Raw genomic sequence first — 259,840 nt, forward strand, 5'->3', positions numbered from 1 at the left:
GTCCTCACAGGTCACAACAGAACCCTTGCAAATGTTCAGGATTTGCAGGAAGGCACAGCAAGACTGGGTCTGAATCAGCCTGGGTGCTTAGTCCCAGCTGTGTGACCGTGGACAAGTCTGTTCATCTCTGAGCCGGGGCTTTGTAGCGTGCACCTCAGAGGCTCATGGGGATTGCGCAGGATGAGGCCAGGGCAGTGGCCAGTGGCCATCACCCTGAGCATTCAGTTTGGACCTGAGCTGCTCAGCAAGGTCTCCATCGAAACTCAGGGGTCTGATCCTTTCTCCCTTCCCTGGAGACCGGTGCTAAGTCCCCCGAAGAAAGAAAGTTGGCCTCACCAGGGAGGGAACTTTCAGTCGGTGGCCAAGGGGTTGAACTCAGCCTCGGTTGCCAGCAGCTTGTGTCCAGGTTTGCGATCAGGCTGAAAAGACTAAATACTCCCACCTGTAGCCTTTGGGCTACAACTCCATCCAATCCAAGCTCAGTCCTCCTGAGCCGGAGACTTGCTGTAAACCTCAGGTCTTGCAGGAGGATGGTGAGTTCTGGGGGCATCACCCAGGGAGGTGGCCTTTTATTCCTGATCCGCAGAATAAGTCAAGGCCAAAGTGCTTCCTTTAAAAAATAATTTATTCCACACATCTCCCGGCAGGTTCCTCCACCCACCATTCCTGGATAGCAGCTAGTCATCGACTGGACTTTCCCTCCAGAACCAAGGGGGCCTCCTACACCGGGGAAACATATTCGGTTCTCAAAGCAGCATGGACTCCCCCCGTCCCCCACTGGCCTTGGGATGGGACAAGGAATAATTCTTCTTTCTCCCGCACCCCGCCCTGCCCCCACACCACCACATTCACAAGCCAGGGCTGTCATTGGCTGATGGACAGACTGTTTTTTTCCGACTTCCTCAAGCAACTGGCTTGCGGGGGCTTCCCCGGGCAGCCTTGATGGCCCCTTCAGTGTCCTCCACATTGGCCAGGCGTAACGCTGGGCGTCCTCAGACAAACTGCCCATCACCACAGTGGGGGTGGCCAACTCCCCCCGTCGCTGGCACCCAGGTCCTGCCGCCGTGCAGCCTTCAGAGCTGGGTGCTGGTGTGCGTGTCAAAGGCCTCCCTGAGCAAATCAGTGTGGTCCTTGTGGTCAGTCCTTGGAAACCGACAGCTCTGCCCCTCGGGGCCAGATCCCACCACGGACATCAAGGCAACAGGTGAGAAACCGGTGGTGACTGGTAACCCCTCCAAGGGGCCACGGCAGTCACAGTGGTAACGCTCGGCAGCAGGTTGTGCTGTGAGTTTGGGGAGGGCTTTTTCTCCTGCTCTGTTTCTCAACAGAGCAGGAGGGTGCGTGCCAGGGAGGGTGGCCAGTCCTGCAGTCGGGGAGGGGCTAGTCTTTATTGTCCTCAGAGGGACAAGGCAGGCAGAGGGCTTGTGACACGCAGAAGAGATCTCCCAATGCCCTGGAACTGATGGCCAGGTAATTCTGCTCATTTTGCTTTCCCTCTCTCAAAAAGAGAATCTTTGCTGATGAGTGCTGAGCATGGCCTGCCAGGGGACATTCCTAGTGACTCACTAGGGGTCATCTGGGGAACAAAATACCATTTTATTCCCCTTATAAAAAAATCACTTGTGCTCCTTCCTGGATGACTTGATAGTCTCCAGATAGCATCATTACAAAAATGGGTTTCTTTTCCTTGTCTTGTCTCTATATTTCTTTTCCTGGCCTCTTTCTTCTGCTGACATATAGAAGATACTTACAATAAGAGCTGGTCTCCGAGTAAAAAAATAAAAGGTTGCATGATCTGATATAAAATGAGCCTAAAATGACACCTGGATCCCGTATGGTAGGGCCCGGAAAGGAAAAAGAAAGTGGGGCGTTTGGGTTCAATTCAATTCAGTGAGGCAGCAAAAACGTCTGAAGAGATAAAACAAAACAAACTTCCCGACAATGGAGAGGTTGCTGTCTGCCTGGAAGGGGCACGCCTGAGCCGTTCATTGAGACAGGAGTGAGGTGGGAGCCAGCAGTTCTGCAGAAATGCCCAGGAATTTTTTTTTTTTTTTTTGGAAAGCAAACCCCTAAGGTCCTGGTGAGGGCCTGTGGTCAGCAGGTCAGCGTGGTCTCTCTCGCCGGTGGTCCTGCAAGTGGCCGGGCGGGCGGGGTTCAGGTGGAGGCCTGGCTGTCCATGGTGGACAGGAGCTGAGTGACTTGGGCCCGCTCGGCCGGGCTGATATGCTGGCTCATGTACATTATGCAGTCCAGGGCCACCTCCGGGTTTTCCTGGACCAGGCTGCAGGGAACAGGATACAAGGGCTGTGGTCACTGCTGCCACTGAGTTCAGTGGGCCTGAGGGTGGCTCCAAGAGTCCCTGTGTGCAGGGCCATGTCACATTCCTGGGTGGGCAACAACCTGGAACGCCTGAATCTCTTCCTGCCACGGTCACCAAGGGGATGACGGTGCCATGGGGCAGGGGAGAACACGGCCGGGAGATGAGAGCACCTCAAGGAGCAACAGTGGACCCTACTGGTCACTAGCTTGTGACCTGAGACACGACACTTCCCCTAAACTTCAGCTTCATGCCTCAAAGGGGGTCCCATGTGATCTACCTTCCCCCAGGGGACCCCATAGGAACGGAGGGAGCAAATCCTCCAGGAAGACTGTTACCAAATGGGAGCCAGCAGCCTAAGGTCTGTTAGTTCAGAATACGGATTCTCTAAGCAAACAGGCCCTAACTGTGACCTTGAACAAGTCACCCTATATATTCCAACAAGGATCATGAATTGAAACCATTGCACACCCACCATATAGCACCCTCAGGGCTTTGTACCGGGAGAATGGGTATGGGGGAGTTTGGGTCTCTTTTCTGGGGGACAAGGCCCAGCACTGGGCTGTGGACCTCAGCCCGGGACCCTGCCACCGGGTGTGGTGGATTCCAGTGGCCGCTCTGGGGTCAGGTGGCCGGAGGCGAATCCTGTCTCCAGCACTTGCGGACGAGTCCAAGGGATGAGGAGGCAGGCGGGGCGGCCACTCACCCTCGGATGGTCTTGAGGACAGAGTCCCGTTTCAGGTACTTGATGTTCTCGTGGATGGGAGAACGTAGGCCGTCCCCCACCTGCCAGTGCTGCTCCAGCCACTGCACCACCGTCTGGTTGTTGTCCCACAGGTAGGCCTGGGGAGGAGACACAGGCTGCCTCAGAGAGGGACCCGCTGCCGGGTAAGTCCCACTCAGCTCCTCAAGGCACCCCCCCACCAGCCCTGTCTCTGGCCCAGGCCCACCTTGACGGCCCCCTCCGACTCCACGAACCAGCGGCGCAGCATGGACTGGATGTGCACGTAGCTCAGCTCACTGCTGACCTGCAGGATCTCCTGTTTGACCTGGGCCTCCAGCAGGAGGCGGCGCAGGCGCCAGTACAGGAAGGTGCGTGACGTCTTCCACTCCAGGATGTCCTGTGGACAGGGCCCGGGCCTGAGTCTCCAGAAAGAGCGGGAGGAGAGGCAGGACACTGCCTGCGGCTAAGCCCTGCGATCATTCCCATTTTACAGGCCAGGAAGTTAAGGCCTGAAGAGGTGCAGGCACCTGCTGGGGCAGTGGCAGAGCCAGGACCTCACCAGGACTCTAGACTGGCTTCCCAGAGGCATGGAGGGCTCAGGCCCCCTGGAAAGGAGCATGGGACACAGGAGTAGTAGGTGATTGTGGGATGGCCTCTTGGGGGCGGGGCGATAGGGCGGGGGTTGGGATGGTCAGTAGTGGGTGAACGCAGGTCAGGAACAGCGGTTCCCAAATCTAGCCCAGCGGTTGGAGACACATACAGAGGTCAGATGGGTGGTTCCCCAAACCTTGCTGCCTCTGGGAATTTCTTGGGGATTTGAAAAACAATACTGATGCCTTGCTCCCACCCCAGATATTTCTGATTCTGAATCACCTCTGGTGATTCTAACATGCAACATTCGAACCCAAATCTCTTCCATTTGTTGGAAACCAGGTAACTTTAGGATGGGCCGTTCGCACCCAGCCACGAGGCCGCAGGCTCTTACAGAAATGACGCCCTTCTCCAGCATCCTGCCGGGTGTATCATGGAGGTCGGCGAACTGCACCGCCACCTGGTGGTAGATGGGCAGCAGCAGGTCCTCCCGGGCCTTCAGCCGACCCTCCAGGTCCTTGCGGTCCTTGTCCGAGAGCTCGGACGTTCCTGTGGCAAAGGCACAAACCAGGGTTTGCAGGACGGGCCTGGCCCCAGGACAGCTCTGGGTTTGAACTCTGATAGCACCCCCAACTCAAGCTGTGCACCAGGCCTCAGAAATACACGCACAACGCCAGACGGCATTCCACATGCCTCTTTACATCTGCCCTTTATCAGACCCACTGTGATTGTCGGATACCATCCGTTACTATTTTTAGTACATATTGTGAAAGGTAAGAAGGGAATATTAAAAACAACTGTCTGACAATTAGGCCACTTTGATGAAACAGACAAATTCCTTAAAATACACAAACTACCAAAGCTCCCCCAAGAGGAAACAGATTACCTGACTAGTAGTCCTCTATATAGTAAGGAAAATGAATTTGTAGGAAGAAACCTCCTATTAGAGATTTAAAGGTATAATGATAATTCCAAATCAGCAAATAGAAGGAAACACTTCCTAACTAATTCTATGAGGTCAGCATCACTGTGACCAAAGAAATTAAACACACACACACACACACACAGAGTAATAAATCTTACGAACAGCACAGTTATAAAGACTGCCACCTAATATGCACTTTTAAAGAGAATTATTTCTAAGGCTACAAGTGAAACAAAGCTATCACTCAAACAAAATGATAAAATACTTCATGTCTGATTGGAAATTCTAAAGGGACACTATCAAAATTCTGACGTTCCTCATTGGCTCAAAATACTTGTTATATTTTGTGCGTGATGAAAAAAAAATTCACTAAGGCACTGTGTGCGTTTTGGAATGTTAAAAGGATTGATTTGTTATATGTGAACATTTAAAATATCTCAGTTTTTATAGCTGTGTTTTGGTATGTCCTCACTTTATTTTTAACATACTAGAAACCTCCAATAATGGAGTGGGCTGGGCCTCTCCTGACCTTTAAGGGGTGATGCATTTTGGACCCTCTCACCTAGCTGTTCCACAAGCTTCTTGTAAGTTGGATCGATCCTTTTCATGGCCTTTACCAGATCTTTCTTTCGGAACTTAATTTCCACTGTTCCCTCCGGCTCCAAAACACCCCCCCTGAAAAACAGAAACAGCAGGAGTGGGAGTGTATGAGGGGTTCCCCAGCAAGTGACAGCCAGCCAGGAGACACAGGAGTGGAGGCAAGAGAACCAGGAAATCTGGGTGTCAGTTCTCAGCTCATTCACTGACTCACTGTGTGACATTGGGCAAATCACTTCCCCTCTCTGGTCATCTGCTTTTCTACCCAGACAATGAGGGACTGAGCCAATTTTTAAAAATAAATTCTACCCTCCCATTTCCAACCCTCTCACTCACCCCTCAGCCTCCCTCTGCCCCCTTTCCTCTGATAGCTTGGGACAACTGAGGAATATTTTATGTAGCTCTGAGCTTCCTGGTGGCCAGAGTAAAAAGTTAACGGTGACCCTATTCGAGGCTGCTCATGTCCTGAGGCTTCCTGGAGGGCTGAACTCACCAGCCCCATGAGGGTCTAGGTACGCTGAAGGCAGGACAGGATTGGCTCATCTGCACCACTGCCTGGCACAATGCCTGGCACAATGTACCCTGCCTGGCACAATGCCTGGTCTACAGTAGGTGCTCAGTAAATATCCACTGAATTAATAAATGAATAAGGGAGTGGACAGAGGAATAGGGTGCCTATATTTTGGGGAGAATTATTCCTAAGGCCTTTATATCCTGCATAGCATGTAGCATAGTCTTCACTTGGAAGGTACTCAAACACCATTTTGCAAGTATTACTGTCATCATACTTTCTGTAAAAGTTCTTGGGATGAATTCCACCTCAAAGAAAAGTACCAAGGGTTCTCTCCGCAAAGAACGGGTATCCTCTCAGGAGCATTCATTTGGTTATCTGTTTGGCCAGTATTTCCCAACCACCCACTAGGAGTCAGGCCCTGGGTTATAAAAATGGATAAATGCAGCTTCTTCAGAAACTCACAGCTTTGGGAGCGACTCAGAGTCTAGTGTGAACTAGATGACTGGTCCTATATCCCTTTTCATCATGGCTGCCAGAAAGCTCAGGTGCTTTTAGTATCTCTTAATTTGATTGCAAACTTCCTTGGGAAGCGGGTATTAATTATGAAAGCAGACAATTCTTCCACCACCTCCATGCGTCAGCTGCTAGCTCCACTGAGAAAATCCAATTGGATACTGGACGCTAGTTTCAGATTGGTAAAACTTGAGGCTCTCCATCTTTCACAAACTCTGAACACCCCCATGACCCCCAGCCAGGGGCTCAAAAGTGAGGGGGCCTCAGGACTGGCAGTGAGAACAGGAAAAGGCTAAGCCAGGTTAAGGGCGACACACCCACCTGCTCTCTTTGTCCGCGTACAATTCTATGCACAGGGGGTTGATGGTGGAATCCACGACCACCCAGGAGCCGCCCCGGAGCTCAGCGTAGGGTGGGATATAGATGAGGACAGGCTGTTTGTACTGCTTGAGGCCATCCACGATGTAGGCTCCAAACTTCAGCACCTGGTCATACATGTCTGAAAAGCAAAGCAACGGCCCGGTGAGGTGACGTCAGGCCGCAGCACTCACCCACATGCAAAGCCCACAGCCTCCGTCGTTCTGGGGGTCCTGGGAGAGCGTGTTCAGCTGGGAGGCTTCATGGCGCCCTAGAAAGAGCACTGGGGTGAGAGTCAGGAGCCGGCCTGGCACAGATGGCTCTACCATCTGTTTTACCAAGAGGCAGCGAAATGTCCGTGTGACCTTGGACAAGTCACTAACCCTGCCTGGGCCTCAGTCTGAAAAAGGGACGCATAGAGAGCAACCGATCTCCGATTCCTTCCGGCTCTGACTCTGCCCCCTGCCCTGCCTGTTTCTAGCACACAGAATCACACAGTCCCTTCCCTCTTGCCCAGAGAGAGTAGGCCCTTATTTTCCACCAGGACAGTGCAGGTCTAGACACCCTACATGGTAACAATAATGTAATAATAGAATCAACCATAATCACACCGAAAGCTAGCGCCCCACGCCAGAGATTGGCTCATCGAATCCTTTCACTGGCCCTCTGAAACTGGCCTTATTCTTACCCCCTTCACAGGAGGGACACTGAGGCTCGGAGGGGTCACCGAGCTAGCAAGGATTCACAGCAGGTCTGCCCACCTCCCAGGCCGGCTCTTTCCTCAACACTCCACTGAGAGCCACTGTATCTCAAAACATTCTTAGGGATTTAAAAAGCACTCCCATGACAGTCAGGTCACTGAAGCTCATGGCAGCCCTCTGAGGAAGGAAGGACAGACACACATTCTCATCTTACCCAAGCAGGGGGCTGACTACCCAGGATACTTGGCAGGCTGTGGAGCCAGCCCTCCCTGCCCTGCCACTCATGATGTGACCTCCAACAAGTCACAATGGGAACCCTCAGTACTCATCTGTAAAATGGGCTGACGTTACCTGAACTGCTCCCATCCTCAGAGTTGTGTGGGGGTAATGGCTAAGATGACAATGGGTCTGCACACAGAAACACGGCATCACCACCCCAATGGGGCTGGCCTGGGTGCTGACCCTGTGGCTTCAGGGCACCCACCAGGGAGGCCACCTTACCCTTCATGCCACCGGAGAAACCCCTCCAGTTGGCAAAGATCATCAGGGGCAACTTCTCTCGGTTGAAATCCTTGATGACCTGGGCCGTCTTGTAGGCTGAGTCTGGGAACCACACCTGGCCCGCCTGCTGGGTGATCTGGAACACAGAGCCGGCTGGATGAGAATCCTCCGTGCAAGGGCGACCTTGGGACATGGGGCAACCTAACTGGTGTTGGCACCAACACCAGGGCCAGGGCTCACAGGGAGGGCCCAACACTGGTCTCTAAGGGCCCCGCTGGACTGTCCCACTGCAGCCCAGAAAGTCTATAAATGTTGCCCCATTTATAGCCTGAGGGGCGCCCAGGTAGTCGAGGCTACACTGAGTCAGGTCTTAGGAGCGCTCTCTGGCTTCTGAGCGCCTCCCAGTACATGGCGTGGCTCAACCTAGAAACAGCAACAGGGATGGGGGCAGGAGGTGGGATGATTCCTAGGGACCTTGGGTCATCCTCTGAGGAAGGAAGAAGATGGTGTGGAACACTGCATCCTGCAGAGAGTGCCGGAGAAACAGGCACCGAGTCCCCCACGGCCAGGACTCCCCTGAGTCTGAGCGACCCCAGGACCCACTGCTGTCGCTGAGCCGGCTGAAACAGCAGCCCTAGCCCCCTGGCCCCGTCACCTTGGCCTCGGAATCCAGGTTGGCGGGGTCCGCAGGCACCACCACCTCCACCGTCCGCGTCTCCACGGCAATCACTCCGACAGGGATTCCCCCCAGCCTGCAAGGCGGAGCACAGGTGAGCCGGGTGTGGGAGGCACCCCCTGGCAGATTCAGTGGCAGATGAGTCCACCCAGCCCCCGATGACATTCCACAGGTGTCTGGAGTGGGCACTAACGGTCAGGATGAGGGCACGCAGAGGACATGCTGTTGTCCCTCTGGCAGGGTGTTTTACTGGAGGGCAGAGCAGCAGCCCCAAGCAATGTGTGCCTTACAAGTTGGCAGGCTGGGAAGATCCTATTGGTGCCCGTATTGGGCCACAGCCATGATCGAGGGGGAGGGTCTGAAGCATCAGAGCCCACTAGAATTTTCCGTGATGACCACGTTCTCCACCTGCGCTGTCCAGCACAGTAGCCCCGAAATGCATGTGGCTACGGAGCACGTGACACGTGGCAAGTGCAACCGCGGAACTAATATGTGGTCCTCTTTCATTTTAATTCATTTAAATTTGAATCGTCACATGTGGCCAGCATCTACAACATTAGATAGCGCAGGTCTACACACCAAGTTGCCTCTAGGAAGGACTGAGTGACGCTGAGCCTGAAGGAGCTTCAGCGCAGGTGACGCCAAGACATCAGTAACTGTCACGACGGCTCCCGGCCACCCCGTGCCATGTGCGTTACTGGATTCCGCTCATTTAGTCACCTAACGACCCTACGTGGCAGGCGGGGACAGAGCAGTCTTCAAATAAAGGAGGGGCTTCCACATGGAAGGAGGAGACATCATCTCAGATTTTTTTTGTTTTGTTTTAATTGTTTTTAAAATAAAACGCTGTGGATTAGCAACTAAGCGCCAATACAAGGCTTAGTATTTTAATACATTTTGCTCAGGAGGTAAATAGTAACAACGACGATGACAGCCATAGCACTGCGACCACTGACAGAGCATTTATATTTTACGTGCTTAACGTATCACTTCTAATCATTGCAACCACCTTCTGGGGGTAGAATTATTTTACAGATTCCCCATTTTACAGATGAGGATATGGAGGCCCAGGGAGAGTAAGTGACAAGAGCGCGGGCATGACCTCAGGTCTGACTCCAGAACCTAGACTTGTAGCAAGTACACTGTGCCAGGAATCTGAGTGGTAAATTATGAGGGTGCTGCTTTGGGATCCAGAGGAGGAGGGACTTTGGGGCCACTAGCGCTGCCCAAAAAGATGACGTCTACATCGCGGAGGAGTGAACTGCTCGGCTCTGAAAGCATTCAAACAGTTAAGCCTTCCACCAGCTATGGTATACCCCAGGGGTCCAGCCTGTGACCCTCCTGAAGTGGAATTCAGGTTTAAGTGTCTGTAGTTTTCTGGTGAGAGCACCAGGGCTGGCTTCTGATTCCCAAAGGGGCCCAAGGCTCCCATGGCTAAACCGCCCTGTCCCAGGGGTAGATATGAGGGGCAAGGGTCCCAGCCCCCAGACAAATGTAGACTTTATGATGGTTCATCATCCAGAAAACCATCCCCCCAAATTCCTTTTTCCGAAAATCCTGGGGCCAAGAAGAAAGTGTCCCAGTGTCCAGTGAGGCCAGGTGGGTGGAGCCTGCCCTGCCCTCATGGTTACCTTGCTCGTCCCGTCACCACCGTCTGGGCCCAGGGCTCCAGGATTTCCCTGAAACTGCCCTGGTCGAAGAATCCACTCTGCCAGGATCCCTTCAGAGCTGTGGGAAGAAGGCAGAAGCCCAGGCTGAGGGGCCAGGTTGATGAGGGCCCCTGAGGTCCACCTGCTGAGGCAGACTGCCTCACAGTCTTAAGGACAGCCCGACCTTCACCCGACAGCCCGACCTTCACCAGACAGCCTGACCTTCACCTGACAGCCCGACCTTCACCTGACAGCCTAATTTTTTCCTGAAAAAACCACACAGATCTCAACCCTCTGCCAAACAAACAAAAAATCCAGGGATGAAAAAATACACCAAGTAAGCAATTCAGTTCACATAGAATATCTGACCATATCAATTTCCGTCAATGTCAAACACAAGGAGATCCCAATGACAAAGAGCTGATGGACACCTTCGGAGGGTGGGGTTTCAGGAAGGGACCCCCTGCTCCCCAAACTCATCCCTGACCCCTGACCTGCTGGCTGCAGCTTAATAACCATTTAACTTCCCACTTAACAGGAAAGAAAATCTTCAATTTCCCAGAGAGAGACAAACTATGTGACAATGTCAGCTGTAGCCATCCCTGGAGAGGAAACGGTGCCTTAAATCCACACCACGGTGTACATGACTGCGGTTTGGACAAGAGCAGCCAGGCAGGGGTCTCAGGTTGCAGGTGTGGGAGGCTGGGCACCTAGGAACCAAGCTGCTCCCTCACCTTCAGTGTCGGCCCGAGGACTGGCCTGATGAGGTGGCGAAAACTGCCAGTAAGAAGTTGGACATTGTTTTAATCAAGATAAAGCCAACCCCATGTTCCCAGGTGAGAAAGGCCAAGAGAAACGGAAGGAGGGGTAGGGAAGCAAGCCACGGGGCTTCTTTTGCTGGCAGAGAAAGCACACTCCCGACAGGCACCTCTCCTGCAACAAGATGAGCAGGCCGATTTCTAAAGGTGGCAGCATGTGAAATTCTAGACTCGGGATGATGGTAGCGCAGTAGCTCATCTTTCCTGTTCTGTTCTGGGTGCTCAGAATGTAATCATATACCTCCAGGGGACAAACTTGCTCCTTTGGGGGCAGGGGTGGGGGGGTGTGGGGCGGGGCGGGGGAGAGCGAGAGAGAGACTGTGCAAGGGCATGTGTTAACATGTGAGTGTGTGCACGCATGCGTGTGTGTGTATGCGTAAACGGCTAAGTTGCCTGTCCTAGGTACATGCACGCACAGTGAGCTCAGTTCCCCTGTGAAGGTTTAACCAAATAAAGAAAGAAAAAGGAGTGAGGGAGGGAGAGAAGAACAGTTTTTGCGACTCTTATGTGTCAGCCCTGGATTTTCCATCTATGTAACCACAACCTCCACTGCACTGTACCTCCATCCATCAGCTCCAGAGACTGGAGGCTGTTTCCGTCCCTTCTTGGTCAATTAGCTCAGGAAGAGCATAGGGTAAAATCTCAGTCCCTCCGCTCCCTCTGCATTTGACCTCACGTTCCCCCCTGGGGTGATCTGGCCAAACAGCAATGCTTCTACCTCAGTGCTCCTTCACCCCAGGCCCAGAAAAAGATGCGCGAGACCTAGGTCTCAGGCAAACACCTGAGGACTTACTTGGGTGAGGCCTTCCCGCAAGCATCCACCGGGGGTCATAGGGAGCTCTCGATGGCAGGAATTCAATTTCTCTGTCAATGGGGTCGGTGGGTGTGATGATAGGGACCATGCTGTGATTATCCTAGAAGAGAAAGCCAGATGTCCAACACAGTCTCCTGGGCTTGTCAACAACGCCCCTGATCTACTTATCCGACTTCTCGCCTCTGACTATGATTCTCCCTGGTTGTGCTGTGGAAGTCCACCGCCGACTAGCTAATGACTACGATTCTAAGTAGCATTTGGCGAGGGCCTACCAAGTGCTGGGCTGCAAACATCATTTCACTTAATCATCAGGATAACACCCTGGGGGAGGGGCTAATGTTATTCCCATTTCGCAGATGAGGCAACTAAGGCCGTTATTGCAAGGTCTCATTGATGCTGAGGAAGAAGCCAGGAATCAAATCCAGCCTGACTGCAAAGCTGGAGGATTCTCTGTAGTCCAATGTCACCTCATTTTTCCCTCCCATCTCCCACCCCCCCCCCCTTGGCAAACATCAGCTTGCGCTCTATGAGTCTGTTTCTATTTTGTTCTGTTTTTCTAGATTCCATATATAAGTGAAATCATCCGGTACTTGTGTTTCTCTGTGTGACGTATTTCACTTAGCATAATACCCTCAGGGTCTATCCATATTGTCACAAATGGTAAGATTTCATTTTTTTTAATGGCTGAGTAGTATTCCATTGTATGTATGGACCACGTCTTCTTTATCCATTCATCTATTGATGGACACCTAGGCTGCTTCCATATCTTGGCTATTACTAGTAAGTCTGCAATGAACATAAGGGTGTATGTATCTTTTCAAATGAATGTTTTTGTTTTCTTCAGATAAATACCCAGGAGTGGAATTGCTGGCTCATATGGCAGTCTTATTTGTAATTCTTTGAGAAGTCACTGTTTTCCATAGTGGCTGCACCAATTTGCAATCCCACCAACAGTGCACAAGGGTTCCCTTTTCTCTGCATCCTCACCAACACCTGTTGTTTGTTGATTTATTGATGATAGCCATTCTGACTGGTGTGAGGTGGTATCTCATTGTGGTTTTAATTTGCATTTCTCTGATGATTAGTGATGTTGAGCATCTTTTCATGTCTGTTGGCCATCTGTATGTCTGCTTCGGAGAAATATGTGTTCAGGTTCTCTGCCCATTTTTTAATTGGATTGTTGTTTTTTTTGGTGTTAAGTTGTGTAAGTTCCTTACATATTTTCGACATTAAGCCTTTATCCGATGTATCATTTGCTACAATGTTGCCTCTTCTCAGAAGAGGTAACACCACCCCTTCCTAAAGGATCAACAGACAGGATCCTATGATAGCATTAAAGAAAAAAATCCAAGGAGAGCTAGTACAGGACTGGGTGTCAGAGAGGGAAGGAGGGAGAGGTAAAAATGAATTGACCCAGTCACATCTGCAGCACTCCCTGCCCCCCACAGCCCACACCACCCAGCAAATGAACTTGGTGACAGTCTTCCAGGCTCTAAGCTGAGCAGGAGGGGGGAATACTGCACCTTTGGCATATAGGACAGCCACTCCAGGATGGTATAAACGCCCTCGAAGTCGTCCGGCACGGTGATGTGGGAGACACCATTGCAATGCATGATCTGCACGCCGCCCAGCTGGTTGTTGGATGTGTAAACCTCCCTGCCCAGGACCTGCGTGGACAAGGCATAGTTAGCAAGCTCTGTCCGGCTAGGGGCCCTTCTACCTGTTTGGAAGTCACCTCCCTCGGTGGTCCTCAACCTTGGCTGTGCCTTAGAATCACCTGGGAGCTTTCAAACATCTGGATGCCCAGGCTACACCCAGACCAATTATATCTGAATCTTTGGCAGTTTTTTTTCGTTTTTTTTTTTTTAATTTCCAGATAATTCCAACATGCAACCCAATTTGAGAATCAGTGACCCAGCTGATTACTTTGGTCATCTCAAAAGCAAAACTCGACCTGGTGTTTCTGATTCTGCACGTCTGCGGGGGGCCCGAGAATCTGCATTTCTAACAAGTTCCCAGGGGATGCTGATGCTGCCGGCCCAGAGCCCGGACTTTGAGGCCTCAGGGGGATTTTGGCAGACATTAAATTATGGAGACCTTACAGCAATGTGGAAAATGTTTTCATCGAATGAAAAAAGCAGACTCCCAAACTGCCCATTCACTAGGAGCCATGTAAAGACAGAAGATGAGCGGGAAATACACCCAAATGATAGCAGGAGCACTCTTTTCGGTCTTTTTCCAATATTCTGCAATGCGCCATGCCATTTTAATAATATTTTTTCATTTAATAACTTTTTAAAATTTAGTAATTAAAAAAGTTATAAATGTCAGTAATAGAGAATTCCACCAGAAGAGCCAAATGCTTTTTTTGCAGGGAGGGGAGTTCCTCAGAGGCCCAGATAATTGCAAATTGGAAAAAGTTTTTGTATCAGTAGGAATGAAACTGGTTTCATGTGGAGAAAAATCCCCCACCAGGGGACAACAGGAATGGTAAAATGACCCCGAGGTCTTCTCACGGTTACCTTGTTGAGAGCACCGGCTCCTGTCAAGATTATATGGGAGTTTTCCACCTGGATCACTCGCTGGCCCAGCCTCACCAAGTAGGCTCCGATCCCAAGAGCTCGGCAGGTCACCTGTGGACACAGGATCCCTCGTGAATTCCCAAGGGCGGTGTGCCCCGCCCCCCGCAGCGGGGTCGGAGGGGACCGCCCAGGAACCCGCTGGACATAAATGGAAGCTACACAAATGGACAGTGTGGCCACTGGCCACCTGATTCGGGGCCAAACAGCAGAGGCAAAGCCTGTCCTTCAGGCTCGCCTGACGTTGGCTTCCTATCTAGGAAGAACATGGTTAAACAAGAAGAGTGTTCTAGACAGAAAGCAGACACGAAATGTTCTGGTTCTTCTTGAGCTGGGTCATTCACGAGCCACTGCAGCCTCTCACACACACCAAAGGACGGCTAGGAGCGCACATGAAACTGGTGAAATCCACGTAAGGCCCGCACCGAGTTAAGAGTATTGTGTCAACATCACTGTCATGGTTTTGATAAAGTACTTGGTTGTGAAAGCCACTGTCACGGGGGAAGCTGGGTGAGCGGTACATGGGACCTCGCTACACTCGCTTGTAACTTCCAACGAGTCTGAAACTGTTTCAAAACACACACACACACACACACACACACACACACACAGATGGCACTTGAAAAACACAGCAGTTATGGGTGCTGACCACCCTCCCCACACAGTCAAAAATCCACATGTAACTTTTGACTCCCCCAAAACTTAACTGCTAATAGACTACTGTTCACCTGAAATCTATGTAACTTGACTAACAGTTGTCACCCCAATAAACTTTAACTTATAAAAAATTAAAAAGAAAATCCCACCCAGTTTCTAAAGTTGAGCTGCACCTGTGACCAGGTAGCCAAAACAAAAAGGGAAACCTAATCAATTACATCATTTGCATTGTCCATGAAGAGAGAATATACGAATCCTCAGGAAAAAAAAAAAAAAGACTACTGTTGACCTGAAGCCTTAATGATAACATAAACAATTAACACATATTTTACACGTTATATGTATCACATACTGTGTTCTTACAATAAAGGAAGTAGAGAAAAGAAAAATAATGCTATTAAGAAGATCATAAGGGAAACACATTTATGGTAGTTATTGAAAAAATCCACATATAAATGGACCCATGCAGTTCAAAACTGTGTTGTTCAAGGGTTGATTATATATAAAGATATATTTGTTATGTACATATATATAATACATATCTTTTGGAATATATAAAAATATGTACCTTTTTATACATTGCAAAATAAAGATATTTTTGAAATATATAAAAATACATATGTTTTTACGTACATATTTTTTTTATTTTGAAATATATACAAAATAAATATATATGTGACATGAGGAAAACAAACCTGAGGAAGACACTCAGCATTTTTCACCTCGGAAACTAGAGATCCAACACTGAATGCAAAAATAAGGCCTTGAATAATAGTTTACCATTATTACTACTACTACTAGTAGATTACTGTCACTACTACTACTAAAAAGAATATGTTTGGAAAGGTCAAGCGGGGACACACTCAACCAATACCACTACAAATCAGACAAAAGTTCATCTAAGTCCTCAATACCTTCTCAATAAGAGGAGAATGGACTCTGATTCGAGCAAACCAACTATCAGAAGATACTTGGGAGGTAACTGTTAAAACTGAATCCAAGCTGGGTTCGGAGGATATTAAAGAATCGCCCTTGCTGCTGCTGGGTGCACAGTAAGAGTACTGTGATTCTGTAAATTGGGGGAGGGAAAGTCGTTATCTAGTCAAGATCCACACTGTAGTATTTACACACAGAGAGACATGACAAGGGGTTTGCTTTCAAACATTACAAATCAGGGGCAGAGGGATTGACACAGGAATGGCTGCATGTTGATAACTATTGAAGCTGCACGGTGAACACGTGGGGCTCCTTATCAAGTCTCTTTACTTTTGTGACTATTTTAAAGTTTCTATAATAAAAGTTGAGACACTCAAAAAAAATAAATAAATAAAGCAAGAGGCGACTCACCAAGCTAATGGTGACGATCTCATCATAAGCCAGAGAGGACTCCCCAGCAATCATGCCTGAACCCCGCAGGTTCTCCACGCCCAGGCCATCCTCCTTCCCAATTATATCCGTGATGACATACCTTCAAGAACCAAACACAAGTTAAAGACAGATCTGGTGCGGAAATCTGAGGCTGATGCATTTCCCAAGGACCTGAGGCAGGAGGGGCAGGCAAGGCCGTAAAGCAGCCAGAGGTGAAATGAAAGCAGAGGTCTAGAACCCTCACTATTGGCCCTCATGTTTCTAGAGGAGCAAGTTCAGCATCAATAACTGTCATCCCTCCAACCAAAGACGTCTGCCTCCTTGGAGGCTGTCTTAATGGAATGCCACGCCCACCGTGCATTCCTCCGAAAGCAATCTAGAATAGCATCTGGTCTACAGAGAGAGGGGAGTATTCTTGGGAAGCCACTTAGTTCACAATCCATCAATCAAGATTCCATGGCCACATAAGTGTAAGAGACACTGTACAGCCTAACCTGTTGGAGAGTCCCAAGGTACTTCAATACATTAAAGGTTCTGAGAAGGCCTGCAGTAAAGATGCTTGTTAGGGATGTATCCTTTAACCGAGGGTTTCCTAAACCTGCTTGACTATGGAAATTTTTCCTCCCTCCTACATATCCCCAAGTAACATTCTGGAAAACTCAGCCTGGGAAATTCTGATTTAGTCAACCTTGCTAAAAGAAAACAACAACAACATTCCCTGGAAAAGGCAGCCGGTAGCCTTGACGTTCTCACAGAGGAGCCCCCTGCCCTGCCCATGCCTCGCCAAATCACAGCTGCATCAGTTTGGCTAGTTTGGTCATAAAAGGTGAGCCTGCAGCTCTGGGAATACCATGGGAATGCGATCTAATTCTCCCTGTGCCACGTGCTGTTTTTGTGAGCGGCATGGCTCACGTTGGGATGACAAAGATGGCTTCATCCTAGAGAAAGCCCCAGGTATGTAAGTCAGCAGTGCCCGGAAGCTCAGGGGGCCCATTGTACAGACACCACCGCCCACTTGAAAACACCACCAAAAGCCAGGACGCAAAGAGACAGATGCCTCAGTAGTAGCTGGAATTAATCACAGACAACATGAGGGGTGCCGCCGGCTAAGTCATTTACCTGGATTCTCCTTCTTCTTCGATGTGTTTACAATGGACAGAGTTCAGAGAGCTGATTCTGGTGTAGTCTTGCGGAGTCAGGTACAGGTATTTAAACCCCTTAAAAAAATACTCCAGTGAGGCTATGACTCCAGTTCCCTGTACTCAGACAGCTACTGTTTTTTTTTTTTTAAATGTCAATATTGTAAACAGGCGGATGTTAGTAACATGTTAACAATCTTTAATAACATGTTAACATGTCTGATGTTAATACCATGTCAGTAACAGCTATAAACTGAAGATCCGCTCTGTGCTAAGGACTTTCCACTCATCCTTACGACACAGCCTCACTTTTTTCCTGGGCTCTCAGATTCTGTTCCTCAATTACCTCTGCACCAGTGCTCCCCTAAAGAGCCTTTTCACGCTTTTTTCCTTATTGCAAGCACCCCCTCCCCCATTTTATTATATATCGTTTACGTACTGTGTGTGTGTGTGTGTGTCACATGAAAAGAGTAATTCTGTCCCCTTTGGGGAAGGCGGTATCGTCCCCTGGGAAATGCATGCTCCGGTTTTAAATAACGACTCTCCCCTGCATCTTCACATCACAAAATGTGTGCTTCTCTCTCATTCATTTTGCCTTTTATTGTAGCTGGTGTCTTTACATCTCCTGGACGTCTTTTAAGACCTCTCCGAGACCAGGGACGATATATTTTCCACTTTAGCATTCTTCAGTGTTTACTGCATTCAGAAGATGCTCAGTGTATAATACGTCACTGTTTATAAACGTTTTTCATTACTGTCGCCCTACGGAGCCTTTTTACACACTTGTTCCTAATCGCCATCCCCTCCCATGAAATTTTAACACCAACATACTGTATGCCTGTTTATGTACGGTATGGCTATCTGTGCTTTATATACAAAGAGAGTAATAAGATGCTTTCCGCCCCTCTCACGGGCGCTATCACCCCCACTGAAAATACGTCAGCTGAGCAGAATCACGCCGCCGCACTCGCTTCATGACGTACTTTGTGGGGATCTTCTGGGTCCACCCAAGCCACCTGGAACATGTGTTTGATTTCCTCTGCAAGGCCGATCCGGGCCCCGCTGTTGGCTGCGAGGTAGATTTTGGGGATGCCCTCTGCCCGGGCCATCTCGGATGCCCGCAGGTACAGAAGGTCTTCTCCCAGGCCAAAGGATCCGATGCTAAAGGTGATGTCGTTGCTGATGACGATCACATCTCGACCTTCCGGATACTCTCGGGTCTTAAGCCTCATTTTGAAGGCCACCATGCCCACCTGGTGACAAGACAAATGCACCAGGAAAACGGGTTTGTGTTTTCAGGGGGTAATATTTTGAAAGGGTGATTCCCGCCAGGGACGGGGCTCTGCTGAGTTCTTACCTCATTTCCTCCAGGAAGTCGGTTCATCTCTACCAGCTGGCCCTGAGGGTCCAGCACCAGTTCAGTGTATGTCAGGATGTCTTTGGGGTACTTCTCTGGGGAGCCCCACAGTTTAAAGAGAGCCTGGGGGAAAAGGGGAAGAAAGAGAAAAACCTGAAGTCATCAGTAAGGAGGCATGTTTTCTAGTTCTTTCTCTTTTAATTATGAACTATTTAAAGCACACAAAGAAACATGCAGAATAATAAATATCTGAGCATTCATCTCAGGGTTTTGTCATAATTTTTCCTTACTAAAGATTTTTTTTTAAAGAAGTAAGAAAAATGATTGGATGCATTTTTATACACTAATAATGAATTATCAGATGATAAATTAAGAAAACAATCCCATTGGGGTGGCCCGTTAGTTCAGTTGGTTCAAGCGTGGTGCTCATAACACCAAGGTAGCTGGTTCGATCCCTGCGTGGGCCACTGTGAGCTGAACCCTCCTTACAAAAGAAAAAAAGAAAAAAAGAAAACAATCCCATTCACAACTGCATCAAAAAAAATACCTACAAATAAATTTAACCAAGGAGGTAAAAGACTTGTACTCAGAAAATTATAAGACATTGGAGAAAGAAATTAAAGAAGATACAAATAAATGGACGCATATACAATGCTCATGAAGAATTACCATCATTAAAATGTTCATACTACCCAAAGCAATCTATAGATTCAATGCAGACCCTATCAAAATACCAATGGCATTTTTCATAGAACTAGAACAAATAATCTTAAAATTTATATGGAACCACAAAAAACCCTGAATAACTACAGCAATCTTGAGAAAAAAAGAACAAAATTGGAGCTACTGTATCATGCTACCTGATATCAAACTATACTACAAGGCCACAGTAATCAAAACAGCATGGTACTGGCATAAAAAGAGACACAAAGATCAACGGAACAGAATAGAGAGCCCAGAATTAAACCCACTCCTATATGGTCATTTAATCTATACCAAAGGAGGCAAGAACCATTTATTGAATAAATGGTGCTGGGAAAACTGGCATGTAGAAAAAATAAAGCTGGACCACCTTCTTATGCCATATGCAAGAATAAACTCAAAACGGATTAAAGACTTAAATGTAAGACCTGAAACCATAAAACTCCTAAAAGAAATATAGACAGTAAACTCTGACATTGCTCGTAGAGATATTTTTTCTGTTTTCTCCCCTCAAGCAAGGGAAACAAAAAATAAATATATAAACAAACGGGACCACATCAAACTAAAAAGATTTTGCACAGCAAAGGAAACCATCAACAAAATGAAAAGACAACATACTGAATGGGAAAAGATATTTTCTAGTGATACATTTGATAAGGGGTTAATACCCTAAATTTATTTTAAAAACTTATACAAAAAACCAAACAATTCAATTAAAAAATGGGCAGAGGGCCTGAATAGACATTTCCCCAAAGAGGACATACAGATGGGCCCATAGACATATAAAAAGATGCTCCATTGTCACTAATCATCAGAGAAATGCAAATTAAAGCCACAAGGAGGTATCACCTCATACCTGTCAGAATGACCATCATCAATAAATCAACAAACAATTGTTGGTGAGGATGTGGAGAAAAGGGAACCTTTGCACACTGTTGGTGGGACTGCAAACTGGTGTAGCCACTATGGAAAACAGTATGGGGGTTCCTCAAAAAATTAAAACAGAACTGTCTTATGATCCAGCAATTCCACTTCTGGGTATATATCTGAATAAAAACAAAAACACTAATTCAAAATGATATATGTATCCCTATGTTCATTGCAGCATTACTCACAAGAGCTAAGATATGGAAGCAACCCAAGTGCCCATCAATAATAGATGATTGGATAAAGAAGAGGTGGTACATATATACAATGGAATATTACTCAGCCATAAAAAGGAATGAAACTTTACCATTTGCAACAACATGGATGGACCTGGAGGATATTACGCTAAGTGAAATAAGTCAGACTGAGAAAGACAAATACCATATGATCTCACTTATATGTGGAATCTAAAGAACAACAAAAAGACCAAAAAAGAAACAGACTCATAGAGAAAGAGAACTGATGGTTGCCAGAAGAGAGTGGGGTTGGGGAGCTGTGTGAAAAAGGTGAAGGGATTAAGAAGTACAAAGTGGTAGCACACAATAGTCACAGGATGTAAAGTACAGCATAGGGAATATAGTCAGTAATGTTGCAGGTGGGTAGTAGACTCATTGGGGGATCACCGCATAAATTATATAAATGTCTAACTATTGTGCTGTGAATGAATGAATGAACGAACTTCTAGACAGGCTAAATGTTCTATAAAAAAATAAATAAAAATAATATAAAACAATAAAAACAATAAGAAAAACGTGGTTGAAGCCTGCAGTGTACCCCTCCGCATCCCGTCCCTGTCCCTCATCCCCCCTTTCCCCAAGATAATCATTATCCTGAATTTAGTTATCTACTAGTCACTTGATGCATGTATGTTTTCATTTCATCAGGTATGCATACATTTAAAACATGTAGTATTATTTTGAATGACTTAAGTTTTAAATAAGTACATCGCACTGGACACGTTCTTCTGTAACTTGCTTTTTCAACTCCCTGATGTGTTTGGGAGATGTACCCCTATTAATTTAGCTCTGGTTTCTTCACTTTCCATGCTATTCAGTCTTCCATAGTATGACTATATCACAATTTATGTATTCGTAACTCTTTTTAGGAACATTTAGGTTGCTTCCAATTCTACAGTATTACCATTAATGGAGAAATGAACATTCTTTTTTTTTAAACTTTTATTTATTTGTAATTTTCCAGGACCCATCCGCTCCAAGTCAAGTAGTTGTTTCAATCTAGTTGTGGAGGGCGCAGCTCACAGTGGCCCATGTGGGGATCGAACCGGCAACCTTATTGTTAAGAGCACCACGCTCTAACCAACTGAGCTAACCCGCTGCCCCGAAATGAGCATTCTTATGGTCTCTTCTTATAAACACAAATGAGAGTTTCACCAGCTATATACCTAGGAGTGCAACCGACGGGCCATAGGGTTTGTGAAACTTCAACTTTACTTGGTATTATCAAATTGCTCTTGAATATTTTGAAACCCTTTAGTCACAGTAAGACTGTATGTCACAGTACTGTAAAGTCACAGTAAGACTGTATAAGTCACAGTTACTGTATAGTCACAGTAAGACTGTATAAGAACTCCTTTGTTCCACATACTTGCCAATATTTAGTTTTGTCAAATATTTTAACATTACACTTACCATCTGCTGTGTGTGAAATTATATTTTCGTATTGATTTGTACTTCACTGATTATTAGTGAGGTGAGCACCTTTAAATGTTTATTGAGTTTCTTTTTTGCCAATTTCCTGTTTATAATTTCTGCTCATGTTTTTTATAATTTTGCTTGTTTTCTTCTAATTGATTTATAAGCGTTCCGTAGATAATATAGTTCTAATCCCTTGCTGGTAATACGCATTGAAATATATTCTCCCAGTCTGGGGCTTGTCTTTTCTCTAAGCTTTTAACCAACTGCAAGTGGCTTTACACCCTCTTGAAATTTTTTGTTTTTGTATACTAAATGATGTAGAAATCAAAATTTACTTTTTTCAGTTAGATAAGACGTTTCCTTGTACCTTTTAGTTAAGTTTATTCTCTTGACCCACAATCCCACCTCTGTATTCTGTCAAGGTTCTATTCATGAGTGGGTCTGATTCTAGGCTCTAGCCTGTTCCATTGGTCTATTTGTCTAGTTCCATTACAATCATAGAACATTGTAATATGTACTACTGCTTTAAAGTAAGTAGTAACATCTGCTAAGATGAGTCCCCTTGACTTTTTCAAAATTATTTTTGCTATTCATGGGCTTTTGGTTTTCCATATGAAATTTTAGTTTTCACCAAAGAACTCTGGAATTTTATTGAATATATTCATTTGGGCTGAACTAATAGTTTTACAATATTGAATCTTCCCATCATTCCTTCATGACATATCTATCTCCCCATTTATTTAGGTTGAAAGTATTTCAACAAAGTTTTAAAATTTCTTCCATAAAGGTCGTGTATGTTTTTTATTTGATTTATTCCTAGGTAATCTCATAGTTGAACTTAATATTGTTTCAGTGTCCTTTTTTTTTTTTCCTAATTTCATTTTACAATTACTGCTGGTCTATGAGAATGCAATGAAGTTTTGTATATTGATCTTGTATCTAGCAATCTTCCTGTATCGTCTAACTGTATAGATTCTCCTGGATTTCTTATATAGATATTTGTATCATCTACAAAAAACACCATTCTGCTTTTTTCTTTCTAGTCTTTATACCTTTTATTTCTTTTCCTAATCTTATTGCATGGGCCAGGAACTCCGGTAAAAAATGTTGAATACAATTGGGGATAAAAGCTAATTCTGTCTTGTACCTGTCTTTAAAGAGAATACTTCCAACATTTTACCATTAGGTTTTATTAATTTTAGGTTGCTATCTTTTATCAAGATAAATTCCCTTCTATTCCTCGTTTATTAAAAGTTTTTATTATGAACAGATGCTGTCTTGTCAAATACTTTTTTTTTTTTTAAGATTTTATTGGGGAAGGGGAACAGAACTTTTATTAGAGAACAGTGTGTACTTCCAGGACTTTTCCCAGTCAAGTTGTTGTCCTTTCAGTCTTAGTTGTGGAGGGCGCAGCTCAGCTCCAGGTCCAGTTGCTGTTGTTAGTTGCAGGGGGCACAGCCCACCATCCCTTGCGGGAGTCGAACTGGCAACCTTGTGGTTGAGAGCCTCCGCTCCAACCAACTGAGCCATCTGGCCAACCGGAAGCTGAGCGGCAGCTCATTGACTTCATTCTAGTTGCGAGGACGCAGCTCGCTGGCCCATGTGGGAATCGAACTGGCAGCCCCGTTGCCCAGAGCTCGCGCTCTAACCAACAGAGCCACCCGTCCACCCCGACTTTTTTTATACCTATTGAAAAATTTAAGTTTTTTCTTAATCTATTACTATGGTAAATTATATGAACAGTCTTCCTAATATCAAATCACATAAGCAGTCATAAGATAAACTTTTTTAAAAACCCATTACTGGATTTTATTTCTAATATTTTATTTATAATTTTTGTGTCATTCATAACTGAGATAACAAATTTCCCTTCTCCTAATGTTCTTATCTGGGATTAATATTAAGCTAATAATAACCTCATATAATGAATTAAGAAGCATTCTTTTTTCTTTTCCTACTCTCTAAACAACTTGTATACAAAGGGGTTATCTATTTTTTGAAGGTTTGATAGAAATTGTAAAACCATCTGGGCCCAATTTTAGTGAATAGATTTTTTAAACGATTAATTCAATTTCTTTAATGTTTGTAACCTAGTTAGATTTTCTATTTCTTCTTCAGTCAGTTTTGATAAACATACATTTTTCTTGGAAATTTTCCATTTCTTCTAAGTTTTCAAATTTATGAGTTGTCTGAAGTCTTGTTTCCTTATCTAAAAGAAAGGGGATGGATTTGCTTCTGATTTGTCCGTTTCTTATCCTATGGCCCTTGAGCTCAGAGGTAACAGGAATATAGACAATGATATTTTTAATCTTTAAAGTTTCCATTGAAGCATCTACTGAATACTTCATATATCTTCCTCAAAACAATCCTGTGAGGAAGGGACTACCATTATCCTCATTTTACAAAGGAGGAACCTGAAGCCCAGAGAGGTAAAGGAACTTGCCCAGAGACACACAGGAGGCAAAGGACAGATGCAGGGTTCAAGATCAGACCTGAGTGAATTTCAGTATCATCTGTTCTGACTATCCTGTGGCCCCTCTGCCTGACATGAACTGATGCTTTCCTGCCTACAGTGTATGGTCCATGACTTCAGTGTCATGAACGTCACTCACAAAGCAATAGAGAGGATGTAACAGACACCTACGTCCCTAATGCCAGTGTGTTCAGTCTCCTTGAAAGGCTCTAGTATGTAAGAAAAATAGCCAGAGGCATAGAAAAAAAAATAGTTGAAGGAAACTAAAATGTTATTACAGTCGTCAATGGTGGACGGATTACATATGGGTGAAATTTTACTGATTCCTATTTTTCTGTATTTCCCAATGTCTACTTTTTAATTGGAAAAACACGACAAAATGTTATTTTTTTTTTAAAGTAGACTAACAATTCCTCAAAGGCAGTGATTCCATCCTCTTCCTCATGGTCTATTTATCCTTTGAATGGTGCCTGGCAAGTAGCGGGTACTTAATAAATAAGCAGTGACAAGATCAGAAGGAAACACATCAAACTGTTAAGCAATCTGTCTTTAGGACGTGAAACTATGAGTTACTCTTGTATTCTTTCCACTCTCCTTTATTTTCTGAAGTTTCTACGTTATATTCCTTTTATCATTGGGATGAAACTGGATTTATTTTAGAAAAAAATGAGAAGCCATTGCCAATATTACAGTTGACCCTTGAATAACACAGGTTTGAACTATGTGGGCCCACTTACACATGGAGTTTTTTCAGTCAATACTGTAAAGGTATTTTCTCTTCCATATGATTTCAGTAACATTCTCTTTTCTCTAGTTGACTTGATTGTAAGAACACAGTATAGAATGCATATAACATACAACATAGGCGTTCAGCGACTCCGTTATCAGTAAGGCTTCCGGTCAATGGTAGGCTATGCGTAATTAAGTTTTGGGGGAGTCAAAAGGTATATGCAGAGTTTCCACCGCATAGGGGGTAGGTCCCCACACAAGGCTCAACTGTAACTGCTTTTTCTTCATGAAGACCTTTTTCTTTAGAGTGGGGTCTTCAGAGGAGTAACTGAGGATGGGGGAGGGGAGGGGAGGGTGGGAGTGGTTTGGCGGAGGCCCTAAGGTGATGCGGGGCGTTGCTGCATCTCAGCTGCAGGACTTACCTGCCTGAACATTTCTGGGAAGTCGTACACGTAGGTGGTTCCCAAGGACTGAGCCTGGAATCGCTTGGCCTGAAGCAGATCCTTGGTGACGTAGGGAGTGTTGATCAGCATCCCATGCTGGGGCCCTTGCTTGTGGCCAAAGGAGTGAAACATGATCTGGACCAAAAAGAAAGAAAAAACAAGAGCATGAGGGAGGCAAGTCTCAGGGAACCACGCTCCTGCCAAACTTATGTAGACCCGGTTCTCAGTGAAAACACAGTGGACGGAAAGCGAAGCATGTCACATCACAGAACAAAGTGAGTGCAGGGAGAGCTCATCTTCTCTTGTCTGCCACTGTGGGCAACCAGAACAAAGAGGGGCAGTAAGTGAGGAAACAGCCCCCAAATGTAACTATCATAGTACGAGACACACACACAGTGCATAAAACCTGGTGGATCCCAAATAAAGTCTGCATTTGAGTTCATAATACTGTACAGTGTAAATGTCCTATTTTGACAAGATCCCACGTTACATAAGATGTTATCACTGGGAGCTGGGTGAAGGGTACACGGGAACTCACCGTACTGTTTTTCCCTCTGTACTAATTTTGCGACTTCTTGAGAGTAATTAGTTCAAAATAAAGTTTTATATATACATATATATTTATGTGTATATACATATGTATATATAAACGGCAGCCAGTAGGATATTTGATTCACTTTACAAAGTCTGTTCTAAAAAAAATGGTTGGGAAAAATACCCATTTCACTAAGAGAACCACCAGGGAGCAGCATTATAATCAACCATGGTACCCACATCTTATCCCGAATATGGTCCTAGAATGGAGTCAACTTTGAAATCATTCTCCTTCCAGGGGCACGAACAACTGGGATTCGGACGCTAACACGTCTCTCAGACAGCTCGGAGGGGCTGCCCCACTCCGGCGCGCAAGGCAGGACGCCCACCGAATGTCACTCGAATGTGTTTTGCTCGCCCGAGCGGCCTGCCTCTGCTTTGACCTGGACCTCCGTGACCGGGCCCAGCCTTACGTTTCCGGATCTGAGATCGGTGACTTCTTTGTAGAGGCTGATGTCCAGGTAGTAGCCCGACTCGTTGGTGATGAACAGGCGGATGGGAAGCACACTGCTGGCGGTGGCCTGCCGGATGTTGATCTTGACCTCCGCCTGCAGCACGCGCAGTTTCCACAGCCGGCTGCCGTAGCGCATCACCATGGAACGCACCGACTCCTCAATCTGCCCCCAAACCACAGAAGTTCCAATGTCAGAGCCCACTCTGCACACCTTGCTAGTGACAGTTCTAGCACTGGCAGTAACGGAAGGATGAGACAGACTGAACGCAAAAAGCCTGGGACGTAGTATGTGTCCGACAACTGTGAGCTAATGATAACCACCAAAGGCAGCTTGCTAAGCATTTAAAAGCTCATCATCTCATTCCGTCCTCATCATCACTCAGAGAGGCCGGCATTTTCCTCCCCCGTTTAGATGAGGAAACTGAGGCTGGAACTGACAGCTCGTTCTCCTACGTTACACTGCCTTTATCTCCATGCATCTCAAGCCTATGCATCTTCTCTTCTGGGAATGACGTGGACTGGTGGAGCTGGGGCACCAGCATGGGTCCTTTGCACCCCACAGATGCCAACCTGATGTACCAGGACTCATTCCATCCCAGAATCACCACCGTAAACCCTGCCTGCTCATGAAGAACCAGCCGACGGAGCCCCCAACAGAGCCTAGAACCAGGAAGAGGACAAACTTTTGTTTTGCAAGACATTTGGGACATCCGTGCTGTCCTACAAGTGAAGTACGGCCATGAAGGGTGAACCTCGGAACAGGGATAGGCCTCAGGGTGGTGGCTAAAATATGGCTCTAGAATTAAACAATGGAATGTTTGTTTTCCACCTGCAGCCACCAAGGTTCAAATGCGCACATACGCATCCTAGCACTCAGGTCTCGAGTGCCAGGAGACAATGCCCAAAGTGGCATAGCACAAAGAGCCATGGGTCCCAGGGAAGTTGAGCCCAGAGCTCAGGGAGGGCCTCCCCAAAGGTGAGACCTTGTAGGGGTCCATGATGACCGTGGGCACGAAGTTGAGGAAGATGTGGTTGCAGTCGGTGCGCACGCTGGTGTTGTTGAACGCCACCTCCAGCTCGTCCATGGCCTCCAACAGCAGCCGCTCACCCTCATTCTGTAGGTACTCAAAGGAGGCTTCCTGCCAAAGGTGAGAGGGGCAGCCGCTAAGTCAAGGGGTGCAGGACCCGCTCCCAGCTGGCCTCAGAGAGGCGGGGGAGAGGAAAACATTCTTCTCCTTTAAAAGTGTGCCAGGTGGGAAGGGCAGAGCCCTGCCTCCGAAGGTGAAGAGATGACAAAGGCCATTGAGTGCATCCACCATCTTTTATTTTCTGTATTCTGATGCTTTGACAACCTTGCTGACCCCAGAGGGACTGCCCCTTCGAGAGCTGGCTAAGTCCTAGAGATAGTAACACAACTCACCCACGAGCATGCTTTTCAACTTCAAACCAACCAATCCAGAGCCCACACCCCAACCACTTCCTTTACTGGGCTTTCACACTCCAGGCCACCATTCCCCTGCCCTAATCACCCCAGGCTCAGGTACCAGGCACCTAGAGACAGCCCCTATGCTCAGAACCGGCTGAAATTCCTCAAACTAGCCAATCCCAAGCCTGCTTACCCTGCCTCACCTGTTCCTTCCTGCGGAAACCACAATAAGGGCTCTTGCCCCAAGTTCCCCCTGCCCCCCGTCTCCTGGCTGACCCCGGTGCTTCCCAATGTGGCCCTCCATGGAATGGAGAGCTCCCTCCTTCTGGGCCCTCTGAGGAACAAACAATCTTTTCAATGGCAACTGTCTCCTGATCCGTTGGCCTTACTGCACATGAATAATAGTAAAACCCATTAAAATATCTAGTTGACTGAGGCAGCAAAACACTGAGATCAGCTTAACATCCATCAACAAGGGATTAGTAGGGGGAAAAAAAATACACACACAGTACATCCACGCAAGGAAATAACATGGAGTGGATTATCTTCATTAAATGGAAAGAGGTCTATAAGTGACTGACCAGTAACAAAAACAAGTCCTCAAATGATTTGTCCACTTGAGCTTCATCTGTAACTATACCTACAATACTACTGTGTTTCCCCGAAAATAAGACCTAGCCGGACAATCAGCCCTAATGCGTCTTTTGGAGCAAAAATTAATATAAGACCTGATCTTATAGTAGAATTAAGATCGGGTCTTATGTAATACAATATAGTAAAATTATAGTAAAATAAGATCAGGTCTTATATTGATTTTTGCTCCAAAAGACGCATTAGAGCTGATTGTCCGGCTAGGTCTTATTTTCGGGGAAACATGGTATGTATTGAATTATTCCTACAAAGGGTAATAATTCAAGACACAACAGGGCTGACTCCTGAGTGGCAGGATTCTGGGTCCTTTTCCTTGATTTTTAAAAGTACAGCTGACCCTTGAACACAGGGATTAGGGGCGCTGACCTCCCACAGTCAAAAATCTGAACCTGCACAGTTCAGACCCATGGTGTTCAAGAGTCAGCTGTAGTTTTCAGAATTGTTTGAAATTTTCACAAAATAACCCCGGTGACTTTTCTAAATGCATGAAACAATGAGAAATGATCATATAATCAGCAAATATAAGAAACTCACTTAACAAACCAGCATCTTTCTATCCTCTCAATTCTCCTCATGCAGAGAGATCCATATTGACACAAGAAATGAATCCACGTGCCACCAGCTGGGACCTGAAAATAGGCCATTTCAAGTTCGGCCTCCTCCCCCCAGACTCGAGTGTCACAAGGGCAGGGCCGTGTGTGCCCCATGCATCCTGCAATTCCCAGTGCACAACGCAGGGCCTGGCACAAAAGCAGGAACTCAACAAAGCATAGGAGTGACAAGCTCAGAGGGAGAAAGAAACATCCTGTGACATTTTACCTTTGTAATCAGGTCCGAGTGCCTGATGATGGCGCGGATGAAGAACCTGTGGTCCGTCACTTCCGCACCTTCCTTCACCTTGGCAGAGCCCAGGTAAAGGTGCATCTTGTGGTTGGCGCAGGGCACGGCAGTCAGATCGAAATTGCGCATCCGGCTGAGCTCCAGCTGGAAGGCCAGGGCGGGCTCCAGGTGACGGTAAATGCGATCTTCTGCAAACTGCAGGCCGACGAGACAGAGAAGACAGACACACACACACACAGACACACACCGAGTCCGACAGAGGCCAAGAGCCTGCTTGGTCCACACTGCCCTGCAGCCCCTGGTGTGTGTGGTTTAGCACTACGAATGCAGCAGTCATCGTGTCCCCCTACTTGTGAGCAACCCCCAGGGCGCAAGAGATTTGGGATTTGGGGACGGCCCAGAGGACAGCCACGGGCGTGTAAGTCTGGCGTGCTGGCATAAAACTCTCAGCTTTCAGAGGAACCCAGCCAGGTCCTAGCACCTGCCAGCACAAACAAGCAGGTCTCGGTCTGTCACAGAGTATTTCTCAAGAAGTCACTAACGCCTGGTGTATTTGTGGAAACTGGCCCCCAAGAGGATGCAACTGACAGTGCTAGAGAATGAACTTTAGAGAAAACAAAGAAGCCTGAGAAAGGATGGGTCTTAACTAGAGAAGGCTTTGGATCAATTAAAACGCGAAATTCTGAATTTGGTAGTCTTGAATCGACATTGGGAACAAGTCCGTCTGTCTTAGAACAGGGATCAGCAAACTTCCTTCACGGGCCGGAGGACTGGTGGACCATACGGTCTGTCACGACTACTCGATTCAGCTGCTGGAGTGAGAAAGCCACAGGTATGTGTGACCACATGGGTGTGGCCATGTTCCAATCAGACTTTATTTATAAAAACAGGCTAGCTTACAAGCCAGTTTGCCAACCACTGTTCTAGAAGAACATAGGAAAAGAAGTTGGGAGGACCATCTCACTGAGTCCACCAGCAAGTACAAAAATTGTCCACGTGAGACAGGCTCGTGGAGCGAAGGCTGAGAGGACAGGAGGAGTGAGGCTGACATAGAAACACGGGGCTCTCATTGGAAATACAACCCCAGAGGAAGGCCAGAGTCTGCACAAAAGTTGCCATGTTGTAGAATACAGGGAGACCTCCAGACTGGGACATTCTTCTTGAATATCAAAGAGGCCAGGGAAGAGAGAACAATATTGCTTGTGGTCATACCTGGTCTCTTGCTCTGAATGTGAAAAACTTGGGAAATTCTTTCTGCAAACAGAAAATCCATACAAAAGACAATTAAATTAAGCAAGCCTCATTTAAATATTTGTATACTGGTTTTTAACGATAACCCCATCTGCTTCTAGAATGAATCATTTGGAAAGCCATTCCTTCTCTAGCAATTGATCACTTCTGCCCTAAAGTACAGAGTAAACGTCAAATAAATGGCACTGGGTCTTGGAGAATGGAAAAAAGACTCATACGATGCACTGAGAATTGGACTGACCTCTTGGGCAATCAGGAATGTGATTCTTCGGAGTCCGTAATCCACAAGGATGTTTTTCTGCATTAAAAACCAAACACACAATGGAATTGTATTCAGCCACAAAAAGGAATAAAGTCCTGATGCAAGTTACCACGTGGATGAACCTTGAAAACAGTATTGCTGAGTGAAAAATGCCAGTCACAAGAGACCTCATTACTGCACGACTCCATTTATGTGAAATGTCCAGAAAAGGCAAATCCATAGAGACAGAAAGTAGATGAGTGGTTGCCTAGGGCAACAGGAGAGGGTGGTGGGACAAACAAAAATGGGGGATGACTACTGATGGGTACAGATTTTTAGGGGGTGGTGGTGAAAATGTTCTAAAATATAATTATCATAATGACGGTTACACAACTCTATGAATACATGAAAAATCATTGCATTGTATATTTTAAACGGAAGAATAGTGTGGTATGTGAACTATATTCAATAAAGCTGTTACATTAAAATACATATGTATTTTTTTTAATATTTCATGAAATCTTTCATGAAACGGGCAGGGATGAGCACTGTTATATTAACCAAAAAAAAAAAAAGAAAAAGACAAGTAAATTATTTCATGTAGCCAAAATTAAAGGACAGACAAAACTAATCAGTATTGTTAGAAGTCAGGAGAGTGGTTGGTTATCTCTGTGGGGGAGGGGTAGAGACCAGAAGGAGACTTGAGATGGGGCCAGAAACGTTCATTTCTTGATCTGAATGCTGGTTATACTTGGGAATTCACTGTGAAAATTCATCAGGCTACACACTTATGATTTGCACACTTTTCTGTATGTTAGACTTCAAAATACAACAAGCCAAGAAAAGCACAAAACTTTTTAGCTGCTCCCTAAACAAAATAAATATTATTACATACAGTTTTCTGGGGAAAGAAAAAAACCCAGAAGACAAAAAAAAAATAAAGTTATTAATTTGTCCATATGGTAAGAAAAATTATTAGGGGAAAAGAACAGTCATAGCCCACTCAGAAAGAGGTAACCAGACATACACAAAAGGAGGAAATGAACGGGATGCAGGTTGGAAAGTGAACAGGAGAAACTGGAAAATGAAGAGGATTCTAATGTGGGAAAACCAGCCTGGTTACAGGGAGCCTGATTTTCGGTTCTCAACTAAAGGTACGCGTGAATGTATGTATGTGCGTGTGTGAGTGTGTGTGTGTGCGACAGTGTATGTGTGCGACAATGTACACACATTTCTGCTTAACGTAAAAAAATTTAAATCATAAAATATATAACATAAAATATATAACAAAAATTCTTTCCTTTCTCCCAGTAGGTGTATATTGTTTTAGCTTTCCTCTCTTCAGTATGTTATATATACATGTATATTACATACTTTACAGAGATACCTACATTTAATTTTTTCTAGCTCACAAATATCCTCCTAGGTCGCTATTTAGAGAAGTTTCCTTCCTTTCTACAGCCACGTGACACCCAGGGCACAGTCGTCCACACAGCAGGATGTGCCATTGCCCACACTTTCCACAGGTGATTCTGACACCCCTCCCATTGCCCTCGCTGGGTAAGAACCACCAAGTATCCTGAGTGTCATCTGATTGGTTAGAGGGGCAGGCGAGCTATCAATCAGCTCAGATGTCACCTTATCTGCACTGTGGGCCACCAAGCTGAAAATCCAATAAGGACATCAGCTATGCCAAAAAGAAAAAGGCTTGGTGGAAATATGCCAATACTTTCACAGTGGCTGCCCCTGGATGGTGCGGTTGTGGGTTTTGTTTCTAAACCTACTTTTCCGACTTGTCTGCACCTTAAATGTTTTCTACAATGGAAATCATTAGCTGCTCATCAACCAAGGAAAGGCTAAGTAAATCACTAACGATGATGTCCCTGAGCTTTCATGGCCTTATCCACGACATCAATGGTCCATCTCCTACTCAGAAAGCACCAGGCCATGTTCTCTGAGGGACACCAAGTCAGAGGAAGTAAGAAGTGTCCCTAGCACCAGGATAATACAGGAAATTCAACACAAATACAAATAAACAGACTAAAAAGCAATGAAAATTTCCAAGTGTTCTTAAAGTTAAGACCAAGTCAGCAGGGTCAAGAACTAACAGCCAGTGTGCCTGGTAGATTTAATTAATTTATGAGCTAAGAATCTTAGCATCCCATTTTACAGATGGGGAAACTACAGATCAGAGAGGTACAGTGACCTGCCTGAGGTCACACAGTGCCTTCCTGCTATTTCTACCACCTTCACTTGCCAAGCTGCTCCACATGTCTGCAGCTGAGATCCTTGAGCATACATAACAGCTGTCTCACTGTCAGGGTGAGAACATATCCTGGAAATGGCAACCACATATGTATAAAAGCAACCTGCAGTTACTTGCAGAAACGGATGTCAATGTTAAGTGACCATTTTACAATTGTGAGTTTTCTGGGTTATCCAACAAAAATATTCCCCCCAAACCTAAAACTATTTATTGACTGTGTCCTCAATGCTACAGGGTGTATAGATACTGGGTCATTTCATCATTGCCAACACCCTGCGAGGGAAAGAAATGCCTCCCTCGTGTGATAGAGAAGGATTCACATTCGGCCACCTCTGCCCAAGGTCATGGGCAACGAGAAGCAGAGCTAGGACAGGAAGCCAAGTCTGTGGCTCTGAGACACTGAGCATGTCTCAGGTGCATCAGACACCTCGCCAAGACAGGCCCCACCCCTCCTCCAGGGCCACGAGGCAGAGGCATAGCCCAGTGCACCTTGGACTGTACAAATGTCCGCAAAATCGGCACCAGCTCCTCGTCCTGCAGGTGGTCCGCGCACTGGATGGCCACATTCAAGATGTGGATCGGCTCTTCTCTGAAGTTCTAGGAGGAAAAACACAAAGGTGGGCAATGGAAGGAGCTGGAGCCCCAGCCTGCCCCCTCCTCGGCTTGCTCCCTGCTTAGACATTCACCTTGCCGTCTTCGTCACAGTACAAGGAAGTGCGGGCCTTGCCGAAAAGGGGGGTGTCCCTGGGCACGTTGGCGAAGCAGGAGATGACTTCATCAAAGTTCCTGGGGGTGTGGGGCAGAGAGCGGGGCTGAGGGGCTGCTCCCCCACAAGGTCGTAGGTTAGACCTGGGCCCTCCCTCTTTCCCAGCCACCACTCGGTGAGCTCCTACAACTCCGCAGAGTTCATTCGGTTCCTGACCATTTCCAAGGCATCACTGATGGGGTCTTTCCCAAAAGGGAAGAATGAGCCCCCGTTATCTGAGACTGAACATGAAAGAAAGGCTGTCCAAACTCTGGGACATCAGCTGGGCCCCCCCTCCTTTACCAGCTGGGAGATCCTCACCACCTCACCTCACCTCACCGAATCAACTGAGGATAACAGAAGTGATCGAGCCTCCTATGGCTGTGTGAGGATACAAAACAATCCAAGCACGATGCATAACACACAGCAACAGTTTGAAAAAGGGCAATAATTGTAATAAGACTGATAGGTGACATTTACTGGGCATGTTATTTACATATCAATTATACTTTAAATATAATTCTCAATATGCACTATCTTGTTTAATTTTCCTAGTGATCTCTGAAGTTGATCCTTCTCTTATTCCCATTGTACAGATGAGAATACTAAGGCACAGAGAGAGATTCAGTAATTTGCTCAGTCTCAGGAGGCACAGAGCCAGAATTCAAACACAGGCCAGCTGACACGAAAGCCCACACTCTTGGCGACGATGTTCTTTTGTTATTATTAACTCACTGTGCCATGTGGCTGGGCCACCCCAACCTAGTGTGTCACATGAACAAGTGGGAGTCAGGAGAAGCTCACTTGGCCCTTCTGCTCGGGGTATCTGGGAGACCGGGCCACACTGGGTACCTGGTGAACTCCTCGAATCTCCGGAAGGCGACCATGGCCCCCATCCGCTGGCACAGGGGGGAGAAGCCACTGTCCATGAACAGCTCAGTGCTGTGCCTCAGCAGGTCGGGGTTGGTGACACTGATGGGCATAGCCATCCTGCAGGGGGACAGGAAGTAGGGGATGAGGCCGCTGCTCCAAGATCTGGCCCCAAGAACTGCTCCTGCCATGGAAACTTCGGTGAGCCAGACTAGCATTAGAGCCCACCCAAAAGGGGGGCTAAACATTGGGGGTAGAGGGGATTGAGGACGGGGCCAGTGGCTGAGGACTAAGAGCTGAGTTTCTAACCAGCTGCTGGACAGCATTTCCCACACGCGGTCACAACTTGTTGCTGGGGGAATGAAACGTGTCCTGTACCGGGAAAGGACTCTTGGAAGCTTGTGCCTGGTTTCCTCTGGAAACCTCAAACCCCTTTTGCCTTTGCGGACTGTACTTTGTGTCCCTTTGCTGTATTAAGAAATAGTGGTGAGCATGGCGACCTACTGAGTCCTGTAAAATCTGCCTTGTGAATCGTCAAACCTGGGTGTGCTCTTGGGAAGCGCTGACCCAGGTGAGGCAGGGCCTGTGTGTGCCTTCCTTTTATACCCCTGAAATCACCATCCAGGCCCACTGCTCCGGACAGCTAAATGCAGAGGCAACAAACTGGCATGGCAGCCTGGGCTGAATTCAGCCCAAAGACTGACTTTGGTCTCTGCGGCATTTTTAATATAGTCCTATACATTAATCCCTGCCCATAAATCCCTTGCAAAGTTGAGGGACTTCAGATTTTTTTTTTTAAGTCTAGCTGTGCTGCTTCTCTAGGAAAAAAAAAAAAAAAACATGGAAAGGTTTGGCCTCGCAGGCTTGCTTTCCTGCAGGGCAACAACCAGTGGGCTAGAACGACAGCCCGAGCCAGGGCCGAGCTCAGCTTCCGCCTCGCCGATGTGCTCACAGCCCCCCTTGGGCCTGGACCTAAGTCCTGGCTGCAGCCCACAAGAATCCCTGCTGTTCTCTCATCTGTCCTTCCCATAGTCCCCTGACCCAATGCATAACGGGCCTGGCTCTACAGACACAGGTGTGGAGGGCCCGGTCAGGTCCTGCTGGGAAGGGAGACTTCACTGCTCTGGTCTTTCCCAGAGGCCATGAGGAGTGGGGTCCTGGGTCAGCTGCAAGCGGGGTCTCCTCTGAGGCCACAGGCCCCGAATAAGCATCAGGCACTCCCAGCTGATAGCGGCAGTGAGGACCTGAGACAAATCAGGGAATCCCTTCAGGTCGTCAGTGTCTCTCTGGGTGAAAACAGGATGCTGTGCCCGTGCTGAGGGTCCCAACCAATAACCCTGCCACAAGCAAGCGTAGGTGCTTCCTAAGAGAAAAGACACGACTGACCCACAGGCTTCAGGACAGCCGCCCTTCCTTTCCTAACCCATTTGAACTGCTGAGACAATGAAATCGAAAAAGAAACGAATTCCTCCTCGGGGGCAGATAATTTCAAAAGTTGTCACACCACACCTCCCACAGTCCCCAAAATGATTCCAGGTCACATGCAGTCCGTCTCCCTTTCTCTCCACTGGACAAAATGTCACAATTTTTTTTCTTTTGAAATAAAGGTAAAAATAAATGATAAATATGAAAGATGATGGAATGTTCTAGAACTGCACTATCCAATATGACAGCCACAAGCCCTATCTGGCTACTGAGTACTTTAAAGGTGGCTGGTATGACTAAGGAATTGAATTTCTAATTTTCATTCATTTTAATTTAAATAGCCTACATGTGGGTGGTGGCTACCCAGTACAGGTGTATGAGGTAGGTTTGGATTATTTCTATTTTGAGCATGAGAGAACAGATGTGGCGAGTTTCCACAGTGGGGAAATGGTGTCCCTGACGTCTCCCAAGCATTGTCCCCAGACATACTTGCTGGATTCCTCCAAAAATAGGACTACAGTGGTCAGGGAGAAAAGAAACACAAGCCACCCCCGGGTATGAACCACTCCATACCGGTTTGGGTGAGAGGAGGGCAGCATGAACCGGAATTCCACCACGCAGGTGCCGTCCGGAAGCTGCCGGTGCTGCAGGCTGTTTAACTCATAGGCGATGTAGCCCCTCCGCACATAAACCTAATGGAACAGAAACACAGGGGCCATTCTCTCAAGAGGGCACTGCAGAATACCCCTGAAACCTGAGAAAACTCAGGCTGGAGAAATGATCTCTCAATTACCTCTAAGCAGTAGTCAAGAGCAAATTAGTTCACATTTCAGAATCTTTCTCTACAAAGGGCTACATAACAAATATTTTACACTTTGCGGGATATATCATCTCTATTGCAACTACTCAGTTCTGCTGTGGTAGCCCAGATGCAGCCACAGACGATATGTAAATGAATGAGCATTGCTGTTCCAATAAAACTTTATTTACAAAAACAGGCAGGGGGCCAGATGTGGCCGATGGGCTGTAGTTTGCCAACTCCTGCTCTAGAGTAGCACTCGCTGTCCGATGGACACAAATCGAATAGGAGCCACCTATGTAACTTTAATTTAAAATTTTCTAGTGGCTACTTAAAAAAGACAAGGGAAAAATAATTTTAATAATAATTTTGTTTCATTTCCAATACCTAAAATATTATCATTTCAACATGTAATCAAATGTAAAAAATTACTGAGGTATTTTAAGTTTTCCGTAATACTTAGACTTTGGAATCCAGTGTGTATTTTACACTGAGAGCACAGCTCAATTCCAACTAGTCGTATTTCAAGTGCTCACGAGCTGTGTGTGGCCAGTGGATGCCGTTATCGGACAACACGGTTCTAGAGTTTAAGCGCTGGGAGGTTTGTAACTGGATAGGGAATACGAGGATTGTGCAGAGTTAGCATAGCAGGCCTAACTGCCATTCTTTGAAAGACGGGCTTGCAAGGGTGGTCTTTGGCTAGCATCTGGGAAGTTGGATTTTGGAAAAGTTTGCACAATGTCCTGATAAGAACAGTTCATGGAGCCTAAACCGTGCAAACGATATGATGTATGTTCATCACGTACTTTCCTTCCGGGAGTTTACAATCTTGGTACATGCTAGACAGAGGATGCCTATATGACGAGCCCCCAAGTAAAAACCCTGGGTGCTGAGTCTCTAACGAGCTTCATTTCACACTTGTTGTCACAACTTGTTGCTCAAAGAATTGTGTCTAGAGGCATCTCGCGCCTTGTTTCCTCTGGACTTCACCCCATGTGCCTTTTTCCTCTGCTGATTGTGCTTTGTGTCCTTTCACTGTAATAAGTCACAGCCACGAGCAAAGCTATATGCTGTGCCCTGTGGATCTTTCTAGAGAATCATCGAATGGGGTGATAGTCTTGGAGATGCCAGACACATTCAGAGCAGGGACAAAACTCTGCACATCTCAAGAGGCCAAGTGCAAATGTTATTATGTTCACAATGCTCACCTTGAGTCTTGGAGAAAAGCTTGGATTACATTCCATAAATCCGCTGAACAAAGTGATGGGATGTGTAAAGCACTCTAGAAAATTCTCTCACGGAAATAAATGGGATGTAGCATTTCAAAGAGTGAAGAAGGTAAATTGCTGCTTTCCACCTGACATAGGGCCCATCCAAATAAGACAGGCGTTCGGATGACGGGCGGCAACCAATATCCACTTCAGGTGCTTACTCGTTTACCTTCAAAGCATCCTGTGAGGTGGATATTACTACCCCCACCTAAAGCTTGAGAATCTGAAAGTCCAGAGAAGGAAAGCAACTTGCCAGAGGTCACGCAGCTCCAACCTCTCCATACGCCGTTCCCACTGATTAGAATCTCTCTGCTTCTCCCTCCCACCAATTCCTATTCGCTCTTCAGATACCTGCTTTCATGTGACTTCCTCATCAAGCCTGAGTTAAACCCCCTAGGTAAGATTAAATCCTGCTGTCCAATTCTCACCATGACTCTATTTTCCCATTGCAGCCCCGTCCCATGCGTAATTAAAGGACTATTTAATGTGTATCTCTCCCCAACTAGAGAGAGGCTCCACCAGGGCAAAAACTATGGTTGTCCCCTGCTGTATCCCCAGCACCTGGCACATAGTAGGTTTCAATAAATATGTTAAAATTGGCGAGAGAAAAAAATAAGTACTCAAGATCTGTATTGGATCTCACTCCTGGAAACAAAGTGGGATATGAGAAGCATTTTTTGAGTTGAAAGCAGGGAGGTGGCAAAAATTGCAGTCCCAGGAGACTCTGTAGCTGTCATATGCTCACAAGCCCAAAATGGTCTCCATGGAGACCTAATTAGCCTGCCAGAATCTGGATGGGGGACAAACAGGTATAAAAGATGGCAGAAGAAGGAGTGGGGGTGCCCAGGAGACCAAGACTCCAAGATCACAGAGTGAAGAAATGAGGAAAAACTACCAAGGGGAAAAGAATCAGGTTGAAAACATAAGTCATCATCTCCTATTTCTTTGAAAGGATTATGAAAAAGCAGATTAAACACTGTGATGCCCTGAAACTAACAAAACCTCTGAGGCCCTGAATTAAGGAAGACCGGAGCTGGAGCAAGACGACCTGGCTCTCATCTGGGTTTTGCTGCTGGTCACACCCTCCTCTGCCCCGTCACACTGGGAGCACCTAGGCTCCTTCTTGCTCTTTTAGTTCCAAGTGGAAAAGTCTTTCAAAGGTCACTGATGTAGGTGAGTTGGAAAGTTTGGACGAGCTAGCAGGGGTGACCAGCAAGACCTAGTGTGAATCCTGGTTCTGCCACTTCCTAGCTGTGCGACCTTGAGCAAGTTGCATTACCTCTCTGAGCCTCAGTTCCCTTCTCTGTACAATAGGGATAGTAACGGTACCTGCCTTATAGGGAGAATGATAAGATCATGTTTGCAAGGCATATGGCCTCAGGTCAGGTGCATGGCTGCTAGAACTGGTATGCCCGGTGCTGTGCTGTTACATGGGCCGCTCCCACTTACCTCCAAGGACGCCATGCAAACGACTTTGTTAGCATGATAGAAGAAAGTGGGCAGGACATCAAATATGGTCGTTTCTGAGAGTATTAATTTCTACAGGAAACGGGGGAACAAAGGAAAAGTAAATGTTAACAAGTTTTAACCAACAGTCGGGTAAGTGGGAGGGGTGGGAGCAGGGGAAGCTGGTGGTGTTATTACAAAACGCTACCAGTGTCCCAGGCCTGTAAGGTCTGAAAGTGGAAGCAGCTCTAGGCTGACTGCACCCGGGGCTCCCAGTTTCAGACGCAGAGGGGTTACCTGGAAGCTTGTAAATGAGCCAGAGTCAGGGGACAGGAGACCCTGGGAAGATGAAGCCATGACTCAGTTACGAGTATGTGAGGTTCTCAGCTTCCAGAAATGCTCCATCATACTTGACTTTTTAAAATCATACCCCCTGGGTGAGCCCTGCTACCTGAGCCTCCCCTGACAGCCCCCTTGGGCAACCCTGGCCACACTGGACTAAACCACTGGTATTTGCGACTTTGCCCTCCACCCCAGTGCCAGTGGGGCCCACTTCCCCCGAGGCCCCACTTGGCCACAGTATGTGCTCTGTGACAGGGGGATGGAGACAGTCTCACCTTGAGGTTTTCCGGGCAAAATTGGTGGCCGTATGAGTCGATGGCAGACAGGAAAATGGACTCCACCTGGTTGTGCCTCAGCTCGTAGGAAGGGAGGTGGGAGGCAATCAAGACCTACGGGGGAGGGGGCAGAGGGATTGGAGTAAGCCTGCCTTACAGGGGAGAAGCCCATCTGGGTTGGACATGGGACGGCAGGAGAGGGGCTGTGCATAGCGGGGGACAAACATGGGGGGGAGGGTAGTACCGCACGACCCTCACCCCTGACCCTACCTGTCTGGCTCTGAGGGCCACTTTGCAGTGCTCGCTTTTGCTCAGCTGAGTGAGGTCGTTGAGGATGGAGGTGAGCTCCTCCGACAGGGAAGGGTCTGGGCCACAGAGCTCATCCTTTGGGGACAAAACAGAATCCAAGTGGCTTTTGTCCACTAGAAAGAAATATGCCAGCATTCACCCTCGACTGGGGATGCAGCTGCCCTGGCAAACCAGACAGCTGCCTGGTCCTCTGAAGATGCCCGGTATAGTCTGATGTACATACCCTTACCCCTTTCCACCATGTATGTATGTATGTTATGTATGTATCATTCATTCATTCATTCATTCATTCGATCACCCATTCATCCACCCTAAAACAAGCCCTACACATCTGGTAAGAAGAAAAATACATCTAAGTCTCTGGCTGCATCGCTATTAATGGTCAGCAATTATGAGGTACTTAGTATGTGCCAGGCAAGCAGCTAGACCCTTGACATTCATATCTCTAAATTCTCCCAACCTTCTAAGGAATTGCTGTTACGATCCCCATTTTTCAGATAAATATACTGAAGCTCAGAAAGGCAATATGCCTTATCCCAAGTATGTCAGGAGTGCCTGGCACATAGTAGGTGCTTTGTGAGTGTCAGTTATGCTCTCCCCCAGGGTCTGACAAATCCCACCCACTGCCTGGTTTTGCAAATAAAGTTGATCAGAACACAGCCAAGCCCACTTGCTTTCATTGTACAAAGGCAGTTTTGAGAGGTGCGGACAGAGACCATATGATCAGCAAAACCTAAAATATTTACTCTCTCTGGTGCTTTCCAGAAGAAGTCTGCAGACCCTTGTGCTACCCCCACTCTGAGTACAGGGCGCCCTTTCCTGCTTACGATCAACATGATCACCAGCTGGTTCTTCTTAGCCACCTGCGCATGGGAGAAGATGCAGTCCAGCACCTGGGACATATCGGGCTTCAGCTGTTCCCTGAGGTTTATCACACACTTGTCGTAGTGGGCTACAGGGAGACAAAAGGCCGCAAGGGGGTAAGGCTCAGGGCCCCTCCCGCCTGCGGGCTGATCACCAGTGCCAGCGGCGACTCTTGCCTTGTTGGAAATGGTGCTCGACATGTAAATATTTTCGCAGGAGATCCAACACCACTGCCTTCATGTAGCCACGGGTCCCGCTGCGGTATCTGGGGAGGAAAGAAAGTCTGTTTTAATGATCGACTCCGCTTCCTGGTGCAAATGAACATCCACAGCCAGGGCTTGTAGGGTTTCCAAAACAAGACAACTAATAAAGCATCTGGTGGCTGCACCCCCTCATGTTTAGGCCTGGGCGGGATGTGTGAGTCAGTTCATTGGTGCTAACTCTGCAGGCCAAAGAGAACAGTGACTTGCCCAAGCATACACGGAATCAGAGGTCAAGCCTGAACCTTTGGATGGCACCTGCCCCATTCCCAGAGAGAAGGAAAAACACTTACAGAGTTGGGATGCTGAACGGGGTCAGCCTTGCATGCATGATTGAAAACAAAAATTCTCAATTAACCATCCACTGTATAAAGACAGTTTGGAAAAAACCAAAACAGAACTGAAAGACCCAAAAAAAGGCCTCCCTTTGTTTCCCTTTTAAAACCAAATTTTACCCTGGACATTCCCCAAAACATTTCCTCTTCTAAATCATTTCTGAACACAGGGAATTGAGTTTCTTAGGACTTGTGTCACTGAGTTTTAGAGACGCTGCGATGAGCTTACCCCTAGCATCACCAAACAGCTACAAAAGAGGGGACCTAAAACGCTCCTTTATTCAAAGCGAGGTTTTTTTAAAAAAACCACACACACACACACACACACACACACACACACACACACACCCCCTTAGAACAGAGCTCTGATATTTATGTTCAACACAGAAAAATCAGATAGGGAATTCGATTTATCATTTGTTCGCTTCTTCTAGGTATTTCTCTGAAGCTAAAGGATGGGTTTAAGGTTAGCGTAGCTGTTGAAGTGTTCTGGGGAGAGAGACCCACTTGGCCCTTGGCTGTGAAACTCTTTGTGGGGAAGCCACACAAAGATCTCCTTCCTCAGCGTCAATCCTGTATTGCCAGTGGGAATCCACATGAGCCAGGAAGTGCCCTGAAAAGCAGGGACACCTCCTACAGCCCTACCTTCTCTGCACCTCTGATAGCTTCGGGAACATGGGATACATGAATTAACTCATTCCAGTTTGACAATGCTTTGATTCTGTCTTTAGAAGCCATGCTTGCTTCCTGGGTTAACTTTTCATGCAAAATGGCAGTTCATCATCAGAATAGTTCTCTCTGCTCAATAGCTACTTAAGATAAAACACAAATTCTTCATCCTCTCCTTTGCAATGCCCACCACCAAAAACTGCAATCACCTGTCCAGTCCTTTGCGGCACATGAAGCCATTTCGTCTCACTATCTCATAATCAAAGCTGCCACAAGGACTCAGGATTCATTAATACTCAGAACTCAGAATGACATTTCATGTGTCAGGTGTTTTCATTCCCATTTTGCACACCGGCAAACTGAGACGCACAGAAGAAAGTGCCTTGCCCGGGCTTCTGCTGTTAGGAATGGCTATGCCAGAACCGTGATCAGGGTCTCTGGACCCCATGCACCGTCTCCCAGTTTGAGCCTGCCCTTAAGAGACCCACCCCGCCACCCCGACCAGCAGCTGGGGCAACACACAGGACGATAAAGTGTGACAACCGCACCCCCAAGGAGGGCCCAGGATTCACCTCTGGACCAACTGCACGATGCTCTGCGTGTTCATGAAGAAGACCTCCCGGTCGGCTTTCCGCTGCAGGGTGGCCGCGTGGCAGTCCAGGATGGTAGCTATCTGGATGGGAAAAGAAGACAGGTCTGGCCACTCACAACCACACAATCCAGTCACCACATGTAAGTCACCAGAAGGACACACCACAGGCTCCCACTCTAGGTGCTGTCCGAGGCTCATTCGAAAGAAGAAAATCCCAGCCCCATAGCCCTCTGGCCACCCAGAAACAGCTCTGTTCATCCCACTCAACATATAATTTGAGGAATTCAAGAGCCCAGGGTGACAATAATTGCATAAAGACATTCATACATTTGTATTACACCTCTCCACAAATATGAATGCTGTAGGAAAAGAGAAGGGAATTTCCAAACTCAGGGAACATGAGGGTGCTAGGTGGGGAGGGGTCCTATTTTTATAATTAGATGGAATGTCGTTGGCGTATTGTTTTTGGCAACAAAAATATCTTTAATGAATAAATCTGCATCAATGACAAATTCCTGAAAGGTTCAAACGTGTACTTTTCTCAACTGGGGTCCTTTAGAGTTTTGCTTTATTATTTTTCAGCTGGGGTATAATTCACATACCACAATATTCCTCCCTTTTTAAAGTATACAATAAATTCAGTGGTTTTTAGTATATTTAGAGTTGTGCCACTGTTGCCGCTATCTAATTTGAGAGCATTTTATTGCTCCAAAAAGGAACCCGACAGTCATTCACAGCCACTCCCCACTGCCCCTTCTCCGAGCTCCTGGCAATTACCAATCTACTCTCTTCCTCTACGGATTTGCCTATTCTGGATATTTCATGTGAATCGAATCATGCAACATGTGGCTTTTTGCGACTGGCTGCTTTCACCTAGCAGGTTTTCTAGGTTCATCCATGTGGTAGCAGCAATCAGTATTTCATCGCTTTTTATGGTGGAACAATACTCCAACCTCTAGAGTGGCTGACCTCTGGGAATGACCTGACCTGTACTGTAGCTTCCCCAGTCACTAAGGTGTGTGGGGGGGAATGACGATGGTAGGTAGACCTTCCAACCAGACAGAGGGCACGAAGACAGACTGGCAGAGGGGGCTCTTCCAAGTGCAAATTACCTTTAAAATACTTGATAAAAGCAACAACAAAAAGGAACAAAATGAGGCCAATGTAGAACTATTAGAGATGTTTTATATTACCCTGGAATGGTTTCCATTCTTAAAAAAATATTATCTATCCTTACAGCCCCAAGGCTCTACCTTCATAAACACCAGAGGAAGAGAATCTAAGCTACAAAACAAGCCAAAAAAACCCCCACACCCTACAATTTCCTCTATTATATCAGGAAATTACACCAGTGTATGGACAATGCTCGCTTTATTTGCACCAACTGCTTACTCCTATTCTGAATCCGAAGTTTATGGAATGAGGCTTAATAACTGTCCCCGTTCATCTCAACAATTGGTGCTTTGGTAGAAATGCTAGGATTCTGCAGAGAAGGCTTGAAAGACAACACTCAGCCCCGAACATCTCGGGCTGTCACTGGGTCTCAGAAAGCCCAACTCAACGAGAGACCAGATATCCAGACTTCCTGGGAGCAGAGTTAGTTTTCAAGGAACCCCCTGGCCTAACGCGGGTACTGTGATGGGGCTGAGTGGGGCACTTACCTGCTGGCTGGGGAACTGGCACAGCACCGACGTGATGTTGCTGGCATACTGGGCCATCACCCTGCGGACCGACTTCTCCACGGGGGCGGGAATGCGGCCCGACACGCTGGTCATGATCTCTTGCAGCTCCAGCAGCGGCAGCGACGGGTGTCGGAGGGTCATCATGAGCTTCTGCACCCACTCCTTCAGCTGCAGCGGGAACCACAGCATTGGCCTGAGGCCCTGCAAGGGCGTGGGTACAGCCACCCACCACGGGGTGCCCGACACACTCAACCCATCCAGTCCCGTGCACTCAAGCGGCTGAAGATCTGGACCCAGCAGACACTGGAACAGTCCTGAGTGGAATGGCCCACTGACCACAAGGGGAACCCAGTTTCCCCACCCAGGAAGGCCCCCACTCCCCGCTACCTGCATCCAGAGAGCCAGTATGGTGTGAGGATAAAACATAAGGCCATGGGAAGAGCTAATGTTTGTGGGATGCTTAGTACCCAGACACTGTTCTAAGACCTTTATTTGCACGTTCTTATTTGACCCTCAGAAACAACCCAATGAAGTACGTATAATCATTATTCCCATTTTACAGATGAGGAAACTGAAACACAGAGAGGTTAATTAAGTTACTCAAAGTCACCCAGCAAAGCCAGGATGCAAACTCAAGCCATCTAACTCCAGAGACTATTAACAGCTGCTCTGCACTATTTCTGGGTATGCCAGTAGATGATACGTTGATGGCTTTTAAAGGAGTAGAATAATGGCACCAACCCCATAACGTGGGTATGAGGTTTAAAAATGAAATGATGCATGCACTGGCAAGTGCAAAGACTAAATCAAGGTTGCAATGACAGCAATCACAATTAGGAAGCATAGCACAAGGGTTAAGAGCATGGACTCAGAAGCCAGATAGCTAGGGTTCAAATCCCGTCTTTGGCTCTTTATGGGTAAAACATGGCAAGTGTCTTAGCCTCCCTGTGCCTCAGTTTCCTCGTCTGTACAACTGAACTAAATGAGAGTTTCTACCACCTAGGTTGGGAGGATTAAATGACAATACATTTTAAGTGCTTAGAATAGCAGCTGGCACATAGTCTGTACTAGACAAGGGTTGACCATTTTTATTGTCACCAGCATCACCACCATCCCTATGTTTGCTATTCTGAGACGGAATGTAACGCAACACAGTTTTATCCCTATTGATGTTAGGTTTAGTGTCAGGGGTCTTTAACAGAGGTCTGCAAATTTGAGGACTTCTTATTTCGCTATCGAGTGAGTAGACAACAGGACCCTGGGATGGTAAACAATGAACAGAGTTGCGTGTCTGAACCAAGTGCTTTCCTCATTCTCTCTTTCACAGGGTAAACCACACTGACTCCACTCTTAACTTACTACTGGAACATTCTCTGTGTCGAGCTGAACTGAACCCCAAAAACCCAACTGTCACTTTTACAACAATTTATAATCACAGAGAAATGCGTATCCATGTTTACAAATTGAGGCATTCTCTGAGAACGGGTCCTTCATAAAAACAACGGAGGACTAACCATTTTCTCACGCCTTAAGTCAATCACGTCAGTCAAGACCTCTGATTCCATGGAGTAACTCCTTCTGGCCCTTCACACAGACCTACACAGGTATGCAGCATACACACCTACCCTTCACACGTGACCTACTTTTATGCTAAAAATAGGCTCCGGCAGACAGTAGCCATTCATGATGTTAGTCAGGTTTTCCAGGACGTTGTGGAAGACCTGGTGTAGTTTCTCTCCCATGATAGGCAGAGTTTGCTGGGGAGGGAGCTCTCCTGTGAACGGCTCGGCCTGACAAGACACAACAAGAAGCAGAAGTCAAGGACACCATGGCCTCCCCAATGAGACAAGTCAAGGGTGGAGTCAGATCTACCAACAGGCAATATGCGCAATACACTTAGGATGAAGCCGGGGGTGGGGGGAACAGAAGAAAACATTGCATCTGAAAGTTAAAATTGCTCAACTCACAACCCATGCAGGTTTTCCAACTCTTCCCCTTTACAAATGTCACAGTAAATTAATTTCCCATCCGCCAAATAATTTTGGAGGGGGTTCGACTTTCTTTGTTTGTTTTGCTTTGCTTTTTAACCAAGATTATCTCCTTATTTTCTCTATTTATTTTCAGTCTCTCTTCAGTCCCAAAGATAAACACCCAGCTGGATGAAAATTTATGAAACCCTCATATGAATGTATTTGATTTTTTTAAATCATAAACATTTAGCCTTAGAGGACCAAACCATAAAAAAACTCAGAGGGGCAAACATGGACTTAACGTGCCCATTCATCTATGAATTCATTCTATACACCCATTGAACACCTACTGTGTGTGAGCACTGGCACCCAGGAGGTTTGGGACATCTGTTCTGTTGGCCTGGCACCCTCAGATCCCTGCCCTCACCCCCACCCCCACCCCCGCCGGCTCCTCTAGTCCTTGAACAGCTAACTGGAGGGTTTCCTTCTCCACAGTCTGATGCCAGCTTCTCCATGGGGCTTCCACAGCCAGGGGCCAAGGGCAGTCTCCCTTACTGGACTTACCCAGCTGAATTACAAGGGCTTATCCTGCAGGCAAACAGGAGCCTGTAGGGACTGGTGGCCACGCCCTGTCTCACAGACCTAGCCTGGGAAATGTTTGCCCAATCACACTGCAGGCACAATGACCTTCCCAGTGATCTAAAAAGGCTCAGTCTATTACTAGCTTTGGGAACCAGCTAAAGAGAGTAATAAAAAGAATGAGAAGGGAAAAAAAACATAATGAAACTAATAGAACAGTCTGGAGAAAAGAAACAATTCGATTTTTTTTTAAATGTGTTTCTAGCGTTTTTCCTGGGCATATGTACTAATAAAATTGTAGAGAAAAGAACAACACATGCATAAACGGTGAGCGACCTCCCTAGGCGTGGCTTACTTAAGCAGTCATCAACAAGACCTGTTTTTTTCTCAGTACTCACTATACCCCAAGAAAATCTGAGTAAAACCTCATGGGAGGTGAGAGAGTGAGCCCTGCAAACATCTGGGGGAAGGTCTTTCCAGACAGAGGGAGCGGGGCCCCAGGTGGAGGGGTCTGGCGTGTCCAATTAAGTGAGGGAGAGAGGAAAAAGCTGGAGAAGAAAGTGGGGACAGCTCATCTGGTCATCAGAAGAACTTGGGTTTCATTCGAAGCAGGATGGAGAGCCGCTGGGAGGGATCCGAGCAAAGGAGGGCATGTTTCTGCATCCATCACACTGGCTGCTGGGGGCACGTGGGGGCAGGAGAACCGGAGACTCCAGTCGGGCGGGGTCACTGAACAGGTAGAGGGAGGCCATGAGCACACCTGAGCCAGCCTGGGTGGCCGTTCTGGGTGCTACATACCGGGTGCACTTTAGAAGGGTCATCAAGCTCCAGCCTGGCCACCACACAGCCTACTTCCAGCACGGCCCCCGGCCTCTTGATGTACTTCACCCGGCCACTTTCCTGCACGTTCAAGGCCATGATCATCTTCATTACCTGTTTTGCAGAAAGAAGAAATAAAGACAGCGCCCACCTGCACCGGTCTGTGTATGTGACACCTGGAGTTACCCACAACTAGTAACTCTGGAGCAGGGCCTGCATCATTTAAATAGAATGACTCCCTGGGCAGAGTTTAAGTGGAAAGGACAGAGGGAACTAGCAGTTACCAGAAGCCTGCTGTGTGCCAGGTTATGAATCACCTCCACTGGCAAAACCAGCTCAGAAGTGTTTATGTGCCCATTTTACAGACATGGAAACTGATCTTTGACAGTAAAGCCTCTCTCTTAGAAATACAGTTAAATCATATTATGTAGGGTGATTAATACCGTGTTTCCCCGAAAATAAGACCTAGCCAGACCATCAGCTCTAATGCGTCTTTTGGGGCAAAAATTAACATAAGACCCAGTATTACATTATATTATATCTGGTCTTATATTAAAAATAAGACTGGGTCTTATATTAATTTTTGCTTCAAAAGACGCATTAGAGCTGATGGTCCGGCTCGGTCTTATTTTCAGGGAAACACGGTATATACACTTTCCTAAAATGTGATGCATTTTGTGATCTGCTCCTTTTCTAAAGGCAGCAAGAAAACGCTTTGGGGAATCCTGTGTGAAATGAAGAACGTGCTCGCAGTCGTCAGTCACCAGGCCCTTTACACGGGCCTCTCTGCAGGGCCCAGAGGTTCAGACATGATGAGTGCTGCCACTGTGGTGTGGGCTACAGACATTCAGCTCTGGGCTCCTTGTGCTCAGCAGTTCACAGCTCGGGTACCCAAGCTTGGGCTGTAGCCCCAGCACCTCACTCATCACTGTGTGACCTCCATCAAGTGTCTTCCCTCTCTGAGCCAGTCTCTCCTCTTACATTAATAAAATGGGGAATAACGACATGGGGAATAATAATTGGGCTCTGAGAAGGACTCAGCAGGACGAAGCACCTGGCACAAGGCAGGAGACCACGAAGCCTTAGCGCTTCCTGTTACTATAGCTTCAGGCATTATCATTATTATTTTCCTTGGAGCAAGGAATGGCGGCCAGGTTTGAATCCTGGCTACACGTGACGGCAAGTGAGAGCCTTAGCCTGCCTGTGCTCCGTTTCCTCATGTGCGAAAACAGGGTTTAAATGTGTGCCCATCTCCTATGATGGCTGGTAAGATTAAAGAAGGTAATTAAAGTAAAATGCCTAGAACAGTGGTTGTCAAGCGGTAAGTGCTTTGCAAGTGTTGGCTTAAGACTTTTTTATCGTCACCGTCCTAATTATTAATCAGCTCTTACCCATTTCTGCAGAGGTGTGCATTCTTGAGGTTTTCCCTTTCGATACTGTAGAAAATCTGAGCTGCACCCCAGACACTGACTCTCTCAGGCCCAGGGGAGAAGGAAGGCCCGTTTGCAGAAGCCACGCCGGACGGGCCTCCCTTGGGGAGCAGGGGTATAAGGGAGGCCGGGCTGACCCCCAGGGTCTGCTGTGCTTACCTCCATCTCAGCGTAGCTGCCTCCAGCCTCCACGTGGCCGCCGTCCTCCACCGTGTACTGAGTCAGCTTCCCAGCCGACGGGGACCTCAGGACTGTGGGGTCATTCTCCTTCTCAAATACACACGTCTTGTTGCCGATGGTAATCCGGTAACTGGGAGAGAGGAGGAAAGGGCATGGGGGGGTTAGGGAAGACCATCGACCCAGCGTGCCCGAGTCAGGAGTTCTACAGTATTTTCCCTTCCTGAAGGCAGCCACGAGTGTCACCCCGTGTGTGGTTTGCGGACTCCACTTTCCCAAATGGTGGCATTTGACAGTCACTGCAGATATACTGGAGTTAGGGGAGCAAAGGGTGGGAACCTTTGCAGACCGAATTTTTACTGACATTAATTCCAACCTGCACGGAGAAAGCAATCACTAAATAGTCTTCAGTAAATACTGACCGACTTCAAATCTTCACCTTATAAGTGAACTGGGCAAAGAGCACGCTCCATGGGTGGAGCCTACAATAAATCTTCACTCTTATTGGCAGTACATGGTTAAAAAGAAGGAATAAAACATTGCTCTGGAATGAATCTAGTTCACCTTCTTCCACTGAGAAATGGGAAGGGACACTCCACTCGAACTGGAGCTTTTTCAGGCCTGGGGCTTCTGGTACCCCACGCCCACGGCCGCCTTACTCTCCTGGGCCGGGGTGTGTGCTGCCGGCTCACAGGGTGGTCAGCATTTCATCGTGTGAGCTCAGTGTGGTCAGCCATGCTAGAGCAGGAGGGTCTCTGGGTCTACCTAATATGATGCCCCAGTGCTAGGTGTTTCCAGGCATCCTGTATGTCACCCATCTGGATGCACAGTGACATTTCCTGCCAATGTCCGCTCGATCGATGTGTCGTCTTCCCCAACAGGCTCTATGAGTCTTGACCATGATTCTATCCTAGCAGCTAGCCCGGTGCCTGGTACAAGTAGAGGTTCAATATCCAGCCACGGCCCTACTGGCTGGCCACATCTCCTCCAAGCCTGTGCCGAGGTGGCTGTGGACGCTGGCGCTCAGACACGGAGCAGCTGGCCCCTCGTCACACGCCCTGCAGGCCTGGAGATCAGAATCACATTCTCACTCCACCCTGAATCCTCCCTCGTTACTAGAAGAGGGCCTCCTGGGCACCACCCATATGTGTCTGCCGCTAGCATGGAATTCCAACCAACAGATTAACCTCTCTCAATGGGCCCCAGAATTTACTGGAGAACGTACTTTAGCGAAGATCCCTGGGCTGCACATGGGCTAGCTTCGTATTTTCAACCCCACTGGAGAGAGTGGGCTCCGGCCCAGCCCACGGCAGGACCCCACATACCTGTCGACCTCTTCTTTCATGTAGGTCGTGTAGCTGTTGCCATCATACGACAGTAGAAGCCCACCATCGTTCAGCCGGTGGGCATCAATCTCGATGTGACAGCCATTCATGATAAGGACGAACATGGTCAAAGACTGCCGAGCCACCTATGGGGACAGGTCCAATGTTACCACCTGAATGCAGGATGCCTGCTTGTCCCTGTGCCCCGGGAGCACCGTGACCCCCCGACTGCGCTGGTGTCCACGGTGGGAGTGCCAGGGTGGAAACCTTGCCTATCTAGTCCCAGCCCTCAGTCACCGCAAGGGAGTAGCTGAGGGGGAGAGAGCCCGGAGTCCGCACGCCACATCGACCCCGTGGGCAGGCTAATGGTTGCTGGCCACAGGCGCAGTCCTGTTGGGCCATCTCTCACCAACTATGTGCCTTCAGGGGTTGGGGGCTTCCTTCTGACTCCTGATTCCTGCCTCCAAGCGTCAGCCCTTAGCAGGGCCACCCTGGGGAGCAGGGAGAGGGGAACTTACTCTGGACGAGGCAGCCCTGGAGGTTCCACCAGTGACCTGGATGTGGACTAGGGCTCTGCGCGCCCAGATGTGGCTCTGCCCAGGGCCACACAAGACATTTGGGACACTCAAGAGAGGCACAGGTGGCCAGGGCCTGGCTTCAGCTCTGCCTTTCAATCTGACATACTGGCCCCATCTGGCCCTCAGCTCAGTGTGCGTGTTCTCTTTCAGAAAACAAAGACCCTAAAGAGCCCTTGACTTCTAAAATGCACATTTTGAGATAAAAGAGAGCAAGAAAGATAGGAATGTTTATTGCAATATTATTAACGATAACCGCAAAACTTAACAGCAATATGGTAACAGCAATATGATTTATGGCAATACCAAAACTTAGGACGAAACTATGACAACCTTGCAATGAAAGACTCTAGACCTGTACGGTCGAATACACTAGCCCCTACCCACTCACGGTATTTAAATGTAAATTAATTAAAATGAAATGAAATACAAAATTCAATTCCTCGGTTACACTTGCCACCCTTCAAGCGGTCAAGAGCCACAGGTGGCGCATACTGGACTTCAGAGATCTAGAATATTTCCATCCCTATGGACATTTCAATTGGACAGTGCTGCAGATACCATACTGATGTTGAAGAAACCCTGTTAAAACTGCGGGGAAACTTTATGTCATGAGAATATCAAAGCACAGTAAAAATGTATGTGCACCATGGCGTCAACTTTGTAAACTCAATGCATAAGGGGGAAAAAACAAATCACTGAAATGAGATCTGCTAAAATGTTCACAGGGATTGCCTCCAGGGGTTGGCGCATGCTGGATCTGTTTTTCTGATGGTTTTTACGCATGTTTGAAATTTTGAAGTTTTCTACAATGAGCACGTGCCACATTTAAAATTGAGTTGGGGGGGGACCCAGGCCCCCAAAGGTAGCCAGGAAACATCGGAGGCAAACGGGAAGAAGTGGTTTTGTAGCACGCTCCCATGGATAATACACTCGTTCTGTCTGAATGAAACCTAAAAAAAAAAATCTTCAAAGTTGGAAGTTCAACATGTGCTCGGCAATATTAAAAATAAAGTAAAAGAAAATAAAAATTCTGCCTCCATAGCCAACGTGAACTCCGTTTTCTTTTCCCTCCCCAGAATGTGAGGCTAGGAAGGGCCAGGAAGGCTTCGGCTTCCTGGGGACATTTTGTCCCCCCCGTCACTCCAAGTTGGACCTGGCACCACACTCTGTGCCCACCTCTCAGAGACTCTCTGACACTCTCTGCTGAATTGACGTTGGATAGCCCAGGAAGGGTAAGTGAATATTTCCACCAGAGGAGAACAGCCCTGAGTAGGCACCAAGTACAGCAGAGGTGGCACAGGAAGAGGCCAGAATCCCACACACTGTTCTTGGTGTGGAGACACAGGACAGAGCCAGCTTCACGGTCCTCAGCAATGGACTCAGACACGATGCCAGCTCAGCAATGGTCCTGCTCACACACTGTCGGGTTGGACAGTGTCCCCCCAAATTCACATTCTTCCCGCCACCTCAGAATGCAACCTTATTTGGAAATCAGGTCTTCGCAGATGTAGTTAGTTATGATGAGGTCATACTGGATTAGAGTGAGCCCCAAATCCAATATGACTGGTGCTCTTCTAGAGAAGGGACCCAGAGACACAGGCACAAAGGAAGACAGTGTGAAGACAGATACACACAGCGAGAAGGTGGTCCTACGAAGCTGAAGGCAGAGATGGGAATGACAGCCTACAAACCACCAAGGATGCCCACAACCCCCAGAAACTAGGAAAGCAGAGGACCACCTCTGCCCTGGAGCCTTTGAAGAGACCAGGGCCCAGCCTACCCCTTGATTTTGGACTTCTGGCCACCACACCTGAGAGAGAATAAATTTCCTTTGTTTGAAGCCACCAGTTTGTGGTACTTGGTTACGGAGCCGCTGGAAACTAATACACGCTCCATCGTGCCTTGTGTGCTCTACTCAAACCTACAAATTCTCAAATCCAAAGTGTTTGGGTTTCAAAATCATGGGCTGTATGGGGCGTCCTGGGGCCCAAACATGAGAAAATCCACTCCAGGGATGGCTCATCACAGAAATAAAAACTCCCTCAAGCCTCCAGAGTTCTGGAGACACCTAAGAAACGCAGGTCTTTACCTTGAGAATGTACTTGATGCCTCCGTAAATTAATTCCACGTCCACAGTATTCCGCAGAGAATCCGCGGGGAGGACCTGGCCCCTGAAAGAGAAGACAGACCTGAGGTCAGCCTTGGGAGTGACGGAGAACTCCGTGGCCATCAGCTGGATTTAACAACATCCCCTGGCTTTTGGCCTGTCCTAAACACCAACACCACTGGCTGTACTAAAAACGCTAAATCTGAACAAAAGGCAAGAAACGTGGATCATCCTGAGAAAACTCACATTCCTCAGGACTTAAGGAAGCTGCACTTGCTGAAAGATGTAAAACTGCAAAAGGGCTTTCCAGGAAGCCCCATCCATCATGGCCCCTTCTCGAAAACTTCCACGTGTGGGAATCCTGCTTCCTGCTTATGAAAGAATCCAGTTCACAGACTGTGATTCCAGTACCATTCCAAAGCACGATAGCCTAGCACTATAACCTTTCCTCTTTTTTTTTCCTTTTTGGTAGTTTCGTTTGCCTCTCATAGTGATTCTCAACCGGGGGCGATGTTTGCCTCTACCCCTGGGACATTTGGCAACGTCTAAAAGCATATCTGATTGTCATGAGGTCCCATGGTGCAATGGTCAGCACTCCAGACTTGATCACCGTGACTTCTGGGGGAAAGAAGGGATCCTATGAACAGGGCCAGGCACGCGCCTAACATCCTACACTGCACAGGACACCCCATGACAAGGAAGGACCCAGCCCAAAATGTCAGTGGTGCTGAGGCTGAGAAAGCCTGGCCCATCCTAGCAGTGAGCACCTGGCCACTTCCATGCTGGTCCATTGCACTAGGCACCTTCGGCTTCAGGTGAGGGTCTGGGAAAGACCCATTTGTAAAGGTAACCTACGAACCGCTTTGCTTCCCAAATCCATATCCTATGACTGAACTCCTGACTATGCTGACGTACCTGACACAGGGCAGCATGAAGAAAACACGACTGTGTGTTTGATAGGGTAGGTAGAAAGGTAGAAATGAGTAGGAGACGGAGGGAATCAGCCTCGTCAGGAGGCCCCTTGCAGCTGCTCCTACTTAGGGCACAGATACCACAAACCAAGGTGGGCACAAAACACCTAGCTCAGTAGGACAGCGGGCTCACACATGCCCCTAAAGAAGAAGGAAAAGCGCCGAGAGGGATGGGAATACATCCGCTTCCCAGATTATAGACCCTGCTTCTCAGGGTCATGAGCTCAGACTGTAATGAGCTCAGACAAGCTTGGGAGCGAGAAGAGAGGACGAGGCATGCCAGCTGGGAGAATGAGAGATACTGGAGGAAAAGAGGGGGAAACGATTCTACCCAGAGATAAAAACCCTCCCACAACGTAAGGAGAGGCTGCTTCCCTCTCTTGGGTCAGCCCGCTCCGTCTCAGTGTACTCGCTTTTACTAATAAACGTCTTGCTGTCCTGTGCTGTACAAACTCCGTCTCCTGACTGCATTCTTTCCTTCAAGAAGACAAAGAGCCCAGGTACAACGTCCGATCCCTGGTAACATGCTGCCTACTGCCTTGGCCTTGAGAATCCTGTCCCCTGGCCTCTTCCCGGGCAGCCCAGGTTTCTCCGAGGAATTTCAGAGGCAAGCACGTAGGAGGGGCTCACGAATCGCTTGGTGAGTGATCTGCTCCCAAATAAAACATGTTCGGCCTTACTTGCCACTAAAAGGGGAAAAGAATTACCCTCGCGCCCTACCTTTCCAGCGAGTGTAAGAAATCCGTCATGCAGGTTCTGAACATTGCATCAGCCACGTTCAAGGCTCCGCACACCACCCCGAGCATGATATCTGGCTTCTCGGCCTAGGAAAGACTATGCACTTCAGTATTCCTGGGAAGCCAGCCCGCAGGGAGCCGGGGGTCTCTGCGATGCAGAGGGGAGATGCACCCCACCTGCACTTTCTGAGCAATGAGGTGATCCAACCACCCAGTGTCGATGTCGTTGTTCTGGAAGCTCTCTGTCTCCAGGAGTTTAATGAGATATTCCACGGTGGTCCTGAAGTCGCCTCGGATGGACAGTTCCTTCAAAGCCACCACCATGTTGCTTGAGGGGAAAGGCACACAGATTGTTTTTCAATTAATATATGAGTCCCAGAGTTCCCTGTAGTTCCCAGAGAGGCAGAACAGCACAGAAGTTAAGAAAGCCCTGAGACAGACAGCCTGGGTCAATCTGAGCTCCTGTACTTATTAGTCAAGTAATCCTGGGCCAGTGATTTAACGGCCTGGGCCTCAGTTTCCTCATCTGGAAAAATGGGGCAATGACGCTGACTTCACACAGGTGCTTGAGGATTCCAATGAGCACATCCATCACAGAAAGCATCCAGACACTGATCAATAAACATCAGCTGCTATGAACGTGATTAATTTACTGTGACTATGATTCTAATGAACCACTTCCAGTCACTCTACCTCTCTCTCTTGCTGCATCTATTCAAATCGCCGCGTCCCAGAGCTGGCGCCACCCTCTGGCTGTCCCCACAGCAGCTCTGCCCGGTGTGTATGGGACACACCAGCAGACAGCTAACACTGTTACCCCACCCAGGGCTCAGTGGTCAGCAGCCCACATGGACTTGGCTGGTAACCACCTCCCATTTCTCAGAGGGGCCTCCCCCGCCACCAAACAGGGACTCCCAGACCAAAGGGCTGAAACCTCCACTCCCTCTGAAGTCACAGGGAGAGTGTTTTGGGGGAAATGCACCAGAGAAAGGAGAGGCATGAGAAGAAGGCTTCTCTTCCTGGGAGAGAAGAGCTTCCATACCTGCATACTGTCAGCAGGTGTGGCCATAACCACTCCATTTGGGGGATGAGAAAAGGAAGATGCAGTGAGGTCAAGTAAGAGTGTCACTAGGCTATGGTTGTGGGACTCACTGGTGACCCACTTGTCCCAGTCTGCTCAGGACTTTGCCAGTTTTAGCACTGAGAAATCCCACCGTGCCAGGAAAACCTGGACCCTTGGTCCCCCTACTGGATTCTGACAACAGTAAAAAATAAAAAATAAAAAAACAAGAGACGGAATTTTTTACCTTTGAATCCTGTTGAAGTTGCAACTGGTCATTCGTTCACAGCATGGGACAAGCCACAGGCCATTTCATTTGGAATGGGCTGGACCGGCTGACCTCCCTCCCTCCCCTTATTAATTCTTATTTGCTGAAATCCTCCCTAAGCTCCAAGAGTCTCCATATTTTACTGAGCATGATTAAAATTAATTATTCAAAGTTGGCAAAGAAAGCCAGCTCATCAAATCACCAAACTCAATTTAATTCATGGCTAAGTGCCCAGGGCCAGATAGATTTTAATGCTTTTTAAATGAAATGTCCACAATACCTTTGGGATTTTTCACATTAAAGGACAATTATTTACCCACACAAGAATGCTGAATTACAAAGTGAACTGGTTTTGAGCTTTCTGCGCCCAGGTCAAGGCCGGAGAAAGCTTCAGATGTGCTTCAGAATTCAGGGCCCCTTTGTCAATGTGGGTTTCTCCAGAAACTCCTTATAAGATTTTGATTTAAAGGAGTTCCCCCCACACATCCACCTTTCTTTAAAAAGTTTTAGTTCTCAGCACCTTTTAAACTTTTGGAATCATCTTGAACATTCTTTGTCTCTCTTTCAAGTTCAACCTAGAATAAGCTCAAGAGCAAGGACCTTGGTGAGGTCATTTTACTTCATGGATCTCAAATACCGGGAGAGTAGATTTTGTTCTTGAACTTCAGTACTGAGCATTTAAAACATAGTTTGCTCTGTGATTCACCTCCTTTGATCTCCTAACATGCTACCACATCTGCAGCCACAGGCTAGCTTTTAGTTTATTATAGGAAGAAAGGGATGGAAAAAGGAGGAGAGGAGTGGAGGAAAGAAGGAGGGAAAGAGAAAGGGAGAAAGAAGGGAGGGAAGGAAGGAGATACTTACGAAATGGCCTCTTCCCGGTTCTCTCCCCAAGAGAAGCAGTGCCCGAACTGAGAATCAGCAAACTCATGTAAGCCACCACTAGCAGCCACGCTAAAATAACCCCACACATTCTTGCTGCTGCGGAAATTCAGTTCCTGGACTGTTCCGGAGCTCGGCTTAAACCCCTGGAGCCCAGAAAGAAAAAAGCAAAATGGAAGAAATCGTTACTCCAGATCTAGTTTCATCAGAATTAAATCCTAGGAAAACCCAAGAATGCCTGCCACAACCGAAAGCTTAGTATGATCAATAAAACATGGATACCTCATTAGGGGTGCAGGTGAATCTGCGGGGGCAGCCTTGTAAACACGCCAATGCATGTCACTTTTACTTAAAAAACAAAAACTATTCATAATTATTCGCTCTACCTGATTCAAAAAGTTATTAAAATAACAACCAAGTTGGGCTGGGGCAAGGAGGTAAAGGCATAATATGGGAAAACAGTTATCACTGGGGGAGCCGAACGTACTTTCTGATTTTATACTCTTGACATTGTCGATAATGAAAAATTTAAATAAAATAGGACTGGATTCCCAATTCTGCATCATGAAAATCCCAGCAGATAAAGAAATGCAGTGTCAGCCGTGCTGATGCTAACACATCTAATTCCCTTTGGGGTGAGGGGTGGCCTGCCCCGTTTTGAGTGTAATTTTGGTAAGGAGTAGGGGGCAAACGTGGACACTATCTCTGGGATTAGGGCTCTTGATGTGAGTGACAGAGGCATTCGTTTGGCAGAAGTGCCTGGAGGCAAAAGGTAGAGAGCTCCAGGTGCCTGAGAACTCCATCACCGGGTCCTCCATCCTCCCAGACACCTGTAAACAAACCAACATCCTTCTGAAAAATTCCTGTTTCGCTTGTCCATTACCAGAGTTGGTTCTTTGCAGCCAAAGATCCCAAACGAATACAGCTGCCACAGCTTAAAATTCTTTAGTTAAAAGGGAGAGGGGGGAAGAAACAAACTTCTCTTACCCCAAGTTTCCTGAATGCAATCATAAAACAACTAGGTTGTGGTAAATGATGGTGATGATGTGACCACCAATCATTAGTAAGCGTGTGAACTGTGACAGATGCTAGTTGGTTGGTTGGTTGTTTTTTTAAGGCACAAATAAGTACAAGTCACAGAGGGACACCTTACAAAGGGCCAAACTGCATTTATGGTGCAGCAAAAACCCAAGGACCCAGATTCCAAGGCTGACTGCTTGTCCCAAAGATAGATGTAGCCTTTCGAGTCCCCTGGCGGTGCTCAGCCACCACCTCAGCAGGTCCCAGGTTTGAGGGGTTAAGCAAGTTACCCCAACCTCTTGAGCTGTAACGCAGGGTAACAAGGCCCAGCGGCAGTGTTGTCGTGTAAGTGAGCATTGAGACACAGGAAGGGATCTGCTCTGTGCCTGGCACACACAATGTGTCAATAAACTGTGATGTGTCCCTTCCTGCACCTCCGTTTCCTTGTCTGTAAACCGAGAAGCCTGGGGGAATCTCATCCAAGGCTAACATTGGGGATCTGCCCCACACCCGGAGATTGGAGATGGCAGAAATGCAGGGCTCCCCCATGACTTGCCTCATCTGGGTTTTCACTGGTGATTCTGGCTGCAATAACGTGGCCTCGGACGAGGGGAGGGTTGGAAGGGAAATCAAAAGAAATGGGTGTCACCCCCCACGGTGACTCTCCATACAGAAGCCGGATATCTTTCAGCCGGTGCAGTGGCACGCCCATGGCGACCTGAAATCAAGAAATCCATTTATATAATTTAAGAAATGATAGCATGGTACGGTGTCAGATGGCTGCTGGCCTTATCATGGTGATTCAACATTTAGATGTATAAATGTTGAATAACTATTGTGTGCCCCTGAAACTAACATGATATTGTATGTTGGCTAGATTTTAATAAAAATCTTTTTTTTAAAAAAATCCTTCCCATGACTGCCAGTCCCACGAGACCCCTGGCCACTAAACACCAAGCACAGTGCTAGATGCGATGGAGGTAGAGGTACAGTGAACAATTTCAGATATACTGAAAGCCTAACGCGCATACAATACTCATATACAGTGGCAGAAGAGGCAAAGAAAGGAAAAGACAAAAGGCTTGACTCTGTCCCCACGCAGCAATCGTGTCACTAGGAAAAGCAGCAACATTTGTAAAACAGTATCACATAACAAGACAATAAAAGTTAAATAAAAGTTACAGATTTTAATGCTATAAAAGGTGAGCAGAATGAAAGGTTTTGTGAAGGACACAGGGAAAGCTGAGCTAAAATAATGACTAAAAACCAGGCAGTGACAGACACTTAGCCAAATGACCAAATGTAACACATTGTGTCTTGTTATGTGATTCTGGAAGGACACAACCAACAACACTTGTGGGATCCTCGACCCAAAATGTTTAAAGAGACTCTAACCAGCAAGAAATGATCAGACAAATCCAAATTGAGAAACATTCTGCCTGAACTCTTCACAAATGTCAACATCAAAAATTAAAAAAATAAGACTGAGGAACGGTCCCAAATTAGAGGCTAAAGAGAAATGACAATGAAATGGAATACGTGGTCCTGAATTGGATCCTGGATTTAAAAAAACAACAAAAAAAAGCCTACAAATTTGGGACCTTATGGGGACAACTGGGAAAATTTTAATGTGGGCGATAATATTAGATATGGGGTGGTATCAATGCTGTATTTCTCGAGTGCAGTAATTTTATTGTGGTACTGTAACAAAATGCCCTTGTTCTCAGGAGGTCCTCATACTGAAGTATTTAGAGGCAAAGTGGCATGACAGTTCAAGTCAAAATGTCTCAAAACGTTGGACCAAAAAAAAAAAAATTAGACAAATACATTAGTTGAAAGCAAATGTGGCGAGATGCTAACAACTGGTAGATCTAGGCACAGGGTATGGTGTTAACTTGTTTTATCCTTGCATCTTTTCTGAAATTTTTAAAACTAAAAAAAAATTAAAAAAAAATAGAACAACAACAACAAAAAACAATAAAAATTCTGGTGGATGAAGGAAGGGAGGAGAAAGAAGACATTAATTAAAAAAAAAAAATTGAGCTCCAATTAATGCAAGAGTTCCTACCATTAGGTCACAAGTTCTCAATGGGGGTGAAACTACCCCCAAGGGGAACAAATATTTAACTCTTTGGGGAAAAAAATATTATTCTTTGTATGTATAAAGCACAGCTATATGTACTGTATCCAAAGAGATATACAGTATATCTATGATAGTAAAATGTTATGGGGGAGAAATTAGGGGGGGAAATGTCTAAAAAGGCTTCTTAGGGGAGCGATAATGAAAAAACGGTTGATAAATACTTCTCTGGGTCTATGAATGGATATAAGGGATCCATGAATGCCCTGAAATTGAATAAAATGTATTTCACCAGGGAGAAGGCCCATGGCTTTGTCTAGTTTCTCAAAGGTGAAAAACCACGTCACGGAAGGTTCTTTGCCTGCATGGTTCTCAGTGCTACTCATATATCACAGCAGTCATTCTCCCAGAGACAGCCAGCCAAGAAGGGCAGAAAGGTATAATCTGAGTAGGACGGGGGACCCCACCCTGGGCAGAAGAACACCGAGGGCTTGGAGCCCGTTTCTTCACCTGAAGCTGAGCGGCCGGCAGGTTGACATCAGCAATCATTTCTGTGCAGGGGTGTTCCACCTGCAGACGGGGATTCAGCTCCAAGAAGTGGAAGCTGCCATCCTGGCTGTAGAGATATTCAACTGTCCCTGCACTCACGTAGCCCACGGTCTTGGCCAGGAGGACAGCACACTGCAAAGAAACAGAGAACAAGGGGTTCCCAGTGGTTTTCTTGGGTAGTTTTAATAGTGGCTTATTAGTTCCCCCATCAAATGCAGACTAAGGACTTGCTTTGTGTCACTTACTTTGCGACCACATAAATCATGTTCAATAAACCCATGCCAGCCTGAAGTCATCTCCATGATGGAACCCCACCTCTCCTTGGGCACCCACCCCACTTTGGCAACATGGACCATAGCAAGTTCTTGTTGGCTCTGAGCTGACACAGCTACCCCTGCAGTTGCCCCCAACCTGGCTCTGCAGAGCCCACCTGCTCCATGAACTCGAACACAGCTGGTGTGGCGATGGTGGCAGGTGCCTCCTCGATGATTTTCTGGTGCCGCCGCTGGATGGAGCAGTCTCGCCCAAACAGGGACACGGCGTTCCCATACTGGTCGGCAAGGATCTGGACCTCTAGGTGACGGGCGTGCTGGGCCAGCTTCATGAGAAAAATGGGGGAGCCCGGGATCTCGCTCTGCACCTGGGGTGAGGGGAGAGGCAGAGTGACTGTCTCTTCCCTGCCTGGGGACCAGGGCTGGCACAGGAAGTTCTCCGAAGGGAGAAACAATGGCAGTGATGTCCATGATCTTTTAGTTTTGTTTTACCTCTCTCCAAGACATTACATTCTTTTTGTTTTAAATCCAACAGTGAGAATACGTAACATAGAAAGTGAAATTTCCCCATAATCTCATCTCCTAAAGATAATGAATGTGCTGTGAAGAGTTGAGTACAAACTGGTTACAAGTTTAAGAGTTAACATAGATGAAAAAGGTGAAGGGATTAAGAAGTACAAACTGGTAGTTACAAAATAGTCACGGGGATATAAAGTAAAGCATAGGCAATATACTCAATAATGTTGCAATAACTAATATGTATAGTGCCAGGCGGGTACCAGACTAATCGAGGGAGGGAGGGGATCTCTTCATAAATTATATAAATGGCTAACCACTATGCATACACCTGAAACTAATCTAAAATTATACTGAACGTCAACTGTAACTGAAAACAATACATAAATAATTTTTAAAAAGAGTTAACGTAGTTGAGAGTTAACTGGTTAAGAGTTAATATGCTGTTAAGAGCTCGGTGTACAAACTGGTTTTCTGCTATACATTCCGTAACACGCACAAAGAATGTTTCTTTAAACAAAAATAGAACCAAAGCGCATTTCTCTGTAGCTTTCTTTTCCTCCTGCTCAATCTACTTACTCAGCCAGTTCTCTACGGTGGAACCTACAGACAGACTCCATCCTTTTAATGGCTGAAAGGCACTGTCGTACAGAGATGTCATCTAGAGATTCTTAAAGAAAGATGATGTAAAAGGACGTGTTCACACAGAATGATTTCTAGGGAAATTTTTTTTTAAAATCAGGTTGCAATAATATGTGGGATGATCCCACTAATGTGGAAAATATTAAAACCGAATTGTATGAATGTCTACGTAAAAGACTATACAGGAAAAATGCTGGAGAGAAAGCCAACTGCTAACAGTGCTTACGTCTAAGAAGGGGGTAAGGGTTGGGAGGTGAGAGTGAAAAGAAAATGTTCCTTTTTTGTTCTTATCACTGAAGTATTTGAATTTTCACATTGAGAACATTTTTATATTACACTCATGGAATTAAAAGAAGAAAAGCTTCTGGAAGGTCATGCATGTGTCAGGCAGGGTCTATGGGAACTCTGCATGTAAGTTGTCTCGCAACGTCATCAACAGGTTCTGTGACTTGAAGCAAAATGACACAAAATCAGTTTTACCATAGGCTAGTTTGTAAGGACAAGAATTAAGTTCCTACAGCATCTCGTTGTCATAACTTAACGAAACAATGTTGAAGGAAAAACCATGTTATTTAAGGACCTACTATGCCTCCCCTCAATTTTACTGTGAATTAGAAACTGCTCTAAAAAGTAAAGTCTATTTTTAAAAAAAGAAAGAAAAAAGCTTTAAAACCCATACAACCCCTAAGCGCAAAGTGGGATCCAGGACAAACTGGTAAGATCTGAATCGTGCCTGGAGTCTACTTAATATAAACATACTGTTACCCTTTCAATTGTGACAAACATGGCAGAGTTACAGAAGATGTTAACAATGAGAAAACTAGGCGATGGGAAGATGGGAGTCGGTACTACTCTTGTAACTTTCGTGAAAATATAAATTCTTCCCAAATAATACTCCCCAAACCTATACCCCCCAATGGAGACACATGGTAGGGAAACCACTACTTTCTATAACACTCACATATTGCTCACAGCTGTAAAATTGGTAAATCTTTTTAGAAAGCAATTTTCTGATGTGTATTTATAAGTACATGCTTCTCCCACCATGGTCTTTACCCAAGAAAATCATTCAAAACAAGGAAAAAGAAGCTAAGTATTAAATACCATATTATACTATAGCAGAGTTATTTGTAATACTGAAAATGGAAACAAGCTTAACATTTACCAAAAAAAGGAAACTTTGATCAATAAGATTACAGCTGCATAGCGAATATTGTACAATCATCAAAATAATTGTCAGGACTGGAATAACATGGTAAAAATCTTCATGATCTACAACTTAGAATTTTTAAAATGTAGAACAAAATATTGCATAAACCAAATACAACTCTTTAAAATATACACATGAACAAGGTCTAGAAGAAAACCTAGAACTATTAAAATAGTTGGGTTAAGAATGGGCCTGTGGTGGTCGCACAGTAGCCTAACCGTTTGTCCCCTCCTGCCTTTCCCTAAGAAAGGAAGGATTGTGGAACTGTGCCTCTTTGGGATTAGAGTTTTAGGACTCGTGTCCCTCCGCCTGGTCTCCAAAGAGAAGGGTTCGCAGTCAAAGACAAGTAAGATTCCTTATGGAAGGAACAGCTCAAGCCATACGGGACCCTGTTGAGACCCCTGATGAGCTGTTGTAAAATAAATGGAAAGGAGCCTTGTCTCTCTTCCCCCTTGCTTGAGAAAAGCAGCTGCTGACTCTTGCTGCTCCCTCTCACATAATTGTGAGAGAGATCCATTAAAGTGATAAAATCTCGCTCTTTACTGCTCACACTCATGGAATGGCTCATCACGAGAGACCTTCTCCCCTCCGGGATGTGCATACCACACCTTAGATATCATGGGATTATATGCTTCGGTTGCTGTGGGACCTACAATTGGACTCAAAAAGTATTTTTTAAATTTTGCAAGAGTTTCACAGGTTGTGCCTAAAATAATGTGATTCCTTTGCTTGTAATCAATAAATACTCCAGTCGACCCTATTCGGTGCTCCAGTCTCTTAAGGCTGCAAGTTCCTTGGTCCTCTGTGATTTAACTGTATTTGAGTCTCTGTCTCTTTGTTATAGTTTAACCCTTGACGCCTCCCTCATCTTCCCACGGCTTGTGTCGTGCAGTTCGCAACATGGGCCGGCCAGGTGGCTCAGGTGGTTGGAGCTCCGTGCTCCTAACACCAAAGGCTGCCGGTTTGATTCCCACATGGACCAGTGGGCTCTCAACCACAAGGTTGCCGGTTCAACTCCTTGACTCCTGCAAGGGATGGTGGGCTATATGCCCCCTGCAACTAACAAGGGCAACTCAACCTGGAGCTGAGCTGTGCCCTTCACACTAAGATTGAAAGGACAACAACTTGACTTGGAAAAAGTCCCAGAAGTACACACTGTTCCCCAATAAAGTGCTGTTCCCCTTCCCCAATAAAATCTTTAAAAAAAAAAAAGACTGAGAAATTGTCAGCATCAATTTTTTTTAAAACACTGCCAGTAATTGGCATAATGTTTTAAAAGTGGAAAACCAGCTACAAATAAGTAAGTATATGGGGCAGCCAGATGGCTCAGTTGGTTAGAGTGTGCGCTCTTAACAACAAGGTTGCTGGTTCAATTCCTACATGGGATGGTGGGCTGTGCCCCCTGCAATTAAAGATTGAAAACGGCGACTGGACTTGGAGCTGAGCTGTGCCCTCCACAACTAGATTGAAGGACAACGACTTGGAGCTGATGGGCCCTGGAGAAACACGGTTCCCCAGTATTCCCCAATAAAAAAAAATTTTTTTTTGAAGTAAATATACAATTACAGTTGACCCTGGAACAACTCGGGGATTATGGGTACCAACGGCCTATGCACTTGAGAATCTTCCTATAACTTGTGACTCCCCAAAAACTTAACTACTAATAGCTTCCTGTTGACCAGGAGCCTTACTGATAACATAAACGGTCGATTAACACATATATGTGTATATTTTATGGTAGTAAAAGATAAAGTGGACTAGTATCTACAAATATTTTACGCATCCGTGACATACTTTTTCTTAATTTTTTTTGATAGTTCTAGGTTATAGAGTTCGTCCGTGAGTTTTTTCAAATTGTTGCAAATCTCCAAAATTTTTCAAAACCTATTTATGGAAGAGAAAAATATCCACGTATAAGTGAACCCACGCAGTTCAAACCCTTGTTGTTCAAAGAGTCAACTGTTTAGTTCCTACAATGAAAAGGGATCATCCAGAAATGTTAAAAATACCAAGACCACCAACATTTACAAAATATCCCGTCTCTCAATAGACAAATGTAGTCACAAACAGATATTCTGACCCTGTATCTCTGAAACCATTTATAGACACGCTGATTCATAGACTTGAACATCTAAGGCAATGGTACACCGATGAACACAAACCATGGACTTCTGCGAGTGAAATGTACACATTTGCTTCAAAACACAGCACAGCAATATTCCAGCTCCCACAAATGTCCTCTCAATCGTGACAGAATCATGCTAATGGAAAGAATCTGGTGGCCAACAACTGCATAAAGACAATGCCCAGAGACATACAGAAAAAAACGCAGCAAGAACAGCTCACTTGTCTGAAAAGGATTGGGAAATCCTCAGCACTCTCTGCTTTCCGGATTCCTTTCCCTCCACCGCCTTCAGAAGCTTTGATCATCAACGGAAAACCAATTTTTTCTGCCGCCTGGAAGGCAAAGGACAAACAGACCTCTTTAGAGGTTAGACAGTTTCCACCACTACCAAGACAGTGAGAAGTTTCCGGGCCCTTGGCACCCCTCCTCCCCCTCCGCTCTGCATTTACCTCTAAGCCCTCATCTATATCCTTCACACAACCCTGGTTGTAAACATCTTCCGGGACACTGATTCTTTTTCCATGCTGCAGGCTATCTTCTGCCCACTCCACCGTCAGACCTGTAGAGTCACAAAGAAAAATAAATTCTCCAAGGAGGACAGAGACACACATAACACAGATACCACAGGGCTTGTCCTCACCAAAGCCACTCTAGACCTGGCCTCTGGACCAACAGAAGAATACAGACATGGTCCTTTATCTTAATTAATTAATGGTTTTTAATTTTCTTAAGGACTGACTCCAACCTGAATGAGAAATCAAGTTTAAGAAATTTAGACTGAGTCTATAAGAACCATAGAAACCTGAATCCAAAAATATCCCAGTTCTACCCCATGGAGTCATTTATATACGAATCATTCCTTTCTAATACCTTGGGAAGATATATTAAAAAAAAAAAAACAACCTTTTCATTCCAAATTTAAAACTCAATCTCTAGAGAAAAAAAATCAAATTGAATAGGAAACTCCCGAGACTTTTTCTTGTTTATTTTTTAATATTACCTAGAAATTCTACTTTGAGGAATTTATCATAAGGAAATGATTAAAATGGACATAGAGATTTAGCTATAAGATGATTAAGACTCCATTCTTTCTAATATTTTTTTAAATTAGAACCAAATAAACTAGAAACAACCTAAATGTAAAACTAGAGAGGACTGTTACTCGTGGTACATCTGTATGATTACAATCCTATTCAGGCATTTCAAACGTTATAAAGTGTATTTATTGACATTGAAAGATTCATGAGAAAAAATTAGTCCCAAACTAGTAAATATGAAGATCTCTGGTTTTTTAAAGGATGTGCTTAGAAGAAAGGCTGGAAAGGTAGATAGATACTTAAAATGCAACAAATGCTCAATACCAGGTTATAGGATTATGGATGAGTTCTATTTCTTTTTTGTACTTCCCATATTTTCTAAGTTGTCTACAATGAAATTATACCACTTGTTTAATAATTTAAAATTTGTAAGTGAAGGAATAAAAAAAAAGCACATTCCTGTCACCCCCTTGGCTCATATTAGCAAGACTGGGCCAAGGAGTCCCCCAAAGTGAAGCTTGGGTCCCTTACCGCTTCCACTCCAGGGCAGCGTGGGAATCTGCAGCGTCTGGGCCACGATGGTGGAGGCGATCTTATCTCCCAGGGCCCACATGGCCTCGCTGGGAGGGCCTGAGGGATCAGGGACAAGGGGGAAGGCAGAATGAGTCAGACACAAGACCCTCACAGCCGAGTGCCGACCAAGTGCACAGTGAATGTATTCAAGTCCTAGCTCTCAAGGATTTTAACATCAAGTCAGGGAAGGAAAAAATCTGTTAGTCTGTTACTTCATCAGTTAACTCTTAACACATGTGGATTGCAAACCTGGGCTGAGTTACAACCTAAGCTATGCAGCATACAGAAAATTCACTTTCGGGAGAAAGCAAAAAACTAAACTGAGGGGGCAAGCTAGCACCTCACAAAACTAGACCATGGGTGAACCGAGCTTTCCTATAATGAGCCAGATAGGAAATATTTTCAGCTTTGTGGGCCTGCTGGTCTCTGTCACAAATACTAAACTTTGCTAGCGTTGGGCAAACACAGACTTTGGCAATACATAAGTGAGCAGGGGGGCCATGTGTCAACAAAACTTTATTTACAAAAGTAGGCAGCAGGCCAGATTGGGCCTATGGACTACAGTTTGCCAGCTTGTGGGCTGGATCACCAACCTCCAGAGGAGCTAAAACTAAAGGATAAGGAAGAGTCCCGTGTGACAGCCAATCAATGACCGTGGACAGAAAAAACAGGTCAGAAAAATCAGCAGGCATGTGTCACCAGGTCGATCCTTGGAATATCAGGTGTTGTCTGCACTGAGCTATTTCATACACAAGTCTGTGCCGTGGGCCCAGAGGTAAGGATTTATTATGGATGGTAAACGATTCCCCTAAAGTTTAGGGCCTAAACCATGCAACGATGTCAGATGATGTAACTGCACAAAGTATACAAATGTAAGTTCAAATCCCGAAACAAACCGATATCATAAATAATAAGTATCATTTTACCTAATAAGTAGTAGAAATGAAGGGCTCTGGTCTCAAGTGGTTAATGCATTCCAAAGGCCTAAGAACAGCCCAAGGAAAACTGTGGCCTTATCAGAAATGTGAGCTGCAAACCTAGCAATAAATCTGAACATGGCTGGTACCTCAGTACCAACAGGAACACAAGCAGAGGTCTGCTTGCCCCAGCATCATTCCGTTGTGGTAACCATGGTGATAGCTCCCATTTCCCCAGGCTGGACAACCTACCCAGGTGCCCTCCCACCCCTTGTCTCGCTTGCTCCTAACAATGAAATTGTGAGGTGGGAATATCAAACTGACTCCCACCTTACAGGGATGCACCAGAAAGAGAATAATCTGACCCAGCGGTCAGATGAGTGTCCTATCAACGCCCCAATTCCCACGAATCTGACGGAGACAGACTCTACCTAAGAAAGCAATGTCGTGCTTGCACAGGAGCTCCGGAAGTTTGGGGTTTTCGGAAGCATGGCCCCAGCCAGCCCACACCGCCTGCAAACACAGAGAGGCATGAACAAAGATTTTCCTTTAAGAACCTGCCTCCCATTATACACTGAAAACTCTTTCTTTGCTGGGTCATATCAGCCCTGGATTTTGGGGTCTCGTAGGACCCAGCTCCTCTGCCCCTTCTGAACTGTGGAATCAAGCTGCTCCACAGCTCAAGGCATCACCCGCCGTGGGCAGACTGGGGCGCCCCAACCAACTTACCTGCACAGGGATTCTCTTGGCAATGTCCACGATCAGCTCCACGTTGGCATAATTGTTATTGTTGGGCCCTCCTGGCACAGGGACATACTGATCTGCCATCTTGATGTACTCTGGAGTTAAACGGGAGAGGAAAGAACAGCAGAGAAACTAAAGTCAACTGCAGGAAATCTGCAAGAGATAATTGTATATGGCCATTGAAAGGATAACCGTGACAATTCTTGGGCAACAATGGACAAAGATGTGTGATAATTAGAAGAAAACTCTGACTATGACTTTAATTATGTAAAAATATATGTGTGTCTGGATCAGGCCTGGAAGGGAACAAACAAAAAAGAAGGAAGCAAGCGATCAGGATAGTGGGATTAGAGGTGGGTATTTTTATTCCTGTTTAAAGTTTATCTTAATATTGTTTTGCCATTGAACAATTCAATGTTTGTTTTTCATCAGGATAAAAAAAGCATAACATAAAGTTGACCATCTTACTCATTTATTGAGTATACAGTTCAGCAGTGATAAGCATATTCACACTGTTGTGAAACCGATCTCCAGAACTTTTTCATCTCACAAAACTGAAACTCTGTACCATCAAACAACTCCCGGTTTCCCCCTCCCCTGCCCCTGGCAGCCACCATGCTACTTTCTGTCTCTGTGCTTTTGACCACTCTCTGGACCTCACTCTCTGATTTCATCTAGATGGAATCAGACAGTATCTGTCTTTTTGTGACGGGTTTATTTTCACTTAACATAATGTCCTAGAGCATGTGACAGCAATTCCTTCCTTTTTAAAGCTGAATAGGATACAATGTTTTGATTTTAAAATATTCATGCTCTTTAAGTCAGAAATTCCACTTGGAGAAATATGTCGTAAAACACAAAAAACTCACTGGGGACAGGGTCCTCTCTTCCACCTCCGCCCAGCACCGCGAGCCCACCCCCGCAGCCCACACATCCCCACTGTCACTCCCTTAGCTGCTCAGCCTGCACTTCTGTAAGGGCCAAGAACACGCAGTGCAGCCACGTGGCTGAGGGGATATCCTTCTACTCCCCCAAGCCTAACTGTCCACATCTGTGAAAACAGCCCTGATCTGCCAATAAACACGCCCACCTGGGCCTCCCCCGTGACCCACCCAGGGGCTGGCTCATCCCCTGCATTCCTTCAAGCCTGGGCACCGCGGTCGCCCGCCAGTGCCAGTATGTGGCCTGGCGCTGGCAAAGAGCCCAATAAATGCATGTTGATGAATAATAATAACAATTAAAAACAACAACAACAACACACACACACACACACACACAAAAACACTGGGGAGGTCCCAGGGATTATAAAGTGAGAAGTCAGATAAGTACCCTCTCCTCCCAGAGTTTTACTCTCATGTTGGAGAAGATAAACAAGAAAACGAACATGATAACTACAGACTGTGGTCAGTGTCGGAGCTCCCTGAGACAGACACACAGGAGGACGCTAAGAACTGAATGTTGGGGCATGGACGGGTGCAGGCCTGCTATGCGAAGAGCTTCAGGGAAAAGCACTGTCAGCAGAAGGTCCAGCACATCCCAAGACTCTGAAACAGGAAATAGGACAGCCAGCCAGGGAACCAACGAGGCCAGCGTGGCTGGGACCCAGGGATGGAGGGCAAAAGCCATGAATCGGGCCAGGAGGCCAGCAGCGCCTACCCGTGTGGGGCCTTAACTGGCCTGAGTGAGGATCTGAAATTTTGGTCTGAGCATGATGGGAAACTCCATAGGATAAAGTGGTGGACTCTCAGACAGCCCTGGGTTCCAATCCTGCCTGTGTCATGTCAAAAAAACAATAATAAATGGAGCCACTTTAAAAGGGAGCCAGAGCTGCCATGCCAGAAGAACTGCCTTGCACATCTTATAGAATGTTAACACAGGGCAAAATAACTTTTGGACCCTGCCTAAGACAACATTTTGTCCCAAAAAAACTGTTTGCGAAGATAACAAGAAAGCTGTTATTTTGACTACTGGACTGAAAATTAATAACAGCTGTTTAGAATTAACATCACTATGTTGTTATCTGCACCAATAGAAATGCCTTCCCAGTTGGAGCTCCGTGCTCCTAATGCTGAAGGCTGCCGGTTCGATTCCTATATGGGCCAGTGGGCTCTCAACCACAAGGTTGCCAGTTCAATTCCTCGAGTCCCGCAAGGGATGGTGGGCAGCACCCCCTGCAACTAAGATTGAACACGGCACCTTGAGCTGAGCTACCGCTGAGCTCCCGGATGGCTCAGTTGGTTGGAGCACGTGCTCTCAACCTCAAGGTTGCCGGTTCGACTCCCGCAAGGGATGGTGGGCTGCGCCCCCTGCAACTAGCAGCGGCAATTGGACCTGGAGCTGAGCTGTGCCCTCCACAACTAAGACTGAAAGGACAACAACTTGACTTGGAAAAAAGTCCTGGAAGTACACGCTGTTCCCCAATAAAGTCCTGTTCCCCTTTCCCAATAAAATCTTTGGGAAAAAAAAAAGAAATGCTTTACTTCTATTGATGTAATTGTTCCCTTTCCCTTCCCATTGCGTTTGTCTCCTAATCAGAACATTATTTGGGCTTCTGCCTGAATCAGTGCGTCTGGAATAGCTATTCTCATTGATCTCAAACAAATGCTTTTTGACTCTCGCCTTGAAAGGCCTTTTTATTTTTAAGATAATAGTCACATGCCATTTGTATGACCCTGGGCAAGTGATTTATGTCCTTGTGCCTCAACTATCTCACCTGTAAAATGGGGTTAACAATGAAACCTGTCCTCACTGTTTGTTGTGAGTTAAAAGGAGGTTGCATCCATGCAGGGCAGAGCCCAAGGCCTGTGTCCAAGGAGGTCAGGTTCAGGGGATGGGGCCAAAGCTGCTGGGGCTGGGAACAGCACTGAAGCCACTGAATCATTTAAGGAGGAGATGACGGGACCTGAGCGGTGTTTTTAAAAGATCAGTTTGGCTGCTATGTGTAGAAGGGTCTATAAAGGGATGAGACTGTTCAGGAGAAAAAGCAAATCGTCCAATACTTTATGTATAGAATGGAGGCTAATAGAGAGATAAGTGAATAGATAATTCATGATTGAAGATAATGAATGATTGAAATACAGTACATACATATGCAACAAAAAACATCCATCTGCAGAAACATGGACATTTCTCAAACATGCGCTTTCCGCTTTGCATGTTAACCATTTGCATTTTTATAAGGCATATGGGTCACTCCTGCTACTAGCAGATATTTTAATTAAATAAAGAATAAATGCAGGCTCATGAGAGGTACCCTGGGACTCTGCTTGGGGTTCCGAATGGACTTGCCCAAGTGGGGTGGAGGCGGTGAGAGCAAGTAAGGATGGGGCATGTTGGGGGCACAGGGGTAGTGAAGGCCCACATACCTGCATTGGCCTTGAGGTCCTCCGGGGTCACCATGACTACAAACCGGATGGCCCGCTCATTTCGGAACATCTCGTAGGCCCACCTGCGGATGGAGCGCATGCACTTCACAGCGGCAATGCCATTGTTGGCAATGAGCACCTGGACGGGAAAAAGGAGGAAGGGACCAGAGCTGATCATCTACCTGTGCTGGAGGCTGCATACCACCCAGAGTCCATCTCACGGCTGGGGAGCCTCCTGCGGTACCTGGACTATGTCCTTCTTCTTTGTACTTCTATAGCACACAGCCCAGCACAGAGCAGGTGCTCAAAGTCTTCCAGCTGCATGGATGCATGGATGGACAGATGGACGAATGGATGGACAGACGGATGGATGGATAAGTGAATGAGCGGGTGGTTGGGTGGATGGATAGATGGATAGACGGATGGATGGACGGATGATGGACAGACGGATGGACGGATGAATGGACAAATGAATGAGTGGTTAGGTGGGTGGATGTACGGATGGATGGACGAACGGACGGACAGATGCATGGATGGACAGATGGACGGACGGATGGATGGACAGACGGACAGACGGATGGATAGATGGATAAGTGGATGAGCGGGGTGGGTGGGTGCATGGATGGATAGATGGACGGATGGATGGACAGATGGACAGATGGATGGATAAGTGGATGAGCGGGGTGGGTGGGTGCATGGATGGATAGATGGACAGACGGATGGACGGACAGACAGATGGACGGATGGATAGATGGATGATGGACACATGGATGAATGGATGGATGGATAAATGAATGATTTTCAATTCCTTTATCATGGAATAGATAAAGGAATGGCACCATCATGATCACTTAACATTTTTTGAGTGTTTAGTATATACCAAGCTACGATACAATGTATTTCACCAGCATATTTCATGTCATCCTCATAACAGCCCTTTGTTTCAAAAGAAGTTTTAGTATTATCCCTACTTGGGTTTAAAGACATTAAAACTCAAGGAGTTAAGGCACTTGCCCAAGGTGGCACAGCTGGTAAGACTTGAGTCTGCCCTGTGCTCTGAATGGCCCACCATGGCTGCCTCTGCATCCTGAAGGTTAAAGGTCCCGGATTTAGTCAAGAGGAAAGGCAGTGATGCTGACTGTCCTCAGCAATAGAGAGCAACAGAAGGGGTCCTCGTTTCATTCCTTGTTTGTATCATGGACTTGCTGTGTGGCATTAGGCAATTCCCTTCCCTCTCTGGGCTTCAGCTCTACATAAGGAGCTCAGATTGGCCAACCACAGGCTTGGTTAGGCAGCTGGCTTCAAAGCTTTGGCTCACACAGCAAGTCCATGATTTTAAGGCACTTACACAGCTGACGAACCTTCACAACAGCCCTGAAGACCAAATCTCATTAGAGATTTGGGATGTCACTGTCTCTCCTTTACAGAAGGGGAAACTGAGCCTAGATGTGATATTCCACAAGGGGCCACAGCTGACAGACCCCAGAACTCCTGGCTTAGGTTCAACATTCTTTCTCCCCTTTCAAAAATGGAAAGTTTTAGTTGTCTCATTACTGTCATTCTCGTACATGGATCTTCTCTCCTCTAAGGAGTTGCAAACCTTGACAGGGCAGGGCTGGGTTTTATGCTTCCCACCCAATAACCAAGGAAGTAACCCCTTGCACTAAAGTACTTCAGGGTCCTTCGGGGAGCTTCCTGATCTTGCTCAGAGGCCTCAGTCTCCTCCTCTGTGAAATGGGGTCATACACCTGCTGCTTCAGGCTGTCATCAAGGTGAAAAGCTCATGAAGTCCAGCGCCCAGCACTTAGCAAGAGAGGAGGGATGGCCCTCACCCCCTCTCTGCAGCGTGAGGACCCAGCCTGCAGCTGATTCTCCCACCCCATCTGGCCCCACCCAGAGTACCAGGACCCCAACTGTACCTTCTCAATGACCCGATCCCCCCCAAAGCGTGTGACAAACTCGGCTGGGGAAGCCACAGTGAAGTCTCTGTGCAGATCCATCTTCTTCTGTTCTCGGCCTCTCTTCACCAGGTGGAGTCCTGACATACTGGGCCTGCAGGGGGAACAGCACAAACATGCATGAGCCAGGAAGCCTGCGACGCTCAGGGAGGGAGTGGGGCACCTGGCACCTATAAAAGCCACAGAGAAGTGGAAGCCCATCAGACCCCTGTTGTTTCGCAGTCCCTGCCCAGGGACCTTGAATCATTTCTTTCACAAGGAGACTCAAGAGGCTAGCGCACAAATAAAGCAGGATAAATCCCGACCCTCTCCCCACAAGCTGTATATTTAGATTTGTAATCTTAAAGTTTTACTTTATGTGCCCATAATGTAGAAACTCAAATAATACCAAAAAGCTTATAATAGGTGGAAGTGTATGACCACAGAGGAAGTCACACATTCCAATACTTTGGACACGTTAAACAGTAGAGATCACTTTCATGCACTTTTCTGTATGCATATATCAAAACATTTTTTAAAAACAAAAACAAACCAAAACAAAATATATGTTAATACCAAGAGGATTTTGCCCCACCCCCTCCAGAACCCGACACCAGAGGAAATCACTTCTGGGGCATTTACACATCTCCATGGTTCTGAACAATGTGTGTGTACTATCTTGTGAGTCATCCATTTGAGACACCATCTGTGGAACGTCCTACCTTGAGGGATGAGGAAGGAATGCTCGTTCTCGGCCATCCCATCCACTTCCCTTCTCCCAACCTCTCGATAGGGGTACATTGTAATTTGCTGGACTCACTCTTCAGTATTTTGAGTCTAGGATCATTATTCACAGGTGAGCGCTGGGTGAGACCAGATTTTCCTTTCTTTCTTTCTGTTTTTCTTTCCTGGAGTTAACGATGTTTCGTTGACTTGGTTTTCCTTTGCATGTGTTGCTAATTCGTCTCATTCCTTCTCATAGCCTCCTGGGACACATAAGATAAGCCATCATCTCCATTATTTTTTTCCATTGGTGACATCCCTCCCGGAAGCCTCTCCTCTCCTTTCATTTGGACTAGCTGTTCTCCAGACCCCTTACACAACTGTGATTCTGGGACATCCCTTCGCCTGACATCCTTAAGTTCCCTTTGCCTTTCCTTGGGGCTTGATCCCTAATTTGGGGGATCAAACGGCTCCCTCTTTTTGGGAGGACTCCATTGTTTTGCTAGGGCATATCCGCCAGTAGTTGTAACCAGTTCAAAGGATGGTACAAAGGCAGGGCACATGACGATGATGTCTTCGACTTGCCTGTCCTGCTCCTAGCTGCACGGGGCTCCCTTATCACTGTCACCCTCGAGTTTCCCTTTGAGTCTGTGTTGGAACTCTGTTTCCTGTCTCCCATGTGTTGCTCTTCTTTGATTGACTCTTTTGTTTCAGTAGAACACATCCTTCAGTGGCTTTCTAAGAAAAGGTATTCGGGAGGGGGTGGGTAAATGTTTTACGGCCATGCATCTTCTAGAACTGTCCTTCTGCCCTCACATTTAACCCTATCATTTGGCTGTGTATGGTATTCTAGGAGGGAAAACCTTCTCCTTCCGGGTTTTGGAAACCTGGTGCCATTGTGTTGTGGATTCCAACGATGCTAGAACCACAGCCATTCTGACCCTTGATCCTTTGTGTGTGATCGGTTTTTTCACATCCAGAAACTTACAAAATCTTCTCTGTGTGCTGTATTCACAATTTAACATGGATATGCTCAGATCTGTGTCTGTTTCCATCAGTGACGCTGGGGATCTGCTGGGGTCCTTCAATGTGAAAACTCACATCGGGGAATTTGTCTTCAAGTGTTTCCTTGGTGATTTCCCTGCTTCCTTCTTTTTCCTATTCTTCCCAGAAGTCCTATTATTTGGATGTTGAAATTCATGGGCTGGCCCACCAGTTTATGTATTTTTCCCCTCTCTCATTTTCTATCCCTTTTACCTTCTGGGTGATTCCTTTAGCCTTCTCTTCTAACTTCATTAAGTGGGGTTTTTCTCCTCTGTTATCATGCTTTTAACATCTACGTGCCTGTTTTTGGTCTGCAAATGTTCCTTTTGATGCAACCTGTTCCTATGTGTGTAAATCCTTGCCAACCTAGAGGAGAGTATTGATAGCTTTTTTTTTTTTTTAAAGATTTTATTGGGGAAGGGGAACAGGACTTTATTGGGGAACAGTGTGTACTTCCAGTACTTTTTTCCAAGTCAAGTTGTTGTCCTTTCAATCTTAGTTGTGGAGGGTGCCGTTCAGCTTCAAGTTGTTGTCCTTTCAGTCTTAGTTGTGGAGGGCGCAGCTCAGCTCCAGGTCCAGTTGCCGTTACTAGTAGCAGGGGGCACAGCCCACCATCCCTTGCGGGAGTCGAAAAGGCAACCTTGTGGTTGAGAGGACGCGCTCCAACCAACTGAGCCATCTGGGAGCTCAGTGGCAGCTCAGCTCAAGGCGCCGTGTTCAATCTTAGTTGCAGGGGGCGCTGCCCACCATCCCTTGCGGGACTCAAGGAGTTGAACGGACAACCTTGTGGTTGAGAGCCCACTGGCCCATGTGGGAATCGAACCGGCAGCCTTCAGAGTTAGGAGCATGGAGCTCTAACCGCCTGAGCCACCGGGCCGGCCCAATTATAGCTTTTTCAAGTGCTCGTCTCCTAAATGATTTCTGTTTCTTCCAAGTCTCCTTCATTTGGGGCCTGCCTTCCATATTAGAAACTGTACCCACACGTTTGGTAAGCCTCGGTTACTTCCTCATGACCAAAAGCAGGAACTAAGGGGCTCATGAGAAGTACTGAGAATGTGATAAAGCCAGTGGACCCTGAGCTCAACACAGGGTGACCTGGGAGGGCTGTGCTTTGGAGAACCCCAAGTGTCACTAGAGTCTTCCTCCCTCACTGGTCCAATTCCTCCGGGAGAAGCCTCCGGGTCTTCTGCCTGGAGGAAAGGTTGGCCAGGAGGCTGGGTGGGGAAGAAGGGGCAACTATTGGGACAGGTCTGGGGGAGCAGGGCAGGTTTCAAGATTCAGCACCTACAAAGATCCCTGCCCTTCTGTTAGGAACAGAAGCCCCACACTCCCCACTGTACCCATCAGTCCTCAGTCCCAAGACCCTCCGCCTTTCCTTCTCCAGAGGACAATCCTCCTGGCTTCTGTTGGGGTGGAAATGGGTAGCCCCCAACCACACAGAGCAAGCGAGGGGCTCTGGGAGTCTTTCACCTAATCCTCCCCATTTTTTTGCTCCCTTCCCCCCCAGTTGCAGACACACTAATACTGCCAGTTCCTGCGCCTATCTGCATCCAGTAGGTTTTCAGCTTTTCTCTCTGCCCCTTTACCACTCAGCCCTCTTGGTTCTACTAAACCAGGTACCACTTGTTCACCTGCTTTCCAGTTTCCAAAATGTTGCTAATCTCCCCTTCTGTTCCTTCATGGGCTCTGCCATGGGCTCTCTTTCTCTTTTTAAATCTCTTTGCTGTCATTTGGTGCGATTTTGACAGGAGCAGAACCAGGCAGGTACATTCAATTCACTCTCTTAAATCTGCGACGCAGTATTCAAGCTGGAAGCCGCCTGCCAGGAATTATTTTAGACGTTAACCACCCAAAGGTGTATCCGGGGACTGTATCATCAGGCATCTTGGGAGGCCAGGGTTGAGTGGGTTCAGGGGGCCAAAACGTTGGGTTAAAAACTGATCATAAGGAACACCGCCAGCATGACGCCGTCTAGTATCTGAGCAGGGAACAGCAAGGATGGAAGCAAATAAGCAGTCAGGGAAGAGAAATTCCATTTTACAGATGCACACACTGAGGCTCAGTCAGGCAAATGGGGTCACCCAGCTAGTCAGCAGGCCTGGGGCTCTTTCCATCACACCAGGAAATGTTGGGTGTGGGCGTCTTCTGCTACATAAAGTCTCTGCGTTCAGTGTACTTTCCCGTGGGAAAATGTCTTTGACAAACCTGCAGTCTGCCCGACCCCCACTGTGAACCATCAAAGGAAAGGCTCTGCCTGTCAGAGATGAAGAAACAGACTCCTAGGCTAGGGGAACAGAAAGAGAAATGAATGACAGAAACCCATCACGTTTATATGCCACAACAAGATATGTATTTTCAATTAAGACCTTCTCCTTTCTACTGGGCTTATTATGCATGGTGCCTCAATGAATGAACAAATAAATAAACAAATGATTTCCGGCCCTCGAGACACCCTGACTGCCTCCCAAAAATTGCAAGCAGCTTTTCTTCTAAAACCTCCTAGGATTAAACTCCTGCCATGAAATAAGACTTAGAAAAAGTACTTTGGAAGGTCAGTATTATCTCGCAAATGTGAAGAGCGCTTTTAGCCTAATTATATTTCATTAACCAGGAAGTAGCTCAGTTCATTTTTAAGAACTTTACTTCTTTACAAAAACAGGCCGATTTGGCCTAAGGGCCATAATTTGCAGACCCCTGATCAAGGGAAATAAACACCAAAATGTTAATGGTAGTTATCACAGGGTGTCTGAATTACGGGTCGTTTTTCTTTTCTTTTCTTTTTTTTTTTTTTGCCTATATTTGTTCAATGTTCTGCAAGGATGTATTATTTACAACAAGAAAAAAGCTATTAATTTTGTAATAGGGATGCTGACAGCCATGGCAGTCCCAGTATCCATTGAGTACGGCATTCGGTTTCCTTGTCTTTAAAATGAGGGTAATAACACACACCTCATTGAGTTGTGAGATTTCAATACATTAATACATAAAAAGTAAAACATGGCACCTGACACACAGTACACCCTAGATTATTATATCAGTGCAATGAGGTCAAGAGGATCAAAGGCAGCTCTCCCAACCTCACCAGGAAAGGCATCAGGCCACCCCTCTCCCCAGGCCAGCTCCCCAGCCATTCACTCTCCCTACTCTGTCCACGGCCTTCCCTGGCTGGCTGGCTTGATCCCTTGGCTTCAGAAAGTCTGAGACATCCCATTTCCATACACACAAACATCACAATGAGCAATGTGATCTAAAGTGCAACAAAGAAAACCTCAACCATTAGAAAGACACCATTGTGTGGCCTGGGGAAAACCATTCACGGCCGCCATTTTGATTTCCAACCTGGTGACAGAGCCCATGAGGTGGGTCACAAACCCATCACAGCACAGTAGGCAGGTGAACACACACAATGCTGCCGGAGCGGCTTGTTTAAGGCCCCGTCTCCAAGCTGGTGGCTATTTTTATTTGTTTTTGACAAAATTGGAGGCCGACCAACATTGGCTCTGAAGGGCTGACCTTCAGCCGGCATTTGTTCCAAAGTAAGTGTGAAGTGTGGAGACTGAAATATTCCCTGGTGACTTTGGAAATGGCTTCAGGTACAATCAACTACACAACAGAGCTGTCAGCCAAACACCAAACACAGTCAGCTGCTGAAGCACGAGACCAGGCAGAACTACATTAGGAGGGAGGAAATAACATTCTCCAGGGTCACTATGGATGGAGCACTGGGGGCGTCTCGCTGAATCTCCACAGCCCTGTGCAGGGGAGGCCATCATCTCCTGCTCACAATGAGGAAACTGAGACTCAGAGAAGCCCACTGACCTCAAATCACACAACTGGCAGGCAACAGAGCTGGGCTTCCAATGTGACTCTATCTGACCCCCAGAATCTAATTTTGAGGCAGAAAGCTTACGGAGATAAATGGAAGTACCTATTGTCTGGACTTTAGAAACTAAGCACTTGCATTTGAGAGGCAATGTGTGTAATGCAGGGTTCTCAACTGGGGGGGGGGGGGGGGTGTGTCACTGTGCTCCCTGGGGACACATAGCCATGTGTGCACAGTTGGTTGTCACAACTTGGGGGGATGCTACTGGCATCTAGTGGGTAGAGGCCAGGGATGTCACTCAACATCCTGCAAAGCTTCCAAGGCAGGCTCCACCACAAAGAATTACAGGGCCCCAAATGTCAACAGTCCTCAGCTGAGAAAAACCCTGGCCGACCAGAGCCATCGCTCAGGCTTTGAGTCTGGACTCTACTACTTAGGACCTCTGTCATCTTGGGAAAGTTGCTTCAGTACTTGGTATCTCGGTTCCCTCACAGGATGAAAATATGTCATAGTATCAGTAGGATCTGCTTCATGGAGCGCGCATCCAGGGTTCAGCACTGGGCCTGGCCTACATACTCGTATAGCGGAGGTGTGTCTCTGCAGGGGAACCATTGTAAGGGCCCCAGGATGGTGTCATCAGGCCAGGGTCCTGGCATTAACCAGCACGTAAGTCCCCTCCTTCCCTTTTTTTTTTGTACAATGTGGGGGTAACTGCAGAGGTGATCAGCTAACAGAAGTGAAGGCCTATCACCACACAACTAAGCAACCAAGGACACTGTACAGCCCTATACAGGCTCGTAACTTTAAACTCATCTTTGGGCTCCCAGATAAATGGACCTATGGAAATATCTCGGGCCACCTGTCCTCTCAGCACCTCCTAGGGTGGCCACTTTGGCTAGGCCAGGGGTCTGGTATCCATAAACTGTGACTGGAATACAGTCAGGCCCATTCGATTACATATTATCTATGACTGCCGGTATAGTAAACAGCAGAACTGAGTAATTGTAACAGAAACCATATGGCCACAAAGCTGAAAATATTTACTGTCTGGCCCTTTAGGAAAACAGGTTTGCCAATTTCGAGTTAGACAGCGGTTTTCAACCCTGACTGTACACTCCATCACATGAGCAGCTTTAAAAACATACTGATGCCTGGGCGCCACGTAGATTAATCAATCATCATGCTTGGGAGTGAGGGTTTGGGGGGCACCCAGGCATCTACATTTTTCAAAAGCCCCCCCAGCAGTAGCAGCTGGATGGCTCAGTTGGTTAGAGCGTGAACTCTTAACAAGGTGGCTGGTTCAATTCCCGCATGGGAATTCCCACTGTGAGCTGTGCCCCCTGCAACTAAGATTGAAAACGGCGACTGGACTTGGAGCTGAGCTGTGCCCTCCACAACTAGACGGAAGGACAGCGACTTGGAGCTGATGGGCCCTGGAGAAACACACTGTACCCCAATATTCCCCAATTAAAAAAAAAAAAGTCCCCTCAGGAAATTCTAACACTAGGCAGAGATGAAAACCAGAGATAGATCCACAACCAGCATTTCAACATAGATAAATGGCCTTGGGTGGGTGACTGACCAGGCCTGCTGACCAGGCCTGCTGACTAGCTGGATGGCCCCCTTTGCCTGGCTGAGCCTGAGAATTCCCATGGCAGTGACATCACTCATAATGGAGCATCATGGGACTCACTGAAGACTAGATTCTTCCGCCTTCCCTTCCCCAACTTTATTTCATCCCATTCAACGCAAGTCTCTTTCAAGAAGTCCATCTCCAATCACTCTGACCCACATGCACTGCTCCATTCCCTGAACTCTGGCCCTGTGGACACACCGAGGGACGCCGGTCAGCATTTAGTTCTGGCTCCTTCATACATGATCCAGCCTTCAGGACAGGATCTCAATGCCTCTGGACTCCACAGACCTCTTTCACAACAGAATTCTGCCGTTACTGCTACCAGTTGTGCCAACGTTTGTGCCAACCTGGGCTAGCGCTCAAGGCCAGCACCTCCCGAGGGCCGGGCATCAGGCACAGTGCTGGGCTCCAGCTCTGGACAGTCTCAATAACCCTGTAAAGCTCTGTTAGGGTTAGCCCCATTGACAGATGAGGAAACAGGTTCAAAGAGTTGATGGCATATGCTCAAGGTCACACAACTCAGTGGCAGAGGAGGGCTGTCTAACTTTTTAGCAACTCTAAGCTAAGGGAGGAGCCATGCAGTGACCCACTAAAGCATCTTCACATTATAAATACGGTAACCACATGGCCTGACTTGCAGGGACAATTCCAATTTCTCTCAAGTTTATTCTTTTGGATTAAAGTGGTTTGCGAAAGATATTCTTTTGGATTAAAGTGTACGATTAAAGGTGATTCATGATTTATATGTTAAATAGACTTAATAGCTTTATAGATCAGAAAAGAAAAAACTGTATCCTTCGTGAGCTACGTGGCCTGCTTAGGGTATACTCCAGGATTTGAGTATTTAGATCAGGGCTCCAAACGTGGAAGAAATGTGACCTCTGTGCTCCATAAATGACTGAGTGCATAAGAAAGACCCTGACCCTGCCCCTCTGCAGGCTCTTTGCTCGGACACATCCCAAGAGACTCTAGGAGTGTCCCCCGAAGACTCTGTTAGTCTCCTCTGTGAAAGGACTGAACAACTGCAAGGTCAGCCTCCCTCCTGGCAGGCTGGCCGTATGTCTGGAACATGTCTCTTGCCCTTTCTGAATTCCCCATCAGAGGAATTAAACAACCAAGGCCCTTCCAGCTCCAAGAGTCCTCACTCCCTAGAATGCTCACGAGCTGCAGCAACTAGTTTTCAGCAAAACTTTAGTCCAACATTAGGAAAGTCTTCTTCTTTTTGAGTTGTGCTCTTAAAGCGGTAGAAACTGGCTGCCAACAGAGAGCCCTTTGGGCGACAGCCTGAAAGTGAATCCCAGTATATTCTCACCAGCAGTGAGAGCCTGTTTCCTCATCGGTAAAATGGGAATAATGGCACTTAGCGCTCCTGATGGTGTTACTGAGAAAACATCCAGCTCCCTCACTGGATCAAGAGCTCCTAGAAGGCAGAGGTAATGTTTCCCAAACATTTTTGTGTCCCTTCCTGCTCCCAGATGTAGGCCTTATACATGAGGGGTGTACAGGGACTGCTTATGTACCGGGTAAAGATACCCTGAGAAAAGAGCAAAGAATGGAGGCAGAGACTTAGCAGCCAAGCTGTCCTTCATGGTGCTGGTTATTAGCAAAAAAGGAGAAAAAGCCCAAATAGCCACTATTTATCGTGGATTGCTTACACATTTTAAGATATATCCACTTAAAGGAACACTACTGACCCAGTATAAAGCATGTTGTAGAACAAAGATTGGCAGTTGTTTTCTGTAAAGGACCAGATAGTAAACACTTTAGGTTTTATGGCCCAAGCAGTCTCTGTCCCACTACTTACCTCTGCCCTTGAAGACTGAAAGCAGCCATAGACAATTCATCAATGATGAGCATGGCTATGTTCCAATAAAACTTTATTTGTGGACACTGAGAGTTAAATTTCATGAAATTTTCATGTTACCAAATAGTATTCTTCTCTTAATTTTTTAACCATCTAAAAGTTAAAAACCATTCTTTTCTTGCAAGCCAAACACAACCAGGCTGCAGGCAACAGTATGCTGAGCCCAGTGGTAGAATATTTAATGTCGACTGAAAGAGCAAGTTACAATACAGTATGTTCTGTATGCTTCCTATTCATAAATTAAAACATAACTGCACAGTAAGAATGGATATACAGCAATTTTAATAAAGATTATGGTGGAGCAGTTATGGGTGATTTTGGTTCCTCCTTTCCGCTTGTCTATAATATTCTGAATTTTCAAAACCAAACATAGCATCATTTCAGTCACTTAAAAAAAGAAAAGCCATAAAATGAAGACAAAAAAGAAATCTAGCAGGTGGGGCTAAGAAGCACTCAAGCACAGAAATGCCAACACTGACCTGCTCAGAAAACAACCTTAAATGTGATACCTGCTCAGAAACACGTTGACTCGCCCAGGGCTTAACAATCACTAGGTTTCGGGGACCTGCCTTCCAGGACCATCACCTTCATCAAGGGTAAGGGGAGGAAGAGGAGGAAAGCGTAAAGGGGGAAAGCGTGGCCCCCGCCGACCGGTCAACCTTGACGCACCTACAAGTGTGCTCCAGAGCGCCCTCCTCCTATCAACATCACGGCCAAATCCGACCTCCTCTTCAACTGCCAAGGCCAGCTAGTGTTTTTGCAAGGCGGGCTCCGTCGCCGCAACCGACAAACTGAAGCCTGCACTTCTTTGGGAGGAGGCGGGGAAGAAGGGGTGGTGCTAAGAGTACACGCAGCTTGACTTCGCGAGGGGGCCAGGAAGTAGGGAGAACGCTGCATAAGTTTGTAAAAGATAACGGTCATTAAAAGTGCCACCTTACTTACTTTACTTTGCCATCAGGGAAACAGACCTTGCACTTGGCAGGGCTCATGTTGACCGTCCCGCGGACCAATCCCACCAGGCTCCAGCTGGGATGCGGGGCATGCACACCCCCTAACCTCCCGAAGCAAACTCTGGTCCCGGGGCCCAGCGGGGCAGCCAGATCACGACCGGGAGGCGGAGGCGCTGTCCTAGAGCACCTCTCGGGCCGCGCTGTACAGCAGCCTTCAGGAACCCAGCTTCGCGCTGTGCTTCCTCCATCCCGAAATGCCTCCTGCGCGCAAGTGTCGGAGGCGGACGCGCCCGCGCCCGCCCAAGCCCCGCCCCCAAATGGAGCCCTCCTCCGCAGAGGGTCCCGCCCCCTGACCGGGCCCCGCCTCTCGTCCCCAGATAGGATCCGGACCCAGCCATCTCCCGGGCTGGGTCCCGCCCCCCGAGCCGGCCAATCGCCGAGCCGCAGCTGACCTTGAGCGCCCCGCGTGGGTTGCCGGAGACTTAAAAAGACCTCTCTTGCCTCCTTTCCTCCCTGACTCCCAACTGCAGTACAAGAGTTCTACGATGGCCTCCCCCTACAGATTGGCAGCTGCAAAAAACTCGCAAGCAATTGAATACACACACAATAGGGAAGTGGTGGAAAATAAGTTACTTAAAATGTGAGTCAGCTGTCACCACGGCGCCTGGTAAAAGCCCCCGTAGTAAAGTCAACTTTTTGCTTCCAAGTTTCTGTTTTTGCTTATTCTTTCACCTCTATTTCCAGGGACATGTATGCTCTATCCCCTTGCTTCTCCGCAGTGGGCTTCTAGCACACACTTTGAAGGACCTGGGTCCCCTACTAAAGTGAGGCCTCTTAGACAGAAAAGGACCACAGACAACCTGTGAAGCTTCTTTTTGGGAAGACTAACATTTACGGAGTGCTCTTTTATGCCTTTGTCTCGTTTAATTCTCGCAGCAATACTATGGGGTTCCCCCCGCCCATAATGCAGATAAGGAACTGCAATCCAGAAATGTACGTATATTGCCCAAGGTGACAGAGCTGGTGACTTGAATCCAAGGAAACTGATTCTAGTTATTATAGAATGAATGAATGCTTCTCCAAGTAGTTATAATAAATAAAAAGGATCCAAAACACTGTAATAATAAATGTAGCCTATATTTATAGCAAACAAAAAATAATGTAAACGTTTGCAAATGATTCCCTTCCAAAGGCATAGTCAGCGCTACACCTCCAGGGGGCGCCGTCTACACGACCAGAACGAGAACAGCGACATCCCCCTGGAGTTGTATAAGCAGCCGTGGTGAAGGCACTGGTTAGCTGTGCTCTAACCATAATGTTAAATAACCTTTCAACAATAGGTTTAAAAATAAATAAAACAGGTGAACAAAATTCTCAGTTCTTCAGAGTTTCTAGAAGATTCTTTGTGGCTTTGTCTTCAGTCCCTCCAAAAAAAGGAAACCCACTACTTAGGCTGATTTTTTTAAAGTTTCAAACAAAAACCAAAAAGTATTCATCCCCCAAATGAGCCAAATTTAAATGTAACCACCTCAAAATAAGGAAACAATTAAAATCAGGAAATGGTGATATTTCAAAATGTCCTACCCTACCCAAAGTCAGTTAGGATCATGCAGAAGAGAATTCTCACTAGTTTACTTGCATTGCTTTAGGTTTTTATTCTCTATTGACAAAACCCTGACATTCATTGAACGCTGTGTGGGTACTGTAACTTCTCTCCTAATGCAGTCTTAGAGACATCCTAACACATCTAGCTTAACCCAGGGCTTTGAAAAAAGGGATTTCACTTAGATGGTTGGTCTTTGCGTGTCATCACAGTGATAATGATTTGGATTTTTCTCCGCCTGCATTTTTAGGGAATAAAAGATGAGGAGGAAAGAATAATATACACCCCTATGCACAATACCACCTTTATACAAAATCAATATTTGTGATTTTCAATGAAACGATTCAAAATTCACTGCACTTACAGTCTCGTGCTGTAAGCCCTTCTCCTCAGATTTATCAGAGGCTAAATTTAATTTGTTGGTATTGCAGAGGGAAAATCCAGGTCAATGACGACAATACACACACATCCCACAAGAAAATGTACGTGTCTAGCAGCATGGTGGAAAGACCTGAGCAATGATTGACCTTGGGCCTGTCCCTACATGCTGTGTGACCTTGAGCAAACACGTTCCCTCCACTTCCTCTTCTGTAAAATCATCCACATATAATGTACTTTCATTAAAAGAAAAATAAAATAATCCCTTTCAATATGTGATGAGGGAAATGTTACATTAAGTATGGAGAAATGAATGATTTTTCTAAAACAGGATGCTGATGCTTAAGGGGAAGGGGAAAACTAAGAATCTTTCTTCACTCTGAACCCTGTATTAATAGCCAACCTCCCCCGAACCTCAATTTCTATTCCACAAATAGAACAATGAAAAGACAGACATCCCTTTTATCCCAGGTTCCCAGAAAACATCTTAGGAACTAAAGAGATTTGAAAATGGGGTTTCTGCCAGCCCCTTCCTAAATGAATTGATGAATAAAGACATTATAGAAAAGATCTGTGGCATTCCGTTTAGGAACAAATAAAAATATTTATATATGGTTTAAAATGTTATGACCTGCTCACTACTCAGAGCTGAGGAGAAGAAGTACATACAGATGGGGACCATGAACAGGAAGAGGCTTTGGGACAGGGAGGGTGATGCAAGGGCCCAGCTTGCTTTCTGGTGTGCCTTCACTGCCAGGCAGGGCCCCCTCCTTCATGTCCAGACCCCACAGACCCTCCCTCGCCTTCCCTAAACCTCTCAAACTCAACACTCCCAGCGTGGAAGTGAGCAGTCTGGGAAACGGGAGGGGAAATAGCCAGCAACTGTGTGCTGGTGTGTGTTTTATCCTTGTACCAGGGCCACTTCACCTGCCTTTCCAATCCCTCTTCCTCCTCTGAGGACACAAGTTGCCATACCTTAAGAGTGCATGCCTGATGGCTTTTGAGAATAGCCATGGCCACGGGCAAGAACTTTGGGAGAGGCCCATTCAACAACTGACAACCATGGCAGCCTGGGACCATCCACTCCCTGCACTTCCTCCCGTGTGATCTCAACACACTTCCGAGGTAGACACTAGTATTATCCTGCTTCAACAGAGAAAGAAATTGCAGCTCAGAGAGGTCACGCCCAGACATGTCTGATTGTGGGTCTTGGGTCCTTACTATGACATTGTGCTTTGCACATAATGAGAATGACTGCCGGGTGGACACTGCTTTAAGTGCTGTGCTCATAGCATCTCAACTAAGCCTGACACTGGCCTTGTGAGCTGGGTACCACTGTGGCCTCATTTTAGAGGACGGTGAGGCACAGCAAGGTGACAGCGTGGCCCCAGGCCATGCGATGGCTGAGTAGAGGAGTCAGCGGGCCAGTTGTCAGTCAGCCAGCCTCCAGCATGACCACTCTTACCCACCGCACCACTCTCTCCACTTAGGACATGCTCTGGGCTCTTGGCCGCTCAGGCCCGTACCCTGGCCTCCCTGAGGGCAGGGGCCGGTCTCACCATCTATGCGTCCACACTGCCAGCCGCAATGCTTAGCACCCACCCGGCAGACTGCAATACATGTTCCCAGCCAATGAATGGAGGGGACAAACCTGAGCTTCTCCGCTTGACCACTTCATCTCTTAGCTTGTCCTTAAACTTGCCTGGAACCCAGAGCATCTGCGGTAATTGGCCAAGAGGAAAATGGTTATAAATTAATAAGTTTTTTCCAGCTGCTCTCTTGTCCCTGTCTCCTAGCTCCCCCCCACCTCTCCACACACACACACACACACACACACACACACACACACAAAGCAAAGACTGTTCAAGCCACAGAGGGCCTTGGAGCATCCAGTCCAGCCCAGAGAGGGTAGGTGATGTCCCCAGGAGCACACAGCGGAATGGGTGCCCAATAAATTGTCCTGTCTCTTGACTCTTCCCACTGATGGAAAGAAGGAGTTAGAAGGAAGGTGGAGATGCCATTGCTGGAGCGCTGGTTAGGTGGCAACATCAACACTCGGAGTTCACAGACCACTTATTTTTTTTTTTACGGACCACTTTCCAATCTGCATCTGCCTTAGGTCTGAGTTCAAATGGCGTTCTGGGTCTACGGTGATCTTCCTGGGAGACCTTGGACAGACCCCTGAACCTCTCTGGGCCTCAGCTTCTCATCTAGGAAGTGAGATGACTGGTGCACTTGTATTAGAAAAAACTTGTTTTTTTCTAATAAAAAATAATAATAATGTTTTATTATTAAATATTGTTAAAACCTATTATAACAATATTTACAGCAGAAAGTGAGAACACACAGAAGAAAATTTACTTATAATTATACCACATAAAGACATTGATTATTAACTATTTGAAGACATTCCTTCCGGTCTCTCCAACCATACATACACATGTATTAAGCACAAGCATTTTTTTGTGCTTACTATGTGCCAGGAATGTTCTAAGCACGTTGCATACACATGTCCACAATCCCTTATCCGAAACTCCTAGGGCCTCATGTGCTTTGGAACTGGGGAAGTTTTTGAAGTAGGCAAAGCTTTACGTTACACATTTTCATGTTAATATTTCGGCAGCGGATAGCATGAATATTCACACACAAAAATGAGACAAATAAAGACTATGAATAACTTCACAATTATTCCAGGCAGGTTTGCGGTGAAATGAGCTCACCAGCAACTTATGAACTTGAGTTTCATAACTTTAAATTTCAGGACTGAGCTGAGCAATCCTGAACCTGTCCCATCCCACTCAGTCCACACATGCACCCTATAGGGCAGAGCTGTTAGGGTAACAAACTAGTAAGGGGGCAGCTCTGAACCTCTCTTACCCCAGACCCACTGTGCACTAACCACACCCCTGCTTGTTAAGCAAAATGGGACAACCCTGTAACCTTCATTTCATGGAATGTGAACATTGCCACATTATGTCACATTTTCATCAGCTCTATTTCTAAGCGTTGCATGGGAATTCCAACCTTTGGGGACTGTTTCCAAGTCTAAGGAAAGGACAAGCCCCACCCCCTGGACTGAGATGAACCCAAAAGGGAAGAGACTGGCAGGGAGGTGGGGGCTGAACAGAAAACACAAAGCCATTGGATCTATAATCTTAGCCAGCCCTTGTCAGATGGGAACATGGAAGGGAAGGGGGAGATTACACAAACATATTAAAGGCAGAAGAAAAACTCAAAGGAAGAGTTCAACCCCAGAACTCGTCTCCAAAGTCACGAGATTTATGCAAAGAGAATTTTCGGAAAACAAAAAGTCTACTGTCGATAAAGAGCGACAACAAAATGCCTATTCACTCGTTCATTGATGCATCATCCATCGCCTCACTCAGCCACGCATCCATTCATCCACCCATTCCCAGACTTTTTCATCAAGTGTTTTACATGCCCCCCAAAATACAGAATTCTGTTTTTGACAAGTTGGAGTTGCTTGTTTCATTCATGAGTCTGACAATTTTTTTTTATTTTTTTTTGCGGGGGCGGGGGGGAGGAGTGTCTGGCAAATATTTATCCCAAGTCTACCGTGAGCCCACACTAGGCTAGGTGGTCAGGAAAAGTGGAGACCCCATAAACACGGCCCTGTTTCCATGGAGCCTGCAGTCAAGTGCAGAAGACAGGATGCAGTCAAATAAACAAATAAGGCAATTAAAGACATAATCTCAAGGAGCGGTTAAGTGTTGTGAAAACCACACAGAGGGATGGGTCAGGAAACTGGGGGTACGAGGGGAATCCTTTAAAGGTGGGAGGGGGCAGGGAAGGCCCTCAGAGGGGGTGATTTTGGTGAGCAAAGAGCTGGAGGTGGAGGCAAGCCTGGCTGCAGAATTATGGGGAGCCCCTTTTGGGGGGCTCAAAAGTTATTATTAAGAATCTCAAGAGGGTGACAGCAGAACATGCACCTGCACAGGTCATACACCACCGTGGAGCAGGTCCCGGTGGGGAAGTGGGAGCATTTCAATTCAGAGGACACAGCAAGTGTAAAGGCCCCAAATGAAGCTGCCAGTGTGAGTATTCTGGGATGGGGAGGGCCTCGTGGGAAGAAAAAGGCCCCTTTGCAGACTGCTTCAAAAAAGTACTTCCTCCCAACCCACAACATCAAACGTGCACATTTTCCATCCCAGTCCTAGCCGATCTCCCAGTGGGCAGCCTGGCAGGGAGGGGTGGAGGAGGCCACAAGGTGACATTCAGGGCAGCAGAGAGGCCAAGTGGCTCCAGAGGAACCTGCAGGAAGCAGGGAAGGTCACAGACATATGTTTCTTCTTTGCCATAGTTTCCACGTGAGGAGCTCAGAGCCAAGGAATAAACTCCTCAGGCCTTAGTTTTCTATCTGAAAAATTGGAGGAGTTAAAGCAGCGCGGGAAGGATTCGCCCTAACCCCTACTCTCTCCCATTTTGCAGAAACTGAGCCCAAACGTTGAGATTTGCCACAGAGTGCTGACGACCGAGCAGCTTATCCAGGAAAAACACAACAATAATGAAGGGAACTTCCTGGAACTAACAGGGACTCTTTGTCATCACTTTACCTTCTATGTCACTCTTCATTTCCTCAGTGCTCCAGGTGGTTGCAAGCAGCACGCCAGCCTGCCCACTCGGCACTCGATGACCCACATCTGAAAATGGCCTGAGCATTTGACCTGCCCCCCCCCCACCACCCCGCCGGGAAAAGGCGTCACCACTTGTAAAAGAGAAGCAACCCAGCAGTGACCCTCCACAAAGCAACACTCTGGAGGGTTTTTTTCCTTTTTTTGCGGGGGTAGGGGGGTTCCCCTGAACATCCCTTCAGAGAGTTGGCCCAAGGCCCTACCAGTAATGTGAGCAGAAGTGTCCATGGGGGACCCCCAAACACCAGGGTACTGAGGTCCCCGAAGATGCCAAAACACCAAAGCGAAAATTCGACAACAGGATAGCAGAACACTCAGCCTTGTTTAGAAGCATTGTTTGAAACTGGCTGGAACACACAGGTTTTGACGTCATTTTTTTCATGCAGCCGACTCCCAGAGGCAGCGGCAGGCACTAGGACAAATTCTGAAGCTTTGGCTCTCTGAAGATAGGTCTGCATGGGATTCTCACTCACTAGAAACAGGGAACACCTGCGGGTCCCCTCCATTGGAAGCTCCCCTCCCCCCATTCCCAGAACTCTGTGGGGGCTGGAAATGGTCCCCACAGACATGTCAGTATCTTGGGAAGCACCAGCAGAACTACCCGAGTTGCCCCAGATACTAAAGTTCTAAATTCCCAACTCTGAAAAGCGCATTGATTGAGGATAAAAGAACTGTGTCCGCAGTGAGCTTTGTGGCCAGAGGTCACACCTCATGGGGCTGGTCCAGCCTCCTCATGCTACAAATGAGGCATTGGAGGCTCAGAGAGGGTCAGAGACCTACCTAAGCTCACACAGCACAGCAGTCCTGCCTGGGCCCATCGCAGCCCTTTGCATCTCCCACCACCCCACAATGCACCTTCTTCTCAATGTTTGGTGCCTCTGGTTTATAAAAACCAAGATCCCTTTGCCCCCCCCCCCCCTTTGCCCTTTACTGGGACAAGACAAGGATAAATGATTTTACCCACAATGCTGAGTTTCTATGCAATGAAGACACAAGGATAGAAAATTCACTTAATATTACATTTCTGGCTCACGGGGCCATGCAAAGCTAAGCCCTCAGTTAAGTATCTTTTGCCTTCATAAATTCACCAGCTCACAACAGCTGTGGTTGAAGCACAAACTAGAAAACCTCTCAAAATGGTAGTGGAAGACAGTGAGTAGGAAGTTGGGAGACTTGCCACCTCCCCTCCATATCTTAACCTACCATTTATTGACTGCTTTATTCTCTTGCAAAGTACCTTAGAAATAGTTCATTTAATCCTTGCAACTTTCTGAGAATCCAAGCCTCGGGAGAGAAGAATAATAGTAATAATGTTATGATATTGGCAAGCCTATTGGCTTGGTTAAGTTCTTAATTGGCACCAGCAGAAATAATTCACACAGTTGGTTCATCCTTACCCATTAAGGCTGGATCTGCACTAATACAAGAGCCAGCAGCCACATGAGACTATTTAAATTAATTAAAAATAAAATTTTAAATTTAGTTCTTCAGTCACACTAGCCACATTTCAATCTCAGTAGTCACATGTGACTAGTGGGTGCCATATTGGACAGGACAGTTCTAGAACATTCCATTCTAGAACATTCCATCGTGACAGAAAAAGTTCTGTTGGTCTGCTCAGGTTGAGTTGGAAAGTTGCCTCTTCCAAGAGCTCTTCCCTGACCTGACCACATCTCTCTAAAATAGATCCCCTCAGATATTCCTTCTCCTGTACTGTTTCCTCCTTGGCATTGGGACGCACTTGGAAACGGTTATTGGCTTATTTGTGATAAAGATGAACTGGAACTTTAAAGAAATATGATCGGGCGGGCTGGAGGGGAGAGTGTCTATGGGAGGAGCTAAGGCTAACAGAAGTTCACATGAGAACCCTACAGGAAGAACTCTATGGTTCTAACTTCCTTTTTCCCTTCCTTGAATACCCTTCCATCTTGGCACACTGGCCAGAATGTGCATGTAGCTTGCAATGTCTGCAGGCATTGGGTTGCAACCTTTTTCTTTTTCCCCATTTTGGTGATGAAATACCTAGTAGATATTATTTTTAAGTCGACATCTGTTAATTTGTACATTTCCCATCTCCAGGCTAGGTCTATCTGTCTTGTTTCCTGCTGAAGCTATTGTGATAACAGTATCTTGCCATCCCTCCTACTTAGGTACCACTTAGCAACCCCCCATTGGACATTCACTGGTGGTCATCTCTGGTGATCACCAGTTTCAGCGAATTCATTCAATACACTGATTTTTCTCTGATCCCGGCTGAAATTGCCACATTGAGGGAAAGGACAGGGTTTGGAGGGGAGAGAATGTTGCGGATTACTGGAAAGGGCACACTACGGCACAGTGGAACCTGGTTTCAGCAGTGCAACAGACCTGGCCTTGAAACTTGGCTCTGCCACTCCCTAGCTGTGTGATCTTGCTACTTTACCTCCCTGAGCCTCGGTATTCTCATCTATAAAATGGGGATTGACCAGCAGCCTCGTACCACTGTTACAAGGGACAACTAGGTCATTTATATGAACCGTAGGTAGAAGAGGGGTGGGGAAGCTCTGGGTAAATTTGATTGGTGGGTGAAGTGGGTGCTGGTGGCCGAAGGACAGGCCCAGGAAAGGAGCTGGGGAGGAATCCATTGCTGATTAAGCACCTACTCTGTACCAAACTCTGTGCATACTTTACATTCTCTCATTTAATCCCTTCACCATTTTGCAGATGAGGCATGGAGGCCGGGAGAGGTGAAGTGCCATGCCCAAGATCACACAGTACGGGGTGGCAGAGCCAAGGGCTGAACCCAGCTCTGGGTTCTGACTCCAAAGATGGTGCTCTTTGTACCAGATACTGAAGCCTGCTCTTCCTTTTACCCTTCCAGAAGCTCCAGTCTTTCCCTGAAGATCTCCGCATGGGGAACAGTTACATTTTCTGTTTGTTCTATCTCCTACTTCCAGGAACCAGGGTTAAAATTAAGCTCACTGGGAACACGATATCTATGGAAAAGCCCATCTCCTTGCCCAGGTTTTTCTAATTTTGGTTCAGTGAGTACAAGAGCTGCTTAAAAGAACAATCAGGAAGCTTCCACCCCCAGGCAAGACAAACGGGAAGAAGGAAGGAACCCTGGGAAGGAGCAGAGTTCTCCCCGGCTAGCCAAGGTAAGGTTCTGCCTCTTTTCTTGTCTCCTACGTTTCCCAAGTTTTCTACCTGGATCTACTGTACTCCATTTGTAATCTGGGAGTGGAGGTGGCAAAGCTTGATAACAACAACAACAACAAAAAAGCCACCACCTGCACCGCTGGGATAGTCCCACCTGGAATGGATCTATAGGTATTTGTTTCCAACAATCAAATTGGAAGATATGATTACAGTATTTGAGTTTCTGTTTTTTAGGCATCACTGGGGGGAGGCGTGCTTTTCAGTTGTTTGCTACCTGTTGAATGAATGTCTCTTTAGGAGGTAGGGACTCTGACCCACCCTCCAAGCTCCCATCATCCCTTGTGGCTCTGGCCAGCCTCAGCTCATTCAGCTTAAATTATAACTAGTTACATACAAGGTCATCTTCCCCAAATAGGCTGATATCGTCTAGAAAACCAGTTTTCTAGCAAGGGACCCTGTACACACAGGAAATGCTCCATAAATGATTTTGAATGGAGGGAAGGAAGGCAGGAGGGAAGGGTAATGTCCCCTGCTTTTCACATACCATATTTCCCCGAAAATAAGACCGGGTCTTATATTAATTTTTGCTCCAAAAGACGCAGTAGGACTTATTTTCAGGGGATGTCTTATTTTTTCATGTACAACAATCTACATTTATTTAAATACAGTCATGTCATCTTCTGGAACATCGTGGTAACATACTAAATGTGTCTGTCTGGCTGATGATCTTAACTGGGGCTTATTTTCGGGGTAGGTCTTATTTTCGGGGAAACACGGTAGCTACCCTGGAAGTGTTGGCGTCAGCAGATGGCTTGCCTCAGCAGGAAAGCATGAGACCCCACCCTCATGCTGTGCCTCCCTCCTGGTTATGAGGACAAAGGTCACGTTACCTTATAGTAGAAACGGGGGTCTCGGAGTCCCCTGTAGTCAGAGCAGCTTCCAGGGACAGAGCCCCCAGGCTGGCCCGGCTGCCCTTGCGGGAAGATTCTCGGAACAAGCCCGTGCCAGGGTCCTCATCAGAGGAGTTGTCATCAAAGGAGCCCAGGATGAACTTGGTCATCAGCTGCCTCCTGATGTGTGCCTGCTTCTCATCTTCTTTGGAGAGGGGTCTGGCTCGCTGGCCCTGGAGCCTGGCCGGCGAGGACTGGCCATTGGTGTCTGCGGCTTCCAGGCCTTGGGTCCCTGTCCCACTGGCTGGGGAGGAATCGCCCGAGGAAAGGGGTTTTTTTAGGGGATTCCGATGTGGGGGTGGCCGGGAGGTTCTTTGCCAACAGGCATCTTTGGGATCTTTGTGGGAAGCCAGCTCAGCTTGGTTAGGAGTCTTTGGCAGAGAACTGTTGTCGCCATTTTTCTGTGGTGGCTCTTCTGAGCTGTTGGAAGCTGGACAGGGCTCGTGGCTTGGGATGGAGCTGGCCTCTGGGTTATTCTTGGCGACTGGCTTGGAGTCCGTCATTTTTCCCCAGATTTTTAACCAGGAAAAGGTCAGGCAGGAGAAAATCAGACAAGATAGAAAAAGAAGCAGGGTCATTCATAAAACCTGTAGGGAGAAAAGGAGAGATGTTGTAGGGTCTACATAATTATTTCTCTTAAAAGAGCTAGAGAAGGGCAATGGAGTTCCGTGCATTCAGCTGAGAGAGCTGGAGGGGAGAAGCACGGGACAGAGTGGGGGGCGGGGTTTCTCCTCCCGGCTCTGCTCATACCGTGTTCCTTAACCCCCCCCGAATCTCAGCTTCTAACCTCTGATTTAGGTTTACTAACACATGCTCACTGTACATCATAAACATGCATGTGAGAAAGAACTAAATGTGATCATGTCTGTTAAAAGACTCTGCCATAGCATCATCATATCCAAAAAGTGGAAACAATCCAAATGTCCATTAATTGATACATGGATAAACAAAATACAGTACATCCATACAATGGACTCAGCCATCAAAAAGAAGGAAACACTAACACATGCTACAACATGCATGAATCTTGACAACACTACACTGAGTGAAAGAAGCCATTCACAAAGACAGCATATTGTGTGATTCCATGTATATGATATAGCCAGAATAGGCAAATTCATAGAGATAGAAGATTAGGTGGTTGCCTAGGGCTAGTGGGACAGAGGTAATAGCTAAAGGGCACAACATATCTGTTTGAAGTGATGAAAATGTTCTAAAATTGATTGTGGAGATGGTTGCACAACTCTGTGAATATACTAAACACCACTGAAATGGACATTTTACATGAGTGAGTTGTATGGTATATGAGTATCTCAATAAAGCTGTTCTAAAAAAAGACTCTTTGGGGGCGGCCGTTTAGCTCAGTTGGTTAGAGCGCGAACTCATAATGCCAGGGTTGCCAGTTCAATCCCCGCATAAGCCAGTATGAGCTGCACCCTCCACAACTAGATAGAAACAACTAGATTGAAACTATTTGACTTGGAGCTGATGGGTCTTGGAAAAAACACACTTAAAGTTTTTTAAAAAAAAGCAACAGAAAACAGGGACAAATACACGAACATGCATACTCCAAAACTTTCTGAAGCCCAAGCCTTGCTCTTATCCCCAAGGTTTCTCAACCATTGCCATTTGGGGCTGGAGATTCTTTGTGGTGGGGGCTGTCCTGTGTACAATGGCGTGCTAAGCAGCATCCCTGGCCAATACCCACCAGATGCCAGTAGCACACGACCCTCAGTTGTGACAACCAAAATTGTCTCCAAACATTGCTAAATGTCCCCAGGGAACAAAACTGCCTTCGGGTAAGAATCACTGGTCTTCACTCCTACGCCTACTCCCTTCCTCCCTCGTGCTTCTAGATGGTGAGGCGGGGAGCTTCTGGGACAGGGTCTATTTCTTACTCATCTCTTTCTTGTACATAGTAAGTCCTCAAGAAAAGCTTTAAAAGCATCAGCTAGAAAGGTCAGAGTCCCAAAATTGCTGGCTTGCCCATGCCCTCAGAACAAATTTTGAAATTAGTAATTGGCAGATGGCATTGTCAAAAATGTTGCAAAAGCTATCCTGGCTTTCCCAGAGGCTCCAACAGGTTAGTCCTACATCCTCTCCAGGCAGGAGGGCAAGACAGGGTAGAAGGGCCACTCCCCTGTCACACACCCTCTGCTGGCCACACCGGCCAAGCACTTTCACAATTCCACATCCTGCTCCCACAGCACGCTCTGCCTAGCCCGCCGGGCCTGTGGATACAGACCTCCATCGTGGTAACACTGACGACAAAGCCTGGAAATGGCCTGTTCTCCGGTCTCCCCTGGCTGACTCGGAAGGCCCTTGGGGACATGAACCAATTGGCATTCATTTCTGGATCCTTGTGCCCAGCTTGGTGCTTGGTATGTGGTAGGGGCTCAAAAATTGTATCAACTGAATGATAAATCCATGCACACACATTGAGCACCAACCGACGGCTTAAGGCCAGCTTGAACTTTGATTTTAGGGCCTCATTTCTGAAACCGCATCAGGAACGCCAGGGGAACAAGCTGGGTGTTTCCATGGCAGTTTTGAAGTTGAGTGCCAACCGGGACACCTTACACTAATATGACCACCGTCGGGCGCTTTTTAAATGTGCACCTCTGCCATTGTGAGATGCAAGCAATAGTGAGTGTATAACATTGAAATACATGCCCCAGAGAGAAAAACACTTGCGTTATTGCTGAAAAAACAAAAGAGCAGCATCAAGGCAAAAAGATGCTACAATAGTTTGGGACTTAGGAACCCTGAGCATGTGTTCTTGACGTTGATTGCCACTGGAAAACCAATCACACTGTTCAAGTTTCACATTAGGCGAGCTCTTTGGGAACTTGCTCAGGAAATCCTGGCAGGCTGAGGGAAAGCATGGCTGACTGGGGCTGTGGATGGAAGGATGGATCGGTGGTGTATGGAGACGGGCTGAGCTGATGGGCAAGATGGAGAGACCCACACGTGGTAGGCGAGGGAGCGACAGTGGGTGAAGGTCGACAGTGGAAGCTCTAATGCATGGCATGACCAGCAGTTCTCCTCAGTTTGCCCCCCACCCCCTCACTCTGCAAATCCTTGAAGATCTGCTGTCATTCTGATAGGGGCCAGTGGATCTAACACCCCAAACCTACCTTGCAAGAGTTACCCGCACCAAAAACCTCAGGGTCTTTCCCTTTTCTTTGCGGAGAAATGATACGGGACCCCAAAGTCACTACACGAGAACTTTTCCCAAGTAAGTACATCGAGATAAACGGGGGAACTGTTTCAGAAAGTTCCCAAAGAAACACTTTGAGCCTGAGTTTCCTCATCTATAAAATGGGCACACAAATTCTTGCCACATTTTCCTGCCTCACAGTTGTTCTTCAAATGACATATAAACATATATAGCATTTATACATATATAAACCATCAAGATTAGAGAGTGTCTCCAGGCTTCCAACAGTTTGATGATATTACTGCTATGGTCATTCTTTTAGTCCCATTTCACAGTTTGGTAAATTGTGGCTCAGGGAAGCTTGGTACCTTGACTTCACTCAAATCCAGGCCCAACACCCCTACTTTTCCCACCTCCCTACCACTGAAACTGGCTATAAATTAACGCCATAAAACGGAGGGTGTTACTATGAGCACGTGGATACGATCCTAAAAGCAGATACCCGGCTGTGTACATGGAAGATGGCATAGTGCAGCGACACGTACACCCACAATTCCAGACGTGCAAAGTAGTCCAGGACGACTTTGCATGCAGTTGATTCCACGGGCAGGAAAGGCCAGATGTGTCCTTCCAGTGAGCCTTGAGGACCAAGCTGTGGCCCTTCAGTGAAATAACCTAGCTGAGCCGAAAACTAGGCACTGGCCAACGCTATTTTTATTTCTTGCAAAGCGAATGCAAGCAACAGCTGCGGGGTGCCACAGCAATCATGGCCCCGGCCATAACAAATGCAGGACACCACTTGGCTCTAACAAGTGCCGGCCAGCAGCCAAATGAGGGCTTGAGAACGAGGGGGTCATGAGTTTGTTTTTCCAGCTCCTCTGACCCACAGCCATACCTGGCAAGGTCTTTGAGGGAACAAGAGGCTGAATGTCAGCAGTTCACCCAGCAATCCCGTTCCACACTCGGACTTTTCCTCCCACCAAGATAAACTCCCGAGAGCTTGCTGCCACTTACCGTCACTGCAGACACAGCCACCAGCTCCATTCTCATGTGGGTCTGACTGACTCCCACAGAGTGACTAAGGGAACCCGGCTGGCCCCGTGAAGTGTCACCTTTCAGCAGGAGGCTGGTGGTGTATGCATCAGGCCATGGGGGAGGAGTTTGGACGGCCAGTACTCCAACACGGTTAAGTTTCCTACCAAGTCAGCCATGCAGTACATGCCCTTATTTGTCACCCACAAATAGAAGCCGTTCACACTCCTTGCTCAGCCCTCGCCTGGCCTCAGGCTCAGGTATTTAAGAGGCTTTCTAGGCTCTCAAGGGCTCGCTGGCCCACAGGGCCACCTCCCTCTGGCTTGCTACACTCCTGTCCTTAGGCCTACTTCTCTACTCATGCAATCACCCCCTTGCCCAACTCTGTATCTCTACAGCGTGTTTAAAACACTCCCATAATCACCAGAGCCCTGTATACAAAGGAAAACCGGATTGAGGGCAGACCTTCGTGGTCATCTGTCAGACACCTGCATGGAAGGGAAAGTGAGTCGCAGCAGAGCCTGGGTCTGGCCAAGTTGGGCATGACGGAAAGAGAAGCAAAAGTCAGGACGAAGAGTGGATGGTCAAGGACCCTCTGCTGGCAAGCACTGGTGCAATAACCTTCTGCGAATTCAAATAACGAAGGTGGTAACACCACCACGTGAAGAAGCCAGTGTTCAAAGCTGACTGGTGGATACCTTAACCTGTATTTCCAGCCCTAGGGTCGGGGGTGTCACAGGTCACAGTGTTTCCCAAAAACCTGCCTGCTCCAACCTGCAGCCTAAGGGGTGAGGGGACACTTGGCAAATCCGGTGTCCTTGTTTTATGGATGAACAGAGGCCAGAGGTCACACATGAAATTAGTGACACAGCCACATGCAGCACCAAGGTCCCAGCTTCAGGCAATGCTCCTTCTATATCGAGACATCATTCTGTCCTCGGGCACCTCGCTGGATGCCCTAGAAACTGACCTGGGTTTACCTCTCAGCTCTGCCACCTCCAAACAGGGTGAGCCTTGGGCAAGTTCAATACCCTCTCCTGAGCCCCAAGTGGCTCATATGCAAAGTAGGGTAAGGACGTACCTACACGGCGAAGTTCCATGCGATCACTCACACGGGGTGATGGGCGCAGCTCATCTGAGAGACTGCGCTGAGAGCCAGGGCAGGATGTCACCCACTGTGACCCGCATGACCCTCTGCCACCCACGGAGTGTGATCTCAGTCATCACGCCCCCTCTCTGAACCTGTTTCCCCGTCTGGAAAATACGCATCCTCATTCACCTCATAGGATGTTTGGGAGAATCAACCAAGATGCGTTTAGTCCCTGAACACAATCTTCCCTTTCTTGGTGCACCCAAACGGAAAGAAGGCGGCAGGCAACTGGGAGTGTGATTCTGCGGTGAGAGTCCTGCTCTACAGATGGACTTACAGTTGGTTAACGGGCACCAGTGAACCCCTGGTCACGCACGAGGGCCACTCCCTAAAGAGCACCCAGCCTACAGGGGACAGGGCCTGTCCTAGGACTCATTTCGGCTTCGCAGAGCTCCAGCCATGAGCTGCTTGGAGGAACACTGCAGGGCAGACACTTTTCTTAAAGGGCAGAAATCTCTGAGGTGTCAGCATGAACCAGGCTGAACTAACTTGTCACGGTTCCCTGATCCAATGGGGACGTTCCCAAGGACTCTGTGCATTTGGGGCAGGAGGTGGAGTGGGGTGGGGGTGTGTCAGTTTTTACGTTATTCCCAGAGAAGATGTTTTGGAATGCCAACACAGGGGTTAAAGAAGAAAGGAAACGTCTGGAGCACGGCAGGAACAGGAAGTGATTCCTAGTAAATCACAAGGAGTGTTTTGTGTTATTAGCGTCTATTGAGCACAGTCTGTCATAGCCACCGCGTTACAATCTTTACATGCATCATCTCAAATTGTCCTTGCAACCCTCGGCAATTGGTACCACTACTCAGTCCCCTTTTATAGGTAGGACAGGACCAGTTGCTCCCCAAGTTCACACATTTAGGACACAGGTGGCCTCACTTGAAAACCCACCGCTCCTCACCCTCACACTTTCTTGCTCTGTGCGCAGAATTTCTCTCCACAAGCCCTGAGAAAGGGCTCAAGTCAGCGGACCTGAGAAATGACTGTCAGTGTTTGGTTTCTTAGAGCTGTTAGCTTGTTCTTAAATCTGTGTCCACTCCTAAGGAACACAAATGCAACCAAGAAATAAATAACAAAACTACTTCTCTAGACTTGGAGAATTCTTCTCCTGGGCAAGGTTTTGGGAGACATAGGAAGAGTTCTGCCCAAATAAAGAAAAAGCCTTTCAGATCAAGATCTAGCTTCTAGAATCCCAGAATCAGGAAAAGCCACATCTGGAAGGCAGTTTGAGAGAACTCCATCCACGGATGGAGATGGGCAGGAGGGAGAGCTAGGAGATGGAGATATCTGCTCTGGGGCTTTCTTTGAAGGCTGAATAGAAGTTCACCAGGTTGCTAAGGGGGCAGCACAGCTCAGGCAGAATTAGTTCTTGGCACCACGCTAGATGGTGAGTTAATAACTCTACTGACTAAAGTAGAGCACTCTGCCAAAGGTGCTAAGCCAGGAGCAGCGGTTAGCAAATTGCTTCTATTGTGAAGGCTACTCATTTGTTTAACACTTTTGTGTCCGAAGAAGGTATGTGACAACCTTCAGGTCACAGTGGAGGGCAGTGTACCGCCCTACAAACTATAAGACTTGAGAAGGCACACATCCTGGTGTAATCCTAGGACCTTGACTTTCCCTGCGATTGTGATCAAGGGTGCTCGTGTGACGTCACGCCTCCTTACCTCAGCGGACAAATGCTCGGGGAGAATCGCAACCCTCACCTTTAAGAAGAGACTGTGCCCTCTGTTACTTTCTAACTACAAACACTAACTAAAGAGCCCTATACTAATAAATAATACCACCACCACCTTCCATTATAACGAGCATCTGTTATCCAGAATCTCATTTATTCCTCACAGCAGCCCTACAAGTGAGGTAGTATTCTTATCCATTTCACATTATCATCATTATTATCCCATTTCACAGATCAGGCATGAAAAGCCGTGCCCAGAGAGGGGGACTGACTTGCCCAAAGTCACACAGCTTGGAAGTACATGGAATTCAAGCCTGCTCTGCCTGACTCCAAAGCCTAGATTTGTAATAGATGGAGGTGAGAGGGCTGGTGATTCAATTAATTAACTGGCTATCCTCTTAAAGGGATGGAATCAGAAGCCTGGAAATGAGACCCAGGGAATTAGCAGTTCTCAAACTTACCACATGTCAGAGCATCTGGGTCTCTGGAGAATCCCAGCAAATAGTGTTAGCATAAGGATAAAATAGCTACATCAAGTGGTTTTGTGTCAAATCCCAAGCCACTAGATCCTGGAGTCCAGGAGGTGTGCAGCTCCAGGGACCACTGATTTGGGAACAACTTCAGGGAGGAAAACACATTTGAGAAAAATCTTGTGAATTTCAGGTTTTTTTCCTCAGTCATGAAAAGGCCCCGATTTCCAAGAAGTCCCAGGGTCCTCTGGGAGTGCTGACCCAGGAAGGTGCACTTCCACGGTGCCCGGCACACTATAGATGCTCAATTAATGCCTGGTGAGCCAAACCAAACTTTTGATGGGGTTAATCTGGTGGCCCAGGCAAAACTGGTCTGAATGGTTCCAGACCAGTCCCTGCCATGGAGACATGCAAAAGGTCTCCTACCTCCAGTGGAAAACTTATTCCACCATCTCAAAGGCTAATCCGGATCATCTGTTCCAGCAGCATCTCCCATGAGTCATCCCTGCAGAAACTGTCGCAGTGGACTGTCCCACGTGCCTGAGGTCTGGGGCCCCTGCCACCTTCGCAGATGGAATTCCATCCTCCCTCCCCTCTGTTCCTTCCGTGCCACGAATCTGCCTCCTTCAACCATTCACTCATTTGTCAGAGGGCATTTCCTGGGCACCTGCCAGTCATGGCGCCAGCTACTGGCGACACGGAGCAGACAGCATAGGAATGGTCCTGCCCACAAGGGTTTACCATCTCACTGTGTAAGATCACAGATGAACGTAAGGGTACAACCAGGAGGATCAGCACGAAGGAGAAGCCTGGGCTGTGCACAGCCCCAGGAGACCCCGCCTTGGTCTGTACGGTGAGCAAAGGCTTTCTCAGAGCAGGATGCTTATGCTGAGACAGGAAGAAGTGTGGTTTAACCAGGCAAAGGTGCCTGGGTGGGAAGGTGGAGAAAGAGTGTTGGAGGCAGATGGAACAGGATTCCCCACAGGCAGCACTTGGAACCAGGGCCCCTTCCCTACCTGGCGTGGGTTAGCATTCCACATAGGAGGGCCCCAACAGCCGCACTCTGTTGAGTGTGGCGATCAGGGACCACAGACTCCCTTAGAGCAGAGTGGGGAAAGCCTGCGAAGGGGTTGGAGGGGCATTTCCAACAACAAATTATTCTGGTTACTAATGGGGCCCATGACCCATTTACTTCCAAATAGAGAGTATGTTCACGGTTGTCCCTTTAATGTCACTCTCACCCATGATTTAATTTGAAAAGGTAGAGCTTCAGTGAGTCCAATGGAAGTGGCACAAAAGCTGGGCTAACTGAAGAGCATGGCTGTCTTCCGGGGCCCCAGCACAGGTGAAGAAGCTAAGGTGTGCCAAATCCTGGGGAGATTGAGAGCAGCACTTCTGGCGTGAAGCTGACCTGGGTGGAGACTCTCCTCTTTGTCATGACTGACCAGACCCCGTCATGGAAATTCTCCAAACGTTGGTTTCCTGGTCTGTGGAATGGAGTAAATAACACCTGCCCCCTAGGGTTGTCTTACAAATAGTGTGTAAACACCTGGCGAGCCAACTTCTCAATAATTGAGACCTCAGGTTTCCTGCTGTGCCCGTCTGGACTGTCCAGGACAAGGAGTCCTGGATCCCTAGAATAAAGGGACACAGCCTAGCTTCCTGGAGAACCATCACACTCTATGGGAATGAGTGTGCTGTTATAACACAGACAGGTCTACTAGAATAGAATGGCAGATGCGCATGAAGTTTGCAGATAATACGCAAGATTTCTGACCACCTTCCAGGCTTACCCAGGTACTCTCCTCTGAAGTAACAATCCCTAAGTCAAAATTCGGGAGAAGCTTTAGAATAAGGGATCCCACAGTTTCTACAGGAATAAGATGTTGAGAACATCTCCATTTCAAAAGATTAAAATGTTATTTCCCCCGTAATGATCGAGGGTCTCAGGTAATGTCACTCTCGTTTCTATCTCTGATCTAAAGGTGATCAAAGTAGGAGGGAGTTTACACAACACCTGAGCAGAAGCAAATAAACCTGCTTTGCATAAACATAAAATGCCTTCCCCGATTCGATTCTTCGAATAAAGTTAGGGCTTGGGCATGTTTGCACCTCTGATCACCTGGCTTAGAATTGGCTGGGTCTTTCCATTTCAAACTCGGAGAGGTCAGTAAAGAAATCACGTCTCAGGGGCAGCCGGATGGCTCAGTTGGTTAGAGCGTGGGCTCTGAACAAGGTTGCCGGAATCACGGGATGGTGGGCTGCGCCCCCTGCAACTGAAGATTGAAACCGGTGACTGGACTTGGAGCTGAGCTGCGCCCTCCTCAACTAGACTGAAGGACAACTACGTGGAGCTGATGGGCCCTGGAGAAACACACTGTCCTCCAATATTCCCCAATAAAATTTATAAAAAAGAAAAAAAGAAAAGAAATCACGTCTTATAAAGATCTTCCAAGACACTCTTAGAAGGAAAACATATACAACACAACATCTACACCTTTCGGTGTTTAAACGGAAAGACCCACTTCCTGGGAACTCCCCTCAGTCCTGGGCAAATCTGGGCGGTGGGTGATCCTACCTGTGGAGAAGCTCATTTATGTTCAGATAATAGTCATCATGATCAGCGTGAGAGGTACCAGGCGAATGCAAAGCATCAGAATCTGTGGGAAACAAAGTCTGGGGCATTTGACACCAAACTGTGCACAGCAGCCCCCTCCAGGAGGAGAGACAGACAGAAGGATAGTGCAAGGAGACACCCCATTTCCCTCGGTGCTGCTTCTTTACTCTCTAACACGCTTTTTAAACATTAAAGGAAATCGTGTCTTTCTAGCAACTCAGGACCACTATAAGTGCTTTACTCTTAGAGTCTGCTTTTTGAAAACAATGAGCAACACTTTGAGCGATTGGACATCTATGAGAAACAGAATACTTTGTCTTAAGTTTTGGGGGCAGAAAACCCCCACAGAACTAGGTAAACCTAAAACCTAAACCATTCCAGTGTGCGGAACTGATCGAAGTTCACACAGGGATACCCAGAAACATAACCATTTATAGAAGCAAAAAAAGACCTTTCTCCATCTGTGTTCCATTCTGAGCCGTTCAGATCAGCTTCCCGCAAACAGAACAGAATCGCTGTTCCCCTAGAAACCCTGCAAGCAGGCTGCTCGGGCACGGGCTGCTCGTATTATGCACTGAATTCCGGTCACCTGGACGCTGGCTTTATGTCCAAGACCTCGGGGAGGGGTGAGCTCACTTACCATGCCTCTCTCCACCTTTTCTTTTCCCAAGGCCTCTCAACGGTGCATTCAGCATTACATTTTCCAGGTTCCTTGTTTGCCGATGGCCTGACTCTAAGCTGGCTAGCTGCTCCCTGCCGTGACTGTAAATGTCACTTTTAGATTAACTGGCCCCTGCTGTTTAAAAATATCCTGGGCGCACTTAACCTTCAATGCACCAGAGCGATAATAACCCAGGCGAAGTGGGAAAAGATCCAGCACCAAAGCATTCGTATGGTGTTTTCCACCTTTCAGTCCTGTAACTTGCTTTATTTCAAAATTCTTAGACATCTAAGCCACGATGCATCTAAAGTCCAAGTTGTCGAAGGCACTATAAAGCCATTGGGTCTTCCTATGACACGCTGCAAATTAGCTGCATACCGGTTGGTGGTGGTCTGGAGAAATGGCTTCTGGAACAAACCCCCAGTGAATGGGTTCCGTTGATTACTATCAAAAAGATCACCTACCTTCTCTCCCCGGAAAAGATTTAGTAAAACCCTCTCAATGAAAACGCCACTTAAAGAAATGTTTCCCCTTTCTAAGGACTTGGGCAAAAACAAAACCGAAACAGCTCCATTCCCATTCAGGGTTGGCTGGCTCTTGCTAGGGCTGGGAGGAGAAGCCCAGCACATGCTGCCACCGTTACAGAATGTTCTGCCACCTGGGGAAGGCTGGTGGCATGTGGGACAAAGGTCACCTCCAGGTCCAAACAGAGTTGGCGACAGGAAAGCAGAGGCCACACAAAAGGGTATTGTGCTCCAGTAGACTAGGATGTGTCTCACTAAACAGCAAGTGGAAAAACCTCCAAGAGAGCTGAACTTACGCAAAACGGTTTAAAGGGCCTGTGCCAGGTGCAGCCTTCATCCTGAGGGAGAAGCTACTTCGTTTATGGGCTTGTTTTCCAAGAAGGAAACGTCATCCAATAGTGGACTTCTTGGAATTTTCTCCACTGGACTCATAAGTAGGAAGCGCATATCTTGGGTCCTCTTGAATCCTCAGTATCAACCGCTGTCACCTGGGACAGTGTCACATCCGTTTTACAGGAGTTGAGGATGAAATACTGCAGGTCAAAGGCTTCGCACAATGCCTCCATGCCTTACGTTCTTCATTGGCAGCCCCTAGGATCGTGGTTAGCTTCTTTATCAAGACTACTTCACTCTAGAGTAGCTCGTGCAATCCTTTCAAAGAGGTACCTCTCAAACTATAGACATGACCTTCCATGTTTCCTAAAAGAGCCATCTGTGACTCAAGGAAACATTTTTGAACTCTATTTAAAATTTCTCCCCGATGATGCCACATAATTCTGATCTGGGCAGAGTTGTCAATAGTGGCAAGACTATTGGGCTTTGCGATCGGGTGGATGTGGGTTCGAATCCTATCTCTGTTAACCTGTGGCTTTGAGCAAATGGCCGCGCCAGTTTCCTCATCTAACCACTTCACCATATGGTTGAAAAAAATTAAATGAAACAACATACATTGAGCTTCTAGCATAGTGGCTTGCACGTAACAGGCACTTAATAATATCTTTCTAATGTAACTCCTTACTTTCAAAAGGACTAGAAACCATCCCCTGCCACCTCCCCCCCCACCCCCACTTCTACCTGCCACCTCCCGCCTCACTCAGAAGAAGGACTCTTTCTGGTGGCTCTGCTCTCCCTTGACACTCTCTTTAAGGCACAGGTATTTTCTAGAAGCCAAGTGGAGGGATTGAAACCAAAATTACTCATAAACTTTTCCCACCAAACACAAGAACATTAGTAGAAAAATATATTTCTTCAAGCACATCTTAGATTCAGAAAGTCATACATATCAACTCGTTGGCTGAAAAAAACCAAAGGGACCACATGACTTAAGAAAATAGGGGATCTGGAAAGAAGGTGCCATTCCTACCGCAAACCAGACATTTTATAAAAATACCTCTGTCTCCTTCTCCCCCTAAGGGCCAATTAAATCAGAATTCCTGTGAGTGGGCCTGGAACGTTTCCTTGGATGGTGAGGCTTGAGGAGTCCTAACTGTCTGAAGCCTCTGGACCCCCTCTCTGTCACCACACTGAGAGGGATGCAAGAAATACACAACTGTAAGAACACAACATATTGACTTCCTGGTTTGCCCCACTCACCAATATCTGCATTTCCAAACATACTTTAAAAATGTAAAAAATGGTTCCAACAGAGATAATCAGCAAGGTAACTTCAGGTTGTGAGACCCAGATCAAAAGTGTCAGAAAGACTCTAAATGGGAAAAGAGGCTGTCTCCATTGTCGTACATTCCAGTCTTTTCTGTTTGACTCACCATCAGCTAACAGCCAGGACCCTCCAGAGAAGTAGCCCAGAGTCCCCTACCTTGTACATCTCCAAGGTCTGACAAAGATGAAATGCCACCGCCACACACAGACACACCAAACAGTGTGCTTCTCCAATCCAAAACTCTCAGACTTTTTATGCCAAGAGCCAACCGAATCAGAAAGTGAATTTAAAGGGAGAGAATGTATTACCTTATCTGATAATGGAAGCATACTAACAACATGCTGAAGTCTAAAAAAAAAAAAAAGAAAAGAAAAAACGTTTTTCACATTCCCCTACCTTACCCTGCCGGACTCTGATCACAGTGACTGTCACATGATTATTTTATAACTTGGGGTTCCCAGGACAACATCTTGCAGTACTGACTTCCTTGTGTTTCCAAAAGCCCTCAGCAGATACTCTTCTTGCCTGAGAAGGGAGGAAACGGGAATCACTTTTGGCCAGGTACTTACATGCTCCCACAGTGAGCCACGCAGAACAGCGCAGACAGTGGGAGGTCACAACACACGGGGCTCATTGCTGACGTCTGAGTGGCAGCACTTAGGCCTGTGCTGCCTGATTTGCTATGACTCACAAACTAAGAGTGGATTTTACATTTGTTAAATGCTTGGGGGAAAAAATAAAGACTGACACGTGCAAGTCATATAAACTTCCAATGTCAGTGTCCGTAGTTTTATTGGCACACGGCTACACCTGTTCATTTCCATTTTGCCCATGGCTGCTTTCTCTACAACGCAGAGTGGTTCCCAGAAACAGAACAATTGACCATCTGACACTTTACAGGAAAAGTATGCTGAACCCTGATCTGAAAGGCCACAAATCCGCCTTGTATTCATTTTGGCAAACCCAGTGCTATTATGGCAGCAAATCCAAAAACGTGAAAAAAAATGACAGCTGCACAGCTAAAAGTTCATCAAAATGATTCTTGTTCCTAAAAAGATCAGCGATTAAATTTGTATTTTTTTTTGGGGGGGGGGGCTAGTTATAGACCATTTAAGATGCTGCTGTGTTCTCTTTAAAGTGTCACCATTCTTTCAAGATTCAATATATTTTTAAAAATGAGTCTGCATTTTGAATTCTTTATAGTAACCCAGCTTACTGCTTCCTCACTCCTCACAGCACTACACTGGGTTGGAAGTGTCAAAACCTATCGGATACAGAAATATTAGCCCCTCTTTTATCCCTTGGATAAGGGAGCCCTTTGTAATTCTGAGGAGAGGACCCCAAGTTACCAGAGGGCAAATGAAGAATGCATCTTTGTTCTGTCTTCCTCTGTGAAAGCTTGCTTGCTGATGGCAGAATGTCGGATCACGAGTCCTTCTCTTCAAACGTAAAGAAACTAAGGCCCGGAGGGAAAGCCATCTTCTCAAGTGAAAGTTTCTAATGCCCTGCTTTTGTAAATGTCTGTACTGGTCTAGGTGTCCTGACCAGACGCATTCTTTCCGGCCCGTTTAAATACAGGCACGTGTTACCAAGCCCTCCTGATCCCTTTTACTTCCTTCATCTGATACCAGGCGAGTCCAGACTTTAGTCGTGATGGGCCACCCCTGCTATTACAGCCAAGCGCTGGCAGGTCGGTGGGCCAGCCACCCGGGCGTCTTCCCAGCGCCCTGCCTTCACACTACAACTCCAGAGTCCCAGGGAAGAGTCTGGAAACACTAGCAGAGGGAGGGTGGGGAAGGTCCCCTTGCACGGTCCCAGGGCTTGGCAGGACACGCAGCCATGACGGACGGGCATGCCGAGATCCCCGCAGTTTTCCAGCCACAGCGGCCCCTTCAGGATCTCAGCAAACCCTGACCCCTTTCAGCCTCCCCACTGCGCTTGGGCTCGGGGCGCTGCTAACGGCTGGGGTGGGGCCCAGCTCAGAGTACCCTGGCCAGGGTCCTGCTCGCGCCCCTCCCGGGATCCCGGCGGCCCAGGGCTTACCGAGGCCTGGCGGAGGAGTGGGCGGCTCCATCCGGGCGGAGGGAAGGGGGCGGAGGAAGGAGGGAGGGCAGCGCGGAGGCGGCCCTTCCTGCCCACAAGTTGCCATGGCTACCAGAGCCCAAGGGCAACTCAAGGGCGTTCGTGGAGGCCCCCCCCCCACTGCCCGGAAGGGGACTGCTGAAGGGCACTTGGCACAAAGGGCACTAGGCACAGAGAAACTTCAACAACCTTTTATTAGAAAACTCAAGCAGGGTTAACTCTTGAACCCCGCTAATAGCAAAATATCATCTCTAACAGGATCTAGAATGGAGGTGCAGACCTAATAAAGATTGTCTCTTAAACAAAGGATTAAAAAAAAATACATATGTACACCCGCCTAAGTTTTTTTTCCTGTTTTTTAAGAGCAAAATTCTCCAGTGTTGCAGAAAGATATCCCAAAGTGATTTCAGTCTATAAAAAACAGCATTTGGCACTACGCTGCCTTAAAAAAACAACTCAGGATAAGCCTAATAGAAAAGCATTTCCTCTTAAAAAAAAAAAGACAAGACCAAAAACAAAAAGCTCCCTCTCCTCCTTCCCTCCACTTATCCCTAGAAACACCCCAAGGACAGCAGTTTCTTCAGGACCCAGCCCAGTTGTCTTGGGCTCTGCCAGTCTGGGAAAGTTCACACCAAGGGACTGTTCCTTAGGAATGGTCACCTCTACTATAGTCAGGAAATGGATCCCTAATTTCTGGAAACTTGCAAAAACCATCCCCATTATTTCCTTCAAGGTGGGGCCTGAGGGCTCTGAAGGATCAAAGGGGCAGTCAGTGGACCTGGCTGAGACCCAACACCAGGTTGGGCAAAGGGGGGCTTTCTGAATACAAACTCCCAACACCTTACAACCTAAGTCTAACCTACCGGGTAAAATACGAGTAGCAGCTGGCTGTCACCAAAAAGGTGCTTATCTCCCGCCTTGAACCAAAAAGGGAACAGAAGGGAAGAGTCTTGAATATTCCACCTCCTCTCCCTTCCAAGCCATGTTGCAAAGACAGACATGCGGTTGCAGGGCAAACTGGGCCTGTCCGGCTGGATAAACAAAAGCTGCCACTCATGGGCAGCCTGGCTTATGACTGCTTTACCAGAACTTGTTTCCCTGGTGCAGAGTGCTCCAGCATCACTAGGGAAATTATTTTTTCAACTAGACTTGTAACTGACAAATACTTCAATAGCAGCTTCTAGAAGACTGCCTGGAGATCCTCCCCCAGTTTAGGGTCACAGATCCTTCCAGTTGATGGGCTGCTTGCCGGACTTCTGAAGCAGCTCGTTGGTTTTAGAGAAATGTCTGCAACCGAAGAACCCTCTGTACACAGACAGCGGGGAAGGATGAGCAGTCTGCAGTACGTGGTGGCGCTTCTGAAAGAGAGCAAGAGAATGACCAAAAGGTGGCACATCTGGGACTTTACGGCTATTGCACCTGAGGGCAGCTGTGCCCTTCCCTTTGCCCTCTCTAAATTCTCCCACTTTCCAAAGTGTATTTATTTGCCATCAGCATTCAAAGGAGAATATCAGTGCATTCATTCATTTATAGAGCCACTACCTTCATTAGGGTCTGAGGCTGCAGAGAGAGGACCAGTCTTGGTCTTCAACTTGGTACCATCTATGCCATTTTAAGTGCTCATACCTTATTCAGCAATTCCACTAAGATGTACTTGCTAAAGGAAATCATGATGCACAGACCTACACAAAGATAATTCTTATACAGGTAAAAGCTAATATAAAGCCAGCGTTATACAAATGGCTAAAAAATGTTCCTGTAAAGTTCTTACAATGGAACTCCATGACTACAAGAACAAGGCCAATCTAGCTACATATGCTGATACAGGAAAACCTTTGAAATATAGCCAAGTGAAATAAAGTGATAATTGCATTAAAAAATTTTTTTAGAAAAATAACCGAGACACTGGAGCAGTTCCGTCAAGGAAAAAAAACAGTGGAAGGCGTTTACCTTCTATTTGTACCTTGCTATATACATATACATGTCTGAATTGTCTCACCACAAAAATGAAATACTTTGATGATAGACATTTGCTTTTCTTTTTCTTTTCTGTATTTAAATGAAAACCGCATAACAAATAACTGTTTTCAAAACATCCCTGCCTTCAAGTAGCTGGGACCAGGAGGGGCCATAACAGAAGCCAAGATGCCCAGTATGGTTGAGAAAGAGCCTGGAGCCAGACGGCCGGGGTTCAAGTCCTGGCCCTGCCACTTAGTTGTGCAGCAACAGGGAAGTCACTGACCCAAGCTGCACTTCATTTTTCAGCTGTAAATTGGGGCTATCAACAGCACCTAGCTTCCAGTTACTATGAAATAAGAAATGACAGTGTGGTACAGAGTATTCTGAGAAGTAACACAGGGTGAGTGTTTATTAGCCTGCTGTCTGGCTAATACAGGCCCTAGAATGGGAGCTGTGCTCAGCTTTGAAGGATGAGTCAGTCAGTCTCTGGGGAAGGCAAAGACCTCCACACTGGGGAGAAAGGAAGGCCGAGAAGTGGGGCACAGGGAAACCAGGATGGTTCAGTCAGCCTGGAGTTGAGAGTTCCAAGAGGGGAGCTGAGGCTAAGAGGCAGACCAGAGGTATGCCCAAGGCCCCTCCTTGTCAGCCTAAGTCAAGGCCTTCCAGAGAGAAGGCGGTCAGATGGGACGGTCTGAGACAGCAAAGAGAATCAAGGCTATGAATGACTGACTGGATATAAGGTGAGGAGTGGGGAATGGGGGGAGGGGGTAAGGAGGGAAGGGGAAAGAGAAGGTAGGGCTGTCATGAATGATATCTGATTTCTGGTTGGACAGCTGAGTAGAGGTCCTTTTTATTCTTGGGCAGTACAGAGGAGCAAATTTAATGAGGAATGGATGAGGAAAGGACAATTTCTCTTGGAAAATGTTGAATTTGATGTGCTTTGGGTCTCCAGTAAGGAGGCAGCTGAACATTTAGATCTAGTGCTCACGAAAGACACTAGATTGGATGTGCAACTTGGTTTTAATATCCAGCTACTTTAACAACTATTTACTTTCAAACCAAACCATGCTTAACAATAAAGATTACAAATATACTGGGTTTAAGAGCTATACAGACCATAAAACTTCCCTAAGGCAGAGGCTGGAAATCACTCATGTGTACTTCTTACCTAGATAACCAGATATTAGCAGTTAATTCATTCATGCCAGATTTTATTCCTATTATGCCCTTCCTCAAAAAAAAATACCTGAAAATATCTTGTTCATTCACACAGAAACTTTATATGGAAACAAACCTTTTAATCTGACTTACACACTGCTATGTGCTTGTTATTTTATATATATGTGTGTGTATATATATGTATGTATGTATATTTTACTGGAAGGAGATAGCAGAAACAGAAAAAACCCACTGCTTTCTCAAGCCCAGGAGGAAACTGAACAGATGGGACTTGGACGGGAGACTTTTCACCGTTATCACCATATCTTAATACCCTTTTTTATTTTTAATCATGTGAATCTACCTTTAAAAAGCTATTATTACTTGGGGGCGGCCGGGTAGCTCAGTTGGTTAGAGCACAGTGCTCTTAACAACAATGTTGCCAGTTCGATCCCCACTTGCCCTCCACAACTAGATTGAAACTACTTGACTCAGAGCTGATGGGTCCTAGAAAAACACTTGAATACATAAGTTAAAGAAAACAAAAACACACAAAAAACCTAAATTATAAAATAAAACTCAATTTAAGAGAAAATGGAGGAGATACTTGGCACGTGAGTAAATTAAAAAAACATGAACTCCATCATTGGCTTAGAATCCTCACACACTCCCATTAAGAACTTCACAAGGCCCACACCCACCCAGGACGGCAGGCTGCTTAGGAAGCCCGAAGCTCCAGAGCAGGTCTAATCTTGGCTCCACCATTCATGGAACTTTGGGCAAGTGACTTCATCTGTCTGAGCCCCAATACAAAATTGGGTCAGTGTACGCCTACCCTCATAGCCTTTCCCAGAGTAGTGAGATTCTGCATGAAGAGTGCTTGACTTGCTACCTGACACAGGGTAGGGGATCGATATACTTGCACATTTCTGAAACACCAGAAACTGTTGTTGGGTCACATCAGTTAATCCCTTTACTTTCACTTATTGAAGTGTCCACAATTTGTCCCTCATGCTTACTTCCTAATTCAGTGTCTCTCAGTTGTCCAAGCTAAAGACTCGTTCCTGACTCCTCTCCCATCCCCCAGCTTCCCCCCTCCGCCCCCCCACCCCGCATTCTCCATCACACCGCCATCATCTCCAGTCGGTCAGTTATCCTGAAGAAGTGATGGCGGCTCACCCAAGTGGCAGCAGTGGGACTGGGACATCTTTAGGAGGCGTTTGACAGGATTCTGACGGACTTCATTTAAGGGGATGAGGGAGAGATCAAGGAGGACTTCTGGTTGTCAATCTCAGTAACCAGGTACGTAAGCGCTTCAGTAGGTAAATGGAGAAGAATGGAGAAGGAACAAGTTGGGGAAAAATGCACAGAGGGCCATAATGAAAGAACAGTTTAGTGGTGTAGAGTATCGGCAATCAGAGCTCAGGTTTAATGACTATCAATCACCAATAGTATTTTCATACAGGAAGTTAAACTTGTGATTAAATGGGGTACTTCACGTTTTCTCAAACTTCTTGCTCAAACTTCTTGGCAGCAAGAAACTTACTCACCTCATTTGTCACTTGTTGCATCAGTTGTTAAATGAATGGTACCTGGGGACCAGTGTCCCTTTCTGTATTCATGACAGGTTTATGTCTGTATTACTAACTGTATTAAATCAGAAGTTGACCAATTGCTTTCCTCAAATACCACTAATCGTTCTTGTAATTTGTCTACATTTTGTTCAACATTCAATGGGAAACCTAACCACCATTTTAACAATCTTAAGGGAAAACAAGCTTCCTATTTATGGCCTGGATTTTCCAGGAGCACACTGGAAGGATTCCTGGAATTCTCTAACCTGATGTAAACCGTTAAAAACAACATACCCTATCGATGGCAATACCCTTCTTCTGAGCATAAGAGCCCCAGAGCAAGAAGACAAGGCCATTCGAGTTCTGGTTGAGCCAGGACACAACTGCGTCGGTAAACTGCTCCCAACCTTTCTCCTTATGAGAATTGGCCTGATGCGCCCGCACGGTGAGGACAGCATTGAGTAGGAGAACACCTACGAACACACACCAAAGAAAAAGGTTAAAGGTAGTTAGAAATGAGTCTGCCTAACACCCAACCACAGGGGCTAAACACATGATGAAACCACTCTCATGATGGAATCCAGAACAGACACCTGCAATTCGGTCATAGAGAAAGCATTACGACAGACTGCTGGGGACCTCTGGGCGAGATCAGAGGGCATTCAACTTTCACTTCTGCACTTTCAACACCTTCTGAGTTTGCAATAGTGAACGTGCATTGTATTATCCCTCATCAGAAAGAATTGTTAAAAAAAAATAATAACCTAAGTGATATTAAATAACCCCAGAAAATAACAAAAGGAAATGTTTCATCAAAACAAAAATCTAACTGAAAGAAAACACAAGAGTAAATATTCTTTCCTTATCCCAGTTATAGTTTGTCAAAGAAGAAAGAAAAAAGTCCTGTAGATAGGTATTAAACACATGTTGAAATGACAAAAGTGAGGCCACCTTCTAACTGGTCAAAATTAGGTTAAGTGGATAAACGTTTAAAATACTATTAACGAGGAACACACTTTTCTATTTCAAATTACGATTAAAGCATGAAAGAAAACATTGGCTGCAGGATAAAACAGAGATACATTTTCTGACTTATGTAAACTTAGCTGTTTTATTAGAACTCTCTCGTTCTTCTCTGACATCTTTTACAAACATAAGCAAGTGTACAGAAAAGAACCCTGTTGAAATCTGCCCAAGACATAGCTAGCAGTGGTTGGTTTACCTTGCTTGGCCCACCCAGATAAATCTCCGTGACCAGGATGAACAAAACCATCTATGTCTGTAGACAGCTCTTTATAAATGTTTTCCAAACTGAAAGGAAGCCAGAAAAAACAAACAAACAAAAACAGAACTTAGGCACCATTCTGAAAGTTCAGTAACCCCCAACATACATGTTAATTACAGCGTGTAAAGCAGCCCCTGGAGAGAAAGATGCGACAAACCTCAATGATCCATGAGGAAACACCACCATTCCTTTGATGGGTAACCCTGCCAAGGACTTTCATTTTGATCTACGCTTGGACTTAAAGGAACAGCACTTTGAAAGCCCGAAGTAAATCAGCCCAGGGCCAATTTTGTCCCACAGGGGACTTCCGGCAATGTTCGAAGACATTTTCATTGCCATTTTATAACTCTTTAGTTCTGGGGGGGTGTGGGGGGGAAGTGCTGCTGGCATCTAGTGGGTAGATGCCAGGGGTGCTGCTAAACATCCTGCAGTGCACAGGACCAACCCTCTCCCCCACAAAGACCCAGACCCCCAAACAGGCATACCTGCAATTTGCAAAGTACACATCTGAGCGAGAGTAACTGTGATTGGACTTGACCTACCCATAAAGCAATCGTACCTGGGTGGAGGTGGAATAGGTCTTTGAACACTAAAGCAGAGCCCATGAGCTTGATTGGGTCCATGATACGGATCCTGTCCTAGGATGACAACCTTTACCTGTGAATACCAGGTGGCAAGAAATGAAACATTGTAGTGTAGGCAGTTTAAATGAACACCTGGCTGACTATATACACAGGGACAGGATGATAAGGGCAGCCCCCCTCCGGACCCAAGCAGAAACACAAGGAAGAAAGTAGGTAACTTGGCACCATTTCTTTCCAGTACTAAATTATCGTTCGCTTAATCACCCTGCCGCACTGTCCCCTCCCTTCTGACACAGGTATTTGAAACAAGTTGGGGTCAACTTTGCTTCCCTCTCCTTCATTTTTCAAATTACAAAAGTAAATACACCCTTGAAACAAGTACAAACATCCAGAAACCAAGTGGTTAGTCATTTCCTGGTGATCCCTATCCCATCCTGATTCAGCCATTTTTAATTACCTTTAGAATTGGATTTATTACACTCATTACCTTACATTTTTGTGTTTCTCACATCACACATTTTGGATCATTCAGGTCAATGGAGCTCAATCACTGACGGGCATCAGCTTGTTCACAATTTATTCCATTACAAAAAATAACGCAATAAACGTCCTAATTCATATATCCTTACATACTATTGCTTTTATTTCTATGGAATATTTATAACAGTGGAGTTGCAGGCCAAAAGATAAGTGTATTTTAAATTTTCATAGACAAATGCCAAATTGCTTTCCAATGAGTTGAAGCAACTAGAATTCCCACCAGCAGCAATATGGTGTCTGTTCCCCTATATTCTCTAAGGAATGAAACCAGAAGAGAATGAGGTCAGGTCAAAGGGCCATGGGAGTAGGTGGCAAGATGCAGTGAAAAGTAATTAGGTCACTGTCAGGGGCAGTGTTCAAATACAGTCAGTACTTTTGATCTGGAGACCGCCCACCTCTTCTTCATTCTCATGCTTCTGCCCATGGGCTTTCTTAGAATCTTCCATAGCTGACATATACCTTATCCTTCAAAGTTCAGCTTTAGCTGTTTCCATGATCAGAAAGCTTTTGTGGACCTCTCCGTTCCTATTGTTGGTGCTCACGTGTCCCCTGCATAGTCTCCATTCTGAAGCAACCTGTCCCAGCAGGGAAGCTTTCCAGTTCTAGTCTAGAATTAGGGATGGCCTTGGAGGAACCAAATAACCTCCCAGCCCCTCCCTGTGCTCATTTACAAAGACGTCCTGGGACATCTGATCTCAGAAGTTTCATGCTCTTTTTTTCTTCTTCCCTATTTATCTTGATCATTGGTATCCAAAATAGGGCATACTATTATTCAAACAAGGCGCAAAACACTACTGAATTTAAAAGGACTTAGTTTTTAACTTCAAAAACAAGGAGTTAAATTCAAAGTCTTTGCTCTAAACTGAAAACTGTGAAGTTTGCTAAGTATCAGGTGTAGCAGCCGTTACAAGATGGTTTATTCCATTTAGACACTTATGAAATCATAGAATTCCTGCTCTCAGCTTGCAAATGAGGGAAAAGGAGAACAAAATGTGAAACCTCCAGGGTACACAGATATTAACCATATTAGAGGGATTTAGAGGAAAACCAGATCACAAAAGTTGTGGGGAACAGGCTTCAATGAGGTACCACAGATGGATCTAGTTGGTTTTTAAAAGACAGAAGTGAGGAGAGGGCTGCCACACTGCCCAAATCTAAGCACAATGGCAGGTGGAGGCTGGCAATATAACATGGCCATATTCACGTTCAGCTTTCGTAGTTCAGACAGTGGGAAGCCACAGACAAGCTTCTGAACAGGAGACTGACATGACCAGAGCCACCTGGCAACAGCCGTTGTTTATCATGAACCGAAGCAAAGGGATTTGCTAACAGGGAGCAAAACTGTTAGGGCCTGAAGTTAAAAGTGTGAAAGTATCAACTGTAAAAGAGTGTGGTCAGACAGAAAGAATACTGAGCTATTCTTCAAGGTGGGGTCGATTATACCCAGGTGAAAAAGACTTAACTGCTTCGTGCCTCAGTTTCCTTATCACTACCCAAAACAATACCTAACACTGGTATGGGGTTGGTTTCAGGATTAAATAAAATCCAAGAAATGAGAGTATATAGATACATAGTCTATGTACATATTTTCCTTTTGTGCTGCATAAACACCACGTGGTAAAAGTTAAAAAAATAAATACAGGCTAACATAGAGCCTGCCAAGTCTCATAATTTCAGTATTTTACTTATTAACTGAATTATGGAGAGTGGCTTAATTCCAGTGTCCCTAAGTAAGAAATACTATTTGATTCCCTGCCTCTTTTACTAAAATTCATCCACAACTTGTACTTACATCTCTTATGTCACACATTTGGGTCCATGTGAAGACTTGCTCTGGGGGTGGATAAACAGTATAATGTCTTCTTTCCTCTGCAACAAATCCCATTAGCTGAAAGAGAAACTAGATTTAAAATCAGATTCTCACTGGGAAGCATAAGAATTCAATAAGAAAGCTAACTGAAGCATTATCTCACTCTTTGCCATGTTTTTTTATCTAAATTCTTTTGAAAAACAACAAATAAAAGCAGTACCTGCTCCCCACCAGTCTCTCAATCTTTTCAATTCCCTCCCCCTTCCTTTGGGCTGGGTCAAAGTTGATTGGCTTAGATGCTTTGATTTCCTATATCGCCAACCCCTTCCTCTTTCTTTTAAAGGCGGAGCCAGGTTTCACACAGTCCAGTTTGTGGTTTTACTATGCCACCCTTTCCTGGAAAGCAGACTAAAAGGATTAAAAGAAGCCATGATATCATCTTACAGTCTTTAAATACTTTAATATAAATGTGTGGATTCATAAAACTATGGTTTTATTTTACCCCCTTTGGCGTGAAAAGGACATCGAAGGAGGGAAAACAGACTACAAAAGCAATATCCAATACACGTGGCCTTGGCCTGCAATACCAACAAGACAAAGGGCCGGCAGCTTCCACGTTTACCTTTATAAAATACGGTTTCCCGAACTCTCCGCTGAGGTGCTTCTTCCAACTCTCACCGAAACCCACCGGCACATTGCGCGCCGCCAGTCGGAGCAGGGCGGCGGCCTTGTTCTTCTGGATGCGTACCAACTGCTCGGGGCTCAGCGGCGACGAGGGCGGTATGCCGGGCTCCTCCTGCCCGACCCGGGCCTTCTTGGGGGGGTTGGCCTGCAAGTGGTCCCCGCAGAGGCGGGTCAGGAGCTGCAGCGGGCCTCTCCCAGGCGCCCGCAGCTTGCGCCCCCAACCCAAAGGCCCATTGCAGAGGACACCCATTCGTGAGTTTCAGCCCCACCCGCGAGGTCGGTGCAAAATCGGACTCAGAACCCAGGCTTTAGCTCGGTTCTGCACTAACAGGCCGATGCCCCAAATTTCGAGTTTGGTAGTAAACTCGGGGACAGAGGAGCGGCTTCATGGGCTGCACTGCAACCAGACGCCCCACCCCGCGGGACACGCCACTCACGTCCCCACGTGGCCTTTTCGCGGCAAAATCCCTCCTCCCAGGGTCCCACCCCCTCCTTCCTCTGATTGGGTGAAGGGCCGAAGAGGACGGCCCCCTCCCTTCCGATAGGCGCCGTGGGGCCCGAGGCTTGTTCCTATTGGCTGGCCCTCAGCATGGCCGCCGATGGGGCACCGCGGCGGCTGTTTTGAACACCCCGCATCAGTTCACCCGGTCAGCGGCGCGTCTCTGCAACCCCACGGTCGCCCAAGGCCCACCGCCTTCCTTTCCTTTCCCCTGGCCCCGGACCCCACAAGAGGTCCCCGGCACGCCTCACCGCCGCATCCCCGCTCTCCTCAGCTACCGCCGCCACGCCGGTCTCCGGGTCGGCCGGCTCAGGGCTGCCGGCACGTCGCTTCCTGGCGGGGCTCGGGGAGAAGAAGGAATAGAGCGTCTTCTGGCCGATCATCCCGAATCCGAGGAGGTAGCGGACGCTCGCCGCTTGAGGACCAGCGAGGTTCGCGCAGGCACTGGCGGCCCCCAATTCGCGCCAAGACGCCCGCGCATGCTCCGACCCGGGGGCTGGGCGGGGGGCGGTCAAGGGCCTCGTGCGCATGTGTGGGAGGGGCTGCTGTGGGCTGGGTTCATTCATTTTACTTATTCTTTCATTCATTATATTCATGCGTCACACCTCCGCCTGGGGGGTAAGTCCTTCCACTTCTCAGCTGTAAAAACATAAAAGTACCTGCCCGGTATTGTTGTTGTGCGAGTGAAATTAGCATTGAAATAGTATTTGTTTAGCGCTTAGGTACTGCATTATCTCCTCCAATTTTCACAACCTATTTTACTGACAAAGTAGAGCAAAAGCTGTGCAACATTGTGCCTAACCTGTAAGGTTTGAGGGAGACTTTAACTGAGTTTGTGAAGATTAAACTCCAAACTAGGCATCCTCCCAAAGGCACCACCGCACCCCTCAATCCCAATACACCTGGGATTCTTCTCTTTCCTTTCCTCCCCGCATCCAAACCATAAACGGGTCCTCTTGATTCTGTCTCCAAAATAAGGCCTGAATTCAGCTGATGTTCTCCATCTCCTGGCTACAACTGATGAAGAATTTTTGATGTGTGTCTGGGGCTCCAGCCTGGTGGCCTCATGCACTAGAAGAATGAGGACAGAGGCCCAGAGAGGTTAACTGAAGCAGTTTGTAGTTTTGTTGCAGAAGAGGATAGTTTATTAAAGCAAAGAGTTACAGCGCCCGAGCCCGAGGGGGTACCCGAAGCTGGGATGCCCACCAGCTAAAGCAAAGACTTCTGTTTTTATACTTTTTCTTGTGTATCTAAGGAGAATAGCTGACGTCTACTGGTACAGCTTTGTCAAATTCTCAGCCTGGAGGAGGCTTTTGAGAAGGCTTTTTGAAACAAACCAGCTGTCCTGTGCTAATGATGTTTCCCAGGGCTACGGCCTTAAAGATACTACTGTCCTTGTCCCTTCTGCCTGGGAATTCCTGACTGCCTGAAGTCATGCTAACTAACCTGCCTCACAATCCCCCGCTGGTCTCCTCCGGGAGTGATCCGTTTGAAATGTAAATTACATCATGATAACTCCCCGGTTAAAATCCTCTAGTTTCCAAATATGCTTAAAATAAAAATCCCAGCTCCTTACCCTGCTGGCAAGGCTGCTACGACTGCCATGACTGAATCTGGGTCCCAGCATTCACTGGACTAACCAGCTTGTCCCTCGTGTGGTCTTTACATTCTAGCACACACTGTGTCCCTGCCTGGAAGCTTCTGGTCTGAGCTCTGGACCCTTCCTCTGAAAGGCTTTCTCTTTCTGCTCCAGTTTCTGGCCAGTCACTTTACGTATAGCTTTCTGTGCTATCTAAAGTTACCTTCCTTATTCTTTCCTTATTTCTGTCTCCATCTCCAAAATGTAACCTGGAGGACGGCAGGGACTTTATCTTGTTACTGTTGTGTCCCAGTGCCTAGGACAAGGAGCTTACGGATAAGGAGAGAAGCCCATCATTTAAAATAATTTGCCCTTACAGCCACTTTGAAAAACGGTTCAGCAGTTTAGTATAAAGTGAAATATACACTTTCCAGATGCTCCTGGAATCCTACTCTTAGGTATTTGCCCAATTTAAATCTTAAGTCTATATTTACACAAAAGCTTCTGCATGAATGGATATAGTGAGTTTATTTATAATTTCCCCAAACTGGAAACAACCCAAATGTCCCTCAACGGGTAAATCAGTAAACAAACTGCCGCACTCGTGCAGCGGATACTACTCAGCAATGAAAAGAACTGATGCAAATAACGAGGTTATGTCTTAAAACATTATGTTAAATGAAAGAGGCCAGACGAAAGCCTATCTATTGTACGATGTCATTAATAAGAAATTCTGGAAAAGGCAAAACTGCAGGGACAGAAAACACATGAGTGGTCAGGAACTTGGGGGAATTTTGTCCAGTGATAGAAATGTTCTGAATCTCAATTGTGGTGGTGGTCACACAACTGTGTATGTACACTTATCAAAACCTGCAGAACTGTACACTAAGACCCAAAACAAAGCCCCCAACCTCCCAGAGCTTTCATTCCACTGGGGAAGGCCAAGTAAACAAAATGAGCAGTAACAGACCCTGATATTTATTAATATTTGGAACATGGAAGCACTTCTCACATGTCCTCTCATTTAATGCTCAAGGTGCTCTTACGGCATAGGTTGTGTAGCCCCCGCTGCACAGGAGAGGCCATTCAAGCCGAGACTAAGTGGCCTGTAGAAGCCACACAGCTAGAGTGCAGGAGACAAATGGCAACTTCACGTCGGTCTGCTGAACTCGTGTCCCTGCCTGCCACAATATGCTGATGGCCCAACTCCCAAGTTAATCCTCAGAGAGAGGCGAAATGGAACAACCCGCAAGCCACAGATGAACCTCAACATACTAGTTACACTCAAATACCGTAGTGCTTGCAGCGGGCCGGGGCCCAGAGGCCAATAGGTGGCGCCCGGAGCCCGCCCATTGCTTTTTTTTTGCAAATTTGCCTGAGTTTCCCAGCTTGCAGCTGAAATTACCCGGAAGTACGCTCGGGCTGTGTCTTCTCTTTCCCGCCAGCACTTTCTACAGCATTTGCTGGATTTGGAGCTGCGCGAGGTTTGTCTGAGACTTTGAAGAGAACCCTCGCCACCCTCACCCCACGCACGTATTACACTTTTTATTTTCTTATCAAAATTCGGTGTGTGTGCGTATGATCACGTTTAACTGTGTTACGTTTAGATTCTGCAACATATCCATTTGAGGATTACTATATACTTACCTCTTTTTTTTTTTATTGGGGAACAGGACTTTAATGGGGAACAGTGTGTACTTCCAGGACTTTTTTCCAAGTCAAGTTGTTGTCCTCTCAATCTTAGTTGTGGAGGGCACAGCTCAGCTCCAGGTCCAGTTGCTGTTGCTAGTTGCAGGGGGTGCAGCCCACCATCCCTTGTGGGACTCGAGGAATTGAACTGGCAGCCTTGTGGTTGAGAGCCCACTTGCCCATGTGGGAATCGAACTGGCAGCCTTCGGAGTTAGGAGCATGGAGCTCTAACCGCCTGAGCCACCGAGCCGGGCCCTATACTTACCTATTTTAATACTGGTGTGTGTGGGCCGGTCATGTATGGGTGAAAAAAAGAGATAACTTGCTTTTCTGGGTGACTTTGGGCAAACCCTTTCCCTTCTCTGGGTGTCAGTTTCCCCATCTGTAAAGCGAGGATTTGGACTGTAGTTTCCACATTTACCTGTGGTCTGCGAATTGCAGGGAGTGGCGTGTGTCGTTAAAAATTCAGGGGCTTTGAGGCTGGAGTGCAAGCATTTGGGGTTTTGCAAGCTAACCGGGTGATTCTTATTCTTAGTCAAGGGTGTGTGTGGGGGAAACCAAGGTCATCCCAAGGGACCCTTTCAGTTTTAATGTCCTCTACTTCCTTTCTAGGACATGGTGTGAAACTTAAAAACAGTGAAGAGGAATGCTGCTGTGGGGATCACTTTGCCACCAAGTACATTTTTACATCTGGGACAGACTCTGGGCAATCTTTCTTTGCCTGGCCACTGGCTCTCGTCACTTGCTTTGTGAAGACAGGATGGACAGATTCTTGGTGAAGGGGGCTCTAGGGGGCCTTTTGGGAAAGAGACAGCAAGAGCAGACAGGAGGAAGTCCAGCAGAGCTGGGAGAGAACGAGGAAAGCACCAGGAAAAGGCCCAGGAGAGAAACCCCGACGAATGGCGTTGACCTAGCGGGTCCCAGTTGGCGACACATTCGAGCTGAGGGCCTGGACTGCGACTACACAGTCCTGTTTGGCAAAGCCGAAGCAGACGAGATTTTCCGAGATTTGGAGCAAGAAGTGGAATATTTTACGGGTAAGCAGAGGACTGCAGGTTATGTGCTGAAGGCTTGTTTGATAAAACGATGTTTAGAGAAATCGGAACTCAGGAGTCATTAATGACTCATGAGTTTGTTAATTGATTCAACACATACTCTCTGGACCCCTGTGGGCTGTGACCCTAGTTAGGAGCTTTGGATACAAATTTGAGGAAAGCAGGATTGCCTGCCCACTGGGAACTGACAGATGACTAAAGTGAATCTGCGCTTGGCTGTCTATTAGAATCACCTGGGAAAGCTGAAAAAAGGAAAAAGATGCTGGGTTCTACCTGAGACCAATGGAATCGGAATATCTGGGGGTGCAGCCTGGGCATAAGTGTTTTTAAAAAGCCTCCAGTTGATCCTAACGTGCAGCCAGGGCTGAGAACCACCAGTCTAGGAGGAGAGACAGCAAATAACCAGGTAATTGTGCACCTGGTTCTCGGCACCACCTGGAGGACTTTGTTGCTTGTGTGAACTTGGATTGCTGGGACGTGCCCCCGCAGTCTAGTGTCTGAGTTTTCGGGTCATGTGGATGCTGCTGGTCCGGAGACCACACAATGATAACGGCTGTAAGGTGGCAGACCCCAAACTACAGATTAAGCTGTGTTAGCCCCACCTTTTAAGGGGCCCTATGCCCTTAGTCCCTCACAGTTGGCAAAATCACCCTAGTGTGTAACCTAACTTCATCTTGCTCGCATTTTAGCCTCTTTATTCTGCTCCTACTGTAGTTAAGGCAATTAAGTTATGGTGTTTTAAGAGAAATTGGACTAGGACCATGTTTCTCTAAATGTAGGACAAGAGTCTGTTCTATATGCACGTTTCGGGCAAGCTACAATGACTTTTTGCAGGGTGGTCTTCATCAGGGCATTCAATGTTATTCCTGTTTTACTTCCCTTTCGCTCCCAGAAACTCAGGGAGTGAGGGTGCAGGGCACTCACCTGCCTGCTTTTCTGAGCTGCCATGTTTTCACCTGCCCAGGTGCACTGGCCAGGGTGCAGGTGTTTGGGAAGTGGCACAACGTACCAAGGAAGCAGGCGACATATGGCGATGCTGGGCTGACCTACACGTTCTCAGGCCTTACTCTGTCTCCAAAGCCCTGGATCCCAGTTCTAGAGCGAGTCCGGGATCATGTTTCTTTGGTGACTGGACAGACCTTCAACTTTGTGCTCGTCAACAGGTGACACCCTATTTGTTTTTTACTTTTTGTTGTTTAGGCCACTGCACTGAGGTTTATCGACCTCCTGCCTCTTCCAAAAGGAAGAGTGTAGGATTCCACCATATTTTATCCACTTGTACAACAAATAATTCTTTAGTGCATCAGGGATGTCGTGGAGGAACAGCCTGAGCAGCCCTCGTGGGGCTTATGCCACAGCGGGACGTGAGAGGCGATTAGCTGATGAACAGCTAAACAAGGTAGCTTCAGATGATGATGTGTGTCTTGCTGATTTGACCAAGAATGGCCAGGAGGAAGGGGCCTGGGTTTAGGGCAGGGTTTCTCAACAGCAGCATTATTTATGTTTGCGGCCAGGTAATTCTGTGGCAGGCGCTGTTCTGGGCACTGTAAGATATTGGGCAGCGTCCCTGGCCGTCATCCATTAGATACCAGTAGCAGCCCCACCCAGTCATAGCAATCAGAATGTCTCCAGACATCACCCCGTCCCCTGGGGGGCAGAATCACCCTGGTAATAGACAACTTTGGGTTTGGTTTAGGGGATGGTAGTGACAGGAGGGCTCGTGCAGGTGGCGACGTCTGAGCTGGTAACAAAATGGAGAGAGAAAGCATGAGACACACAGCCATCTGGAGAAGAGCAGAGGGATCTTGGAGTCTGTGGAGTGGAAATCCCATCATTACTGCCTGAAAGCATTGAATGAGGGTGTGGGTGCAGCTCAGAGGTGAGCAGGGGCCAGACTGTGCAAGGAATGGGGATTTTATTCTAGGTGTAGGGAGAAACATTTTATGATAGAGGTTTACATACGCGAACCAGGAGAACTAGAAACACGTTTTTGGCTTCTATTGGTGTGTTGAGTTTTAAAGCAGGTGATCAAATAGGGCTTGATAACAAAGTGAAAAGGCTCCAGGCTTGGCTCACCTATAGGTGACGCCCTGCAGCCCTTACAGAAACCTGGCGCATTTCAGGACAGGGCTGTTCTATGACCTGTGCTTGCTTTTTTTTTTTTAAGGAGGGTGCAGCTCACAGTGGCCCATGCGGGGATCGAACCGGCAACCTTGGTGTTATCAGCACCACGCTCTAATCAACTGAGCTAACAGGCCACGCCTGTGCTTGCTCTCTCACCACAGGTATAAAGATGGCTGTGACCACATTGGTGAGCACCGAGATGACGAAAGAGAACTGGCTCCTGGAAGCCCCATCGCCTCCGTCTCTTTTGGGGCCTGCAGAGACTTCTTCTTCCGGCATAAGGATTCTCGAGGGAAAAACCCCTCCCGGAGGGTGGAGGTGGTCAGGCTTCCACTGGCCCATGGAAGTTTACTTATGATGAACCACCCGACCAACACTTACTGGTATCACAGCCTCCCTGTTCGCAAGAAGGTTTTGGCTGCACGGGTCAATCTGACGTTTCGTAAAATTCTGCAGACTAGAAAATAAAAATATTTTTCAAGTAGGACTTTCATTTTCTCCTTCCCTCTGTACTTGAAGAGGGAGCTGGCATTTCCTTTACCAACAGGGAAAGAAAAAGTTTCACCAAAGTGTAGTGTTTATTATACAACAATGCAGAATTCAGAAAGAAGATGTTTGTATCAAATCGGTCAATTATGAAAGAATACCAGTTGATTTTTTTTCCTAAGAAAATGATTCTTTTATTGCTATAATACACAGCAGATACAAAAGGTACCTTTAGCAAGTACATAAATCAGCAGTTATGGCATAAACTACTAGTTTAACTTAGGTTTTTGCAAAAAGAAGCTATTTTGTAAATAACTTAAAACTAGAAATAAGATTATTTGGCTGCTACTTAATGCCGAATAATTTACAAAATGAAGAAGTCAGCTTTAAGTCAGGTAAGAGACTTCGCACATATATCTTTCACATTTACAACCTTGGCTCAAACCCTGGCTCTGACCGTCTGCTTACAGCTACCTAACCGTTCCAAGGATTAGCCCCTTTTGTGCCTGACCTCTCTCTTTAACGGCAGATTTCAAATAGTGGCAGAGCGGCAGTTACGGAAAGGTACAACTTTGCAGCGCAGTTTAAGGGCACACAGTTGGGCGTTTGTCCCACCAGACTCAGGTGAAATGGGCATGCTCATTTCCACAACAAACCCAGGGTCTGCCAGGGAGTCACGAAGGGACAGCAGCGCTGACTGCATCAGAGGCTTCAAGCTGCTGCTTTCACCCTGGTGTTCGTGGCCTGGAGAACCTTCACAGTATGTTTTATTGGTGAGAGTTGAGTCCTTGATGCACACTGGGCCCGGTGGAATGGTGATCACCTGGGCCTCTTGTGCTTGTAGCGGACGCCAGCTCCCCCTCACCAGTGGAAGCACGGCTCTTAGCCTTCCCTCAGGTGGCCTTTTGGGTCAGCCTGATTCCAGATCTTATCTCTGAAGAGTTTGTTTGAATGTGTTTTTTTGTTTTGTTTTGTTTTGTTTTTTTTTTAAATAAAAAATCTGGCTAAAACATAGATACTCCTGTGTTTCATCAAATACCTTCGGCCCTGGGCTGCATTCAGGACTTACCTGAAGAGGGAAGAGGACGTTCAGTATGATCTTTTTGTATTAGGCTACTGGAAACAAATACATTTAGAACGTGGACCTAGAACAAAATGACAATACTAGGTGTCAGCTGCAGTTATATGTTTAAAATTTAAACTTCTTTTCGTGGAAAGGGCTGGACTTTGATAGTGATCAAATCTAACCCTTCACTTTACAAATGAGGAAACTGAGGTCCAGAGAAATTGCAGCCCCACACTGTGCCCTTCCTTCTGAATCCAGCTCTCAAATCAAGGCGGGGGCGGGTGTCTTTTTACGTAGTCCCAGGCCCCACCTGTAAACCTTAAGCACTCTGCATGGGCAATAAATAAACAAATGAGAATAACTGTCCATTGAAAATGGATCTTTGTGTAAGAAAGCGTTTTGCACACAGCAGAGGAATCACAGATGTTGCACGGGTACTGCTCAGTTCTGGCCATTCTCACGGGTTTATAATATGCAGCAATCATATCTCAGTCCAGTATACAAAAGATAAAAGCAACATGTAAGAGTTTCACTTAGAATTGACAAAGCAGTGAAAGAATTTCCCCGAAGGGCAGATTTGGCAGATGAGCTTTTACTGTATATAAAGGATCGAAGGATTAGAAAAAGATACAAAAGGGAAGGCGTGTGTTCTTTAGGCATCTTTTAACTGTTCTTTTGCTATTCACTGAGAAACTTGGGAGGAAGAGAGGGCTTTTCAGAAATTGTTTCTATGACTTAGAGAATGCATATTTTCCAGAATGGACGTGCTACAAAAGCAATTGAAAGTGAAAGGCACTTTTTCTTCTAAATTGTTGCCTTTAATATTTTCACTAGTTCTTGTCAACAATTTTATGGGCCTGCTTATGAAAAATAAAAGATCTATGCTGAAACATCAGAGGATCAGGCAAAGTTAAGTCCCCTCTGAGAACACCTAACACATCAGAATATAAAAAAGGTGGCTTCCGGTGTCTGATTTTTTTTTAATTACCTGTATCAGGTGAGTAAAAAGATACTCTAGACATAATGAATGCTCTCCTAACACGATGACAACCCCTTCCAGTGGACACTAGCTGTGCTGTTCAGGGAGCCTGATTTGGTTTGAATTTGGGCCACTGGCTCCCATGTGGAGCCCGCTCTTAGAACACACCAGAAGGCTGAAGGACTATAGTGGGGCTGACTGCACACGCGCGTGCGCACACACACGATCTGATTTTGTGTTTTTCCTGGAAAGTTTGGACAGTGCCATCAGCTCTGACTTTGGGGCCGGGTCAGAGTCATTCTTCAGACTTGTACTCCCGACTCTGGTGCTGCATCTTAGAAAGAACACGCTCGTAGAACAGCAGGTAAGCACTGGAGGACAGGACCTCCTGCAGGCTAGCCTTGCGGACAGTGTCATCGGAAATCCACAGCCACTGGTTGCTGGTTGAAAGAGGATTCTTGGCCGAAGGTGGGGACCGTCGGTAAGTCACGAAGTGTCCAGAGTGCATGTCTCCATGGTGGACGACAACTGCCATCAGCCGGAAGAGGTACATGGAAGAGCTGAACAATAGGAACAAATGCCAGTGGTTTACAAATACAACAAAGAACATTTATAGGCACACACAAAAAAGGAAAATCCTAGATGGTCAGTGATTGGGGACTGATACAATGGTACATCCATACAACTGGATAGTACACAACCATCAAAAAACAGACGTATTTACTGGTAAGATGTCCATTCTGTGAGTATATGTATATTGGGTAGTATATGTACACACACACACACACACACACACACACGACTTTACAAAGCGGAACACCTTAATGATTTAACAGGTGAACTCTAGGTGGTATCCCAAGAAATTCAAATTTTTCTTCATTATGTTTTATTTCTACATACATACATACATACATACATATATGCACACATACACATAACATGTACATATTTAAATGTTATATAGTTTTATAATTCTTATTTTTAAAGTGATTTCTATTTTAGACCAAAATAGGAAGTTGTATTAGTGAAGTTTCACCTTAAAAATGAAAGAACATTGTCATTCACTTTTGTGAAAAGCTAATTTTGGAAACCAAGAGAAACAGCAGTCTACAATGAATGAAAAATGTGCTTCTAAAGAATGGCTCACCTGTAGTCAGGAACCACTGGGAGGGGGAAGGGCATCGGGGCTGGCAGGGTAGGCAGCAAGGATGGGGAGCAGGCGCCATTCATAAACATCTGGGTTTTGGGGCCCCCTGGCTGATTCAGAACTGCAAGAGAAAAAGGCCCAAGGCAATTAAAATTGGCAGAGGCTTTGGGTAAACCAAACATGGTTTTGATTACTTTGAAATTTACCCAATAATGCTATAAAGAAAAAAACATTTTTTTGTATTATGTTTATTCATAGAATTTCCTCCCTTTCCCTGTTTTTTTTTTAAATTTATTTTATTTTCTTTTATTAGTTTCAGGTGTACAAAGCAATGTAATAGACACTTAAACCCCTCATGAAGTGATAACGCACCCCCCAAGCTACTACCCCTCTGAAATCTTATATAGCTGTTAAAATACCATTGACTACCGTGTTTCCCCAAAAATAAGATCTAGTCAGACAATCAGCTCTAATGCATCTTTTGGAGCAAAAATTAATATAAGACCCGGTCTTATTTTACTATAAGACTGGGTCTTTAATATACAATATAATATGATATGATATAATATAATATAATTAATATAATACCCGGTCTTATTTTACTATAAGACTGGGTCTTATATAAGACCGGCTCGTATATTAATTTTTGCTCCAAAAGACGCATTAGAGCTGATTGTCTGGCTAGGTCTTATTTTTGGGGAAACACGGTATTTTCCCTATGTTGTACTCCACATCCCATGACTACATATACCTATATATCTACTTGACATTCAATATTATTCTACTGCAGCTCTTCAGGTTTATAGTGCATTGATCCAGGCATCTACACAGTCTGTGACGTGATGCCCCTGATAAGTCCAGTGCCCATCTGGCACCTTATATGATCTTTACAACATGTTGACTGTATTTCCCATACTGTATTAACTATCAATTTATATTTCTTAATGCCTTCACCTTTTTCACCCTGACCCTAACCCCAGTCCCATCTATCACCCTGATAGATCTAGTGCCTATCTGGCACCATACCTAGTTATTACAATATTGTTGACTATATTCCTTATGCTATAACCTACATCCCCATGACTACTGTATAACACTCAACTTGTTCTTCTTAATCCCTTCCCCTTTCACCCGTCCTTAACCCCCATCCCATCTTAAAGAAGTCCTTCTAAGAGTCCTTGTAATACTGGTTTGGTGGTGATGAACTCCTTCAGCTTTTTATTGTCTGGGAAGCTGTCCTTCAATTCTGAATGACAGCCTTGCTGGGTAGAGCAATCTTGGTTATATATTGTTGCTTTTCATCACTTGGAATATTTCCTGCCATTCCTTCTTGCCTGCAAAGTTTCTGTTGAAAAATCAGCTGACAGTCTTACGGGGGCTCCCTTGTAGGTAACTAACCTTCGGCCTTTTAATTATGATGTGTCTTGGTGTGGGCCTCTTTGGGTTTATCTTGTTTGGGACTCTCTGTGCTTCCTAGGCTTGTATATCCATTTCCTTCACCAGGTTAGGGAAGTTTTCTCTCATTATTTCTTCAAATAGGTTTTCAATTCCTCGCTCTCTCTCTTCTCCTTCTGGTACCCCTATAATGCGAATGTTGATATGCTTGATATTGTCCCAGAAACTCCTTAAACTCTCCTCAATTTTTTGGATTCTTTTTTCTTTTTGCTGTTCTGGTTCGGTGTTTTCTGCTATCTTATCTTTTTCATCGCTGGTTGGATCCTCTGCTTCATCTAATCTACTGTTGATTCCCTATAATATATTCTTCATTTCCATTATTGTATCCTTTATGTCTGACTGGTTCTTTTTTATGGTTTCCATATCCATTTTTATGAGATCATTGAGCATTCTTATAACCAGTGTTTGGAACTCTGCGTCTGACAGATTGCTTATCTCCATTTTGCTTAGTTCTTTTTCTGGAGCTTTGTTCTGTTCTTTCATTTGGGACATGTTTCTTTGTCTCCCCATTTTGGCTGCCTCCCTGTGTTTGTTCTTATGTATTAGGTAGGGCTGCTATGTCTTCTGGTCTTAGCAGAGTGGCCTTATGTAGTAGGTATGCTGTGGGGTTCAGTGGCACAGTCTTTCTGGTCACCTGAGCCACGCGCTCCAGGTGTGTCTCTTGTGTGGGTTGTGTGTGCCCTCCTCTTGTAGTTGAGCCTTGGTTGATAATTGTACATCAATTGAGGGACTGACTCTTGGGCTTACTGGTTGTGAGGACTGGCCTTGACTACAGTGGAAAAGTTGTTGTGCAGGGACTGATCCTGCAGAGCAGGATCTGCCTCAGCAGGACTCTGGTGCCTGCCCAATCCGCCCCATGGGTGTGTCGTATTTGGAGATGGCTGGGTGATGCTCCAGTTCATTTTGAAGCTGGCCACTGGGGGTGCCAGCCCCAGGACCACCTTGGAGGGGATCCACTGTAGGTCTTCAGCCACAGCCTATGCCCCACCTGGGACCATCTAGCAGGAGTCAGAAAGAAATCCTCAGATGTCTGCTACCTGTGCTGTGCTTCAAAGAACCTTTGAGAGGCCAAGCTAAGAACCAAGGCCAGCTGCCACTAGTGCCAGCTTAGGGCTGGCTCAGCCAGAGGTACAGGACACTCAAGACAGATGCTGCTTGTCTGGGTTCTGCGAACTTTGAGAGACCCTAAGAGAGTGCAGCTTGAACCAAGGCAAGCGGTCTGCATGAAAAAGTCACTGAAAGCATCCTGGGTGTGCCCAAAAGTCAGGTGGGGCCAGGTCTCAAATCGCCAGGGCAGGGTGAACAAACAGTGGAGACTCAGAAATGGCAGCTGCCTGTGTTCACGCGCACCGGGAAGGGGGAGGGCTCAGCAAAGACACAATGGTCTCTGCCAGCTCCCCTGTCCAGTAGAAAGCTGCCTCTCCAGTCCTCGTCCCAAGCCAGACAACTCAATTCCCCCCCATTTGTCCCTGCCGCCTTTCCAGCTGCTGCCCCAGTGCTGGAGCTCAGAGCAAGTGATTCTGTTGGTGGGTGAGTCCGCACCCAGTCCCTTTAAGAGGAGCATCTGTGAGTGCAGCTGCCCTCAGTCTTACTCAGTCACAATCTCTGGTTTTTCACAATCAAAAATTATAGGTACTCCTCTCCCTGGCACTGGAACCCTGGGCTGGGGTGGGACTGGGATCTCTTGCTCCTTTAGGGGATTGGGGGGGCCCCCATAGCCAAAATAGCCCTCCAGATCTTTAATGGTCACACATGGGTGTGGAACCAGCCTGTGCCACGTCTCTGACCTTCTTACCAGTCTGGAGGTGGCTTCTTCTGCACATCCTTAGTTGTAGGGCTTATTCAGCTTGATTTTAGGCAATTCTCAATAATGGTTGTAGATTAGTTGTAATTTTGATGTGGTTGTGAGAGAAGGTAAACATAGCGTTTACCTACTGCGCCATCTTGGTTGTCCCTGTCTCCCTGTTTTAATCCACAATAGGAAAAGTGTATCTGTCTCCTGGTCTGCTGTTCACTTTGACAGCTTTGTGAAGCTTCGAGATTTCTATCCCTGTTTGCTAAAGACATGTGTCAGAGTTAAGCAGTAGCTGATTTACTGGCATTTTGACCTAAACCAAGGTTTCTCAACCTTCACACTATTGAATACATTTAGGACAGATCAGTCTTTGTGGTGGGGGCTGTCCTGTGCACTGCAGGATATTTAACAGCCTCCCTGGCCTCTATTTACCAAATACCCCTCAGTGGTGACATCTAAAAATGTCACTAGCCACTGCCCAATGTCCTCTGGCAGGCGAAACTCCTTGCTGTGAGCCACTGATCTAAACATTCCCTCTTCTTTAATTATCAGCTTCTAAAGAATACGAACATGTAACAGTGTTAATAAATGTTTATGGGTGTAGATAAAATAATTCAGGAGAAATTCACATCTCTTTTCCTTTCAAGTGTCATGTGTGGGGGGCCTGGAAGTACCACGTAGTTCACGACTGGCCTCTTTCATCACAGCCACCAGGCTCTGAACATGAACAGCCCTGCACTCCCGCCCAGGAGAGGAGGAAATGAGGCTGAGGAGGTCCTTGATTTAAAACAGGACCTGGCTCACATCATTCACTTTCCAGTGATGTGAGCCAATTATTGTTTAGTCAAAAGACCAGGACTGAGCCCTCTCCCCACCCCAATTGTCCCTGGCGTCAATTTACTGATCCTTTGAAAAAAGGGCAAAATACAGTCTTCCTACAAATGATGTCCTTGCCAGGCCACGCAACTGTGGATGTAAAGAAAGAATAAAAGTGGTAAGGGATGCTAAGTGGGGAAAATGTGGGGTGCAGGGAAAGTAGTCCTGACTTGACAGGGTGCAGCAGGCAGGTGGTGAGTTTCGAGTCCTTAAAGTCGGCGGGTTTTCCTCATCCATAAGTAAAGAACTCCACATACTAGATAAGATAACTTCAACAAATGACCCAACATTATCTTCTAGTGCCAGGTCTCCCATCTGCTGTTTGCCCTTTGGCCAATCATTTGACCTCATAAAGCCTCGATTTTCTCATCAGTAAGACTGAGGGTAACAATAGCTACCTTGCTTCCCTGAGACCCAGTTCAACAAGTCACCTCAAGTGAGGACAGTAACAGAACTAGATAAGTCATTCAGTAAAGACAAAATAGCAACCCAAATAAGATGTTCGGCGATTTTTAGCCAGGACATTTCCTCCCCACATTTCCTGTTTAATGAGATGACTGTATTGGAGGGAAAATTGAAAGAAATTCACTGGAATGATGTGAGCCAATTATTGCTTAGTCAAAAGACCAGAAAGCAATCTTAAGCTTTTTTTCCTATATTTTTTCAACTGTGATAGTTTTTACATGAGATGTAAATTATACATCTCATTATTATATAATTTTAACCTCTTTTAAGATATCTTCTCCCTTTTGCCCCAATCCTGATAGTCTCAAGAATCTAAACAACCACTCAAGCCCTCATGGCATAAGGGCCCCAAAAGCTGGTGATGCCAAATTCCTTTTCTCTGTGCTGCGGATTCCCGCTGCCTCGGCTCCGCGGGCACACACCTGATTTGGGGGCTGCCGGCCCGTCCTGCAGTTCCAGCGCAGGCCCCGCCTTCTCGTTCAGTTTAGGGTTATGTTGACCAGGTTTATGTCCAAGGAGGTGGTACTTGTAGATGTCCATCATCAGGAATTCATTAAACTGCACGTGCTCGTGCCGCTTCAGGGGCGTGCCGTGGCTGGACCAACTCAGCCGCTGGAGGTGGATACACAAGCACTGAGGGAGCTGCGGGTGCGAGAGAAACCAGAAAGTGCCGAATGTCAGGAGTGGGCTACAGGGAGTCCTCGAAAGCAAAGGCAACAAAGATGTGTGGTGTGGGCTCACCTTCCCTAGTTTTAACTGTTTAACAAAAGTGGTCCTCTGGTGTTCCACCTTTTCCCCATTCAATGTCCCTTTGGCTTCAATCTGAAATAAGAGAAACATCTCTTTGCAAAAATTCTTGACGTAGGACATCTATGGAGAGCTGCCTGTCAAGGGTGGGTATTATACCTGTATTCAGTTGGCACTTGATTTCCCCCTGCTGCCCAGTTATTTGTGGGTTTTCACTGTTTTAGTCCTTAAGTAACAGCAACAGTGGAGGCAAGAGAAATAAAGAAGCTCTGACATTGGCATATAATCTATTTTGTTGTGTGTCTTCAAAAATTCTGTTCCACACAGTCCCTCTAAATCCGGAGGGTGAAATTCAACTGCTTAGGGGGTTAGGCAGGCAGCATAGGTAAGGCAGGGTGTGAGACAAGTGGGAATGAAGGTGACGGTAGCAAATTGGAGAGGGCATGTCCCATCTTAAAGCATGGCATTCAAATTTCTACTTTAAAAATTCTGTGGGTGAAACAAAACGCATCAGGGAAAGATATTTGGTCCATGGGCTGCCAATCTCCTAACCAAGTTAAGCAGAAATAGCTGTGGCTGAAAAGATCCTCTGGGAATAGTCAGCAGAGCTCGGGGCCAATGGTGGGAGAGGCACTGTATCAGGACCCACAGTGCAGGGGAGGAGATGATATTTGGGGTAAAAGTCATACCTTTGTACAGTTGTCACATACGACATCCCGCACGGATTCTGATGAGATGAAGTGGTGAAGGCAGTGGTCCAGGGTCAAGGGATGACCCTACAGCATGAGAAGAAAACTCATTATTACGATTCAAAGGGGAGCTATATTGAAATGACTAACAGATGGCAAGGTGAATGCCAGACCATTATTTTTGCTTATATAGGCAGTAAAAGCAGACATAATTGCATGCTTCCCGAACAAACATGAAGCTCAAAGCACGCTAGACTTGCTACTGTGATGGATTCATGGGTAGGAGGACATAACATTACAGACAATTAGGGACTTCCACAGTGTTTAAGATATCTTTGAATTTGAGATTAATATGTACGTGTGTATGTGTTCAAAAAAGCCAAAATTTCTGCAGGAAGAGAAAAACCACACACCTTCTCCCCACCAAATCGGGCCATGGTACCACATACTAAAATTAGGATGGGTTCACCCAACCACCTGTCAAAATAATGCGTGGCACCTGAGTTACACAAAATGCCTCAAAGCCCTTTCAAATTCAAATGTCTCTGAAACAGACCCAAAAGAAAGCACAGATCACTACTTACCCATGTGGCAGCTGGAATACTTAGTGAAAGGCTATCAAAGGTATCAAATCGAACAGGACTCTGAAACAAATATTGCAGAAAATCCACAAAGGACTTAAGTTCAATTCAGAACTTTATAGATGGAAAGATATATGCTTATTAAACAGTTTAGATGTCCAACATTAGTAATACAATGAAATATAATGTACTTAGCTAGAAGCAAATTCTATTAAAAACAACTTGTGAACATAAGAGGTATGATAATAATAAAGGTAGCTTGGAAAAACTGTAAGATAACATGTCTGACCCAGTAATTTGGGGATTTTATCCTAAGGCTATAACCATGGACCTAACTGCAAGGATCTTCATCACAGTATTATTTATAATAGCAAAATGCGAATAGTTGCATTTCTAGGGAATGATTACATAAATTATAAAATGTCCACAAAATGGAATACTATATTAAAAATGGTATGTGAGAAGAATGCATGATGATGTGGAAAGATGTGCACGTTATATTATTAATTGCAGAAAACAGAAGATAAAATAGAGTAAGAGTTCCAGCTTTTGGTGATGACAGCGTAGCTTGGCTAATCTAACTCTCCCTGAGATAAAAACTGTGAAATCTGGACCAAAACAAAACAAAACTTTGAATGACTGGAGAGTTACCAAAAGCTGAAGAACACCTAAAATGGCAAATATAAAATTTTTTCTTTTTATTTCTTTTAAACACATATAATTGTTTCATTACATGTAAATAAAGTAAAAATTATGACAGTATTGTGGAGTTTGTAATGAATGTAGATGTAACACATAAGAGAAAAATACCATAAAGGATGGGGTAATAGAATTCTGATTTTGAATTAAGTTTCCTATGTTTTACATGGAGTATAATGTTAACTCTAAATGGACCATGATAAGTTAAAATTGCATGATGTCATCATACACACACAAAAATGTAAAATAGTTAAAAAGCCAATAGAGGAATTACAACAAAATACTAAAAAGTATTCAATTAACCCAAAAGGCAACAAGAAAGAAGGAACAGAAGAACAAAAAATATGAGATACAAATAGAAAACACATGGTAAAATAGCAGATCTAAATCCAACCATATAAATACTTACATTAAATTAAATGTAAATGGACTAAACACACCAATTAAAAGGCAGATTGTCAAGCTGGATAAAAAAACAAGACCCAATTACATGCTGTCTACAAAAGCCACATTACAAATACAAAAATAAAGATAGGTAAAAAACTGAGGGAACAGAAGGAGATATACAATAAAAACACCAGTTAGATGGAAATTAATCACACGCCACAGGCTTCAAGACAAGGAGTCTTACCAGAGATAAAGAGGGACAATTTATCATGACAATAGGAGTCAACTCATCATGATTAATACATGTGTATGTGCCTAATAGCAAAGTCTAGCAAACAAGACAAACTCTAGCAAACATTTAAGGAAGCGACAATACCATTATCAACCAAGGTCCAAACCTTTCCCAGGTTATTTTATGAGGCTAATATAATCCTTACAACAGAAACCAACAAAGATAATACAAAAAATTGTAACACCAATATTCCTCATCAATACAGACGTTAATATCCCTTAGAAAATATTAAAAAATCAAATTCAGTAATATGTAAAAAGAATAATACATCATAATACAGTGGAGTTTATCCCAGAAACACAAGGCTAATTTAACATAAGAAAAATCAATCACTGCAATTCACCACATTAACAGAATAAAAGAAAAATATGATACCCTTCATATGGGCAGAAAAAGCATGAAAAAAATTCAACTACTATTCATGATAAAAACTCTCAGCAAACTAGGAATAGTACTTCCTCAGTGTAATAAAAGGGGTATGCTAAGACCCAAAGCTAATATCATACTTATGTATGAAACACCAATACTTGCTTCTTAAGCTTTGAAACAAGTCAAGGATATCTCCTATCACCACTCCTATTCGACTTTGTGTTGGAGGTCCTAGCCAGGATAATAAGGCAAGAAAAATAAACAAAAGGCATAACAGTTGGAAAGTAAAGAAATAAAAGTAAAGAAAAGAGAAGTAAAACTCTATTCACAGACAACATGACTGTTTACAAACAGAATTCGAATGAATCTACAAAACTTCAAGAACTAATAAATGAATCTTTGCAAGATCTCAAGACTCAAGGTCAATATACAAACAACTGTATTTCTATATACTAGAAAAAGATTTTTAAATTCCATTTACAGTAGCGTCAAAACACAAAATGCAAGAAAAAATAAGAGCCAAATGGGCAACTTATAGTTTAAAAGATATTAAAGATTATGAATTGTAATCTATGGACCTTATTTTTTTTTTTAAAAGATTCAACATCGTTATCAGGGTAATGCCCATTAAAACCACAATGAGCTACCACTTCACACACATCAGGATGGTTATAACTAAAAAGTCAGATAATAAGTATCAGTGAGGAGGTAGAAAAATTGGAAACTTCATTCACTGCTGATGGGAATATGAAATGGTGCAGCCACTTTGGAGAACAGTGTGGCAATTCCTCAAAATATTAAACATGGAATTACCAGGAGCCAGCAATTCTATTCCTAGGTATATACCCAGGAGAAATGAAAACATATGCCCACACAAAAATTTGTACGTAAATATTCACAGCAGCATTATATACAATAGCCCCAAAGTGGAAACAACCCAAATGGCCATCAACTGATGAATCCATACAATGGAATATTATTTGGTAATAAACGGGAATGAAGTACTGACACATGCTACAACATGGAAGAACCTTGAAAACATTGTACTGAGTAAAAGAAACTAGTCACCAAAGACTATATATTGTATGATGCCATTTATATGAAATGTCCAGAACAGGCAAATCTATACAGACAGAAAGTAAATTAGTGGTTACCTAGGGCTGGCAGTGTGGGATGAGAAATAGAGAGTACTTCCTAATGGGTACAGATTTTTTTTTTGGGGGGGGGAGGTGATGAAAATATTCTAAAATCAATTGAGGTGATAGCTGCACAATTCTCTATTTTGTATTGTGTTGGATATTTTCCAAATAAAGATTTTGTAACCTCAAAGCAAAAAAATGAAAAACAAAAAAACAGAAACAACCCAAAACAACAGCCCTAGAATCTGCTGTGTCCACCATCAGTATAGATGTGAACTTAGGACTCGAATTCCTGCCAATCCACGATGGGTCTGCTGCTCGAAGGATCAGATGACATGTTAGCTCTGACCAAAGGTGGGCTGTCGGTCCACTGAGTGTACGGAGCCCAGGCCATCCCAACCACCACACACCACTGTTAGTCAACATTCTTTAGATGCTTCAGGAATCTTAAAACCTCACCAGAAAATATGAAGTATTGGTATTGTATTTACCTGGTGTTCACAGTGTTTGCAGACCATATTACTCGTAAGTCTTCCATGGAAAGGATGCTGAGATTTCCAGTGATTGGACATGGGATGAGGTGCCCCTGGAACACAAAACACCTTGTGATATGCCACCCCCAGCCTGCCCTTTGACACCAACCTCAAAATTCACTCTCCTTTTTAGTATGTGGTAGCAACTCCCTCTTTAGAAAAAAGTTGAAAAGTAAATTGAAAGAACTTTTCATATTGACTTCCCTCAAAAAGACAACCCATTCCCTTCACAGGAGAATTTATACAGGTCTTAAATGTGGTTTCTGTATAATGGGTACAGCCACATTTAATAAAGGAATTTGTGTTTAACAACATATTTAGAAACATATGCTTAAAATGTTTGAGATGTCCAAAGAATACCATAAGTCAACATTCCATGAAGTGAAATAAACTTCCGAAATCAGAATAAGCAAGATATGAAAAACGTTAATTTTTAATTTTTATAGGATGGGGGTTACTGAAATAAACAGTGCAGTATGCTAGTAAGAAACACAGGCCGTAGAGTCAGGCAACCCTGGGCTTGGTCCTAGCTTTGCTTCTTATTAAGCTACATGACCTGGGAAGTCACTTCACCTCTGGAAGTCACGTCATCTCAGTTTGCGGGAAATGGGGATAATTATTGCCCCATTATCTCCAGTATCGTCAGTTTCACAGAGCTGTGAGGTTTAAATGACATATTACAGTGCCTGGAACACAGTATGGGCGAAAAGATAATTGTCTTATTACTACAAATATACAAAGGAATAGATGTGGTTTTTTTGTTGCTTTTTTTTGTTTTTTTTTGTTTTTAAGTTTAAATCTGAAGAAAACAATGATTTCCTTCTTAGGAGGATTGTGATCATTTGCAGTACAAGTTGGCTAAAGTGGAAATGCTGAGGACATGACAGTTTCAGCTTAAGTTCCTCACAAGATTACTCCAAGAAGGTAAAAAGAAAACCCTTGTGTGAAGTAGAAATAAGTCTATTTGGAGGAAACCGAGCAGGGCTAGAGTATGAGGGAACAATTCAAGACGTTCACCAAGGGAACAATTTAAAGCTGTTTCCCAAACACAAGTTCCTTTGCAAGTACCCGCAGTTCAAGCCAGACTGGATGTCACCAGAAAAAAAATTTTTAAACAAGCAAATTATTGTCATATCTAAAAAGTACCCATCTTATGTGTTACAGTTCAATGGAAAATGACTACCTCTTGTGCGGCAGGTTATTTGTTTGGGAGTTATTTCTGACTGCTGCTGTAGGGGAAAGAAAAGAAACAGACTGAAAACCTACTGCCATCCTTTTATCACCCTCATCCCATTCCTAAATCTTACAAGTTTCTATGCTGACCTCCCCACTAAACATCAGCTTTCAACAAAGGTTTCTCAAAGTAGCCTCAACCATACTCCTTGGGTGATTACTGTGCCTATTCCTTCATCAAATGCCATCAAAACACATTTCCTGTCTCCAGAATATTTCCCCCCTTTACTAGTTAACGTTTATCAACTTTTATAATGTCCCAGGGAAATGAGGATTGATTTAGCATTGCCACGGCTCCTTGTTCCCCTGTATTAAATGGAGGGAAAACTATATTCTTTTGTCTCCAAGCCAACAACAAACTGCAGCAATGAATCACTTTAAAGGGCCTTCCCAATCACCAAGGGCAGTTTGCAGTTGAAGCCCCGCCCCCAGCCCCAGCCCCAGCCCCACTGCTGATTTGTATTGACTCTCATGAGTTTAAAGCTGTATAAAGATGATACTTGTGGTCCCTACACCCATTAAATATGCACCATCTCATTCAATGTATCGGAAATATTAATGGTTTACCTCCAGGGAATGCACATCAAACAAATGTGCGACCCGGGGCTGACGGTCCCGCTCATCCTCCAATGACGAGGTAATGACATGGAATAATTCGTGAGCATCCTGTCAAAGGGCAGAGCATTCTTCAGAGAGGCCTGAGGCGGCCACAGCAGCATCAGCACCATTCCCACGGGGACCACCGGGCAGCCCTCCTCCAGCTGTGGGCTGTGGGCAGGATTTGTTTTCCACCTTCTCGGGGCCCAGCAAGTTAAATGGACACAGTCCCGTCCTAGAGAGTTTCACAATCAAGACCCACGACTGGGAGGCCCGAGGGGAGAGAGAAGGAAAGAAAGCTGGTGGGAGGCCTGCAGGCCAGCTTCTCTGAGCCTGTTTCAGCTTTACGGAGATGGCCCTGACCTCCACTCCGCCTGACTACTCCGTTTCTTTTTTTCATTGTGGTCAAATACACGTAACATAGAACAGTCTGTAGTGCTACGTACAGTCACACTGTTGTGCCACCAAAAGCATCACCCATCTTCAGAACGTTTTTATCTTCGCAAACGGAAAGGCTGTACCCATGAAACACTAGCCCCTCATTTGCCTCCCTCCAGCCCCTGGCAACCACGTGCCACTTTCTGTCTCCGAATCTGACTACGCTAGGTACCTTATACAAGGACTCATACCGTATTTGTCCTTTTGTGACTGGCTTATTTCACTTAGCATAACGTCTTCAAGGTTCATCCATGCTATAGCAGGCGTCAGAATTTCCTTCATTTTTAAGGCTCCATTGTCTGTACGTGTATTCCATTGTGTGTACACACACACACACACACACACACACACACACTCCACTCATTTGCTGATGGACGGACACTTGGGTTACTTCCATCTTTTGGCTACTGCAAATACTGCTATGAACATGAGTGTACAAATACCTGTTTGAGTCCCTGCTTTAAATTCTTTCGGGTTTATATTCACAAGTGGAATTGCTGCATCACATGGCAGGGGACTACTCTTTAAGAATGAACTCAAACGCCCCTCTCTCAAAAAGCCAAAGCGGCCCCTCTTCCGGGATGGGCAGGTCTCTCCTCCCCTGAACTCTGACGACGCTGACCCTCTAGGCTTCCGCGCTTAGTGTCCCTCCACAGTCACCAGTGTGATCTTCTAAAGGCAAATGACTCGACTCTTCCGCTTCCAACCTTCGAACGGCTCTCACTGCCAGAGTAAACCCCGCGCCCCCTTCTTAGCTAGCCTACCAAGCTTGATAGGAGCCAGACCCTAGAAGTCTCCCTCCCTCACCATGCCCTACCCCTCTTTTTTGAAAATTGGGGTACCACTGGTTTATAACATGAGTTTCATGTGTAGAACATTATAATTCGCCATCTGTACAGACTACAGCATGCTCACCACCAAGGTCTAGTGCCCCGGGCCTCTTTTGGCTCCTGAATGCACCACGCTAATTCCCCTCTCGGGGCCTGTTTTCCCGCACTCTTGCCTGAGGAGCTCTGCCCAGATCTTCACCGGGCTGCTTCCTTCTCACCCTCCAGGTCTCCACCAAAATGGCATCTCCTCAAGGAGCCCCTCCCTCACCAACCCTCCCCGACTTAACCCCACCCCTGGTCAATTCAACAGCAGTCCTGCAGGCTCTCCCTCCAAAATACACCCGAACTCCCTGAGGACTCTCCGTGTCTCCCCTGCCCCAGCCCCAGTCAAAGCCACGCCATCCCTGGCCTGGACATCTGCCTGGATAACTGCCTCCCAGCTTCCCTCTCTGTTTCCATCTTGGTCCCTACAGTCCTTCCTGTACACAGCGACCAGCGTGGTCCCATTCAAACATACACCGGATCCCTGCTCGAAGCCTCTAGTGGCTCCCCAACCGCACACAGAGAAGCCCAACTCCTGCCACAGCCTCCCAGGCCCTGACGTCTGGGACCCCTGCTCCTTCACTGCTCTCCTCGCCCTGGCCCCAGCCATGCTGGCCTTCTCACTGTCCTCCAAACACTGCACACTTGTCACTATCTCAGGCTTTTCACCTGGCTGGTTCCTCTGGAACACCCTGCACCCGGACATTAATAGGCCTTACTTCTTTTTAGGCCTCAGGTCTCAGCCAAGACCTCAGGACTTCCGAAGAGCCTTGGCCATCTAAAGTGGTCTCCCAAGTGCTTTTCTCCGACCCCAGCTCCCAGGCCCCCACATTCACACTTTGTCATGCCCTGTTTGTTTTACTATTATTAGCGTATCTTGAAGTTACCTGTTTCCTGTCTACAGCCTCACTTGCATGTGAGCTCCGTGAGAGCAGGGACCCCGTCAGTCAAGTTTGCTGCTTCAACTCCAGGCCCCCAACAGGCCCTGCTCCAGGCAGGCATTCAATACATATTGGTGGCATGTATAAATGAATCCCCTCCTAGGCTACGAACAGCACTTAGCAAGAGAGTGATAGAGATTACAAGAGAAATAAGGCAAGGATCTTGCTCTCAGAGACTCACAATGCAGCCACAGATGCAGCCGCCCAGCTATTACCTAGCAGCACAATGCTACAGCCCTCTTATGGCCAAGGAGCCACAGGGGACAGAGAGGGAATCGGCTCCTCCTGGGAGGCTCAGGGAGCCTCAAAGTCAGGCATCTGGATCAACCCTTGAAGCAATGAGCAGGGCTTCACCACGGAGAAAAATCCCAAGACAGGATGGAGTTGGATCCAAACCCTATTCTGTCACAGTCAGCTACTTGGCCTTGAGAAAAAAAATCGTATGGCAGAAGAGGCTGGAGCTGACGTGTGCACTTTAGCATCAGACTGGTTCGAATCCTGGCTCTGCCACTGAAAGAGCTATGTGACTTTGGGCAAATCACTTCGCGTCTCTGGATCTCAGTGTGCTCATCTGCAAAACGAGCATAGTAACAGGAACTCCTTACGGGACTGCTGTGAGGGTGAAATCAGTAATTCCCACGAGGAAAGCGCTTAGCCCAATGCCTCTCCCATAGCTCTACCTGCAGACACTGAAAAGCGGTTGACAGTGGAAGCCTATTGGCTGCTCTTGGCTGACTAGATGAATAGTAACGAAGATGAGGCCCCGGGCAGTGCTCTGGATGCCTTCCAAGAGGACAGACATGCTCGCCTCTCTTCCACCCACACTAACGCACTACCTGGCTCAGTGACTGCTGTGAGCCGTAGATGCTTAGGGAGTAACTGGGCCTTAAGTGGGTCCTTGACAGAAGAGCAGGGCTTAGAAAACTCGGCTGATGTCCTTGGTGACTGAATCTCAGTCATTCTCACTTTAGAAAAATCAAAAACATCGTGGCTAAATCATTCCAGTTACAGCAGGATTTAAAAAGGATTTTCCAAATGGAAAAAACATTTCAACACATAATAGATGAATCGAGATGCATGGTAAGAAAATATAGGTATCGTCAATGTCATGTTTTAAAAAAACGTATGCATGGCTTCAGATTAAAGGGGAAACAGAGATAATCTTTAAAAATGAGAGGCGCTAGAAAGCCTTCCCACCTCATTTTTCAGAGCTTTGAAATGCTTTGCATTTCAACCCCACCGTTTTGGGAGCCCAAAGGCCGTCTCCCATTGCTCTGGTCCAGTATCTGGACGGTGGAAGCAGCAGCAGCCAACACAAAACTGGACAAGGCTGTTCTGGGAATTCGGCTCGTGAGGACGCACCCGAACCCCACTGGACGCTACTCTTTCTGTCCTTAGACCTTCACCCTCTCAGTCTTAGCCTCAGACCGGCATTGGTAATAGCGGTCTGGGGAGGAGGCGGGTGGTTGGGACCAAAAAAGACGGGGAATCTGGCGTTGTGGAAAAGGAGGTGGAAGTGGCTGGAAGATAGCCCTCGGGATGCACAGGACACCTGCTCTCAGTCTGGGGCCACTTTAAGGCAGCCTCTGAAGACATTTTTTTCTTCTTTTTTACATGAGGGTGTGATCCAAAAAAGGGTCTCGCCTGACCCTCTGGGCGTCTAGGGTGAAGCCACCTGCCTCTCTCTAAAGGACTCAGGTGTCCCTATCATCCAACGAAGTGCCACGTCATTCAAGAACTACAGATTTTTGTTCTTTGGAACCTGTGTTTCTGCCCTATCCTGCTAATCTTCCTTCCATCCATCAGGTGAAACAGAGCTGTATTTCTCCTCTAATCATGAAAGCAGGAACAAAGCTCATAATCTAGCCCAGAACATGGAGGCTGCCTAAAATGTCACAGGAATGTACACTCAGGCCAGGCAACTGCAAAGTCAATACTGGCATTTATTCCTCCCGCTGCAGCAATGCAGCTGTTTTGCAGCCATCATTGTAAGCTCAGACCCCAGCTCGTTAGGGGGAAGCATTCTCCAAGTAAATCTGTTTTGAATGTTGTGTTCACCTGTTCCTCAAATGAAGAGATCTGCCATCTGTACATTCTTAAGACATCCAACAAGCAGCTTGCATCCAAGACCTCATCATCAGTTATTTCTTGGCAGGATAAAGCTGGAAACAAAAAAGGTGACACAATTATTAAACTCACTAGCGTTAACAACTAACCAGAAAACCTGCACCACACAGCCTATCAAAGCAAATGAAGAATTTAAGAATTGTAAAATTCATCTTGGAATTATAGCTCTTTCACCATTCTTCTTTGTAACCTTACCCAATGCTTAGCATATTATTCGGCACTTTGTGTTTGGTGAATGAAAGTAATTTCTCATAAGGTTACAGCATTTAAATGAAATAATTGATTTTCAGTGATTTGAATTATCATCATCAATATAAATTTATTGTTGCAAGATTCTTATTGAATAAAATGATTTAAACTCACAACTCTCAGGGGTGAGAGGACCCTTAAGCACTCATCTAGTCCAACCCTACATGCAGTGCTTAACTCCTCTCCACGGGGCTCTCTCCTACAGCCATAAGGCCTTCACTTGTACATCTGTCTGCATGAGTTTCTGATTATCATGGCAAAACATCAAGGTACATGTGGCAGCCTGAATGGGTCTGGTGAATGGTTTACTTTTCAATCATAAGTAGAATCAAGCCTAATAAACAAAAATAAAAGTTTGATGGGCTTATGAATTTATAATTACATCTAGAGCAGGGTTGGTAAACATTTTAGGCTTCACGGATCACTTGTAGCAACTCTGCCATTTTAACACAAAAGCAGCCATAGATAATACTAAACAAATGGGCATGGCTGTGTTTCAATAAAACTTTATTTAAAAAACAGGCAGTGGGCCAGATTTGGCCCATGGGCCAGAGTTTGCTGATTCCTGATCTTGACCATCCCCCATCTCATTGTGTGTTACACTGGACCAGAGTACAAGAGACAAAAAATATAGGGGCCTGTCATCTCAGCACAGTTTGTGGCAGTTCCAATTCCCCAGGTAAACTAAGGGAGGCTGTTTCTTCTCTTTGATTTGCAGTCAGTGAACTTGAAGGATTCCTTTGAATACTTTAGGCTCTGACCCTGAAGGTTCTGAATACTGCCACCCACAACCTGTCTGAACATGGTCGGTGACTCTGTGAGTGGTGGTGACCTGTGGAGAAGTAGCAGCCCTGGCAGCCAGTGCTGAGAAGGCCCGAGGCTTGTCTTATCAGGCAAATATCACCTGAGGTCTAACCTTTACCCTCCAGAACAAAGGGAGCACAAAAGGAAAGAAACTATACCTTCACTCTTCCTCCTATATCCATCAAGCTGCCCTGTTAGCTTTTTCCTTCCCAAGGAAAATTTTAATGTCCCCTTTAGCCCAATTTTGCCTAAAATGCTGTGGGGCAATTTGGCAATGTCTACTAATTTTCATATCCTAGAATGCAGCAATTTCACTTTCTTAGGATCTACCGTAGAGAAATAACGTGTTTCCCCAAAAATAAGACCTAGCCAGACAATCAGCTCTAATGCATCTTTTGGAGCAAAAACTAATATAAGACCCGGTATATTATTACATTATATTATATTATATTATATTATATTATATTATATACCCGGTCTTATATTATAGTAAAATAAGACCGGATCTTATTTCAATGTCTGGCTAGGTCTTAAATTTTGGGAAACACGGTATGTGCATACATCCAAGTCAGACACCTACAGCCTGTTTATCATAACAAGGCACTGGAAGCAAAAGGCTAAATAAACTCGGGTGTCTCAACTGTAAAAGTGAATGAGGTTTGCAAATCACATATCTGATAAGGGATTGATATCCAGAATACGTAAAGAACTCCTGAAACCCAACAGCAATTCAAAACTAAACAAAAGGACTTGAATAGAAACTTCTCGAAAAAAGAAAAAAGACATACAAATGGCTAATAAACACATGAAAAGATGGTTAACATTACTTTTCATTAGGGAAACGCAAATCAAAACCAAAGATATCACTTCACACCCATTAGGACGGCTATTAGCGAAAAGACAGATAATACTAAGTGCTGGTGAGGATGCGGAGAATTGGAACGCTTTGTGCACTGCTGGTGGGAATGTAAGATGGCACAGCCACTATGGAAAACGCTATGGTGGTTCCTCATAAAATTAGACAGAATTACCATTTGATCCAGCAAGTCTACTTCAGGGCATACACCCAAAACAATGAAACGCAGGGACTTGAAGAGAAATGTGTACAGCAATGTTTAAAGCAGCATTGTTCACAATAGCCCAAACGTGAAAACCCAAATGTCCACTGACTTATGAATGGATAACAAAATGTGGCATATCTATACACACACAATCGAATATTATTCATATTCAGCCTTAAAAAGGAAAGAAATTCTGACACATGCTACAAGGTGGAAGAACCTGGAAGACATTATGCTAAGTGAAATAAGCCAGACACAAGAGGACAAATATTGCATGATTCCACATAAATGAGGTACATAGTCAATCAAATTCAGAGACAGACAGAATAGTGGTTACGGCAGTCTAGGGGTAACAGAGAATGGGGAGTTGTTTAATGGATACAGAGTTTCGATATGGGATGATGTAGAAGTTCTGGAGATGAAGAGTGATGATTATGATTGCAGAACAAAGTGAATGTACTTATTGGTACAGAATTATATACTTAAAAATGGTTAAGATGGTAAATTTTATGTTATGGATGATTTATCAATTGTTTTTAAATGGGCAAAGGATATGAGCAAGCAATTCACAGAAGACAACATCTTAAGGCCAATAAACTCACAAAAAGAAAGAAAAATGAAAGAGGTAGAGCTGACATGTACTGAAATGGACATTTCTCTGGGGCATATTATGTTACTTGGTTACGAAAAAACATAAACAATATGTAGTTCCTGTGGGTACTTAGAAAATGGTCTGGAAGGATATACTTACACCTTACTTTGGGAGAGGAAGGAGAGAAAGTAGATTGCGGTAGTAGTGATAAAGCAGTTTTTAGCCTTATCTATAATGCTTTCATTTTTTTACAAGGAGAATTTATTTATGAACTAGTTGTATAACTAAAATTATTTCTAAAAGTCAAAGTAAAAGACACTGAAAGCAGACGCAGAGAAGGGAGCGTATATTCTAGGGGCAGTGGACCACGGAGGCTCTGCTTCCCAGCGTTGGGTCATATGTGGGCAAAGGGGAGATGGGAGTGTTGAGATCATGATCAGGACAACTCTTTTTTTTTAAACTTTTATTTATTTTAAGTGTGTTTTTCCAGGACCCATGAGCTCCATGTCAAGCAGTTGTCTCAATCTAGTTGTGGAGGGCGCAGCTCACACTGGCCCATGTGGGGATCGAACCAGCAACCCTGGAATCACACTCTAACCAACTGAGTTAACTGGCCGCCCCATGGGCAGGGCAACTCCTGAACCTGAGTCATAACACTTATGTGGACATTTCAGCTCACAAGTCTTTGGAATAGTGTTTTTCTTAGAACAGAGAAGTAGAAGAAATTCTTTTCCAACTGCCTCTTGACAGACCTGCAGAACTTGCTCCATAAAGATTTCTGTGTCAAGCTGAGATCACATGGGAAAACACCTCAGTGAAGCAATATTTTTAGCTGAGTGTTTTAGATCCAATTATTTTTTTTCTGACTGTGAGAATAATATATGCTTAGTTTTGGGAGTTTTAGAAATATAGTTGTGTGGGGTTTTTTTGGTCTTTTTTAAAAAAATGTTTTCAAACCAGCAACTGCACAATACCAAAATGGCCATGGCTAACATTTTGGTCTTTTTCTGTCCAGTCTAGCTGTAGAAGTTTTTACTTCACTGAAATCAATTATATCATACTTTGTATCCTGCTCTTTTAAACTTAACATTATAGCCTATGCCCTCTCCCAAATTAAAAAAAAAGAAAAGAAAAGAAAAGAAAAAGAGCTTCACAAAGATGTACTGTTCCATTGATTGCTTAATCATTCTACTGTTGGACAACCACATTCTTTTCTTTCTTTTCCCCCATTATAACTAGGTATTAGAGATCTTTGTGCCTATAACAGCATTTCCCAAACTGCATTCTCTGGAATGTCCTCAGGATGGTAACATGCTATGCGGGGGGGAAAAACCAGTTCTATAGTCAAAATAGTGGTTTAAAAATGAAGTTAGATCAGTGACTTCTTAAAATGCCATGTATATTGTGACTCTCCAAGCTCAGGGCCAGTATACAGCCATTCCCAAACTTGTTTGCTCTTAGAACTTTAGGCTAGTGTAAATCACAGTCCACGTTTCTAACTATTTCTGTTAAGACAGACTCCCAGACAAGGCATTACTAGGTCAAATGGCACTGAACATTTGGCAAGCTATTACTGTGTAGTTGCAAACTCCTTTCCTGAAAAGATGCCCTAAGTTACACCCACACTAATGTGGGCGAACATGTCACCCAACAGCTGGTCATGACCACCGAATTGTTTTTCAATCTTTGCTGACAGGCAAAAACATGGTGCCTCATGATTATTTTATTTATATTTCTTTATGATGGTCAAGTTGAATATTTGAGTATTTGTTAGATACTTTGTGTTTATCGAAATACAATTTGTAGTATTTCTCTTGCAAATTACCTTACTTTCTAGGCTAAGACACTTTTTTTTAAAAAAAGTTAGTTTTTGAAACCAGAGTACTCTTATAATCAAAATGGTTATGTCACAGTGGATTTTCTTCTTTCCCTAAAAAGCTGTAACTAAACTGACAATTTTTAAAATAGATGGTTATAGCTTTGATTTTCAAAAACTAGCTGTTTGTATCTATTGGGATCTTAGTGTTTTTTTTCATAATCCGTATATGATGTTTCTCTAAACAGAGGCTATTAACCCTTTGACTGCCATCTGGGCAGCTACTTGGAAAATGCACACAATCCCCTTTAAATTCCCAGCTAGATACCTTTCAGAAGGTGCAACAGTGTTAAGGATAAATACTGGTGTGGGGGGGGCTCCTTCTGATCCCGGGTATACTGGGTGGTGAACTCTTCCAGCCACTTGATGAAAGCAGGGCAGGCAGACAATCCTTGCAGCAGGGAGTTCAGGAAGCAGGTGTTCCCCAAGTTGACAAGGCCAGGCACAAGCCCTAGAAAGAGGGGGGTGGGAAATGAAGAGAGCAGCACATTATATTCGACCGACTCCTTTTTTCTCTCCTATTAGCGAGTTTCTGCACCGGGGCCTTGCATTTGAAATCGCAACGTGAGAAAGTCCTTATCCAGAGATCCAGGGGCCGGGCATTTTGTCCATGCTGAGGCCCAGTCCTAGTACTGCTCCTTTAGGACACTGCAGGGACAGAAGGACAGGTCCCCGTCCTGTGTAACTTTTGAAACCTATCACGATGTCTGGCACAGTTTGGTTTACACTGAATGTACAAAAAACCACTTAGTAACGTCTCTTTCTTTCTCTCCCTCATTCAATTCCCTCTCTCCCTCTCTCTCTCTTTCTCCCCTTTAAGAAGAAAGCATTGTTTCTCAAAACAGAAGAAAACAATTGTTCTGTTGTTGCTCTCCAGGACAATGATTTTGTTCTTACCATCAGTGGGAAAGATTCCACTATGGTAACTCTGCTCAGTCTTTCTGCAGAGATCAAGAAAATACTTCCCTCTTCTGCTGAAATTTTTTAAAAACGTTTTATTATGAAAGTTCTCAAACATGTACAAAATAAGAGAGGATATATAATAAACCCTAATTATAACCACCCCCAGATTTAACAATGATCAATATTTTGCTACATCTATTACCCACATCCCCCCCTTTTTTTGCCAACTTTTTATCAATATAAGTAGAGCAACGTTTACAAAAGGGGGTATTTTTAAAAATCGGAAATAGATTTGGGGGTTAATGAAGAAACTAACTTGAAACATTTACTAGTGACTATCAGCTAGTCAGTGAAACCACAAATGCATCAAACAACTGGTCGATTGTACTAGAGAAAAACACAATTGCCATATTAATGAGAACATAGACAATTAAGCTACTTGAAATTATGCATTACAAAGAATGTCACAAATTCAAGACTTTAAGGGAGGTGAATCTTTTTACAACAGGGTATAAAATAATGAGTCATTAAAATTAACTTCTGCTTAAAAGAAAGTACTGTTCAAAAACTAAAGCTACAAGAGAACCAAAAATGCCTCCCCTTTTTGTACTGTTTTTGGATAATAATGGTTCAGGTCAAGTCTACCGACCATGATGCAATGGCCTCATTCTTACCTTTTCTACGCTTCTTTCTTTCTGTAATGGGACCCCAAATAACATATATTCCTGCTGCAAGAGCAGCAGCAATTCCACCTATAACACCCCAGTTCTTCATGACTTTATATCTAAAAAAGAAAAATAAGTTTACTATCTTCCATGATCACAAACACAGTATGTACATAGAGAGACATAACTACATAGAAATAACATTTCATCAAAATAACCCACTGGCCTGCCAAATACCTACCTTTCAAGTTAAAGCAGTATATAGTAATATACATAGGATTATGTCTTGAAAATCAGCACATTTAGACATCAGGATTTAAAATCGAAGGGCACAACCTTCCAAAAGTCCCATCTCAGAGAAGCCAGGCTTTTCCTTCTACTCTGCCTCTTGCTCCGCCTCCACACTGGCTGCCACCCAAGTCATGCTCTTACCCCAGGACCTTTGCACTGCTGTTCCCTCGGCCTGGTATGCTCTTCCCCCAGATCGCTGCTTGGCTCACTCCTCACCTCCCCTTCACTTCTAACTAACCTTTAGAACCTGCACGCCTGGTCCCTTTTACGGGCTTCTACGTACTTTTTCTTTTTACCATAGCACTTACCACCTTCTAACGTAACATTCATTATTCACTAGTTGATTGTCTGTCTCTTTCAACTGGAATGCAAAGTCTCCAGGGACAGGGATCTTTGTTTATTTTACTCACTGACATATCCCAAGTGTCTACATCATGCCTGGCACATTGTAGGTACTCAATAATATTTACTGAATGATTGGGTACTGGGGAAAACATACAGAAATGGATTTATCTTTCAGATTATTAAATGAGGAGGGGGCACATAATAGTATAAAAAGATCTAAGTATTTGTGAAATTAAAGAGTCTTAATTTTAGGCTTGACTTGAACACTGAAGTTACTCTTTGACTGCAAATGAAGAAATTGCACCAGCAATTTAAAACACGGTTTTATAGAAAGTTACATATGTCCACTGACTAAAGCAAACCATATGTTAGATATGTATGTATATACACGTGTGTGTAATATGTTCATATCCCAATATTTAGATCATGTGAATATTGTTTTGATCTCAGCTCAGTCAACATTAACTCATAGAGTCACTGGTAATACAAGTGACTCTATCTTACAACTACCACCAGTTTTCTAGTGTCGTAACTGATATGATGCTAACTGAATTTCAAATAAATCTTTGTTCTCCCAAGACAGTCAATAGCACACAGCACTTGGTTAAGAAAGTGGAATCACATTAATCTGGTTCAATCTTGGCTTTGCTATTCTCTAGGACATCATTTCACCCTCTAAGCCTCAGCTTTCTCATCTGTACAATGGGGACAACCATGAGACCTACCTCATAGGGTTGTTGTGAGGATTAAATAAGTGCTAATGCATCGGGTGGTACATAGTAAGAGCTCTGCAAATGCTAGCGGCTGTGATGATTAAGTATTATAACCTCAGTTTCATTCATGAAAGTTTTTCTTGAAATTTCTTAATGCATCGTTGTGCTGACTTTTACACAATAGGTGTATTCACAAAAGTGCCTGGAAAGGTTAAAAAGGGCCATCACCGAAAGGCTAAAGCAGTTTACATATGCTCTTAAATCCCCTAATCAAACACTAATATTTCTACCGCAGGCACGGTGAGCATCTTAGCTCATCCTCAAAACAATCCTACACAGGTAGGTTCCTTTATCATCTCCATTTTTATAGGTGAGGAAACTAAAAGATGCAGCCAACTTGGTCAAAGTGGGTGAGGCAGCGTGGATCTGAACTTTTATGCCCGTCCGACTACCGAGTCTGTGCTTATAAACACAAAGCTTACAAGGGAAACTGAAGAACAGAGCGTCAAAGGGGTGGGAGAGAGGGCTTGCCCACATCCTTAGCAGGGCATGCACAAAAACACCCCAAGGGCGAGTGGTGATTGTGGAAATGCCATTTCTCTGCAAAATGACAACATGAGGAGCTTGGGAGTAAAAAGATCTCGCTTCTCCCCCCAGCTCTGCTATCAGGTCAGCTGTAGGACAATAAGCGAGGCCACCTCAAGGCCCTCTTCCCATCTACAGAATGGGGCACAGGACAGCTTCCAGGCCTGGGATAATAAGTTCTTTATTTTTTATTTATTTTTTATCATTTATTTATTTATTTATTTGTGGGAAGGGGAACAGGACTTTTTCAGTGGGGAACAGTGTGTACTTCCAGGACTTTTTTCAAGCCAAGTTGTTGTCTTTTCAATCTTAGTGGTGGAGGGCGCAGCTCAGCTCCAGGTCCAGTTGCCATTGTTAGTTGCAGGGGGCGCAGCCCACCATCCCTTGCAAGAGTCGAACCCACAACCTTGTGGTTGAGAGGATGCGCTCCAACCAACTGAGCCATCTGGTACGGGCCCATGTGGGAATCGAACCGGCAGCCCTTGGCGTTAGGAGCACAGAGTTCCAACCGCCTGAGCCACTGGGCCGGCCTGGATAATAAGTCCTTTAGACCTACTCCAGTTCCAAAGGAAGGAAGCTGTCCTGAACGACAGGTCTCAGTCATTTAGGGACAGTAATGGAGATGCAGTGTTCAGCTCTGCAGCCCGAAGCCCATGGGAGGGTAGATAAGAGGAGGGAAACAGGGGCCTTGACAGGACTGGGGACAGTACTATTGGGCGGGTCCAAGACTATTGGGGGGCAGGAGCCTTAGCAGGACTGGGAGCAGGTAAAGGGGTCCTGATTGGTTTAACCCTTGCAAGATAGTAAGTCGCTAATAAGGTTGGGGATCCAGACAGAATAGGGGATCCCTGGCATAACTGGGGCACAGGGACTGACAGAAATAGAAGGACTGACAAAATAGGAGGGGAGGGCGAGTCCTAGCAAGCCCCAGGCACTTTACAGGATTGAGAACCATGGCAGGACTGCCAAGCTTGACAAGACTGGGGAATCCTAACTGGCACGACTCGGAGCCCATAAGGATTGGGGGTATCCTGAGAGGATTAAGGAGTCCTGGAAAGCCTGCGAAGCCCTGAGAGGTCCGCGGGGCACTGCCAGAATTCGGGGCCTTGACAAGCCTGAGGCTCCCTGGGAGTTTTGGGGACAATGTCAGGACTGGAGGAGGCACTGGCAGGCGGGAGTGGGGACACTGATAGAATTTGGGGCGCTAGCAGAACTGGGGAGTGCAGACAGAATTGGCTTTGCCAAAGACCTGCAAGCCCTAGAGGCCCGTCGTCCCTCCTGCCTCCGGGGCTGGGCCTCCAGCCCTGCGGGACGCAGAAGCCCCCAGAATGTTTACTCCGGCCCTGGGGACCCTGACTAGGGCGTGAAAAGGCCACCAGAGGCCCAGGCTGGGGACCCTGCTCCGGGCCTCTCCGGCCGCCCCGCCCCCGAAGCTCACCTGACTGCCGCCCCGGTCCGCAGGAAACGCTGGATGGCCCTGTCGGCCGCGCTCACCGCCGCCTGGGCTCGGGAGCTGAGCATTGCGGCCCCGCGGGAGGCCCGCCGCCGCCGCCGCCGCCGCCGCCGCCGCCACCCACGCCGCTACCGCGGCGGACTGACAGAAGTCGCCTAATGCTCCCGAGGCCGCGGAACCCGCGGTTAAAGGACAAGCAACTCGGGGGAAGGTAGGCCGAAGGACGGGCTCCCGGGAGGACCGGAAGCAGCCGTCGCCGGAGAGGAAAAGCCGATGGACCATAGTCTTGTCGTCCCCCCAATCCCCCCTCCCGCGCTTAGCGATGGGGTAAAGGAATTCCTCCGGCCCGAGGCCTGTTTGGTTTCAGGGTTTGCCAGGGCTCTATTCATAAATACAGATACCCCACTTCCAGGAAGGACCATGTCAGTTTTATTTTTTGGTGTGAAGAGGGCGCCCCTGCTCGAAAGGGTTCAGGCCTCGGACAGCATTAGTTACTGTCGTCAGAGTGGAAGTAGGTTGCAGAGGAACGGCCTTTAATGAGCATGTGGTCCATCGCTGATGGCATCAGTAGTAAAACGCAGGGCTTTAAGAACAGCCATCAAACGTATTGTCTACTTAGCTGCATTGCTAAGCACGTCACGTGCATTATTCATTCACAATCCTCACACCAACCTTAACATTACCCACATTTTACATCCCAGGGAACCAAAGAAGTTTAAAGAAGTAGTAAGTCTTTTGACACATCTTGTAATTGGTGAAAACAAGATTGGCAATCAAGCCTGTGTGTCTCCAGAATAGTGTTGTTCAATAGAAACATAATGAAGACCACATTTTAAATTTTCTAGTAGCCACATTGAAATAAAAACGACAGATGAAATTAATTTTGACAGTATCCTTTACTTGACCCAATATGTCCAAAATGTTGTCATTTCTATGTAAACATCAGTGAGATCGTTTAGATTATTATTATTATTTTGTATTAAGTACATTTCATTTGGACCAGCCATTTTTCATGTACTCAATAGCCACATTTGGTCACAGGCACATTGGACAGCACAACATCTAAGGCATTAAAGCCAGAGAGAATTTGCCCTCCCTATTAATCGCTTTCCCCAACTGCAGAGCAAATAGTTGCAACTATTTTAACACAGAAATCAATGTTTTAACTCAGTGGTTCTCAAAGGTCTTGGTCAAAGGACATGTTGGTATGCTAAAAAAAATATTGAGAGCTTTTGTTTATGTGGGTTATATCTAATTATACTATTAGAAATTAAAATTAAGAAATAGCTTTTGGGTAATTTCAATTTGAAGTATAATTTGAGCAGTAAAATTCACCTAGTTTTAGTGTATAGTTCTGTGAATTTTGGCAAATGCATAGTCATGTAACCAGTACCACAATCAAGATATAGAATCATCACCCACTCCTAAAAAATTACCTGGTCCTTTTGTAGTCAACTCCTCTACCCACCCCCAGCCCCTGGAAAACATTTGTCAAGACTGGGGGAAAAAATTTAAACCCAAGAATACATTCCAATAGAAATCAGAGCCGTGACCTCATCACATGTTGTGTAGCCTCTGGAAAATTCCACGGTACACCCATAAGTGAATGAGAGTGGGAAAGGCAAATAATGTCTAAGTGTTATTATGAAAATAGTTTTGACCTCAATAACCCCCTGAAGGGGTCCCCAAGAAGGGGTCCCCAAGAAGGGGTCCTGAAACTACACTTTGAGAACTACTTCTTTAGCCTCTTGAGTGAATATCCTGCCATCCCACCCACAAATCTACTTAGAACTCTACATTCCAGACTATTTTAAATCGGCACTTACAGAGTATCCGTAGCTAATCAATTCACAAGTATTTTTGAGCATTTTGCATGGCTTATCTTAATTGAATTCTTGCAACGACTACATGAGAAATAACAATACTTCACATTTCATGAAGTTAGCAATGTCTCCTGCAGCTTGGCTCTCACTGCTCCTTTAACCAGTAGGGATGTGGCTGTCCTGGAATAATAGATGTTTTTATAAATAAGGTATATTACTAATTTATGATAATGCTCAACCAGGAACCATCAGGGCCTGCTGTAACATCCACCAGGCAGATCAAGGGTTTTTGGCACTGTAGGGTATCACAGGGTCACTACTCAGAGCCTTAGAGATCTTTCAGCTGCTGGGTTTATTCTGTGAGTAAATCATTAATTCAGGACCCTCAACTGCTGGGTATTAAAAACATGAAGTGGAATTTTTCCAACTGCTGTCACGTATACTAAGTCAGACCTCCCCCTTTCAGACCATGGAGCAGGTCCCTTAATAATGCAATTTTGCATAAACTTTCAGAGACCCATCTCATTTCAATATATAAATTAGTGTCCTCTTTCAAACTCAAATGTGATTTAAAAGTCTTCTTCCTGTCTCCAGAGGAGAGAGTGGCCTAGAGAAAGAGGAGAAGTATAGCTCTGGATACCTTCTCCACTCCCTCTTCCAGCTCTCCTGTGTCTCAGAAGAAAGACCTCAGAAATTGTGGTCAAATTGCCACACAAAACCACAAGAAAGATCTAAAACCCAAATTGGGTATCTTTTAAATATTTTTAAACGTTATCGTTATCCTATATTTTCCTCCAGATAGGTAAGAATCCCAATAGTAGGGGATTTGGAGAGCTTCCAAATTAACAAACGCATCCATACCAGGAGGGTGATACACTCCAACTCCATGGGGACAGAAACTTCTGCACACTCAGGAGCCTTCCAGACCTTACCTTATGTATCTCTTCAACTTGTTCATCTGCATTCTTTAGTAAACTGGTAACTGTTTTTCCCTGAATTCTGTGAGCAACTCTAGCAAATTAATCAAACCTGAGGAGAAAGTCATGGGAACCTCCAATTTGTATCCAAATCAGACAGAAGTTGTGGGAAATCTGGGGACCTGCTACTTGCAATTAGTATCTGAGGTGGAGTGGGAGCAGTCTTGTGGAACTGAGCCCTTGACCTCTTGGATCTGACACTATCTTATGGTAGATAGTGTCAGAGTTAACTTAAATTGTAGGACACCCAACAGGTGTCACAGAGAGTTGCTTGGTGTTGGGGAAATACCCCACCCATCTGGTGTCAGAAGTGTTGTGAGCATGGTATTAATGTGAAAGTAAAAGAGAAACACAGGTGGAGAACTGAGTTTTTCCCTACTCGGGAAAACTAGTATAAAGAACTAAAGAATGAGAACAATGTCTCACCAAATAGAGGATATTAATAAAGAGATAGAAATCATAAAAAGAAACCAAATAGAAGCTCTGGAGTTGAAAAGAATAACTGAAATTAAAAAATTACTAGAGGGACTTGACAGCAGACTTGAGCTGGCAGAAGAAAGAATCAATGAACTTGAACATAGATCGATTGAGATTATCCATTTTAGGAACAGAAACAAAAAGGAATGTAGAAAGTGAACAGAGCCTTAGAGATTTGTGGGACAACACACACATAATGGGAATCCCAGAAGAGAGGAGAAAGAAAGGGGCAGAAAAAATATTTGAAAAAAATAATGGCTAAGAACTTTCAAAAATTTGATGGGAAACATCAAATAATCTACACATCCAAGAAACTCAGCGAACTCCAAGGAAAATAAATTCAAAGAGAGCCACACCTAGACACATCATAATAAACAATCAAAAGACAAAGAGAATTTTGAAATTAGAAAGAGAGTGTGTGTTCCTCTCACACAAAAGGAATCTCAATAAGATTAACAAAGATTAACAGCTGGATTCTCATCAGAAACTGTAGGGGTAGAGGAAGTAGTATAACATAAAGTTCTTATAAGAAACTGTCAACCAAGAATTCTATATCTAGCAAAACTATACTTCAAAAATGAATGAGAAATTAAGACACTCCCAAATAAGCGCACAGATTTCTCATTTGCAGACTTGCCCTACAAGAAATACTGAAGGGAATCCTTCAGTATAAAATGAAAGGACGCTAGACGGAAATTCAAACTCACATGAAGAAATAAACAGCATCAGTAAAGATGTCTGTATAGGTAAATATAAAAGATGGAAAAATGCGTTTTTAGTTTGTAACTCCTTTTTGTCTTCTACCTGCTTTTAAAGACAACTGCATAAAGCAATAACAATAAATCTATGTTGATGGGCACACAATGCACAAAGATGTAATCTGTGACAATGACAGTGTAAAAGGGGGGGAGAAATGGAGATATATAAGATCAAAGTTTTTGTATACTATTGAAATTAAGTTAGTATTAATCCAAATTAGGTCATTATAAATTAAGATGTTAATGGTAATGTCCCGGGCAACCACTAAGAAAATAATTTAAAAATATGTAGAAAAGAAATGACAAAGAATTAAAATCGTACACAAAAAATATATATTTAACACAAAGAATAATAGAAGAATTGAGGGACAAAATAAACATAAGACATTGAAAATAAATAGTACAATGGCCATGTGAATTCTATATGAGCTGTGATTACATTACATTTAAATGTATTAAACTCTCCAATTAAAAGCCAGAGATTAGCAGAATGGATAAAACATGATCCAACTATACCTGTATGCTGTCTACAAGAGCCTCATTTTAGATACAAAGATACAAATCGGTTGAAAGTAAAAAGACGCAAAAAGTTTTGCCAGGCAAACAGTAATCAAAAGAGAGCTGGAGTGACTATGCTAATATCAGACAAAATAGACTTTATGACAAAAATTATTATTAGAGACAAAAAAGGACATAATGATAAAAGGGTCAATCCATCAAAAAGATATGACAATTATAAGCATGCATGCACTTAAAAACAGAGCGCCAAAATACAGAAAGAAAAATAAGACAGAATTGAAGGGAGAAATAGACAATTTAGGAATAATAGTTGGAGACTTCAATACCCCACTTTCAATATTGAATAAAATAACCAGACTGCAGATCAGCAAAGAAAGGGACTTGAGTGACACTATAAGTCAACTAGATCTAACAGATATCTATAGAACAATCCCCCCAACAAAAGCAGAAATCACTTTCTTCTTAAGTGCATATGGAATATTCTCCAAGATAGACCATATTTGAGGCCATAAAACAAGTTACAATAAATTTAGAAAGGTTAAAATCATATCAAGTATGTTCTTTGACCGCAATGGAATGAAATTAGAAATTAATAACAGAAGGAAATTTAGGGGATCCATAAATAAGTGCAAATTACACAACACATTCCTAAATAATGAATGGGTCAATGACAAATAAACAAGGAAAATTGGAAAATATTTTGAATGAATGAAAATGAAAACTTACAATACTGTGGAAAGAAGACCTTCATTTCTTCAATGACTACTCAGACATCTTGAACTACTTCTGCCTGATAACCTCTTCCCTGGGTCTCAACAGTTTACTGGCTACTGATTCACTGCACCCTCTTGTCTATTTTACATCCATCCAGAAACACAATGTCTGAGGGAATCACAGTTTTATTAGGAGAGTTTCAGAGTTTGTCTTTCAAGCCAGCTGCATAGATGTTTTCTCTGCCCTCTTCAGCCCTCTCCAGTCATACCGTAGATCAGACATCTTGTATTTCATGGCAGAATGGTACATGTGACCAACGGACTCTAAAGTTACATGCCTTGATATTTTTTAACAAGGGCTTCACCTCATCGCCAAACTTCCCCTTCCTGCTGGCTCCTGTGGCAAAGTTAGGAGATACTTACACCACCTATCACAATGCCAGGAATCTGCGAGTGACTTCAGGTGAAGGTGCCATCCCACCAACAGGGCTAGCAGAGCAGAGATCTACCACCAAAGTTTTGTTTTTCCCTTTCAGTTTTTTATCCAATGTCAGTTCTCAAAAAAAAAAAAAAAACAAAACAAAAAAAAAACCAAATCTCTTTATGAATTAAATCCACGGCTTCCTTTTTTCAAATTAAAGACCATTTTCATAACTAGTAAAATATTGTCTTCATAAAAATAGGGGTTTAGAACACAGTTGATTGGAAAACTAGTTATACATAACATATACTTTTCATATTCAGTATTTCAGGCTAAAGGGTAGCATGTCAGCCTCTATTCCAGTCTCTATTTTTAAAATGTTTTAAATATTCACTTCTGTTTTAAGAATCTGAGGAGGGAAATCATGCTGCATTACTTTGATGTGAAATAAAACCCATCTGGCTTTTGGCATGCCCCCATTTCCCAGACAGATGGATAATGTGGTTAGCTGGAGACAACTGCCTTTATAATATTTCTGTCTGCCCAAGGATGTCTCAAGGATCAGAGGTATAAACAAATATGTGCCATATTTTTCTTGGCTGATAATCTCATCCTGATATAACTTTAAAACAGGGAAATCAGCAGGATCAGTATCACCTGGGACCCTGTGAGAAATGCAATCTGTCAGACTTCACCCCAGACCCGCTGCATTAGAAACTCTGGGGTGGGGCCCAGCCATCTGTGTGCTAATAAGACCTCTGGGGAAGGCTGACCCACACTCAAAGGTGAAAACCACTGCTTTAGAAAAATAGAACCATATTTCCAAGAAAGAGGAGAAAACATTACATATTAATTAATACCTTACATAGTAATTAATTGTCTAAGGTTTTCCTCAACGCCTATTTTGTAAGTACTGTTCTCCCAGTTTTCAGGCGGTGCACCTCAAAAGCCTCCAGAGAGCAGGCAGTGAATATAAATGTGCAAAGCTTGCTACAGCCTGACTACAGCCTAGGCAGTGTGGGACACACTGTTTCAAGGCCCCAGTCACTAGTGGCCAGAGAGAAAGGCAGACCCAGTGAAGGAATACTGCCTCCCCTTTTCCCAAGAAGGTAATAACCTTATTATGTAAAATATCTCTATCTAAATGTTGGAAAATCTGGAAACCAATTTAAAAAGTAATTATTTTTTGAAAGGAACAGATTTATTGACATATAATTCACATACCATTATTCACAGATTTATTGACATATAATTCACATGCCATACAATTCATACCATACAATTTTAAGTGTACAAATTGGTGTTTTTTAGTATATTCACAGGGTTGTGCAACTGGCACCACATCTAATTTTGGAACACTTTTGTCCCCATTCAAAGAAATCTCACATGCATTTGCAGTCACTCCCCATTCTCCGCTCCCCATCTCACTTCTAGGCAACCACTAATTTATTTTCTGTTTCTACAGATTTGCCTATTCTGGAGATCTCATATAAATGGAAATTATATAATATGAGGTCAGACAATTAAGTTCGCGAACTTGTTGCAATGATGTTGCTAACCTTTCTTGATATCAGAGGGATTATTCATTATGAATTTGTACCAACTGGACAGTTAACCAAGTTTACTATTGGGAAGTACTGAAAAGGCTGCATGAAAAAGTTAGAAGTTAGACGACATGAACTTTTCACCAATTCATGGCTTTTGCATCACGGCAATGCACCAGCTCCCACGGCACTGTCTGTGAGGGAGTTTTTAGTAAGTAAACAAATAACTGTATTGGAACACCCTCCCTACTCACCTGATCTGGCCCCCAATGACTTCTTTTTTTTTTAAGATTTATTGGGGAATATTGGGGAACAGTGTGTTTCTCCAGGGTCCATCAGCTCCAAGTTGTTGTCCTTCAATCTAGTTGTGGAGGGCGCAGCTCATCTCTAAGTCGAGTTGCCGTTTTCAATCTTTAGTTGAAGGGGGCGCAGCCCACCATCCCATGTGGGAATTGAACGGGCAACCTTGTTGTTGAGAGCTCCCGCTCTAACCAACTGAGCCATCGGCCTCCCGACTTCTTTCTTTACCCAAAGATGAAGAAAATATTGAAAGGAAGACATTTTGATGACATTCAGGACATCAAGGGTAATACGACAACATCTCTGATGGCCATTCCATAAAAAGAGTTCCAGAATTGCTTTGAAGGGTGGACTAGGCTCTGGCATTGGTGCATAGCTTCCCAAGGGGAGTACTTCAAAGGTGACCATAGTGATATTCAGCAATGAGGTATGTAGCGTTTTTTCTAGGATGAGTTCACAAACTTCATTGTCAGACCTGGTATGTGGCCTTCTGGGTCTGGATTGTGTCACTTAGCATAAGTTTCCAAGATTCGTTCATGTGATAGCATGAAGCACTACTTCATTTCTTTTTATAGCTGAATAATATTCCACTATTTGGGTGTACCATATTTTATATACCCATTCATCAGTTGATGGACATTTGGGTTGTTTCCACTTCTTGCTGTTACGAATAGTGATGCTCTGTACATTTGTGTACAAGTTTGGTGTGCACTATGTTTTCATTTCTGTTAGGTCTATACCTAGGAGTGGTATTGCTGGGCCATGTGATAACTGTGTTTAAATGTTTGAGGAACCGCCAAACTCTTTTCCACAGCGGCTGCACCATTTTACATTCCCACAGCAGTGTAAGAGGGAAATGTCCACATCTTCACCAACACTTGTTTATTGTCTGCATGAAGTGGTATTTCATTGAGGTTTTGATTTCATTTCCCTAATGACTAGTGAGGTATCTTTTCAAGTGCTTATTGGCTATTTATGTATCTTATTTGAAAAAATGTCTATTCATATCATTTGCCCATTTTTAAATTGGATATATGTCGTTTTATTATTGAATTGTAAGAGTTCTTTATATTTTTTAAACATACGTCTCTTATTATATATTATTTGCAAATATTTTCTCTCCTTCTGTGGGTTCTTTTCACTTTCTTTTTTTTTTTTTTTTTTTTTTAATTTATTGGGGTGACAATTGTTAGTAGAATTACATAGATTTCAGTTGTGCAATTCTGAATCACATCATCCATAAATCACACTGTGTGTTCACCACCCAGAGTCAGCTCCCCTTCCATCACCGTACATTTGATCCCCCTCACCCTCATCCCCCACCCCCCAACCCCCTTACGCTCTGGTAACCACCAAATTACGTTCCCCAGATTAATTTTCAAACCCCGTGGCCATCCTGTGGTCACCGACTGCCCTCCAATCCCCTCACCCTCCCCCCCCCTCCCCCCGCCCTCTTTTCACTTTCTTGATGGTATCATTTGCAACATAAAAGCTTTTAATTTTGATATAATCCTATGTATCTATTTTTTTCTTTTGTCTCTTGTGCTTTTGATGCTGTATCTAAAAAAACCACTGCATAACTGAGGGTCCTGAAGATTTACTCCTATACTTTCTTCTAAGAGTTTTATAGCTTGAAATCTTACACTTCAAAGTATTCTTTTGAACTCTTCAGTCTACTCAAAACACATCTCTATGTTGGATCATGTTTATCGTTGTACAGTAACCACCTGTCAAGGTTTGCTTGGGACTCAGGGCTTCCCAGGACAGGGACTGTCAGTGCTAAAACTCAAAGTTCTGGGCAAACAAGGATGAGTTGGACAGCCTACCAATAAACTTCCAACTTGCTACCTCTGATATAAACCATTATCTCTGCTCTCCATGGGTTAGAGTAGATACTGAATCCCTCCTCACCTGAATGAAAGACCAGTCTGTTTTCATTTTAGCAGACATTTATTGAGTGCACATAATGCAAAGTCCTGGGTTGAGTGTAGTAAGAGATATTCAATTCCAATTTCAGTGTCCATAAATGAAGTTTTATTGTTCTAGGCTCTTGGGGGTACATCAGCAAACCTTTATGGAGCTTAAGTTCTAAAGGGGAGTGCAGACATTTAGCGGGAGGTGGAAACCATTGAACTAGATGGAGGGGATTTTGAAGGCGGGATTTGGCTTAATTAATCTTCCATTCCCCAGGGTCAAGGGTGTAGAAATCCAATGCTTGTTGAATGAATGAATGAATGAATGAATGATCTTTGGCCTTCTCATACTTACGTTTTTTCTTGATTCATTTCACTAGACCTTCAGCACCGTGATGACAATGACATGTCTAACTTGTTCTCTGTCATATGTCCAGTGCCTATTACATTGCCTGGCACCTAGTAGGTGCTCAATAAACGGTACTTAAATGCACGGATACATTTAAACAAATCTTCATTCCCTACATTTGTTATAGCAGCCTGGGTTTCAAGAATATTCTACCCATAACAACATTAATGAATCTCCACAAATAAACATTTAGAGAGGCGCTGTCAACCAAAGAGTGAGTGTTCATTGGTACCTCGACAGCCATTTCACAGGCTGGTGTGCCCCCTGGGCACCCCAGTAAGACACCACCAGCTACAGAGAGCCTGTAAATTTCTCCAACCAGAAGGGCTCTCCCCGCCCCCTCTCCCCGCACAGCTTGCTCTGCCCTCTGCCTCCTCCTCTCCGCCCACTCTCGCCGCGGTCTCCTGGCGGCGGCGGCTTTGTCTCGTGGGCTGGTCCCTGGCGGCTCCCTCCCCCGAACAGCTGCCGCCGGAGGGAGGAAGCCGCGGCGCGGGAGCTGCCAGAACCCCGGTGCTGAAAACCCTGAGCACTCGTCATCCACCACCACCATGTAAGGGCCATGAAAAGGGCTCGTCCTGGCGCAGCGTGGTCATGGAGGAGGACTTATTCCAGCTGAGGCAGCTGCCGTGAGTATCCTGGGGGCGAGTGAGAGGCAGACGGGCTCTCCTTTAAAAAATGAAAACCTGCAGGGGGGCATCTCTGTATGGCTTCTTGAATTTAAAGGGAACCGTTTCAGAGGAGGGAAATAGGCCTGGAGAAGAAAAGCCATTTTCCTACCCCAGGAGCCCAGCTTCTGGATCTCTGTGACTCAGTTCGATTTTTCAGGTCCGTCAGAATCTTACGGGGACCTACGGGGTGTTATGTTTTCCCTTTTAATTGCTCTCCATCCCCAAGGGATTTCGAGGTCTGTGTTTTAAGAACGCATTAGCTGCTGTTTTGAAATGTGAACTGAATTGATGAGTCCATGCAGTGACAGTGGTTCTTTCCAGCCCTTCTCTTATGCTGTGAAATTCCCAATTTGTTTTCTGCAAGGTCTTTTGGAAGGAGATGATAACTGATGTTGCAAACTGGTTTCTAAAAAGCTAAGATCCCTTCCTCGAGGAGAGGCTTCGGCAAAGACCGGTTGCTTGTGAAGTGTGTGAATGAGCTGTGCACCCTCGCTGAAACCTCTTGCCTTCTTTTGAATGAAAGGGTTTTGTAACAGCTAGCTAGACCGAGACTCACAGTTGTCTGCTATCCTTGGGAACATCAGGAATACACTGCTTAGAGGATGGGGATTTTGAAACGCTACCAAATTTACTCTGAGAATCTTGAGAAAATAAAACCAAACAATGGAAAGGACGGGGGTTTTGTCGAGGGGCTTTCAAATTTCTCCTACCTCAAGCCAAGGGTGATTTGTTAAGCATATTCCAAGAGTATGAAGTGGGGTCTTAAAAAGAACATTCATGGGGACTGTTATTGTAATCTTTAGAGGCACTAGCCATGTGGATGGTAAAAGTAGACACCATTTGGGTTTGTTAGGAAGGATACGATTTTGTTAGTATGTGTGTATTTTCTTGACTTGAAAAAAGAATGTTCTCTCTCTAAGCCCCTGAGGAATTCTCCCAAGTGACTTTTAGTGTGACTGATACAGCTCTCTGAGCTCTGAGTACGGAAGGATATTGTAATATTTACTTCTCAATCAGTGTAAAATTAATTTTCACTTCAAATTTCTAATTAATTGAAATTTTATTTTTAAGTGTTTATGAATTGATCCACAAATAGCATCTTATGTAATACAGCATTATTTTACAAGTGCTAAAGGATGTTAAGTTATAATATCCAGAGGTCGATGTATAAAGACATAAAAAGATGCATGTCTGAATGCAAATCTCCCAAAGAAAACACCTTCACTGAAAATAAAGATCATATTCAAAAAACCAACCTATTATCTCACAATAAAAATGATTCAAAAACTGAAATATGAAATTTGATACTCAGAATAACAATACTATCATATTAGAACTGCAGTTTTACTGGGATAAATTCTCAAATAATGTCAGACCTTGTAAACTTCGCAAATTACTCAAAGATTCAAGTATATTTAATCTACTAATATATAGACATGACACTTGTGATGACACTTCCTTAATTAAAAAAATAAAATAATAAGAGGTTTTTAGTTATTTAAATTTAAAAATTCATTTCTTTTATGTTAGTATATAATACAGTGTACTACTATATAATCTATATAGGGTAAATCAAGTTCAAAAAAGAAACACACAAATGAAAAGTCTCTCTCTTCCTAAACACTCATTTTAAGTTTCTTGATTATTCTTTGTGATATTTTATGCACATAAATACATAAAATATCTATCAGGGAGACCAAACTGTGTTCTGATTAAGAGCATTGGCTCTTGAGTAAGACAGACCTGGGTTCAGAACCTGACTCTGCCACTTCCTGGTTATGTGACTTTGAGCAAGTAACTTAACCTTTCTGAGACTCAGTTTCCCTAGCCATAAAATGGGGGCCACAATAGCACTTGAGTCATAGGGTTATTGTGAAGAGTGAGTGAGATAATATGTCCTAAATGCCTGGCAGATACAAAGCACTCAACACATATTAACTATGATTACGTCTGAAAGATCATTTATAAAAACAAAATACATAGGCTCCCTATGTGTGCTGGACTTCCAAAAATTATGATTTGCAAACCCCAAACTACAGTTGAATGAAGTTAAAATTAGCCTTGTAATGTGATGAGCTCAATTTATCAATTTAAAAAGGAGTCAGGTAAAAGGAACAGCCACGTGAATCTCAGTGGGTTAGAAATCACGACTTAGATGTTTTTTAACCATGTTTTTTAACCACGCCCTCTGTGTATCATGCACGGATTGCAGGCAGCAGATTTCCTGAGAGCAATATGGTTTTATAAAGATCAGAGTGCCTTGCAGAAGGTTGGCAAGAGTGGGCTTTGGAACAGGCTCAGTCCGTGGGAGGCCAAGTGTTAATAGATTATAAGCCACTAAGTAGTTTACAGGGTCAGCGGAAAGGGAAAGTCGAGGAGGGTGCCTAAGAAAACAGTCCTTCCCTGCACCTGGGGGCTCCTTCACAGCTCCAGATGGACAGTTTGAGACCACGAGCAAACTTTGCTTTTCACCTGCTGTCCACTCAGGCACAACCCATGTACAGTACATTCAGAAGGCTGAGATTTTGTATCTAGTTCTGCCTTATTGTGTGATCTTGTGCGAGTTAGACTTTCCAGGGTCTCTTCGTTCTAGGATGAGTTCTTCAAAGCAGGTTTTACAGACTACATTGATTGATTGATTGATTCCTTCATTTATGAATTTCCTTGGGCACCATCCTTGGTACAAGAGGTTCTACAACTGAATAAGTAGACGTTATCCTCGCCCTCAAGGAACTTACAGTCTAGAGCTGCAATTTCCGATACAGTAGTCACTAGCTACTGTATTAAATGTAAACTTAAATTATGTCATTTGGATATGAAATAATTTCTGTAGTGTAATATACAGTAAAATATAATTTATAAATAAAATATGTGAAATTTGGAAAATCAGTCCCTCGGTAGCACTCACCACCTTTCAAGCGCTTAGCAGCTGCATGTGGCTGGTGGCTGCTGTATAGGCAACGTAGGTCTAAAAAATTTCCATAACTGCAGAAAATTCTATTGGACAGCACTGGTCTGGTGGAAGAGGCAGACACTGAATATATAATTGCACAATAATTATGAGAATTATCTTAAGGGCTACAAAGGATAACAGCAGGGTGCGATGAAACTAGTTCTAGAGGGGAAAGGGGGAATTAAAGAAGGCTTCCTTGAGGAAGCTGAGCCCCCAGAGGTGTGTAGAAATCATCCAGGAAAAGAGATGGGATGAGGAGCATTCCAGAGAGAGGGAACTGTGTGTGGAAAAGCTCCAAGTCGGGCCAGTGAACGAGTGGCTCGAGGGTTTTGGATGGCAGGGACCAGGCCAAAACCTTGTAGTTTGTGACAAACAGTTAGAACTTCATCCTGTGTTTGCTTAATCCACTTCCTCTCCTTTCTTACAAACCCTGCCTTTCAAGACTGAGCTTAAGTCTATCACCTCAATGAATCTTCTCCTGGGCTTCATGAGCAGCAGGGGTTAAAGTGTAGGCTGAGTCAGGCAGATTCGGGTTCAAATCCCAGCTGTGCCACTTACCACCTAGGTGGCCTTGGGCAAGTCACTTCATCTCCCCAAAGCTGGATGCTGATCTGTAAAGTTGGGATAATGACAGTAGCTGGCTGGCAGGACGATGGTGATTGCGGGAGCTCTCAGCACAGGAGCTGGCTCCAAGTAAGGGCTCCGTCAATGGTATTGATGTTATTTGTCTTCCTCCACTTTGGATTTGTTATCTTCCAACTTGTACAGGTAGCAAAATACCTGGAAGCCATATCTCCTTTCCAGAACACTAAGACAATATCCTAATGAAAGCTAATGAAAGCGCGCGTGTCCAAACTTGAACTCCTGCTCTTTTCTCTTCCCTGCTCCTCTTTTAGCCTCACCCATCCCAGTTAATGGTACCTCCATCCGTCTCATTGGGGCCAAAACCTTTGGAGTCAACTTTGTCTCCTTTTTCTCTCACTTCAATCCATCAAGAAATCCTATGGGTCTTGCCTTAAGCGACCTCCAGACTCCAAACACTTGTCTCCCCCTCTACTGCTATTCCTTGGTTCAGGTCTCTCTCTGTGGTCTCTCACCTGAGTTAATTATAATGGTCACCTTGCTGGTTTCCCGCTCCTGCCCCTGTCTCCCGAAAGACCATTCTCACCACAGCAACCAGAGGGCTTCTTCAAAAGTCAGATCACATCGCTCCTCTGAGCAGAACCCTCCCATGGTTCCCTCTCACCTCCCACCGTCCCACCCACTCACGCCGCTGCAGCCATTCTGGTCTCCTTGCTGTTCCTCAAACATGCCAGGCAGATGCCCACCTCAGGACTCACTGTTCTCTCTGTCTAGAAAGCTCTTCTCAAACGTATCTGCTTCACTTTTGTGAAGTCTCAAATGCCACTGTCTCACTAAAGCCTACCCTGAACACCTTCTTTAGGATGGCAGCCTTCTCTCTTACTACCATTAGTACGGCCACTATCAAAAATAAGATACAAATAAAAATAACAGGATGTGGGGAAGTTGGAATTCTAGTGAATTGTTGGTGGGAATGAAAAATGGTGCAGCCTCTATGGAATACAGTATAGCAGTTCCTCAAAAAATTAGAGCTAGAACTACCATACCATCCAGCAATTCCACTTCTGAGTATTTATCCACAAAAGAATTGAAAGCAGATTCATGAAGAGATATTTGTACATGGCTGTTCACAGCAGTGTTATTTGCAATAGCCAAAAGGTGGAAGCAACCCAAGCGTCCATCGATGGATGAATGGATAAACAAATGTGGTCTGTCCGTACAACGGAATATTATTTAGCTTTAAGAAGGAAGGAAATTCTGACACATGCTACACCATGGATGAACCTTGAGGACATTAAGTGAAATAAGCCAGTCACAAAAAGACAACTACTGTATGATTTCACTTATATGAGGTACCTCGAGTAGTCAAATTCATAGAGATGGAAAGTAGAATGGTGGTTGCCAGGGGCTGTGTGTGGGAGGGGAGAAAGGGGAGTTGTTTCATGTGTACAGAGTTTCAGTTTTGCAAGATGAAAAGAGTTCAGTGGATGCCTGGTGGGGATGGTTGCATAACAATGTAAACGGACTTAATACCACGGAACTGTACTCTCAAAAATGATTAAAATGGTTAATGGTAATCTTATGTGTATTTTACCACAATTGAAAAATATTGCAGCCCTCTTTCCCCCTCCTCCAGCACCACGGTCAACTTGTGTTCTGTTTTTCATAGCACTTACCACCTTCTAACATACCATATAATTTACTTTTTGATTGTTTAGTGTCAGTCTTCCCTCACTAGAAGCTTTATATGGCAGGGGTCTGATGTATCCCAACAATGGGGGACATTGCCTAGATGACATCTGATACTGAATTCTAGTGTAGACCAGTATATATAGGCCAAGAGATTTAAAAAAAAAACTTTGTGAATGAAAAACGAGAAAAATCTGTTCATCAGCTCAATCATTCTCCTTAACAGCGTGGCCACCATGATTAATTAAGCCGAGTCCACCTGGAAAGATCAGACATAGCCTTGTTCCCTGATAGTTGCCTATCTGCTTCCCCATTCCCTTCCATTAAATCAGGGAGGTTGGCGGAAGGCAGTATGACTTCCTGATTACATGGCTATATTCTTGAAATCGTCCCAGGCAAACTCTTTGGGCCCATGGCAACCCTCATAACGACTCGTTTTTGAGTTCTACAGAAGGAACTAGAAGTAGGTTTTGTTTCCTGTAAATGAGGGGACCTCAGCACAGAGACATAGGACCGGCAGAGGTGGCTAAGGCACACATGAAACTTCCTACTGGCTGCCATCCCCGAGACTCAGTGAGGCAAAAGGAGAGGATTCCTGGCCAAGGAGGAGAAAGGAGGGTTCCCTGTCACCTACTTCAGGCAAAAAGTAGGGAGCTATTGTAAGAGCCCAGGGATCCTCCAGGTTAACTGACTAAATCCTTTTAAAATTTCAGGCTCAAAGTTGCTCCCATCATTATTTCAAATGCATGCCAGCTAGCTTCACTCTGAGGGGTATGTGTTTCAGTGACTTTCAGCGGAACAGTCTAGAGGTCAAAGAAAGAACGTTTCCTTGCAAAGAGTCCATCGCTTGGGTGGACTTAGGTCTTAGGGAGGAGTGTTCCAGGACCTATTGGCCCAGACCGCGGCGTTAAGCCCCAGCCAAGCTCTTCCCTGGGCTACTGTCTAAAAGAATTAGGCAGATCTGCAGGAATCATTGTGTGATCTTGGGCAATTCATTTAAATTCCTTGAGACTTAAGGGTGTGCCTGGGCCACCTTCAAGGGCATTGTTAGCTTTATTTTTTATTTTTGTTTTTTTAGGAGGGTGCAGCTCACAGTGGCCCACGTGGGGATCGAACCAACTGAGCTAACCGGCCACCCCAGCATCGTTAGCTTTAAAAGACGGATTCTAAGCTCTCCAGATGGGTGTGCCTGGTACCATCCTGGCTTATGGCGATTGTTCTGGTGTAATTATTACCAGCATCTCTCGCGCTTTAATACAGGGTGTATTAAATCTCAACCTTGACGCTAGTCAAATTTTAGACTAGATAATATTTTGTTGTGAGGGGCTGTTCTATACATTATAGGATGTTTAGCAGCATCCCTGGCCTCTACCTACAAGATGTCATAACCAATACACCCCTTACCCCCTGAGATGTGACAATCAAAACTGTCCTCAGACATTGCCCATCTTCCCTGAGAGACTAAATCACCCCCCACCCCCACAAGAAGCTACTCAGTCTCTTTATTTCCAGAGCATCTTCGGCTCACTCTTTAAACCTCACTTCTCTGACTTGAGTCATGTCGAGACCCTGGTATGTGCTATACCAGCCACCTGTGCCTCTTCTTCCATCCTCAGTATACCTCTGGAAAGACACTACAAGCTCCATGAGGGCAAGAATTCAGTCTGACACACAGAAGGACCTCACTGCATGCTTGTTGAAGGAATGAGTGAATAAACAAGTTACAGAGACAAACGACCTGGAAAGTTGTGGCACAGGCCTTCCTGTCTCCAGTTGGAAGTTACCCAGCCCCTCCCCTGAGGCCATGTCACAGAATGATTAGGTGCGAGGGCTCTCTACTCCAGGAGACCTGGATGTGAGTCTTAACCTTCCTGCCAACTTAGAAGGTAATCTGCGGCAAGTTACTTTTCTTCTCTGGGCCTCAGTTTCATCATCTGTAAAGTGGGGCTAACAGTGGCACCCACCTCAGAGGGCATAAGGCTCATAAAGTGCTTAGCGGACCTACCAGCACATGGTTAGGGCTCAATGAATGCTAATTATTATGTATTTGTGATCATTACCTTTTGTCCAGAATATAAGCTAGTGGTCCTTACTGCGTGCTTGTTGATTGAATGATGCTATTCCGGTCCGTGGGAATGGCAGGAAAATACAAATGAATACAATCCACAGAGAACGAAAATTTGCATTCACTATAGACTTCTAGACATTGAGGAACAGTAGAGACCTTAAAACCATCACATTGAACTCCTCATACTCGTCTTCCCAGTTCTGGCAGGAAGGCATCAAGTGGCGGCTTCCAAGTATCTGTGGCCATCATCAACATCTTATGAAAACTCAGATTCCTGGGCCCTACTCTGCAGAGATAAAAGAGCATTAAGTCTGGAGAATGGCCCCGGAATCAGCATTTTAATCGATTACTTAAGGGTGTTCTTGGCCTCAGTTCGAGTAGCATCAGCTCATTGGTTAAGATCATGGGTTCTGGAGCTACTCAGGCCAGGGACCTCGTACAGTACAGACAATATAGGGGACCTGGACCAATTGGTATAACCTCTGTGAACCTCAGTTTACTTGTCTATAAACTGGGGATATTAATAATACCTCCCTCCTAGGATTGTTGAGGGGATTATACGATGGTAAATAGATATAGCACTTCGGCTTGCCCCTGGCATGCTGAATTGCTGCATATTAAATATCATTACTCCTTAGGCCACTCATGTGGATACCTGCTTTCCCTAGACCACATCTATGAAGCGGAGTCCCCCGCCTCCTAACGCAGCCTTTTTCATCTTTGGACTTCTCTGCCTGAGAAGGCTCCTTATGTTGAGTTGAAATCTGCTTCCCTCTTCTTTATACCTAGAAGTTCAAGCTCTGTTCTCAGGGTCCAAGTTGAACAAGCACCTCCTTTCGTATGCCAGAACTTCAAATATTTGAAGGCAAAGGTCCAGCCCCTGAGAAGACTCTTCCCAAATCATGCAGATCAGGCAGTGCTCAAGTCTTGTCTTGAAGGAGGCAAAGCAAGTTCAGTTTTCAGTGACTTTGGCAGTTTCTGCTGCTCCTGGTCCCCAGCCTCTGACCTCATTTGTCAATAGGTTTCAGATCCCAAAGAAGTCCCAGTGACATGGCTGAGTACCTAGGGCAAAGCCGAGGGGTGCTGGTCGTCTGAGTTTCCCAAACATGTGGCCGCTTGTTATAACTTGGCCCTTTGCTGGTTAGCCTTACAGACGGGCCTCCCTGTGAAGATGTCTTTTTCTACTGATTGGAAGAGTAGGGGGGTAATAATAAAAACTTCACCCCCCCTTACTGTAAGCCCCCTAGTCCAAGCCACCATTACATCTCACTCAACTGACCACACAGCCTGTCTCCTTGCTTCTTCCTCTCTTGCCATTTTTCTGTGTTAACATGCCTTTGATTTTCTCTCTTCTTAGGTCTTGATATCTTGGGGCCTTGCTGACTTTGGAGGGGCTGTTCCTCCAGGGTTAACTAGTAAATGACCTGCCTGTCAGTGTACCTTTCATATACAACCTAACAAGTCCAGAGCCACCATCCATCTGCCTGATCGCCCAAGGCCAAGTACCAGACAACTAGGGACAGCCCGTATGCCCCAGAGCCTGCTGAGAGTATTCAAACTGGCCGATCCTCAGCCTACTTACCGTGACTCACCTGTTCCTGCCCATGGAAACCACTCTAAGGACCCTTGCCCGTGTTTCCCCCTCACTCCCTCTACCTCCTGACTGATGCTGGTGCTTCCTATATGGTGCCCTGGAGGCGTGGCAAGCCCTCTTTGCTCAGGATCTGTGAGGATAACAGAGTATATCTTTGCAATGGCATCCGTCTCCTGATCTACCAGCCTTAATCTCCCGTACTTAATATTTAAGTACTTATTTAAGATCTACCATACTTAAATAATAATAAAAACTTATATTTTAAAATACTTTCCTGTGCTCGCTTCGGCAGCACATATACTAAAATACTTTCCACAGTCTGTTTCTCTTCTTGTGGAAAACTGTGCCTGAGTGATCTCAAAACTCAACTCTGGTCATCCTCTACCCTCTCATCCTACTTGAAACCTTTTCAGTGGTCTCAGGATAATATGAATATCCTCACTGTGGTCTCCAGAGCTCCGCGTGATCCAGCCTAGCTCTCTGACCTCTACTCCTTGGTCCTACCACCGGGCCTTTGCACCAGCTGTTCTCTTTACTCTTCTCCCCTCTGTGACCTTGTCCTCTTGACCTCAGCCTCCTCAGGGAGGTCAATCCTGACTGCTCCTCTCTACAATTGTTCTTTATCTTGGCAGCCTTTGTTTCCTTCTCAAGATCCATTCATTTGCAGATTTCTTTGTCTACTTGTATATTAACCATCTCTCCAATTAGAGCATCCACTTCATGAGGGCACATTGATTTTGTCTCCCAGCACTTTGCACATAATCAGCACGTGATAAACACTTACTGAAATACTGAAGGTGCAAGCTCTGTATGAAGCTCTCTCTCTCTCTGTATTGACTCCTTTCATCTCCATGGCAACCCTGTGAGATAAGAATTACCATCTCCATTCTACCCGGGAGGAAATTGAGACTCAGAAAGGTAAAGTAATCTACCCAGGGTCACATAGCTACTGCTTGGCATGGACTCGGGATTCAGACCCAGGTCAGTTTGTGTGCCATCGCTGGGCTCTCTTCTTCCCTGTGGCAGATCACCTCTCTTCATAAAAGACTCTAAATGCCATCCTGAAATAATCAGAATTAAGTTTAAGCTTCCTTTCAGTCTGATAGACTAAGGAGCTCAGGGGATAAAGGTCCAGAAACTCAGATGAAAAGAGCAAAAAACTTCCTTGTCTAAAATACCTGAGTCAAGTCTCAGACCCTAATTTAAGGTACGAGGTGAATTACATGATGGTACCAACAAGATTTTTAAGTTGACAGCCATTTCCTCAAGCTCTTCTTTAAATAGCAAAATTATGTAAAATAAATGTTCCCTGCTATTTTGGTGAATTATATGCTATCTATACACCACAAATGCCAAGAAATTGTGAGCCAGTCTGTTTGGAAGTCGTCGTCTATATAACATATGCCACTGCTATTTTCTTTTTCTTTCATATTTCTTTTCTTTCTTTTTTTTTTTTCCCCTTGGAAAATCTTGGCTCGTGTGGTTGATAAATACTTTGAGGAACCCGACTGATTCAAAATGTAGCCTGGTTTTCTGAGTCTAATTTCATGTCAAAGGGCTCTCTTTTATGTCTGTCTTAAAACAAGCATTCATTAGTCAAAGCACCCTGGCTTTTAGTGGTTTGCCAGAGAAGGAATGTGGACAGATCCTGGCTTAGAACTTCAGGGAGCTAAGCTACTCTCACAAAGTCACATTTTACAAAGGTCACGGGACTCGGTGCTCAAGGCAGAAAGGTGACTTGAGAGAAGCCATGACAGACGGAAGCTAATATTTACTCAATGTCCACATTTCCCATTCATCAAGCTTAGTTAACCTCCCAATGGTTCTGCAAGCCTGTCGCCGTCCCTATTTCACAGATGAAAGCGTCTGTAACATGCTTAGCAGATGCTACCTGATCAACAAGGGCTTTGTAAATAGTCGCTATGGTTATGTAATTGATTATTAAAGTATAGATTCCCAATGAAAAATTGCAAGCATTACAGAAGGATCCAAAACAAAAAGTGGGGAAAAAAATGTCCTTTCCCTCAAAACCCCCTGTTTTCATCCAGTCGCCCTCCCCAGAAGCAACCAGACTTTGGCTCTTTATGTATCCTTCCAGAATGTCTAGGACTGTAGAAGCATAAATATTCCAGGGCAGCATTTCTCAGACTTCAACGTGCATACAAATTGCCTGGGGACCTAGTTAATTTGCAGATACTGATTCATAGGTCTGAATCAAGACCTGAGACTCAGCCTTTCTAATAAGCCCCTAGGGGATGCTACGCCCCAGGTTCAAGACCAAAATTAAGTCTTGGCCGCAAAGACCCATATCCCAGAATCATATTCTAGTATATTTAAGAACGAGCCCCAACAATGTTTTCCTGTTGGCCCTTACAGAGCAACTTGTGTGTAGGTGTGTGTGGATGTATTGTGGTAAAATATACATCACATAAAATTTACCATTTTGACAAATTAAGTACATTCGCAAGGTTGTGTAACTGTCACCACCATCATCCATCTCCAGAAGTTTTTCATCTTCCCCAAATAAAACTCCGTACCCATTAATCACTAACGCCCCATTCCCCCATGCCCTCAGCCCCGACTTTCTATCTCTGTGATTTAACTATTCTTGGCTCCCTCGTATAGGTGGATAGTGTTTGTCCTTTTGCGTTAGGCTTGTTTCACTTAGCATGATGTCTTCAAAGTTCAGCCATGTTGGAGCGTGTGTCAGAATTTCCTTCCTTTTTAAGGCTGAATAATATTCTGTTGTGTGGATAGACCACACTTCACTTATCCATTCATCCATTGGTGGATACTTGGATTGTTTCCACCTTTGGCTATTGTGATAGAGATCAACTTAAAAAAACATTGTTTTAAAACATTTTCTTAAGTGGATGTGCCATAATCTATTTAATTACTCCTCTCCAGATGACTGTTTCTAGTTTTGTTTCTACTTGTCACATTTGGTTAATAGTTATCACATGCGAAGCTGCAAACAGCATGCTAGCTCTAGAGGGGAATACAGCAGAGTGGCTGGGAGTGGGGACTCTTAAATCAGGTGGCTGTGCCAAAGTCTGGCTTCGTCACCCACTAGGTGACCTTCCACAATCTCCCAGCCCTTCTGTGCTTGAGTGTCCTTATCTGGAACGTGGGGATAGTGAAAGTGAAGGTTAAATAAGATAATGGATGCAGAGCACAAACACTGGACCTGACATATGGCAAGCTAACAATCCTATCATTGCGGACCTGGGTCTATCTCTACGATGAATTGCCAGCATAACAATTCTAGGTGGGAGCACAGAGCATTTAAAATGTTGAAAGCTATCACGGATTACCTTCCGAAAAGGTTGCCGTAGTTGCTATTAGTCACGGAAGGAAGTACGGAGACCTGGACAGTCCTTGAGGACAGGATATGATAAAAGCAGTATTCAAGACAGATGCTCAAGCCACGTAGTCATTCTGTGAAGGTCCCCTGAGAGTCAAGGGTGATCCATCTACCTTCCCTTCGTCCCTGAAAATGAAGTGATAATGCATGTAAATGTTCATTTTCTCCCTTCGTCTAATAAGTCTCTGTATTTTCATCTTCTACGAATACTTTGGGGGACTGTTTATGCTTTTTTTATTTTGGGGTTGCTTCTTGGGGACAGGAAGTCTCTTTCCAGAACCCAATTCACACCATCCATTACTCAGTGGGTTGCAGAGTTGAAACGTCCTATCTAGTGGGGCCACACTGCCCAGAAATAGCCATACTGTTCCCTTAGAGGAATATGGGCCCCAAATGGCCGGATAGTCTATTTTTAAAGAAACATCAGAAACCTTGCTTTTTATGTGAATTCTTCCATTAAAAAAAAAATTGGCATCCATGGACAAAAAATACCATATGGGCAACTTTTTGTGGGTATAATTTAACCCTTAGATGACCAAATTGTTATCTCTGTTATAGAGAGAGGAATCTAAATTCCGAAAAACACATGTGCCTCCCCACAGTATTCAAGTCTAGAATGAAGATGATTCTCACGCCCGGAGCCTACCATGTGACTAGGGCCCTCCTGGAGTTGTGCAGTGCCCAATCTGTACAACAGTATGTGGCAGCCCTGATACACAGCTCTTGAAGTTGTCACCCCTCCAGTACAATTCAATAGAAATGCGAACCTCCTACCCATTCAACTCGCCTGACGATGAACAAAAGCTTTTCACCTGTCTTGGGCACAAGAACTGTGCAGCAAGGCACAGCGGGAGTTCTAGCCTTCATGACCAGATTTGCTCTGTCCTCTAGGGTGGTGAAATTCCGTCGCACGGGCGAGAGTGCAAGGTCAGAGGACGACGCAGCTTCGGGAGAGCATGAGGTCCAGATTGAAGGGGTCCGCGCAGGCCTAGAGGCCGTCGAGCTAGACGATGGGGCAGCCGTGCCCAAGGAGTTTGCCAATCCCACCGACGGTGAGGGGGCCCTGCAGTTGGGGCATCAGCCTGGGCCACAGTCAGGGGCTCTGGGGTGCCAGGGTTGCCTCCCCAGATGGCACTCTTAGAGGGATCTTGTGAAGGGACAGGTAAGGAGGGCCCAGGGGTGACACTGGAAGTGTGAGCTGGACCTACATGGCTTACTTCCGCAGGCAAGGTTACATCACAATCCCTGCCAGTGAGCATCTTTAAGTAACCCTTGGCTGAGGACAGCAGCAACAATGATGGTGATGATGATGGTGACGATGGTGGTGGTGATAGTGGCGACGGTGGTGATGGTGGTGGTGATGGTGATGATGGTGGTGGTGGTGGTGGTGGTGATGGTGATGGTGATGGTGATAGTGGTAGAGATGATACTGGTGGTGACGATGGTGATGGTGGTGGTGATGGTGATGATGGTGGTGGTGGTGGTGGTGGTGATGGTGATGATGATGGTGATGATGGTGGTGATAATGGTGATGGTGGTGGTGATAATGGTGATGGTGGTGGTGGTGATGATTGAAGGTGGTGATGTTGATGGTGACGAGAGTGATGGGAACAGCTGACATTGGCTGCAGATTTACCTGTGCCAGGCACTGTTCTAAGCACTTTACACATAATACCCATTTAATTTTCACAGCATTTCCAATTGGAAGTATTACGACCATCCTCCCTGTTGTGCAGAAGAGGAAACTGAAGCACAGAAAGATTAAGTATCTTGCCCAAGGTCACACAGCCAAGTAGGATTTACACCCAGGTGATGGGATCTCAGAGCCCACATCCTTATCCACAACCTTGTGCTGCCTCTGAGTAGAGCTGGTCAAACAAGAGACCTGAGGCAGTGCTGGGGGACCTGGCCTCCCCTCATCACGTGATGCTGATGGGGGAAAACCTTCCACGCATTTCTGAAAGACCCCTGGTTCCCAACAGGAGAAAGGATTCATGACTTGAAGCCAGGGCCTGTTGTTGGCAGAGCTCAGGATTCAATGGCTGGGGAGAGGGGAGGTAGTGATGAAGAGCCGTGGCTTTACTGTCAGGCCGGTCTGGGCTCCACTCCCAGAGCTGCAGTGTGCCAGCTGTGTGACCCTGGGAAAGTCCATTTCCTCCTCTGTGAGTGGGGCTAAGACTGGGCCTTCACTAACAGTTGTGGCAGGGACTCAATGAGATAATGCCCAGGAAGCTCTTAGTGCAGTGCCTGGCACGTGGTGAGCTCTCGATAGTGCACTATTCTATCATGATTACTGTTACATTGACGAGCTCCTAGGGCTCACTCTGCTTTCTGCTCAGTATTTTTGCTGGACAAAACCAGAACCCGCGGGTGTGATAAACGCCAGCCCATACACACTTCAGGAGAAAATTATGATGAGCGTTAAGAGGCCCATGTTTGAAATTCCATAAAGATGACAACTCCCAGCAGGGGCTGATGAGATAGACCCCCAGAAGCTGCCCCCGGAAGCCCACAGCCTGCTCCTTTAATATTTTGATGTGTTAACTAACTTTTTACGTTGGAATCATTTCAGATTTATAGAGAAGTTGCAAAGAGACTACCTAGAGTTCCCATATACCCTTCATGCAGCTTCCCCTTATGATAATATCTTACCTAACCGCAGTAACTAAGAAATGAACGAAACCCCAGACTTTATTCAGATCTCACCAGTTTTTCCAGCAATGCGGTTACAGGCCAGAATCCAGCATATCACATTACATGTAGTCTGTTAGTATTTTTCAAAACACTTAGTAGCTTAGAAATTATATCATGATTTATTTTCTGGGTATACAAACAACACATGTCTATTTGGAAAGCATTCAGACATAGAAACGTACAGAGGAAAGTGAGTGCTGTCCTCAAAGATGACCCTGTTAACAGTTTGTGGACACTCATTCTTCCCCTGTATCACACACACACACACACACACACACACACACACACACACGGAATTCTGCTTTTATAAAGTATCCCCCTCCATGGAAGTAACACATTGTAAAAGGAAGAAAGCCAAAGTGTCACATGATTTCTCCTTCCCTCCCACCCAAGACAAAAATAAAACCATAATGTAAAGTTCTGTATATATTCTATGCATAGTCACATATACATATATTTATATTAGTATATATACATACACACACACATGCATACATTTCCAAGAAGAGCACCATACGAAATATTTTTGCTATCCATCTCTTGCTTTGTTTTTAAAAATTAATGAACGGTATATTGCGTGCATGTTTCTACACCTGCACATTCTTTTTAACAACAGTTGGGTCAAATTTCAAAAGGTGGATATGTAAAAATATATCATTATAATATAACCACTTATGTAACCAACCCGCCTATTGGTAGACATTCTGGGTTTTCTAGTTCTCCCTCCTGTAAACAATGTCGCAGTGGATTTTGTAGCAAAGTTATCTTTTCACACTTGCTGGCCTGTTTTCCTAGGATACTTTCTAAAAAGCAGCATGTGCTACCTTTAAGGAGCTTGGCTGGGGACCCCCCCCCCGACACCCCCACATTAGGAAAACTGCAAGAGACACTGACTCCTTCCTCCCCTCCCCCGTCTCTTTCCCAGATACTTTCATGGTGGAAGACGCGGTGGAAGCTATCGGATTTGGAAAATTTCAATGGAAGCTGTCTGTCCTCACGGGCTTGGCGTGGGCAAGTATTTCTGGGGGGCAGTGACCTCGCATTCAGTCTCCGAGAAACCCTTACGCTGCTCAGCTGGGTTTCCATGATCTACAAGGAAGGACCGAGACCTCCCCACCTAGACAGCTCCCCACATAGAACCTTTGCTTGAATTGACAAAATTTATGTTGAGTGATAGGCCCTGGTGATAATAAAGATCTATGCTTTGGGGGGAGTTGGGCGTGTTGGCAATTGTTCTCATGGAGGAGTTGAAGCGTCTGGCTAATGAAATGGTTCTCAGTCCTTTGGGGCTCATAACTACTGTGAGATTATAACGTTGTCTGTGGAGCTCATCCTAGAAAAACTATGCGCAGATAACAAGGAGCCCTCTGCTTGAAGAGGCTCATGATCCCTCGTTAAAATGCCCTCAATCTGCCTCTAGCAAATAACTCACCTGGGCCTTTAATACAACTGAAATTGACTTTTGTGACTGGTGCGAGACGGTGACCTAACTAAACCTTTTTCCAAACGGATCTTCCATTTTCCCACCAATTTGAAAGGCCACTTATAGTATCCATCACATTCTCAGGGCCACACGGGTCTGCTTCTGGATTCTCATTTCTGTCGCATTGTTCTGTCTATCTAGTTCCCTAAAAGATGTTTAATTACTGGGGCTTCCTAGTATGTTTTACTATATGAAAAGGTCACCCTTGTTAAAGACGCTGATAATTCTGCATGAACAATGACCTCTACACCGAAGCAAGCTAGTCTTTCACTGAGCCAAAGAGAAAAGATCGTTGTCGCGCTACCTCTATGAAAAAGATTTTCGAAATGTGATGTTTTCCCACTTCATTTGGGGAGAGCCCCTATTTTTCAAACATGGAAACACACGCACACGCACAAAGAATGTTTAACGTCCAGCTGTCGATTTCCTCTTGGCACCACACTGTTTGAACTGAAGCTTTGAGTATGTTTTGCTGTGCGGTAGAGCGCTCAGCAGGCAGGAGAAGAGGGCTTTTCTCCACGTTCTCTCTGGGCTCATGAACTTGGCGAGGGCTCAGCATCCGGGCCTCCTGACGTTTGCTTCCTCTCTGCAGATGGCAGATGCCATGGAAATGATGATTCTGAGTATCCTTGCGCCACAGCTGCACTGCGAGTGGCGTCTCCCCAGCTGGCAGGTTGCGTTGCTAACCTCGGTATGCAGCTGGCAGCTCTCTCCTGTTGGGTACAGTTCTGGTCCCCTGGGGGGGGAGGTGGTCTGGGGGGGCTGTCCCCCTCCTCCTGCTGCTGCCAAAGGTTCAGCAGGAAAGAAATAAGCCCCGCATGGAAACACCATGACCTCGGCTTCCTTTACTCCGTTCCCCACCTCACATATCCTGGCAGGTTGGCAGCCAATGCTGCCACACCCAGGGGTACAACTGTCTGGGAGCCCCAGATATCCTGCTCAATTGCTGGGACCTTGGACCCACCTGGGCACATCACTTAAACCTTATAAGCCTCACTCTTGCAAAAAGGAGATGCCAGTACCTCCCTCCAAGGGTGATTTGAGGACTGGAAAAAACACAAAGCCTGGCACATAGTAGATGTTCAATAAATGGGAAGGAGCTGCTGCTCCCTGGAATTAGGGCTTGAAAAAGAGTGAGGTAGAACCCTCAGTTTTTGTTGGGGGGGTGGGGTTCAGCAGCCACTTTCTAAAAGGGAGGGAGTGCCAGGCTCGATAAACGGATAATAATGATACTCACAAAAGCTAATATTTAGTATTTACTGTGCAAACAGCTTTACATACATTTTATATGTGCATAATATACATTGTGCTCTTTAATCCTCACAACCCCATGAGGTAAGTACTATTAGTAGCTGGGTAAAACGAGGCACAGAGTGGTTAAATCACTCATGAAAGGTCCCACAGCCTAGCTAGTGGCAGAGTAATTGCTAACTAGGAATGCATCCCAGAATGCTATTTTTCTAGTACGACTGTTCTGGAATGACGTGAGTCCCTTCAGCAACCAGGACTGGTCTGATACTAGCAAAAAGTCGTCTAGCGCAGTGGGAGGAGCTTGATAAGCTCATATACCTGCATATTTGTGGTTTAGTCACCTGCTAAATGTGTGACTTTGAGGGAGACACTTCACTACAGTTTTGTTTCATCACCTGCAAAATGGGGGAGATAACACCTGTTTTTCGGCAGGTGAGCAACTAAATCCCTACAGTGCCCAGTACACAGTAGGGGTTGGATGAATGATTTCTTTCTTATATTCCTCATTATATTCCTTAGGATAGTCACAGGTCTGTGTTTTTGCAAAGCGGGGCCTTTGTGGTGTTTTGTCAACCACCATTTATCGAGCACTTACTTTGTGCCAGGCTCTGTACTAAGGGTTCTGCAGGCATTACCTCTTGAGCCCTCTCCGCCCCATGAAAGCAGTGCTATAATTACTCCCATTTCTACAGATAAGGAAACTGAGGCCCAGAGTGGTATGATGACTTGCCCACACCCATATAGCCTATAAGAAGCAGAGGCCGAATTGAGATCCAGGACTGACAGACTCAGAGTCCTGGCTCCCAGCCCCTGCCCTAGACTGTTTTCTTGTGGTAATAAAGTTTGGACTCTTGGGCTCGGTAAAGCTGTGAAATTCCATGGCCAAGATTTCTGTGGAAATGTTAGAGCACTGTAGGAGTTGCTTTAACTGCACAGTGTACCTGAGGATAAGACAGACCTGTCCTTGCTGTCACGGGAAATACCGTGTGAGATTACCGTAATTACTGTAATAGAGAACTAGTGCTCTGTGGTGCCTAAATCTCTCCCGTAGGGGAGAGAGAATGGGGAAAATTTATGTTTGGGAGGATGCTTAACTCTTTCAGGATGCAAGGATATCACTTAGCACATCACTAAGGCAGCATCTTACCCCAAGACAGTAACCTTCAAACACTTTTTTTGTTCCAGCTAATCTAGAAAAGAATTACATAAGAACTATGTCACCCCCAGGACTGTCACAAGTTTTTAAATTGATGTTACATTTTTTTTTAAATTGTAGGTTGCTGATTATATAATTTCTGATATATTAGAATATTCAAAATTTAAGTTTAATGATCATATCATGTTAAAAAATATGTCCAATGGAATTGAAATGTTTATCTGACAGCCACAATCATCTGTTTCAAAACAACGTGACTAAGCTCTTCAGAAGAATTTGGAAATTTCACATTGTCTTGTTTTCTTCTTGAACTGATATTTGCATTCCATTTATCCATATAATTTGATCTCAGTGTAATGTTTTACTCTGCTTGAAAGTATTTCATTTGTCACACTGTCCTATTTTTTTGTGACAAAATACATAAATTTTAAATTATTTTTTAAATTTTCTGAGATGATAAGGCTCTAAGTGTTAAAATTTTTCTCCAGTACTGAATTATCATGATACTTCTTAGTAATACACCATACATGAAAACAAGATATAATTAATTTTGATAAATAATTGTTAAACATAAGTAAATTTTTGTTGGGAACGTACCCTGAAATGAGTAATGTGGAGTGTTTCCCAACTATGTCACATCTTCTTGGATGATTACTTATTGCTAAAACGAGAGAGACTTCAGCAGCAATTCTATTCCTATTTTTCATTTTTACTGAATGGATCTGAATATAAAGAGCTTTGTTCACAAATAAAAAGTTTGGGACTGAAGGAGTTTTGTAATCACTCAATAAAGTAATGCCACTGGTATTTTTTCAACCACTTCCAAGTTATATGCCAAAGAGCACACAGCAGTTGCTTATGAAACAGTATTTTTAGTGATTTAATTTGCTGGCCATTTGATTAGGCTTTCCTTCAATTTGGTTAAAAAAATAAAAAGAAAAGAAGAATGGGAATCGGGACGACTTGCATAAAGATTCGTAACGGTGTCACTGGTGTCCCGTTTGAGGGATCCTGGAGGTTTAATCTCAAAGCAATACAATGTGAGGTGCACTGGTGAGATGGGTAGAGAAGTTGGGGGGCGGGCAGTTAAAAAAGGGAAAGTGGGGCCAGGAACAGGTGAGACCCACAGTCTGTTTTCAGGAGAGTCTGTATGGAAGTGGAAGTCCTGGATATTCATTCCTTTAAAATTAGCGATGTTGGCCTCTCCCTTGGAGTGCAGCTCCTGGGACATGTCTGGAAGAATGCTTTTGGGGTCAGACCACAGTGGACAGTGCCTTCACCTCTCTGGGACTCAGCTGCCTTACCTGCAAATGGGGGATAATACAATGCCCGCCTTATAGGGCTGCTATGCGCATTAGGTAGGATGTGGGTATAAAGGGTTTAGTGTGGTGTTCGCATTTGGTGAGTGCCCAGGAAAGGCGAGAGCAGTGGGGAAAGCTCTGCTGAGCCTGAATTTAAGACCTGCTCTACCCTCTCCTCTCTGAGATGCTGAGCAGGTTTTCTAACCCTTCTGAGCTTCAGGCTCCCCATCCATAAAATGGGTATGACAATTCAGCCCTCATCTGCTTTGTTCAAGGATTAACAATGTAACAATGACTTTGCCTGGCACACAGTGAGTGCCCCCTAAATGCTCCTCTTATGCATAGCTTACGACTCACATCTCAACCTCCTGTCTCCTGTTTTCCATACTCTCTAATCTCTACCGTGCAACCTTTGATTGTTTCTTAGCAATAGGATAAGACCTTTCTTTGGTATGGAGAGAAATTGGTAAAATGCTAGCTCTGCAGCCATTCTGCCTGATTCCAGCCCATCTGCACTTTCAGATGGGCAGCTTTACAGATGTGTGACCCCAGCCAAGTGACCTCCCCTTTCTGAGTCTCAGTTTCCTCATCTGTAAAATGGAGGGAATAGTAGCACCCACCCCACAGGATTGTTGTGAGGTTTAAAGAGTAACAGGAAGCACAAAGAATAGTGTTTGCATCTTAACAGGGTCTCATGATTATTCCCTAGAGTGTGACGTCACATGTTCAATTTGTTGTTCCCTTTTTCCGTGTCGCTCCATGTCACTGTCTAACAGAAACCATCTTTCCACCCGCAGGTGGTCTTTGTTGGCATGATGTCCAGTTCCACCCTCTGGGGAAACATCTCAGACCAGTACGGCAGGAAAACAGTAAGGCGACTTCTCCTAAGCGCATGTGCCCTGGGTTATCTCCATGATGATGGTGACAAGTAGCAAAACGTGTGCTGCTTGAGCATTTGGGAGGCCTAATTAGGAGCTATGTTGACATGCAATGAAAAGACATTGCTCTGAGGCTGCTGTGGATTCTTGAAATCACACATTTCCCGGGGGGGCCCAAGCAGGTGCATTTCACAGTATAGAAGATGCTGCTGGTCCCCCCCTCGCCCGCCCCATGCCCTTGGCACTCACGATTTACACAAAGCTAGGGGTAGTCAAGGGTTGGTAAGGAAAGATATCAGCTTTCTTGCCCTAAAGTGGATCATCTCTCAATCCTAGCAGGGTTGAGCTCTGGGACCACCGGGAAACCTCTCGTGAAGGCACTCTGAATTGTCTGCCTTCCCTACCCCTCCTGGGGTTGCCACCTAAATAAACTGTTTGCACTGGAATCCTTGTCTCAGGCTCTGCTTTTGGGGAAGCCCAGCCTAAGAGATGACACAAAATGGATTTGCAAACAAGAAGGGGTTTACAGGTGTGGAATTTCACTGAGCTCTTACGGTTTTATTTGTTACTTCAAGGCTTTGATGGTCCCCTTTGTATTTTATGCTGCTCGTGTTTCACTAGGCTGCTCTTGGGCTGTTTGATCCTTTCAGCTACAGCCCTCCAAACTATGAATTTGGGCCTTAGGGGAGAAAATATCTCTATCCAAGCAAGCTTTCCTTGGTTATGTGCCCTGCTCAGGAAAAACTGCCACTCCAGCAGTGCACGTTCTGAACTGTTGTGCCCCCTGACTGCTTTATTCTTCTCTTTATTTGCCCTCTCCTTATCAGCCTGCAGTTTCTCCAGAGGCAGGGTGGTGTAGTGATTACAAACTTCAACTCTGAAATCAGGCAGACCTGGGTTCAATCCCCACTCTGCCAGTCCTGGCTGTGTGACCTTGGGGAAGTGAATTGACCTCTCTGAGCATCCATTTCCTCATATGTATAAAGAAGAAATAACAGAAGCTACATGGGAGGGTTCATTGAGGTCATAGGTGTGAATCATTTTGCATGATGCTAGGCACAGGACACATGTGAGCTGGCATTGCAATAATAACATTTCTAATAAGTTCCCAGGTAATGCTGATGCCGCTGGTCCAGGAACCCCACTTTGAGAATTAGTGGCTTAGACTAATAAAAGTCTACTTCTGGAACTAGGAATGGGGTAGATAGCGAAACAAACTGAGAATTCTGTTACGATGGAAGAAGGGAGAGGGATGCTGAGTATGTAACAGAAGGGTCATGACAACCAGCTGCCATAGACTGAAAATACAACTGCGTGGCAGGCTCTATACCACGCATGTGTGCATTTACCAACCTCCATAACAGCCATTGAAATAGCTACTATTTTCACTCTGATTTTACAGAAGAGGAAACTGAGGCACGGAGTGGGCAACTTGCCCAAGACCACACAGTTTGTATAATACAGAGCCAGGTCTCACTCTTTCTAAGTCTAGACCCCTGTCTTAACCATCTGCCAGCACCCCAGTAGGTTCTCAATGTATAAAATATATGTTGACTATGAATGAATGAATGAATGAATGAATGAATGTTTGAACAGTGCTGTACGGGAAATAGACTCCCGCTGCAGGCCCTTCTACTGTGATGGGACAGGAAACACATAGGCCAGCAGACATGGGGGAAATGTTGATTAATAAAACTGCTGGGAAGTGGCTGTGGCAGGGCCAGAGGCGGCACGGTTGGGAAACTAATGGCAGCTATTGTAGCCTGGAGGTCCTTGGTTGGTTTTAGGGGCTAGAGAGGTTAGTTGGAAAGACCTCTCCAGGCCTCCTGAAGAGACTAGAAACTGGATTACTCTCGTTTTCAGGCGGCAGCTTTCTAGACTCTGCCCCCATCCACCCTCCCACCCACTTTCTGTCTCTGGCTGTTGTCAGTCGCTGCTGTAATGATTTTCTGGTTGGAAGAAAGAGCAGAGCAAGAACCATAGAGAGAAAGGAAGGGAGGGAGAGAAGAGGGAAAAGAAAGAGGGAGGGAGAGGGAGGGAGAGAAGGAAGGAAGGAAAGAAGGAAGGGGAAGGGAGAGAAGGATGGAAAGAGAAGAACATCTTAAAATAAAATGGAGCTGTTTCTATGGTAGAGCTAAGCACCAGTTTAAGGAACTGTAAACCTGTGGCTGTCTGAGACTGGACCTAACAGAAATCTTCAGGCCTATAAAATAATGAAAGGAAAAAGCTCTTCTAAGATCTTAATGTGGCTTCTTCCTAAACAGACTGGGCATAGGGATGGACAACTCACTCCTCTGTCTCTGGCTAAAAACATTGTTTATTTACTTGTTTTTGAAGCAAATGTGCATATGCACCAAAAAATGCAGGAACCCGTAATGAGGAATTTTACTGTGCTCCAAATTCTGTTATCTAATTGCTGAATACTGAAGCTAGGAGGAGCACAGGGGAAAGGAGTAAAAATACCTTAATTTGGGGTGTGGATCTACCACTACATGACTAAAGCAAGTCACTGACCCATCTCTGGCCTCGGATTCCTTTCTTATATCAGACGAGGTTGGATTAGATAGTAGCTGATATTAGTAACTACCATTTATTGAATTCCCAAAACTTAAGGTCAAATGGGTTTTTGTCCCTTGGGTTTGTTCAGTAGGAAATGTGACGAAAATGGATTTGAGGAGTCAGAAGACTCAGTGGGACAGTGCTGTGATCGATTAGTGATGTCTGCCATGGGCACACAACAGAAGGATGGTCAGGAGAGTTTAGTAAACTCCATGAGGAAAGGGGCTGTGCCTGTTTTGTTCACTGAGGTGGCCCCTGTTCCTGATACCTGGCTTCTAGAAGGCACTCATTAAATATTTCTTGAGCGACTGAGCTGGATGGATGAGAATAGATCTCCCTGTTTCCATTTTCTGTGGCTCTCTTGTCCTTTCCAGACCAGCAACTGACTTTACTGATGGACCTTCTTTGTTTATCCAAAAACTCCACGAAGGTCATTAGCTTAGGATCCTGACTTCCCTTGGAAGAGTGTGTTTACCAAGGGCAGTGATTCATACCGTGTTCCCAGGAGGTAGCTCTCTAGAATATAGATGTCTTTGTGTTTATGATGGGCCTCAGACGAGAAAGCTATAAGCTTGGATTTTAAAAAAGCTTTATAGATGGGTTTTCAGTAATGAATCTTGTGACTGAATCTTGTGACTTCCAAACACAATTTTGGCACCTCCCACCCCACCCCGACACACACACATTTAGCAATGTCTGCACATGTTTTGGGTTGTCACAACTTGAGGGGAGGAGTGCTACGGGCATCTGGTGAGTAGAGGTTAGAGATTCTACTTGAAATCCCAGAGTACACAGGAGAGTCCCCACCACAAAGAATTACCAGGTCCAAAATGTAAATGGTGCCAAGGTTGAGAAACCACGTATAGAGAAGGAATGCACAAACAGTGCCAAGTTGTTGTATTGTGAAGACTTAGTTCATCATCTTACTCCATCACCTGGGACTCCTCAACCCTCCTTTCAGTATTTACCTAAGGGGCTCATTTGGACAAATGAAATACTGACTTGGCATCATTGTGAAAAGCATGGGCTCTGAGGCCAAACTGCTTGGGTTCAAATCCCAACTCCTCCACTCACAGGCTGTGTGACCTTGAACAAGTTACTCAACCTCTCTGTGCCTCACTTTCCTCATCTGTAAATGAGATAATGGTCATTGCTCCCATTGGGCTGTTATGAGAAGTAAATGGGTCCTTGCACAGAAAGCTCTTGGCCCAGAGGAAGCATTTCATCAATGTCCATTATCATTCCTACTATTTGCCAAGTTCATGGTGCCAACACTGGCAATGCCAGTGTTAAAATGCAGTTGTATCTGGCTCCAGAGTCCACATCCTTCCCCTTGACCTTGGCTGCTGGGGGACGTAACTGAATTATCCCCCAGAATTCAATTGATAAGTAGGACATCCATCATCCCAAATGGATGAAGCCTTGAGGGGCTGCCTCCAGCTCTCCTGACCAGCTGACTAAATTCCAATCATTGTAAAGCTGGCGTGACCGGAAACAGGAGAGAAAGCACCCCAGACTGCAGAGCCCTCTCATCCCCTGCATGGAATTCTGGCCCAACCTCGGGGAAGATGGATCAGGCTCTAATTATAACCCTTCCCCAGAACTCCTCCAGGAACAGCGGGTGAGTGGGGCAGCTGGCGAGCTTTAGTAAGTGCCGAAAATCTCCTCTTAGCTCCTTGATCTGCCTTGGTCCAGCTGGGAAGTTTCTGTGAGGGTGTCCGCTGCGTGACTTTGCAGGGGAATCACATATGGGGTTGGGACTCAGTGGGCCACTTCGATTCCTACAGAAGTTTCTACAGCCTGGCAGCCACGGAAAGGAAGGGCAACTGTGGGTTGTCTGGCCTTGAAGGGATGGAGATAAATGCGTCCAGGTTCACGTCCTAGTGACTCCTGTCGAGCGAGATAACCTTGGGCAAATGGCTTGTTTCCCCATCTACAAAGTAGGGTTGACAGCAGTAGAAGCTCATAGGGCTGTTGGAAGGATTTAATAAGAAATGTATATAATGCACTTAGAATAGTGTTTATTGATGCATGGTTAGCCCGCAATCAATGGTAACTGTAATTGGGTGGGACACAAAGAAAAACAATTTTGGAATACGATCAAGTCACTACCGGTATCTAGTTCAATGGCTATAGGTCCATGTTACCTCAGAGGAAGGAAAGGAGGTGACTGGCAGACAATAGGGCTTTCATTTCAGTGTTTTGAAGATCCCCAGGTCTCCTTGCCTTGTAACTATTTTCCTGGCACTTGAGCATGATTGGAGGACATCAGGGGGTTTCAGAGTCAGACAGCCTTGTAGTTGACTGAGCAATGCCCACGATGATGATAGTGGCATTCTCCTCTTGGGGGTGGCAGGCCTGGCACCCAAGTGGTGGCAAGACTTTCAGTTTCTTGGTGCAGGAGCTGGAAGCCTTTCCAGGCTACAGGTTGCAAACTGATGAACCATAGGCCAAATATGGCCCACAGATGTGTTTTCTTTATCCAGTGCTTTATAGGATTTTGGAATCAATTGCCTCCATTTCAAAAATGACATATTTTGCATAAAAATAAAAAGAGTTGTGGGTGTTATTGCTACTTTAATTGGGCTATCGAGTTGCCTGGGATCCACATTCTGTGATGGTAATTTTTGGCCAGAGCGGTAGAGGCTGACAACACAGAGCAAGTTCTCTTCCATTCGCCCAGGCCCACCTGCCCTTGCTGCATTACACCTGCATGGTGCATGTGTGTTCTCTGCCAGAGGTAACAGGGACCCATCAAAGGTCCTGGAGGAGGGGCATGGCTCATTCACGGTACAGCATTTGGGACTGGAAATCCTGGCTCCAGTTTTGACTCTGCTCATCCTGAGCAAATCACTCAATGACTTCAGCCCTCACTGTGCTCATTTGTGAAGAGGAAATGAAAATAACCTCTTCCCAAAGGTTGCTGTGAGGGTCCAGTGTAAGGATGTAATAGTAAAAATGCAAATGAAAATTCCATGAAGTCCACTGACTGTCTTGTTCCCTGCTGTAGCCTGGCCAAAGCCCAGTGCTTAGCAAACAGCAGGCATTCAATCCGTGCATAGTGAACGGATGAATGAATGAGTGATGGTACCTTGACTGCCAGGCACCCAATACATGCAGGTGCTCAATCCATGCATAGTGGACAAATGAGTGAATGCATGAATGGTAGATATCAGTACTTCTAGTGCTGGGCACTTCTAGTGCTGTATTGCACAGCAGATGTTCAATATACGTATACTGAATAAATAATATACATTGGTACTCTAGTGTTTGGCATACAGCATGCACTCAGTACATGCTTATTGTTGAATGAATCGTTGAATGAGCAAATTAACGAATGTATAATGTCTATGCATCTATTTCTAGAGCCTGGCATACAGGGGATGCTAAATAAATAAATATGGAATGAAGGAAGGAAAGAAGGAAGGGAGGAGGGAAGGGCAGAGGGGGGCGGAGGAAAGGAGGGGCTACCCATCTACCCTTCCTTTCCTTTCTCTTCCCTTCCCTTCCTTTCCCTTCCCTTCCCTTTCTTTCCTTTCTCTTTTCTTTTCTCTGGTGGTAATGGTGTCCTGTTTCTGATTCAAGACTCCTTGGGTTCCAAGGAAGAAAATCTTTATTGAGTTAGCTTAAGCCAAAAGAAAGAAATTAATTGTATCTGTGGCAGGTACCAATTTCATAGTCATGGGTTTAAGGGTACAGAAATGTTGCTTTATTATTATTGTAGGAGATCCAGGGCTTCCTACTTTAATAATTCCTGTCCTACCTGTCCTCTTATGTACACAGTATCTTTCTTTGCATAAACTGTTTTGGATAATGAAATGAAATTTCCTTTTTAAAAGAAACTATAGAGAGTCTTAAAAAGGATAACAATTGCTGTAAGGAAATAGCTGCAAAAATAAATACAGTGAAAATAAAACGATGTTATTAAGTTCTTGCTGGTTATGGTAGCTCCACTGCCCTCTCTGTTAAAAGGAGAGATTAGTGGGTGTTTACAAAAGTGTTTAAAACAGGCTTACACCACATGGATACTTCCTTTTGGACATAATCAGAAGAATGAAGATTGAAATTAAAAAGAAAGCACTTTCTTACAAGGTGATTCAAAGTCATTTAAAATATTCTCTCTACCACCTAAAATCATTTCCCAAAAGACTCAAAATCATCTGGTAGACCTCCACATTGCCTCTCTAGTCCTTTTAATTCAATTTAAGATTTTAAAGCTAAAATCATGTGCTTCACACTTTGCCCCTAAAGTGTACCTAGTGGGGCCAAAGAATGAGCCCAACCGGGGAACGGAGAGGAGTGCTTCAGAGAGAGACCTGCCCAGACTTCATGCTGCAGGTCCCAAGTCCACCTGAAATTTGCATTTTACTCCATAATATGTTTGGTGTTGGTTGTGATATAAAAACTATCATTTAAATTAAGTTTACCCTCAATTTTTTCTCAATCTCTAAGCATAATGAACACTCCAGGAATATACACTCTGTTTTTCTTGCTGCCGGATGTTAATAATGTTTCTTAATCAACCAGAAATAATTTCAAAGGTAAAATGAAATAGCCACTCACGTCATTGAAAAAAAGAAGTCAGTTATAATACCCTAACTATGTATGACCTGAGGGAGAACTTTTTTAAAGGAGGTAATTAATAAAATAAAAGTATTTCCAATATGCATACGTTCATGTACAACTCTGCCTAGATAATAAGAGGAAGGGGTTGATATTTGCCCCTGATTATAAATAAGCTTGTATTTAACTGACTCATGTTGATATTTTTTCTTTGTGTTTGATATTTGGAAATAAGATTCTGGTCAGTCTATTCACAGATGTACATCGAAGCCCTGTGAGTGCAGACAGATACCGAAGTGTTTCCTCAGTGACTCAAACACCACAGACAGCGTTGCCATTGACAACACGGTTTTCTGAAATGATGAACAATTATGTAAACTTCCAGATAAAACAAAATACAATCACAGTCTTCCTTTGATTTACCTGGGAGTTGCCTTCCTGAAAAATAAGTGTGGTATATTCAAACTATGCCCCCCCCAAAAAAAAAATCCTGTTTACATGTAAAATAGAGTGAAGGTCTAGGTGCAGATAATCACCAACAGAGTTTTCAGCTGCGTGACAGTGGGGTGAGAAGTTCGATTCGAGATGACGCAGGACACAGGACAAAGGTTTATTGGGTCTCACGCACAGTGGGACCTCTGACATCTCTGAGCCCGGGCTATTAAATGCCAATCATTGGGACAACCAAGAATGCCCTACAGTTTTGCCCCTAGGGGTTGGCCTCACCCATATAGAGGAACCCCTGGCATCCCCTTGGCTGTCTGGGTTCCTTCGACATGACCCGATTGGTGACTTTCAACATGAGCAGGGGCCATGGGACCCGGAGGTGCTAAGAAGTCCTGTGACCTGGTGTCTCCCTTCTCTGCAGGGGCTGAAGATCAGCGTTCTCTGGACTCTGTACTATGGCATCCTCAGTGCTTTCGCACCCGTGTACAGCTGGATCCTAGTGCTCCGGGGCCTGGTGGGCTTCGGGATCGGAGGGGTCCCCCAGTCGTAAGTAAATACCCAGCTCTGGCCTTCCAGCCAGACAGCCAATAAAGTCAACTCTGTTTGTGGCCTTGAGGAGATACGAAGATGGCATATGGGGCTTTTGGTATCAGGAGCTCTAATGCAACCAGAGAATAGCGTCATTATAAGTATTGCAATGATTAACAACAACAAAAGCAACACAATAGCTGGAGGTCATGAATGCGAAATAAGAATGAAAATAATAGATGTAGCATGGATCGGACATTTCTCTTTGACATGTCACAGCAGGTGCAGGAAATTTGAGTTAACTGCAACCTCTATTTTACAATTGAAGAAACCGAGACTCAGTGGGTACAATCAGATGCTCAAGTTACACCGCGTGTAGGTGGAACTAAGAACCTGAGTTTATCTGCCTACAACACCTGTGCTCAGAGCCATCATGCCTGCTGCTTTCACCCCCTTCTAACGTAAGCATGAGGCATGGAATGGGGCTAACGGTTTGAGTTGGGTGGTGTTGTGTTGTTGCCCTTGTTAAGGTACTGAGACTAGTCAGAGTGGTAGACAGAAGTCACTCTCTCCTGGGATATTGCAAATCCTAAAGCAGAGATTGACAGATGATGGCATGTGGGCTGAATCCAATGTACTCATTGGTTCCCTAAATAAAGTTTTATTGGAACACAGCCACACTCATTCATTTACATAGCACATATGCCCATTTTCATGCTATAGCAACAAAGTAGTCTCAGCAGAAACTCTGTGGCCTGCAAACCCTGAAATACAGAGGGTACCAAAAAAATGTATACACATTTTAAGAAAGGAAAACTGTATTAAAATTGTAATACTCAATATATACCAATAACAAAAGATGACTGCAAGTCATGTTTGACTTCTGCAATGACAAGAAGTGCTCACAGTGGTTCCCATCAGTGTCCAGACACTTTTTTTTTTTTAATTTGTTGGGGTGACAATTGTTAGTAAAATTACATAAAGACACTTCTGAATTTGGCAAACTACTGCTTGAGAAATGTTGACCAAAGTATCAACTTGTATACATTTCCGGGTATTTACTATCTGGCCCTTTATACTAGAAAAGTATTTTGACCCCACCCCAAAGGATGATGAGAACCAATATTTAGTGTTTACTAACAGGAAGGTGCTATTCTAAACAATTTAGCCAGATTATCTCATTTAACCCCCCTCAAAATTTCCCTATACAGTAAATTCTATCATTAATTCCATTTTACATATAAAGAAACTGAGGCACAGAGAGGTGAGTAACTTGTCCCAGGAGACACAGCAAAAGGTAGAGCCAGAATCTGAACCTAGGCTCTCCCATTCCAGAGCCTGGGTTCTAACCATTGAGTTTTACTGCCTTGCTATTAAGAATGTAAAGGATTTTAATTTTAATTAAAAAAAATAATATAAAGGATTTGGAAAGATTCAGAAAGGGGGTTGGGGACCATGTAGGCTATTTCATAAGAAGGAAAATGCAAGAAAAGAGGAAGCTATAGCTAATGTTCCAGTTCGGTTAGCTTGTCAGCCGGAGATATGTGAGAACTGAGAGCTGAGGTTGGATAGGTGGACCAGGAGGAGCTTGTTAAGGCCTCGAATGCCACGTCAAAGATGCAGGATGAGGAAGTACAAATTCCCCCAATGGCGTCATTGGGAGTGATGGCAACGAAGGCAACTCCCACTGCAACCCTTTGATTTCCAGAACCATGTATTCTTCTGCACAGCACCCATAATGGTCATTGGTGAAAGGGTGTATTGTGTCCTGGATATAGTACCCTGTCCTCACAGGTTTCCATCTCCAAGCTGATGCTTCTGTGGCACCTTCACAGGCTGTTCCATCACTCTCAAGCCAGCAGCTTCAGGGTGGGAAAGTATGTGACCGGACCAGTGGACTTCATGGTCACGTGCCTCCTGCTGCATCTTCTTCATTACACGTCGGCTCCCTTGGTCCAGTGCACTGTTAGGCGGGATCCTGTGTCAATGGATCAAATACTTTCTAAGCCCTTGGGTAGTGGTGCTGGCTGAGACCCTACGGGCAGGAAAGGCAAGCCAGTACCCAGAATATGTGCCAGTTCTGGTCTAGATGAATCACTGCTCCTTCTGAAATGGAAGGAGTCCAACGTAAATAACTTGCCCCCAAGGGCCATGGGATGCTTCTGTCCATGTTCGTCTCTGTTGCTGGCAGATTGGCACTCTGATGGCGGTAATAGCAAGATTGGCGTTGGTGGGTGAGGAGCTGGGCGTTGCACCACGGCAGCCCCTCCCTCTGAGGGTTAACAGTGTAGTGTTTGACTTCTTGAGTCTGTTGAGTGTCCTGATTGGGGACAGGTGATCTAAAAGGGTGAAGCTAATGCTGAGGTAGTGTGGTTAGACATCGACAACCCTAAAACCAGATCACCCAGGTTCAAATCCTGACTCTGACACATAATAGCTGTGTGACCTTAGGCAAGTAACTAAAACCTTCTACACCTCAGTTTCTTCATCTTTAAAATGGGGATGATATGATAATATACCTCCATCATTAAGTCACGTACAATAGTAAATAACAATACACGTAAAGTGCCCGGGACAGTGTCCGGCAGAACACTCAATAAATGTTAGCACGCATCTGGTCTGCCGAAGGCTTTGATAAGAAGCTCAAATGTCAGCGTGCTGGACAGTGAATTTAGTGTGTAATTATAGACAGAATACATGGGGAGGGGAGGAGATGTGACCACATGGATTTAACACAGGATCAAATCCCCAGACTCTTTCTGCCACTTAGAGGCTGGAGGGACAGTGAGTAGCTCTCAGTTCTCCTCCGTCCTTCCCTCCCTTCTCCATTATTGATCCCTGCAGGACTCTGCAGAGTAGGCATTTGATAAATCTTCCTGGATCTAGGATGAGCTTAAGAACCACTGGAGCTTGAAACAGAGGCCATTAAACCATGCCCATAAATCTGGGCTGGCAGGGCTTGTGGCCCATGAGCTTTATTTCTGGTCCAACTCCAGGAATTCCTGCAGACACAGCCACTGCCCCATTCATGAGCTATTCATTGACCAGGGGACAATTGTCCCCTAGTGGCTGGAAGGAATGCACTCACCGAAGTACACATTAAATTTCCTTTCCCAGGGATACTTAGGTAGTTGACAGCAGAACCAGCCTCCAGACGCCCCCTGGCTTTTCTCCCCGTAGGAGGGAAGGAAAAGGCACTAAGTATTCCAACTGTCCACAGTGATTCTTATTCAAGATGGTACAATGAGACGCACTATTTTCTGTTTCTTTTTCCTCCACATTTTCTGAAAATGACATAAAAGGTATAAGAAATGGAATAGATCTTTTAACAGTGCTGGAAAGCAAGCAAAGGGTGCCATCAGCAGACCAGAAATTTTGAGGAACCTCTGGAAGAGTGTAAGCAATGGAATTGCAATGACAGAGTAGCTAGAAGAGAGAAAGACCACCTCCTAAGGGGAGAGATTCTGGGGGAGAGAGGACAGGACACTAGGGGAATAAAATACAGGACGCAGAGTGGTTGGGAGTGCCTTTACCCCTTACCCTTATGTTGTGAGGGTCCCCCAGCTTGCCTACCTGTTCCTTACCCCACACCACAGGTGTCATGCCTCCCCATTTAGCAGTTCATTTACCAACCACTACTATATCCTTTCTGTTTGTTTATTGAGCTATTACAACTCTGCAGGCACCAGATCACGTGCTTATACACAGGACCATTGCAAACTCACAAAACCTTAAGACAGATATTATTGTCTCCATTTCACAGGTAAGAAAACCAGGGCTTTAATAAGCCCAAGGTCACACAGCTAGTAAAAGGCAGAGCTGAGATGGAAACGTCACTTGACCCTCCAAATGTATTCTCTTACCTACTCTATTCTATAGCTTTTTGTCCGGGATGAAAACAAATGAAAACCACAAACAAAATTACAGATGAAATATTCAGCCACCCAGAAGAGCCACTGGCTTCTCAGCACTTTCACTCCTTCTATTTACACAAAAATAATCGTTTAGTGATGCAATGTTCTTATCTGGTTATACAAATGACTCCCCTAAGTTCATTAATTGGCAACATTTCGTTGAAGACATTTTTATGTTAGTTAAATGTAACTAAGAGTTTCCATTCATTTAGAATAGCTTTACCCAATTGCGCCACCTCACAAAACCAAACGAATAAAATTTTGCTGGATAATTTTTAAAAGCCCAACAATCAGAAGTCCTTACAATGCCCTCTGAATTTCCAGTAAAAATATAAATTATTTAACATTTTTTTAATTAAAGTCTTCTTTCCATTTTATTGAGACATAATTGACATACATCATGCGTAAGTTTGTCGTACCGCGTGACTTGACTTACATATCTTGTGAAATGATTACGTCAATAAGTTTAGTTATTGTAACATCCATCGTCTCATACACAGATTATATTATTAATAAGGAACCCATCCCTCTGCCCTGATCTGTGCCTTTCTCTGTCCCTCCTCTCTTTCTCTTTCTTCTTTCCTTTCTTCCTTCCTCCAGAATCGGTTTTCACAGTGGCTCTTGGTGACAGCAACAACAATCACATTAATAGTGACAATGAGGATAACGTTAATGGAGTGCTTACCACGTGCTAGGTACTATGCCAAGTGCTCTCTGCAGATGACCTCATCTTGTCCCTTCACGATCCTATTACACCTATTGTACAGATGAGAAAACAGACTCAGAGATCATGAGTGACTTGCTTCAGGTCAGATGGTTATGAAGTGGAGGTTAGGGGATACCTTTTGCTTTGTTACAAACCACCCCAACACTGATGGCTTAAAACAATTTATTTGACTCATGATTTTGCAGTTCACTGTTTGGTTGTTCTCGTCTCAGCAGGGCTTACTCATCTTACTCATACCGTGTTTCCCCGAAAAGAAGACCTAGCCGGACCATCAGCTCTAATGCACCTTTTGGAGCAAAAATTAATATAAGACCTGGTATAATATAATATAATATAATGCCGAGTAATATAATATAATATAATATAATATAATATAATATAATATAATACCGGGTCTTATATTAATTTTTGCTCCAAAAGACGCATTAGAGCTGATGGTCCGGCTAGGTCTTATTTTCGGGGAAACACGGTATGTCTTCAGTCAACTGGTGAGCTGGATGGGGGCAGGTTAGGCTAGCATGGCCACAGCTGACTCCTCTATGCTCCACAAGCATCTCTTCCTCCAGCTGGCTAGCCTGGGTACCTGGTCACGTGGTACCCGGGCAAGAGTCCCGGACAACAAGCAGAAGCCACAAAGCCTCTTGATGCCTAAGCGTGAAACTGGCACAACACCACTTTTCCTACATTCTATTGATCAAAAGCAAGCCAAAAGGCTCAGATTCAAGGGATAGAGAAATAGACTCTGCATGGAATGAGCAGCAAAGTCACATTGCAAGGGAGCGTAGATACAGGAAGGAAAAATAGTGGTGCAACTTTCACAAACCACCTACCACGTGGAGAGACTGGGTTCAAATCCAGGTCTGTCTAATGTCAAAGCTCTTCCATTTGAACAAATACAGGGAAAGACTTGTGAGCTTACATAGTCGGAAAGTCCTAGTAAATCATTGGGTCCCTGGTACTGATTTGGAGATCATTTTGCAAATGTAGGATGGGTGCTTCTCTCTTTAATTAAAGCAGGAAAGAAAACTCCCATTTAGGTTGCCAAATAATTCCATTTTCTTTATGAAGCAACATTAAAAAGAAAGAGACTTTAGTTTAAGCAAGGGAGGTAAATGTAATTTTATTTTTCATTACAAACAATATATGTTTGTTGTAGACATTTTAAAGAATGTAAATAAGCTCCAAAAAAATGATAACTGCCTCTAATTGCACCTAGTGCCTTACACAAAAAAGACAAGATACAGGTGGGCATCCAGGCACATCATTTCTTATTTCCAGTAGAGGGTGCTGTGTACTTTAGCAGAAACGCCACTTACCTAAAAGGCTGCGATGGAAACTTTAGTTAACTGGCATCCTATTTGTGTTTTGGCTGCTCCTATAGATGCATACCCCCCAGGTAGCTGCCCATCTGTTCTACTTTGAAACCTGCCTCAGAGGTTCTTCAGATTGGTGTCTAGAATGAGCTTGTTCACAACCTGTCCTGGGCACTGATCTTTCCTCCAAAGACTAAGTACAAATGCCCTTGGAGATCCCAGGTCATTTCTTCCCAAGCACGTGATCCAAATGGTAAATCTCTAATTGCCGAAGCGTTGTAAATGTGATTATTTGCAGTAGCGGTTTATTTACACCAGTATCAGCTGCTGCTTGCCATTGCTAATTTCATTGCTCATTCTTTCATTCTTCAGTGTGATTGTAATAATCATACTTTGGATGAAGATCAAACAGCTCGTTTTCATTATGAACTGCTATGAATAATGGCCAAGTGTGGGCCACAACAATTACAGGGAAAAATGTTTCTTGTGGCATAGGTTGCAAAAAAAAAAAAGAAATTGAAAACACAGTCTAAGTATTAATCACCAGGGTTGCAGCTGTTAAAAAATAATGCAGATATACGTATATTAATATGGAAAGATTTCCAAACTGTCTTATTGGAAACAGATCCTGACAGATTCAAGAGCAAGTATAGTTGACTCGAACAACGCAGAGGTTAGGGGCGCCCACCCCAGCAGAGTCAAAAATCCAGGTATAACTTTTGACTCCCCCAAAACTTTACAGTCGGCCCTTCCTACACGCAGGTTTTGCATTCTCAGATTGATTCAACCAACAACGGATGGCAAACAGTATTTTCTATCCATGAATGGGAAACTGCTGTTGGGAATGTAAAAACAGCTTTCCATCTGAGGTTGGTTAAATCTGCCGATGTGAAACCAACGGATATGAAGAGCCCAAATCTGCGTATAAGTGGACCCACCCCATTCAAACTGGTGTTGTTCAAGGGTCAACTGTAGTAGTTTACTCTGGGAGACTCTGCAGCATACATCTCCAAATTATCCCATTCAAGGATGTATTGAGGGCCGCTCCTGGGAAGTTTAAATTCTTTGGCATTTACGATCTGCCACACATATTGGCCAAGCAACTTTTAATGACCAGAGAAAGCCCTCAGGGAAGAGTGACAGGTACTGGCAGTTGGAGGTTTAGCGGCGTGCATGGAAGCAAGCGGTAAGAGTCGAGGCATTTGTATGGATGGAACACTGACAGTATGCTGCATGTGTTAAGAAAGAAAGGAAGGAAAGATGGGAGGGAGGAAGGAAGGATGGAAGGGAGAGAGGGAGGAAAGGGAAGAGAATTGAAGAAAAAAGAAACATACCATTTTGCTGAAATATATTTATTTGTTTACATAGAGAAGGGGCTGGAAGATTGCAAACGCCTGTAATAATGGCTTTGGAGGAGGGGAATGGAAGAAGAGTTATGAGGAAGAGGAAGGACCATCATATACTCTGTATACTTGTACATTGCTACATTGTCTTATAATGAAAATGCATCTATGTGCTACTTCTGTAACTTAAAAAATAGACTGCTCGCGATAGGTTCTTTATAAAAAGACATCCTTGACAGGTAAGGACAGGAATAGCTTTGCCCGTAGAATATGCTTTTGCACATTTTTGCAAGGTTAGTAGTTTGGCTTTAATTTGGTGGGGTAAAGGTAAACATACTTCTCATTTTATTATTATTATTATTGTTATTGATTTTTAAAAATAATATAAGCACACCTTTTGGAGAATAGAATAAAATGTCAAAGAAGTCATTCATGGTGATTACTGTAATCTTGTGTAGCCACTGTAATCTTGGTCCCTGTTTTCAAAGCTGAGTTAATAAAATTCCTAATGTTTTTTGTTGAGAGAGGTGCTTGTAGGAATACAAATTCGAACAACGTTTTTGGGAACTACTTTGGTATATACGAGTATATACATATGTATGTCTTAAAAATATACATACTCTTTAACTTAAATTCTACTTACAGGACTCTATCCTAAGGAAACCTCATGTGAAGACAGAGATTTCAGCCTAAAGATGTTTATTGAAATATTGTTTATAATTGTGAAACCATCCAAATAGGGAAGTGATTGATGGGCTACATACTATGGACAGACCTGGGTTAAAATTTTGGCTCTTCCACTTAGTCACTTACTAGTTGGGTGATCCTGGTCAACTAACAACTTATCTGACATAGATAGACACAAATATGAAAACGGAGGTTAAAGATACACACACACACATACAATGGAAATCATGCTTACTACGCTCATTCACTTGCAATGCTTATTGAGTAAATAATCCACGTGAAATATCTAGAACAGTGTTTGGCATATAGTAGGTCCTCAATAAAAGGTAGCTATTATTCATGCATATGATAGAATATATGTGTGTAAGAGGATTTAAAATAGCATGGAAATATTTATAAATCAAATAAATAGGGTTCATAATTCTTGAGTATGATCTTAGCTAGGGGTTGAGAGAGGGAAAGAGAGAGAGAGACAGAGAGAGAGAGAGAATGAATGAATGAATGAATCAGGACAGAGAGAGGAAATATAATAAAATACACTGTGAGACTAGATGACATTGACTTTTTCTTCATACTTGTCTCTAAATAGAGTATATCAGAGGAAAGCTCCAGCCTTCCTCTGAAGCTCGTGAGGAAGTCTCTTCCTTCTCTGGGCAGAGGTGCCTTTTGTCATAACCCTAAGAAGGACTTTTACTGGTGACAGAACTGTTTCTAAATCTCCATGGTATGGCTGAGGCCAACTTGTAACAAGTTAGATGCTCTACAGGGCAAGAGGTTGTAGGTTGGTTTCCATAGAAACAGACAGACTGAGGCAGCGAGTCTTGTACAAGTGGTTTATTCAGGGACTGTTCTCAGGAGGAACCTGGAAAAAAGTGAAAGATGCAAGAAACGTGAAGAAACTTCTTCCAGAAGTTAAGCAAGGATATGTTTCAGGTGAAGTCTAGACTCAGCCTGATCCCACAGGGGACTCAGGAGTGTTCGTTGTTCCACAGGGGTCTGTCCCACCTTGAGGTAATATATATACCCAACACCAGTCTTTAGCCAGCTCTTTGAAGGGTTGTAGAGAAGGGTTGTAGCTCCCAGATGAGGCAGCTCCAATAACTTACGAGCAATCCTAAGAGAGGGTTGCAAGCCTGAGCCGTTAGCAGCAGCAGCTGGGAGGTAAGCACACTGACCTAGTAAAGAGATTCCGGGAAATCTAGATGGGTCACCGGCACCGTCTGCCTCTGAAGAGTTCATAGAAGTTAGCTTCCCTCGACCCCCACCTCCCTTATAAGGATCCAGGAGAGTAACATGAGGCCACCGAGGAGCTCAGATCCCTGACTTAAGTGGGAGTTGAGGGAAAAGAGGAGGCCTCCTCTTCCCGGCAAAACGGAAGGCAGCACGGGGATGTGGTCTACACGTTTCCTTCTCTTCCCAGTCTGTCCAACGGAGGCAGTGGATGCAGGAGGCTGCCAGTGCAGTGAAAACATTGGTAACATTGAGCAAACAAGTACATCGACTGAGCAGATAAGTAAATATACTGAAGATAATGAGACCCTGATTTCTCAGTGTTGGAGAAGGGAATTACCAACGTGGAAACTGGGAAGGTTAGAAAGAACCCAACCTTCTGGTTGGGCTGGAATTGAAAGTATCAGTATGAACTCATTGTTTTTTTTAAAACACATATACACAGATAGATAGCTAGCTAGCTAGCTAGCTAGCTAGCTAGCTAGCTAGATAGATAGATAGAGAAACACGTATAGATGTATGGTGTCCATGTGTGGTGTGGGGAGAGAGAGAGAGATTGAGAAATGGAGAGACAGAAATAGATGGATGGATGGATGGATAAATAGGCAGGCAGACAGATAGGTAGATAGATAGATAAAGGGGAACAGGGAAAGCTCTTCCTTATAGTAGGATGTGAACTAATAGATGTAGATGGAATAATGGAAATAAAAATTCTATTTGTTACCATCATTGTGGTGGCTGATTCAGGCAGAAATGGTCAATAGATGGGATGCATAACTTGATGGGTAGAGGTTCTATAGAGAAGAGGATATCGGCATAATCTCGGAATGTTCCCCTACAAAGTTGAAACGGTAACTTTAGGGTGGAGAAATCTGTCAAACACCAACTTGATCCGGTGATGGTTAATATCGCCAGTGATACGATGGGTTGACCTCATGTCCCCTAATTTCAGGCCTTGGGAAAAGTTTGCATCATTTCCGTGGGGATCCTGCCAAGAAAACATGGCCTGAATCTGGTCACAAGGAGATATCAGATGGACCCAAGATGAGGGGCATCTTACAGAAGGAAAGGCCTGTCCTCTTGAAGATTAGTCAGGACTTGAGCGGTAGGGAAACCTGAGGAAAGGCTCTAGAATGAAGCTGCCCGTCATCTCACCACCTTATTTTCCCCTAGATTCACTGACTCGCGAGGAGGGCTTGATGGTAGCAACGATTCAATTTGAGACTCATATGGGGAGTTAATTTTCAAATGTATGTGTCAGAGCCCCGCCCCTGAGAGTCTGTTTCTGAAGGTCTGGGGTGGGACCTGGGGATCTACATATAAAGTCATCAGTCCCAGGAAATTCTGATGTGAGTGATCCATGGATCGCACTCAGAGGCATGTTGGCTTAGAAATTCTGAAAGCTGTAGCCATCTTCCCACTCCGTCCTGACCTTAACCCCTTTTCTCTCTCTTTACTTTCCCAGGGTGACGCTGTACGCTGAGTTCCTTCCCATGAAAGCCAGAGCTAAGTGTATTTTGCTGATTGAGGTAAGGAGGGTGGCTGGGTTTCTGGAGAATTCTCGGTTTTTGGCAGGAGGTTCTCAGGTGTCTTAAGCTGCAGGGCAAGGCAAAGGGAGTTTAAGAAAAAATATAACAGATTCACTATGCAAAGACTTACACGGATCAGGTATATTGATTTTTGACATGGTTGTTTTGAAATATGGGTAAGTCCTTCAACTGACAAGAAAAATTCAATCTACTATCCCTTTAAAAAATGGTGGCATGTCGTTGTTGAACTGGAAATGGCTTTTATCTGAGAGTTAGTGCTGAGGGGTGCAGCAAAGTCTTCCTACTTCCCCAACCCCACCTGTAGCATCACCTTCTACCCCTGTTTGTATCCTGATTAACCCGTGTCTTGTCTGAGAGCCCTGTTCTTGGTCACCTCGGCGACCTGCAGGTTGCCTTAAAACTCTCTTGGTCCAGCCAGTCCTTCTCAAGCCCCCCTTCTCCCAGGGTCCCGTGACCCATGTTCCAACTATTATCTGGAAGATCTCAGGGCAAATACGTAGCTGCCCAATGGCCCCTCCTCCATGCAGTGGCAGAATGGTTTATTTGTCCCTGCTGGATACTAACGCCCACAGTGGGGACTGTGATGGCACTCTGACCTCCCTAGTCACCATGACCACATGACGATATTGATCACGTTGACCCCGCCCAGCCTGACTTCACCATCCTGACGGCATCTAACCCTGATCAGTCGGGATGGTAGCCAGCTGGTCCACGCTGGTATGGAGGAACCAGTCGTTTAAATATTGAAGTGCATCTGTGGCCGCTGATCCTAAACCCCGATGACCCCTCATTACCTGACACCCTGTGTTCGCGTAGGACACCCCCCTAAAACTCTTCATGATCCAGGAACTAAAGAGTAAACTTCTGGCCTCCTCATGGTGGGGGATGGAGGAAGGGTATGACCCGTGTCCATTCTGCTTGGTCAGTGCTCTCCCAGTAGTTAGACATTTTGATTATCACCCTGGTTGTCAGCAACAGAAAGGGACCGTGGCTTCTTTAAGCAAAAGGGGGTTTAGGAAAGTCTTGAGGGCTCCCAGAACTGTTGGGGTAGCTCAAGGACCAGTCTTGGAATGGACAGTAGTTGTAGGGTCACAGCAGAAAACAGCATACTCAAATTAGGATAATTTGAAGAGGGTTTCACAGAGGGACTATTTATACAGTCCTTGCAGGGCTGTTACCCCCCAGGCCTGAAGGGGCAAAGGAAGGGAGTAATTAGCAGGAGGGGTGGGGAATGAGTTGTAGGGTGAGGGCTGTTAGACAGGAGCTGTGACCTTCAGGTGAGGGATACAGCCAGCCCGTGACCACCCTGCAGAGAGGGAGCCAGATGCATGAACGCCCCTCCCTCCCTAGGAGGGTCCCCACGGGCTGCACCCAATGGGAAGCTAAAGGACTGGAAGCCTGTGGATGCAGTCCATACAAAGAAGGATGGAGCGTGACTCGGAGAGGCAAACAGAAGATATCCAGCCCCAGAAGGGGCAGTTCTGCTAAAGGAGACGGGGGTACTGTTTGGGAGGGGAAATGGATGTCAGTAGGCAAAAACCAACATGTCCAGGACCATATTGGCCTCGCACAATAGTTGGTCATATCGATATCCTTAACCAGAGCCACCCCCTTGCACAGTCCCATTGGTACCACGCAAATATTATACATTGTGGACGGCACCCTTGGGAGATGTACAAGATGGCGGCTCTGGCTCAACCATATGGACCCCAGGAAAAGTGATGACCATTCCGACCTCGTGGACCCCAAGGACCCCTTGGGGATCACCTTGTGTACATGACCCTGAAATGGCTCCTTGCCGGTGCTGCGTCCATCACTAACCCCCGTTCTCCTGTGCCAGGTGTTCTGGGCCATCGGGACGGTGTTCGAGGTTATCCTGGCTGTGTTTGTGATGCCCAGCCTGGGCTGGCGTTGCCTGCTCATCCTCTCCGCCGTCCCGCTGCTCCTCTTTGCTGTCCTGTGTTTTGTAGGTATCTGAAGAGATCTCAACCTCTGCTACGTGACCTCATGCCGCTGTTCACTATAGTTTGGTGGAGAGGGGGTGGAGGAGGCCACCAAAGCCACCTTTGAAGGTTACTTTTTTAAGTCAGGAAATGAGACAAAGGGACAGGGCCTGGGGCTAGGGCCAGCATGGGGTCCTGGGTTTCCTCCAGACAGACACCACTGGAATGTTCTTTAGGGAGATAACAGAATGTTCTTTAGGGCGCGGGTTCCTTGTCCTCTCCACTGTAAGATCTATACTTAAGGGGACTGTACCGGAATAGTTGGGACTCTTAAGTTGCAAGTGACAGAAACCCAATTCAAACTGGCTTCAGTAAAACAGGGAGATGGACACACGACAGAGGATTAAATCTCTGGCTTCAGACATGGCTAGGTCTAGGGGCTCAAATGATCTCTCCATCTCAGCTCTGCATCAGTTACACCCCCCAGGGAGATCATGCCACATATTTCATGTGTAGATCACATGCAGGAAACACTTCACAGGCAGTGGGCCCCAAAATAAGCCTTTAGGCAGGTAAGTCTCATCTATAGTAAATAATATAATAACTCCTGGTAATGACAATCCGTATTGTCTGAGTAGCAGGCTGTGTGCTAGACTCTTTACGTGCATTATCATATGTATTCCTCCCAATTACCACAGGAGGTAAGGCTATAATGAACACCTATATCATAGGGTGACGCCAGCTGCTGTAACAAATAAAGCACCTATATTCAGTAACTTAACACAATAGTTTATTTCTCACATAGCAATCTATAAGGGGTGATCCTGTTTGGCAATGGGATTCCCAGACTAGGTTCCTTCCAGCTTGGAGCTCTGTCATCCTGCAGGGCTGTGGAGTCATCTACATGCAGACTGGAGAAGGGTGGGTGGAGACACACACTCAACGTCCTAAACCCTTGGCCAGGAATATTCCCACTCATAGGCCATTGGTGAAAGTATGTCACATGGCCTCACCTAGATGCAAGAGGGGCCACGTAGCCATATCCAAGGGCAATTCTATACTATGGAAAGGGAAGCGTGACTTTGACTGGACATTAGCAATCTCTGCTACATTCTCATTTCACTGATGAGGAAACTGAGGCCCAGGAAGGTTGACTGACTTGTCAAAAGGCACACAGCAAATAAGCAACAGAGCTAATCGGAACCAGCTCTTCTTACTCCAAGTCTCACACTGTCTCATTTCACAGATTATATAATTAGTTGGGGTTGGGACTCTATTCGGCCTAAAGGTCTTTCTGATTTTTTTCTGTCTCTTAGACTGAGTTTACAAGATAATGCTAAACACAAGTGAGGTATAATTTCCTGAGAGATGGGGATAACGATGATGATAATGCGGTCAGTTTTCTTTTTTTAATATATATATATATATATTTTTGTGGCAGTCTTAATGTAATTCAACCTTCCCCTGGAACACTGACAGCAGCGCCAAATAATAGGACCAGGAACGGCAACAATAATGACTGTATTACCCCATTCTAAGCACTGAGCTAAGCACTTTGTCTGCATCACCCTACTTAATCCTCTCAGCAACCCTAAGAGGTAGATCTATTATTATCCCCATTTTGTGGATGAGGAAATGGAGGCACAAAGAGGTCAAGTAATTGCTCAAGGTCTCACCACCAATATACTCCATGGCAGAGCCAGGATTTGAGGCTAGTTCTCTGGCTCCAAAGCCTCAATCCTTACCTCCTCCACACACAGATGAGTATGTCTCTGGGACCCAGTGTTCTGTTCTGCCTTAACCAGCCACGCCTGGGTCCCCTGTCCCCCACAGTGGCTGCCAGAGAGTGCAAGGTATGATGTGCTGTCCGGGAACCAGGAAAAGGCCATCGCCACCTTAAAGAGGATAGCAACGGAAAATGGAGCCCCCATGCCACTGGGGAAACTCATCATCTCCAGACAGGTCAGTGCCTGGCCCACTGACTCTGCGGTTTGCTGTCCCTGTGTGTGCAGGGCTGTGCTGCGCGTGTACCTGGGTGGGCATGCGTGTCTGTGTGCTCCCGAGTGTACGTGGAGTGGATGGGTGTGCGGTGGGCAGGACCGGCAAGGGCGATCGGGCAACTCCAATCTCTGTATTTTCACTGCCAAATCCTAAAAGGGCCACCTGGAGAACTTAGCTAGTGATTAGCGAAATGTAAAAGCAGCGTCCGCTAGTGGGTCCTATACCTACTCTTGCTTCGGCTTCACCTTTCGGTGCCCATGAAGTCTGATTAGCAAATGTGATTGATGGGCCAAGGCTGGACGGTAAAACCACGTTACAAAGACTTAGATCCAGGCGGCCACACCACGCCTGGGTGGACGTCCATAATGGATGGTGCATCGTTCCAGGTGACAATACCGTCAGGGAATCCACCACAGTGAGGATTTAGGAGCGCCTTCCGCGTGCGCATGCGCACCGCTCACGTCGGGGAGAAGGGAGCCCGTCCGGGCCCTCGTCCAGGGCAAATACCCTTAGGCGAACAACAGATCCCACAAGGCATTTATTTTGTAAAATAAAATTATATTTCTGATTGTTTCTATATTATGCAAAAAGAACTGAATGGAGTATCACCAAATTGAAAGGAGGGGTTTGGCATGGTCTGCCAATATACAGGCCAGGAAGGCTCCGAGAGGGTGGTGAATCCTGAGAAAAGCAAAACAAGAACAGAAGGGCTTTCCAGAAGCAGACCAATTCTCCAAAAGCAAAGTTTCCTGAGTTAACTTGCCAATGTATTAATTTACCAAAAACATGTTTTAAGGATTATTCTTTTTTAATGTATTTAGTAAATAGGACTATTTTCCCTAAGTATATATTAATACATTTATTCATCAATACGTTCCAACATATATTCAGTAAATATTCCAAAATATATTCAGTAAATACAAACATTCTCAAATATATTCAATGAACATTTTTAATGAATGCTGTCTTTTATTGAAGACTATATTACAAAAATATCTGTATTCATGAAAACATTATTCATAGATAGACTAAACCCATGGCCTGTAATTTTTTTTTCACTTTTAGCATGCTCTCAAACTGCTACTAAGGAAAATATGTTCATTAAATATATCTAAGACTATAATCAGTCGTAGAATATGTATATTTTTTTAATTGGGGATGGGGAACAGGACTTTATTGGGGAACAGTGTGTACTTCCAGGATTTTTTTTTTTTTCCCAAGTCAATTTGTTGTCCTTTCAATCTTAGTTCAGCTTCAAGTTGTTGTCCTTTCAGTCTTAGTTGTGGAGGGCGCAGCTCAGCTCCAGGTCCGGTTGCCGTTGCTAGTTGCAGGGGGCGCAGCCCACCATCCCTTGCGGGAGTCGAACCGGCAACCTTGTGGTTGAGAGGACGTGCTCCAACCAAACTGAGCCATCTGGGAGCTCAGTGGCAGCTCAGCTCAAGGTGCCGTGTTCAATCTTTAGTTGCAGGGGGTGCTGCCCACCATCCCTTGCGGGACTCGAGGAATTGAACTGGCAACCTTGTGGTTGAGAGCCCACTGGCCCATGTGGGAATCGAACCGGCAGCCTTCGGAGTTAGGAGCACGGAGCCCTAACCGCCTGAGCCACCGGGCTGGCCCTAGAACATATGTTTAAAAGAACATTGTAAGGGAAAGATCTGGATAAATTAGCAAATTATAGGAAATTGGCAAATGGGTCATTTAACTAGTCAGTCTTTTGGCATATTGGCTTTTGGTGAATTGACTGTCAGCATATTAATTTTTGTTACCTTGACCTAGAGCTGGGGATGAGGCATGAAACAGTTGGACACTCTTTGAACTGCTTTTCTGCTCTCTGCATCCATGGGACCACCTCAGAGCCCTCAGCGGGGGGCCAATCCCCGAGGGGTCTGCTCCCCAGCTTTAGGATTCCTGGTTGAGGTTGGGGGGAGGCGGAATGTCTCTATCCTTGGGAATCAGGCCTCTGGACATTGCCTGGTCCTGGCTGAAGGGGCCAAATCGGCTGCACTGGGCTGGGGACTGAATGCTGTGGATTTGGGTCCTGGGTTCTTGGAGCTTGAGTGCCCAGCCTACCAGAAACCTCCATCTCAGCCATGGGGGTCCACGGATCTCCAGCCAGCAGCCAGTGCCCACACATCTGGAAGCGAGGAGAGTAAGCCGCATGTTTTATCTTGAAACAGGAAGACCGAGGCAAAATGAGGGACCTTTTCACGCCCCACTTTAAATGGACAACCTTGTTGCTGTGGTTTATATGGTAAGAGCCATTTCTTGACACTTTTGATCCCTTTTATCTGTGCTATCTTGGGTTTCGTTTTAACACAAAGCACGGACAACTTTTTGATTTCGGGCAGCATTTGCAAAATTTAGTAATCACTTTTCCTGACTTCTGTCTTATCCAGATATCACCTGTACTAATTATTTATTTTCCTAGTCTTTTTCTTTAATTTGATTCACTTTGTACTCAAATAAATGCATTTTTAAAGGAAACTAGATGTCTGCTTTAAAGAAAAAAAGCTTCAATCTCAGGCCATAGATAGTAGGTGCTCTTAAAGAAATACAGTAAAAAGTAGTTAGGTTGATGGTTTGCCAAGGCACCGAGTGACTGTGTTTAAGAGACAGACAGACAGAGAGGGGAGGTGCTAAGGACTCATTAACATAAGTAACTCATGGCTTAAGTGAGCCTTAGGACGCAATCCAAAGAATTGAAAGGAAACTTAAGAGGTAATTTTTTTCCCAATGAGATTTCATATTTATGCTGTATCAGTTCCCTACACTGCCCATATTGCCTTGGGTATCACCAGTGCACCGGGCCCATATTTTGGGAACCACTGATGGGGTCAACATGGGCATTCTTAGAACTTTTGATGTAAATGATGTTGGATCTGCCGGTGTTTCTGGGTGTGGGCCGGGAGCGTGTCTCGTGAGACCAAAGAATGGAAACACGGACCCAGGAGAGGCAAAAAGTTTTAAAAAGAGGATAGTTTATGGAAAGCAAAGGGTCAGAGCTCCCGTAGTGGAAGGGGGGGGTCCCAAATGGGGGTGCCCAGTGACTGAGGCAAAAGCTCTTCCTTTTATACCTTCCCCTGCCTGCTTGGGGAAGGGGGCTGGAGCCTTCCGATGGAATTCATCTATCAGGTTTGTCCTGTTTGCTCATCCTGAAGGGATTAACGAAATAACCCACTCCTGTCTATCAGATCTGCTCCTTTGTCCGGCCAGAAGGGATTTGAGATAATTTATTCACCTCAAGGCGCATTCTCATATCTTTGTCCTGGAGTAAATGAGACATTCCAGAACCTGGAGTTCCAGGATATGGCTGCCTTTTGTTTATTTCACCAGGAACCCCCCCCCCCCCAACCTAGCAACATACTAACCTGTCTCAGTTTCAGTCCTGATCTTGTTCTCCTTTCTAAATAACAGCCATTGGCGGGGGTGGAAAGGGGGCATTTGCAGAGAGTAATTACCTTGAACTCCACAACTAGTCAAATTACCGCTCTTCTTTCAATTCTCTTGCTACCAAATCGTGTACACAGCATTAACAGTGCGCAAAATTGGCTGGGGCAAGGCTTTGTGTTCTGTTCTAACCAGTTCTCAACTTTCCTATTCACCGTTAGCAGGGGTGCTAATAATAATTAGCAGGGGAGTGTTGTGAAAGTGGTCAATTGTCGGGAAGAGGAGGGGAAAACTTTGATAATATACAGAACTGGGCTCCGTTTGCAGGACTCCATACAGAACTCTGCCCCCGCAGTCCTCAGAGCTGAATCAACTACTCAAGCATTTATGAAATACCTGTTGTGTCCCCAGTACAAGTGTGGAGTCTGCAGGATTTTTAATAGGGGGTGTGGTGGGGGCAGCAGCGTTAAGGGTATCTATCTTTCGAGTGCGTGTGATTCTGTTAGGCTGACACCACTCCAATACTGGAGCAATGAAGTGGAGACTAATCTTAGCACAGTACACAAATCCCTCAATGTGCAAGTACATATTGTAACCCAAGGAAAGTAATTATTGGTGTGTGATTGTGACTGAGTTCCCACATATTGTACTATACAGGATGGAATGTTCTGGTCCTACCAACTTGAGTATTCCGGTACGTGGGACAGTTGGGAATTATTTAACTGCGTCATTCCGATCTGAAACTCTAGAGAAGTCTGCAGACTCTGCACTTGGACTGGACACACAGCAGGTGTTTAATAAATGCTTTGTGCATTTTCTTTTTAGCTCTTAGGAATGCGGGGGCAGAGCTGGAGGCCAGTTCCGTGTGTTATTAAACCATTCCCCTCCTCTTCCCTTTCCCCATTGGCCAAGTCAACCCAGAAGCCCTGACAGATGTCAACACTGTTTTCTTCCAAATTTTGGTCCCCAATTCCCCGCCCACTTGCCAAATGAGTAAACAGCTTTGGGGGTGGCATGTGTGTAACGTAATACAGTTCTTGACCTTTCAGAGGACACAGGATCACTTCCCTCTGTCCTATTAGTATGCTTTGTGCCTGCCAGCCCCAGGAAAACCCAGTGTGGCCAGTGCCAAAGAGAGTCACTGCAGTTGTAGATGCAAGTCCTTCCCGAGAGGACAGGGAGAAGGGACTTGCATTTCTCTGATCATTTCTTTGCCTTTCTTGCTTCCTTCCTGGCAGGTTTTCCAATGCATTTTCTTACTATGGATTAGTTCTGCTCACCACAGAGCTCTTCCAGGCAGGAGACGTCTGCAGCAGTGAGTATGGAAGTTCTCTTTACCCGAGCACCACCCTTCCTCCCAACACACAGTCACACACACACACACACACACACACACACACACACACACCCCTCAAGTTCTGCCCTTACAGGGCCCAGCCTTGCACAAGTCCCAGTGACTTTTACCCCAGCTGTCTTGGCCCCACAAACTCCAGGGAGAAAGTTTCTGCAAAATCTGAGCATGGGAGATCTGGACTGTGGTTCTGAGACTCTCTGTAGAAACCTAGACAATCTTGTCATGAGAGAAGTGACATGACAGTGGAAGCTCCGTAAAGTACAGCACTGAGTTGGACGGCTGGCTTTGACAATTCTCGGGTGCCCATTAAAGCTGAGAGCCAGCTTGGATCTCAACTCTGGCCACGCAACAGAATCAACAGAATCACCGAGGGGAGCTTTTAAACAATCCCAGTTAAACAATGCCAAGACCAATTGAATCAGCATCTCTGTGGGGTGGAGCCCCAACATTAGTGGATTTTAAAAGCTCCCAGGTGGTTCTATTGTGCAGCTGGAGGTGGGAACCACTGGACAAAAGGGACGAATAAAAAGCAACGTCTGTTATGCAGATGTGTGGGCTTTCAAACCATTCTGTCTTTAAGAGGATACTAGATTCCTAGCACTGAATCCAGGATGAGAGAGAAAGGGATCAAGTCCTTGCTTGTCTGCAGGATTTGCCCAGTTATCTTTTTCATAGTACGCCTCTTTAATCTTAGCTAATAGTTTTGTTTATTGGCATAAGGATTTAATGAGATGGTGGAGTCACATCTCACTAAAGCCTGTGAGAGTCTAAATTAATTGCTCTGAGAAAGTGGCTCACTTGTAGATCTGGGGTCTGGTATTGATTGAACATGATTCGCATGCCCCTAACAGTGGACCTGCTTAAGCAAAACAGGAGGATCCAGTGGCATGTTATAAAGCAGGGATTGACACTTTTTTCTATAAAGGGCCAGATAGTAAACATTTAGGGTTGGGCCATACAATTCTTGCCATTGTAGCAGAGAAGCAGATATGGGCAATGTGTAAATGGACAAGCTTTGCTTGTATTCCAGGAAAACCTTATTTGTGAACCCAAATTTGAATTTCATACCATTTTCACGTCATGAAATGTTATTCATCTTTTGATTTTTAAAATGTAAAAACTATTCTTAACCCACGTGCCACGCAAAAACAGGCAGACCAGATTTGCCCTACAGGTGATAGTTTGCCAACCCTATTAAAAAGCTCTCTCTTATACCAGGGTGGGAAAGTGATACTGTGAAACAAACTCACGGCCAGAAATCAGGGAGCCTTAGTTCTAGCACCACGTAGCTGTATGACTTTGGGCAAGTCATTCATTCAGTATTTTCTTAGTACCTACCTACCAGCTGTTAGGATATATATCGATGAATACAAAAGACAAATATCCCTGCCCTGTGAGCTTATATTTTGGTGGGGAGAGAGAAAAAGAGAGACTAGCGTAATAAGTAAGGAAATTATATAGTGTGTTGGAAGGTGATAATTGTGTTAAAGGAAAAACTTGAAAGAAAAGGTAAAAAAAAAAAGGTGTGAAAGCCTGTCACACAATCATAAAATGAACATAGGCCATTTAACTTATCAATGAATGAATGAATCAGTTGTTAAGAACTGTGAAATGTCTGAAATTTTACCCAGTTGCAAGCTGACTAGTTAGCCTTTTACAGTTTGCACAGATGCTAGCAGAGGACATGACACCCCTGGGTCAGAGATGAAGGACTTTATCACTCCCAGTGAGAGCAGTAGTGAGAGTGTCAGCATTTTCTTACACCCACTCCTTAAGCCCCACTTCCCACAGGGTGACATGAAGAAGGACGGGTGATACATGCAAAAGCAGTGGGTTGTGTTACAAGAAAGGATCCCTGAGGTCAGGGCACCCAGATCTTTTATGCTGGATGGTAAGCCTGTCTGCCCTTTGCCCTGCAGGGAGACACTCTATCTTTGAAGGCCATAAACAAACCTGCCCTTTGCTCCAAAGGGAGATACTCTCTATTTTTCGAGACTGTTTGCGAAACAAACATCCTTGAAAAGATCGTCCCAAGCAAAGGCAGTCGTGGCCTCTGCTTATATAACATGCAGAAACATGAGTGACCCATGGAGAATTGGCTGCTAACATCAGTAAGAGGTTACAGCTGCTTCAAAGGCGAATGCAAAGCACACGTGTATACAGGCAATCAGCAATGCTGAAATGGATTCACAGTTAGAGGCAAAACTTGTCAGTGTGTGTAAGGAATAATCCATTATGTCACCACCAGACCCTGTTTGTCTTTTGATGGACAAGAATGATTTGCATTTGATCAGTGTTCTATCATGTAGGAAGTTATAAAATAGCTTGAAGATAATGAAAGGAGAGAGAATCGATAGGGGTGCCTTTAGACAGGACACTTTTGCCCATTTCAAAGTCTTTCATGCTATTTCCTAACAAATGATATGGAGGAAAAACATATAATAGAGCCGGGTCAGGGAGGTCAGAATGGGGCTGAGCAAGGGGTAGTGGGTAGGTTGAGGTTTTAAATGGAGTGGGCAGGGTGGTCTCAGTGAGAAGGTGAGATGTAAGAGAAGACTTGAAGGAGGTGAGGAAATTAGTCGTGGGACCATATAAAGTGCAATTCAGGATGAGGGAGCAGCCAGTGCAAAGGTCCTGAGACAGGGTGTACCTTACTTGGTGAAGGAACAGCAAGAGGACCAGTGTGCGTAGAGTAGAGCGAGCAAAGCAAGGGAGAGAAGATGGGATCAAGGAAGTAATGGGGACAGATAATATAGGTGGGGATCTTTGGAGTCACCCTAGAGTCTATCTGCCACAAAAGCACCTCGTACGTGCCAATTAGAGGCTAAGCACATTCGTCTGCACAGCCTGCTTTCATTGTCTCAACCACTTTGCCCAGTAGTTTTTTGAGGAAACTGAGGCTCAGAGAGACGAAGCCGTAGCACCGCTGGTTGGAACTCAAACCCGAGTCTGTCTGACTCCTGAGCCTGGGCTCTTTTCACAGCACCCCAACCAAATCATACCCAGAGAAAGAGGTATGGGGCGCAGGAGGGTGGGATTCAAGGCTCTGTGCATGGCTCTTCCTCTCTGTCTGTCTCCTACTTCCCAGTCTCCAGCTGGAAGAAGGCGGTAGAGGCAAAATGCAGCCTGGCCTGTGAGTACCTGAGTGAGGAGGATTACATGGACCTGCTGTGGACCACCCTCTCTGAATTCCCAGGTGAGGGACCTACAAGAGGTGGGACTGGGACAAAGAAGGCTGCGAATGTGGCAGCTGTTCAGTGTCCCATTCCTGGTGTCACCTGGAAGCAAATCCCATTTCCAGGGGAGCCGGGGATTTATTTTTTCAACCCTTCGCTATAAATTGTCAAGAACTATGAAGGGGCTGAGATTTTACTCTACTTTTAGGCTAACAAGTTAAGCTGCCCAGTTTCACGCATGCTGGCAGAAGACGTGAGATTCCTGGATCAGAGACAAAAGACTATTACTCGTAGCACAGCAGATAGCATGAACAGCATGATAGAGTCAGCTCCTGTTGCCCCAAATCCCACAGAGATGATGAGGAAGGACCCAAGTGGGTGCTACACATGCAGTGGATTTGCAACACAGCTGAGGAATCTCACGCTTTGGGAACCCAAATCTTTTATAATAGGCGTCCAGAAATAGCCTTTGTCCCAGAGAGAGACATCATCTTTATTATATCAGACTATAAATAGACCTGCCCTTTGCTTTAGAAAGGGACTGTATCTCTACCTTCCAAGGCTGTTTCTATACAAACAACCTTGAAATGATAACCTGGAACAAAATGGCAGCTAGGACCTCTGCTCAGAAGATGTGGAGAAATAGGAGAACCACAGAGAATTGTCCCCCAACACTAGTCACACTGGAAGGGATCAATGGTGTGTCAAATATCCAAAGCTGCCCATAAAGAAAAGGCGATCTATTTCCTTTAGAAGGAATAATGATTATGATAATAATAATATCTATTTAATAATAAATAAGCTTTTTGGTAAATTTAAAAAATATTCAGTATTTATTAAGTGCTTACTGCATAAAAGGCGCTGTGCTAAATGTTTTACACATACGTTCTCACTTAATCTTGTGACATTGTATAATTATTCCCATTTTACAACTGGAGAAACTGAGACTTGGAGGGTTACAGCAGGAATTGTTCCTGCTATTTGCTGCTGCCAGTATCTGCATTTCTGTGCCTGAGGGCTATTCGGGAGGAATGGAAAGCCTCCGTATCTAAAAGCAAGCTAGGTGGCCGGAAGTGCCAGGGAGTTAACACACGGGAACAGCCTTCAACCAATCACTGTGGGAGTTGGTGTATCAATAGTTCAACTTCCTCACCCATCAGGCAGGAGAATTCTAAAGTACATGTTCCACACTGGCTCCCTGAGTCCTCTAGTGGAATTCAACAGCAATTGCCCACAGTGGTAACTTGCTTGATACGCACCTTTATTAGTTGCTTCCCTTTCCTGTCTCACTTTTTCACTCTCCTGTTTGGTGTTTCCTTGGATGACCTCCCACATAAACACTTTATACTTGCACTCAGAGTCTGCTTCTTGGAAAACCCAACTAAGACACTGAGTCTTACCACTGCCAGAGCTCAGACCTGTGGTCCCACCCCAGATCCCAGAGTTCTTGCTCCTCTACTACACTGTTTATCTTCTAAAACCCTTTTCCCATATGGCTTAGTAAGTAAGAGACTCTGGAGTTCAACTCACCATTGCCAGTTGCCATTTCCGTGATTTCAAGCACTTACCACTTCCATGATTTAAGCTTTCTAAAACTCAGATTATTCTTCTTTATTATGTTTATTGTTTTGTTCGTTTTTGTTCACTGACACATCACATGCTCCTAGAACAGTTCCTGACACATAGTAGGCACTTAATGTATTGATTGAATAAATGAGGGAAATGGGGCTATTTAATAGCATTTCTTTTGGAGGGTTGTGTTGATGATTAAACAAGATAATACCATGTTTCTCCAAAAATAAGACCAGGTCTTATTTTAATTTTTGCTCCAAAAGACGCATTAGGGCTTATGTTCAGGGGATGTCATCCTGAAAAATCATGCTAGGGTGTATTTTCCGGTTAGGTCTTATTTTCAGGAAAACACGGTAGATGTAAAAGTGTTTGGCCCAGATTTAATAATTATTAATAATAATAAGCACTATATGCTATACTGCCTCTACAGAGATAAGGAGTGTTATTTTTATTTAATCCCATTTTACAGATGAAGAAATTCATGCTCAGAGAAGGCAAGGGACTAACCCAAAACCACATGGCAAATTAAAGGAAAAATGAGGCCTTAGAACCCATGTGTTTCTGACTCCCATCCCAGGAGTCCACTGCCTGGATTTAGCAAGTGCCGCTATTTAGGCTCCCCATGATGTCTGTATTAGTTATCCATTGCTGCATAACAAATTATCCCAGTTTTAGTGGCTTAAAACAACACATATCTATTACTCTGTTTCTGTGGGTCAGGAACCTGGGAGTGGCTCATGAGGGTCCTTTGCCGCAGCATATCTCACAAAGCTGCAGTGGAAGGGTTCGCCCAGTGGCTGCGGTCTCATCTGAAAGCTCAGCTGGGCAGGATCTGCTTCCACACTCACTCACATGGTTGGTGGCAGAATTCGATTCCGCCAGGGTTATTGGAGCAGGGGCCCTCCAAAGGCCATCTTCAGTTCCTTGCCCGGTAACCAACAAGGCAAGTGCATGAGAAGAGCCAGGGAGAGAGAGAATGCCAAAAAAAACAAAAGTCACAGCCTTTTATAACCACGTCTCAGAAGCGACATCCCATCACTTGTGCCGTATTCTGGCCATTAGAAGCGAGTCACTAGGTCCAGCCGACTCTCAAGGTGAGGGGTGTGAATACCAGGAGGTGAGGGTCATTAGGCGCTACCTCAGAAGCTGCCTGCCATGATGCCCCTGCTCCCTGCCAGGTGTCCTTGTGACTCTATGGATCATTGACCGCCTGGGCCGCAAGAAGACCATGGCTCTGTGCTTCACCATCTTCTCCTTCTGCAGCCTCCTGCTGTTTATCTGTGTTGGAAGGTGGGTCCTGAAACCAGCTCTGTCTGGCCAGCAGGCTTATTTCTCAGGTTGTGGTCAGTGGCTCTTTGAGCCTGCGGGCTGTGGATTGTACCCCCTGTGGGTCATCTGAGGGATCCCCCCAACCTTCATAGGACTGAGGCTCTGGGCTGCCTTAAAACTGACCAAAAGAACAAAGGCTCAAAGTTGGGGCCTCTGATGGGGGTGGGAGCAGGAGGGCACGTAGGTCCAGGTTTTGCTCTAACATGATCACATTTAGACTTTTGACATTGTCTCCCAATGAGATCATGCATATCAGTGTTTAATGTATGTGTGAGTTAAAAGTGTTCATTTGTTCCCATGGAAATATTTCAGATAGGTCCTGTTTTATAATCCGCTTTGGGCATGTCTCCTTTTTTTTCTATCAAAATATGGAAGTGGCCTGGGCCTCTCTTGATCTCTGACAGGCCCTGATGAGGAATCTGAGGAGGGTCTAGAGACCTAGCTTAGATCCTAAAATGTTGATGTTCTGGGATCTTCCTGGGAACCATGGGACAGAGCGTTGGGGATCAGGATTATCCTAAAAGTCCGGACCAGAAGTTGATTTTCTCTAGCTCAGCTGGTTCCTGGCTCAATACCTGCCCCCACTGGGTCCTGTCTGGACTTTAGATACTTTACATCACTTGCCCCCAACCTGGACACCACAGATGTTTCCATCTGTGGTCTAGTGCTTTGGAGAATGATAAACGTTAAAAAGCCAGTCTTTAGAGATGTGAGTGCCCCCGTACCTGCATGAATATGTGTTGGGTGGGGGTGGGCTTTGCCTATATCTGGGGTTCAATTCTGCCAGGGCAGATAGGACTCTGCTGAAACAATCTGACAGAAAACAGTACTTGCTCATCTGCTTTTTTTCTCTCCTTAGAAATATGCTCACTCTGTTACTCTTCATTGCAAGAGCGTTTATTTCTGGAGGCTTCCAAGCGGCCTATGTTTACACACCTGAGGTAGGAGGGGTGTCTGGGAGCAGGTGGGGCAGAGATGCAGGGAGTTCTGCCTCTAGAAACACCCAGCCTAGGCTCCTTGGTATGAAATTTGTCCTTGTGTTTGAGTGACAACTGTGAAGCCCTAAGTTATTTCAGGCTATCAGTAATTTTTGTCTGCTTATAAAAAAGCATATGTGCAATGTAAAACTTCCAAGTGTTACCGAGCTGTGTAAACTAAAACTAAAAGGGACCCCATTCCCCCTTCCTAGAGGAAACCTTCTTGAATAGTGTAATGTTCTTCCAGATTTTTTTTCGAAGCACTTAGTGATGTATGTTAGTGACTGCATCAAATTGAGTAATTGAGCAATTGAGAAGAGTTTAATAAAGGGACAAATGACAGTGATGTGGGGCAGTGCCCAGAGCTTGCAATGTGGTGAGGGTGGCTGGGACAGTGCTGCCATCCAAGACTGGTGGGTGAGGACAGGGGCCTGTTACAGGGTCCCGGGAGAAAGTTGTGTAGAAAGCAGCTTTGACGTTAGTTGAAGGATGCAGGTGGCCAGAGGCAACCTAGAAGGGAAGGAGCAGGAAAGTGAATACCCCAGCCTCTCTCACCCACCTCCTGCCCATGTCTCAGTGGGGCTTACCATTGGCAGACGCCAGAGGGCCAAGGAGCCCTTTGTGGTCCACATGCGCCAGCTCCCAGGGCAGAGAATGAGGTGGGGAAGGGTAGAGAGTTCTGGAGAGGAATATGGAAGATAATGAGCCCAGAACATATGGATCTGCTTTGTTCTTTTTAATAGCTGCTACACTATACTGTGCTATTTTGTACAATACTACATACCGTGTTTCCCCGAAAATAAGACCTAGCGGGCCATCAGCTCTAATGCAGCTTTTGGAGCAAAAATTAATATATTTTTTATATAATATAATATAATATAATATAGTATAGTAAAATAAGACCGGGTCTTATATAATATAATATAATATAATATAATATAATATAATATAATATAATATAATATAATATAATATAATTAATATCATATACTGTAATACCAGGCCTTATATTTTTGCTCCAAAAGATGCATTAGAGCTGATGGTCTGGCTAGGTCGTCTTTTTGGGGAAACACAGTAGTACATATATACAATATCTATTATATACTTTACTACAGTATATTATATACCGTGTTTCCCCGAAAATAAGACTGGGTCTTATATTAATTTTTGCTCCAAGAGACACATTAGAGCTGGTGGCCTGGCTAGGTCTTATTTTCAGGGAAACACTGTATATATACTATACTGTACTTCACTACACTATATAGCATATATACACTCTATATACTATATACTGTACTATACTATATTACATACTGTGCTTTATTATACTATATAATTATGTGTTTATTATTGATACATTAACATACATAACTATATATAAATACATTGTGTTATATTTACTTTTATATAATAGTACATATAGTTGTATTCTATTATATGTATATAATATACACACACACAATATAATGTCCATTAGTCTCTTCTGAATTGTAAACTGTGGAATATCAACTGTGGAATTCAGTCACAGCAGTTAGAAAGACTGAGGTAGCTGTCTGTGCATTGATGTGGGTAGGGTTTTAAGGTATATTGCTGAATGGAAAAAGCAAGTTTCAGACTGATATGCTCAGTATGATACCAGCTAAATTTTAAAAACAATGCTACATATTTTCTATACCCATATTTTTTAACGCATCGGGGAGGAGAGGTTCCAGATTTCATAATGGTGGAATCCTATGGGGAGAATTTTCCTGAGACAGGGAGTGGATTAACAGGGAATTTAAGTTTTTTTACAAGAATATATTTCTATATTTATATGTTGCTTGTATCACTGAGTAAATTAAAATGTCATATAATGCATATGATGTGCACTCAAAAAGTATTCATTGAATGAATGAATGAATGAATGAATGAATATATATACAATCACAGAAAAACTAGAAGAATATGCATGAAAATGTGACAATGCTTATCTCGGAGGGGTGGGATCGGGCACGAGCTTTGTTTTTCCTCTTTAGGGTTTTCATTCTTTTTAAGCTTCCTGAACTGAGAGCAATGTGCTTGTCAGAGGCCTGTTAGCTGCTGTTACAAATAATTCCCAGAACAGAACGTATTGATACCACAGAAGTTTCTCACTTAGGAAACAGTCCAATACGGGCGTTCCAGGTTGGCTGACAGCGTTCTTCCCCACAGTGATTTAGGGACCCAAGCTCCGTGCATCTTGTGATTCCCTCACCCGGTGATTGTTAACCAAGGGCGATTTTGCCTCCCACGGGACACTTTGGCAATGTCTCAAGATATTTGGGGTTGTCAAAACCGGGATGGCAGGTGCAGAGTGCAACCATATCTAGTGCCAAAGTTGCAAAACCCTGCCCTAGGGCCTCGGAATCCTCCTTCCAGCCAGCAGACAGGGGAAGGGAGTGGAGAAGACATGCCCACTTCTTAACTACGGTGGCCTGGAAGATTCTCAGTGCCTTCTCACTTTGCCTAGGGGACAACTAGGCACGTGGCCACTGCTGGGTAGAAACGGAGACACTGTGTAAACATTTCAGTGTCTCTTTATGAAATGCCTTGAACATCCGTGACCCATGCTTCAAGGTGAACTAGTGAAAAGTGGCAGGTAGGACAGTACCTGGATCTTGCATGGAGTTCCAGGCGGAGTTCTTTGGTGACCATCAGGGCAGGAGGACCTCATCACAAGGTTCCCACCACAGCTCGGCCTCTTGCCCTCTTTCTCAGTTGAACTTGAACTTCCTATCTCCTTTGGTGGGAGACTCTCCACCCCATCTCCCATCCCTTAATAGAATCACCAACACCGGAGGGAATCACCCGAACTTCCGGCTTGCCCCTGGGGTCAGTCACATCATTCCTGAGCTGGAGAAGAGGGAAGGACAGTGGTTTCTCAAGGCTACATCTGGTGGCTGTGTTTCAGGTCTACCCTACGGCGACACGAGCCCTGGGCCTGGGCACCTGCAGCGGCATGGCAAGAGTGGGTGCTCTCATCACTCCGTTCATTGCTCAGGTAGGTGCCATCCCAAATACGGAGGAGGTGGTCATGAACAAAGCCATTGCGTGGTAGGCAGCTACTATATGCCAAGCCTTCTGCAGAGCCCTCTGTGTGCATTAGCTTATTTTAGCCTAATAACCTACCTTAGGAGAAAAGAGATACTACTTGCAGATGAGAAATCTGAAGCTTAAAAGGGGAAAGGGACTTGCCAAGGTCAGAGTAGAAAAGATGGGAATCAAACCGGAGTCTTTCCCATGCAGAAGACTCCTGGAGGTGTTGTATGATTTGGCCAGAAACAATTTGGATGAAAACAAGTAGGTCAACTTGATTTCATGGGAAACAAATGTCCCCATCCCTGGTTTCTGAGTTGGATAATTAGGTGGACTTGTAGAATTTTGCAATTCTTTGTGTGTCTTGAAGCATTTCTACCCATTTTTAGGGGTCCTGTTTTGAAACCGTTTTGTTTTTTTATTTTTTCCTGTTTTGAATCACTTTTTGAAATTGAGATGAAAGCCACGTAACATAAAATTAACCACTTTAAAGTGAACGATTCAGTGGCATTAGTACATTCACACTGTTATGCAACCACCACCTCTGCCTAGTTCCAAAACATTTTCGTCACCCCAAAATAATACTTTGTACCCATTAAGCAGTCATTCCCCATTTCCTTCTCCTCGTAGCCCCTGGCAACCGCCAATCTGCATTCTTTCAGTGTGGATTTAGCGATTCTGACTATTTCACGTACATAGAATTGCAACACGTGGTTTAGCCACGTAGTTCTGTGCTGCACGCTTGTTTGTGACCATTGTATGTCACTGCTGACTAATATGGTTGAGACTTGCGATGTGCCTGCCTGGTGCCAAGGGCTCCTGAGGTATTCTGTCATTGAGGACCCGGATACTGCCTGTATGCCCGTTTGGCAGATGAGGAAATGACGTTCAGCTCTGCTGTGTGATTTGCCTGGTGCCATCAAGCTAGGAAGTCAGCAGAGGTACTGCCCCAGGAGAGAGTGTTGGTATAAGGAATACAGATTCTTGGGCCAAGGGGGTCTGGGTTCAAGTAACATTCTTAGTATCTTCACGAATGTGGGTATACTTTTCACCCTCTTCGAGCTTCAGTTTTTCCCTCTGTAAAATGGGGATGAAGTATCTACCTCATAAAGCTGTCGTGAGGACTAAATGGGACAATCACACAGAGTGCTTTCAGGAAGGGCTGGCATTATCCATATTATCTGGTGGGTAGTCCATTCAGAAGGGATGGTCTGACCAGCATGCATCTTCCTCCCCCAGGTGATGCTGGAATCCTCTGTGTACCTGACGCTGGCGGTGTATAGTGGCTGTTGTCTCCTGGCTGCCGTGGCCTCCTGCTTTTTGCCCATCGAGACTAAAGGCCGCGGACTGCAAGAGTCCAGCCATCGGGAGTGGGGCCAGGAGATGGTCGGCCGAGGGACGCACGTGACAGGCGTGACCAGGTCGAACTCTGGCTCTCAGGAGTAGTGACCAATAGGGGACTGAGCTGGTCTTTGAGGCTGTCGAGCATGGGGAGCTGGTGGAGCCCAGCTGGGGCACTGACCATCACTGCCGCCACCAAGAACTCCTCTAAGAGTCCAGCCTGGAACCTGGTTGCTCATATTCATTGAGACCCACCCGGGGATGGAGAGATGTTTGCTCTGGGGGTTCTCTGTATGTGGAAGGGGAGGTTTGTTAATAACCTGTGGATCTGCATGGGAAAACTGCCACAGTAGGAGTGCCTGGTGACGCCAGTAGCCAACCAGACGCCATCCAGAATCAGCTGGTCACACCCTTGGTGAACAAAAACCAAAAGATCTCTGTAGATACAGTCCAGGCCCAAACCCCAGTGAACCCTGCCACCCAGTGTGTCGACACCTGCCACCCACCCGTAGGTTTCTCCTCTACCCTCAGCCCCCCTTTCTTCTTTGAAATCAGAGGTGACCCAGGTGTGACCTGAGCAGCTTTTTCTTGGATCCAAGAAACGTTCCCTCCGATGAGGCCCCTCGGTTTGCCTCCCCAGGCAGGGCCTGACTAGTGGAGGCTCTGGCAGATGGACATGCATTTGAACTTGAGCCATGTACCCCACCTGGCTCCCTTTGGAGTTGCTGTCCCTGGTTCTTAGGGGATCCAAATGTGTCCATGGGGACAGCTGGGCTTGCACCAGATGACAACCTCAGAAAGCTGTTACCCCGGGGCGTTAGAGACTGAGGCCGAAGGGGGTGAGAATCAAGCCGAAAGCCAAAACAGGGGCCTCCTCTTTGGCAGCAGTGAAGGCCACATTGGGGCTTCTTTTCTGGTCCCCTCCTCAGTCAGGCGGATTGATGACTCTTGGGGAAACAAAACAGTTAACTCAGGTCTCAGTGCTTTTTATTTTGAGCATGGGTGGATAGCTAAATGGACAGAGAAAAGTAAAGGATGCTACACCAGCCATCTGTCCCCATTGGGGTCAGGGGACCAGGAACCCTTCCCTCTTGGTTCTTCTGCCACCCTTGCTGTCTAGGGCTGGCTTGATCTTTACATGGCTTGGGGTTCCAGCGGTGGAAACCATGGTGGGGAGGCCATGGGGTGGGGAGAACCAGGACGACCCAGGCGTCTGAAATGTGTACATTTTCAAAGGAAGAGAAGGGAGGTCAGTAGGGTTTGAGGTTGGCCTTGGAAGGAAGGCCTGGCACCGTGTCTCTGCAGACAACACCTGCCTCCAGGATTTGGTTTACACGAGCCTTTTCCCCATCATGAAGGCAGGGAACCTAGAGATGCAGGGAAAAAGCGGCCGGATCCCATCAAAGGCCAGAGAAAACTGACCCTCTGCTTGGACATACCTGCTTGAAGTCAACATTACAAGGAAGCCAAATGTGTACGTTCATCTCTTATTAAAACATGTTGGTGATGGACATTGCAAGGGGCGAAGTTTGTTTGTCGTAATGTCCTAGTGACAGTGTAGCTTAATGGTCTTGCCAACTTTATCCATCCAGGGTCATCTCAATGCTTTCATAGGACAATCTTTCCCATAAAAGGGGAAAGCTGCACAATGGGCTGCCACCGTTACGACTTTGAGTCTGTTGGAGACAGCACCGTCTTGTAATGGTGTTGAGGTCACAGTGGTCGGCTTCTTCAGGCTCAAATACTAGGGTGACTGCAAATGATCCCGTGTCCCTGAAATAGGGACTGCAGCCGCCTTGGCCCAGGCAGTTAGAGAGGAAGTGTCTTGGCAGATCTACCTCTCCCTGACACTGTAAGTGTATCCTGGAACCCTGAGTGGCTATAGCTCTAATTATTTCTGGTCTGCTGAGCTCTCCTGGGTAACACAGAACCTTCGCTTGTCTTTTTTGCCTTCCAGCTGGCCAGACACTGCCGGATGAGCAGGGCCACTCCCTTCCTCCTCAAATAACCTGGAGGAACTGAGGGCTGGGGTGGGGAAGGAGTGCTTGGTGGGCAGAAATGTTGTCCAGGGGATGGGGGAAAGGGGCCTGCAGTTGAAAGCTTCCTCTTCTTGAGAAAATGAAAGTTGAAAACTCTTTGCTTTCTAAATTGCCTGCCCTTCAGAAAAATCAATATTATTGAATAATATAAGAGTTGCCCCAAAAGTTGCTTTAGTTGAGGACGTTTGTATCTAATTTTGAGCCGTCCAAAAGCTCCTATTTCCATTAATGGAAATGCCATCTGTTTCTCTGAGTGTTAGGAAAGATTTCAGAAGATGGCAAAAACGTTTAATGTAGCCAGGTTATCTCATTTCTTTCTTCCCCTTACTTCAAGTATTCTCAGGAACTCATACATGACCCTGATGGTTTTGGCAATGAGATGAAAGACTATCTCAGGGTTGAACTTTGAAATAAACACAGGCATTCATTATTTTTAATTAATATTAAGCAACAGAGAGCCTTAAAGGATGAGATTAAGAGTCTCCCTTTGTTACTACTAATAAACATCAAAGGACTGGATACCTTGAGCTGCAAGCAGTAGTGAAACTAGTCAATAGTAGCTTAAGCCATTAAAATATTAATTGTTCATTTAATAACAAGTCCAGAGTCAGGCAGTTCTAGGAAAAGTTCAGCAGCTCAATGATATCATCAAAGATCCAACTTTTTTTTTTGCCTCCACCATCCTCTGCATTTGAAACCACATGGTCACAAAATGGCTGCTGAAGTGCTGGCCATCATATTTATTTTCAAAGGAGGTAGAAGAGGGAAGGAATGGTCACAAAAGGTCTGCTTTCAAACGGGTCTGCTGTTTTTGGTTGAAAGGGAGGTCCTTCAGCAGATTTACCATTGCTTTGCATTGGTCAGATGTCCCAGCATGAATCCTTCCCTAGGGCAGGGGAAGGAAGGACCTACTTCCCACTGGACAAAGGGATACCCACAGACTCCTGAATACAAAATTGGGATTCTGTTAGCATGGAAGAAGGAAGGCGATGGCTGTGGGAAGGGGTGGAGAGGAGCCTTGCCACTGAGTTCTCATCAAGGCTGTTTTAATGCAAGGAGTAGAAATTAGACACAGGTTAATTCAAATGAAGAAGTGCAGCTTTATTTTAAGGCTAGGGTTGGTAGTTAGTTTCTTACAGGGGACAACAAGGGAACATAAATGAGAGAAATGGAGGTAATAAGGAAGAACAGGAAAAGCGGAGAACTGTGGCAGAGTGAGGAACACAGGTCCCATCCAAAGGCAGCGACTACTACTCAGTTCTAGCCGATTTTGTTGCACAGTGGGATCTCCCAATTTTCAAGACCGGAATCTGGATTTTTATGTGACATCTCCAAATTTTAGTATGTTGAATCAAAATGTTTTAAATGATGTGTGAGCCCAATAAAATTCATCTGCAGGCCAGGTTTGATTGGTGGGCCGCCAGTTTGCAGCCTCTGAAAGGTTAAGAAGATCTCAGGAATAAAGTGCAGCCTGGCCTCACTCTATGGAAAGGGGAAACTGGGGAGCCACCAGGGCCCGAGGCAGCCCCCTCTTTGGGTCCATAGCCCCATTTCCCCCCTTCTCTGTAGACGGGCTTCCTTCTGCCTCCTTGTGGCTGCTGCATATGCTAACCGTGCATATGGCTCCTGCTCACCATGGCTCAGCTCTGCAAACATATCTGACTCAGCTGTTCAGTGTCAGACTTCCAAATCCTCAGGAGAGGAAGCTGATTGGCTCAGTTTAGTGCTTGTTTCAGTCTGGTCCAATTAAATTGGGTCAGGGGAGGGTGGGGTCAAGAAGTACAAACATGGTGGCTTTGGCCTGCCCTTTCAGCAGGGTGGCACAATTACAGATTACAGGTATGTCTGGAACCCACAGCAACACGTATGAACTCTCGAGTCTATTCATCATAACTCTATCACAGATCATGTCCTGGCATGTGGTCAGTATGCACGGAGTTTCAGCCATGCATCAAGCATGATATTCAACACTGAGGATGCAAAAAAGAGTGAGACATGGTCCTTATCTTCAGAAAGTAGTGGGGAGAGGGAACAGGCATAAACAGATCTTTGTGATGCAGGGTGATATGGGCACTACGAAAGGAGGCGGAGTGCTGTGGGAGGCATTAAGATGCCAGCCCTGAAGTGCTGGAATGTTCTAAAGGCCCTTCTGACTCCTCAAAGACTCAGTGGTTTCAGTCGCTGGTGGTGCTTTCCTGTATTCTGATTCTTTGACATTTGAACATCCATGATTACATCACATGTAACCATTCTCGATTCATCAAGAATGCTTGATGATGAGCCACTTCAAATGCCACTGTATCCCCACCGTGCCAGAGAGCAGAGCACGTTCTAAATTCATCAGTAAGAAAACAGTTCCATTCACAACAGCATCAAGAAGAATAAAACACTTAGGAATCAATTTAGCAAAAAGAGTGCAGGCCGTTTACAAACTACAAAACTGTGCTGAAAAGAATTGAAGTTCTAAATAAATAGACATTCCAGGATCATGGATCAGCAGCCTTAAAATTATTAAGATAGCAATCAATATTTTGAGAATTGATCTATACGTTCAACGCCATTCCTATCATAATCCCAGGTGGGTTTTTGTGTGGAAATGGGCAAGCTGATTGTAAAATTCATACGGAAATGCAAAGGACCCAGAATTGTCACTGATGCCACTTGGGATGTGGAACAGGCATCATATGTTGCTAGTTCCCTGTCTCACCTCTTCTGTCTCCTCCATACTCCAGTTCTACACACAATTGCCTGCAACGAAATCTGTTACAGCATTCTCTTGAGTTCGTTCTGTGGCATTTACGCTCTGGGCTGACGGTTTCCATAGCCCTGTAGGTTTAGGAAGACTGGATTAAGCAACGTCAGAGGGGTGCCTTTGCTGTAGGACTTTTCAGAACCTTTAATATGTTAGTGTGACTTGTCATCAAGTTACTTAACCTCCACTATCCTCACTTTCCTGTTCTCTTTGATTTTCTGTGTTCTTCTTTCTTCTGAGGACTCATGGGATACATCTTCATAATGTCAAGCCAGAGAAAGTAGATCAGAAGGTCCCCAGGTGGGGCTGGACTCACCTCTAGGAATTGTCCTGAGGTTCCCTCTCACCTCATGCTTCTTAGGGAAAGGAGCCAGGGGTGGGGTGGAGGGTAAGTAATGGCTCAGAGAGGAGCACATTGATTAGTTGGCCAAGGAAAGTGGGGAGTCTTGTGGGGGAGGCGGTGGTCACTGGCATCTTCAGAGATGGGATGGTGGCATCCTGAGCAGCTTCCTTTCTTCCAGGACTTCCCCAAAGAGCTTGGCCGCCTCCAGCGAACAGCCCCAGTGGATGGTGATCCCGTAGCCTCCGTGGCCATAGTTGTGGATGACCTGGGAGAGGCAAGAGAGAAGGTGGCCTGGTCTGCCCTGGAAGATTCAGGAGCTTTCTGAAGAGTCCTGGGCAAAGCCAGAAGGCACCAGAGCTCCTCTCAGCACCCTAGAGGGAGGGTGGGGGCTCTGGGAACAGCAGTAAGGGGATTGATTGGGGAGCTGGGGGTTGACATCCTAGACTCCTGCTTAAGAAATGGAACTGCTTTATATACACTCAACACAGGAAACATAGAATCATCTAGAACTCAGGTAAGAGATTCTGCCCTCCCTCCCCCCGCCACACACACACACACACACACACACACACACGCACACACACATCATATTGTTGAAGTTCCCTACATCACTGTCCTCGTTCCCATCCTACTCCGGTCTGCTGAACCCCTGTGTTAATAGATGACTCTTCTACCCATGTCGGGAGAAAAGAAAAGCAGGGGCACGATGTGGGTGGACTCTGGAGACAGAGAGGCAAGACCCTCAGGGCCTTTTTCAATGCTGAAACCTTTGGCAGGGACTTAAACTCCATATGTGACTCTCCCTTCTACACACACACACACACACACACACACACAACCTACATACACACATTACACACACACACACACAATAAGAAAGGAAGGGTGACTTAGGGAAGATTGCTTTCCTGGTGGGAACCCAGCCACCACCCACTCCGGTCAGGGCCTTCAGCCCATGACAGCTCCCACCATTTTAACAAGCCCAGTTCCTCCACTATGAGAGAGAACATGCGAGGGGACCCAAGAGGGATGATGGGGAAGCCACAAATGGACATCTGGGAAATGGCTGCGGAGTCAAATTCAAACCATATCCCAGCTCTGCCCCTCAACAGTAGGATGATTCAGGCAAGTGACTTCACCTCTTGGAGCCTCATTTTGCTCATCTGAAGCATGAGGGGAACAGTCCGAATCCCAAAGAGCGGTAGGGGAGATTCCAAAAGGTCGTTCATGTGGTGGACACAAAGCAGATGTTCAATAAGTGCCTATTTCCTCCTGTTCGACCACGGGCTTTAGCAAACGGAGGCACTGCCCTCTAGGTAACCTTGAGCAGGTCCTTTACCACCATGGAGCCTCAGTTTCCCCATTGATAGTGAAGGGGATATTAGCCATCACTGTGCCTGCCTGCCAAGAGGCTGTGTGGAGCCGGAGGAGAGGAAAGACTGCTCCCTGGAGGTGCCAGAGCCCTCTTAGGAGTGGGGAGGGCATTGCTTTCCTTGCCAGGAGAGCGTACCTCTATGTTTGAAGATCCAAAGTGAAGCTGTTCTCTTTCTAGACGAATCTGCGGGCGCACTGGCCGGAAGCCAGTCCATTCAGCAATAATTTTGGCATCCTGGAAAGAGAAGTGTTAGCAATTCATCTGTGGATTTTTTTCTTTTTTATTCTTTTCTTTTTTTTTTTTTTTTGCTGCTGCTGCCATTTTTAGGTGATAATCAGCTTTTGAAATCTCCTGATCCTTACCACCACCACGAACGCCATCACTGTCTCTTTTATTAATCATCACTGCTATCATCACCACATTCATCAGCCACCAACATCACCACTGTCACTGCTACCACCTCACCGCCAGTTCTACCAACTGCCTCATCCTCCCCAACCACCACCACCAGCAGCCACCACCATGATATCATCAGCGGTCACCACCTCATCACCATCCTTATCGCCACCCTCAACCTTTTCATCAATACCAACCATGACTTCGACCCCCACCCTCGTCACCATCACTATTGTCATCGCCACCAGCAGGCAGATGTGAAAACTGAGATTTTCTGCAACAAATACTTCTGCTCCTTGGGAACACAGACTAAGGTGGTTTGGGGACCTCACCTCAAGAGAGAGCAGCTCTGATCCACGGCCATCTAGGTTTCATCAGCCCACGGCCAGACTTCCCTGTACTTCATCAAATTCTGGTGTATTCTACAGACCCTTGCTGGAATTAATTTGCCCAATTTCCCAGTGGTGGAATCTTCCCATCCTCAAGCATCCTCATGCTCAAGTTGCCAGGGTCCCGGTCTGGGGCGCTGATACGACTCCCCACGTTACCTTCAGCGTGGGCTCCAGTCTGCAGCAGCCTTCCCAGATGGTGTTGTGGTCTTGAATATTGTTTATCTCACTCCAGTTCCCCAGCTGGAAGATGCCTCCAAGAGTCACTGCCTGGGTCCTAGATCCAAGCAAGGAGTGTCAAGGATGAAGGAAAATGAAGCCTTTGAGGAGAATGGGGTCATCCTTATGCTCACCCTTACCGCCCTGTGTACCTAAACCAGTGCTTCCCTCAACATCGTCATCCCTGCTCACAATGCCATCAACACCACTGCCACCGCCAGTGCCATCAACTACCACCTCCACCATCACCATTTACATCAGCGGCAACCTTGTTCTCTCTTCCAACGTGCGGCATGACGACTATAGCTAACAATGCTGTATTATGTCCTTGAAAGTTGCTAAAAGAGTAGATCTTAAATATTCTCACCACACACACACACACACACACACACACACAAATGTAATTATGGGAGGTGATGGATGTGTTAACTAACCTTATTGCGATAACTGTTTTGCAATCTGTGCATATATCAAATCATCATGGTGTGCATCTTAAACGTGCATCATTGATGTCAATTATATCTCAAGAAAGCTGGAAAAAAACTTTGCCACCTCCATCAACGTCATCTTCACTACTTCCTTCCTTGCTACCATTGACAGGTCATCACCATCATTTCCCGTCACCATTTCCACCATCACACGTTGGCCACTGATGTTGTCATCTCCACCACACCCCTAACTTGCCGCTGAGGCTGTCCTCTCTGCCACACTATTGACATCATCGTGACTGTGTCGTCTCCATCAACACCCACGCCTGCCCCCCCGCCAATCCCCACCATCACCCACTGCGATCTCCTCATCAACGACAATACTGCCTTTACTCCCATTATTTTGCTGTCAACGATATTGTCATCCCCTCCACACGACCACCATCTTCACTGACATCGTCACCTCTCCCATTAATGTCATCATCACCAGCCACCATTCCCAGTCACCACTCCCAGTATGGCCAGTCACACCCTTCTCATGTCCCTGCCATCATGGCTTCGTCTCCAGCATCACCTTTGTCTCCAGTGTCACCACTACAGTCGTCCAAAAGTATGTTCAAGATACAGCCCACGCAAGGCTAAGTCCCGCCGTCCCCGGGATTTAATCACACTTAAAAAAAATTGGCAGAAAACACCTGAAGGGAGTAAGCCAGGGGCAGGCAGCAGGGGCATAAAGATGCCCGCTCTTCTGCCCCAGGATGTCAGACTTTTACCCTGGGATGATGTACGGCGACTTGTACATGCCCCCCCGGAGGTCATGGGTGATAATGAAGTGCTTCATCCAAGGAGCATCTACCTGTTGATGGAGGACGGAGTGGTCTCGTTAGAGGAGTGAAATCCGCGGGCCCCTCTGCCCTGCTCCACTCCAAGACCAGACATTCCGATAGGACAGGCCGATTCCTGAACCCGCTGCCCCACGTCTGCCCCGACTGCCTGCTCGTGCAGTAAGAGCGCCCTGAGAGCCACCCTGCTCCCTGAAGCACCGCACGTTCTCACCCACACGTTCACAGAAAAGCCCAGCACACAGGCGCAAATGCACACATTAGCCCACCTCAGAAACACACACACACACCTACACACTTGTGAACGCACACAGGTACACTCACAAATAGGCGTGCCGCACGCACATACACACTGACACAGTGAGAGGCCAGTGCTGACACATCCAGGCTCTTAAATCAGATCGCTTGGGTTCTAATCCCAACTCCGTAATTTGCGACCGTGTGAACTTTGCATATTACTTAATTCCTCTGTGCCTCAGTTTCCCCATCTGTAAGGTGTCGATGGTGATATGATAGACCCCACCTCAAAGGGTTGTGGTAAGGATTAAAGGAATTAACGTGCTCCGGCCTGGGCCTGGGCCTGGCCCTTAGTAAACACGCCGTAACTGTTTGCTCTATTTATGATAATACAGGCAGTGCGGCTCCCACATAGGTACAAACATATACACACGTGCTTTGCTATTAGGAAGAAAGCCCAAAAGAAAAGTTTGGGAGGGGCCGTGTGGTGTTGGTCCTTCTTGCTTCTTTAACACGTCGTTTCCTCTAACAGATGTTCCTGATGTATCCTCTCTCTTTGGAGATGAAATAAGCGGACCGCTACCATCTTCCCAGCAACAAAAGTCAGGGGAGTCATCCCTCACTTTCACACTCACCTTAATGATCTGCCCTCGACCTGGCTGCAGCAGGGGGTCTGGTTGCAGCGCCCCAGCCCACACGCCGGTGCAGTTGATAATCACATCGGCGCCTCCTCTTGCTACCTGGCAGCAACCAACAGGGCAGGTGGGCTGGGAGGGGGTACGGACCCGGGTATCCCCTGTCCCTCCATCTCCCCTCCTCCCACCTTGAAGCTCTCAGCTCCCTATGGCACAGCAGGGTCGGGACTCAATGAGGAATCCATGGGCATGGCTCCAAAAGTCCTCTGTGCCATTTACCTGCTGCGTGGCCTCAGAAATGTCCTGTCACTTCCTCAGGGCTCAGCTGCCTTAACTATAAAATGGGGCTGGTAATGCATGTTCATAGGCTACGGCGAGAATCCCGCATGACTCTGGACTTAGAATACTCTGCGCTTAGAAAACAGTCATGTGCAAGGCAGGGACCTTCTTGGGAGCTTCCAGAAGAAGTCAGAAAGCAAGCCGAGATATTTCTCTTCCTCCTTCTGTCTCCTTTTTGTTTCATTCTCTTGCCTCCTACTCTGCCAAGACATCTGCAGAAGGCATGTTGGAACCTCTAGGTCTGGGCACTGTGGGATACTTGACAGCTCAAGGATGTAGCCTGATGGGCACTCAAACTCCCAACCCAGCTCCCAGGACTCCCTGCCCAGGTCAGTCATGGGTCACACACACATCGCAAAGCGCTGTTATCGTTCATGATCCAGCGTTTGCTACACTGGACTGTGAGTTCCTTGGAAATGAGAGCTGTGCCTGAGTCAACTGTATTTCCCAAGTGCCCATCAGGGCTGGACGCAGAGCAGGTGCTTATTATAGAATCCCGGTAGCTGCACGTACTGAGCACCTCCCGTGTCTCAAGCACTATTCTGGGTGCTGGGCTTGAGTGAAGTCATAGAGCAAAGCTCCTGGTGCATAGCCAGTGCCTGACGATGGGAGCTGCTCCTGTCATTATTGTCGGTGATGGTGTTACTTCAGAGGTGAGTCAGCTGAGAGTTGAGACATTGCAGAGACATCAACCCAGATGTCGGCAGGAGGCAACCAAGTGTCTAGAACTTGAGGGTTGGGTGCAGCTGACACTGGGAAGAGGCAGCCAGCTCTCTGGCCCTAAAACTCAAGGAGGCTTAAATAGAGATCTGTCCTTAATGGCCACCACTGGCCCTTTGCTTCTGCCACCAATATCAGGGTAGAATGCCTGAGTCCTACTGGGATTGACAAAAGGCCTAGAGTTTGGGATGGGCCTCAAGAGGACCCTGGAAGGCTGAAAAGGGGGCTTCCAACCCAGCAACAAGAAGCAAAGGCCTCCCCTCTTCACCTCTCTCCCACATCCGGCCCCTTCCAGCTCTGCAGCTCACCTCCTCAAAAGACTCCACCTTCCTCTGGAAGAACTTCACTCCCCTGTCAGTTAACCTAGGATGATCAAACACATCAAAAAGCCCAGTATTCAATTCTCTGTGCCATCTCTCCAAGAGGAGGACATGGGGGACATTACTCAAAGAAACTTGTATCCCACAGGACGTTCCTTGAGAAAATGGCTGTATACTCAAGTCAGTTCATGAGCACCTTGATGGGACTAGTGGACCATGAAATGTCCCTTGGGGACCTGAGATGATCCAAGCCCCTCATCAGTCAGATGGAGATGAGAGAAGGGCCTTGCTGACGGTCAGACAGTGAGTGAGTGATGGGACTGGGACTCGAACCCAGGCTTCTTAGTTGGAAACGCTTCCTCCTACCACCGCATTGCTTTACACTACCAAAGGGAATGCGATACAGGGTGGAGGAGGGGCAGGGTTGGACCATGCCACATGCCCCTTTGTCAGAAGCAAAGCATGAAGAGGGAAGTGGGCTGGGGACACCCACCCCCCCTCTAAATATCCCAATGGAAAAGAAATCTGTCACTATTAGAAAAACAGTAGAAATATCAAAATAACAGGAACTAAACTAAATAAAGGTTGAAGCATAACCTCAGGACTGTTTTATCTACATACTGTCCTCAATATAGAAAAACGGGGAGCATTCTTTCCTGAAAGAGTCTAGACAGGAGTCATTATGTGTCCCAGGTTTAGAAGAAATAACCAACCATGTTTTAGCACAACATTTCCCAAACCTGGCTCTTAATTAGAATCACTCAGGAAACTTCTTAAAATACAAATTTATGATCCCATCCCAGAGGTTTTGATTCAGTAGACAGGAAGCAGGGTCCTGAAATCTATGTTTTTTAAAACCTCCCTAAGTCCTTTGATGAAAGCCACTATCCATTCCATATTTTAAAAAATCTTAATAAAGTAGTAATATATAGGAAATATATGGAATCTTCCTTAACATGAATGTATGTGAATATAAATATAAAGGTATCTCTCAAGTTAATGTTTACTAATGTGGAACACTACGAGATTGCTGTCAACATCAGAGCAAGATAGGGATATCCACTATCACCTGTATTAGTTAACATTGTTCTAGAAGTACTGGCCATAGCAGTTAGACAAGAAAAAAAAGTGAGCTATTAAAAAAAAAAGGCAACTTATGTTTCATAGATGATGTAATTATGTCTGGAAAATTTAAGACAATCCATTTTAAAACTATTACATAAACATTACAGATTTTAGTGAGGTTGAGAATAAATATCACATTAAAAAGCTGCCCAGATGGTTCTGTTGCCCAACTAAGCATGGGAACCGTTGTCTTAGTACCCAGAAGTGATCAGGACCAAGGATCGGTCCCATGATGCCTAAGGGTTAACCTTTGGGGTTGGTTGATACAAAGAATCCCATGAACAATCATCTATTACAACCCTGGTCCCTGGGAGGTGCTTTTCTGAAACTAACATGGAAAATCTCACCTTTCAGTCAGCCACTGTAGATATCTCCTCCCTTCCAGAATCAGGCTTGTATTGAACCAGCCATAGCTAGAGTCACAGCAGGCAAATGTGAGAATAAAGGATCAGAATTAGAGCTATATTGGAAGGCTATATAGCTATATTGGAATATAGCTATATTGGAATAGCTATATTAGAGCTATATTGGAATGGAGGTGGGGGCAGTGTCATCTTTTGGGCCCCCAAGGGTAGAGTCAGAACCATTGGGTGCAATTCCAGGGGGAAGTGGTTTTCAGCTCAACGCAAGGAAAACTTTTCTATCAGAGAAAGCCATCCCTGACATTAGGATGTGCAAGTGGAGACTGGACACACATTTGTAGAAGGGATTCAAGCATTGGGTGGGGTGAGGAGAGGACCAGCGAGGCAGGTAGGGAAAAGAATGGAGAGGTTCGGAGTCAGACTGGGTTGGAATCCCATTTTGGTCGCTTGGCTATGTGACCTTGGGAAGTGACTTAGCCTCCCTGAAGCTCACTTTCCTCATCTACAAAAGAGAAGAGTGATTTGGAGATTCTGGGCTTGAGATCTGTGATCCCATATCCCCAGTCTCCTTAGTCCAAGTCCCAATTTGAGTGGGAGTCCTCTCAGAAGGAGCTGGACATAGTACCAGTAGACCAAGTTCCCAGGGGCTCTGGGCCTGGAATAGGACAGGAAATTTGGTGAGTACATCTTCTGCTGCCTTCTGGTCAGGCAGGTGCGATTCGTGGGGCCTCAGCCCCTTTGTCCATGACAATAACCTTACCTGTAACCAGGGAACATGTCCAGCTCTCTTGGGGTCAGTTTCCGAAATCCCAGATAAGTGTCCTTCCAGAAAGGGTCCTGCAGAGGAAGGAGAGAAGGATGATGACTTTTTGCCCCTGACCACAGGAATGGGCAAAAATCAATAATAATGATAATAACAAAACATGTCATGTTTACTGAGTGTAAGGTGCTGTTCCAAGCATTTTACTTATATCACTCCCATTGAGGCAGATACCATTCCTATCCCCATTTTACAGATTGGCTGATTGAGGCTTAGAGATGTTACGTAACTTGTCTAAAGTCACACAGCTAATAAGTGGGACTGAGCTCTGAACCCACGCAGTTTGGCTTCAGAGTCCAAATTCTTGCTCATTATGCTATCTATACTAAGGGTAAGAGTAAGACCGGGGGTGAGTGATAGGGTAAGTGTCAGAAATATGGGAGAAAAAAGGGTGAGAGTGAGAGTCACCAAGGGGCAAGCGTGGGAGGCAGCAGAGCGTAGGGTCAGACAACTTAAATGGAGATTTTGACCTCACCGCTGACCATCTTGAATTCTCTGAGACTCAGTTTTCTAGTCTGTACCATGGAGTTAATAGTCACTCTTGGCCCTACGGAAGGTAACAGATAACATGGGCAATGCCTTTTGCATGGTGCTAAATGTTGACTAAACATCGGAGAGCTGGCATGGATGGGGTTCTGGGCACCCAGCCAGACCACCCTTTTCACGTGGCCTGAGAACATCGCCCAAGGCTGTGCCTTTGTTAACACGTTGGGCACCATGTGGCCACAGAATGCTTGGGTTCAAATCCCACCTCTGCCACTTTAAAGCTTTGTGAGCTCAGGTAAGTGACTCTATTTCATCTGCAAAAGGAAGATAATATTAGCACTTACTTCCTGGTTATTGAGAGAATTAAATGAGTCACTCTTTATAAAATAGTTAGGACAGGGCCTGGCACACAGTAGGTACTTTAGAAGTTTGTACCATGATGAGTGTTTTAGTCCATCTTGATGAAAAGCCCTGGGACCTCCAGGGGTGCAGTAAACCATTTGGCATTAGCACCAAGTGCCCACCATTACAGGATGTGTCTGAGTTTTACCCATATCAATCAAAACCTAGTCCCCTTGTTCATCAGAAGATTCTTTGGTCTCTGCCAATTTTACTTTAAAAAATTGGAAACAAAAATAAATTTAAAAGTAAAAACAGATTTAAAGTGAGCCTGTTTTGCACATAGACGTCTCAAAGTACTCCCCAGACTCGGGGCCCCAGCCTAAGTCTGTGATGAAGGCTCTGCCCCACGGTCACGGACTCCTCACTCACCGGAACAGCTTCACAGAAGAGGTTGTAGCCTGAGATTAGGGCCAGGCCCATGTTTGCAGCATTGGGAGAATGGATGTGGCTCAGGAGATAGTCGAAGGTCTGCTGGTTCCAATGCCTGGAAGGGTCCCCCAGAGTATCATCACCTAAGACCCTGAGCTGGGCAAGACAGCTTTGAGGGTCAGCTTGCATGGGACTGTGATCAGGCTGGTGGGGATGTGTCCAAATCCAGGAATCCACCATGTTCCACTCCTGCAGCACCCCAAATGCCTATGGGTCTCCTACTTCTCGAAACTTTCCAGTATTTCCCCATGAATCGGATAGAGAAGAGGTGGAAAAAATGAGTTCCATTGCAACCACTTGGAGCCCACTTCTATCTTGGGATCATATCGTTGACAAGTATAAATGAAGGCTTTGATCTGATTTGGAGACTGTTCAGGCTCACATGGTTCAGGCTCTCTCTGGGCAACCCCCACTATAAACACAGGTGGCAGACATAAGCTTGCTCCTCCCAAACGCTTTCCTCTTTCCCCTGGGCATACAGCTCAACTACATTTCCCAGACTCTCTTGCAGCTAGGTATGGCCATGTGACTGCATTCTGGCCAATGGGTCCTAAAGACTCAGCACACTTGTTTCTCATGCTATGCTCCTTCCACAGGTGCCCACCCTTAAGAATGGCAATGTCGGAAGCCACAGAGGAGGATGGCAGAGCCATGATGTGGAAGGAACCTGATCCCTGAATTGCCACCCACTCATCAGGAACATTGGTGTTTGGAATTTATGAGAAATAAGAATGAAACTTCTGTTTCAGCCATTATTCATCTATGGCTTCCTTTGTTGAAGCAGTTGGGGGTTTCTAACCTAACATAATGACCTTTGTGATGTCTCTGCTAAACCTGAGCATTGATCCACCCACTTAGAAGTATTCCAGATGCATCAACGGCCACCTGGTTTAGGGAAAGTATAGAGACAAAGCCTCCATCTGTCTGGCATACATCGCTTCTATCTCTGCTAAGATCAAGTAAGTGTAGCATCGGTCTGGCACATAAAAGGGGCTTAATATGTATTATTTTCTTCACCTCATGCGAGGCCATAACCCCCACAAAGGGTTTGTTCTTGGTGGCAGGGACCTGGAGAGGAGTCACCCCTCTGCAGACTCAGACCCTCTGGCCCCCTAGCTACCCTCTGGGGCCCTCACTCACTTTTCCTGTGGGTTGCTGTGATCGGAGACGTAGGGCTGACAAAGGCCGGCAGCCACGTCGGTGTTGGTGAGCGGGGTGAAGCGGTCTGCATAGACCTTTATGTCCAGCGACTGCAGGGCTGAGTGGTAGCGCTCATGAATGCAGAGGGCGGTGGACAGCCCAATAACCCCAGCTCCGATCACTACCACGCGCATTGTGCCAGCCTGCAGAAAAGAAGGGTTGAGGTGTGCCATCATCACCATCCTCTCCATCACCATCTCTACCATCGCCGCCATCCACTGAAGGCTTAGAAAGTGCCGGATATCGCCAAATCCGTTTTATACTTGATCTGCTCAATGATCCTCACAAATGGAAAAACTGAGGCATGGAGAGGCAAAGCCACTTGCCCAAGGTCACACAGCTGGTAAGTAATACCAGTTTCTCTGGGTAGTCTGCCCAAATACGATGTACCCAGCTGGGAATATAAAAAAAGGGCCTAACAGAGTGCCTGGCCAGCTCTAGGCTGGGGAGAATGGTTAGGACAATGGGCTCTTGTCTTCAAATCTCAGATTTGAAGGCAGCTCTGCTGCCTACTGGACATTGATGTTGGGCAAGATGCTCCATGAGTCTCATTTTCTTCTTCTGGAAAATAGGAAAATTATTAACTCATGCCTCAGAGAGGAGATGAGAGATGTATGTAGATGGCAAATGAAAACAGCATAACACAGTGTCTAGTACAAAATAAGTGACTTACTGACATTTGCAGAGCACCTACTGTGTGCCAGCCCCAGTGCTAAGTGCTTCCCATGTATTATTTCATCTAAGTCTCCCAACATTCTTATGACATAGGGACTGATGTTAGTGGCTCCACTTTACAGATGAGAACACTGAGGCTCAGAGAGATGAAGTCACTTCCTCAAGGTCACACAGCCAGCCAGTGGTGCTGCTGGGATTAAATTTCAATTTAAGTCAACTCCTACACACCTACTGTGTGACATACTGGCAGCTATGGATACAGCTGTGAGCACATCAGATGTAATGTCTGACCTCAGAATTCAGGTCTTCCAGCGCATCCCCTCAGGGCCTGCCTTGGGATGCTAGGCTGCCTGGGTCCTTGGAAATTTCTAAGGCCAAGCAGCTTTTGACCTTGAAGCTGTTTGGGTCTGCACAGCAGGGAAATATTCTGCCGGCTCCTGCTGAGGCAGAACAAGGGGATGTTTTGTGCCCAGAAGGGCTAAATTCAACTTTCCCTCCTCTTTACTCACAACTCTCTTCCCACAGAACTTGGCTCCTGGCAATTTGGGCCTGTGGCCCCAAACAGCAGGACGTTTTCAGTATGGCCTAGTTTTGTAAAGGGGGAAACGGCTCCAGCCCACAAGAACTGGACTCTGTCGGGGTTTCAGCAGCCAAGTTGGAGATAAAACCAAAAAACAAAAAGGCATCGTTGCTCTGGGCGATTCTCCTTCTAGCTGCCAGCCGGGGCTTGGTTGGGGGTGGGGAAGGCAGACCCTCTCAGGCACCCCCACCCTCTTCCTTCAATCTCCTATTTTATAAAATAGGAGTTACCTCGTCTCACGGGGGTGCCCTGAAGATGAAATGACCGGCTTGGCAACAGTTCCTGGTACAATGCCTGGCACAGAGTAGGCCTTCAGTACATGGCAGCCTCCTTCTGTCCCCCAGCACCTTGAAAATAATAAAAGAAAGAACACTGGATGTTGAGGAGGAGAGAGAAAGAAGAGAGAGTCAGACCTGGCTTTACTTCTGGCTCGCTGTGTGACCTTGGCCAGCTTACTTCCCCTCTTTGGGCCTTTTGACTGTCTCTGCATAACCTCTAGAGAGTTGACCACTTTTGTACATTGACAACAAGAAGGCAAGGATAGAGAGCTTTCCTGTATTTTCCCAATTCCTCGTACTGAATCCAGGTGGTGGCATGGCACGGGGAGGTGGCTGTGGGCAGGTTCACAGCCTGGCTCTGGCACACACCAGCTGTCATTTAACTTGATTGAGCCAGGGTGACCAACCTCCCTGATTTGGACTGACGGTGTCCCCAGCATGAGGACTCTGAGTGCGAAAACCAGAAGAGTCCAGAGGCAAACAGGAATGAGTTGGCCATTAACTGAGCCTATTTCCTCTTCTATAAACTTTTAAAGGTTAACAAAGCTCCCTGCCTATTGTCTCCCCACCAGAATATAAGCTTCAGTAGAGCAGGGACTTTTGTCTTCTGCTCTATCCCCAGAGCCTGGAATAGTGCCTGGTGCATAGCAAGGATTCATAAGTGAATGAATGAATGACTGAGTGAGTGAATGCAGTTCTTATGAGGATTAAAGGGGAAAATAATCATAAAGTGCTAGGGAACTCATAAATGACAGCAGTGATTATCATCCTTCCCAGTTTGCAGATGAGGCAGCTGAGGCTGGAGAGAGCAGAAATTATTTGAGGTCACAACAAGAGTTGAAGGAATAGCAGGGGTGTGAACCCAGCTCTCCTTTTTCCAGGACCCGACTTTTTTCCATTCTCACGCTACCTAGAAAACCAGTAAAGGATGGAGAAAAAAAGGAGCTGCTTATGTAATAGAAGTTTGTGAGGTGAGAGAAGGAGAGTGTTGGAAAACTCTTACAAAGTTTCTGGGCAGGGAGAAAAAGTCTTTGGACCAAAGCAGAGCGGGCACATGGCACATATCCCATAATGAGGCTGATGAGGTGTGTCAAAGCCTCTGGATAGGAGCAGAGAGAAGAGCATAAGAGAGGACCCAGTGCTACTTCTGGAACCAGCTGGCAAGACAAAGAAGGACAAATAACAGTGTGGGGCTCAGTTTGTCCAGTATGTAAAATTCTGAAGATAAGCAAGACGCCATCATGCAGGTGGGGAAACTGAGGCCCAGAAAAAAGAAGCGACTCGGCCAAAGTGACACAGCTAGGCCAAAGTCACAGAATTGTAATAAAAGGATTTGTGGGGTCTTGGAGTTACAAAGTCTCTGGAAAAGGCAGGAATAGGTCACATCAAGAAAAGGACTGCAAAGTGGAGATAAACAACAATGAGGGTAGCTGCTAGGTTTTCAACTCCTAGGATTGTGCTAAGAACTTTACATGCATTATCTGCTTTAATCTCCTAACAGCCCTTGGGGTTATCATTACGCCCATTTTACAGATGAGGCAACTGAGATTCAGCCAGCCAGCTGGTGAGAAGCAGAGCCCAGGCCGGTCTGACTCCCAAGTGAAAAACCTGAGGGTCAAGCAGGTAAAGAGAAACGCCCATGTTTCAGGGTCCTGCATTGAAAAAAAAACACATAAAATACACCAAATGTAGGAATGTTTAGTGTGTTAGTAATAGGCACAGAATTTAAGAGGAAAAACCATGTATCCTAAATCAATTATCTTAATAAACTATGTGAATCAAATTTGATACTGATTACAGCATCTCTTAATAAAGTGTGTGTGTGTGTGTGTGTGTGTGTGTGTGTGTGTAATTATAATGTCTACATAAGTGTGGAGCAGGAAGGGAATAATTTTGGCAGTCACATGTAGATGGAGCACAGACGTCCTCTTACTTAATCCTCTCAACTGCTCTGGAAGTTGAGTCCCACAGAGGTGGGACTGAGTGAGGTTCAAGGAGAGGAAGTCACTCTCTCAAAGTCACACAGCCAGTGTGGGCCAGTTCGGATCTGGACCCAGTTCTAACTGAGCTTTCTGCACTGTGCCATAAAACTACTTAGGCAGCCAGCAATAAGTTGGCACCAACGATCTCTGCTTGCTTTTCAGTCTTGGATTTGTATGCTTATAAGCTCTGTTGTCCCTAGAAAGGAATTTGATGGCTGCGTGCGCATGGCAAAGAATAGGAAAGACTTATTCTGAAAGAATCAGCAAGTCATGGATAAAGTATTTGAATGCACATAGTTAGCTTTTCCAGGTTGCACCATATGGCTACTTCTTATGAAGCTGATATTTTCAGAGTTTATCTTTAAAATGGAACAAATTCTATAAACACTTGACAACCAGGCTACCAGCTCCCCGCCCCCAAAATAATAATAATTACCATTTATTGAGTACTTGTTATGTGACCAGTTCTGTGCTAAGCACTTTACATTCATCACCTCTTCTAATACTCAAATGAACCCTGTAACAGGTGAGTTATAATCCCCATCTCCCAGATGGGGAAACTGAGACTTCGAGAGGCGAAGATGCTTACCTGAAGTCCCTGCCCAACTCCATGGTTGTCACCTGCCTCAAGCTCTAATGTGGAGCTTCTTTGTTGACGCTGAGAGGGCACTGAAGTTCTGCTGTGCACTCCCCCGCACCCTCCCCTACCACACACATACTCCCACTCACCTGGTGTGTCAAGCTTCAGGAGAAAAGAGGCAGCTGCTGTGAGCACAGGGTCCTGTCTCCTGAGGGGAGGCTCCTGATTCTGGGGCGTCCCGTCCTTAGCCCTCCGCCTGCTAGCCGGGACTGGAGCTCAGGGTCAAAGTCTGTAGTTATGGACAGGGCACAGCTTGGCGCTGCACTGCTCCCAGGGGCTGGCCCCGGGCCAGGCTGGAAGACCTCACCTCCCCTCGCTCCCAGTCCCTGAAAAGCTGCCTGCCTTTTTTGGCTGATCCTAACAAGCCCCTGTGTACAGTCCTGCGGGGAGGGAGTAAAGGCAGGCGGGGTTCTTGGAGGACTGACGGACATAAGGAGGTCTGTCTCCCAGGCCAGCTGGAGACGATCCTCTTTGTTCCCTCTTCCTGCTGCCACCCTATGGGAGGTTTGGGTCGGGCCCTGGCCTGAAGGGTGGGGGTGGTCAGCCTGGCAGCTCCTGAGGGGAGCCCAGAGGTACAGGACAGAGGCTTCCAGGGCCAGCAGGCCAGCCCAGTGCCATTCTGGGACACTAGGTGGATGAGGCCAAGAAAAGAGTTGAGGTGATGGCTGTTTGGACCATGAGGATGCATGGTCCTTTGCTCCTGTATCCCAGAGACACGAGGGGCAAGGCTCTAGATCCTTCCTCTGCCAGAGCTAGACCTGGACCTGTGATTCTTAGAGCCTAAGATCATCAGGTGCCTCATGGTCTGTGTGGCAGGGTGAGGGGGGGAGGTCCAGAAAGAGGGACCAACCAGCCTTGGGTGAGGCTCCTTTGGGTCAGCTTTGAAGGTCCAGCCTCTACCCCGCTACCTTCAGCATTATCACGTAAAAAGGTGAAGAAGAAATAAGCGAATGCATGCAAAATACTTAATGCATAGTATTTTCCTTTAATCATAAAAAAGGATGGGGTGAACTCCACCTTTTACTCTATATACTCCCATTTTGTTTGAATGTTTTAAAACAATAGTCACGTATTACTTTTATACCGCATAACCTTAGGAAAATTCCTCGTGCCTCTAGTTCATCGTGGAAACCCTTAAAAGTTAGCTTCGTGCTCTCACCAACTCCTATCCTACGTAGCAGTGATTTACCTTTTGTGAAGTTTAGTGTCCAGTTTAAAATAATTCACCTGAATTATTTCATTTAATCTCACAACAGCCTTATAAACTAAGTGCTATTATTACTATTATCCCTTCCTTCAATTAATAAACTTGGTCCTAGTATCCACTAAAGCTAAACATATGCCTATCCTAAAACCCAGCAACCCTCGTCTTATGTACACACCCAAGCGAAATGAAATCATACTTCAACCAAGAGGCTTGTATAAGAGCATTCATAGCTCCAACCAGGAAACAATGAAATATTTATCAGTGAGAGAATGGATAAACAAATTGTGGCGTTTTCAGACAATTCATGACATGGAATATTATACAGCACTGAAAAAGACAAATACTGCTACACAGAACAACCTGGATGAATCTCACAGTCATTATGTTTTGAGCAGAAGCTAGGCAGAAGAAAGCACATACTGCATGGTTCCATATATACGAAATTCAAGAAAAGGCAAGACTATTCCATGGTGATGGCGGATGTGGGGAGAGTGATTACCTCTGGGGGGGGTGCTGACTGGGCACAATGAGGGCTTGTTGGGATTCTGGAAACATTCCAGTTTATCTGAGTGGCGTTTACAAGCGCGTATGCATGTGTGAAAATTCACCAAGCCCACATTCCAGATTAAGATTAATGTATTTGATACAATTAGAAAGAAAGAGGGAAAGAGCGGGAGAAAGAATGAGGAAGGAAAGAAGGAAGAAAAGAAGGGGGGGGGAGAAGGAGACAGAAAAAAAGAAGGAAGACTTTGGCCACAGTATTATAATACCGCCCACAAGCAGAGGCCCATATTTGAAGCCAGTCAGGGTTGCCAGATCTAGCAAATAAAGATGCAAGACACCCTGTATTTTTAAAAAATTTATTTAGATCAGCTCCTTTATTCCAAATCCCCATTCAGTATGCTTATGTTTATCCATTTGTAATAGTTAGATTCATTGTCATGGTCTGTATTCCATCCACCATAATCCTGGTTGGTTTTTTAAAAAATCTACATGGAATAAAATTTACTTGTTTTGTTGTACAATTCTGTGGGGTTTCCAAGTACATAGTCTTGTAACCAGCACCATAGAACCATCACCTCCCAAACTTTCCTGCGCTACTTCTTTGTAGTCAGACCCTTTCTTCTTCTCCTATTTCTGGCAACCACTAACCTGTTTTTCTTTCCTATAGTTTGCCTTTTTCAGAATGTCATATAAATAGAGTCATACAATATGGGTCTGGCTTCTTAAAGTTAGCAAAATGCACTTAAGATTCATTTATGTTTTTATATGAATCAACGGTTTGTTCTTTTATATCTCTGAGTAGTTGTTATTATTAGTGAATATTGAATTTTGTGAAATGCTTTTTCTGCGTCTGTTGAGATGACATGGTTTTATTGCTTTAGTCGGTTAATATGGTGAATTACACTGATAGGTGAATGTTGAACCAATCCTGCGTTTGTGGTATGAACCTCATGTAGTTGTGATGTTTTTCTTTTTAGGTATTGCTGGATTTAATTTGCTAATATTTTGAGTTTTGTTTCTATGTTCATGAAGAATACTGGTCTCTAGTTTTCTTCTCTTATAATGTGTTTTTCGGATTTTGGTACTAGTGTAATGGCATTTTCTTTTTTTTTAATTTTCATTTTTCAATACAATTGATATTCAATATCATCTTATATTAGTTTCAGGCATACAGCATAGTGGTTAGACATTTATATAATTTATGAAGTGTTCCCCCGATAAATCTATTAGTACTTACCTGGCACTATACATAGTTACTACAATATTATTGACTATATTCCCTATGCTGTACTTTACATCCCTGTGACTATTTTGTAACTACCAATCTGTAATTCTTAATCCCTTCACCCTTTTCACCCAGTCCCCCAACCCCTCCCAATCTGGCAACCACCAGTTTTTTCTCTGTATCTATGAGTCTGTTTCTGTTTTGTTTGTTCATTTATTTTGTTCTTTAGATCCCACATATAAGCATCTAAGTGAAATCATATGGTATTTGTCTTTCTCTGTCTGACTCATTTCACTTTGCATAATATTCTCTAGGTCCATCCATGTTGTCACAAATGATAAGATTTCATTCTTTTTTATGGCTCACTAATATTCCATTGTATATATGTACCACTTCTTCTTTATCCAATAGTCTATTGATGGGCACTTAGGTTGCTTTAGGTTCATTGTAAATAATGCTGCAATGAACATAGAGCTGCATATATATTTTTTAATTAGTATTTTGGATTTCTTTGTATAAATACCTAGGAGTGGAATTACTGGGTCATAAGAGAGTTCTATTTTTAATGTTTTGAGGAACCTCCATACTGTTTTCCATAGTGGCTGCACCAGTTTGCATTCTCACCAACAGTGCATGAAGGTTCCCTTTTCTCCACATCCTCACCAGCACTTGTTTGTTGGTTTATTGATGCTGGCCATTCTGACTGGAATGAGGTGGTAGCTCATTGTGGCTTTAATTTGCATTTCTCTGATGATCAGTAACATTGAGCATCTTTTCATATGTCTATTGACCATCTGTATATCCTGTTTGGAGAAATGTCTATTCAGGTCCTCTGCCCATTTTTTAACTGGATTGTTTGCTTTTTTGGTGCTAAGTTGTATGAATTCTTTATAAGGGGATATTAACCCCTTGATAAGGGGATATTAACCCCTTATCAGTTTATCATTGGCAAACATCTTCTCCCATTCAGTAGGTTGTCTTTTCATTTTGTTGATGGTTTCCTTTGCTGCGAAAACTTTTTAGTTTGATGTAGTCTCATTTGTTTAGTTTTCCTTTTGTCTCCCTCACCCGAGGAGATGTATCCAAAAAAATATGACTAAGAGCAATGTCAGAGAGTTTGCTGCTTATGTTTCTTCTAAGAGTTTTATGGTTTTGGACAAGACACACTGTGTTTTATCTGGCAACTCTCATCCAGGCAATTTGTGTCCAGAGCTGGAGCACTCAGCTACTACACCAGAGAGTTTAAGAGCTTAACTGAGCGAGTGCAGTGAAGGGCGTGAGGCACCACCCGGGATTCCCCACACAGCAAGGGTAGATGTGGGCTGTGGCTTCAGAGTCCTGTACTGTGCAAAAAGCATATTCAGGATTATTATTTAATTTTGGAAAATGAGGTGGGGAGACATCTATTGTTTTCATGATGCAAACTATAGAAAGTAAAGTTCCATAGAATATTCTCGGCTATTGGAATAAGTAGAAAATATGCCCCAGGAGGGATGTGAGATTTTTTTTTATCCTTGTCAGAAGAGGGCATGAGTGAAAGAGAGAAAGAAGGAAGGAAGGAAGGAAGGAAGGAAGGAAGGAAGGAAGGAAGGAAGGAAGGAAGGAAGGAAGGAAAAAAGGAAAGAAAGGAAAGAAAGAAAGAAAGAAAGAAAGAAAGAAAGAAAGAAAGAAAGAAAGAAAGAAAGAAAGAAAGAAAGAAAGAAAGAAAGAAAGAAAGAAAGAAAGAAAGAAAAAGAAAGCAAAGAAGTTGAGAAACTCTGAGCTGGTTGAATCTGCCCATTTGACACTTGGGTAAACTGAAGCCCAAAGAGAGGAGCAGATGAGCCCTAAATTTCACAGGGGCATTGGGCTCACTCAGTCCGTGATTGCAAGGCCCTTGAAAAACTACTGTGAAGTCCAAAGTTCACTAATCATGACAGAAGGCACCAAAGGACCTTTGGAAGCAATTTCTGTGTATTTAGCCGGAGTTTTAGGAATCAAAGAACTGTCTGATCCACTGGCTGGTTGATAAACAACATGGCCTCCTAGCAGCTCTCAAATACACTCAGGCCAGGGCAAAAAAGATCATTTACTAGAATTCTCTGCAGGAGGTAGAACTCTTGTGAGGGCCACATGAAGTTATAGAATAACAAGTTAAGCCCCACACACCTCTCTCAGAAGAAATTAGCTTTATTATAACTTTTCTGAGTATTAAGATAACCATAACCTCTATAATGTATACAATACAGAAGGTATAAAGAAGAAAGTACTAATCACCTGTAACCAATCCCACCACCAGGAAACAGGGCCATTCACATTTTGGGTGACTATTCCCAATCACTAACATAAACACACTGCAGGGGACAAAAATGGGATCACATCATCTGTGCTGTTTCGACTCCCATTCACTCATCAATATGGTAGGTCCTGAAAACCTTTCCATCCAGATAGAGCACAGAAGTGTCCATTTCACACAGGATACCATTGACTATGGATGTGAACAATTTTTAAAGTCAGTTCCTATGGGGACTGTCCCTGTAATTTTTTGATATTACAAACAAATATCCTGGAAGTGTCTCTTGGTACACGTGTCTAATTATTTCCTTGGGTGGGTCGATCCCTAAAAATGGAATCATTGTGTCAAAGAGTTTGCACCTTTAAAATACTGATCCGTTTTGCCAGAGGACCTGATCAGTTGACAAATTTAAGGAGGTACCCACTCTCAGATGTCCACCCTGTGCTTGCCCCACCTTAGTTTTGTCCCAGCTAATGAGACTGCAAATCTTTATAGGTTGATGGATTTCTTTATAAAGTGACTTTTTTGCCCTTCTCATTTTGTTCTTGAAGTGTATTGGCCATTTTTCTTATTGATTTGTAAGTATTCCCTTTACATTTATGGGTACTAACCTTTTGTTGCAAATATTTTCCCCAATTTGTTTGTCATACGAAGGTTTTACATTTGCTTTGTACTCAAATCAATTTGTCTTTTTTTTTAACCCTTTATGGTTAGTGATTTTTTAATCATTAATGTCATATTTAGAAACCTTGCTTTCCCCCCACACCTACCTGCTCCATACAGACTTTCTAGAACATTTGAGAGATATTTTTTTTATTGGAGAACAGTGTGTTTTCCCAGGACCAATCAGCTCCAGGTCAAGTTGTTGTTTTCAGTCTAGTTGTGGTGGGTTCAGCTCCCTGGCCCATGCGGGAATCCAACTGGAGACCTTGGTGTTATAAGCACTGCGCTCTAACCACTGAGCCAACCGGCCGCTCCCTTGAGGGGTATTTTTACATTTAAATATTTGATTCATTTGGAATTAATTGTTGGAGACTAGAGGGCTGGGGGTAGGTCTCCAACTTCAATCGCCAGCCAATGGCACCAAAACCAATGATTGAGTCCCTCCCATCTTCTCCACCAATACCTACCTGCTTTTATCATTCACTCAGTTTTCCTGTGTGTTTGGGTCTATTCCTGGACATTCCATTGCACTCTATTCATCTCTCTGTGCCTCTCTAAGCCAATGCCCATTTTGTTTTCATTTCTGCCGTTCTGTCACATGTTTTAATATCTGGTAGAACAGGTCCCTTCTTTTGACTCTTCTTTTTCGGAGTCTGCCTGCCCCTTCTCCCACAGTTACCTTTCTGGTGGGGGCAGGGTGTGTGTGTTGTGACCAAGGTCAGGACTCTGGAGTCAGGCTGACCCTGTGGGTACCCCAGCTTTGCCTTCCCTACCTGTGTGGTCTTGAGCTGGTACTGAAGAAAACCAGAATGCAATCAGGCGGGTCACATGGCAGGAGATCCAAGAGCACACATTTTAGTGTCAGCCCCTAGCTCCACCCTTCATGGTCCCCAGGATCTCAGACAAGACCCCTTGAAGCCGCATATGTAGAATTGGGGGCGCGGAGGGGGTTAATAACAGATCCTTATAATTGGAAATATTGAATAACTAGAGACTTTCTCTTATTGCAGAATTAAGATGAAATAGTGATTATCACAGGACACAATGCACACAGTACATGCCTAAACAAAATTCAACTGAATAAAAATTTAAAGATGTTATTGGCTTTATTCAACAATTCATAAATCAGGCAGTGTCCAATACAGCAGATAGAAAGGAGCTCCGAGGAGTTGTACAAAATGAAAGACTTTTATAGGCAAAAGGGAGCTGGAACAAGGAAGTTACACATAGTAAACAAAAAAGCAGATTGGTTGTTACAAGGTTATTTTCCTTCAGAGAATGGCAGGGGTCTATCAGACAGGTTTCCTAACTGGTACGGCTCAGGTAATTCCTGGTTGACTGGTTTAAGACTCCATTTCTGAGAGAGCCGAAACTGTAATTAAGTTAAGTCTAGGTTTGGTAATTTGGGGCTTAGCATAAGCAACTCCATTTTGGGCCTATTGTCTTGTTTTTAACAATTGTTAGCTTGTTCAGTTATCTCTTACCAAGATCCCTTATACTAGTCCCCAAAATTAGGTTGGTATTTTCAGTGGAATCACACTAAATTAATGATTGATACTATAAGTCTTTCCATGCAAAAACAAATCTCCATCTTGCCATTTATGCCTTTTTTGTTCTTTGGTAGAGGTTTATAATTCTTCATACTTTCTTCCAAAATTGGGATCCTAGTCTCATATGCTGTTTGGTGACCAGCTTTATTGCCCCTCCCCCGACACACACACTTAATATTTTATGAAACTCTTTCTGCAGTAGTGTGTTGTTTTATCACATGTTTGTACATGGCTGTTGTATTCATTTTCTATTGCTGCATAACAAATTACCTCAAAATCCAGCAACTTAAAACAGTAATCATTTATCATCTCACACATTTTCTGTGGGTCTAGAATCAGGGAGCAGCTTAGCTGGGTGGTTCTGGCTCAGTGCCTCTCATAGGCTGCAGACAGGACGCTGGCAGGGCTGCAGGCTCATCTGAAGGCCTGATGGGGTCTGCAGCATCCACTTTCAAGGTGGGTCACTCACATGGCTGGTAGGTTGCTTCTGGCTGTTGGCAGAAAGCCTCTGTTCCTCGCCATGAAGACTTCTCTCCATGGGGCTTCTCGAGTGTCCTCATGACATGGCAGCTGGCTTCCCCCAGAGTGAGCGATCCAAGAGAGAATAAGATGGAAGCCACGGTGTCCTACACGACTTAGCCTCAGAAATTATTCGCTGTCATACGTGCGATATCCTTGTGGTTATACAGCCTAGAGGGTTCTAGAAGGGCATGAATACCAGGAGATGGTGATCATTGAGGGCCATCTAGGAGTGCCATGCTATGCATGTATCCAAATTTATCCAACCGATCGCCTCTCGGGGTATATTTAATCCCTCTGTCTTACAAGTTGAGATTCTAAGGCCCAGCAAGGTCCGTGTGTTGCTGTGGTCACACAGTGACTTAGAGGCAGAGTCAGGATAGCCCAAATCCTGTGAGTACACCCACTGAGAAGCAAAGGGAGGCCTGGAGGAAAAATCCAAGCAACCAAGTCTGTAAATTTCCCCCTTTCATAAGGACACAGTCACATTAGACTAGGGCCCACCCTAAGAACCTCATCTTAACTTGATGACCTCTGCACAGACCACATTTCCAAATACAGTCACCTTCATAGGTCCTGGGGGTTAGGACTTCAACAGTCAATCTTAACAACCAACCCATGAGATAGTGCTATTATTCTTATTACCTTTACACAGGAAGCAAGTGAGCCTCAGACAAAGGAAGCGCCTGACCTGAAGCCCCATAACCTCTAAATTGGGAGGCCAGTTTGAACCAGGTGGATCTCAGGGTCTCTACACCTTCCTGGTGGGTTTGGCGTGTGATTCCTCTGCTCAAATGTCACCTTTGTCCAGAAGGTTCCCTGACCACTTGCCTAAACAGCCGCCCTCCTCACCCTTTGCCACGTTGCCTGCTTTCTTTTTCTCTCAAGCCCTTTTTACCACTTGACATCATATATGATTTCTTTGACTTTTATCTGTGCCTGTCTTGTCCTAAGAACTTTACCAGTATTAATTCATTTAAATACTACATATTTTGCATATATTATAATAAGTACATTTGCTTATATGTTGTTTGACTCTATTCCTCACTTGATTGGATACCCTCTAAGGATGGTGACTATTTCGTTCACTGATGGACCCCAAATTCTCAGACTAGAGCCCAGCAGCACATAGGTGCTCCCTAAATGTTTGTTGAATAAGTTAAGTGAATAAAAAAATGATATAATGTCCAAGAAATGCCTGACAGTTATTGGATTATGATATATTTTTTTTACAGGATAGATGTAGGTTGGTTTTATGTTCTTTTTTTTTTTTTTTATGGCTGCTGTAACCAATGACCAGAAACTTAATGGCTTAAGACAACAGGAATTTGTTGTCTTGTAGTTCTAAAGGTCAGAAGTCTAAAATCAAGGTCTCAAGAAGGCCTGTTCTTTCCAGAGACTGAGGGGAAAATGCATTCCGGAAACATGCCTTTTTCTGCTTCTAGAGTCCACCTGCATTCCTTGGCTCCTGGCCTTCCTCACATTGCTCCGAGCTCTTGCTTTCATTGTCACAATGCCTACTCCTCACTCTGATCCTTATGACTCATTCTTATAAGGACCCTTGGGATTATATCAGGCCCACCAGGATAATCCAGGACAAATCCAGGTTAATCTCTTCTTCTCAACATCTTGAATGAAATCACATCTGCAAAATCCTTCTTACCGTGCCAGGATGCATATTCACAGATTCCAGCCATTGGAATATGGACATCTTGGGGGGGAGAGGGTCATTATTCAGTCTACAAGAGATTTATTACCTCTGACTTTCATTTCCAAATAGTTAAGGAGGAATTGCAAATTAGTTGCTATAAAAAGGGAACTATCAGTAGAGTTTTCTTCCCTAACCCGCACTCTTAGGATGTTCTGGAAGAACCTCTGTCTTTCGCCTGAGTTCTAAAGTAGAAAAACGTGGGTTCGAATACCAGCTTCATCACTCCCTAGCTAGGTGACTTAACCACTTAGGTATGTGGCTTAACCACTCTGTGCAGCCATTTCCTCATCCATGAAATGAGAATCACAACAGTGTAACAAAAAATAAATAAAGCTGCTCAACCCAGTAACAGGCACAGGGACCTGCAGGAGCACAGATAAGGGGTACCTCATCTCCCTGGAAGAAGTGACCCTAGAGCCTGAATGGGAGACACTTACATGTTAATAAACCCTGTGGCTCAGCACACGTGCAAATCGCTTTGCATATAATGCCTAGTAGACAGCAAATAACCCAATGACTTGCTACTTTTAATAGTAGCAAACTGAGTTGAGACTACAAGGATGAGGTCAAAGATAAATTATGATGGAAAGATTATGATGATACCAAATGGAAAGGGCTCTACTGGATGCAGGGAAAGTTTGGAGCTGTCTCTTCCAATTGGCTCCTCTCCTCCACTCCTGGGGTTCTTTGAGGTCTACAGACCGAGGCCCAGGGGCTTTCACTTCTCCTTTCTCCTCCCCACCCCCTTACTGGCCACAGAGTCAAGCCCACAGGCCCTTTTCACTGAAAGGTTTAGAATGACGAAAATTTTAAATAAAGACAGGGTCAAAGCAAGACAGGATGAGTAAAAGTGACTTGCGGCGCCATATTGGATCCTGAAGCAAAAGGAAAAGTCAGTAATACAGTACTGATCCTGGCCTTATTTAAAATGTTGATATTTCATGCATCGTAGATTTTTTTCCATAAATTTTGTTTCTCTAAAATGTTGCACTAAAATATTTTTCGTGGTTACTGAGTTTGCGGCTTTTGTTTTCGGTATTCCCTTAAATTTTGTTCCCTCACCGGTGTCCCAGTCCCTGGTCCTGAGGTTTTTCTTAGGAACCACATGACAAGACAGAGATTTATGACAATGCCAGTGACAGTTGCTGTGTGTTTGGGGGTAGAAGGTGAGGAAGGCTATGGAACACTGGAAAGGATACTGCATCCAGCCTAGGGAGTAGGAGAGCTTTTTGGAGGTGGCGTCTGGCAAAAGTTAGTTGTGGGAGGGAAGTGGGCCTCTCTTCTGTAGGAGGAAGTGAGAGGGGTGGAGATGGCCTCTGGAAAGGTAGGGGTGGGTTGAGAGGGAGGCAGGCCAGGGCAGGGGTGTTAGGATTTAGTGCTGTCGGGGTGGCAGCATCATATCTTGGTACGGAGTTCTTGATAGATTGAAGAGGAAGAGAATGGAGCAGTAAGGTCCTGACATTTCTGTAGGCCGAGGTTCTCCAAGTGGAGTGAACCCAGGCCAGGACCATCAGCAGCACCGGGGAATTGTTCAAAAGGCAAAATTTTCAGCTTCCCCGAAAACTTAGTGAATCAGCAACTCTGGAGGACGAGGCCTACAAGTCTCAAGGGAATTCTCAAACACTCAAATTTGAGAATTATGGGCCTAAACTAAGGTTCTCAACCCCAAAAACCCACACCCCTTTTACAAATAGTTTGTGATGGTGACTTTCCTCACAGAAATCAAATTCATGGGTGATAAAGCCTACCTAAAAAACCAAACTCTATAATGCCCTGAAAAACAAAATGTCCTCACAAAGCAACATGTCTGGGTATTTTATGACAGTATGTAAATGCTTGGGCACAACTTCCCTGGAGGATGCAGGGACGTCTCAGCAGCTTCTGTCTGTTTTCAGTGAATGTGTTTGGATTTGAGAAGTGACATATCACCAGTCAACTGAATCTCGTCCATAATTTTGTCTTATCCTGGACGTTTAAAAATAAGTGCTAAATAAGTATGCAGTCTGTCCATCAACAGCTCAGCTACAAACGTGTTGGGTGGTCGACTGCTCTAATATTAGGACTGGTGTTGCCATCTCTAAACCCTTTTCCCCAAATGGTAAACAACTCCTGACTAAGTTCTCCAATAGAACAAAGTATAGTCTTCCCTCTGTTTTAACATAGTTGCATTTCTGAAAATTCAGTAAAAAATACTTGGTGTTCATATATAAAATGGAGTTAAGTTCTGGTTATAGGTAATTTTGAATGGGGTTTTCACCCACACAGATGTCTAGTGGGAATGGAACAATTCTTCTTTGGGGGACAGTCCAGTGTATTGCAGGACATGTAGCATTCCTGGCTCCTACCCTCTAAATGTTAGTAGCGTCCATAGCTCTATCATCCCCACTGGCGAGACGATCAAAAACATTCCCCAAAATTCCAAAAACAAAAACAAAGTGCTCCATAGGGGCTATTGTGCCCCCATCCAGAATCACCTTTGAGATAAATGCTGAGGGCCAGACCCCAGGGATATGCAGGAGGTCCCAGCCCCTGGATCTCGGGAAGGCAGAGGGAAGGATCCAGGAGGCTGCCTGCGTTTCTGGCTGGGCAGTGAGATGGATGGTAGAGTCAGTTTGCTAAAATGGGGAGCAGGATT

The 259,840-nt window shown here is 45.3% G+C and overlaps 6 protein-coding genes and 1 non-coding gene across 27 annotated transcripts; 2 read left to right on the forward strand and 5 right to left on the reverse strand.

The window, feature by feature from the left end:
* Positions 1 to 611: 611 nt before the first annotated feature.
* On the reverse strand, positions 612 to 111,000 carry ACACB (acetyl-CoA carboxylase beta). Of its 12 annotated transcripts, none has more exons than XM_033097297.1 (56): positions 110,980 to 111,000; positions 109,338 to 109,461; positions 95,925 to 96,571; positions 75,206 to 75,338; positions 73,287 to 73,425; positions 69,907 to 70,016; positions 69,609 to 69,690; positions 68,219 to 68,317; positions 67,100 to 67,209; positions 66,872 to 66,982; positions 62,316 to 62,525; positions 61,847 to 62,017; positions 59,813 to 59,974; positions 58,219 to 58,382; positions 56,204 to 56,354; positions 56,010 to 56,113; positions 54,301 to 54,382; positions 51,634 to 51,779; positions 50,291 to 50,441; positions 48,681 to 48,815; positions 46,977 to 47,123; positions 45,313 to 45,501; positions 43,632 to 43,732; positions 42,349 to 42,375; positions 41,972 to 42,060; positions 41,759 to 41,883; positions 40,893 to 41,006; positions 40,623 to 40,736; positions 40,303 to 40,344; positions 40,009 to 40,098; positions 37,063 to 37,181; positions 35,047 to 35,184; positions 34,136 to 34,235; positions 33,939 to 34,046; positions 31,184 to 31,240; positions 30,904 to 30,945; positions 29,671 to 29,886; positions 27,758 to 27,913; positions 26,734 to 26,937; positions 25,706 to 25,861; positions 18,798 to 18,920; positions 18,424 to 18,693; positions 17,421 to 17,518; positions 16,281 to 16,401; positions 14,220 to 14,330; positions 13,221 to 13,364; positions 11,677 to 11,797; positions 10,048 to 10,144; positions 8,396 to 8,492; positions 7,741 to 7,876; positions 6,503 to 6,680; positions 5,120 to 5,232; positions 4,027 to 4,181; positions 3,268 to 3,438; positions 3,024 to 3,160; positions 612 to 2,281 (listed from the first exon to the last, which is right to left on the reverse strand). In XM_033097297.1, the coding sequence occupies exons 3-56, from the start codon at positions 96,560 to 96,562 to the stop codon at positions 2,155 to 2,157; spliced, it is 7,431 nt and encodes a 2,476-aa protein (XP_032953188.1). In that variant the 5' UTR covers positions 96,563 to 96,571; positions 109,338 to 109,461; positions 110,980 to 111,000; the 3' UTR covers positions 612 to 2,154. The 12 variants fall into 12 exon arrangements, with proteins under 12 accessions (XP_032953188.1, XP_032953186.1, XP_032953187.1 ...); XM_033097295.1 differs by having other exon boundaries at positions 109,333 to 109,461; XM_033097296.1 differs by lacking the exon at positions 110,980 to 111,000 and adding an exon at positions 110,286 to 110,544 and having other exon boundaries at positions 109,333 to 109,461.
* Positions 111,001 to 111,193: 193 nt separating this feature from the next.
* On the reverse strand, positions 111,194 to 121,584 carry UNG (uracil DNA glycosylase). 2 transcript variants are annotated; one of them, XM_033098435.1, is made up of 7 exons: positions 121,363 to 121,584; positions 120,551 to 120,757; positions 119,911 to 120,006; positions 117,554 to 117,651; positions 116,932 to 117,020; positions 116,004 to 116,182; positions 111,194 to 112,376 (listed from the first exon to the last, which is right to left on the reverse strand). In XM_033098435.1, exons 1-7 carry the CDS (start codon positions 121,492 to 121,494, stop codon positions 112,236 to 112,238), a joined length of 942 nt encoding a protein of 313 aa, XP_032954326.1. In that variant the 5' UTR covers positions 121,495 to 121,584; the 3' UTR covers positions 111,194 to 112,235. The 2 variants fall into 2 exon arrangements, with proteins under 2 accessions (XP_032954326.1, XP_032954327.1); XM_033098436.1 differs by lacking the exon at positions 111,194 to 112,376 and adding an exon at positions 115,328 to 115,448.
* A 2,505-nt stretch (positions 121,585 to 124,089) lies between these two features.
* On the forward strand, positions 124,090 to 128,079 carry ALKBH2 (alkB homolog 2, alpha-ketoglutarate dependent dioxygenase). Of its 4 annotated transcripts, none has more exons than XM_033097999.1 (4): positions 124,090 to 124,174; positions 124,992 to 125,416; positions 126,399 to 126,597; positions 127,720 to 128,079. In XM_033097999.1, the coding sequence occupies exons 2-4, from the start codon at positions 125,026 to 125,028 to the stop codon at positions 128,024 to 128,026; spliced, it is 897 nt and encodes a 298-aa protein (XP_032953890.1). In that variant the 5' UTR covers positions 124,090 to 124,174; positions 124,992 to 125,025; the 3' UTR covers positions 128,027 to 128,079. The 4 variants fall into 4 exon arrangements, with proteins under 4 accessions (XP_032953890.1, XP_032953888.1, XP_032953887.1 ...); XM_033097997.1 differs by having other exon boundaries at positions 124,097 to 124,219; XM_033097996.1 differs by having other exon boundaries at positions 124,102 to 124,223.
* On the reverse strand, positions 127,619 to 127,692 carry TRNAI-GAU (transfer RNA isoleucine (anticodon GAU)). Its single transcript has one exon. It is a non-coding gene; the product is annotated as a tRNA-Ile (tRNA).
* A 183-nt stretch (positions 128,080 to 128,262) lies between the features above and the next one.
* USP30 (ubiquitin specific peptidase 30) lies at positions 128,263 to 157,145 on the reverse strand. 4 transcript variants are annotated; one of them, XM_033097993.1, is made up of 14 exons: positions 156,994 to 157,122; positions 154,983 to 155,172; positions 153,631 to 153,740; positions 152,322 to 152,504; positions 147,403 to 147,506; positions 143,064 to 143,162; positions 142,447 to 142,492; positions 141,222 to 141,316; positions 137,848 to 137,907; positions 137,264 to 137,350; positions 136,569 to 136,649; positions 136,250 to 136,469; positions 131,237 to 131,357; positions 129,907 to 130,649 (listed from the first exon to the last, which is right to left on the reverse strand). In XM_033097993.1, the coding sequence occupies exons 2-14, from the start codon at positions 154,985 to 154,987 to the stop codon at positions 130,385 to 130,387; spliced, it is 1,476 nt and encodes a 491-aa protein (XP_032953884.1). In that variant the 5' UTR covers positions 154,988 to 155,172; positions 156,994 to 157,122; the 3' UTR covers positions 129,907 to 130,384. The 4 variants fall into 4 exon arrangements, with proteins under 4 accessions (XP_032953883.1, XP_032953884.1, XP_032953882.1 ...); XM_033097992.1 differs by lacking the exon at positions 154,983 to 155,172 and having other exon boundaries at positions 128,263 to 130,649; positions 142,447 to 142,489; positions 156,994 to 157,145; XM_033097991.1 differs by lacking the exon at positions 154,983 to 155,172 and having other exon boundaries at positions 156,994 to 157,145.
* Positions 157,146 to 167,209: 10,064 nt separating this feature from the next.
* On the forward strand, positions 167,210 to 229,051 carry SVOP (SV2 related protein). 2 transcript variants are annotated; one of them, XM_033097495.1, is made up of 16 exons: positions 167,210 to 167,488; positions 180,672 to 180,832; positions 183,400 to 183,485; positions 184,550 to 184,648; positions 188,463 to 188,534; positions 196,534 to 196,658; positions 207,320 to 207,383; positions 209,245 to 209,370; positions 211,181 to 211,309; positions 213,526 to 213,599; positions 215,974 to 216,050; positions 219,178 to 219,285; positions 222,016 to 222,127; positions 223,026 to 223,107; positions 226,073 to 226,162; positions 227,437 to 229,051. In XM_033097495.1, the coding sequence occupies exons 1-16, from the start codon at positions 167,454 to 167,456 to the stop codon at positions 227,641 to 227,643; spliced, it is 1,647 nt and encodes a 548-aa protein (XP_032953386.1). In that variant the 5' UTR covers positions 167,210 to 167,453; the 3' UTR covers positions 227,644 to 229,051. The 2 variants fall into 2 exon arrangements, with proteins under 2 accessions (XP_032953386.1, XP_032953388.1); XM_033097497.1 differs by lacking the exon at positions 167,210 to 167,488 and adding an exon at positions 173,875 to 173,978.
* Positions 229,052 to 230,441: 1,390 nt separating this feature from the next.
* On the reverse strand, positions 230,442 to 247,861 carry DAO (D-amino acid oxidase). Of its 2 annotated transcripts, none has more exons than XM_033097498.1 (12): positions 247,641 to 247,861; positions 244,882 to 244,998; positions 243,337 to 243,539; positions 242,137 to 242,251; positions 240,820 to 240,896; positions 240,045 to 240,110; positions 238,561 to 238,615; positions 237,194 to 237,325; positions 236,253 to 236,335; positions 234,992 to 235,109; positions 234,183 to 234,281; positions 230,442 to 232,937 (listed from the first exon to the last, which is right to left on the reverse strand). In XM_033097498.1, the coding sequence occupies exons 3-12, from the start codon at positions 243,528 to 243,530 to the stop codon at positions 232,806 to 232,808; spliced, it is 1,071 nt and encodes a 356-aa protein (XP_032953389.1). In that variant the 5' UTR covers positions 243,531 to 243,539; positions 244,882 to 244,998; positions 247,641 to 247,861; the 3' UTR covers positions 230,442 to 232,805. The 2 variants fall into 2 exon arrangements, with proteins under 2 accessions (XP_032953389.1, XP_032953390.1); XM_033097499.1 differs by having other exon boundaries at positions 237,194 to 237,298; positions 247,641 to 247,856.
* Between the last annotated feature and the right edge of the window lie 11,979 nt (positions 247,862 to 259,840).

The sequence above is a fragment of the Rhinolophus ferrumequinum genome, chromosome 25 (assembly GCF_004115265.2).
Source record: "Rhinolophus ferrumequinum isolate MPI-CBG mRhiFer1 chromosome 25, mRhiFer1_v1.p, whole genome shotgun sequence".
Taxonomy (NCBI): domain Eukaryota; kingdom Metazoa; phylum Chordata; class Mammalia; order Chiroptera; family Rhinolophidae; genus Rhinolophus; species Rhinolophus ferrumequinum.

Bases quoted from the DNA above. Each gene is read 5' to 3' on its own strand.
- ALKBH2 (XM_033097999.1), top strand. From the start codon at position 125,026: ATGCTGCTGTGGGGATCACTTTGCCACCAAGTACATTTTTACATCTGG. The intron at 125,417-126,398 runs GTAAGCAGAGGA...TCACCTGCCCAG, and splicing joins AGAAGTGGAATATTTTACGG to GTGCACTGGCCAGGGTGCAG. The intron at 126,598-127,719 runs GTGACACCCTAT...CTCTCACCACAG, and splicing joins AACTTTGTGCTCGTCAACAG to GTATAAAGATGGCTGTGACC.
- USP30 (XM_033097991.1), bottom strand. From the start codon at position 157,076: ATGCTCAGCTCCCGAGCCCAGGCGGCGGTGAGCGCGGCCGACAGGGCC. The intron at 142,493-143,063 runs GTAAACCATTAA...TTTCCCCTACAG, and splicing joins TTGATGTGCATTCCCTGGAG to CAGCAGTCAGAAATAACTCC. The intron at 136,470-136,568 runs GTGAGCCCACAC...TCGCACCCGCAG, and splicing joins AACAGTTAAAACTAGGGAAG to CTCCCTCAGTGCTTGTGTAT.
- UNG (XM_033098435.1), bottom strand. From the start codon at position 121,494: ATGATCGGCCAGAAGACGCTCTATTCCTTCTTCTCCCCGAGCCCCGCC. The intron at 117,021-117,553 runs GTACGATTGCTT...GCTTCCTTTCAG, and splicing joins CCTATTCCACCTCCACCCAG to TTTGGAAAACATTTATAAAG. The intron at 112,377-116,003 runs GTATGTTGTTTT...GCTCTCTTTCAG, and splicing joins AGGGTATTGCCATCGATAGG to AAGCGCCACCACGTACTGCA.
- ACACB (XM_033097297.1), bottom strand. From the start codon at position 96,562: ATGACCCTGCTTCTTTTTCTATCTTGTCTGATTTTCTCCTGCCTGACC. The intron at 35,185-37,062 runs GTATGGAGTGGT...GTCCCCCTGCAG, and splicing joins CCCTCCTCTCACCCAAACCG to GATGGCTATGCCCATCAGTG. The intron at 3,161-3,267 runs GTGGGCCTGGGC...TCTCCTCCCCAG, and splicing joins AGTCGGAGGGGGCCGTCAAG to GCCTACCTGTGGGACAACAA.
- DAO (XM_033097498.1), bottom strand. From the start codon at position 243,530: ATGCGCGTGGTAGTGATCGGAGCTGGGGTTATTGGGCTGTCCACCGCC. The intron at 236,336-237,193 runs GTGAGTGTGAAA...CTCCATCAACAG, and splicing joins GTCGAGGGCAGATCATTAAG to GTAGATGCTCCTTGGATGAA. The intron at 232,938-234,182 runs GTACGCTCTCCT...TGCCTCTCCCAG, and splicing joins TTGGATCTTCAAACATAGAG to GTCATCCACAACTATGGCCA.
- SVOP (XM_033097495.1), top strand. From the start codon at position 167,454: ATGGAGGAGGACTTATTCCAGCTGAGGCAGCTGCC. The intron at 223,108-226,072 runs GTAGGAGGGGTG...GCTGTGTTTCAG, and splicing joins CCTATGTTTACACACCTGAG to GTCTACCCTACGGCGACACG. The intron at 226,163-227,436 runs GTAGGTGCCATC...TTCCTCCCCCAG, and splicing joins TCACTCCGTTCATTGCTCAG to GTGATGCTGGAATCCTCTGT.